Genomic DNA, 288,358 nt, shown 5'->3' on the forward strand with positions numbered 1-288,358 from the left:
GAGGGGCCAACCAGCAGATGGAAGATCTTCCTCTCTGTCTCACTCCAATAATGATGTCTTTCCAATAATGATGAATACATCTTAAAAAAAGAAAAAACCTTACATACTGATTTCTCATGTAAAAATGTATTTCTAATGTCAATTCATATATACACACACTTATGTATGTGTGAATGGAATGGCTATATTATATACACTGTCATGTGTTGTCTTTAAAACTGATGATTTTTGTAACACAATGTGGAAATGGAGGTCAAAGAAGCATATGTTTTTCCTTTGTTTTGTGTTTTCCCATAGGGCGCATGGTGAATAAACTTTATTTAGGATATATAATACTGAAAAACAATCAGAAATAGGAGGCATCGTATGCACATCATTATCATCCTTCTCAAGTTTTCTCTATTTTAGATATCTAATTTGTTATAAATGTATGGAAATAGAAATAGATGAAAATATTTGAAAATCACTACGTCATTATCATGAAATAAAAGCATATCAATGCTATTCTTTTGTAATATCCAAAATCTCTGGAGTCAGGTGAGCTAATGTGAAGTCAGGACCCAGGAGGTTCTTGCATGTCTCCCTGGCAGATCAGGGGCTCAAGGCTTTGAACCATCCTCTGCTGCTTTCCCAGAGCATAAGCAGGGAGCTGGATAAGAAGTGGAGCAGCAGGGACTCATACCAGTGTTCATATGGAATGCTGGCACTTTCAAGTTGAGATCTAGCCAATTAAGCCAACATGTTAGCCCATACAATTAGATGTCTACCTTTAAGCATATAAGAATGAGGGATATATGATGTTATGTTGTGGCCTTTCATTGAAAGGGATAGTATTCTGCTAGCTCTACTTTCAGACCAGGGATGGTCTCCCAAGGAAACTGTTGAAACTATGATAAGAGCCTGGACTCTATGCATGGTACATTCTCGCAATGAAGGAATCAGGACTGGATATGAACTATGCTACTGCAACAATGTGGAGGAATCCAACAAGAGGGGAGGGCGTAAGGAGTGGTTGGGGGGGATCCCAGAGCCCATGAAACCATGTCATTAAAAAAAAAAGAATGAGGGATACAACATTTTAACATTCTTAGGAAAAATTGTGTAAGGTTTAGAATAATTAGCTTTCATTTTATTAGAAATTTTGAGAGACTATGCTGAGAAATGTGTGATTAACATCTTTTATTTGTTTAGGAAGGAAAACGCCATGTAAAAGTGTAATGCATGATGTCTTTCTGGAAGGGAAACTCGTTAAAATAGTCTCATTTTGTTTATCGATAGAAGAGTATTTGATGATCAGATTAAACTGTGAGATATCCGCAATTGATATTCCAAATCAGATTTAAGAAAATGTGGTAGATTGGTGTCAATTTACTTTGAGGGATAAACCCATACAAGATTCTTTGAAAGTGAGGCAGACAACATTCCCAATCAGCCTTAGCAATAACATCAAATGGCATATATAAGGGTACTGAACATTTTTGTGGAAAACAAAGTTTACATACAAATTTATCTTGCTGCAAAATTCATGTCATTTGATGTTCTTCATGCTATATATTTTCAGTGAACTTCCTGAAGTCTTCTTGTCTATGTGTGTGGGTTTCTCAATATATGTATTTAAATCCTCATGTGTGTTTATATGAAAAGATCTAGAAGGTACTATTAAAGACTTAGTAATACCTACTATTGGATAGATTAATTGGATTGACAAGCAACCAATGTGGAAGTAAAAATAGCATATCAATGCTCAAATGCATGAATTGTTGTACAGTTGGAATTATTTCAAAATAACCACGGTCATGCAGTATAGTTCTAGAGCAACCGAGAATCACAAATTTTATAGAGGGTTGTGATTCTCTTGCATTCAAACTCAAAGAAATAAAAACATGCCTGCATTGAAATAAAATCTCAAACTATCTATATTTTATAGGTATTATACTTACAAGGTAGCCATCCAAACAGCCACTTCAAAATCCATTTTGAAGACATACCATAATGTTCTGTTTTTAGAAATAGATACGCAATATTTGCAGGTTCAAGAGAAATGATTTAGAAACCTCTAATTGGGTTTTGTTTTTCCAGAGTACTAATTTATCTGGGAAGATTGTCCATCCAGTGTTACAACATAGATCACTTGTATGAAGTATTTGGTCAGTGTTTACTTACTGCGCATAGCTGAAATGAAGATTTTTTGGTGAAGTGCCTTAAGAGTAAAATGTGCAATTGAGAAGAGTTCAGAATAATGCTACAATCCAATAGCTATTTCCTTGAACTGGCTGGAGAGACAACTTGAACTTTTTGATAGAAGCACCTGCTCTTACAGGAACAGCCCTTTTAGCCGGTGCAAAACTTCATTACTCCCTTAAATAAGCTGCCTTCCATTCTCTGAAATACCTTGTATGAAGTACTGCAATCTAAGGCTGCTTTCCAGAAGTTTAACTGAATTGCTGGCTGGAATCCTTCAATGAAAACGTAAAAAGAACACATGAGATTCTAGCAAAATAAGAGTATCATAAAGGGAATTTATATGAAGCAAGAATATTCTTGATCTCTAAAAAAATAAATCTCTAAATAAATAAGTGTTATTCTTTCCCTGAAGTATTTATTCCAAGTCAGTCCTAAGAAAACCACATTTTGCACATAGCAAGCGGCTGCACATCATTTTTTTTCTCTAGTCCCGCCTGGCTACAAAAGAATTTGTCAGGTTTAATAATTAATCTATTACTCCATATCCATTTTTTTTGTGGAGGAGAATATTAATTCAGTGAAGCCATATCGTTAAGCATAGCCTATAAAATCATATTTCTGTTTATTCTCCCATTATGTTTTCTAACTTTTTCCCCTTTCACTGACTTCTCATCCCTCTGGGCCCCTTTCCAGCCATAAAACACAGCAGGTTTATTCCTTTCCCATGAGTCTTCGGCTTACTACTTGGCCTGTCTGAAACAGTTGCCCTAGATCTTTTCACAGTAAACTTTTCTTGGTTATTCCCTTAATTACCTCCTTCCCCAAACAAACTCCTCAGAGTGCGCTGAGTTCCCTGTACTTCATTTGACACAGTTTGTCTCCCATGATCATGTTTTAACTTGTTCAACATACTGATTATTTTTTCTAAATTGATGATTTGTTTGATTGTCTGCTTTCTTTTGTATGCAGCATGAAATCAAGGAAAGTTTTAAAACTACTTTATTACCTTAAGATTTTTGTTGTTTTGGAAAACAATCAGTGATTCAATGAAACAACCTGTTATAATCGTTAAGTATGAATAAACAGAAAAAAATGAGTTATTTTATATTAAAAGCTTTATTTTATTTTTATTGGCAGGTCAGATATATAGAGAGAAGGCTAGCCAAAGAGGAAGATCTTACATCTGTTTATTAACCCCTCAAGTGGCCTCAATGGCCGAAGCTGTGTCAATCTGAAGGTAGGAGCCAGGAGCTTCTTCCAGGTTTCCCAATCAGGTGCAGGGTCCCAAGGCCTTGGGTCGTTCTCCACTACTTTCTCAGGCCACAAACAGGGAACTGGAGAGAAGCAGAGCTGCCGGGATTAGAATAGGCATCCCAATTTGGGGTCCTGACATGTGCTAGGCGAGGACTTCAGCTGCTGGGACCCCCAAATGAGTTCTATACACAAAAATGGATGAAGTGAAATAAGAAAAAGCAGCTAAAAAATGAGTCAAGGAATATTAATGAGTCAACATATTTAGAAATGTCCAGAAACTGTGGTATTAAAACATTTGAATTCTGGACTAATGTATACTCAACTGCTTTATGCTAAGGGATCTCAGTAGTTCTAACACTCCAGTCGAGAAAAAAATTTAGTCATGTGTTGATAAATCAAGCTATCTGTGAGAATCGGGCTCTTTTGAAAACAAAATAGCCTAGTGCATCTTTTAACACTTTTACAGGTATGATTAAATAACATTTTCTATATTTATAATTGAGTACAACCTGTTTCTAAAACATAATCATCACCACAAAATAAAAGTCTGTGTTTACAAAAATGTTATTTCCCATCTCTTAGCAACCAGCAATCAATCATTTGTCTCAGTGGATGTACCTATGTGTTATGCTCTGAATATTTGTGTTTTCCCAGATTTCAAAATCCTCATCGAAAAGGACTAGTATTAGCAAGTGTGACCGTGGGTGGACATTGCATTCTAAGATCAGATGTTCAGAATTTGTACTAATGTCCACGTAAGAGAGACCCAGAAGAGTTAATTTTACCTGGGAGTACTTGAGTAAAAAACAAGACAGCCTTATCCATGCACCAAACAAACAAAATAGTTGTTTTTCAAGACTGAATTCTCTCTCATAATAACTTCTAAAACGAGGAGCTTTGAGAAATATATATTCTATCCAGTTAAGGGTATTCCTTTTTGCAGCACCAACTAAGAACCATATTATTCAGTTTTGTTAGTCCACCAAACAAGCTGAGACAAAGCAGTATTGAAGAAAGACTGGATTATTTGATCACAGTTTTGCAGCCCAAAGTCCAAATGGCATGCACAGGCTTTGGAAGAGATTATATGACAGATGACAGAGCATGTATAAAAATGTCACATATAAACTAAGGAGCAGAGTTACTGCTTCAGCTCATGCAGGCTCATATTCAACCTTCTTACAAGTTCTGATTTCCAGAAAACTCATCTGAAGACATGAACATAAACCTAAACTCCATTACAGAAGCTGCAAATAAATTCCATCACAAAGATGTTCTATCATGCTCCAATAACACGATGTTTGGGACCAAGATTTTAATAAGTAGGTGTTTGAGGGGCCTTCACCTTTCAAACCATAGTGGATACTATTTTAAATATTTCTGATCAGTGAAATAATGCAATATATGGCCTTCATTGTCTGACTCATTTCAATTAGAGTAATATTTACAATCTAGCTTGTATCATCAGTTTCATTTTTTGAGGCTAAATTTTATTCCAAATACATGCATAGTTTGTTTATCTATTCATCCTTTAGTAGATATTCAGATTGTTTCAAACTTTTGGTCTTTTGAATCACTGTTCTAGGAACTCAAATACGACTTTCAAGTGATGATAAAATCCTGTATTTCCGACATTGACATTTTAGTCTCCATTCCATCCATCAAAGATGTCAAGTTGACATAAATCGCTCAGGATCGCAGGTGAACAAAAGTGGTTATTAACCAAAAATCACATACATGCCATAAACACTATGCTTTAGCCTGAATTCTTAGTTATATGAAGACACTCGTGTCAGCCAGGGTGTCCATGGCTAGAGACTGCTTCTAGGATTTAACCAGGGAATAGTCCTGAAAACCGTTGGTATATTTGGGGGAACGCAAGCCTAACAAGTTAACAGTGTCTGCCTTATCAACTGGTGGTGAGCAAAGAACACTAAATTCGGAACTGGGAAGGACATTTTGGTAAGAACCTCAGATTTCACAGCAGAAGGGCTGGATGGCTCATTGTGTTGTAAACACCTCAGAACCTTTTTTCATTCTATGCAGCATTTCTGAACTATTTATGTTTGAATTTAAAGAATGTTTCAATGAATTGATTTTCTGTGATTTTTTTTTCCTCCTAACCTTCGGATCTCATCAGATATGAATTTTTTCATGGAAATTTAATTATACATCCATAACTAACTAAATTATTGGATTTGATGGTAACTCCCAACCCCTGTTTAGAGAGTGAGAATATGATTGAAAGTTCTGCTCCTGTAACCATGCTTACTTCTTTCTCACGACCAACCTGCTTCATGAAGATGTCTCAGAGCTCTCAGCCATCAGTAACCTTATTCGCATAGAAAAGGACTCCATGGTCACCCTGGAGATATTTAGAATGCTAATGTTACACTACGACTGAAAGATCTAATGAAAGATGCTCATAACAATCTTATGACCCTCAAAATTAAGTTTTCTAGGAGCCAGGGATCAGAACAGGAGAACAAAGAGCAAATATTTATTATTACATCACAGTATGCCAAATTGCTAAACTCTTCTTACATCTGCTTTTGATTTTGTGCACTCTTATTTTTTTTTCTTTTTTTAATCTGACAAGAAAAGGAAAATAATGAACATTTCCAATCACAGAGGCCTTGGGTTGTCTTTGGTGTAAGATACAGCGAGGTAGCACAGAACCTCTGATTAGACACAAGTAAGAGTCGTCTGCTCTTGAAAGCAAGAAAGGGAATGGGATTTGAGATGCTGGGATAAATCTGTCATGCTCTAAATGTCACAGAATATCCTGCAGACAAAGGTAATATGATGGATGAGAGCAAGTCTTCATTGGCAAAGAGTTCTTCCTCAGATTAAAAAAAAAAAAAGAAAAAAAAAAAAGGATGAAAGTTCTTAATGTCAGTAAGCAAATGGCATTTGCAGAACTTTATCACTACCAAAATTGCCTTCCGCGCAAGTCTGACCACCACTGCCCATTTATTACATAAGGTGGAACATAATTCTTTGAATTTTCTGATATGTAACATGTTTTCAGAAAAAAAAAATCTGTGAAGTTCAGAGTAGTCACTTAAAGACAACAACAATCCTAAATTCTCTTCAGAAAAGTGGTTCTGTAAGAATTGCTGTGTTTAGTGAAAATGAGTAATGCTGTGAGCAGAAAGAACAAAAGAGACAATATACTATTGACATCGTTTATCCACACAAAAACACATTGACTCCTCGTAACATTTTCTCGTTCAGATACTACCGCCGTATGAATGCTCTGTTTGTATCTTCTTGTGAAGTCAGCTTCTGTGTGCAGAAAACTGCCATTTCCCCTTCTTTCCTTGGTCAGTATCAACAGGCATCTTATTTTCTAAGTCATGATCTCCCCCCAGTTGTAAGCTTCCCACATTTCCTTCTCATGGCGTATCCATCGCTCTACATCATGTATTTGTTCTGCACTTGAATTTCAAACTGAAAAATGATTCTTAAAGAACTCCAAGAAATGACCTTTCAAGGCACTCTTTTTCTAGTTCTTGACTGTTTTTCAGTGTTCTTTCATTTTCTGTAATGTCCATCTGTCTCCATGTGTACAGATAAAACACACACTTCATTTTTTTAATATTCTGCTCCGACTCATTTCAACCTATTCCTGTAGAAGACAATTTAATTATACTTCTCTACTATATAATGATGGTTCATGTTGGTAGTGATCTGAGTCCATATTTTCATCTAGAGTATAAAAAAGCATATGCAACTGACATGGACCTCACTTACATGAGACTTAAAAACTGTTTTGAAGTGTTCTTGCTAGAAAAGACAACTCTGCTACAAGACTTCACATTTAAACTCCTGGGATACCCTTCCCTGCTGCTGCCAATGAAGCATATTCATGAGATGGCTGTCTAATTAGCATTCCTTTAAAATTAAATTTATTATTTATGCAATGATCTCTCACTCTCCAGTTCTAAAGTCAGGTTCCAGCATACTGTTTGAGTCTTCACCATATGTTGGAGACATCAGAAAATAATCTTCTAATCTGCAGAAAAGAGGCACATACATTTTTGCATTTAAAGTGGTTTGATTTAAAGACTAATTAGCAATGCCATTTTTTTGAGTAGGAATTAGCATATCTGTTATTTTATTAACTTGTTGGAATGAATGCCAATGCACTCCCAAAATGTAAAACATATCTCTGATGGATTGTTCTGACGGTTCAGGTTTGTCTCTGACAGGCAGCCTGACTCAATCTGTCAGGTTTTACATAGTTGGAAATAAATAATTTGGCACTCTAAATGTTTGATTTGGCCAAAGGTGTTGTAGAGGGCAAATTCTACCTGCTTGTAATTATTAGTGTTTTTTTGATTAAGTACACCAAATATTTCTTTAACAAGTACTTTCATGTTATTAAAAATACATTTATAAGAACACTTGTTTTCAGAAGACCCAAGGCAGCTGAGTGATTGTGTTCTAGAATTTGTTGATGCTCCCTTTTGCTAGAGAGAAGAAAAAAAATTACTTCGTTAAATAACACTTTCAGGCAAATTCAGATATCATCCCTAGTGCATAAAAGCTGATAAAAATGTGGCAAGCCAAAAAGTGTTTTACATGAAGGCTGTGATTGTGTTTGTCAACCAAATATAAAATAATGTTATATTTGTCTATGGATAATCTAAACAGTTTGGCTAAAGCCAAACCCAACAGAAATACTGTAATCTGTGGTTTGGAAGCTCACACGCAGACATATTTGAATGAGTTGTAATTGGGCTTGTTGAGAATAAACCTTCATTTGCATCTCTAGTGTATCAGTACTAATATTTTCCTGAAATCTATTGATCAGTTATTATTAATGTGGTAAATTTATCCAACAAGCAATGTTTTAAAACAATCACTAATTCAAGTAAGAGATTAGTTGCTTAAATCAAATTCACAATTGGGGATACCTGTCAGTTGTCACAAAGGCAGATGTGCTGCTAGAAATGTATAATTAGAAGGCAATAGAGGTATAGACTGTAAATGAATGGAAGGATGGGACTATTAGATTGCCCAAATGGAGTGTTCCATGCTCCATAATTAAGCAGGAGAGAGATCACAATAGACTCTCTAAAAATTGAAGGTAAGATGATGGAATGTGGTTTTCTCCTTTGATGTCCATTTTATGATCGATTAGCCTCTGTATATACAGAAAATATCATGGCTGAGAAATAACTTCTAAGACCAGCCCTGTTCACAAACTTAAAAGAAATTCTAATTTTAAACAAGGAGATGAATGATCTCTACAATGTAAATTACTAAACACTAAGGAAACAAATGAGCAAGGCACATAAAAATGGAATAATCTTTCGTGCTGTTAAAATCTCTCATGACCTTAGATCATCCAGGTGTCCATACTATCAAAAGCAATTTAGACATTCAATGTAGTACCAATGATAGAATTCTCAGATCCATAAAAATGAAGCTTCACCCTAAATAAAGTCAGAAGACCCCCCCACCCCCCAAAAAAAGGCCTGATTTAGTTTTAAACAGCAAAGAGCAAGGCCAGAGGCATTTTAAGTCCAGATTTGAAGACATACTACAGGGAAGTAAGACCAATGAAACTTAATGGGAAAAACTACAAATTAATCTACTCATCTAAAACCAACTAATCTTTGCAGAAAGCACTGTCTTTTCAAAAACACGTTCAGAAGTAATACATCAAACCCCTATCTTATATCTCAAGCAAAAAAAAAAAATCAACACATAATGATTCAAACATCTAAATATCTGATGTGGTACCCATCCGATCACTGAAAGCAAACATTGGAAAAAATCCGCCAGACACCGGTGTAGACACAGACTCCTTGAATATGATTGCAGAAACAAAGACGAAACAAACACTGCTGAAGGAGGGTGCTAGGAGAAAGGGGAGGGGAACAGGAGTATGGCTGTATTCTTGTTACTGTATCTGTGGAATGCAGTAAATATCATCTCTTTGTATTTATAAAATGTTAATATATAAAGTCTGTCTCCATCTGTAGTCACCATCAGCTGTTTCGTAGGAATCAATCTTATTCTTGGTGAAGATAATAGGTATAAATTCATAAAATCTTTGTAAATTATGATAAGCTTTTCTGGGTTGGGAATTGTAGCATTTGATTTTTAATAGTGTTACAGAAGACCACAGAAAACTGAAAGACAGCAGGTGCTATTTGAGGGAGATTGTATCCATCTCGTGATTCTCTTAAAATTGGATGTGGAGTTCCTTTGTCTTAGATTTTGTTTTGTTTCTTAAATGAGAAGCCAACTACACAAGCATGTAAATATCTTCTTGTGCAGAAATACCTATAAACCAGTGAAATGCTTGGCCAGGAGACTTTGGAAGATTGCTTGATATTCCTCCTTAGAGATAAATAGGTCATAGAGAAAGAAACTGAAGCGCCCGGCGCTGTGTCCAAGCAGCTAAAGTCCTTGCCTTCAACATGCCAGTATCCCATATGGGCATTGGTTCTAATCCTGGCAGCCCTGCTTCCCATCCAACTCCCTCCTTGCGGCCTGAGAAAGCAGAAGTGGACAGCCCAAGCCTTAGCAGCCTGCGTCTTCATGGGAGACACAGAAGCAGCTTCTGGCTTCGGATCAGCTCAGCAATGGCTGTTGAGGCCACTTGGGGAAGATCTTCTCAGAACCCAGTATGGGATAATTACTAAATGATACAAGAAGCAGCAAATAAAAAAGAAGCAAAATGATGATGGTAATAATAATAATGTAATAATAATAGGGCTAAAAGGTTACTTAGTAAAAATTTAAAGAGAAGTCAAATGCATAATTTGTGGTCATGGCCAGAAAGTCAACATAACCTGCAACTGGAATTGAGTAAGTTTAGATCACAATGCATCATTTTCTAATCAACTTAGAAGACAATAGCAAAACCCTAGTTCAAGTTTAAGAGAGAATGAGAACACACTGCTGACTACCAAGTATTTCTTTATTGGATATCTGAATTGACCGTACAAATCATTGTGTTCCTTTGCAATTTCAGTTGCTCTTATAAGCCACTTGTCTCCCTTCTAAAATTACCATGTGCTAATGAATAGTTAGGATTCAGGTTTTATTCATCTACTATAAATCTCACAAAGAAGTGCTTGATGCAACAAACTCACATTTCCATGATCATATTCCATTACTGGCACAGGATTCAAGGCAGATATTTTTAAAGGTGTTTTGCCTGAAGCATTATTTTTCTCCCAACTCTCTAGAAGTGATTGGTTCTAAGAAATATTCACCAAAGGGCATGTATATGAGTATACCTGAAGGGCAAAGAATTGATAACATTATTTCTAATCCTATATTCTTTTTTTTAAGACCTATTTATTTTTATTGCAAAGTCAGATATACAGAGAGGAGGAGAGACAGAGAGAATAATCTTCTGTCCAATGATTCATTCCCCAAGTGACCACAATGGCTGGAACTAAGCCAATCTGAAGGCAGGATCCAGGAATTTTCTCTGAGTGTCTCACAAGGGTGCAGGGTCCTAAGGCTTTGGGCCATCCTTGTCTGCATTCTCAGGCCACAAGCAGGGAGTTGGATGGGAAGCTGGGCTACCGGGATAAGAACTAGCACCAATACAGGATACTGGAGTGTTCAACGAGAGGATTTTAGCTGCTAGGCCACTTCACCAGGCCACCTATAGTATTTTTTTTTAGATTTATTTTTATTATTTTTTTTTTTTATTGGAAAGATGGATATACAGAGAGGAGAGACAGAAAGGAAGATCTTCCGTCCAATGATTCACTCCCCAAGTGAGCGCAACGGTCGATGCTATGCCAATCCGAAGCTAGGAGCCTCTTCCAGGTCTCCCACGCGGGTGCAGGTTCCAAGGCTTTGGGCTGTCCTCTGCTGCTTTCCCGGGCCACAGGCAGGGAGCTGGAAGGGAAGCAGGGCTGCCGGAATTAGAACCGGTGCCCATATGGGATCCCAGGCGTGCTAGGCGAGGACCTTAACCACTTGCGCCACCGTGCCGGGCCCATCCTATAGTATTTTTAATATTTATTCTATTTTATTTTATTCTTATTGCTTTTTACATGGTTGAGAAGGATGTATGCCCATGAGGGCCGCTGATTTGGGTGAGGCATGGGATGAAAGTTTCCAAACTTTTTCTCTTATATCTACAAGGGGGTAGGAGGTATGAGGAAATAGACTTTTTTTTTTTTTTTTTTTTTTAAAGATTTATTTTTATTATTTCTTCATTGGAAAGGTGGATATACAGAGAGGAGAGACAGAGAGGAAGATCTTCCGTCCGATGATTCACTCCCCAAGTGAGCGCAACGGGCCGATACTATGCCCATCCGAAGCCAGGAGCCTCTTCTGGGTCTCCCACGCGGGTGCAGGTTCCCAAAGCTTTGGGCCGTCCTCAGCTGCCTTCCCGGGCCACAGGCAGGGAGCTGGAAGGGAAGTGGGGCTGCCGGGACTAGAACCGGCGCCCATATGGGATCCCGGGCGTGCAAGGTGAGGACCTTTAACCACTCGCGCCACCGCGCCGGGCCCCAAATAGACTTATTTTACTATCATATTTTTTCATCACCAAGGAATGGGAGGCAGTCATTTGATGTTATCTTAGAGACCCTGATGTGAGGAAGAATGTTACTTGGGTGGTTTTAATAATTCTGAGATGTTTAATTGTTCCAGGGTTGAGAAAATCTTTCCAAAGTCTAGTGATTAATAAAGTTCACCTTAGTGCATCCACACACAGAGATACTTACTGCCAAAGCTTAGCCAGAAGAGATGTATACTTTGTTTTCTCTTTCCATCATCTGATGTGGCACTCAACTTCCTGTGTTGGCCTAGAAGATCTGGCTGTTATGTCCCCTTGTATATCTGGGTATGTTGTCCCTTGCACATTTGTCAACAACTCCTCAGTTGTCCAATGCTGATATACGCACTCCAAGGTCAGAAAATATATTCTGTAATTTTCCCTGTGGTCCGAGTTTCAGTCAGCTCCGCTTGCCATCCAGCTCCCTGCTTGTGGCCTGGGAAAGCAGTGGAGGATGACCCAAAGCCTTGGGACCCTGCACCCAAGTGAGAGACCTGGAAGAAGATCCTAACTCCTGGTTTCAAATCGGCTCAGCTCTGGCAGATGGATGCGGCTGCTTAGGGAGTGAATCATCGGATGGAAGATTTTTCTTTTTTTTTTTTCTCTCTTTCTCTCTCTATATCTGCATTTCTAACAAAAGTGAATAAATCTACAAAAAAAAAAAAAAACCTCAAAACTCATGCTGATAACCAATAACTAAGGTGTATACATTTATTAAAAATCATTTGTTCCACACATTTAAAAAGAGAATTATTATATCCCATGGAGTTTATTCCTCAGTAAATTTTATTTCTAATATGCTATTTAAAAGTAAATTTTGGGGCCAGCATGGTAGCCCAGCAGCTAAACTGCTGTGCCAGGGTACCATGTAGGCGCCAGTTCATATCCCAGCAGCCCCTGCTTTGCCCTGGGAAAACAATAGAGGCTGCCCCAAAACCCTTGGGACCCTGCACCCATGTGGGAGGTTCCTAACTTTGGATTAGCTCAGCTTCAGTCATTGCAGCTACCTGGGGAGTGTCAGCACACTGATGATCTTTTTCTCTGTCTCCTCCTTTCTGTGTGTTTAACTTCCCTGTAAAAGTAAACAATCTTTTTTAAAAGTTCAAAATGTAATGACTACTTATTTGGGGATATTTTCTTAAAAATAAACAATCTTTTTTAAAAGTTCGAATTTTAATGACTACTTGTTTGGGGATATTTTCTTACAGGTACTTAACACAAAAGCAACTAAAGCACTACTGTACTGTGACTTCATAACAGCGAAAAACTCAAAATAACAAGCTAAGCAGTGATATTAACAATAGTAATTGTGGTGGTGATAAAAACTAACACACCTATTAGTTCCTAATTTGTGCTGAAAAACACAAAACCTTATTTAATATCATCATTCTATGAAATGCTGTCTAGTGTTTTAAATTCATTTCACAAGTTAGAGAACTGAAATATGTGAGACTAAAATAAGAATGCATAAAATTATGTTTGCGATAAATCTTGTTTGTGAACGAAGTGATTCAAAACCAGTCTAACCTCTGAGTCTTTATTCTTAACTATTTCCATAACAATGCACATGTGACTGATATTCTGTCAGGAGTCATTTGACCATCATTGATGGGCTTACAAATATATCAACTTTAAAAATCAGCCTGCTACAGATTTATTGAACATTTAATGCCATCTGTGGTTACCTTGGAAGAGCCAAATGACATGGTTGTGAAAGATTTTAAACATGGACATACTCAATTTCTATCTTGTTCTAGCAGCTAAAGTTATTTTTTTCTGGTCAAAGTTACAATCCTGATACAATTACGATTTATAAGATATGGTGATTATGATAATGAGAATGTTATCAACAATATTGATGACATGATATATACACATGCTGACATTGCTAACGTATAAGTCATCAGAATTTTTAGTGTTGGTATGCTTTTGCCCATTTACCACCAAAACCTAACGTTAATGCTAGTGCGAGTACAATCATACTACCAGCTCACAAATAAATAGCATGCTTCAATAATGCAAGCACAAGACAAACATGAATATATTTGTGTTTGACTTCAGAGCTCATTTACCCTGCTTTGTCCTTTTTTTCCTCATCATGGTTTGCTTTTCTCTCTCTTTTTAAAATAAGTACATTCTGTTCATTGTTACCACGTTGGGATCCTCAAACTGAGTCACTTACCATTTTCCATTATTATTCATTTGTGATCCTTTACTAAATAATATATCTTACTGTCCCCTCCCGCCCAAGGAAAAGCTGCTATCTTGTAAAAAAGCGAGAGTTGATAAAATGGAAAAAAAAAAATAGAAAAAAAATAGAAATAAACCCTTTTTGAACTTTGGATTATATAACAATACACTCAAAATTCTACGTGCATTTTATTATACATCTGCCACATCTATACAATTCTATGTATGGATTTATTCAGCTTTTATAGTGCTGCTTGCTTTAACACTGCACATGAGCTAGTATAGTATAGTAGAGTGCAGAGTAAAGAACGGGAATAAATTAAACAGTTCCCTACTGTTTCTGCTTAGCATCAATTGAAAAGTATAGCTACTTCTTGGAGCCACACGTATATTTAAATCTAAAAGCAATTACTTACTATTCTCTCTTGAGATCTGGGTAGTTCATGGGAAAAGATATTGTTTTCCAAATTCAAGAAGTTCAGGAAAAAGACAAATGTCAGGCTGAAGAAATAACTAATCAGGGAGTACAGAGGCTTTCATGGAGTTACCGTGTTTGTAGTAAAGAAACGGGGCCAGTCTTTGAGGCCATAATGCTATAAGATAAACAGCATTAAGCAATCAAGCTTTATGTTGGCATCCGCACAAACTAAAGCAGCTAGAATCCCTTGAGGTAGAATAAATCAGAGCACGAGAAAGAGAAGCACAAGAAATGTAAGACGATTTTGAAAGGTCTCCACTCAGGCATGAAGCTAGAGGCAGTGGTACAGCTCCATTTGAAAGTTGTACTTTTAGAGTTATTTTCTTCCATACTGCATAACGGTCTAATTTTATTAGCGACTGGACTGAGACAAAATGACTTCAGTAGCTAGCTTGGTGTATACTCAACATGTTTTACTAAATTCCCTGAAAAGTCAATGCATTCTAAATGGCATACTATCACATACAGTATCAGAGAAAACAAACAACAAACAGTTTTGTTTTGGGGTGAAAGTCATGTTCACAAAAGTATATTCTGTTTAAATACATTATTGGAAAGATTATAGCCTCGAAGGTAAACATCTCTTTACCCTCCTAGTGGTTTACAGCAATGCATTACCATAAGATGTTTAAACTATTGGATTTTATTCTAAAATGTGAAAAACGACAGCAGAGACTGGCATTATGGTATAGTGAGGCATCTCCACCTAGCTTCCATACAAGAACTGCTTCTTTTGCCAACTGCTATTTTATGATCCAGTTCTATGCTAATGGCATGGGAAAAGGAGGGATTACCAGTCTTTGGACTTCTTCAACATATGTGGGAGACTTGGATTAAATCATTAGCTCCTGGTTTTGCCTGTCATGGCAGTGGCCACTGTGGCCACTTGGAAGTAAACCAGTGGATGGAGGGGATGTTAGTTTGTGTTTCTTCTTTCTCTGTCACTCTGATTTATGCATAAAATAAATACATTAAAAAAAGAAAGCCTACAGGAAATAAGTGCTCAAGTTATTGTTATTAGTATTAAACTTAATGAAATACATAATAGAACTCACTTCACATATGAAAATTTATTCTGTCCAAGTACTAGAGTAAAGCAATGTTTTGGAAAGGTCAACTAATTTAATGTTAGAAGAAACAAATACACAATAGGGAAATGTTTACTGCATTTTAGAATACAGAAATTAAGAAATGTCCAGTAGACTTTATATATTAGATCGTATTAATAGTTCTGAAATTTAAAACAGCATCCAGAGTAAATTAAAATTATAGTTTTATCAGTGACAATCTACATTTATAATTACGCCAGCCCACAAAGGTGTAAAAAGCATCAGTTGCACTTACTGTAAGAGAAACAGGGGAAGTGACAAGTAAGGCATAGTGCAGTCCATGGGCAGTCACTCGCAGATCCTGTGGAATTATACCACAAAATTAAAAAAAAAAAAAAAGACGTAGGGTAAACAAGGTGAATTCTTCATTCGAGTTATGAAGTCAACCTTTGACTGTCGTCATTACACATAGCACCTGGGGCAAATGGATGCCAATTCAAATAGAAATATTCTCATATTCAGGACGAGGGTCCTAAACTCATCACTAGGTCTAAAAATATCATGAACTGGTATGCATCTTATCAGGAAGCAAATCCATGCAGCTAAGCCATGAATCAGGTAGATTATGGCGTGTTGAACATACGCACACACAGGTCAAAGACACAAGCTGCACTTTCTGTTCTCCCTTACAAGCTTTTCTTTGCTTATTCCCATTCTTTTTTTCCAGACTAAGGACAAAAGAAAAAAAATCAACCACAATGATTTTAAGTCTGTGAAATACTTGTATCTCCTTTAAATCATTTCAAATACCCAAAGGAGACAGGCACTTCTCAAATAAAAACACTTTCCAGAATACTCACAGAGAAAATAAAAATATGTATTCCCATTAAATTATCATCTTAAACAGAAGGGGAATTTTCTTTTGTAATCACGTTCTGTAGACTTAAAAGAAAAATATAACAAGTGGCATGTGGTTGCCACAGCAACATTTTTTTCTCCTACATGCTATTAGACAATATATTTTTCTTCCTCAATTTCCTTTGCTTTGTTTTAATTGAATAAAAGCCTTCTAATGAATGCAACTTTGCCATTTCTTTAGTTCAAGTTTCTGTTTTTTTTGTTTGTTTATGATGATGAATAAATATGAGAAAGTATAGATGTCCCAATAATGGACTAGGTTCATATGTAATTATTCAGTTGTATTATTTTTGAGACATAATGCTGATAACAGATACAATGGTTTCCTGCTTCATGAAGTAATTAATAGTGTTGTAGATTATTCTGTATGTTTTCATTTTTAGGCAAAAGTTGTTAAATAAATTAGACACAAAGTCACATGAGCTTAGCAGATATAAATAAAATAAAGTAGTGTCAAGAATTTAATGGTACAGAAATAGCTCTGGGAAAATAGTATTCTGATGCAAATGGTTGCCATGGAAATGTCTTGAAATCACTTTGTGAATTTTTAAAAATAGATTTTAAGAGAATGTAAATTTTGCTAACATTTATAAAATCCAAACAATTCCATATTTATATATAGAAAAAAGTAATACCACTGAGCTTTTACTTGTCCTACTTGTCACAGGTTTCTCTTTGATATGGATCACTTGATACTGCAACGTCACTCCAGTGCAAATATTTACTTATGGATTGAGGAAACGTATATAATTGTTGAAAAGTTTTACTCACTGATTGAAATACTGCACCAAAAATTATTTTATACTCTTACCATAATGAAAACCCTGTAGACTTTATAGACTCAGTGTGTGTGTTTGTGTTGTGTGTGTGTTTGTGTGTGTGTGTGTGTGTGTGTGTGTGAACATACAAATAATGGAAAAGAGAGAATCTAAACTCATTCTTATGGAAAATTACAATCATTAGATATGTCTACAGAAATTTAAAACATGATTAAAAGTTCAACATAACTCAGTGTCAAAATTACAGAACTTGGTAAAGATCTATTACATAAGAAAATTAATATTCTTGTTATGCCAGTTACCCTGTGTTTGTCTCCATAGTAAATGTTGAATTTCTAAAAGGTGCAGGTTTGGCTTAAAATGAAAATATATATTATATTATATTATAATAGTGAGTTAATTATGTCTATGGTGTTACAAAGCTTAAAGTTATAAAGCAAGAATCAATCATAAAAACAAATGCAAGTCAATGTTTTGTAGATTTAATGAATACTGTTTAACTTCTCTTTTAAGGAAAGTATCACTCACAGAGGAAAGATCTGATGACTACATCAAATGACTTGAATTAAAGGGAGATCATAGTTAATGGTGTTTAAAAGACTATCAGCACTTCATTTGTGAAATAATAAACATATTAAAGAAACTCTGACTATATACTCCATTACGTTTACTCATCAATTACTGTGTTGTTTAAGTATTTCAAAACTTGCAATTTGTTTTTAACAGGTTCAATATGATGTACGCATGCAGTTTTGAGAACATAAGATTTCTTTACCCTTGTTCCTCCCCTACCTCTTCCTCTTTCTTCCTCATTTTCTTTTGTTTTAGTTTTTGTGATCACTTGCTTTCTTTTACATTAGAGTAGAAAGGCTAAACACTAAATTAATAAACAAAAAGCAAAAATATTCCAGTATAGTTGGGTAGACTAAAGCTGATTATTATTTTTAAATACAAACAAGAAGTTAATGGGAAAAAATGGTCATTTGAACCATATACAGTAAATTTTAAAGTAATAAAATATCAATCAAGCTATATTGTTATAGCATTCTTACTATTGGTTTCACAAAGGTATAAAATAAGGATGCATTAAATATGAACAAATATGAACATTTCTTTCTTCTTTCTTCTTTGTTTTAAATTTTAGCTCTCTTATGTAAGAGAGAACTTATGATATTTGTCTTCCATGGTCCGGCTTATTTCATTCAGCCTGATAACATGTGGTTACATCCGTTCTGATGCAAACAGGAGAATTTAACTGTTTTTTTTTGTTGTTATACCGGGTAAATGTTTTACTGTGTGTGTGTGATATATATATATACATACATATATATATATATATATATTTACATGCCACATTTTCTTCTTTTTTTTAAGATTTATTTATTTCTATTGGAAAGGCAGATTTACACAGAGACTGAGAAACAAAGAAAGATCTTCCATCTGCTGTTTCACTCATGAAACAGCCACAACAGCCAGAGTGCATCTGATCTGAAGCCAGGAGCCAGGAGCACCTTCTGGGTCTCCCATGTGGGTTCAGGGTCCCAAGGCCTTAGGCATTTCTGCACTGCTTTGCAGGCCATAAACAGGGAGCTGGATGGGAAATAGAGCAGCCGGAACCGTAACTGGTACTCATATTGTATCCCTACATGTGCAAGGCAAGCATTGAATCATTGAGCCATCAACACAGGCCCATATAATGTATTTTCTTTTTCCACTCATTTTGTGATGGCAAAAACAGTAGCTTTTTTATACTCTAATGATCAATTCACAAAAAGAGAAGTCAAGGACAAGATGTGAGTGTGTGTGTGTGTTACTATGGTAGAGGAAGGATAAGAGATGTGTATATCTTAACGTGTTTCACCTTCACAATATTATTGGCAAATAAATGTCTCAATGATGAATCCAAATTAGTTAATAGGAAAACATAGTTGCAAAAATATTCTTGATGCTCATAATTGACCAAGTCAATAGTTCATGATTCTTTCCAAGATATTAAAAAATACTTTAGGGCTCTTGTGTGGTGCCTAACAGCTAAAACCCTCACCATGAACAAGCCAGGATCCCATATGGGTGCTGGTTCTAATCCCAGCAACTCCACTTCCCATCCAGCACCCTGCTTATGGCCTGGGAAAGCAGTCAAGGACAGCCCCAAAGCCTTGTGACCCTGTACCCAAGTGGGAGACCTGGAGGAAGTTCCAGGCTCCTGGCTCAGCTTTGGCAGATGCGGCTGCTTAGGGAGTGAATCATCGTATGAAAGATCTTCCTCTCTGTCTCTCCGCCTCTTGGTATATCTGCTTTTACAATAAAAACAAAATAGATCTTTTAAAAAAAACTACTTTACTTGTGGACTGTATCAGGAAGCTGACTCATGAGATGGCTTAAAATTTTCCAAACCACAGTAATCATTGTCAGAGAAGCACAAAAACTATTAGGCATTTACAAAATTGCACCTTTAGCACTTAGGAACCTATTTTCAGGTAGCCCATAGACTTAGTATGGCTCAGAAACATTTGAGATGATTTCTACTATACTTAATAGGCATTAATTTGTCTACTCAAAAATATCATACAAAATTCTAACCATGTAGAAAAATCAAAATAAGTAAAAACCCTTGCTTTCTAGATCTTACATGATACACAGAAACATGAAATAATCTAAATAACAGTTGTGCAAGGATCCTGCTGTTATAAATAAAATTAGGTGAAGGATGTGTAACCTTTGAGAACAACCCCCCAAAAAATCACACCAAATTCTGAAATGGACTAAACAATATATGTAGTGATTGGAGATCAGTCAGAATTACGGGAAGGTAGAGCTTATAAAGCTGCCATGGCTACATGCTCAAGCTTAGCCTCTTGGGGGTTTTCATGCCAGCAGGCCCCAAAACCACCAACAGGTTTAGGTGATGGTGTTCTTCAACTGCATGAAGTACTGGAGAGAGTGATGGAGCACAAACATATATAAACTACAAAAGGCGAAAGCGGATAGACATTCCCAGACAGTCCTCCCAGCCAACAATGATGCTGTAACTGGCTACAATCCATGTCTATCTCTCTGGACCCTCCAACCCAGTCACAGGTCACATCTCTCTCTCTCTCTCTCTCTCTCACACACACACACACACACACACACACACACACACACTACTGGCATATATGCCTTCAGGTCACAGGCATGTAGGCTGTGAGTCATGTTCAGCACATAGACTGGAAGCTATGCCTCATGGTTACAGTCACCATCTGTGACTGTCAGGTAAGCTATGGATTGCATTTGACTTTTTAGAGTTGCTTATCCAGGAAAACCCAGCACAGCTTGTCCAATGACAGAGAAGAGAGACGAGGGTGTAGCCCATCACTTTTACCTCCATGACCAGTGAAAATGTCAGGCTGAGGTCTTGGTTAGCCTCAGGGAGTCCTGTGGGGACACGACATGCTATGTGCCTATAATCTTCACATATGCTAAGCAGGCAGAAATCCAGGGCGGGGGGGGGTCTCCCACATTTCCCTGAGCAAAATAGCAAGATATAGGAGTGCCTGGAATTAAAAAGGAAATCATATGATTTACTTCACAGGAATAACTTTGGTTCCTATTGTAAATTTTAAAAACAATTTGTGTCAAAAATGAAAGAGACTTGAACCATGGTGGTGATAGTAGAAGCTGTGAAAAGGATTTGGAACCTAAATGTATTTCCTAGATAGAGTTTATTAAATTTGTTTACTTATAAAATGTGAAATGGAAGGGAAATAAGGCTTGCATGCAAGTTCCAGATATATGATCTAAGCACTTTTAATAACAGATCGTCATTTATTGAGATAGAATGATAGGAAAAGAACATGGTAGTATTATCGGGAAAATAGTTGATGCTTAGTTTTAGGCCCTTTGTATGTAAGATATGTTTACACTTAAGTAGCAGAATGATAAACTTATGACTACTTATGAGGGACAATAGTATTGTAGTATTATAGGAGAAATCAGTGCAGGGTGTATGGAGGAGAATTTGAAGAGGGAGTAAGAGAAAGCAAGAGCCTATGGAATTGTATTTTACAATAAAAGTTAAAAAATATATATATATATAATATACATCAAAGTGGACAACTGAGTAAGCATCTGGATACATGAATCCAGAGTTTAAGAAATGAGCTAGAGCTTGATTTATGTATCTGGGTTTCTCGGCATATTAACAACATACGGAATCATGAAACTAGATAAAAGTTTCCAAGTTAAAGAATAGTTTACATATTAGAAAAAGTGAAAAGCATTCAGAACTGACCCCTGAGAAGTCAGCTGAAAAGCACTCGGTGCATCCTAATGACAAAAAGCCATCAAAGAAGAAACTTAAGAATTGTATTGGTAGGCCCATGAAGAACATAATTAATGCTGTCATGGTCAATTACAGAGCTGAAAGGTCACATTAGAATAGGAATGGCACATGATCCTTAGACTCAGCCTCATGGACATGATACACAATTGAGAATAAAAGATTGAATACTAGAGCGCTTCACTAAAACGAAGAGGGAATTTTGAGACTGTGCAAATAGACACTGCTTCTGTATTTTAACATGAAAACAAAGGACATACGTGGGATTGATGTGATGATCAGGCATAAAACCAGGCATTTTGTAGACATCAGAGATAATACAGCTGAGTGTAGGTGCATGACTGCCAGAAAGATTGTATCAGGAGAGTGACCTACTGATGCAGAACAGAGAAGGTATTAATGGAACAATGTCCTTGAGCAGGAAATAGATATTGGAATCTCAAGGAAGGATGGATTTTAATAAAGCTGAAGAGATGTACTAAAGGGTTATAAAGGGACACAATAGCAATGATAAGATCAATAATTCAGGCTAAGGTATAAGTAAACCACTAGACATAGTGGTAGAAATCTGATAATGTGTTTCAAGAACAGCAGGTAAGAAAATAATGTCCAAAGCCAAGTTCCATGGGCTTTGATCACCAAGTATAATTTTATACCTTACTTTTTCTGCCTTCAAAATGAATATAATAATTATATTGATCTGATAGATACACCAGAATCATCTAAATTATTTAAGGTAATAAAGCACTTCAAATCGCTTTCTTTCATAGCTGGCCAAGACATTGAAGTTGAGTGGAGAGAAGATGAGCTGAGTGCGAAGTGAGGAAAGTGATGGAACACGGCCCTCAGATTTGAAAAAAATACTGTGTTGAGTGTTATCTCTGAGCTATAGCAACACCATGCACAAACGGAAGCTATGAAACGCTCACATCTAATTAATGAAGAAAATCAACATTACCTCATGATAGACACTAGATTATGTGAGGTTCAGAAGGAGTATCTAAAATTTCTAGGACTCAAATTTTTGCTAAGAAAAACAACATTAAAAATAAAAGCAAGGCAGAATATTAGAAAGGAAATAACTTTCTTTTAGTGGAAAAATGCCATGAAATAAGAGAAGATTCATCTTCCTGAAATATTCTCTTAGCGACTTCATGTGTATTAGGTGTTATACTCTCTGGATGCTGCTATAACAAAGTTCCTGAAACTAGATAATTCACAAAGAGGATACATTCATTTTGTCTGACTTCTAAGTTCTGGAAAGTGCAAGGTCGATGTATCTGTGGGTTCAAAATTTCGTGAAGCATGCTTTCTTAGAGATAGTAACACATAGGTATGTTCACATGGTAAAAAAAAAAAATTAGACAATGAAAAAATCAAAATAGTTTTCTCTGGTACATTTATAAAGAAAAAGCCAGGATCCATGGATTCCACCAAATTCTGCCAGTTGGAGGTCAGAAATTCAGACACGTAGATAATCTCTTGCTATCTTCCCAGGCAAATTAGTAGTGAATCGGATCAGGCATTGATTAGCAGAAAGAGCAACCTGTGCTTTCTCATAGGGTACAACGATAGCCGGAAATAGTTTATCTCAATACATCACAACATTAGTCCCTAAATTTTATTTTTTTAAAAAGAACTTGTTAACGTTTGTTGGAAAGCTGATTTACAGAGAGGAGAGACTGCAAGATCTTCTGTTCACTGGTTCCCTTCGCAAGAGGCATCGATAGCTGGAGATGAGCTGATTCAAAGCCAGGAGCATCTTCCATACTTCCCAGATGGGTGGGGGTTGGGAGCAGGGTGCGAAGGCTTTGAGCCATCCTCTACTACTTTCCAAGGCTACAACTAGGGAGCTGGATGGAAGTGGAACAGATGGGACACTATCCCATGCACATATGGGATTCTGACACATGCAAGATGAGGATTTAGCCAATGAACCATGGAGCCAGGCCACTAAATCTTAATTTTTAGCATGTATAAAATTGATAGAGAATTATGGGATCCCATGTGATATATAAATTATCCAAGATCTCATCAGAATGCACATGTATTTCTTTTGGATCCTTGGCCATATTTCCCTCCAAGCAAAAGAACAGAAGCTCTCGAGTGACAATTTTTGCCATCTCTGTACTCCCCTCTCACCTAAAGCTTATCAGAGTAAATTAAACATAGAAGATGCAGAAGAGATGTATTTTGATCAGATGAATGCTGCACAAATGTATGGAATCACTCAAAATTAAAATCTTTTGAAACTAATTGTGGCAAAAATAGGTCCACTTATCCAAGTGTTAAAAACAAAAAACAAAAACAAAAAGATCCCTTTGCAATATGACAGAGCTACATTTTCATTTTAACTGTGCATTTCAATATATTGTAGAAGCTTTGATATATATGAGACTTACATGTCATATAATTAGTAAATAGATCTACAGAGTGCTTTGGTTAACCACCGTTATTTTAAATTCAACTTTATCTCATCATCCTATTTATAATTTTCTAAATCATCCCAGACTACAACTTATTATTTGTATACTCATTTGGTTGTAATCTCATACTGCTTAAGATCATTCTTATAATATTATATTAAATATATTTTTAAGAATAATAGCACACAATCCACTCACTTTTTCATCAGTACATCTGATATTTTAATGAGAAACTTAATTTACAATGCCCATTAGAATGCATTTGTTTTCAGTGTTAATGCTGTGCCAAGAAGAATCCTTAAAGATAGAAGGAAGAGTGGTCCAGCACGGTGGCCTAGCAGCTAAAGTCCTCACCTTGAAAACAGGGGGATGCCATATGGGCACTGGTTATGATCCTTGTAGTTCTGCTTGCCATCCACCTCCCTGTTTGTCATCTGAGAAAGCAGTTGAAGCTGGCCCAAGGCCTTGGGTATGCGTAGTATCAGCAGTTTCTCTAGTATTCAAGACACCCACATCATATTTAAGATGCTTGGACTTGACACTTGCCTCTAGAGCCAGACTAGCTTCTCACTAATACAAACCACGGGAGGCAAAAATGACTGCTCAAGTGATGGGATCCTTCCAACCCATGGGGAAGCCAGGGTTGACCTTCTGAGCCCTGCCTTCAACAGCAAGCTGCTGAGAATATCTGGGGAGTGAAAAATGTCTCCCTCTTGCTTGCTCAAATGAATAAATAAGTAAATTTTGAGGGAGAGAGAGAGAACAATACCGTAAAAGAGTTCAGCCAAATGGAGGACTCATGCAGTGACTCATTAATAGAAGTATATATAAAATGTTGCAAAATACAGAAGAATTCAAAGAGGAGAACCAATGGTATCTCACAGAAGAGACAACATCTGGCTTTTATCTCAGTGGACAGGACAATCAGTGTTCCAGCTGCAGTGAAAATGCAGCTACTTCTTGTCAGCAGAATATGACAAATAAAAGGATATGTGGGAGTAACTAGAACTCTTTCCATTTGTGTATATTTATATGATATTAAAATGCATTTAATCTGAAGTTTCAAATTAAATTAAGGTCAACTTATCAGACTTCCATCATGAACCTCTGGTGTGACACAGACAAAATAGAAATTATAGAATCCTGAAGCCATTTGATGCATTTCAAGGGAAATATTTGACCTGTAAGCGAGAACCTGGAATACTATCTCACTTAATAGCTAAGATCATCTATATTAGCATATCAAAAACATATGTTAAATTATTTAGCTGATAGATTTCCTTGATCTTGAGAACTTCAATTTTTCAGCTGGAACGAAGAACATATGTTATAAGGAAAATAAGTCACTGCTTTTTCACTTCTGCAATACTTGGAGGAAAAACACAGTCTGTACTGAGAATTTCACTTCACATCTGGAGAACCATGGCCAGTCAATCAACATGTGAAGCCAGAGTGAGCTAGCGAGAGTGATCAAGTCAGAAACAATTAGAGGCAAATGTACCTCAACAACAAGTATCAGTCCTGAAAGTCACACACAGGTGCACATGGAATCTGACTTTCCAAATCTTCACCGTAAAGGGATCAGGTCAAGAACCTTCACTCTGCTTCTCAAGAGGAAATAGAGATCATTTATTCTATTCACAAATCCACTACAAGTATAAAAAAGAGTAACGGCAATCATAGGTCTTTTCTGCTTTTAGATCAAAATACATGAGATTTGATCATTTATAAAGAACAGAGATTTATCTGGCACATGACTCTGGAAGCTGGTATTCCAACAGCAAGGGGAGATATTTGATACATCCTTCTTGCTTAGTCATTCCATAACAGAAGGATGGGAGGAGAAGAGGCAAGAGAGAACAAGTTATGAAATGGCAGCTCGTGTACAACTGTTTTTAAACAGGTATTCCTTTCCAAGATAGAGTCCTAATAAAATGAACGTCTCCCATTAAGGTCCATTTGCCCCTGCTATGACAATGGGGATAAAATTCTCACAACCACTGTAGCACACACTCAAAGCATACCTCCGTGAATCTCAGTGAAGCTAACTGCATCACAAGGACTGAAGCTCTCTGAAAGGAGAATTAAATGGTAAAATCAGGAAAAAGTTGTATTCAGCATTGATTGTATTATTGGGTACCACACTGTTAATTTTGCTTTTCCAGTTAAACAAATATTTGAAAAAGATAAATTTCATAATTTTAAAGTTCAATTAAAATAGATCATTCTTTGCTGTAGCAAAAGCAAATGCACTATCTTGATACACAATGAGTCTGAACATTTTGAATCTTTGAAAGGAGAATAGATTATGTGGAAACAAGGCAGTTATACAGCACCAACCTTTTATTAAATGATGAAAATTAGCTAGTGAAATAACTAAATAGGGAAAGGAGAGAAAAAAAAATTTATTCTGCTAAATAGTTTTATATAACGTGGTGAGAATATTTGTATCCTCAAGGAACATGATAGTGGAGAGTGTGTGACAATATAATTAAACATTGTCTTGATGTACAACAGGAATTTTTAACGTAAATCTATCATAGGCTGAATATTCTGTAAGTCAAACGCAATTAATACAACATATCACAAACTGTGCTGAATGTTGTAACTTTCTTGGCATCACAATTTAAAATACTAATCAGTCGAAACACTATTAAGTCAGTAATCAATAAGCATAAAAGTAGTTCTCATGGCATATTACCAGAAAGTAATAGTTACTATTTACCATTCATTGCATGTCTAATAGTGACTAGGCAGTGTTTGAAGTGTTTGCCTATGCTAACACATGCAGTCTCCGCAACATCACAGCCAGTGTATGAGGTGACACATTCAATTATCCACATTTTACAGGAAAAGAAATTTATGTACAAACGAAACATGAGCAAATTGAGAATCCTAGAATTTTTTGTTACTGCCTCATCAAACACAGTCACTATTAACCCATCCATTGCTCTAATACATGCCAATAACCAATACTTCAGTAATGAATATACGTATGTTATACTCATGGTCAAAACATCATTAAATTCCTCATGATGATTTCTCAGTTGTCCCATGGCATCCTTACATTAACTCAGACATATTATTGGCGTTTTTTTTTTGTATTTTGGAACTTGTATGTGTTATTACATGAAGTACATTGTAATAAGCAGGATTCTCTAGGTGACAGGAATGTAGGAGACATCGGGATGACCTTGTGGGCAAGGGAGGAGGACCGTGCTGAACCAGGAGTCAAACTATGAGGCGCATCTACAGGGATTGGCTCACTTGATAGGATGCTAAGTCAACACAAACCTGTCAGAGTTTGCTTTTTCCAAGTTGCACAAGCTGGTCAAGATGCATTGTCTGTTCATTGAGCAGTCATTGCATGCAACTACTGTAAGACCTCAGGGAAGAAACCAACAAAGAAATGCTCACAGCACTTTGAGCAACTGAGGCAGCGAAGGCTTTAGTGAAGAGAAATGGAAAAACCCCTTTTAGAGTCTATCAGACATTTATGGATTGCAGCATATGAACTGATTGTCACATCTAACAGAGGCACTGCAAAAATATACATTTATATATTAATGACATGTAAAAAGTAGACAGATACATGACAATTTATAGTATGACATGGTATAAGTATTTTAAAAATACATATTCAGAATCTAATCATTACATTTTCTTATAGCAAGCACTTCATACATGTGAGCTGACTTTGGATAAAATGACTTCAGGGGAACCTTTCATGTAAGTAGTGATTAGAATATTCTGAACAGGGCCCAGCGAGGTAGCATAGTGGCTAGAGTCCTCGCCTTGCAACGTGCTGGGATCCCATAGGGGCACTAGTTGTAATCCTGACAGCCTCACTTCCCATCTAACTCCCTGTTTGTGATCTGGGAAAGAAAGGAGGACCGCCCAAAGCCTTGTCCCCTGTAACCACATGGGAGACTCTGAGGAGGCATGGGCTCCTGGCTTCGGATTGGCGCAGCTCCAACCATTGTAGCCACTTAGCCAGTGAATCAACAGATGAAAGATCTTCCTCTCTGTCTCTCCTCGTCTCTGTATATCTACCTTTCCAATAAAAATAAAATAAATCTTTCCAAGAAAAAAAAAAGAATATTCTGCAGGGGCTGGCATGGTGGTTCAACAGGCTAATTTTGTACTGGTTAGTGCCAACATCCCATATGAGTGCCAGTTCAGGATTGCTGCTAGTCCACTTACATTCCATGCTCTTTGCTTATGTCCTGAAATAGTAATTGAGGATGGCCCAAATCCTTTGAATCCACATGCAACACCCTGAATAAGCTCCTGACCATTGGCTTCAGATCAGCTCAGACATCGTGGCCATTTTGGGAGTGAGACACAGGATGTTAAACTTCTCTCTGTCTTCCCTACATCTATGTATCTGCCTTTGCAATAAAAGCATGGACTTAATACTTTGCAATATATGTTACTGGGCAAAAAATTATGATTATTTTATAATCGTAAATTATAAAATCACTAACTTTTAATTATAAAAGAATCTGTGATTTTAAAAATAGATGTGCTTCTCATTGTCCATCTTATTAAAAATCTCAAAAGTAATGTGTTTCACAATGCCATACATTGTTCACACTTGATATTCCACCCTCAGTTGCATCTTACAGTGAAAAAATGCTGTTCATTGAAATTATGGAAGGATGGATTCAATAATATGATTCAAACTGGATGATGAATATACTTAAGCAATTTTTCCTTTGTTTGAATTTAATTAGTTTTAATTGCACTCTTGCTTTATCTAACAATGGTGCTTTGAAGTCAGACTTGAAAAGGGAATTCTGAATTATTCGTTCAAGAATATCCTGATGCATATATCAACCACTTTGAATTTGGACTTTTCTCACTCACAGAGTAGATGGGCTAAAATATTGGAAATTAGCTAAATTGCATCTTAAAAGTGTAACATACCTAACTGAATCCATCATGTTGTATTTTTAGATGTCAAATAACAAATAGAACAAACTTTTGAAGAGAAACACCAGTTTTAAAAGTATTTGCAGATAAATGTTAGTCTTTTTGTGTCAAACTTAGTTTTTATACAAAGTTTTCTTAGAATTTTGCTAAAAGTCTTGTCATAGGAATGATTATAAGACATTGATAATAAAGATACACAATTATAATCACAGTGGCATTTCAGCAGTGATATTGGAGACTAGTGACTTTGGGTTAGAATGTTAGTTTTGTGGTAGCCACTCTCAAGTGGCTCCATTGTGGGTGTCTAAATGGCAAAAAGACCCCTTCCATCCTCAGTTCTATGAGGAATTAAAAGAAAATGTTTCATGAAAAATCATCTTTTGCAACCTAATTAGGTCATCAGTAATTATGGTAGTGCAAAGAAAAAGTTATAAAAAATTTCTTTTGCTTGGTTCATGTATATTATTTTATTCCATTTTACATAACATCTTGTTTTTGGAGAAATGGGCAGACTACATAAAACATGTTTGTGGAAGAAAGAATAAAACATTCAGAAAATTTTTATTACTCATAATACTCTTTTTGATGTAACTTCTGCAAACCAAGTTATTTGCATATATATTTTTATGTGAGGCGTTGTAAACACAAAATTGATAACACAATACAAATCATTCAATATTTTCTTTATTTTTGTAATCAGTACATAAAATGATTTCCATTATGATTGAACAATCCCAAACAAAGTAATATTTAATGGCCACATGATGTTATATACTACAGTTTTATATTAATGATTTAACAAATCTTATTGAAATGTTTAAGTTAATTTAATTAAGTTAATTTAATTATGTAATAAAATAATATTGGGAAAAATATCTATGGCTCCTTAGAATGAGTTCCTAAAAACTGACTTAGAATGACAAAGGATTTTAATTCTTTAAAGGATCCCACTGCATTTTACTTTGCCACACTCAAGGACAATTTCTTCTAACATCTACTTCATTCATATGAATTTTAGAATATCTACTACCTCAAAAACATTACGTGCAATCATCTTCCAAGTTTACAAGTAGTCAAAATTGTACCTAGTTTTTTTGTTCTTTATTTTTGACATTCTTTACATAGTAAATTAGGGCAAAAATGTTCAAGGGCTCCAAGGAAGTGAGTAAGACTCATTTTCACATTATTTTTGTCATGTATCTGGGGTAAAGCAGGAGATAATGGGAGAAGCCCCACCCAGTCTCCCACCTATCCTAGGTCCCTGGTGTGGGACATGCTCCAAGGGTCTTGCTCAAGTGTTTTTGATAGTTCAACAGTTATGAATTGCTGCCAATCTTGCCATTCTTAGTACAATGAGGTTGCTGAAGAACCCACTGATTGACATAGTCCATCTTAGTGTCTCCATTTGCCCAGTTTTTCACTGCCAACATATGGCTGATGTAGTTGACTGATTTGTTCTGTCCTCTGTCTTTTCATGGTTACGGTTCTGAGTTCTGTAGTTCAATTGGGGAGATCCCCCAAAGAAACTTTGTCTGAGGTGTTCTCAGACCAGATTCTTGTATGTACTTGCAAGTTTGAGGCTTGGTATGGTCCATTGCCCTATCAGCTGGTGGTTGCAATTGCTGGGTCAGTTCTGTTTCCAGCTCTGTCTTCCACTGGAACCAATGGGTGTTGCAGTCCATCCTGGTTCTGCACAGCACGTATTCGGCCCTTACATAAACCAGTGGAAGCTGCAGCCTCGTTGAAGCAACCCACAATAATCCCCACCCGGCCCGCCTCCTATCCTGGTTTGTCAGTATGTGCAGCAGTCTATTCCAGTCTGTCCCACATTCCATTCAGCTCTCATGTGTCAATTGGCATTGAAGCCAAGTTCAACCCAACCAGCCTGACTATCCAGCCCACACACATGCTGTTGGGTGCCATTCTATCTAGCCACCCCAGGCCCTGTCCTGGTTTTCATGCCCTCCAGTGGGAGTGGCAACCCAAGAGGGAGAAGCCCACTATTTCCCTTCCAGGCCACTCCCACTCCCTGATTATGCACTCTCCAGGTGGTTCTGTAGTGTAACTTGACAGAATTAGCCTCAGTTCCAGCCTCTGCCAGCTGATGCTATGGCAAAGCCCAACCAACCCTCACCTACACTAATTTTTGTTAGCCTTTAGTAGGAACAGTCAGCCCAGCTTGGCTTTTCCCTGATCTAGTCCACATGAGGCCCACAAGTGTTGTAGCCCTGCCACATATTACTGTGTTTTGCAGTGGGAAATGGAAATGATTTTCAAAGTAGCTCTTGCCTAAGGAAGAAGCAATACCACTCATATCAAAATAAAATGGTACAGGGATTAGCATATACATAAAGTTCACAGGACTCCACCGAGAGTATCTTAGTGATCAATTTTGGAAACTCTTCATTTCCTTCTTTTCACATCTGAGTTTTAAAAATGAAGTGAGGAGGGCCTGGTGTTGTGGTCTAGTAGCTAAAGTCCTCACCTTGAACATGCCAGGATTCCATATGGACACCAATTATAATCCTGGAAGTATTCTTCCCCTTCCAGGTCCCTGCTTGTGGCCTGGGAAAGCAGTAGAGGATGGTCCAAAGCCTTGGGACCATGGTCTCCTATGGGAGACCCAGAGGAGGTTCCGGTCTCCTGGATTCAGATTAGCTCAGCTCCAGCCATTGCAGCTGCTTGGGGAGTAAATCAATAGCAGAAGATTTTTCTGAGTCTCCTCTTCTCTGCGCATCTGACTTCAAAATAAAAATAAATAAATGTTTTTAAAATGAGAAGAGAAATGAAAAAGTTAAGATTATTTATAAAGAAAACTCACCAGATGACAAGCAAAACAACCACATGTTCTACAAAATGAAGATCAACAGCCATAGCTTGCTTGGTCTTGTTCGTACATGATTTTGAAAAATGTATCACCACACATGAATATGTGACACTGAACATCATCTCACAATACAAGGACCAACATAGCAAAAGTAAGAACTTTGATATTGGGTAATGCAGAGGCAAATCCCATGGGTCTATGCATCCAATGTAATAATATATGGTGCACGCAACAAGTGAGTTAGTGACATATTGTTCAGAGTTAAATTGGTTTTTAACTATTCAGAAATGTACACCTTTCACAGAAAATAATACAGGCTCCCATTGCTGAGTTCCCATGACATTTTTGGTAATTACATACTTGCATTTCCATCTAGCTGTAGTCAATTATTGTTGAGAAGGGCTACTAGTCACTTTTTCATTATTTATTTTATTTTTAGCAGAGGTACAGACAAATCTACAGAAAGAAAAGAGGAAAAAGATGAGAGAGAGAGAGAGAGAGAGAGAAGCAGATAACTGAGAAACTGACAGAGAACTCATCTGTTGGCTTATTTCCCAAATGCCTTAACAACTTGTTAAGATATTATTACTAAGCAAATTTAAAGATGTGTCCACTGAGGGCATTAGAAAAATGTAATGTAGCTGAGGTCACATAGAAAACAGCATACACAGATCTCAAACACAAATTCTGATTCTGCAATATAAAAAGCAATTTTAATTAATCTGCCTAATCAGAGTTCTTTTTTCAATTTAAGTGAATATCTCTTTAGATTATGTAGTTTTATTTTTTGAATATCTGTATCTATCAAAAAACATCTCACCTAATCATTTCACTTCTTATATATAGCTTTATTATGGACATCGAATGGCCCTAGATTATATACATGCTTTCTATTTGTGGGGAAAGTTCACTCCGTTGTAAATTCTACAGCTGGCATTTATATATTAACTCTCGGGAATTAGTATTATAGAATTCTGAGTTTAGTGATGAAGCTCTACATGAGTATATAAAACGCCCTGTGACTGCTCCAGCCATAACATGCCATCTGCATTATTCCAAACTCAAGTGAGCACACGTGGGCTTCATGAAAGTCCACACTTCTTTCCTTGTGGTTCAAAGTAGGCAGAATGGAGTCCAACATTTTTAAAGCTTTCTTTTATTTTTGTAAGTCAGAAATACAGAGAACAAGATCTTCCTCTGTTGAATCACTCCCCAGGTGGTTACAGAGGCTGGATCTAAGCTGATCTGAAGGCAGGAGTTTCCTCCAGGTTTCCCACACGGGTGCAGGGTACCAAGGCTTTGGGCTGCTCTTGATTGCTTTTCCAGGCCGCAAACAAGGAGCAGGATGGGAAGCAGGGCCACTGAGTTAAAAACTGGTGTTCATATGAAATCTTGATATGTGACAGGTGAAGACTTCAGCTGTTAGGCTAGCACACCAGGCCCTGAATATTCAGTTATCTTTGAATACAAATGTAATTTATTGGTATAAGCTACTGGATGATCTCCAATAAATCCTGACTATCCTTCCACACCAGCAAATATAATTTTAAAAAGTATTGTTCCATATTAACATTTATTTTTCCTGAGTAATTTTCTCCTTTTTATTATTTTTTTCTTTTTATCAAAAATATATTTAACACAATCTTACTGGGTCATGGTAATACTAAAATAACTAACATTAAATATTTATATATAGCTTGGTAATTTTGGTAGCTTTTCTCATGTTGCATAGAACTCAATTCATAACAAAATAATGGAAAATTAATGAAATTCATTTTTTATTGTTGAGAAGATCACCATGAGCAGAATGCGTACTACGATGATCCTTTACTTGATGTTACCAACTGTGTTTCTCTAAATTTTATTGCTTTCTATCTGGACTCCAAATTTCAGTTGCCCAAGAAATCGAGTCTGTGAAAGTGAGGTGTTAACACCCTAACACTCTGATTACATAGTGTTGATCAATATCATCAATATGTACTTATTGCTTAGTTCAATTATGGTGCTGCTGAAAATACATTTTTTACAAGAAGGAGTATTTATTATTATTGTGTATGTAGACAAAAAGAATAGACATTATTAACAACATCAGAATCATGTTCATGGACATTGCAGAAAATGAAATCTAAGTTAATTAGGTCATAAAAAATCTCAAGTTCATTTCTCTCTTACCATATTCCATCTGGTAAGACACCCCCCTGAAACGTCACTATATTGCTGATAAATTAAAGTACTTTTCAGGCTTATTCATAGGTGTGGTATTATTATCACATAATTTTTAAATTAGGACCCAAATGGAGAAGTAAGATCCCTTTACTTTTCCCATGGGGAAATATACCAGTTATATTTTATTAAGTGAGTGTTATTTGAAACCTCTTGTGCTTGTATTTAAATGATGTTAGTGGTTTCTCTTGCAATTAAAAAATAGATTTATTTTTAAAAATCAAAAAATACGAAGAAAGAAAGTGAGAGAGAGAGAGAGTCAGAGAGAGAGAGAAGTAGATGGTAGATGTTGCAATCACTTCCCAATGCTCACAGCAGCGAGGGCTGAGCAATGGTGAAGTCAGTATCATCATATGTATTTCCAGCTTTGGGGTTGTGAACACTCATGTGAGCCATTGTTACTGCTTTCCCAGGGGCATTAGAGGGAGGTCCATCAGAAGTGTAGTCACTACAGTTTCAACTGATGGTCATATGTATTGCTAGCATCTCAGGCTTCAAGTGGCTTAACCTCCAATGCCACACTGCTGGCCTGTCGACAGTATTTGTACAGAATGTTTTTCTCTTCCTTTAAAGGCCTTTAAAACACTTCAACAGCAACATTTTCCTTTTTTAATGTATTTGTTTTATTGGAAATGTTGATTAGATTACCAAGAGGCCAGACGGAGGGGAAGATCTTCCTCAGTCACCAAATGACAGAAAAGCCTTAGCAGAGCCAATCACAAGGCAGGTCTCCCACACCACACAAAATTCCAAGATTTTGGGCTACCCTCCATTGTTTTTCCAGGCCATAAACAAGAAGCTAGATGGGAAGTAGAACAGTCAGAGCATTAATCTGTACCCATGAGAGATTCAGGTGCTTGCGGGTTGAGGGTTTAGCCTGTGAGCCATCATCACACTAAACTCAATATTTTTCTTTAAAAGTATCTATTTTTAAAGTAAAATATAGTATTTCCATGACATATTTATGTATGTTCTTCCTAAAACATCTGAAGATCTGAGTGCCACTGATAATGTTATGGGAAGTTTACTTCACTACTCTTCCTCTGACCCCATCTCCTGACAATGCACCCTGCAACTTTTATGGGACATGTAGATAAAAGAGAAAAGACTCAAATGATAAGACCAGAAATGAGACAGAGAGAAAAGGATAGGGAGAGAGAGGGAGAAATGGTACAAGAGAAATACAAATATTCCCTATGAATTCATATACACAGCTATATGGCAATAAATATATAAGAAATAGAAGATTTGTGGGTATATAACATTTAACAAAATTGAGACACTAAAATGTAGAAATCATGGATGGACTAATAACTAAGGCTGAGATTTGATCTACAATAAAGAATCTTCCAATCTCCTCCCAGGGAGAGAGGTGTTACTGTTGATGTATACCAACGTTTTAAATATGAACTAATGTCACTTTTTCTTAAATTGTTCAAAACAATAAGAAGAGAGGGAACACCTCCAAACTCATTTTAAGGGGCCAGCTTTACTTAATTTCAAGACCAGAGAAAGATAAAACAAAATTCAAAAGTAAAAAGTATGGTGATAGATTAGTGTCCCTGATAAACATAGATGAAATAAGAATATACAAGTAGATCAAATCCAAATTTACATAGAAATATCATCCAACTAAACTGAGTGGAATTTATCCCAGTTATATTGAGATTCTTCAAAATATATAAATCAACAGATGTGACACATCATATCAAAAAATGAAGGGTAAAAGCCATAGAAATGCATCAATAGAAAACATTAGTTCACAAATCAAAGCTTAAAAACCTAGACATAGAAGGAACATTTAACAACCAATGAATTTGTGACAAATACATGCTAACATCATTGTGAATGCAGAAAAACTGTAAAAATTCCACTAAGACATAGATCTGTATAAAGATGTCAATTCTCAGCAACATAATTCAATATAGCACTATAGTTCTGGAATTTTTAGGTCAAGCCACTAGGCAAGTAAAATAAATCAGGGGATACACATACACAGCTGCAGGACACAAAATCATCAAACAAGGTGGCCTGTATTCTTATACATCAACAATACTCTGATAAATAGCTACCTTGTAAGATGAGTTGCATTACAAAGTGTGCAAAGAAATTTAAATATCTTGGTATAAATTTACCCAACCATATGAATGGGAATTTAAAATTACAAAAGATTATTGGACAAAAAAATGAAGACACACACACACAAAATGGAAAAATCGTCCATGTTCATGGAAAGGAGGAATTGATACCATTAAGATGCCCAGGCTACTCAAGATAATGTATGGATTCAATGCATTCCAATCAAAATTCCAAGGTCATTTTTCAAGATCTAGAAAATAAACAATACTAAAATTAATATGGAAATGCAAGCAACTATGAAAAGTATTGTTAAGAAAACAAAGTTGGAGGCATCATACTATTCAGTTAAGGAATACTACAGGAGTATTGTACCCAAAATATCCAGGTGTCATATACAAAACTATACGGGTTTTGTATTGAAAAGCATTGAAGCTCCATAACTGAATCCAACCACCTGCAAGCAGCTTATCTTTGACAATGATACTAAAATTATTCCCTGAAGAAAGAACAGTCGCTTCAGTAAATTGTGTTGGGGAAATTCTATTTCCATATGCGGAAGTTTTAAACAAAATATCAACCTTGAAGATCATACAAAAATGTCACAATGGATCAAGAATCTAAATGTGTGACATGACATCATTAAATGACAATAAGAAAATAGAGGGTAAATTCTGCAAAACATTGACCTAAGCAAGAAAATCTTGACTAAGACCCCAGAAGCACAATAAGCAAAAATGGACAACTGGGATTAAAGCAAGCTAAGACAAGTCAGCAAAGGTCACACTCAAGAAAATAAGGAAAGAGCCAGCTGAAATGGATAAAGTATTTGAAAACTATGCATCCAATTAAGTATTCATATCTGAAATACATTATGGTCCACAAAAACTCAGCAACAAATAAACCACTTAAGAAATATTCAAGAAGTAAGAATAGACATTCTTTAAGTGATTAAATACAAAATGCCAAAACATATATGAAAAATGTTTAGGATATTCAGGAATCAGGAAAATGCAAATAAAAACTGACAAAGTACCATTTCAAAAGTTAGACTGGCTAACATTCCAGAATAAAAAAGTGACAAATATTGACAAAATTGTGAAGCAATATGTAATCCTAATCTATTGTTGATGAGAATATAAACTAACACGACAATTTTTGGGATAGTATAGAGTTTACTCAAAAGCAAAATCGGATCTACCATATGACCCATGTATCCTTCCCCTGGGGATATATCCAAAGGAAATTAAGGCAGTATATGCATTACCTGCATTCCACTTTATATCGCACCTTTGTTGGCAATAGTGGCGATATGGAATCAAGCCAGACATAAGCAAGCTAATGATTGGATAAATAGTATTTGGTTTACATACGTGATGGAACACACTCCAACAACAACAAAATATATACGGATATTTCTCTGGTTTACTACAGTCTCCCTCTCCAATCTCTTTATGCTTAAATGTGTCTTCTTAATTCTTAGAAGCATTTCATGCAAAACTAATTATGAAGAGCTGAATACATGGTGGCAGAATTTCATCTATTAATTCACTCCTCAAACACTAGTAAAAACCCTTGGTTGGGCTCAGCTGAAGTTGGGAGCCCATGATATAATGTTGCATGTCCAGTTGCATGGGACTTGTTCTGCTCTGTTCCTCAGAACTGGAACAAAACTGGATCAAAACCAGAATATCTGGGGTTCGTACTGTCAGTGTCATGGGATGGCGACATGCTAAGCTCTGGTTTCACTCACTGTGCAAAATGGATGGTTTCCCACCTTTGTTCATAACAGCTCTTTTCTCATTTCCTATTATTATTGTTGTTTACTTTTTCCTCAGGAACAATGTTTATATTGATGGAAAACTTCTTTGTTCTCATGTAATAGAACATATGGTCTTATCTATCATAACCCGGTCCTATTCAATTTCCTATAGTATCCTTTCTTTAGAAAATAGGAACATACACACAAAGGAAAAATACAACTACTGTGTTACATCTTTCTTGCTACCTTTTATGTATATTTCATTTTCATTACAGTTTTACATCTTTCAATTGATCCCTGAGGTTTGTTCCTTCACTTGTTATCTCTTTACATAGTCTTTATTGTATCTCCTTGAATATTTGTAATTGTAAAATTTATTTTAGATACATCTTGCATTGCCGTTTACTTTTGAAACTATGTATGTTTCACTTCTTTTATGCTTACACTTTTTTTCCCATTGACCCTTTTCAGTTTTTTGCAGATTTTATCAAGTCATGCGTATGTCTCTTTATATTTGTTCATACTGTTGAAAGTGAAGAGCTGTCTCTTGAGGAACAATACAGATAGAGGAAAAATTCAGTAAGGAATTTTTACTTGAATTTGTTTTTTTAAACACTCTCTGACTCAGTATGTTATTTTCTTCACACCAAGGAGGAAAACATGTTTCCAGATGATTTTTCTTGTTTGCAAGGTCAGTGTCATATCAAAGACTTGTGCTTCTAAACCTACAGCTGTTAATATGGCATACACATTACCTCGTTTCTCCCTTCTCCACCATTCCTTCACTTCTATGGTCAACCTCAACTAAGAAAGTCAGTAGTGACAACAAAAATGTCTTGCTAGAACACATTTCACCTCTCACTTAACATTCTATTGTATTGAACTGTTTATCGTAGGGCCATTTATCTCCTTCACAGAGGCATCTTCACTTGAGTACCTTAAATAAAAGGATTATTGAATGTGCCTTGCTCTGTCATTACACTTACTTTTCAGGAAATCTGAATGCTACTTGCTGTTTCATGCCCCATGTGTAATCTCTCACCATGCTCTCTTGTCACAACATTACGGAAATTGTCAGATATACTTCAAGGTTACTAACTTAGATCTATTTAAGTTCCCTGGTATTGTTAATTCTTATATTTCCAGCTCTTGATGCTTTGCTTATTTATTATGTATTATGAGAATCAGTATAAAGTTATGTAAAATATCCCCACTCTGTGATTATTTAACATTATCCTAAATATCTCCAAATGAAATAATATAATTCAAATATATGTGAAAAACCTACTTAATGTGATATATTTACTGGGGACCTACTGTACTCTAACTCCTTGATAGAAAATTATATTAAGACTGAAATAACAGGATAGGCAACATTTTAAAGAGACTAAGAAGACGAATTGGTAAGGACAGTACCTTTGGAATAGGTAGAAAAGTTTTAGAAGGGATTTTAAAAATAATAGTAGTAGCGTCTCTACTGCTTGATCTGGTAAAGCACTAATCATCCTATTCCTCTCCATTGGACAATTTGTTTAATAAAGCTCACATATCATCTGGATGGTTACGTGGGAAATCTGGAGAGAGATATATTTTTTAATTATTTCAGAATGTCCTGCAGGAAAACAGTAATTTTAAAACTCATTGTAGTAAGTCCTGAGTCTTCTTTGAAATTGGAGATGAAGGATTCTGAGCAATTCCTATTCCAAGTTTTACACATCATCGCAGAATATATCCAACATTGATTAATGGGATGCTTTAAGACTTTTTTCATTTCACAGTCATTTCATAGATGAGGAGAGAGAAATAGGAGTTTAATTGAATGAAATAGGGGCACAGGGAATAGTTGCGATTGAATCTCAGTTGTAACCCAATTTTTTTAAATATCTCTGTCTCTGTATTTTTTAATCTTTATTGATTTCCTTGAAGGAAAATGACAAAGAGATGGAGTCGAATCCCCCATCCACTTGCTTACTGAAAGGGACATCCACCTTCCATGAAAACAGGGAAATATCATTGCTCACACTTTGAGCAATGGACATACACTTTCTAAAGCATGAGAAGATAAATTATTGGCTTTTAAAATAACATTCATTCACAAAGAAGCACAGATTACAAATAATATATAAACAGCTGCAAGCTTATATAAAGTTATTTCATCTTTACTATAATCCATCATACAAATTGCTAATATGTTAGTTTACAAATCATTTACTCTTTACATCCACTGCTATAAAGTCAGGAAACCAATGAAAACTATGTTACATAATTTGCTGAAAGCCATATTCCTAACTAGGTGTAAAGGAAAGAAAAAAACAAAAACAACTCTCCAACTGAAGTACATAGCAAGATTCTAGAATTCGAGCCATCATGCCATAGTGTGTGATTTTTAAATATTGTAGTGTTTATCGGCTATTCCTTACAACAACCACAACGGGAAATGGCTCCAATATTTGTCATGTCATTTGTAGTTACTTGCACAGAGAATTTCAGGTGTCCCATGCAAACAAAAAAGATGCATATTTTTGGGCCTTAATTTGACCAGATTACAAGACTCACAGGCTACATCATTTGTGGGAGTACTCTGAAGATGTTTCTAGCACTTGAATCAGGAGACTGAGGATGGAAGGTCTGCCTAAATGGGGATGGGTACATAGCTGATGGAACAAAAATAGAAAGAAAGAATGGAGGGCAGATTCATTTTCTCTCTTTTGGATGCGGAGCAAAGTTCTCCTGGCCTTTAGCATTTGATTGATCTGATTGGTCAGTTTTCCTCTCTGCTTAGTCAAGATTCTGAACTATCCGAACTTGAGTTAATCCGTGCTGCAATGTTATTTGGTTCTCCAGTTTGCACACGGCTTGTTGGCGGTTGTCAAAACTCCATAATCATATGAGCTGATTCTCCCCATGTGTCCACTCTCATCTCTGGATATATGTATCAATTTATCTGCTATCTATCAATCTATGCATCTATCTACCTGCCTGTCATCTTGTAGGTTCTCTGTAGAAAGAGACCACATGGAGTGATCACATACAAACATTTGACAGAAGACCTCAGAGTGCTTAAAGAATAATGGTGATCGCTTGCTAGGGATTTGCATGAGAACCCACTGGTAAGAACACAAATCTCAGTAATTTTATGATTGTAACTGCATGACAGATCCTGATATAACTACCTAGTTGTGCCTTTTGAATTCCATAATTATGGTAATAATAAAGGGAAGAATCAGAAGCAATCTCACTGTGATGTAATTTCTTCAGATAACTGGATGCATTCTATGCAATAGGATTTTGAGTAACACTTGTTATTATATTATTATAAAAGCATTTCAAATGTTTTTTTTTTCCCTGATGGTCTTTTCTTTCTCTCCCTGACTCTGCTCCTGCAACTCTTTCAAACAAATAAATAAATCTTTAAAAAGCTAACAATATATCGTAAATATATCTTTCAAACATTTTTACCACTAATTATGAAGTCAGACTTTTTTTTATAAATGTTTTAAAAGATTTATTTATTTTTATTACGAAGTCAGATATACAGAGAGGAGGAGACACAGAGAGGAAGATCTTCCGTCCGATGATTCACTCCCCAAGTGACCTCAAAGGCCGGTGCTGCACCGATCAGGAGCCGGGAACCAGGAACCTCTTCTGGGTCTCCCACACGGGTGCAGGGTCCCAAGGCTTTGGGCCGTCCTTGACTGCTTTCCCAGGCTACAAGCAGGGAGCTGGATGGGAAGTGGAGCTGCCGGGATCAGAACTGGCATCCATATGGGACCCCGGTGCGTTCAAATGAGGACTTTAGCCACTAGGCCACGCTGCCGGACCCTATGAAGTCATACTTTAAAAAGAAAGTAGCCAATATCCAAAACTGTTGGAGCTTACCTGTTGAAACTGCAAATTTTTTTTTATTAAATTAGAATTTTAGCCAATCTCCCAAAGTTGGAATTTCATGATAAACAAACCTTAATATTTACTGAGCTGCTTCTTACATGTAAATATTATTATGTAATTCAAAACCATTTGAAAATGGAAATGAGAATTATATACATATAAATATTACATACAGATGTGTATTGACACATAGATAGCGATATAAATGCATGACAACATAAACTCAAGAGATCTCAGATAAATGTCAAGATTTCTTCAAAAAGATGCAGAACCTTTCTTCAGATAGGCATAGCCTTGTCCCTCCCTGTTTTCTCTCAGTGTAACACTTTACAATTATTGTACATCTTTCTGACAGGGAATTTGAGTTTTATAATCACTCTTTCAAATTGTTAAGGTCAGATTGACGTGTTTGTATTCTACCAGGCCAGGTTGCTAAATAGCTTCTATAAAAAGAAAGATTTCCTTCAGCTGGTTAGTTTGTATTTTTTTTTTTACTGTTTTTGATATGATTTAGTTGATACTGGGCTCTCTCTTCCCCATCCCCCCAAGTTCCTTCCCTGCCCTGCTGCTCTCCCCTCCAGTTTCACAATGTGTAACTTTGGTGAATTTTCCCAAGTCCACCATGCTGTCCTGGAGTGTCTCCCAATCATGCAGGAGGCCGTCATTTTATTGTGAGTTCATTCTTGTATCCTAGGGCCCTTTTGTAGGTACAATGAGGATTCAATTTTTGTGATTTATTGACAGTACCAATAACCATGATAAAAAAGACATTGACCATCTCAGATAATTATATACAATCAGCCTCTTATGCATGGTTGATTAATGAATTACATCACAAGATCTTGTAACAGAAGGTACAGGTAAGTGTGAAGTGACATAGAGTAAGATTCACATCAGCTGATTAGTCTTTAATTCATTCATTCCATTCATTCACTCATTCAACACATATTTTTAGTTTCCTTTACACTTGTTAAGTATTCTTCTAAGGTCTAAGACACCTCTTGGCAGGTATTACTTTCCTGCAGAATCACAAAGCCATAATGAGTAAATTGCCAGGGAAAATTAGTATACAGAATACAATTAAGTTGTCAGAATCTCCAGGAACAAGTCTCTTGTTCTTTCTTGCTTAAGACTGAGAAAGGATATCCCAGGGATGGAAGAATCTATCTAGGCCATTCCTGACCAATATAATCTTCTGAAAATAGTGGAAATACACCATCTCTGTGTTGTTCAGTATGGTGACCATAAGCTACATGAAGCTAGTTCATTTGAAAATATGAATATGTAATTTAATTCATCTCCAATTTTCTTTAATTGATATTAATGTGTTGACATACCAGTGACTATGGAATTGAACAGCATGGATCTGAATATTGTTGACATGCTCATAAACCAACATAGAAGCAAATCCAAATCTCTACTACTGTCACTCTCGGTGTTATTTCAAAAATCTATGCAGAATATTAAATTATGAATGATGATCAAGATAAGGAATAGGGTCACGTATAAAAGTATTGGGTATTAGGCTGTCTTTACTGCAAAAATGCGACAAGAGACTCATTCTTTAAGTGACCTATGATAAGAATGACTGATAAACTTCATAGGTGTGCTTCTATATTATCTTGCTTAGTTTTTCAAAGTGAGAAAATTGAGTCTCTGAAATGTCTTAATCATAATCATTGCACTAGACACTTAGCAAAATTTGAGCAGAAACACATGCTGCCTAGTCCCTAATCCAAGTCTGTCGCCATGAAAATTTTGTGTCATTTGAAAGCCTAATGGTAATCTTTTTGACTCAACTGTAAATTATTTACCTAATTATTTATTAAAAATACACATAACACTGTGTAGTAGCATATTACACTCTAGATGACATAATTATTTAGAATAACAACAAAAGCTCATAAGAAAAAGGTGAAATAATCCATGCATCTCATCTGTAATAAGCAATGTCATTCCATACATATTTTCCTATTAGAAAGACAATGGGAGAGAACTGGATAAATGGATCATTCTTTCATATGCTAGCTTCTCAGGTAAGGTCAGCTTTCAAAAACACACTTCAATACATCGCAGGTGATGCTGTTGCCGTGGAGACAGCAAGCACTGAAAGCGGACTTTAAGAGGGGAAGGCAGGAGACACTCCGAGAACTGTTTGAATATTCCGAGTCACTATGGGACTCTGTTTTACGTAGCACTGCTGCAATTTCTATTCACAGACGTGCAACATGCTAATGATCTTGACAACCACTCTGTAGAAAAGGTCACACAGCTCTTGACTGTTTATTGCTTTCTCCCTTTTCTTAACCAGAGTCCAAATAAAAATTGGAGAAGATTCATTTCATCAACACAAAAAATGTGAGGCACTAAGTGTGTTGATAAAATGATCATAATAATGGTACCTTTCAACTTTTACCCCTCAACTTCATTAGAGCAGTGAATGGTACCACACCATACACTTCACTTCACACATGCTAGTGTGCTTAAGTTAAAGCTTTTAGACAGGAGGGATTTTTATACTAAAAACCTTGTATTTAAAATGAGTTCATTCAAAAATATATGCTAAAGGCATCTAAAAATATAAGCAAGAATTCATGAGAAGATGAAAGATGTAAAGAGGTATTATACAAAGATTTTTTAAAAAAGCTTTTTCTTTTTAACATCAATCTGCACATTTAACTGGTCACATTTACAAGCTCTCATTGTGAGAGTGGACAGTGCCTGCTTCACTTTCATATACGTAGGGTATAATACAATGTCCAGGATGGAGAAATTACTCCAGGGATATTTTTCAAGCAGAAGATTATTTAAATAGAAACCATCCCTGCATTCAAGGCCTGGACTATTTTGGAATGAATACCTCAGATCATAACTACTCATGTAATCATTTTTGAGTGTGCTTCCTCTGAATGATTTGTGAATGAATGAACTAGAAGTCAGCATTCATGGATCCATTCATCCAGTACTCAAAAATCCAAAGTTGTATCTTCAACAAATTCGTCTTGCTTTCTCTCATGTTTAAACAAAGTTAGCAGTGTGAAACCTCCTTTGTAGAGAAAATGCAAATAAATGGTACGTCTAAGAGAAGAAATGAGACAAAGCCTAGGTTTTCAAATGCACAGCACCAAGAAAATGGCACTCAACTCGTTTTTATTTCTTGCCCTGAGCAAGAATAGGCAGCTTAATTTAGGTCTCCCAGGGCAACCAGGATATGAATTAACTCAGTACCACCTACTCAAGCTAATCTCTGCCATCAGACTCACGATGGCAACTATGTAAGAATAAAGCACTGAAAAGAAGATGCTTCTGGGGCATATTGATAATCAGCTTTTAGTTTAAAAATCTCATTTTGAAAATTATATTTAACCCCCACTAGACTATTACAGCAATCATCATCTGGTGGCAGACAAATAAGCTTCTTAAAATGTAGTTATATATATAACTAGAAGCTTAAATATATGTATCTATTTAAGCTTAAATATATATACATATATTTGATCAGGAAAAGAACTAAGTCTGAAAAAGAGAAGCTACTTCAGTAACAACAATTCTGAATTTCTGACCTTATTTGTTGACACAATGTGACATTTAATATTATAGGGAATATGTACTAGTAGATATTTTTAAAACTAAGAAAATTTCCTCCTGAAATTCTGCAAAATTAACTTTCAAATAAAATGACCTTGAAAGATCAAAGGCATTCTCATGACTCAAATGAAATATATGTTTATAAAAATATATCTTACCATAACTTCTCAGTTTAAAAACAATTAAAGGAAAGCTTGTTTATTTCTATGGATTTGTAACAATGTTTGTCTACTATGTTTTTATAACGCATGACATAATTCCATATATACTGTTTTTATGTTATTTTTAACTTAATAAAATGACAGTTATGCATTTTTTAAATTTATAATTAAATCCATACTTTATACATTAACTATCCTTATTTTTTCATCTATTCTTTTTTTACTGGAAAGTATTTAAAAGTAAAATAGGTGCTTGCACATGTGTGCTTTCACAAGGTACACTGTATATGTGTTTTCATAAAGTTATTAATTAGTAGTTCTCTAGGCATTCTTAGGTTCCTTTTGTAAATCATATGCCTTTGTGGAACTACAGGGTTTTTGTTCTGACTTGAATGTTACATAGTATTTTACGGTCACAAACCATCTCAAGTTATGTGCGGTAAGATATTTTGTTCCTGATTGGTTTGAAGTTACAAACATGGTTTTAATCTCCTTCTTTCCTTCTTGCTTTGTTTCCTTTCTTCCTTTGATGTAAAAATCAACTATGATTATTGACTAAGAAAAACAGACTCTAACTCTGGGTTCAAACAAGCTACACATTTTGTCAAATGTCACCAGGAGAATGGGAGCATGTGTGCATAGTTGCGTGGTAATGCCTTGTCTGTCACTCCTAAATAGGTCCAATGACATGGTCACATTAATGATGGCACAACTCTCAAAAGTCCAATTTTCATACATAGGGTTTTGTCTCTAATCGCATCATCCTCAAGAACACACTCAAGGCCATTTCACAACCCGAGAATGGCGAATCCAATGTGACAAATACAATGCCTCACTCTAAGATATTTCCAAAACACACATATGTGTAAGGAATCACGTGAATTTCTGTGGTTGTTATGACTACTATTGCCATGTGATATTTCCATTGGGGAAACAGGTTCTGAAAACGGAACATTTCATTTACAGAAGAGAAGAAGGGACAGAGCAGGTACAATCACCTTAAGAATAAGCCCCATTGTGAAAGTAAAGGAATCATATACCTCAAGGAGCAGCAACAGGACAAAAATGCTCAACTGGGAAAATTAAAAGTGATTAGTAAATAACAGAGATGACTTTGACACTGTGAAGCTGCTCATTTTTTGTGTGGGTGTGGGCGGTCAGTGGGATAGTATCAGTGGTCAAGTCTTAGTCATGCTTTCAGTTAAGTGGATTCATGGGCTTTAACAGGCTGGAATGCTGAGCATTCTCTTATGAGATCTGCTTACGTTTACTCTGATTAAAGAGTGGAGAAATCTCCAGATGAAAATGATCCATAACAGGACTATTTTTCAGCAGCCTGAGGCAAGCAGAACAAATGACTACATGGAGTCAAAGAGTGACTCTGCATTGCCTGAAGATAAGTCTTTAAAATTTTGACATTTGGCATTATCGCCTTCACCCTTTAGTTTGCAACTTAAATGTTTTTAATAGCCATTTCTTTAAGTATATGCTCCTTGATGGACATTGTTCTATGTTACAGAGGTACAAAGAGGAAAAAATGTATTCTTTGTGCAGTTTCTTTAAAACATTTGTAAAGTAAATATGATACTAATATAATAGTGTTAGCAGAAAATTCTCCGGATGAAACAATAACAACAACAATCAGTGGGATAAAGGTTGAATAAATCAACTCTCATGACTCAGAGGGAACACATCTAATAGTATAGAACTGTCAAACAAAAGAGCAGTGATTTCTGGACAGACCAAAGCTGGAGGAGTTTGTTAGGCTTACAGTTTGCAAAGTCATGTTGATGTGGTAAACATATCATAGACATTGGAGATGGTCCCTCACTGGGTTCCTCAAAGACTCATCCTTTACCCAAGCTATTTTCTTTAGCTCTTACTACTAGGTTTCATTCAATCTTTTCTGCTTGAATGTTAGGAGAATGGATTCATAATCGCTTTAAAATAGAGAATCATATACCTTTTGCTACAATGAGTTGGGGATCCTTTTATTTCGACTTACAACGCTGTGTAACGCAAGATAGCTTCTGATACCAATGTCATAGATTTCACAGACTTCTGTATCCTATAGTGATCTTTCTGAAGAGCCAAAATGGAAACACTTTAATTCTTGCATTTTCCTTTGATTAATGAATATGCAATCCTTATATAAATGGAGAAATAACAGCTCTGAGCCCACCGATCCAAAAGGTTGGTGTTTTGATATCAAAATAAATAAACAGTGAGAATTGCCTCTGCTTCATGTATGGGAAAAAAAATAAGGAAAAGAGAGACGGATATCACCTGTGCCTCATACTCTGGCCTATTCAATTAATTCCACTATTAAGCAGATGAATCTGAGGTATTTATATCCCATTAGAGTATCTGCTCTGTAAGTATAGCTCTATCATCCCACCTGACCAATATCATTCATTCTCTTAGAAGATTATTCAGTAGTTCAGTAGTAGAATACACAGAACTACGAGAAGCAATACACTGGTCAAATGTCCAATACAACTGTTTTTTTTTTGTTTGTTTGTTTGTTTTATTATTTATTTTTAATTTTTGTTGAAAGTCTATTAAAAGCAGATGAAAATCCTTTTGGATTAATAATAAAAGAGCTATACATTCCTCTCTTGTTTAGTCTTTAGTGTTAGAGTTTCACCTAAATTTTTACATTTCAAAGAAAACACAAGAATGTGCTTAGAGGAGAAGACTTCTGTATCATGGAGACTTGCAGGCTGATTTATTTGCCTTTCATGAAAAAAAAATCTATAAGCAATAGTTCAAATATCAGTGCAGATTTTAAGGAGAAAACTTTATTCAGTAAATGTATGTTCTTTAAACCTTCCAAAAAGATTTTTAAAGTTCAATTTAAGGCTTTAAAAATGACATAATTTTAAAAGAACAATCTTGCAAGAAACTGGAATGATTAAGAGTATATTTTTACAATTCAGTCAATCAATTCTCATCTCTTTCTAAAGTACATTTTGTGTTTGCTCTTCCAGGTGTTTCACTGTCAGCAGACATGTGGAAGCTGATAGGGGGATGGTGCCAGGCCGTAAACCAACCTCCCGTGGGCGTAAGAAACAAATTTATACTAAAAAAGAATTTCATCAGCATTAATTGATCCTAATAATCTTGGGGTATTTAGTGAAGGAAGAATGTGCTATTTTATTTTCTATTCCACTTTTAATTGAAAAAAAATATAGACATGTGGATGCTCTTTTGATGTCTTGTTTTCAGAATTCACCAGAGAGAGTAAAATTATTGCATTCTTTCATATGCCTAATTGTGGAGTGTATGTGCTGTGTAGTGTGGAGTTGCACAGTCACTCATTTGGTAGTCTTCGTTTACATTTAAACACACAATTATCCAATGTCCTAAATAGGCTTTCCATTGAGAATTCAGTAGGTGTCTTTACAAAATAAAGTTTATAAGTTCATATATGCACAGAGTATACACACCAGTAGCAAGCATCATTCTATCAATGGATATTTGAATTCTAGGAACCAAAACATTAATTCAAGCAGAATTAGGGTGCAATCCTATGCAATGTCAAATTGTTAATAGGAATTTGAAAGAGTAGATCTTTGGGTGCAACTTGCTTAAAAATTTTCCAGATAGTCTGGTGGGGTTTTTTGTTTGTTTGTTTTGTTTTGTTTTGTTTGTTTTGCTCTGTTTTGTTTTGTTTTGGAAAAAACACTGGGCATGTGTTGTAACTGCCATCTGGGCTAACCACACAGTAGTCTTTGAGAAAACAAAGAAACCCTGTAACGTTACTGATTAAGTTGTGCCTTGCTCCCCAAAGAAGATGTGTTGATATCCTAAGCTCTAGCAGCTCAAAATATAACCTGTTTTGAAATAGTCAGTTATGATCATTTCACACTGGGATGTGGAGGAGTTTGAATGTGATGTCACTGCTGTCCTCTAAGAAGAGCTAAGACATGTGAAGGCAGACACAGACAGAAAACAAACCTGAAAGTGTCTGTGCTGTCAGAAGCCTTCAGACACCATGAATGGAACTCCTTTAGGGAGAATGAACCTGTGGACAACTGAGATTGTAGATGTCCAGCTTTGGGAACTGTAAGACGATTCATTCACACTGTTTTAAACTGCAGACTTTGTGATCTGTGTTAATGGCTGTGGTAGGTATTAGCTGACTGATGATTCAACTTTCTTTTTATTTATTTATTTATTTATTTTTTACTTTTACTCTCCCTTCCTTCAACAAAGTAAATTTGTTTATTCAACTTCTCTGCAAATATAGGACTGCTCAAATGTAAAGCAGATTTTTAAATGTACTTTTCATTTTGAAGTTAGAGAAAGGACCCTCAACAATTCAGCCTTCGGCACCATCATTTCAGACCACAGGTAAGACCCCTAACCAGGCCATTGTTGCAGTAATTTTATTCAGTGTTTCCAAAACTGTCCATATGAAAAAGTTACTGGAAACATCGGTTATCACTATTCAGTGGGCATAACTGATGTTAAGCACTGTTGTATCATCCCAAGTTACATAGCCTGACAAAGATTCACAAAATGTTATGTTCTTTGCAAAGCACATGGTAATGCATTATAACAGTAGACTTATCTGATGTAAGAGGAAGTATTGGAAATCTAGTCATGGGTTTTGTACTAAACAGAAAGTCCTGTTTCTACTGAATGTTGCAAGCACTGATATAAAATTTTTCTCAATTTTCCAATGATATAAACTATTTTTCCAGATTTACTCATGAAGACCCAGAGGCTATGGTTCAGATAGTGTGAGATGTTCATTATTTGGAATCAAAGAAGGAGGAAGCCAGTTTAAGAAGTCAGGTTTGCAGTGTACAAGTCGTCCTGCTTTTTTGCTATCCTAGTATGTGGATAGCAACCTGCACATGGTGTGATTTCCTTTCCTCCTTATTTAATCATAGCTTTGTCAAGACAGGTTGTCTCATAACTATTCCAACTATAACCGAGATGAACTTGCTCAATTGAATAATTAGGACTCTTCCTATCTCTTTCAGTGAACGCAAATAATAAGTTCTTACAGCTACCTACACAGTCAAATACTGAAGAGAAAAATAACTACTTCTTCATGCTCAATCACTTTTGTTTTTATCTTTAATCTGTTGGGATAGGCATCATATTCAGAGCGTATCACTACTGCAGTGCTAAAGCTGCAAGCATTTCCTTCCCTTGTTCACAAGCTATATAAAGCTATGCTCACAAGGCACTGAAATAGACATTTTATGTTCTACAAATATACTACTGCAACATGACAAGAAAAGCCGTGACTTGAAATAGACTGACTTCTAAGATTAACTTTGTCTGGGGAACAAATTCTCCCTGCCCACCCCAGCCCCCATTCATTCTGAAAACTGAGTTGGAGAAAAAGTGCTATCATTCCTCCATTCCTCTGTTTGCTCTGAGGTCACGTTACTTGGACTGTCTTCTCCAGGAAAGAGACTGACCATATGACTTCAAACTAATTCAATTCCTGACTACGTATTACTTAATTGTATGTGTGCAAAATAGTAAAAAAAAAATCTTAAGGAATAGCATCAAAGTGATAAAGTGCTCAATACCGTGATTAAACTTAAAAAAAAAAAAAATCTGAATACAAATGGAATCTTTTGGATGCTTCTGTGTAATGTTAAATGAACATCTTCTGTACATTCCCATTCTACAGGATTCTGGGAGACAAACCCTTTAGAAAGATCCCCAAGACATGGAGTCATGACAACCCATTGAAAGTAATGGAAAAGTCAACAATTGTGATAATTCTCCCAAAGAATGGGGAAAATGTCACTACTTTGGAAGCTCCTGGTAATTTCTGGAGGAGCAGAGTGTGATCCTTGGCAATGGCATAGAGAAGGACATATCACTCCACAGAGAAAGTAACAAGTTGCAGACAGTTCTGAAAATTTCAGCGAGTGTATGTTTTCTGAAAGGGGAAAAACGCGAAGGGCCACAGATGTTGAGATATCACAGTATTTAGGAAGAGTGGTGAATGAATCTGAAAAGTAGCTTAAAATAATCACAGAACATCTTTTATAGGACTTCTCAGATCTAGTCTTGATTTTTCAAAGAATTTTTTAGGAAAGAAAAAAAAATGAAAATGCATAGATGACGTAACATGGGTGTTGAAAGGGAAAACTGATTTATAAATGTAATCATGAAGGCTATCTTGCGGGGCTTTGTCTCTTGCTAACACTCAGAGTACTGATTAGCTTGAGTTCCAGTATATATGTCCAGTGGTCAATTCTGATTGAGCATGGAATAATTTTAAGTCACAGATCATTAAACCATGTTCTGAGCCTATGTAAATGGGCAACGCTGAATGTTTCAAAGGGATTATTTGTCGTTTTCAGAGACCAAAGATACACTGAGGATTATCAAGTGAGTTGTCACATCTCAAAATTACTCATGGGAATGCTCTTAATTACCTGTCTGAGTGTGCAGCAAATAACAGCCTTACTAAATTAGTAATGCTAGGCATGATTTAGCGAATAGCCTTGACATCTAATTCTGCTATAATATGCAGGTGAAATGGAAAAAAAGAGATTTTTCACCTTAAAACAAGCTGTCCACAGCCGTTGTGCTTTGTTCACAAAGGGCATATTCCCGTGCCAGTGCCTCATAGGTGACAGAGTGATATCTAAACTCCTCTGTGAAGGTGTGCTCTGAAATTCATTTGGGTACATTAATATATCAATTTCCTTATAATTAATATTTGAAGTTTGGGCTGTGAGAACAGTTACAGGAGGAGAATTTTCCTGTCATTCAATTAAGACTTGCAATTAGTGTCTTTTTATTGACAGCTGAAGTAACATCCCAACTGCTCAGCATTGACACAGGCATAAAGGAAAATGGAAAAGCAAAATGAAACCAAAAATAAGTTCTCGTTTAGCAGGAAGCAAAGACGAGAAAGCTGTTTAGAGGATTGATTTCTAGTTGGTTAGTTGTTTTAAGAAAAATGTGAAATAGCAGAAAAGGACAGCCTTCCATGTCCTGTGAAGAAACATGGCGTCACCTTCAATTTTTTTGTGTGTGAACTCAGCAATGTCACCTGCCATTTCCCATTTTGTCTCCCTCTTCTCTACGTCACAGCACGATGTTGTGCAGATAGCTATTATCAAAATGAAATAACTTTTATATAGCATGGTTAGGCATAGTCGGAAGCTTTGTTATGATTACCAAGTAGATAAAAATTAGGAGAATCAAACTATTTTCAGAGTCAATGTCTTCTGATTGAGTTCAAATGTGGTGCCACAAAACTGATTCTGTAAGATACAAAGTTTTACATAAGATATAGACAGTCAATACACTATCTATAGAATGATATGCTGTTCTAATGTTATAAATAGACTTATAACATTTCCATGTCTCCTCAATTCCTGTCAAACTTGTGCGTGGGTATGTTCCTTGAAAGACTGTTTAGTGAAGCATTTTAGTCTAGTCACAATTTTTATACAGTTTGATTCAATTCTGGAAGTAAAAACACGCATTCCAATTTATCATGCCAATTTATCTTCTCCAAGCCTCGTTTTGCTATTAAGAATGAGAGTATTTAGCTCACAATATACATATATAATTAAAACGTAGATTTGGTATATACAAATTCCATATATATTCAAATAAATGTATTCAAAATTTCTGTTCAATTAAATGCAAACAAATGTATATATATTTGAAAGGGAGATAAAGAATGAGAGAGAAATTTCACACCTACTATGTAATGCACAAATGTCAGATTAGACTAAAGATGGGTGCCAAAATGCAATGCGGGTCTCATGCATCGGAAGCAGGAACTGCATTCTCTGAGAAATCATCACTGCCTGATAAGGTGGGCACTGGTGGCACGCTGTGGTCAGTTGCCAGAGCAGGGGAATGAGTCTAGGCACTGCCATGGGGGACACGGGCGTCTTTACCACTGGGCTAAATGCCCACTCCCAAATAGGATAATTTACAAAAAGTTTGCAAAGACCTTCCAGTGACATGAGCTTTCATAGATTGCATTTTAAGATATTTCTAAATCTACCTTTGTCCAGATGCCCATGAGGGAGAGCATCCACAGAGGATGAAGGAAAAAAAAAAAAAAGAGCTTAGAATGAATGTTGAAAGAATTGAGCGGCAAAAGAACACATTGGTCTTCATCGCACCTGTATCAATTAACTCATCAAAATTCATGAAAATGATATTAGATTACTCAGCACTACAGTAAAAACTAATCACACGGAGAATTCACTGAAAATGAGAACACGTGCCTTCAGTAAAATAATAGGAAAAAAAATTATAAGAGGTTAGATACAGCTAGAATATATGATACAAAATACTGTTTGATTTTCAGTTTTTAAAGTTCTCTGCTATTTAACATCTGAAAACATTGGCTGTTATAAAAATGGATTGTGGCGATGAGTAAAGCTCAAAAACACCCCGTAAGATACTTCATTTGGCAGAGCACTGAGAGTTTGCTTATGCATTTTCTCTCCAGTATATACCGTGAGATTTCCCAGAGACACCACATGCGAGACTTGCAAAACACAGCAAATTCAAGTACGGAATTTTCCAAACCCCAAAATATAAACAGTGCTGACATCAGAGTGTTCGGACCGATAGACTTGAAATTGATATCAGTCCACTGACGATTCTGAACAGCAAAAATGAATGAATTATGAGCATTTGTCGGTGTTTATTTTGTATGAGAACAAATCATTTAGGCTGTTTATTTTGTGTAAACAGATATCATGAATTTTTGTCTTCAGAATTAGTCCATCTATTTGCTTTCTCAACAGATATTGTGCCCAAGGCTATTGCAACATTTTACATAACAAAAATTCTTTGCAACATGAAGAATAGGAAAAGGCAAGTTTGCAGAATTTTCTGTTTCCTTTTATAAGACAACCTTGCAAGGAGCAGAAGACTCCTAAAGCATTGATCTCCTGTTGAGCACAGGAAGCTCTCGGAATGCTCGCAGTCTGTTCAGAAAATATTGGGCACATGATTTGAGATGTGTTTGAGAACATGGCTATCATAATTATATAACTTATTTCAAAATGTACATCAAATGTGTGATATTTAAAATCTATGTATATTAGTGACAGATGCACTATACCAGATGTTCTCAGATCTTAATATTTATTCAACATATACTATGATTTTTTAGTAGGTCTGGATTGAGGGAAGTATATTTTTAATGTTTCTTTTATTACATTTTGCCCAGATTTTAACGGAGGATTCCCTGCTCTTCACATCCAGTGAAAATGAACTGGAACATGACATCTCTACATTCTATGGAAAATAAGATGTTCTTGGGGCCCAGCGCGGTGGCGCAAGTGGTTAAAGGTCCTCGCCTTGCACGCCCAGGATCCCATATGGGCGCCGGTTCTAATCCCGGCAGCCCCGCTTCCCTTCCAGCTCCCTGCCTGTGGCCTGGGAAAGCAGTCGAGGACGGCCCAAAGCTTTGGGACCCTGCACCCGCGTGGGAGACCCAGAAGAGGCTCCTGGCTTCGGATTGGCATAGTATCGGCCCGTTGCGCTCACTTGGGGAGTGAATCATCCGAGGGAAGATCTTCCTCTCTGTCTCTCCTCTCTGTATATCCGTCTTTCCAATGAAAAAATAATAAAAATAAATCTTTAAAAAAAAATAAGATGTTCTTCCCAATTTCTGCAATTGGTAACACATTTCTACATTAGAAAATTTTTCTATTATCACTAAGTTTTAGGTAATCGCCAAATGAAGACATGCTCTGTAATATCCTGGTTTGTTTTTTTTTACTTACTATCACAAATAGAAATGATCCTACTAATAGGATTGAAAGTGGAGAGCTTCAGCCAGAGCACAAACCAGTGCCACAGGGGAGGACCACGCTGCAGGATGAACATTAGTCGGTTGTGCCATGGTGCTGTCCTCAGGACTCCAAACTTTGTGAATATCCCTTGACACATTATTATGTTGAGAGACAGAATATTATTTTACTTTTGTCTAATATAAAAATAATACAAACATGAAAATTAATGCTTTGTAACACTTTGTAACGCTGCAAAAAGTAAATACTACAAATGGTTTTGTACAGAATATTTTTTTTTAATTTGCTGATTATAGGCTTACTCTTCCCAAATTTAATAACATTATAAATGATGCGGATAGCTATTATTAATAAATGGGTTACACTAAAATGATTTACCTAATAAAGAGAATAGAAACTCCAGTGACACATTGAGTAAAAAAAGAAAAAGAAATCTGTACACTTAATTAGTGTATGAGAAATAAGCAGAAGAGTAAAGGTATTCAGGTAGTGATAAACTTGCCACTTGGGGGTTCACTCCCGGCATTGTAGTATCTATGCTTGAGTACTGGCTCCATTTCCAATTCTAATTCCCTATAATGCGCGCGCACACACACACACACACGCACACGATTGAACAGGTGGTAACTTGGGCAGCGTATCCATGACAACCATATGGGAGACCTACATTTAGTTAACAGAGCCTGGCCCAGTTCTAGCTATTTCGATTAGATGGAGAGTGAATAATGAATGTGGTCTCTCTTTCACTGTTTTGTTCTCTCTCTCTCCTGAGTCCTCCTCTCATTATCTCTCACTCTCTGCCTTTAAGTGAATGTAAAATAAGGGTTATTTTTAAACTGTCTATTCAGATCTTGTGTCTATTTCTTAATTGAATTGGTGATTAGTGAGTTTTTGAGATTTTGTAATTCATTATAGATTCTGAATATTTCTATTTCCCCTGATAAATATTTTTTAAATATTTGCTTTAAGTTTGCTGATCATCTGTACGGACTGCTCATTGTGTCCTTTGTGGTTCAGAGACCTTTTGATAAATTCTTCCTTATTGATTCTTACTTTGGTTTCATTTGCTTATGCTAATATCATGAAATGTTTTTCCTGTGTTTTTGTATGACTTTATATTTGCAGATGTTACATTTATATATTTGAAACTCTATTTGATGTTCATGTAGACTAATAGGTGGTAAAGACGAAATCTGGTTTCACTCTTTCACATGAAGATATTCAGTTTTCCTAACACCCTTTGCTGAAGGGACAATTTCTTCTGCAGGGAATGTTCTTGGCTCTTTTGTTAAACTCAAGTTGGATGTGATTTTGTTCATTTACTTTTGGTTAACAATATTTGCTGCTGATCATTGTGTCTTTGTACCATGTAGTGGAATTGAGTTCATCCTTAGTTCTACCTAGGAAGTTTGCACTATTTACCAGTTGGGTACGATGTTAATTTCCATTGGGAAGCAGGCAGGTCTGGAGGGAATGCAGTTTAAAACATACCTTCTGGGATTTTGGGGGCTACAGGGAGTAAGCAGCCTCAGCGATGGATATGACTTCACCCTGATCTGTTTGTTCTGAACAGACCTCAAGTTACTGCCTCTCAGGAATGCACCGGCCTAGACAGGAGACAGAACGTTAACGGTGCAGGGCACCACCAGCCACTGTCCATATGAGAGGACTGCTGTATAAAGCAGCTAAGAAAAAGATTTGCAACATTTGTTCTCTCCACTTAACCCAGCCAGAGCTGTGTTCAGATTAGCCCAGTTGGAATAATGAGGAGCAAAGCTGATGTGGAATTTGCCATCCATGAAGAAGCTGCAACTGCTGTGTTGAAAATCGGACCCATGGTGAGGCACAGAAATGTAGAACTCCTGAATTCCACAGCAAAGGGCGTAGTGGAGCACACAGCAGCCCGTTGATGCGGACCATGGATGTGTCTGTAGCCCGAGTCACCTACAGTGCCTGGAAAGCCAGTCACTGTGTAGTTATTACAAAGTTGGTTATGGTGATCAATACAGCATGTGCAGGAACAGCCAGTTTTGAAGGAGCATCTGAGTTATGTCAATAGAAACACCAGGCATCCAATAAAGAGGGGAAAGAAGTTATTACCCTAGTAGAATCAATGGGACCTTTTGCGCCATGACTTTGTGAAATCTGGGTTCAAGAATTAATTCCTTATTTTTTCTCTTATAATTTCTGATCTTTTATATACAAGATAGTTAACACATTACTGGTGGGGGGACATAGATTTGGGAAAACTCGAAGGGACAAGACCCTGAATTCAAATGCCAACATTTCTCATGTTTATTCCTTCTAGATTATATGTTCCTTAAAATTACTTCACTTCAATCTTAAGCTTTTTAAAACTTACTTTTGAGACCTGAGATAAAATACCAATATGTATTACATAAATTGGTGAGGCCTTAACATTTCTTTTTTATTATTATTGTGAATTCCTTTGGGGTTTGTTTCAATGAATGAAACTTGTCAAATTGTTTGTAAACTTTTTTTCTAAAATAAAATATTTTTTTCAAAATAAACAAATAGACAAATAAATATTTAAAATGTTAACTACTAAAAACATTTTCTAAAAGACTGCTAACTACTTCTTTTTTATTTTGGCCAATAAATTCAGAACCTTACATATATATATTTATTTTTCAAAGATTTATTTATTATTATTACAAAGTCAGATATACAGAGACGAGGAGAGACAGAGACGAAGATCTTCCATCCGATGATTCACTCCCCAAGTGACCTCAACGGCTGGTACTGCACCGATCCAGAGCCGGGAAGCAGGAACCTCTTCCGGGTCTCCCACGCGGGTGCAGGGTCCCAAAGCTTTGGGTTGTCCTCGACTGCTTTCCCAGGCCACAAGCAGAGAGCTGGATGGGAAGTGGAGCAGCCGGGATTAGAACCGGCGCCCATATGGGATCCTGGGCATGTTCAAGGCGAGGACTTTAGCTGCTAAGCCAGGCAGCCAGTCCCAGAACCTTACACATATTTTTAAGCACACATATTACATACTATTCTACTCATTAATATGCCTCATTAGACTGAGAAGTCTTTAAACATTTTAGGTGGGGCATCTATATGTTCCTCACATTTTAATGCCATTTCTAGCCAATTATTTATAAAGATGAACATGGATTGGAAAAGATTGTTCTACCTCTAAAAATGGAGTATGATCTGTGTTTTCATGGTGAGATGTGAGAAGAAAAGATGGTATGTAAAAGTGAAACATCTTTTAGTTAAGAGCTTTCTTGTATCTTGAATAATATCACTATCTAAAAACAAATATAAGGCTGATTATGCTTGGTACAAAATGGAATTTTTCAATTCCATAATTTACCAGTTAGATGATCAGGTAAATGGGTGGTCAGGTTCACCTCTGTTGTAATGCGAAAAGTGGTGGTTTCTGCTCAGAAGGAACCTTGGAAAGACAAAAGGAACCCTCCACCCTTGTAAGGCGAATGGAAAGAATGGAACACAAAATTGAAACTGCTTTGTTTGATCTAGACTCGTAAACAAAATGAAAACTTCTTTCTTGCGTATGTGCTGATTAGAAAGCAAAGCCGTCCTATCCACATTAACTGGATTTTACATCTAATACGTATTTGAGTATTATTAAATTCCTTGTTTTTTCCCCTTTTATCCTTATTCCATCTCTGCCTTTTGACTACTATTAACCAATTGTGATTTTTAAAACCATCCTTGCTTTACAAACTCTACGTATTCAGTTTTGAGGTTAATGATTATGTGTCAAATTATCATGATATGAAAATGTGCTTTAAAAAAAGTTGATGCCATTCACCTAACCTTTGCCTTAAAGATGAATAACAATCTGTAATCAAAGCAAAAATAAGTTCTTCTGAACTTAACCCTCTGCTATTTTCTTCTTGGTAAAGCAGATGTTTTATTCCCAAGATCCCCAAAATGTAACTGAGATATTAAGAAGGTTTTGAAAACCACAGCTACTCTACAATACCTACTTGTTCAATGTAAGTTTTCAGACATCAGCTGAGTTCACAATTACACATTCTGTCTGTACATTTAAAGCTTTGTTCTCACCAGTAACTTCCTCTCTCGTATTGACCTCATCACTTTGCAAAACACTTTGATAAGCAGATACCTGGAGCACTGTGTGATCATAAAAAAAAGACCTACATTCCTGTTTCAGCAGTTCAAAATTCCATTACAGAGCAGATATTGAAACGGAAAACATACCAGCTGCTTACATAGGAATTTGCTTAGAGAAACAGAATAACACTCTTGTTTCGTTTAGGTTACTTAGAAAAATACACATTTATCTCTATTTCTCAGTAAGAACGGAGTATTGTGGTTATCAGAGGGTTTATGGCTACGTAACTCTTTTCAAGTACCTGCTATAAATGTTAGCAACAAGTAATATATATTCAAACCCGTTTATCTTGTAGCTAAGTAGATTGGAAAACGTGAAGTTGAGGGAAGAAATTCTCAAGAGACCACCTATATGTACTCAAGAGATATATGTTCTTTCTGTTCTCATATAAACAGCCACGTGTTACATATTTTTTTTTTACCAGTTCAACGCAGAAATGTAGTTTTATGCCCTGTTGTTACATGTAACCCATGTTACATGATGTGAGTTTTTAGTATAATGGCTAAGCCACTACTTGCGTTGTTCTATTCTGTATCAGGGTGCTTGTGTCAATGAATCCTGACTCTGCTTCTACGTACAGCTTCCTAAACATGCATTCCTGGGAAGTAACAGCTGATGATTCAAGTGCCTGGGATTAAGTCAATTAAAGTACAGCATGTGTTTTCCTATTTACCATCCACATTTCATTTTTCCCTCATTAAATCACTGGTTTCCATTATAGTGTCTTTTTTCTTCTAGAACAGAAACAAATATTACATCATATTTTGCACTCAGTTTTCATTTGTTTTAATCTGGTTTTTTTTTTCTTTTTTCTTTTTTTATTTAATTTCATTTTTTTAAAGATTTATTTTATTTTTATTGGAAAGGCGGATATACAGAGAGGAGAGACAGAGAGGAAGATCTTCCATCCGATGATTCACTCCCCAAGTGAGCGCAACGGCCAATGCTATGCCTATCCGAAGCCAGGAGCCTCTTCCGGGTCCCCCACACAGGTGCAGGGTTCCAAGGCTTTGGGCCATCCTTGACTGCTTTCCTGGGCCACAGGCAGGGAGCTGGAAGGGAAGTGGAGCCGCCGGGATTAGAACTGGCGCCCATATGGGATCCTGGGCGTGCAAGGCGAGGACCTTAACCACTGCGCCATTGTGCCGGGCTCTTAATCGGTTTTAATCAGGAATTTCATATCAATATTTTTCTGTCTTCATGATACTTGGGAATTTCAAATATTTCAGGAAGTTCCGAATAAGCAGCATTCTTAAATTGATAAAATATTTTTTGTTCAAATTTGTCTTGTTTTCATTATGGTTAAATGCAGGATATATACTCCCAGCTGGAATATTATATGTAATACTGAGTCTTAAGGTGTCATATTTGAAGGCACAATGTATAATAGTCCTTCCCTATTACATATTACATATCTTTTTAAATATATTGAAAAAAATTAAAACTTAAAAAAATTAATGATAGAAGAGTTTCTATGTATTCTCTTAGAATTGGCATTAATGTTTATATTTTCTATTTTGAAAAACGAAAGGCTTCACCTGGATTTTCTCAGATTTTCCACTTCATTTATATTTTAAGGGGCCAACCCTAGATAGTACAGTTCATTTTGAATTCATGCACTTTAATGTACATATACTTTTATTTTCTAAGTTGTTCTCTTGACTTTCTCTTTTTGAACCATTATGTGGATGCCGGTCCGTTATAATATGGATATTCCTTAACTTGGGTATCTATTTGTGAAGTTCAGATTTAATTTTTATGTTAATCAGTCACATAATTTACCAATAGTAGCATGAATATGCTTTCCCTTTATACTATTCAAAAACTGTACAAAAGGATATTTATTAAGTCTTATTTATTTGAGAGGCAGAATGAGAGAAAAAGAAGGGGAGAAAGAGAACAGGAAATATTACCGTTGCTGGTTCACTGTTAAAAGGTCCATAAAGGTGGGGCCGAGCCAGTCTGAATCCAGGAACCAGTCACTCCCTCCTGAACTCCTACATTGATAACTGGACATCCAGTGCTTGGACCATGATCTGCTGCCTCCTTTTGATGCGTTTGCAGGGAGTTGTATCGAAGGCAGCTGGCTGACTGGATTACAGAGGTTACAGTATGGGATGCAAGCATCCCAAGTAATGACTAAGGCCACTGTATCACTACCCCTGTTCCTATGAGAAAACATTTGCAAACATGAAAAATTAGTCCCATTTCATATCAAAGTCCTCATTTCCATAATTCAACACTCATCCCAGAATAATTCTTCATGGATGATTAGAGCTATGATTTTATTGTGAGTCCTACAATTGTAATGCTGAAGCTGAATTTCTTCCTGAAGCAATTTGGGGAAATAAGATGTAATTTGGGAATATAGCCCTAATCAATGGGTTAATGGTTTTTTTCCGCAAATGAGTTAGCTATCTTTGGAGTGTATTTTCCTTTACTTTTTTGCTCATACCAGCAGGTCTTTTTCTCTTATGATTCAAAGAAGCACCAACCCATAAGAATTGCTGAGCAGATCTCAGAACTATGTCATTGGAATTCCCAGATTCTAGAACTACTAACCTAAGCATATGCATTTCCTTTAGAAATTACCTAGTTACATCATTAAAAAAAAGGGTAAGGACAGAAAATGAGCCATTCAACTCCACTATCCCCTCCAAATATACCATGCTTTCCTATCACTTTATTATAAGTCACCCCTGCTGCATTCTATTTATTTATATATCATTTATATTTCTTATGAAGTATGAATGCTTGTCCTTATATTTTTATGCTAAAATTACTGAAAATTTGTAAGAGACTCTCCCCTGCTTGGTTCAGCTGTTATAACACGTTCTGATCTATGTTGGTATAGCTTTGTAATTTCTGGTAACAAAATCATGAAGAGGAGAGCATTTAACCTGAGATTAAGATACTGGTTCAGATTGCAATATCACTGTATATCTAGATATGGCTCGTGACTCAAGCTGTGTGCTAATGCAGACCCTGGGAAATAGCAAGTGGTAGCTCTAGAGCTTGAAATTGCGCTGTACTCTCCCAGCCCAAATAGGTAGGAGATTGATTCAGTGAGTGCACACTTCCTGCTTTGGTCCAGCCACATTCCAGGTTTATAGACATTTGGGCACCAGCAAATGGGAATGCCTCTCTCTCTCTCTCTCAGTCTTCTTCTCTCACTCTCTCCCTTCCTCTCCCCATATTTTGCTCCCTCTTTCTCTTGCCCCGTGCTCTTTCGAGTAACTAACTTTTGAGGAATTTTAAATGATTGGCTCATCTAACCTCACTCCAGCCCTAGCTATTTTTCAAGGTAAAAGCATTAATTTTTTTTTTCCTGTAACTAGAAAAGCTTTGCTTTCTATAAGTTTTATTTGTGATGTTGAATGCCCAAACTAAGAATTAGATGCCTATTTCCTTCTCAAAAGCTCAGATACCAGTTGGATGCTGCATTTATTTTTACTACATTAAAACAGCATGAAATAAAATAAACTTTTGCATTCCACTGCAAACTCAATTTAACATTCACATTTTTAAAAATATGCATTTGTTAAACTTTTTATTTGAAAGGATGATATACAGAAAGGAGAGACAGAGAGGAAAATCTTCCATTCAATGATTCACTCCCTAAGTGGCCACAATGGCCTGAGTTGAGCCAATCTGAAACCAGGAGTCAGGAAACTGTTCTAGGTTTCCCACGTGGGTTCAGGGTCCCAAGGATTTGGGCCGTCCCAGACTGCCTTCCTAGGCTGCAAGCAGGGAGCTGAATGGGAAGTGGAGTCACTGGGATTCGAACCTGTGACCATATTGGATCCCAGCATACATAAGGCAAGGACTTAAGCCACTAGGTTACTGCGCCGGGCACTAATATTGCCATCTTATAGGGTCAACTCTGCTCTGTCTCACGCCTTTACAGTCATTCCTATACACTGTGTAACTGCTGTCACTTGACTCATCATAACTCAGTCCTTCACTGTGGCCTTACCTCAGGCTTTCTATGCTGTTTGTCTAAGCTGTTCTCCATTTGTTTAGAATTCTGTGTTTCAACCTTTGTGTTAATATATTGATTAATTTTGTTATCACCCTTTCATGAGCACATATCATAATAATTCAAAGTTACATAAGAGATGCATACTCCTTTAAAATATCTGATATTTTCCTATGGCCTTCAAACTTCTTAAAGCTTAAACTAGAATGCAGTTGTTCCCTGGCAGCCATGGAATATTAGTTCCAGGAGCCTCTGAATATCACAATTCAACCACACACACAATTGTGTGTAAGAGCAAATAACCTTTGTACATGCATTTATACACTTATAATAATTTCTAAATTTCTTATAATTAACAATACAATATAAATACTAAGCAGACAGAGGTTAAATATATTGGTTTTAGAATATTACAAGAATAATAAGTCTATTTATATTTAGTACAGGCTCATTTAGCCTACTGGAGCCAATATGGGCCTCATCAGGTTCATTCCTTTAACCCAGGATCTCTACTTGCATAGTAGAAGCTCCACAGTCTTGGGGTAGATATACTGCATATGCATCTGTGTTTATCTTTAGCTAGCATGATGCTTACCTATCTAGCAAACCAGGAAACTTAGGATCAGTACCGACACCAAGAAATGTTGCATTTTTAGAATCAAAGAGCATCGATCATGCATGAAACTTCATGGAACGATGCACACAAACTTTGCTGGTGTGAGATCACTTTGTAGAAAAATGTTAAACTCCTTTGTAATATTTATTCTATTGATGCATTGTTTTTCTTTCAGCAACATGTATCTATGGGAGAACATTAATCATTTGATCTCATCGTTTCTTTTTTATCTTCTTTTCTAACACCATTGTTTTTAACCACCCACTTCCATATCTTTTTTTCTTTCTTCAAACCATAGTTCTAAGATTCCTTCAAGTTCGTTCCCAACATGAACATGTACGGACCTTAAGTTTCCTATTCCTTTTCCATTGAACAAAGTCTAGCACTGGATATCTTTTCCCTGACCCCTTGTTGCTCCTAGGAAGTGCAATCTACCTCATTTTCCATTCTGCACACTCTTTTTAAAGAGATTTATTTATTTATTTATTATTTTCTTTTTATTGTTGCTTACATTGTATTATGTAGTACAGTTTTATAGGCGCTGGGGATTCCCCCCACCCCTCCCATACCCCTCCCCCCATGGTGGATTCCTCCACCTTGTTGCATAACCATAGTTCAAGTTCAGTTGAGATTCATTGCTTGCAAACACATGCCTAGCATAAAGTTCAGCGTCTTATTGTCCAGATAAGTTCAGTGGCCTCTTGGGGAGACCTTCTATGGTCTGAAGATAGGTCTAACAGAGTAAAGATCCGGTCAGTTAAAAGCCTCAACAAGGCCTCAGTATCAATATACAACATTATGGAATTAATTGACATAGTATTGGGTAAACAATATGTTAAAAATAATGCAAGTTCCATTCTTCGAAACATCTGGGTTGAGACAGTATCAATGACAGGTTCAAAAAATAACAAACAACCATACAAAAATTACAGGTTAAATCAAGGCAAACATGTGGCCCTATGTTCATTGCAGCACAATCAGTAATTGCAAAAACATGGAAGCAACCGAAATGCCCATCAGCAGAAGATTGGATAAGAAAGCTTTGGTTCATCTACTCCATGGAATACTACTCAGCTATTAAAAAAAACAAAATGCAGTTCTTTGTGGCTAAATGGGCACAACTGGAAACTATAATGCTAAGGGAAATGAGTGAATCCCAAAAGATTAGATACCACATGTTTGCCTTGAGATTTATTTATTTTTAATGGAAAGGCAGATATACAGGGAGAAGGAGAGACAGAGAGCAAGATTTTCTCTCCAAGTGTCTGCAATGGCCGGAGCTGAACCAATCCAAAGCCAGGAGCCAGGAGCTTCTTCTGCATCTCCCAAATGGATGCAGGGTTCCAAGGGTTTCAGCCATCTTCAGCTACCTCCTCAGGCCATAAGCAGGGAACTGAAAAGAGCATTAGTCGCTAGGTACTGCACTTGCATTTACTAATGGGCTTCCCACTTTGTATAATCAATTATCTGTATTCATGAGTTCCACATCTTAGGACTCCAATAATCATGAATGGGAAACATTTGGCAAAACTAATGTGTTTGAGCTATAAATAAACAGATGGCTTCTCTTACATTATTCCCAAAACAGTACAGTGAAATCACTATTTAGGTAGTATTTACATTACATTACACATTATGACTCTAGCGTAGGTACTGGTTCCAAGTGTTGGCTTGCCCCAGACATGGCCATTGTAGCCATTTGGGAAATAAATCACCAAGTTGGAATATTTCTCTGTTGCTCCTTTTATTTATAAAAAAAAAATGCCTTTTGAGATACAAAATGATGAATATATCATTTTGATATATTCAGATGTTAATATAATTTATAATTATTTTATGTATCAATATTTCCTTCTTTAAATGATAAAGTACATGCTTATAATATCTGAGAAACTCAAGATGATAATAATGGCATTGGTAGTTAGCTGTTTTCAGGTCAATATCACCCTCATGGTCAAGAAAATGTCTTCTGAATTATATGAAATGTCTAACAGATAAGACATTATTTCAAGAGCCTTTTCTCAGCACTGCGCTGAAATCGGATGCTCAGTTGGATCAATTATGTTCTAATTGCTCCTTGCTCTTTGAATGTATAAGCAATAATTTGTCCCAGTAATAATCACACAGGGTTAGTAAAGTGGCGAGAGAGCCCAATGTGCAAAGACACACACACACAGCATACACTGTGATTTATTAATGGACATGTCATTTACCTATTTTGAAAATCCATTGATCCCCTTAACTGTCAAAAAAAAAATACACTAATGGATGCTCTTGTAGACACAAAATTGACACCAAGGGAAAATGGGAAAAGATTAAAAAAAGTTGTGACAGAGATTTTGGTGTCATGGAAAAGTGTTGTTTGCTAAAAATCGATCATCCATAATTTCTGTTACAAACCCCAAATTCAACCACCAATAAAATGAAAGTCCCTTTCATTTATTTACTTGGAACTGAGGAAGTCTATTTATGAATAAAATATATTATTTTTCAAATTGAAATTTTTTAATACCTTTGTCTATTCTTCCTATCAAAAATTAAGGGAAAATTTTAGAAATTTATACTTATTAAACAGCAGGTTATTTTATACCTTTTGGATGTGATTTAATGATTGTACATTCAAAGCATAAGGATTGCTATTACACTGGTCCTTACCTAGTTTCAGCTCTGGGCCTCCACCCCCTATAAAGACCAACAAGATTCCTCCTAAACCCCCCTCCCCCCTACACACACACACACTTACACACACACTCATATACACACACTAATAGGATGAGATAACCAAAGAACAATAAAGATAGGTCATCAAGGACTCACTCATATACTATTAGATGGAACATAAAAAACAAGTACCCACTAGCAAGGTATGAGAGATTTCTCTGCAACACCCCCCAAAATTGTTACACACCTCAATTGAGGAGGTGACATTGAAATAGTGGTAGAAGGTAATCAAGAACTTACATGTAATTTTTACATATTGTCTACTCAACACTATGTCAGACATCTAATGTTCGCCTGGATTTAACCTGTAACTTATGCTGGGTTGAATGTTACTTTTCTGAACCTGTCACTGATACTGTCTAAACCCAGAGGTGTGGAAGAATTGAACTTTTTTTTTTTTTTTTTAACATATTGTTCACTCAACACTATACCAATTAACCCCATAACATTGTATATCGACGCTGATGTTTTGTTGGGGGTTTTAACTGACCGGAACTTTACTCTGTTGGCTCTACCCTCAGACCAGAGAAGGTCTCCCCAAGAGGCCACTGAACTTATCTGGACAATAAGACGCTGGACTTTATGCTGGGTACATGCCCACAATGCAGGAATTTCAACGGAACTTGAACTGTGGTTATGCAACAAGATGGAGCAATCCACTATGGGAGGAGGGGTGTGGGAGGGGCGGGGGGACTCCCCAATGCTTATAAAACTGTTTCACATAATACAATGTTAATAAAATTTAATAAAAAAAAATAAAATAAAAGTGCTTTTTCAACTTGTCAAGAATATCCTGAAAAACAGACATGAGACAGCTGAACAGTACCCTATAGCCACTTCAAGGTGTATAGCAGCTGGTTCTGTGTACAAACAAAATTTGAAGAGTCAATGAAGTAATAACAGGATGTGGTTAAGAACTTGCATTGTTTTAACATATTGATTACTCAATTCCATAATGTTGTAAATTGTTGCTGATGTTGTGTTGGGGCTTCCAATTGATCGGGATGATATTCTGCCAGCTCTACCTTCAGACCAGAGAAGGTCTTCCCAAGAAACTGTTGAATTTATCTCGACAATAAGTTGCTGGACTCTATACTTGGTATATGTTTGCAACAAAAGAATCTTGACTTAATTTGAATTGTAATACTGCAACAAGGTGGAAGAATCCACCATGGGAGGGCACTGGGAGCGGCTGGGGGAAATCCCAGAGCCTATGAAACTGTTTCACATAATGCAACGTAATTGGTTAAAAAAAAAATACCCTCACAAAGATGTTAGTACATCTTTCCCAACTGGGACATATCTTCTGTCCAACAGAAGTTTCAATGATTACTAAATGATTACATTTTTTTATTAAGCAATTTACCATTGATGTTATTCAATTAGGCTTATAGTTTTACTCTTTTGTTCACCTCTAGATTTTATTATTAGAACAGTTTTTATTTCCACAGGAATATTCCCTGCAAACAAGGAATTTACTTCCTTAATCACTTCTAAATATAAAGTTGCAGACCCAGAGTTGCTTAAGCATATCACTATGCAGGTAATGTATATGCTTTGTATATGTTATATTAAAAAATGCTAATATTTTTGGGCTGAAAGATTTGTCTGTTTTTATTTTAATCAAAGATAATAATTCATGCTACTATTACTTAATATCGGCAAGGTATCTTGTATAGAGATAACCTGAATTTTTTCATTTATCTTTCACTTTTGATTGTCATGTATCTGTGTTACATTTATTGCATTTTGTGCTAAACTCTTCATAAGTTTTGGAAGCTATATTTTCTCTATTCATTCTTTTTTTTTAAAGATTTATTTTTATTATTTTTTATTGGAAAGACGGATACACAGAGAGGAGAGACAGAGAGGAAGATCTTCCGTCCCATGATTCACTCCCCAAGTGAGTACAACGGCTGATACTATGCCATCCGAAGCCAGGAGCCTCTTCCGGGTCTCCCACATGGGTGCTGGGTCCCAAAGCTTTGGGCTGTTTGTTCTCGACTGCCTTCCAGGGCCACAGGCAGGGAGCTGGAACGGAAGCGGGGCTGCTGGGATAGAACCGGCACCCATATGGGATCCCGGACTTGCAAGGCGAGGACCTTAACCACTTGTGCCACCGCGCCGGGCCCAAGAAGGGTCTTGAAATATGCTAAGCTAGAAGAAAGATGAAAAGCTCTAGTTGTTAAGAATTAAATAATTAGAAGAAGAAAAATAGGAACAAACTCGAGAAAATGTAAAAGAAAACATACATTTGATGCCTGAAGTCTGCTCAAAAAAGAATGAGGATTCATTGATCCTAAAACATGATGCTGTGTGAAACTTCTGTTTGTGATTCACTAGGTGAAAAATACCATTTAACATAAATTAAATTAAGTACCAAGAGCACTCACGTGCATAGTTATACAACCCTTACTACTCCCTGAAGTGTGAATAATAATTGCACTTCGGATGACTGACAGAAAACAGTTGAAATTTGACCACACAATCAGTATCTGATAATCTCACATCATTGGATGGTAGACATTCTAACAAGAAATATCCTTTGCATCATAGTACTTTAAAAGGATAGTATCTGGGAGGTTTGGGGAGAAGACTCCTAAGTAATATATACCTGAGAAAATCGTTCAATGAGAAGAAAAAAGTTGGAATTATCCAATGTGACAAAATCATATTGGAAGATAGTTTTGTGCTAATAAGAATGTCTGAAAGCATTAGCTTAAATACTAATGGAAATTACAGTTCCGTTAGATATATTAATATGTTCTAGAAGAAGTTGTAAAGTTGTTTATTTATATTTTTAAAACTCAGCACATGATGCTGCTCATTTGTAAAAATAAAAGCAAATAGCTTGGCCTTCTTTAGATAAACCATGGCTGGGAGATATGATTAAACATTATTTAATGTAAATTAAATTAAATACTCTGTTTAATATTATTATTAATATACATGTGTGAAATTATTTTGATTAGATGTTTCTATGTGTGCATATCAATTTTTTATTAACTATGAATAAGCATTGAATCCTCATTTAATCCTTTCTTACCTGAAATTAATCACTGGGAATTTTCTGAGTAAAAAAAAAGTATTTCAACTCAACTCCCATTGTTTAGATCCTCACAAACATGTCCTCATTTAATCTTTATTTACATTTTATTACACCCAAAGGTTGTTAGGTAGAAGAACAAGTGATTTAAGAATGAAATTGTAACAGCATATAAAACATGTTGCATTTCAGAATGAATGAATTTTGCTGATACATGCATATTAAGACATTCAGTTACTATTACATCCAGAAAACATAAAACTCAAGACTTTAGGTATGACAGGAAATGAAAATAACTATTCATAGCATAATTGCCTATCTTGGCAATTATAAACAATTAGGCCAAGAGCTTGGCAGGAGGAATAAAGTGGATTATGTAAAATACATGACAGCATTTACGCTGGTCACATAACCCTGCCATAATGTTATGCAGGCTTAATAAGCAATCACATGTAGCAGTATTGAACTGAAAAGATTCATTATTCAGTTTCTCAGGGAATTAGAGTGCTATGTATTGATGTATTTAACTTTCTAATTAAAATAATAATTTTATTTAAATTGTGTTGTGTTTTAAGTATGAACACTATTTGTTCTAGGTACTAGAGAATTATTTTTGAATAATATATGTTCTTTCATTTAATATTTGCTTTTATTTTAGATTTATTTATTTTTTATTGGAAAGGCAGATTTATAGAGACAGAAGGACTGAAACAGAGAAAGATCTGTCCACTGTTCACTTCCCAAGTGGCCACAATGGCCAGAACTGAGCTGTTTCAAGGACAGAAGCCAGGAGTTTCTTCCAGGTCTCCCAAGCAGATGTAGGCTTCCAAAGCTTTGGGCCATCCTTTGCTGCTTTCTCAGGCCACAAACAGGAGATTTTTGGGAAGTAGAACAGTTGTTACATGAATCAACGCCCATATGTGACCCTGGCACTTGCAAGGCAAGGATTTAATCACTGAGCAATTGTGCTGGTCCCCCAGTTACTAAGGAATTAAAATAATCTGTATGGATACTCACCTCGCTGACCATATTGGGTTCCTTATCCATAGGGGACCTCAATTGCAAATATAGCCTAGTGTATAGTTCAAGAGTGTAATGGTAAAATTCTAAGATTTATGTAAATCCTGGTCATGGACTGAGAAACGTTCATGCAATCTGCACTGAAGTTGCCTGTTAGTCAAAGACATTTTCACCGCACAGCCTGCCAAAACTTAACAAATTATAAGAGGTGATTAAAGACACGGTAACCAGTATAAATGTTAAAATATTGGGAAAATTTCAAGATTCATTCTGTTTTAGATCAGTGGGAAAAGTATGAGTTATATTTATTTATTGTTAGGAGACTGGTGGTTCCATTTTACTATGGAAATGGTTGGCTAATCATCTTTAGAATTATCCTCTGACTGCATACAGAACAATGTGTCATTCTACATAAAAATAGGCAATAAAAATGTCACTTTGTGGCCTTTTTTTTTTTTCCCTCAGAAAGGAGGATGCATGGAGTTAGAGCTTTGGGAGAGGGAGTGCTGTTGTGCTATACTTACAAAATCCCACTGTGTTTTTTCCAGTTTGCAAAAAAAAAAAAAACAAAAAACTTTGTCTTCAAATTCTGAAAGGAGGCAGATACTCCTTCCAACAGCACTCCCACACGCAGATCCAGAAGAGGATAATGGAAATGCCCCAGAGACCTTGAAAGTAAAAGATAATCTATAAATCCTCACTCAGAAATGTGTTTCGGAAGGCACACTGAAGCAGTATTAAACTCTCTAAACCTCGCAGAGACTGTGTTAAGTGATGACCATAAATCTTGGTTTGTGACATAAGCTAGTTTAATTTATTCTATGTCAACTAGACAATAAATCCTTTCAACTCAGAAATGTTTGTTTAATTTTGGCAGCATGAAAGTATTTCTTAAAGTTCAGGAAAAAATGTTAGAAGCTCATGCATATAGCTTTGTAACACACATTAGCATAAATTTGGTGAAACAGTTAACAGGCATAGACTTTCTTTTTCTAAAAAAAAGTAAGCCTATTTTTTTTAATTCAATTTTAGTGAAATTTCTGACGTAACTTTATATTGTAAGATCAGATATCTAGAATATAAATTCCATGTGGAAAAATAATTTCTATGGTGTTTTTACTAATTGTTACCAGTACCTACAAAAGAGGCATCTATCACATATTTAACCTATCTTTATGATTTTTAATTACTTCTAGTATAATTTTCTGTTTCCCCAAAATATCTGAAGTAATACATAATAAGGTCTTATTGATTCTCAAAACTATATTCTATGAGGTATACATGATTTCTATTTCCATATAAAAAATAATTAGAGATGGTAACTAAATTTTTCAACAACTCATAGTTTTCAAGTATGAAAAGTCAAGTTTTAAGTCAACATCTATCTGTGAGCTCTGTGTTTTTTTATATATTTTTTATTTTGAATTTTGAATTAAGTACTACAGTTTTGTATAGACTCGGATTCCAACCCCCACCCAAAACTCCCATCCCGGGACATATTTTCCCATTTTGCTAGAATGGTACAGTCCTGCATAAGGAATCATAATTCCATCAGTGTCTTACCTAAGTGTTCCTCGACATTGCTGGTACAGACAATGTCAGACAGCCCAGCATCCCATTGTTTACACATGTCCAATAGTTTCATTGGGTGCTTTTTTTTTTTTATAAGATTTATTTCTTTTTATTGGAAAGGCAGGTATACAGAGAGGAGGAGGAGAGAGAGAGAGAGGAAGATCTTAAATTCAATCATACACTCCCCAGGCAGCCGTAGTGGCCAGAGTTGCACCAATCTGAAACTAGGAGCCCAGAGCTTCTTCCAGGTCACCCACATGGGTGCAGGGTCCCAAGGCTTTGGGCTATCCTAGACTGCTTTCCCACACCACAAGCAGGGAGCCGAATAGGAAGTGGGGCGCTGGGATTAGGACCATCGTCCCTATTGGATCCTGGTGCATTCAAGGTGAGGACTCCAGCTGCTAAGCTATCGCACCAGGTCTTAAACTCTGTGTTCATAAACAACATGCCTTGATCAATCCATGTGCTTCATCATGTCATTTCCTCTATTGCACTCTTACACAGACCAAGTTATTAAACAAATGATCAGGAATCCTTTAATCAACCAAATTGCCTTCATATATTTCTGTATTTTATATTAAGGAGTTGATATTTAATAACTTAAGATAGAAGAGGGGTTTGCAATAGAGTATATGTTAAGTAATATTTAATGAATTAAGAAAGGGGTAAAATGCTTGAAAAAGCTTCTTGTGTTTTCTTGGCTGTCTTATTTCTCAGCATTGGCTATTATACTCCTTCTTTCAGAATTTAGTTCTATTAGTTAGATCACATGGAGGTGCATGTAACAGAGTGGCTAAATACGCAGAGGAGGATATGGCTGGGCTATGGTTTATGTAAGGAATACAGAAATCATTTGGATTGGCTCTGCAAGGCAACTGAGTTAAATATTTAGATGGGCAATTTTTTTCAGTTCTAATTTTGAATGGCCCATGAACAATATTATAGACATCCAAATACTTCTTTGCAGAAAAAAACAAAGGTCCCATGCCCTAATCTTCAACCGGCAGAAACCCACATCCAATCTGGATGCCAGCTTGTATCCCTGTTGGTCCACTCCCAAATTAGCACCTTGCTTGTGGCCTGGAAAAGAAGCAGAGGATTTCACAAGTTCTTGGGCACCTGAATGCATATGGGAAACTGGAAAGAAGTTCTTGGCTGCTGGTTTTGGATCAGCTCAGTTTCAGCCGTTGTGGCCATTTTTAAGTGGGTCAGTGAAAGGAAGATCGCTTTAACTCTGGTTGTCCTTCTCTCTGTGGGTCTGCATTTCAAATAAAAACAAATAAATCATTTAAAAATACTTAAATGCTTAAGATATTAGGTAGGTAGGTAGGTAGGTAGTTAGTTTTTGTTGTAAAGGCAGGTTAGAGTTATGGAAAGACAGAAAGACAATGACCCTGCATCCACTGGATCACTCCCCTATTGTCTGTAACTGTCAGAACTGAGTTGATCCAGATTTAGGAGCCTGGAGCTTCTTCTGGGTCTCCCATGCAGGTCTGGAATCCCAAGGCCATCCTTTACTGCTTTGCCAGGGCATAAGCAGGACAATTATGCAGCCAGGACACAATCCAGCACCCATATACGATGCTGGTGTTTACAAGACAATGATTTATACATTTAGCAATCCTGCTGGGCCCATAAGATCTTTCTTATGTATTCTACCATTAGAAATGTGTTAGCAACGTTCTTGGTCTTTGACTATTTGTTGGTAATCATTTTTAGGGGGCACTGACCATTTCCTGCCCTGTGATTGGCCCTTTGCCTTGGTTGGTCTGCCTTGGTTATCTTTAAGCTGATTGGACAAGTTTGACAGACAAGCGGGGGCTTGGCGGGGGAGGGGCTGGAGCGAAACGGAATTAACGGTCATAACGGTTCACAAGGGAAGATCGGAATAAAGCACTTTGGAGACTCTCTCTCAAGTGTCCGGTGATTTCTTCCGCGGGACAGGAGGAACCCCGAAAAATCATGTCATTAACCTGTTACAATATGACAGTATCATAAAGAGTCTACAAACTGTTTCTATATACAATGAAGAAGACAGCAATTTTGTTTTCTTTATTTATAATCTGTTTAAGGTTTTTCCACTATTTTGTTCTCCAGAAATCAAAGAAGATCATTTGTTTCTATCAACTGACCAAAACTGAACTGCAGATACAAACTAACTGTATACTATATAAGAACTGGTGACACTCGTAAGTCCAACTGTGACTTATTTCCTATTACAGAAGGCAATTAGTTTCCCAGAGCTTTCATTCTTCGAGAACAGGGAGGGACAAAAGAAATAAGTGATTTTTGATTATCAGTTATGATAATCTACTGTTTTGTTCATTTCAGTGTTATAATTCTTTAATGAAAGAGCACACCATTGCTGTGTCATTCTTACTCAAGCACTTTGATATAATTATGCTATAAATCTCATGCTTGCATCATGTTTCACACTACTACATTAAACAACACAGTATATGCCCACAGCACATTGTCTAGTATAATCATTATGATTCCTCAGATAGTTGAAACAAGATCTGCCATAAAACCCCAGCCATCCCACTCCACGGAATAAAACTAAAATGTGACAGACTTACATGTACTTCAGGTTTATAGCATCTCAGTTTGCAATAGCTAAGCTATGTTACCAACCTTGATTATCAATTGACAACTGGATTCAAAACAAAAAAGTGATATGTATACACTATTGAATAAAGCTCAGCAATAAAAAAGAATAAATGTATGCCTTCTACAATCAAATGGATCTATTTGGGAATCATTATGTTTACTGAAATTAGCTGTTATCAAAACATAAATATCACATTTTTCCCTCACCTGTGATAACCAATAGAAACAAAGTATCAAAATGTCGAATCTATAGGGGAGAGACAGCTATCTTGGCATTCAGTTATTCTTTTCAGCCTTATCTATTCACCCAAGGAATGATAGTTTGATGTTGTTGTTGTTTCATTTCATTTTTACTTTCTATGTGTTGTCATATTTACCTAATGGAGTGTTAAACCTGTGATTGCAGGATGAAATGAGAATTTGCCATTGAAAAAGTTAGAACAAGAAAGAAATGAGCTCTGAGTAGGGTAATTAAGGAAGCAGGAAAAGGATAGGAGGTGAGGTGGGAAATATATACTCCAAGTCTGTGTTGCGAAATTTGTTCACTTTATAGAAGTAGTTTTTTAAAGAAACTACAAAATAAAAACCTAAGTTGTAGATCATACAAATGTACTGACTGAAGCAAAAAATGCATATAAGGGGTCCCCACACAGTGGAACAGCAGCTAAAGTCCTCACCTTGAATGCACCTGGATCTCATATGGGCACCAATTCTAAACCTGGCAGCTCCATTTCCCATCCAGCTCCCTGCTTGTGGCCTAGGAAAACTGTTGAGGACAGATTAAAGCTTTGGGTCCTGCACCTGAGTGGGAGACCTGGAGGTAGTTCCTGGCTCCTGGGTTCGGATTGGCGCAGCACCAGCTTTTGCCGTCACTTGGGGAGTGAATCATTGGTTGGAAGATCTTCCTCCTCTTTGTATATCTGACTTTGCAACAAAAATAAGATAAATCTTTTAAAAAATGCCTAGAATGGTAAAGAAACATATACTAACTTCTATGCTCTAAAATGAATTTTAATGTAATCCTACACTAATTCACGGAAATTTCACAAAGTATTAATATACAAAAATGTACTTGGGAAATTGTTAAGGCCTGTAAGATATTAATAATTAAACTGGTTAGTGTTCAGAACACAATTCTAGTTCTCATGCAACTAGATCTTTAATATGTGGTTGCTCTTTCTGTGATTCCATCAGCAGTAGGGACAAAAGCACTCAGTTTCATAGCTACCATGGACAGCTACTTTGGAATCTTCCCTAATTCACAAATTTTCCAATTACCAGTTTCTGAAACAGTGTGGCAGAAATCAGTGTGGCTGGATGTACTCCCAACTTATGCCAAAGTTGCAGGTGGGGGAAGGTGCAGAGCATTAATCATTTTTATCAATACAGCAGCGAGATGACTAAGTGTTGACCACACAAAACTATTTTCTTTCCACAGCCAGACATCTTGGCAGCATCTTCACAATATGCAGTTTATTGTCACAGCGATTTCCCAGAGCATGCAAACCAGTTCAGCTTTGCCGTAGGCTCGTGGGCAACTTCCTACTAGTTTGTCTGCAGTCATGTGCTCTTTTCCCATGGGAGACAAGGAAAGGTCATCCAACAAGCTGGAAAATCACATGACACTGATGCCTGAAATCTCAGTCCCAATTTAAAATCAAAACCAAAAACAACAAACAACACACACACACACAAACACACACAACTTTAGGATTGTCTTACACTTAAATAATAAAACTGCTTATTTACTATCACAAATCTTTTCTACTAAAAATATACAGAAGACAATGGAGAATAATTCATGCACATAGAAACCAAGGAGAGAGGAATTATTCCTCAAACAGACAAACTTTCTAGAATCTTCTATTCAACTTAGCCAGTTTTGAATTTCTGTTGGTTCTAGGGTGGGGAAAAAAGGAAAGAAAAATGCGTCCCTGGACAAAATGGATCCCAAATGGTGCTCCTTTCCAGCCCTCAAAGGTCTCTTGGAGAATGTCTGCTCTTGGAAGCATAAGGGTAATATTTAAAGAGCTGTGATATTTCACTGTGACAAAAGCTGCTGTATCAGTGAAAATTCATTTTGTAGCTTCAAAATAAAACATGAAATCTCGTAAAAGACAGAATCTCTTGAGAAGTGGACACCCAAATCATTTTGTGCTAAAGTCATCTCTGTGTGGTTGGACAATTCTAAAGAGTTTACCCTACCCCATGCAACAGGAAAAAAGGCCGTGTGAACATTGCTCCCATCAGCCCTTTCTCCCTGGCTAATATTTTTTCATAAAAAGCCTACTCAAGGGCCCAGCGCAGTGGCACAGTGGTTAAGGTCCTCGCCTTGCACGCCCGGGATCCCATATGGGCGCCGGTTCTATCCCGGTAGCCTTGCTTCCCTTCCAGCTCCCTGCCTGTGGCCTGGGAAAGCAGTCCAGGACGGCCCAAAGCTTTGGGACCCTGCACCTGCGTGGGAAACCCGGAAGAGGCTCCTGGCTTCGGATAGGCATATCATCGGCCAGTTGCGCTCACTTGGGGAGTGAATCATCAGACGGAAGATCTTCCTCTCTGTCTCTCCTCTCTGTATATCCGCCTTTCCAATGAAAAAATAATAAAAATAAATCTTAAAAAAAAAAGCCTACTCAAAAGCAATTCAGCCACAACATTTTTATGCTAGCTTTCAGGAAAGAGTAATCAGAACACATTTGGACTCTACAGCATCCTGATATGACTTTATATTTTGTCATTGTGCATTTTAATCTATGACCCCATCAAAAAATTCTATTCACACTAATGTCCCTTAATTTACAAATCCTCAGTCGTCCACACAAGTTGGAAGATGCAGAATGTTCAAGGAAATTAAATAGTGTCTCATACAACCCAGGGAAACCAACTATCAAAAATCGTCCTAGAGAAGTTGGAGAAGCAAACTATAAGAAATCTAAACTAGTGCAAGTCAAAATCAATGGACCACATTGATGAGAAAATTGAGACTCCAATATGCATATAAAAAGGCATAGTAATGAGTGTTCAGATGGAAAAAAGATTTCTGTTGGTTTGCATTTCATTCAGATGCTATACAGCAATAATACATCTGTATGTCTTTTCTGTTAATCTGTTAAACTGAGTCACTTGGCATACCTATGGCTTTGGTTGCTATTTCTACTGCTAACAGCTGGTCTTGCTCAAAAAAAAAAAAAAAGATGAAAAAATGAATGTTGCCTTGAAAATTGCTGTAGATGGTCTCCAAAGGTTTCATCTCTAATACTGGCTCAGTTCTTTAAACATTTTTGTTTTAATGTTTGTTGATTTGACTTTCTAATTTATTAAAAGTCAGAAGGAGAGACAAAGAGGCAGAGAGTGAAAGATCATTCACCCAGTTCCCACTGAGCCAATTCCTGCCGCATCATTCCCACTACAGCCAGGGCTAGTATAGGCTGAAGTCAAGAGCAAAGGGACTCAATCTGGGTTTCTCTCAACTGTGGGAAAGAACCAAGAAACTGAGACATTGTTATTTGATTCCCAGAGACAGAACTGTGAGGAAGCTGGATCAGAGGCCAAGTAGTTAGACATAAAAGTATGTATTTTGATATGACATGCAGAAATCACAAGTGCAGTCACAACCATTGCACCAATGTGTTCCTCAGATACGTCTATGCTTAAAATGATTTATTTATGGGTCTAACACGATAGTCTACAGGCTAAATCCTCACACTGAGCATGCTGGGATCTCATATGAGCTTCTGTCTCTGTCTCAGATGTTCCACTTCCAATCCAGCTCCCTGCTTGTGGCCTGGGAAAGCATTCGAGGATGGCCCAAAGTCTGGGGACCCTGTACTTGCGTGGGAGACCTGGAGGAATTTCCTGGCCCCTGTCTTCAGTTCTGTTCAGCTCCGGCCATTATAGCCACTTGGGAAATGAACCAGTGGATACAAAAATCTTTTTTCCTGCCTCTCCTTCACTCTGAAAATCTGACTTTCCAGGGAAAAGTAGAATCGATCTTTTAATAAAAAATGTACTAATTTATTTGCAAACGTGTGATTTTGAAAGGAATTATAGCCACAAACTTAGCATAATTGCCTGTTTTTTTATCATTCTTCAATATTCACAATTTGATGTTTATTTTTATTTTACCAGAATAAAGTTTTGCTTTTAGTTTTATTTTGCTTTTAGTTTTATTTTCATTTATATAAAGACAGCGTATCTAAAGCATTCCACAGGTACAATTCCATGAAGACAAACAACCACACTTGCCTTACTCTTCTGTTTTATCTCCAATATCCCTGCACCTTCCCTCTCTACACTAGTGTTTGAAGAATCATAATTTTAATTTGATATGTATTCATAGACTTAATTCACCACTTCTCATAATATTAAAAAAAATCCAAAGACCACCAGATCCATTTCCAGTGGAATATAAGCATAAACTGAAAATGACATATTTCAATGTGAACACCTCATTCCTATACTGTTTATTATTGTTATGTTTAAGATTTTTTTTTTCATTGGACAATCAGATATAAAGAGAGGAGGAGAGAAAGAGAGGGAGATCTTCCATCTCCCGATTCACTCCCCAAGAGGCCACAACTGCTGGAGCTGCACCAATTCTAAGCCAGGTTTCTGGAGCCTTTTTTGGGTCTCCCACATGGGTGCAGGGTCCCCAAGCTTTGGGCTGTCCTCAACTCTTTCCCAGACCACAAGCAGGGAGCTGGATAGGAATCAGAGGCATTGGAATTAGAACCGGCACCCATATGAGATCCTGGCATATGCGAGGCAAGGACTTCAGCTGCTAGGCCATCACATCGGGCCCTCCTGTACCGTTTCGTGTACTACATTAGATGCCATGTGACAGAGAAGATGTATGATGTTTGTGCTTTTCAGAACGGCCTATCTCAGTAAGCATAGCTGGCTCCATCTCCATCTCCATCTCTTTTGTTGTAAAACACAGGATTACATTCTTTTTTTAATGACTGGGCATTATTCAGGAAGATAGATAGATAGATAGATAGATAGATAGATAGATAGATAGATAGATAGATATTGTTTTTTACATTTTCTTTACGCAGTCATGAGTTAATGGGCATCTAGGTTGATGCCATGTCTCAGATATTTTAACTTGACTTGCGATAAACATGGGAGCACAGAAACCTCCCTTGAATTCTTTTTATATTTTTTTTAAAGATTTATTTTTATTGTTTTTTCATTGGAAAGGCGGATATACAGAGAGGAGAGACAGAGAGAAAGATCTTCCATCCAATGATTCACTCCCCAAGTGAGCGCAATGGTCGATGCTATGCCTATCCGAAGCCAGGAGACTTCCGGGCCTCCCACGCTGGTGCAGGGTCCCAAAGCTTTGGGATATCCTCGACTGCTTTTCCGGGCCACAAGCAGGGAGCTGGAAGGGAAGCAAGGCTGCCGGGATTAGAACCGGCGCCCATATGGGATCCCGGGCGTGCAAGGCGAGGACCTTAACCACTTGCGCCACCGCTCCGGGTCCAATTCTAATTTCATTTTGTTTGAGTAAATTCTCAGGAGGGAGATGAATGGGTCATATGGTACATCTATTTTTATATTTTTGAGAAATTTCCATATTCTCTTTCTTATCAGTTATACTAGCTTTCGTTTCTACCAACAGCGATTAGCATACTTTTTCCCCATAGCCCTACGAGCACTTTATGATTTGAGTGATAGTCATATTAACTGGGGTAAGCTGAAATATCTTTGTAATTTTTGTTTGTATTTTCCTTATTGCTAGTGAAACTGAGCGTTTTTATTAGTCTGTTGACTATTTGTAATACGCCCGATGTAAATGCCAATTTATGCTTTTTGCCCATTTTTTAACTGGCATATTTGTTTTGCTGTTGTTGAGTTTCTTGAGTTCTTTGTACATTCTAGGCATTAACCTTCTATCAGTTGCATGGTGTGCAAATATCTTCTGCAGTTCTCTATACTGCCTCTTCAGTTTGTCCGTGGTTTCTTTTGCACTACTGAAGCTTGATGAAATTACATGTTTATTTTTGCTTTAATTGCTTATGCTTCTAGATGTCCCCGCCTCCACACACACACAAAACCAAACCAAACCAACCAAACCAAATCAAACCAAATGAAACAAAACAAAACCTTTGCTTAAATTTATCTCATTTTGCTCTAGTAATTTGGAGACCTCAGGTCATAATTTTGATCTTTAGTCCAGTTGAAGCCTTGTTAGTAAGTGTTAGATAAGGGTCATTTTTCATACTTCTATGCATGTACATCCTATTTTCGCAGCAGCATTTGTTGATGAGACTGCTCTTTCTTCCTGGATTCATTCAAATGTTCTCATCAAAAATTATTTGTCTCTGGTTGTGTGGGTTCATTGTGTACGTTTTACTTTATTCTACTGATTTTTCAAAAGTTCTATTTATATCTGTTGCAAAGTCAGATTTAAAGAGAGAAGGAAAGGCAGAGATGAAGATCTTCCATGTGATGATTCATTCCTCAAGAGACCGCAACAGCTGTAGCTATGCCAGTCTGAAGCCAGGAGCCAGGACTTCTTCCAGGTCTCCCACACAGGTGCAGGATCCCAAGGCTTTAGGCTGTCCTCATCTACCTTCCCAGGACACAAGCAGGCAGCTGGATTGAAAGTGGGCTGCCTGGATTAGAACCGGTGCCAAACGGGATCCCAGTGTGTTCAAGCCGAAGACATTAGCCGCTATAACGCCATGCTGGGCCCTATTATACTGATTTTTATTATTATTATTTTTTGGTTTGCATTTTTTATTTTATTTTTTTATTTTATTTTTATTATATATATATATATATATATATAATTACATTTATTTTGTGACACAGTTCTATATAGGCACTGGGATTCCCCCCACCCCTATCCCAATCCTCCCCTGATGGTGGGCTCCTCTCCCTCGTTGCACAACCACAATTAAGGTTTAGTTGAGATTCCTTCATTGCAAGCATACACCAAGCATAGAGTCCACCATCTCATTGTCTGGTCAAGTTCAGCGGCTTCTTGGGGAGACCCTCCCCGGTCTGAAGGTAGAGCCAACAGAGTAGAATCCCAGTCAATTAAAAGCCCCAACATAACATCAGCAACAATATATAACGTTAAGGGATAAATTGACAAAGTATTGAGCAACCAATTTGTCAAAATTGGATGCATGGTCTTAACAACTTCCTGTGACTATTTCAATGACATTTCAACAATTGAGGTGTGAAACAGTTTTAGGAGGGGTGTGCAGAGAAATCTTCCATACCGTGGTGAGGAGTACTTAATCCCCGTGTCCTACCTAGTAAGGTGTGTGTGAGTCCATGCTGACCAAGCCTTCCTTGTTGTTCTCTGCCTATCCATTTCAATTTATGAGTGTGTATGTATGTGTGTGTGTGTGTGTGTGTGTGTTGAGGGGAGCTCTGGAGCATACCTCATGGTCATTGCAGAGAGGGTGGGGATCCGAAGTTGTCTTTGTGCAATTACTATGCTGTTTAGATTATACCAGCTTGTGATACATCTTAAAGTTTGGTATTGTGATGGCTCAGCTGTGTTTGGCTTAAGATCATTTCAGTTATTAATAGACTTTTTTGTTTCTGTATGAAATTTAGCATCACTTTTTGCTGGATTAAATAAAGTAATAGCAATCTTATTAGCTTTGTATCAAATCGGTAAATTACTTTCATAAGTGGTGCAATGATTGCTCCAACATGAAAGATAAGTCCTCTTATTTATTTATGTATTTATTTATTTATTTATTTATTTGCTTATACAAGTTTTTGTGGCTTTCATCATCATAAGGCTTTAATGGAGCTTTTTATTTCAAGCCAATGTCTTCGTCTTCTTAGTACCTCAAATTAGATTCTGTTCAGACATGTTATAACTAGTAGGAATGCTTGGTTTAACAAATTCTAATAAAGTGTGTTTTAATATGATGTATTTTCCATGAATTAAATAAAACACACTGTATATATTTGTATATTTCTTCAATGAATATGTTTTATTGATATCTCTCTATGTAAATTCTGTACATCCCCGATTTCACTTCTAATTGATGACATTTGCTTCTTGTACATAACTTATCACTGTTTGAAATCATTGGATTTACTTAGTTGTAAGCATGTTCATTGATTTTTACTTCCTGCCTGAATTTATGTAAGCTTCCTAATCAGAGGTTGCCTTTTGTCTTGTTAAATAGTATATAACCAGCACTGGGGTGTAAGAGAGGAATAATAATAATACAGCTGGTACAGGTGAATGAAAACAAGAAACAGGTGGTCAGTTAGGGAAGCAGGAGGACAGGAATGATGGGGAAATGAAGAAGAGAAAGGACACAGAGAACAGGCCAGAGAAACATGTAAAGCAACAGCACAAAACAAATATTGCAGGGATGTAGCACTCACAGTATTCCTTTAAGAAGTCACAGTGCATTTTATGTTGTGTTCATTCATGTATATGTGCAAGTGTCGATTGCTAACTGGTGAATAGAAATAAAAATATTCATATCTTTCATACATATTGTCAAAATGTTTTCATATTTATATGGAAACTATGAATCTATATGAAAATCATGATACACATTGTCCAGAGTGGTCAAAGCAAATTTGTTGAGAAATTAATGGGAGGATTACTCACCAAATCAAAATCATACACGATCCCCCTCAGTTTTACTAATGATTCTCAAGATGCAAGTTATCATGAGACATAGGCCAAGGTTTTTTCATAATTGTTTTATTAAATAACAAGTTGAGATAAGACTCTCACAATATATTTCAGGATGAAAATACTAATATGCAATCTCCGTTGTACTGTGTATCTACCAGTGCAGATATTAACATGAGTCTGTTCATATCTCTTCTCTTCAAAAATTACAATAAACCTTTCTGTTTCCTCCAAAATGAGAGCGCTTTTTTTCCCCGTGCTTCAGAATATGAGTGACTGAGTAGTTAGGACAGAATCTCTTGCACATAAAATTCTGTTTCATAAATGTGATCTTTATACACATTTCCAGGTCAGGCATCTCCACTTCCTCTCCATTGCAATGCTAGGACGTTGGCGTTCATACCTCCTTTGTGCACTGGGAAGCAGTCGCACCTAAGAAAAAGAAATAGTCATTTTATCTGAAGTACCATAGCATCAGAGAACAATGACAAAGCCACGCATCCCAGTGATTCTTAATTATTTTCCTATACACACACCTTTCATTCTGGCTCTTTAGTACTCTCAGTTACTGGTCTTTAACTATGGCAGATTCCTAGGAATTGGAATATCCAGTACTCCTCTGTTTATGAAATTAAGGTCTTTCTCCCAGGTGGTTTTTATGTATGATTTTATTAGAGCAATTTTGATGACACCTTTTTATACAGCCTATAAATTACAAACTGAATGATAGCTGAAATCAATGAACTCTCCACAGAGCAATCACTAATCATCTTGATCCAAATTATTCAGTTTATAACAAACAGTACCCAATTTGCCTTCTCCAATGTGTGTATGTGTGGTCTGGAGGTTTCTCCCATAATCAGACATCATTCTGTTCTGGATCTAGAGAGGTAAAATTATGGGTGTTATTCTTCTGGTCTGTGTGCCCCTCTGGAAGTGCCATGTTAGCAGTTCCCATGTACATTAATGCTATTTCTGTTAACCACTTTCTCTAACACTTTCCTTCTGTTACTGGATCAGAATCAAACCCTCTTCACTCAGTCAGGACTTGTCATTAAGCAGATGAAATAGTAACCCTCAGGCTGTTAATAACATCTAAAGCTTCTTAGCTCTAGCATCAGATGAGTGTGTTATAATTTTACAAAAATCACAAAGCTGAGTGAATGTCTGGTAATGTTGTCAGGACACATTTTGCTCAGAGCTCCACTGCAGATGAGTTTCCCTTTTCCTGTATCTTACAAAGAAGAGCCAGTAAGATTCCCAGACTGAGAATATTTCTGGGGTTAGGAACATAATACTCTAAAATACAACATTTTGATGACTGGGAGCACTGCATTTGCCAGCAGCGTATTCTACTCTTCCCTCGGCTTACTGCATCAAGTATAGTCATAGAGAAATGTTCTAACATATGTCAGCAGCAAGTAAATCAAGACTGTCATTTCAGATCGTCCCATTCCATACCTGAAGGAGCGGAGAAATGACTCACAGAAAGATCAAGATAAATCTGATCGAGCCTGAGTTGTTGACTTCTGCCCAGCAAAAGATTACTAAATGGAAATAGATTAACTTCCGCCTGCATTTTTTTATCCAATCACCTTCTATAATTTCCATATGGTTGTTCAATCTTTACTGATCCTAAACATAGAATTGTATTTCTTATGCTTCTTGGAATATTCAATTTTTAAAACAGTCATAATGTAGAAAGATGCACAATAAAACTTTTATTTTCTGTTATCTTGTTTCTGTTATAGGTGTGTGTCATCCATGACGTATGTAAAAGGTGAGGAAAAAGTTTGTCTATTATATAGTCTCTTTTTTCCCCAATATTTAAGCAACACTCTTCACTGCTTAAGTTTTTGTTTTTGTTTTTACTTTTGTAGTAGATTTCATAAAGATTTTTTTAAAAATTTGTACAGTGAGGAGAATTTCCTTTTTCTTCTTCCACCCAGTGTAATTCCAAGGAATATACAGACTGTCCAGCATCAAAATTTTAACTCATACTAACAGTCAGTCTCTATTAGCTATATGGGCAACTACTCACACCCTACTGCTGAAGCCATAGAGATCATGATTTAACCAATGCAATGTACTCACTCACATTTGATACTTAGAATGCTCAAGTCTTATCTACCTAGATAGGACAATTTCCTTGAGAAATATAAACACACCTAGCAAATGGAAAATATACACTTTCATTGATTCCTAAGAATGCAAATCGTGTCTGGATGAACTTGAAGAATTTTAGGTATTAGTTAACCTAGGGCCACACCCAGCTATCAAGCAAGGTATGTTACATTCCCTGTATATTCTTTCAGATATCAGAGTCAACTGAATTATTTAAAAAGCCACCTTGGAGCCATGAGCTCCTTTGAGTCTCCTCCTTTGAGACCTCCTTTGAAGGTCCTGGCTGCCAAGGCTTTGAGTCATCTCTTACTGCTTTCTCAGGTCATAGGCACAGAGGTGGATAGGAAGTGGAGCAGCCAGGACACAAACTGGAGCACATATAGAATTCTGGGGCAGGGGCATTGGAGTTGAGGAATTTATCAAATAGGCTACTGTTCTGGGCCCTCGATATATATCTATCTATCTATATATATATCTTTGTTATACACACACACATACGCATATATTTTAAGAAGCAAACATGCATTATGTTTTCCTGGTATTCATTGTTGCACATTATGAGAATTACTAGTAAAATTGCAAATATTCATATTTTTTCTGTCTAGTTAAAATGTTCAACGAGTAGGGTCCGTAAATACTCCCAATGAAAAGCATAAAGGCAACATATCTTTCGGACACTGGAGGCATCCCCTCTCTGCTGAAGGAAAGATCGCAACTAAACAAATGTTCAGACACAATTTGTGATTCTTCATGCCTGCCTTAGATCCCTCTACCATGGTATCTCCACTGGTATACAACTTTGCTTCTTTATGTGTTATATTATAATCTCTAAATCTTTTACACACTTCAGAGTACATTGAGCATCTTTTTAACTTCTCCATTGCACTTATCCTAATGGTTACACATAATCTAAGGCTTTTCACAGGCTTTGCCAGAATATCTACAATTAATACATGTTTATTCTAAATAATAATGCATATATATATATATACTTTAATAGAATATAGAATGCTTTAAAACAGCTTTTTAAAAGGGGAGAATAGTCTGATTAAGCTCACTCAGAACCCAAATATTATCATGTGTTGTCAATTCCTTACTATAAATCCATGTTTTCTCCATACATTTCTTTAAAATAATATAAGCGATTTCACTCAAATGTCAGCAAGATGTGCTCCAAATCCATCACATTTTCAATACTTCCCATTAATATTTCTTGGGTTGTTTAGGAAATATCAAATTTTCCCTTAGATATATTTATATGTTTTTACTCTATTAGGATCATTCTGATGACTACATCTGTCAGCAATCTTCACTCTTTCTACCTACATAAAATTGCATTTCAGAACAGCCAACAAGAGATCCCTAAGAAATATCAACAGTTATATTAATCACACAACATAAGAACCATCAGGACGTACAGTATACTTTAGATCCCCACATAGTCACATTGTTTAGGAAAGGAACTTTTTCCAGAGACTGTGCCACATAATATTTTTGTTTGTGTGTGAATGTAGGCCACACATGTGGGAGACCTGTCTGCAAGAATCCCCTGTCTCCTGGCATGCTGGCTCCTGGCTTTGCATCAAGTTAGCTCCAGATATTGTGACTACTTGGGGAGTGAATCAGCAGATAGAAGATCTTTCTCTCCAATCTGTAAATCTGTCTTCCCAATAAAAATAAATGCATCTTTTTAAATCTCATTTTATCCAGTAATAAGCATATTTCCTATGAGCATGTGTAAATAATGTTCTTCATATCATTCATTCAAGAAAAAAGATGTTTTAGACACTGCATATTAGGTACTGTTACAAGAGAAGTGATTAGTGTGGGTAGAGTTATTCTGATTCCTAATTTGGAACACATTTTTAGGACTACAACTCAAATCTAATTTAAAAAATTCCTTAAATATAGTATTCCTTACTAGCCTCCAATGCTTCCAAGTAATTTATAAAATTGATCATCAAAATATCACATAGGACATCACAAAGCAAACAAGAGAACATAAATGTGTGATTGCAATTCAAAACTGTGTTATTATCTCAGAGAATGAGACTCTACTGTGTCAGACTTTAACTAGCCCTTTCTCAAGCAGGCAGCCTTTTTAGAGACTCTGCAGCACCTAAGACAGCCATGTCACCTTCACGTGTGGAAGTGTGTCTTCCAGAAGGTTCTCTAATGTCCTCCTTTGCGCTCTTAGTTGCTTTCTGACATTGCTTCTGTCAGCTTATTTCTATGTAGTCCATATCTTAGAGAAAGCTTATTCCTTCCACCAAATTTGTTTATCTCTTAACTGTCTAGTCTTAAGCAGTACAAAGACAGGCATGCTCTTTCCAAATAAAAGTTCAAAACAGAATTCTACTAAGACTCATTCAAAGAAGGCTCATTGTTGAAACCAGGCTCATTGTCAACCCAAGAATAAAACAACTATTTGCATTCAGGGAATGAAAAATATATACGTTATGTTATATGAACAAAATAAAATAAAATAAATCAGATATATCATATATTGTATAATATACATGTACTGATATATAATATGTGGTATACAATATGTGATAAAACAAGTTTTACATTCTATGTTATATATTATGCACATATATAATCCACCGGATGCCCAGTTCTAGTTTGCAATAACACGATGTTTTGGCTAATACACTTTCTCTAACTTGAGAGACATTTTATCCCTTCTGCGGTGTATGCCAGCTTTTTCCTTTGGTTCATGATTGCATGAATATATGCTTCTCTGCCTCTGATCAAGATGTATTTCACTGTCAAAGTTATGTGTTCCTGTGCTTAATCAGTGTTCCTCTGTGCTATCGTAACCGGCTTGGGTAATGAGAGCTTTCTTGGGTCTTACGAGGTTTTGTACATTACTCTCTTCCTATTTTAGTAATGTCTCTCATAATCTATATTTCTCACAAATTTTTGATGTATCTGCATATGTGTATATGCACTTATCCAAAGAGATGGAAAGAAAGCATGAATAGACTCATGAGTAGCCTATTAGTAATATATTAGCCAAAAAAACTCAGATATAAATTTATAGCAAACTATTGTAAAATTATTTAGTATCAAGAAACACATGCGCAGAAAGCTACTTGCTATAAAATTAATCACTTTGAAATAAGAAGCAAAGGAAAAGTAGCTCCTTTAAAAAACTTGATTGTTTTTATGGGCCCGGTACAGTAGTCTAATGGCTAAAGTCTTTACCTTGCACACGCTGGGATTCCATATGGACGACAGTTCTAATGCCGATGGTCCCAATTCTAATCCAGCTCCCTGTTTGTGGTATGGGAAAGCAGTAAAGCATATCCCAAAGCCTTAGGACCCTGAACAAGCATGGTTGGCCCAGAAGAAGCTCCATGTTCCTGGCTTCAGATTGGTGCAGCACCAACCATTGCGGCCATTTTGGGAGTGAGTCAATGGATGGAAGATCTTTCTCTCTCTCTTCTCTCTGTATATCTGACTTTCCAATAAAATAAGTAAATCTTTTAAAAATGCAGAAGTTCCCATGCATTCTTCAAAAAATGTTTCATTGTTTTTATTTGCTTTTCTGATATATTTATATTAAGTAAGCATGAATAAACTTGAATAAATTTATTTTCATTAATTATGTCCAAGGCAAAGCTAACTCTAAATTATGGAAGTTCAGTATCCACAAACCAATAAGGGTGTATTGTCTGTGGCTGGGAAGCTGTGCGGCTCTAGAGGCTTGGAGCATTGAGGCTCCACCACAGTTTGAAAGTATTTAGTTGAGTATGAAGGCAGAATATCCTCATTCAATGCTTACCTTTTTAAACCATTTCATTATTTCCTGCAGTAGATGTACCATTATTAATGAACAGGCTAGACTATATACTCCCTGCATTCGTACCTCCATATAATATCTGTTAGCACTAAAACTCTCTCTACCAGGTAACCTCTGTCATCATCAGGGTCAACTTACATGTTTCAACAAGGTGAAAAACATTAACAATTCATGTATATGTATTATACAACAAAGATGTTTCAATAAAAGTTATTAAATGTAGAAAAAAAATCTTGTTAGATCTTTAATTAGAATCCTCTAGCTATGATTCTACATATCTTGTGGAATGTAAAAATAAAGCACTCTTGTTAGATCCTTCATTAGTATTCTGTAACTATGATTCTACATATCTTGTGGTTTCTACTAAAACAGAAACCCAAGGTCTGTGATGAGTGGGGAAAACTTGTAAGAAAGAAACAGCTCATTGAATATAGAGGTAAAGATGCCTTCCACTTCTTGTTTAGAGGGCCCCACAAGTTGTTTGTTTTCTGCAAGTTTCTGATATAAGTGACACAGGATTCCATTGAAAGAGTGAAAAACTAAAGTTAAGGCATGATTGTTTTCTATAAAAGCTATAATGACTCTTTAGCTTGCACATTAAAAACTTTAACTTACATCTTAACTCCTATAAAATGAATGTTTATCTTACTATGTCACTTAAAAGACTGCCAATTCCATTTTATAACTAGTAGATAAAAACAGGTGGAATTCACCTGGGAGACTAGGAACAAGCTCTGGGTTCATGAAGTTTGCCTGGTTCATCCTTTGGTAATGGTGGCCATCTGGGGAGTGAACCAATGGATGGAAGATAATTCTTCTTGTTCCTCCCTTTCTGTAACTATTCAAAAAATAAATGAATCATTGAAAATTAAAAGTGTGTGAAAAATATGAAGTCAATTACCTGTCTCATAATAAGTGTTACCATTACACTTGAAATTCCAAATTGATCTACGTTCATTGCCACTCAGTATTTCTCATGTCTGTTATACATGCATTTAAGACAACAGAATTAGCTGTGCATGCTCTATTTGTGCTCTCAATTAATTAAAACAAAGTACTTCTTGGGAAGATGTTAACATTTTTTATTGACTAAGCTCCCTGAGAAATCTAAGGCATGACAGGGGCAATTAAGTTAACAAAAGCAAAGTCAATAATAGCCTAAAATGCTTAGAAAAAAAAAAGTACACTGTGTTCTCTCTAAACATAAATATATGAAAAATGCAATGGAGTTCAATTTCTGAAACAGGTTTTTGTTTTGTTTTTGGATTTCAATGCCTTATACCACTATCTTTTTTTATGTTTCAATAACAGCAATACTTACACAAATGTATTTACTTTTCTTTTAAAGGCAGTTACAGAGAGGCACACAGAGGATGAGAGAAAGTGTGAAAGAGAGAGAGCTCTTCCATTCATTGGTTCAACATTGAACCAAATGTCTGCAAAGGCTAAAGCTAAGTCAACCCAAAGGCAGGACTCAGCAGCTTCTTTCACATCTACCACCTGGGTGCAGGGGCCATGGCTTTGTGCCATTCTTTGATGCTTTTCCAGGCTGTCACAGTGAGCTGGATCCGAGGTAGAGGAGCCAGAACTCAATGTAGTGTCCATACTGTATGCTGCGACATGACGCTGGCTCCCCCCTAAATTAACTTTTGTGGGGTATCAGTTTCTTAACCTCAGCTAAAGTAAGTCACTACCAGAAGTTATCCCCTGTCACATCTCTGGTTTTGTAAATTGTTTAATTTCTCCAACACTCAGCATGTATTTATATCTATTTGTTAGATATATGTTAAATTGGTACATGATGAAGAAGATTCAAATTATCTTTTGGGTATATCTCGTATATTACTTAACTGGGGGAAACTCATTCTTAAATTATGGCATATACTGCAGCAATGTGCAGGTGTATATGTGCAAATTCACTGTAGTTGTCACATAACTTTATATATATTGCTGTCTGAAGACAAAAGACAAAATTGACTGTTAGCATATTTTCTAAAAGAAAATGGACACTGAAGTGAAAAAAAAAAGGAAAATGGCTTATCAAAGCATATAGCACCAAATATCAGTCTCTCAGCTGATCTGAAGTAGTTATTGGTCAGTAGTAAATGGATCTTCTATTTGTGTAATAGCTTATCGAAACACTGTGAACACTAATGCTTTGAAATAGTTATATGTGAATAGTTTCCTATATTAATTGTAGCATTCATAGTATATTTGTTTGGGCTGCTCTCAATCTCTCCCACATTTTGTGAAATATACAAGAGAAACCAACAATCGGCAACAATAATACATTAAAAAATTCCCTGGGCCCAGCACGAAAGCATAGTCATTAAAGTCCTCTCCTTGAACCCTGCAGGGGTACCGGTTCTAATGCTGGTGATCCCACTTCCCAACCGGCTCCCTGCTTGTGGCCTGGGAAAGCAGTCAAGGATGACCCAAAGCTCTGGGAGCCTGCACCTGTGTGGGAAATCTGGAGGAAGCTCCTGGCTCCTGGCTTCAGCTTGGCTGAGCTCCAGCCATTGCTGCTGCTTGAGGGGTGAATCATCAGATGGAAGGAAGATCTTCCTCTCTTTCTTTCTCTCTATGTATCTGCCTTTTCAATGAAAAAGCATAATAAATCTTTAAAAAATAACCTACAGACATCATTTAGGCAACCACAACATACTATGCCGTTCACATTAGGCAATTATTCTTCATGGAGACTGAGAAAAATTTATAGGTGAGCAACCTCCCACATTCTTTAGCTATGGCTCCTCAGTGAACATTCACTCTGACTAAAGGCTTGTGGCTTTTGTGGAGTACTAGAAACATTTGTACAGATTCCTTACAAGTTTCTCTGTACCTTTCTTGACTACCATTGAGAAAATTTCAAGACATATGTAGATTAATGAGGCTCAGTGTTCAGAGGGATTAGATGTGATGCATTTCAGTATAAATAAGCCTCTCTTATGTATGTTGATTTAGGAAAACTTTAAAGGTATTTCAAGTTTTCAACTGTCTTAAATTGTTTTAGATATTTAAAAATCCAAAATATTCACTATATCGCTGCTTAAGCATTAATAAAAATCATTTAAATTTTAAAATTTAGTTACTATTAGCTTTAGTTACAATCCACCATGTCATAGCTACTCGTGGTAGTGTCTAAAAAGGAAATAATTCAAAAGGCAAAAAAAAAAAATAGAATTTTGTTCTAAATCATGAGGGAAAAATAAGGTTGTTTCCTGTCAGACATGTTCCTTGCCATGCAAAGTTTATGTATGCAATCTTAAAATGCAAACTAAAAAAAGATGAAAAATACCAGAAGAGATATTTCAAACATTAAAACTCACATGCTGTTATTCACCCACATAGATTGTAGTTATACTCTGAAAACAAAATGAAAAGCTTAGGTTTAGAGGAACCAAATTTTTAAGATGCCACAGTGATGATGGTTTGTGTCTACAATTCTATTAGGAATAAAGATCTGATGATCAAAGTACAGTGTTGGACTACATTCGGCAATTTTCCTTCTCCCATGGAAACAGAAAAAGATCACACATCGGTTGATTCACTCAAGCCAGGAGCCAGGAGCTTCGGAAGGTCTCCCAGGAGCGCATGTACTTGGACCATCTTCCTCTGCTTTCCTTGGATCTGCAGCATGGAGCTGGGTGCAAGGTAGAGCAGCCAAGACTAGAAAGAGGACCCATCCTGATTGCCTTTTCCCAAGGCTGTGGGCCATCCTCAGCTGTTTGCCAAGGCCACAAGCAGGAAGCTGGATGGGAAGTGGGGCTGCTGGGATAGGAACTGCTGTCCATATGGAACCCTGGCATGGGACAGGTGAGGATTTTAACCAGTAGGCTACTATGCTGGGACCTTATTGTATGTTTTAATCTTACTGACAGTACAGAAGAGGAACACCACATATGACCTTCAAAAGTGATTTATTCTGATCATTTTATAAGCATGAAGTCTACATGTTAAAGCAGGTTCTGACATTCAAAGCACATTAAAATAAATATGGTCTCACGACCACAGGACATAGACAGGATAGATCTAGTTTGATAATAGGCAGTGGTGCCTTTCTGCTGCTGCTAATAGCAAACTGTAAATGAAACCCTGCATGCTCTCATTTAACAACTCTAACATCACATTAGATGTATATATATATTTTTTGCTGTAGTGTCCCACCCAGAGGCAGTTTCATTTAATACCAGAGTAAGGTGTTACTCTATACTGCAGTCTTAGTTGAGAATAGACAAAAGAATGTCTTTCTTCCTGGGCTTCAACGAAAGTCAAATCATTTTATACAATATTATTTTGGGATTTAAATATTGTGATTAAAAACATTTAAGCTATTAAAATAGTCTAATTCAGTAGATGAAGGGAATTAATTAACTTCCTTTCAAACTGACTTAATAATGGAATAAAGAGTTTAATATAGATTTGATTGCAAAGTACAATTTAGCAATTTATTGAGCATAATCCAATAAAATATTTAAAAACTAATTATATCATTTAAATTAAAATACACATATATATGCATATTTCTTGTTTCATGTATTTCATATATGCAAATTACTGCTTTGCAAATATCTGCCTATTTTAGACTTTAATGTACTTGCATTTCAACAAAAAGTGACCATAACAATTTCAGCCTCAATTTCAAAGCAGTGTATGTTCCCAAAAACTACTGCTGGTGTAAAATTTTGGTTTGAGAAACAGAAAATAATCTGTATGAACAGAAAAATGAAATCAACAGATCCACACAAAAGAGCCAAACATTACTACTCAGCTGCTGAGTAGCAGTAGTCTAAGCAAGTTTTCTCATGATTCTACATATCGGTGTTATCAAAAATAAATTGCTCTGAAAAGCATTAAGCTTGATTTTATATCCTTTGGGACATTTCTCTGAATGTTTGATTTCCCAATTTATTAGAAGCCCATATTAGACATACACATTACCAGCTGCACATTGACTATTTGAGACTGCAAAGACAAAGAAAACAAAAACCCTTAACTCATCAGTAATAACACTGCATGCTTGCCGCTTTCCTGAATAACTCACTGTGCCTTTGACGCTGAGCAGGAAGCTTCATCGACTGCCTCAATGATGCCTCAAGAATGCCACTGATTAAATAGTTTGAAAGTTGAACAATCATTTTTTTTTCTTCCATAAGTAAGAATAAATTAAAACATTATCTGAGATGTTTAAGGCCCAAAAGAGAGTATGGTTGAGTGAGGTCTAATACTTCACTTGGGTAGCACCTTTTGTTTTTGTGTTTGTGTTTTTGTTTTTTGCTTTGTGTCTGAGGATTCTGTTAGGGCTTCCTCAATTGCCACAACATCAACGTTCAGCATGTTCATAAACAGTAAATGAACAAAGGACAAGGAAAAGTACCTTTGTAAACACAAAGTGAAAAGGGGGCAAAGAAAAGATCACATTTCCATAACATGGATAAAGGCTCAAGTTCTTAGGCTCTCGCCACGCCAGGGGAAGACGATTGCGTGTTTCCTGACTCATTGTTTCTGCCACCTGGAGATTTCAGCTCGTTAGAGAGTGAACCAGCAGAAGCAAGATCTCGGCATATCATTCTTTCTCTCTCCCTCTTCAATAAATAATTTAAAAATAAAACATATACTGCATAAAATGTAAGACTATGCATTTTATATTAAAATCTCATTTCTATAACTGCACTCATATAAGTTATATTTTCATAACATTGTGGTCATAACCACCGTTACTTAAAATACACTGTGCAGGGCCCTGTGAGGTAGCCTAGTGACTAAAATCCTCACCTTGCACGTGCCAGGATCCCATATGGGCACCAGTTCTAATTCTGCTCGCCGCACTTCTCATCCAGCTCCCTGTTTGAGGCCTGGGAAAGCATTCAAGGATGACCCAAAGTCTTGAGATGCTGCACCAATGTGGGAGATCCAGAAGAAGCTCCAGGCTCCTAGCTTCGGATCTGTGTAGCTCTGGCTATTGCAGCCACTTGGATATTGAATCATCAGATGGAAGATCTTCCTCTCTGCCTTTCCTCCTCTCTGTATATCTGCCTTTCCAACAAAAATAAAATAAATCTTTAAAAAAACACACTGTACCTATTCCTTCATTTTATCAAAGAATGTAACTTAAAACAATAATGTAAGATTTCACTATTAGGATCTAACAAAATGCACTGTTATCAATTTGGCCTTTACGTTTGTCGTTATAGACAAAGATCTGCCTGGCTTAAGATTCATTTCTAAGAACACTATCTTTTCAGAGGTAATGGAAATTTTCAATAGAAATTTTTCACAAATAGCCCTATGAAATGATTATAAAGAATTAACTAACATGACATACTGAGCATTAGCTAAGCATACTCATGTCACACAGAATTATTATTACATAACTGTAGTCTAAAATATAATAGATATGTAATAGCATTAAGATAAGACTGATAATATTATATAGAAGAAATCATCAAAAGAGAATTAGATTCATTCTTAACAATTGAAGCTCCTCAAATTTTATGCAACAAACAGTGCAGCAAAGATGAGGGGGCTGCAACTAGTTAATAAACACATAATGATTTTTTTAAAAGATTTATTTATTGGGAAGTCAGAAAACATAGGAGGAAAGACAGAGAGGAAGATCTTCTGTCTGATGATTCACTCCCCAAGTGAGCGCAATGGCCAGTGCTGTGCCAATCTGGAGCCAGGAGCCAGGAACTTCTTCCGGGTATCCCACATGGGTGCAGGGTCCCAAGGCTTTGGGCCTTCCTTGACTGCTTTCCCAGGTCACAAGCAGGGAGCTGGATGGGAAGTGAAGCTGCCGGGATTAGAACCGGCGCCCATATGTGATCCCAGCACGTTCAAGGCGAGAACTTTAGCCACTAGGCCACTGCGCTGGGCCCAAAACACATAATGATTTGGAGAGGTCTATGGTGTCTCTGTTATGAGTATTTACAAAAGTATATTGAAAATGAATGCACCTGTACTCCATTGACCGCAATATGAAACAGAAAATGTATTTCCAGCTTGATGAATAGTATTTTAACCCCAGATTCAGAGAACAAACCTGTCAGAATAACGTAACTCCATCCTCAGGAAACCAGCTAGCACATTTACCTGTGCAGAGCCTCCCTCAGGTGTGAAAAAACCAGGCTGTAATAATTCATAGCTTGCACACTAACAGACACATGCGGCTGTTCTATTTTGAATCATTAGGAGAGAATAACAAATCATTGAATTATAGTCATTTTGAGGAATGGAACCGATCTGACAGACAAAATAAATCATGCATGGAGGGGATTGTTTTACAGGACAAAGCAAACAAATCTGGGTTCTGGCTTTTCTTGGTTCTGTTCCTTGGCTACCACACACACGCTGGCAGTGCATTTGGATCTCTGCCTCGTCTCTCTCCTTTCCTGCTTCACCCTGCCCATTTGGTTATTCTTCTGTTTTGAAGAGAATGAAACTGAAACTGCCAGACCTGCAATATTTTCCTGTAAGCTGATTATATTTTCTTCCAAGGACATTTTTCTGTCCTGGATATATGTATAAGTATATATTTCACAGATTTTGCCATAATTCAACATTTGATTAACACAATGCTATTAATCGTGATTTAAAAAAAAAAAACTCAGCCCAACATAAGTTTTATTTATTTATTTATTTATTTATTTATTTATTTATTTATTTATTTATTTAAGATTTATTTTATTGGAAAGGCGGATATACAGAGAGGAGAGAGAGAGAGGAAGATCTTCCGTCCGATGACTCACTCCCCAAGTGAGCGCAACTGCACATACTATGCCAGTCCGAAGCCAGGAGCCTCTTCCTGGTCTCCCACTCGGGTGCAGGGTCCCAAAGCTTTGGGCCTTCCTCGACTGCTTTCCCAGGCCACAGGCAGGGAGCTGGAAGGGAAGCGGAGCTGCCTGGATTGGAACCAGCGCCCATATGGGATCCTGGGAGTGTAAGGCGAGGACCTTAACCACTGCGCCACCGTGCTGGGCCCATAAGTTTTAAATATTTCTGTAGGGCTTGGGTCTTTCCCTCTTTAGAAGTTCTGTTCTTAACCATAAAACAGGCAGAAAGACTGTGTATTACAATGGGAGATCATATAGAGCTGGATCAAGTCTATCTTGGCTCAAGAAGGTAATGGGAAAACAAGTAGAAACCAGTGGAGTGTTAACCAATCCTTAGCGTGTAAATTACATAAAAAAGGAAGTCAATGCATATTCTTCTAAGAGGGTGAAATGTGCAGGTTGACTGCGGCCACAAGGTGACTCGATTTTATGTCTCTCTCTTCAGACCCTACTATTGTCATCAACCTCTGAAATTTCGTTTCTTCTTTTCTCAAACCCTTGACATTATTTTTTCTTCTTCTTTGGTTTGTTACTCACTTGCATCTCTACTACCGCATTCCACACTCCAGAAAGCCTGTCCCGATTCTCTTAGTTAAGGGTTTTCTTGTTAAATATCAGTCTTTTAAAAACTATTTTGCATGATGCAATTCCAAAAGCTCAGAGAGTTCCCCTTTTACCCTCCCTATGCCTCCTCTTCCCTTCCTGCTCTCCTGAATGTCAGTATAATAGTATATTCCTTCAGCAACAGTCACCAGTCCATCATTCTGCTATTTAAGGATATCATGATATTGTAGGAATTAAAAATTTGATATATACATATACATATCTGCATATTTTTAGCTAAATTATGCTTTGAGAATATTGGCCTTTTTAAGTAGAATGAAAGCACATGAGGTCAGGAATAGTGCTTTTCATATGCACAAGGACTACAACAGTGTTAAACATCCAGAAGTTTATTTGTAGTGGAATAAAATACATAATAGAGCAGCATATAACATGTTTGTATATTATACATCATTATAAATACAAAATGTACGATTAGTTTAGAGATTATTTTCTGGTTAAGTATGTATTTTGTGGCTATAATAGCAAACTAAGATCACAAATTCTATGTTACTGGGTCAGTGTATTTTTCTTGAAGATGTTACTCATTGAGTTTCATTCATTATGCAAATTTTGAATTATGAAAGTGATCTCATTGATATTTCCATACTATACCCATTCGATACTCTGCATCTGTGTTCTGTGTAACAAGTTTGGATTCTCTGTGCAGAGTCTATTGCTGCCTGACCTTAGACTCCTCGGATTAAAGCCCGTGGGGTGCAAAACAAATAGAAAGATGTGATTCACATTAATCATTTAATGGAATCCTGCTCTCCAGCAAGTAATATTAGAATGTTTTCAGGAGAGTATTTAAATTGTTTTGCTCTCAAATGATTATTTCCTTTTTCAAAGAATTTATTTTCTATTAAAAGCACACTTGAAATGTTCAAGTTAAATCCTTTAGTGCTACAGTAATGGCTCAGGGCTGCTTTTAAATAGAAGATAAGAAAGCAATCGTCATTTTACTCCAAAGCGCATACTTCATATATTCACAAAATTCTCTCCCATCTTCTATTATTGTAACACACCGTAAGTAAGTTGTTTATGTAGTATGAGCTCCAATTGTTTCTTTGGTAAAAGACTTTAGGATGCTTAAACATAATTTTAGTTATTGAAGACCTGTAAGAATTTTGCTGCTCTATGTAAGTTGTCTTCTTTAACTATTTTGCTAGTTCACGTATGGTTTTGGATATTAAAAAGCTCTATGCTTTTATCCAATTTGTGAAATAATTTGTTTTAATTTTCATTTCCCTCTGTTTCTAAGCCACTTAGATAGCAAGATCAGGTAAGCGGGTTCTAGAACATGGTCAGCACTCTCTAAACCTTTTTCTTTCTTCTATGAACCTGGTGTTATTTTACATGACATACTTACTATAGTTTTATTTCTTTCCTAAATGAAATATGTTTCATTGTTTGGTTTTGAAGTTTCAGACAGTGAGATTTTGGTCGGTCTATTTCTTACACAGATCCAGTTGAGGTATTTGGTCTCTAGCTTTTCTAAAATTCAGATCAATGGCATACATCTGGCTTACCCTGCTTTCTTTCTGGATCATAAATCTCACAGATGATCAAAATAGTACACGTTTATCTTTGCAGACAATCAACATATCAATAGGCACAGGGGAGAAAGATGAATTTCCCCTCCATTTGGTCAATAGAGTAATAACTGCAAGTGTCATGGATGGAGATAAAGCTATCTCTTCTATTTCAATATCCAAACCCAAACCCATTCTTTGACTGGACATCATCTGGGTCAGAGACTTCTCTTGCCTGCTGCACTCAATGAAAAGGATGTATTTCCTTTCATTGATTCTCAATTTCCTCATCAGTAAATTTTATTGACTGAATAGCAGGCTTTCAAATTAGGGAAAGATATAGTACAAGCAAAGGAACTCCACCAATTTAATATTACTGCTGTGTGTGTGTGTGTGTGAATGTATGAAGTAGGATTCAGAATGCTGCATTTTTCCAGGTACCCAAGAAAGAAGAAAGCAAAAGCCAAAAAAAAAAAAAACACATTATATTGAAATCACCATGTTTGAAATAGTACTTATGATTGTCAGACAAACTATAAATCTTATTTTGGTAAATAAATCTAGATTTGTGAACAAAATAATCACTACCAAACTGATACGCATTCAATACATTGCCAATTGAGAATATTTGTTGGTGATAATGCTGGATATCATGATAAAAATAATGTTTCTTAATTCATGAAGCAGCCAAGTGAAAGGCGGATGCTCGTGTAAACAGTGGAGCCACCATGGAATCATGGGGCGTTGGATTTAGTCATGCCCACATGGTTCATTCTTTTTCATTGTCATATCATTCTCCATTCATTATCCTATCACACTAATGGGTAATAGTGAAAATAACACCTAAGTTATCAATTAAAAGATTCTAAAGTATATCTCTTCTACTGGTAAAACTGGACCCATATTTTATATTTGTCCGTATCTCAATTTTTCTTTAGATTATTCAGCTTATTTAAATTATTAATCTGTTAGTGATTCATTTAAACAGAAGTGTCAAAGGTTTTTATTAACATGTTTTTCCTTCTTAAGACTAATATGTTTAATAAAATTGTGTTTAACAAATCAAAGCACTCAAAACACACCTCATATTACAGTGAAAAGGTTATTATTTTAAAAAATAAAATGAGGGCCCAGCGCGGTGGCTGAAGTGGTTAAAGGTTCTCGCCTTGCACGCCCGGGATCCCATATTTGCGCCGGTTCTAATCCCGGCAGCCCCGCTTCCCTTCCAGCTCCCTGCCTGTGGCCTGGGAAAGCAGCAGAGGACGGCCCAAAGCTTTGGGACCCTGCACCCACGTGGGAGACCCGTAAGAGGCTCCTGGCTTCGGATCGGCATAGTATTGGCCCGTTGTGCTCACTTGGGGAGTGAATCATCGGACGGAAGATCTTCCTCTCTGTCTCTCCTCTCTGTATATCCGCCTTTCCAATGAAAAAATAATAAAAATAAATCTTTAAAATAAAATACAATAAAATAAAATGAGGTGGTGCGCGGAGTGAAGCTGCTAAGTGGCTATAATGATAGAGTGAGCTGGAAAGGGACTGACAAAGACTTCATTATTTAAAAATTATGTCTCATTTAAAAACGAGATTCAAAAACTTTTATATTGAAGAAAACGACAATCTTTTACGGAACAGAATCAAAGTCGATACAGTGTCCTAGGAATGGAACAATGCAATATGATACAAAGTGGGATAAATTAAATATAAATAGCTCATTGTGGGATTTTGAATACTGAGTGTTTTGAGTTCTGAGATAAGAAGTTTGAACTAAACGAAGAAGTGCGTCTCTACTCCTAAATCAAAGATTGACTCCCTACGAAAGTATTAAACACACCGTGACAATAATGTTCAGGCCTTTTTGCAATTTTCTACATTGACAAAGTCAGAAAACATATAAGTAACGGAATGATGGACTGATTACTATTTTTGAAATTGAATATTATTATAATAATGCAGAATTGGAGCAGGAGCAAGGGGAACTGGTTTATAAAGAATTAAACAAGTAAAACAATAATAAAGAAACATAAAGTGTACAATTTTCTCTGTTCTACAATAATCCCACCCCTGGAGACACTTGACAATGTTAACACTTTGGTGTTCAGAACCGAGAGATGTATTTCCTACTATCACCTAGTGAGTGGAGGCTGGCAATGTTGCTTAAAGCACAATTCTCCACGACAAAGGGCTATTGAAACTTAGAAATTCTTTGTGGAAAGTTATATATGGAAAGGCATATGGCAATCAGGCTTTACATTTTAATCAACCAGGGTTTTGATTGGAAATAAAATTATAAACAGCAAATATGGAACTTAAAGTATACCAAAAACTTTTTATCAAAACATAAAAAATGTAATACTCTGTATTCATCAGACACTTATGTGGTCTTATTTCTTTTAAGAATTTTATCTCTTGTGCAGGAGACTTCATAACTTCTTACTCTTATTGGTTTAATTTATGACCAATTAGCCGTTCTTTCTCCCTTCTCTCCATAAATATTTCTCTTCGAGACGTGCAAGCCTCTATAATACTTAGAGATTTTAAAAATAAGACTATATATATATGATTTTATACATATAAAATTTATATATATATATATAGAGAGAGAGAGAGATAGAGAGAGAGTGAGAGAAATGGAGCATGTTGTACTTATCATTCTGTCCTTGGCTTATTTCAATATTTTCAATATTCAATTGTCATGAGACACAAGATTTCATTTGTCTTATGGTTATTGTTTCCGTATATTCTTGCACTACATTTTCACTGTCTGTACATTCATAAGTGAATGGAAAGTTAGATTATTTCAACATTTTTTTCATCACAAGAAATTGCATGAAATTACATTATTGCAAGTTAAAATTTAAATTTATTATTATTATTATTGTTATTATTTTATGACATAGTCCCATAGAGTCTGGGATTCCCATCTCCCTCCCCAAGTCCCCACCTCCCCCCTACTGATTTCCCCTCAAGTTTTACAATGATAGTTCTTCATGAACAGTCATAAATCTATCATTCCACAATTGAAGTATCTTCAAATATTGCAGACATGGACAATGTCAGAGAGTCCAGCATCCTACTCTCAGGATATTTTCAGCAGTTTCACTGGGAGTTCATCTTTAGTCTGGGTGTAAAGATGCATACTGCACCAGGTTTCCACATCCACACACGTCAGTCTCTGCTGCACTTCTATTAAATACCCTTAAATACAGAGCCAGGAAACAATTCACATCAGGGAAACAGAAAATTTACATCAACATGAGTTTAAGCAACCTGCTACAGAATGAACAATGTGTCACTACTGTAATAAAAAAGAAAATGAAAAAAAAAACTTTTTTGTGGAAATTTATGCTACTGCATGACCTATCAAGCTCTGAAGAAATGACAATAAAAACAAGAATATCAATGCTCTTGAGACATAGCAAAAACAGTGTTGGAAAGAACATCTACAAAAATCAGGCACTTACAATTAAAATGTCTCATATGAATGATCTGTTAATGGATCGCAAGGACTCATTTGAAAAAGACAGAAACAGATAGAAGTACGAAAGGGAAAGCTCACAGCAAAGATAATTGGATTCGAAAAGAATTACACATTGAAAGAAGAAAGAGCCATTCACTAAGAAGATACGCAACATAACCCCTCAGCCATATTAATAATGAGCGTCATGAGAGGAAAAGTTTAAAATTACAGATGACAAAAATTTGTTCCAACTTTCTGCTCTAAATGTCAGTCATGACACTATTGGCATAGGCGATAGTAAAGATTCTAATTTTTTGTTGTCTAAGTATATTTTAATTTTTATTCCAAGTTTACCTTCATTCCTTAGTAGAGATACATTGTGTTCATTTTTGTTGATTTCTAGTACTCTGGTCCTAACTATCGCCTTTGTAGGGTTATACGTGTGTTTTTATTTTCCTTTATTTGTTCTGTTTTGTTTTTTCTTTTTCTTTTTGCATTTTTGATGGGAGTTGTCTTATAGTAGAGTAAACACACAATATCTGTCCTTTTGGGATTGGCTCATTTCATTTAACATCGTGTTTTCCAATGGTCCCATTTTGATGAAAATGATATAATTTAATTTTTAGATAGCTAAGTAGCATTCCATAGAAGAGATATACCACATTTATTTATCCAGTCCTCTTTCAATGGGCATCTAGCTTGTTTCCATGCTTTGTAATTTTTGATTGTGCTGCAATGAATACAGGAGTGCATGTCGCTTTCTTATGCGTGTGTATGAGATCTTTTGGATATATTTGCAGAAGTGGGATTGCTGGGTCATATGGTAGGCGAACTTTCAGTTTCCTGATTATAGCCCTCACTGACTTCCACAGTAGCTGCACCAGCCTGCAATTCCACTGTCAGTGGAGCAGGCTTCCTGTCTGCCAACATCCTTGCCAGCAGGTGTGGTTGGTAGTTTTCTGTATGTGGGCCATTTTCACTGGAGTTAAGCGGAACATCAATGTTGTTTTAATTTTCAGATCACTTCATTTTCTGCACTTGTTTGTTCTGTCATAATGCTTTTTCTGGAGTTATTTCTATATTCTGGATATTAGCCTCCTGTCTGTTGTGCAGTGTGCAAAGATTTTCTCCCACTCTGTTGGTTGTTTTTTCTTTTTCTTTCTTTTTTTTTTTTCTCACTTGGTTGGTTGTTTCCTTTGATATGCAGAAGCTTCTTAGTTTGATGTAGTCCCATTGGTTTATTTTGGTTTCGACTCCTTGTGTTTTGATTTCTCTAGGAAATCTTTGCCTATATCTATATTTTGTGGTGTATTTCCAATTTTTTTCTTCTAATAGTTTGATGATTTCTGTGACAGTTTAGGCCTTGATCCATCTAGGTTTGATCTTTGTGTATGGTAAAAGGTGAGGGTCTTTTTTTCTTACTTCTGCAGGCTGATTTTCGATTATCCCAACTGCAATTGTTGAAGAGATTTTCTTTTCCCTGGACTGCCTTCTGTTCTCTTATTGAAGATTAGCTAGTTGCACATGTGTGGGCTTTCTTCTTATTCTTCGATTCTGTATCACTGATATTCTCTGCTTCTGCATCAGAATCAAACTGTTTTGATTATTTCCACCTTATAGTATGTTCTGAGGTCTGAGATTGTGAACACTCCAGTGAAGTTCTTACTCTTCAGGATACTTCTGGGTGTATGAGCTTTTGTATCATTTTTTTTTTCTTGCTCTGTGAAGAATACACTTGATATTTTTTATTGGAATTGCACTGATTTTTTTTAATGTTTTTGGTAATATGTACATGTTGATGACATTGACTCTTCCCATCCAGGAACATGGTGCATTTTTCCACTTTCTAAAAGTTTGTTTCCATTAGAATTTGCATTATCTTCTTTGCTCTTTTGGAAGGTACCATACTGATTAGTTCTTTTCAGCCTTGCCATTGTTGGCATACAGTAGGGCCACTGATTTGCATTCATTTTGTAACCTGTCACTTTAACAAATTCACATACATGAGCTAGAAGTCTCTGTGGAATGTTTCAGTTTTCCTATGTCTAGAATCACAGCATCTTCAAACAGAAATAGTTTGACTTCATCTTTTCCAATTTCCTTTATTTTTTCTAATAGTTTTTCTGAGTACTTCCAGTACTATGTTAAATATTAGTGGCAAAAGTTGAATCCTTCTCTAGTTGCTGAATTTAGTCGGAAAGTTTCTAATCTTTTCCCATTCAGTACGATGCTAGCACTGGGTTTTTCATACATTGCTTTAATTATGTTTTGGAATGTTCCTTTATGCCATATTGCTTAGAGTGTTTTTTAGCATGGTGGGGTGTTGGTCTTTACCAAATGCTTTCTCTGCATCTGCTGTGGTGATATATGAACTTTGTGCTTCAGTTTCTTGATGTGGTGTATCACATGTGTAGATTCATGTCTTTAAACCATCTCTGCCCAGCAGGTATAAACTGGTCCAGGTGTTTGATGTATTGTATTCTGTTACTTAGTATTTTGTTTAAGATCTTAGTCTTAATTTTCATCAAGGATATCAGACTATAACTTTCACTGTTGTGTGTCTCTATCCAGTTTTGGTACTAAAATGATGGCCTTATACAAAGAGTTTGGAATGATTGCCTCCGTTTCTAATGTTTTCAATATTTATGAATACATAGGGTTAGTTACCTTTGGAATGCTTGGTGGAATTGAGCAGTACTGAATCCAGGCTCATGCTTTTCATGTTGGGAGGGTTTTAATTACCAATCCGATGTCCTCCTCAGTTACAGATTTATTTGGACTTTCTGTTGCCTCATGACTTAGTCATTGTGGACGGTACAAGTCCAAGAAATCTATCCATTTCTTGGAAGTCTTCTGATTTGTTGGCGTAGAGTTGCTTGTAGTAATTTATGATTAGTCTCTATATGGCTGAAGTATCTGTATTTATGTTCCTTTTTCATCATTGATACCCTTAGTTCTTGTCTCTTGTCTTCTCCCTTTTTTTTTTTTTTTTGTCAGTTGGGCCAGTGCTGTGTCTTTTCTGTTTATCCTCTGGAAGAACCAGCTTTTTGATTCATTAATTTTGTATGTTATTCTTTTGGATTCTATTTGGTTTATTTCTTCTCTTATTTTGCTTGTGTCTTACTTCTGTTGTCCTTGGAATTATTCTTTTTTGCAGTTGTATACGGAATATTCTCCAAGATCAGCCATATTATAGGTCACAAAATAAGCCTCACTAGCTTAAAAAAATTGAAATCATACCATACATTTTCTCAGACTACCACAGAGTGAAGCTAGAGTCAATAAATTAAAATATCCCAGGAAATTTATGAACTTTTTGAAGATAAACAACATACTACTGAACCACGGGTTAGAGAAGAAAATAAAAAATTAAAAAGCAGTTCCTAGAAACCAATAATTGTTATTGTTTCTTGTAGCTCGTTGCTGTTGTAGTAGGTGTGTATACGTTTATTCCTGTTATTTCTTCTTGCTGGATGGTTCTCTGTAGCGTTAGGTAGTATCCATCGTTACCTCTTTTAATGTTTCTCACGGTGGAGTCAGTATCATCTGATAGCAAAATGGATATACTGACTCTTTTTCTTTTCCATTGGCATGAAGTATTGTTTTCCGTCCTTTCACTCTCACTTTTTCTTCTGTATCATTGTTCATTACATGTGTCTGTTGTAGGCAACAGAAAGAAAGATCCTGCTTTTTTTTCCCATTTTGTTAATCTATGTCTTTTAATTGATGAGTTTGGCCATTTGTGTTCAGAGTTAATATAGAGAGGTTACAAGTTAGTCCTGGTGTGTGTGTGTGTGTGTGTGTGTGTGTGTGTGTGTGTGTGTGTGTGTTGAGGTCTCTATTTAACTCTGGTTTCTTTCGTGAGCTTTAATGGGAAGACCATCACCCTCTTTGCCATCATTAATTATGATTAACTTCCTTTCTTTCAGATTTCAGCGTGTTTTTGAGTAGTGTTTTTCTAGGGCTAGCTTAGGGTTGGAATGTCCTTTTAAATTCTTTTTACTGTGAAAAATATTTTATTTCATTTTCAAACACAAATGAGAGATTTGTCAAATATATTATTCTGGGTTGACTTTTTTGTTTCTTTTAGGATCTGAAAAATATTACCCCAGTTTCTTCTTGCTGGAGGAGTCTTTTCTGAGAATCCAGTAGTAGTTCTGATACTTTTTCCCTCATGTTATCTCATCCTTTTTTTCATACTTGGTGCAATATTTGTTTGTTATGATTTGTTGAGCAGAGCTTGACAATGATATGAGCTTTACAGTGAGAATCTTTTTGGATCAAACATTTGTGTTCTCTGCCCTTCCTGTCTTTGATTACCATGTATGCTCCTAATGTTTAGGAAGTTCTCTTTTATGATTTCATTGAGTATTTCCTACAATTCTGCTTCTTTTTACACACTTTCAGAAATGTCTATTATTCTGATCCTAATCTTTCATAGTGTTTTTCATTTCTTCTTGGGGGTCTTCTGTCCAGCAGACCTCAACACAACCTAGAGGTGAGGCGACAGTGTTTTTCTGCAGCAGAAAAGCCTGGAAACAAATTGGCGGTGAGGGATATTTGTTTATGTGAGAGAAGTCACAAGTTTATATAGGGTAAGAAAAGGGGGCAAACAGAAGGGCACTCGCGACTGTACTTCCACTCAACAATGATATTGTGACTGACTAATAGATATGTTTATCTCTTTGGATCTTCTAATGAAGATAAAGGTAATGAAGCACAGGAAGCCTTAAACACACACACACACACACACAACAACAACAACAACAACAACAACAAAAATTCTTGTTACCTGCTGAAAAATAGGATGAGTATAACATTTGTCTTCCTACAGTTATTAACTGAGGAAGTCCTTGCACAGTTCATTAAAGAGGCAGAGAGGAGAGACTGGCGTGCAGCTCATTGCTCTTGGTATATGCCCAGTAAATGGGCCATTTTGGGGACTCAGTTAGCCAAGACTCTAGTCAGGGATTCCTTTTGGGGACATAGTATGCCATGTGCCTATACCCTCCTATATGGGCTAGGCAGGCAGAGATCCAGGGTGATCTCCCACTATGCTTGGATAGATTTCTTAACTTTATTCAGATTCTCTTCCATATGTTTAATTAATTCTTGACTTAATTATCTTCTAATTCTGATATTCTTTCTTCTGTAGCTTTCATTCTATTATTGAGGTCTTTGATTACATTCTTTAGCTCAGGTATTTTAGTTTGGACACATTTTATAGATTCTGTATCTGTGGTGATTTATCTTTGAAATTCTTTTTATTCTTGCAATAATTTCTCATTGTCTCTGAAGAGTTTTATGACGATATCTTGTATTCCTCTCTGGGAGATCCTCAATATCTTTATCCTACACTCCTCAGATTCATATGTTCTTTTGCTAATTTTTGAGGGAAGTGCTGGTTTCCTCATTTATACAGTTTTTCATTTTTTCTGTTGCCTTTCCCTATGACCTTTCAGATCTGTGGACTTTCTCATTCCTATTGGCACTGTGCACGTCCCTGGGGGCCTTCAGTCTCTTGTGTTTGGCTGGTGTTTTCTGATGTATCTGGGGCCAAGGAGGCTGCTGAGGTACAGGGACACCTGCTGTGTGCCTGCTTTGGTAAAATTCCTCTCTGACTTCCATCTTTTGAGAAGTCAAGTGGATGTGCACCAACTCACCTTCTGCAAGTAGAGGATTGGGTGCCACTATTACAAATGATCACAAATAATGCTTCCATAAATATGGAAACAGAAATGTCCCCAAAATATATTTCATCCACTGAACATATTACCAATGTTAGAGTTATTAGAACATACGTATATCTATTTACAATTTCTGAATCAACTACATACTATTTCCACAAATGCTGTATCAATTTGTATTCCCATTGACATGGTGAAAGCATTTCTTCTTCTCCATATCCTCACCTTCACTATACAGTGAAGGCTGTCTTGAAACACTTCATTTTATGAAATATTACTCAACTATCACTGCTTTTAAAGATGTTTTCCTCCTCTTGATGTTTCTAAACCCAATGTCATGATGTGACATAATCCCAATAAGATTTGTTCATTATTCTTTTTTTTTCTCTCCTACAGCTATGTAGTTTTACCCTGTCTTTGAACTCATCAATTCTCTCTTAATTGATATATTTTGATATTTATGCATTACAATACACTTTAATATTGCCTGTTTTACTTTGAAACAGAAGGATTTCTGATTGAGTTTATTAACTTACATCTCTGTATCAAATATCTTTGCTGCAACTTTAAATTATATGTGTTCGGGCCCCGCTGTGGTGGCCTAGTGGCTAAAGTACTCACCTTAAACACACTAGGATCCCATATGGGAGCCAGTTCTAATCCCAGCAGCCTTGCTTCCCATCCAGCTCCCTACTTTGTAGCCTGGGAAAGCAGTCAAGGACGGCCCAAAGCCTTGGGACCTTGCACCTGCGTGGGAAACTTGGAGGAGCTCCTGGCTTTGGATCAGTGCAATACCAGCTGTCGCAGTCACTTGGGGAGTGAATCATAGGATGGAAGATATGCCTCTCTGTTTCTCCTCTCTGTATATCTGCCTTCCCAGTACAAATATATATATATATATGTGTGTGTGTGTGTGTGTGTGTGTGTGTGTGTGTTTCTGTTCTTTTAGATGTTGTTGTTCCCTTAAAATGTCTATTTTTATATCTCTTACTGAACATTTGACCATTTTAATTACTTTTTAACAGATTTATGCACCCTTTTGTAAGGTTGTGCTTAAAGAGAGAGAGAGAGAATGAGAATGAATCTATTCTCTGCTACACTAACCAAATGGCTATGCCACAAGAGCTTGAGTAGATTGAAACAGGAGCCAGGACCTCCATCCACATTTTCCAGCTGCCAGCAGAGGCCCTACCATATGGGCCATCCGTTGTTGCTATCTGACTAAAGCCTGCATTCAGTAAGTTGGTTGGGAAGGAAAGCAGGTAGAACATGAACTGGTGCCTGTATAGGATGTTAACATTACAGGCAATGGCTTTACCTGCTGTGCCAAATGCTACCTGCATTTCAGTTTCTCTACATATGGCTATTGACAACTTATTTTGTTCATTAGATGAGGGTAACAGTTCTTGACACTGATTTGTGCCTGATGTAATCTATATGCTGTAGGATTGCCTACAGCAGTATGAACTCCCCTGCAGCTGAGTTTCTAAACATTCTAAGGAGTTTGCTTATTTTTCTCTGGAACTGTGGACCCATGGCTGTTTCCATAGTATTTAAACCCTATGTTGAGATGTACTGCAGTTACATCATGTTAGTACTTTTAATTTGTTCAATCTTAAAATATTTCTTAAGATCAGATTGATCCCAAATCCACAGTTATTGCGTTGTTCAGAACCCCAATGGAATTATCTATTAGGGGTTGCGTGTATCTACTAGTAAACTTTTTCTAGGGGGCAGGTGCAGTTGTATATCGTGTTAATCCTCCGGCTACAACACCAGCATCCCCTGTGGGTTCTGGTTTCATTCTGGGTAGCTCCATTTCTGATCCAGCACTCTGCTTATGATCTGGAAAAGCAGAGAGAGATGAGTTCTTGAAATTCTACACCAATATGAGTGACAGGAAAAAGCTCCTGGCTTCTACCTTCAAATCATTTCAACTTTGGCTTTGCAGCCATTTGGGGAGTGAATTAAAAGATGCAAGGCCTTTGTCTGTTTCTCTTCTTGTATCTCTATACAATCTGCATCTCAAATAAAAAGTAAATCTATAAATATGTTTTTTGTGACTCAGCTTCCTCAGTTCTAAACATGACTAAACACAATTGTTTATATTATAGATCATAAACAGTTGTTTATGATCTATAATCTATCTATCTATTTATCTATCATGACACTAAGTACATGTATAACGCTTGTTGTATTTCTGTGAGCTAAGTTCTTGAATGTGTCTTGAAAACTGCTGAAATTGAAGTGTTATGACATTTAGCATAAAGTTCTTTAAAGCAAAACCATTTAATTTATTGCTCCCTGTACCTAAATTTCCATGTGTACTGATGACTTTTTCAAAGTTATTAAAAACAAAAAAGAGAAAGAACTCCTATTTTTTGTTTGTTTGGTTGCTTGTTTTTTCCAGGCTGCCTTTCATTTGTGTATCTTGAGAATTATTTAACAAAATAACTTCTGCTAAAGTCAATATCTTAAATATGTAATCTTCCTATTGTAAAATAAGAAGAACAATATTAGGAGAGGAGATGTTGAAAGGACATAAAAATATCAAATATTGCATGCTTAGATATTACTGCATGATTACTTATCATTTTCTCTTTAATCATTATATATATGTATTCTTGGTGCTTTGTCCTTTGCTTATATGCAAAGGGTAGACTAGTGATTACAGGAAATGAAGACTCCATTAGCTTGAGTGGTGCCCTTTGGCTGATAGACACAATATTCTTAAACGAGAGTGCTTCACAGTGCCAATCTTGACTAATGGAGAATCACTACATTCAGTTCTACCACTGTCCTAAAACATTTTTCTCCACCCAAAGAATTGGACAACAGCAGGTAGGACATGAAAAAGCATTCATTAAGTTTATTGAGAACGTCATTAACATAATTCTGAAACTTTAGAAAAGCTATAATGTAAAAGAAAAGGCAGAATAAAGAAAGATATAATGAGTCTTGGAAATGCATAATCTTACATATGTACATATGTCATCAGCTTTCTGTTAGTGGAAAAAAGAGGCTAGAATGTTTTCAGCAAAGTTTAAAGGCCCAGGTATGCTAATTACTGCATTAATTACCAACCATGCTCTACTTACTAAGATCACTCATATTTTCTTTAAGTAGAAGAGAATGAATACAGATAGACCACAGGGAGTTTAAATCAATGTTTCAAATCAGGAAAGCAGGAAAAATTATAAACTGTGAACCTATTACACAAAGCCAACCCTGCATATAAATTACATCTATTAAGGCAGATTTGAGCCAAATGATGTATGAGTTTACATTACATTTTCTGTGCCCAACATTTCCTGCATTAAAAAGACATGCATTTATTTACCTCAGTACAAGAAGCAAACAATGAATCCCATGCTCCTTGCTCTCATAGACTTCACTGCTGCAGTCATCATTTATGGACCGAAACTGAATGAGCATAAAAACCATGCTTTTGTGCATTATTTTCTCTTGTAGTAAAAACTTAGATATGTGAAGAGAAAGGATGCCAAGAATCATGGGTTAAAAAATTCATGAAAAATAGCATTTCTATAGCTGTGTCTTCACTATATTTGGAGGAAAAAAAAAAACAAGGAACATGATATGGTGATTCAGTGAAATAATCTGTCGTCACTCTGAATATAGAAAAAAAAAGTTGTCTTCAATTGACTATTTTTTGAAACATTTATAGTACCTATTACTTATTTTCATCATTATTTTATGATTGATAGCCAATTACATGCATCTTAAATACAAACTGGCATATTTTCAATATCTATATTCATACTGTAGAAAATAATATTCAGAAGTTGAAAGCATTTTCCTGAATTTGTTGAGATGCTACATAATGTATCTGAGGGACTCAAGCTAAGTGCTTAAAACACAAACCTTCAATTTCTATTAATCCAAAATATAAAATATCAATTTTGCATTTTCTTAAGCCCTGCATAATTCATTTTTTAAACAACTGTATTTACTCTGTGGGAAACAAAATGTTCAGTTTACTTTGTTGTAATGGAAATTACATATTTAACATATGGTTTAAACTTAATAAAACCTGTATAAATAAATAATTCAACAATATAGCTTTTTCAACAGCAACAGAATGCATTCATCAGATAATGGAAAAATAGGTTAGAGATTGACTATTTATTATCATTCAAAAATAAATCTAAAATAGAGTAACTGCATTTTAATATTAGAGCATTTCTTAAGCATCTAATGATAAAATTAGGGGAAGAAGCAAATTCTAAATGTATAAAATGAATTTCCTAATATATAGAGTAATCCTTTGGTAATGAATTCAATGTGGTGAAAAGATTTATTAAAAGAAATACTGATTAATTATCTGTGACATAACATTAGTGTATACATTTAAAAGTAATAATTACTAAGAACTATAGATGCTTTCTAAGTGATGAAGTCTCTTATCTTGGCTGTCTTGAAAGCCATCATAAAATGTGATGTCAAACTAAGAGATAACTTGAAAGATTTAAGCTGAATAAGTATTTGCCCACGATAAAAATCAGGGATGCTGACTCGGTTTTCTACAGCATTCTTACATTCTATTGCTGTGGATCAAGCTGCAGTTTGTCGATATCTGTTCACAACCATTTCGTCACCATAAGTGAAGGTCATGTTTCCTAGCTTCTCAAGAGGCGTACATTTGGTCTAAAATTTGGCCAGTGGAGTGATGAGAAATGAACTGTGTAACACCTAATGAGCGAAGAAAGGCATCCTGTTTCCATCAACTTCGTCCCTTTAGCTGGCAGACATGCATACACCTTGCAAGCATCGTTGGGGCATGGGGATGAGATAACAGTCTGTTGAAAGCTTAGTCTCAAAAACAATCAAGCTAAATTATAAACAAAACTCCTTGTAGGTGTTTAATGTAACACTGTAGATCCTTGAAATAAGTTTACAGAGTGGCTTGAGTTGAGCAAATAGACAGACACTATATTATGGCATCACAAATCTGGTATTTTGGTCATACCTTCAGCTAGAGAATATAACTCAGAAGCTGCATGAGCTAGTCCACTTTAACCCCTATGTGAGATACTAGCACACAACAGCTCTGCAAGAAAGAAGGCTGAAAGAGGGAAGCCAAGACACTTAGAAATGTTAGATTCAAGATAACAGCAAGCAGAATCAGAGCTATCATTTAAGATTTAACACTAGATGAGCTGGAAATGGGACTTGACACTTTTTCACGCAAGCAAGTTGCTTCCAGACACGAGTTTTATGAGATTTCGATACATCTCTTCAAAGATCCGAGTTCCTTTGTTCAATTAGTGGTCCCATCAACTCAGTGACCATCAGTACTAGATACATTTAGTGATTTGTGACTTTTGTTTTTTTCTACTCCTAAAAGCCAGGCCATCTGTTGTCCTGAATCTAACCCTCCTGTAGACTAACATCAATGAGCCATTTTCTCCAGGGTCTATAGGGCCCCAATCAAAAATGCAATGATTCCATATCCCTATCTCTGCCCTCCCTGAGCAGGTGCTGCTCTTAGTTCAAGGCACGCTTCATTCCAGAACTTGTGCTCCTGAGTGACCAATGAAAAACAAAGGAACAATGTCTCAATCAGCAGACTTCAGTCCTCCAACACACAATTTGTGGCCTACTCGAAAATTCATCTCTTGCTAAAGCCTGAGTTACATTAAGCTAAGAAGTCAGTATAGATATATAATCCCAAAACTCTTACATTTTTCCATCATTTTACTCTTAATCTGAATAAATAACTAGCAGTATCTTTACTTTAAAAAAATGTGTAGACACCCATGTCTTTTCCCCCTAATTGCCACTCTCAACCCCTGGACCACTTTGGTAAATCTTGTGTGGGAGCAAAATCTTGCACAAATCATGTTAATGTGTAGGATATTTGTTTTTTGATTACCTATATTTATTGCTAACTTCTTGCCTCTGTAAACTCCTTGATAGAAAAATTACCTTACATTCATTTTTTTATTCTGACTTTGTTTTAATATGGACAATTGGTGTTTACAGTATTCAGTTCTATTCAATTCATAAAATCTATGAACCCAATGGATAAAATTGTATTCAATGTGTAAAAATAGCTCTTAACATTTATGCAGAGAACTATCAACCCCAGTGAAGTGATGTGCACAGCGTAGATGAGATTAAGTTAAACCATTACCTAAAAACATTAACTCAAATGATGATACTCAGCTTCAAAATGTGATTTCCATGAGTAACACATAAGAAAGTTTATGGAATTTTATTCCTATCATCATTTTTTTTGAATGACATGTTTGTAATAGGAAATCAGAAAAAAAAGTAGTCTATGAAAAGTATCAGCCTAGAAGACTACTGAAACTTGCCTGTGGAAGTTTGATCTTTGGATATTGCACTCTTCTTAACACATAGATGTTTGGTCTTGCTAGCATCTCTTTGAATGAGTTTCTTTTCTCCAGATTCTGTGTAGCCATCTGCATTTTATCTTTCAGATTTTAGCTCAAAGAACACTCTTCAAAATTTTCCATAAAGACAGCTATTTGATTTTTTAAAAGATTTATTTATTTTTATTGCAATGTCAGATATACAGAGAGGAGAAGAGACAGAGAAGGAGATCTTTTGTTCGATGATTCAGTCCCCAAGTGATCCCAAATGCCAGTGTTGCCCCAATCCCATGCCAGGAGCCAGTAGCGTCTTCTGGGTCTCCTGTGCTGTTCGGGTGCAGGATCCCAAGGTTTTGGACCATCCCCGACTACTTTCCCAGGCCACAATCAGGGAGCTGGATAGGAAGTGGGGCTGCTAGGATTAGAACTGGTGCCCTTATGGGATCCAGGTGACTTCAAGGTAAAGATTTTAAATGCTAGGCCACCACGCTGGGCCCCAACTATTTATTTTATTTTATTTTTTTTTTTTTAGTTTCTCTATTCCTAACCAAAGTTATATTGCTGGAACAGCAATTATTTCCTTAACTGTACTGGTTTGCAATTCAACTATATTTTTATTATTTTTTCTTCCTTGCTTTAATTTCTGTCTCCACTTGTAAAAAATTAGGAAGTCTTACTACAACTTTACTTGCTTATTTTTTAATTATTATTTAGTAGAACATTTTTTCACCGTCAAAACAAAATTATTACAATATACCAAATCCACGAAATGGTATTTGTGGTTTCATCTCTCTTTATAGTTGCTCCACTACCAGTGACAAGTAGTTAAAAATGAGAAAAGCGGTGCATTCGTGGTCTACTGAAGGTTAAGTTGAAGGGAAAAAAAAGTTAAGATAATAACAAAAATCAAGAGATACATTATCAAAATAATAAAATAGTGCTGTTATGAATAACTTGTATTCTTTCAGATTCATATTGAGAACCAAAGTTGCAGTACCTCAGAACATGACTGTACTTGGAGATAGGATGTAGGAAGAAATAATTAACTCAACAATAAGTTATTAGAATAAATCATAACACAATATATCTGTTGCAATGATATGAAGAGGGATTAGGACTCGGTCATGCTTGAAGGGGCAGTGGGAGGGCCTTGCAAAGACACAGGGAGAAGAAGATTCCTCGGAGCTATATACCACCCAAGCAAAAAGTCTTCTGAGAAAATCAATCCTGCCCACAACCAGAGTTAACAGACATTCATTCCACTGACCCCAGCAAAAGAACATGTTTGCTTAATTGGGGAATCACCAAAGATCAGATTCAAGGAGCCACCATAAGCAGAGAATCAAAGCATAAACTATTTGAGAAGAAAGATCGTATCTAAAGCCTTTTGGTGTCTTTGCTAACATGATGGAAGCTACGAAAGTAAAAGAAACCAGGAAGTGATTGCAAAAAGCAGAGTCTGTACTCTTGAGAAAGAGTTGACTTGATTTTTAAAAATTATTTATTTTGCAGCTCTTGAATTCTTTCCTAAAAGAGTGTTAGGACTGTCAGAGTGAAGTCAATTGAAAGTATGCCATTGCAAATATTAAAAGAAAAAGAAATAAGAAAGGAGGAATTTGGGTAGTAAATGTTGGGCAAAATGAAGGGTACAGTGGTAATAATTGCTGTGTTCCTACAACTGCTTTGTGAAATGTGTTCTATTCATATAAATAAAATAATACAAATGAGATGAAAGCAAGAACTGAAAAAAAAAACAAAGAGAATATGGCAATAACTACGTGGTAAGAGGATTCATGCTAAAGAGAAAGTTGTACTGCAATATCAAAAGTCCTTGAAAAGTCTGGATTTTAGGAATTGAATATACTTGTCATTTTGTATTGCGTGTAAAACAGGTGGGGATATTGTGCTTGTAATATTTTTGTAGGTACTAATGTCACCACAGACATTTCTCCGCAAATGAAAGCAGGAAACACTTTTAATACATTTATTTTTATTCAAATGTTGCTTCCATATTTAGCTTGCAAATTCCCCAGAATCTAATTCACAATAAATAGCAAACATTGAACACCATGGAATTTTAACTATCTCATTTAACAGTGTAAACATAATGGTTTACAGGGCTTTGCAAAAACAGGAAGTATTTTCTTTTTAAATCTGGAACCAGATGTGAGATTATTGCTCATTGTTTCAACCACAATAATAAAGGAAAAGAAGAAATTAATTGCAATTTTTATGAATAGAATGACTAACAAAATAACACTTTCAGCAGATCATTGTTTTCACTCTTCAATTTCTATCCAGCAAAGTTTTATTTTAATGCTACATCATCATAATTACCATTTTTATAAACATCAAGCTGTGCAGGTGCTCTTAAAAATTCACCCTCTGTTGCAAGTACAAAGAGCTAAAGAAATCTAGAACTGGTTATAAAATTACAGAGCTTCTTTGAGCATATGATGTTACACAGAATGTCTACCCTAAAAAGAAGTCTGCTTATTTTAAGCTTGTAAAAAGCCATATGCAAAATAGTACAAGGGTTTCAATATTTGATAATTTAATAACTCACCTTCAATGCCTTTCCCCCAGATTTTGATTCATTGTACCATATGTGTCTTACTCTAATTTTAGGTTTGGTATATTTTTATCTTGTAAATTCACACTGTCATCAATGAATTCCTCAGAAGCAGCATATGAAACTTGAGTTCAAGTAGGGTTGTTATCTGTAGCTACAAGAACAGGGAAAAAGCCCATATTGTGAACCCTGTTATTAAACATTCAAGTACGTTTCATGTTCTTTACCAGTATGTGTTAGTTCATTTATTCCAGACACTGACCATAAACCTGGGGGTGTCCTCAATGTAGAAATGGAATTGCCATTTTTTAAAAGATGGAATCACTAATTTTGAAAGCCAAACAACACAGAAAAAGATAAATATATACTGAAAGACAGAGCAAGAGAGAAAGGAAGAAAGGAGAGGAAGAGTGAGAAGGACGATGAGAATACCCAGATACTGACTCACAGCAGCCAAGGCTAGGTCAGTTCAAAGCCAGCACACAGTTCCTAACTTAGCCTTCTAAACTGATGTGGAAACTCAAGCATTTGTGTGATCTTCTGCTATCTCCTAGCTTATTAACAAGAAGCTGGATTAGAAGTGGAGCAACAGATTCAAAACCACACTCTATTATGGAATTCCAATGCGGCACATAGCAACAAGTTGATCCCCACAACTTCATTTTTAATTCTCCAGTTAACTAAGGCATACATTTGAAGACTCATGTTCAGTTGTGACATATATTTTAGTTAATATGGTCAATAGGAAAAAGACAAAGGACTGATAGCATATGTAAATAGCTTCACATGCTTAAAAGGCTAGCATATTAGTGTAAGATTCTTGCAACTTAGTATTTCCATAACAGCAACCAGAGAAAGGATGATGAATGCAAAACAATTTTCTGGTAATCAGCAGTATTTCCTGCTTAAAGAATGTTCCTACTGGGATGGTCAACTGACAAACCTTCATCATTATGAACTAGTTCATTTGAACCTATATTCAAATATACCTTATTTCTAAGATAATGGTTGCACCAACATTATTCACTCTTAAATTTCTTTTTCAGAACTTTGTACAATCCTTGCATTGGAAATGTGCCTAGCAGAATGTATTTAGTAAAACCAATTTAATGCATGAACTTCCTTCTCAACCACTTTGTCAGAACAAAATCCATTTTCTCTTTGAATACACTGCATGTTTGGAAGACATTTCCAATGTCAGCTTTTTTGCCTTAAGTTTAAGAAGAAAACAGAAAATATTTTCTAACCCCAGAAAATAAAATTAGCTAGGTTTTATATCCTCAGTAGGCACTACGGTTAAATCCTGGTGTTTTATAAGTTCATTTGCTGAATATTTTTTAACTCTATCATGTTCTAATTTAGTTGTCTCTGTTCTGTATGATATGGTGTTATTTTTGTTATTTTTGTTGTTCCTTCTAGGGGATATTCTCTTGATGATTTATCCCGTGGACTCAATTGATAATAGTAAGACACAAACATGTGGCATGTAATCTTCCAGGATTTGGTTATTATGATGTGGAACAAGTATAGCGTCTAAATTCAGAAAATTCAGAGTTTAATGAAAAGGAAGAAAATAAATAAATAAGCAAATATTGTCTACTGATAGTTAATTACTGATGAATATTCTAAGTGAGGTTTAGAGAGTCTCATGATAATTGTATGACCTAAAATCACTAAAAATTTAAACACCTGAAAAAATAATTTCACTTATTATAGATAAAACTTGATAAACCAGTATTGAGACTTTAATGAATACACAGGTGTTCACTCTTCTTTTCCTCCATTTCATATCCAAGTGAAGATACTACATCAGCATCGTCCAAAGGATCCAGAACAAAGATGTACCTTCAAAGAACAGGCCAGGTGCTCAACAGAAAACTATGTTAGCACCTTCACCAAGGCTTTCCCAGGCTACAGAACTGTGAGAAATGAGTTGACCTTTCCAAGTTACCCATCTCTGGACTTTACCGTAACAACATAACAGGGCAACTTTGAAAGGTTCTTTTCAAATACTTTCAGTCTGAATGCAATAACAGTCAAACGAATAGATTAATGTGGAATGTAGGATATACTGCAGCGTAACTGGCATGAACATCAGTTTACAAGATGGGAAGAAGATCTTAGATCTAATGGTAAAGCATGCAGACCAACTATGCATATGGTTACTGGACTTTTGGCTTTAAAATAACAATGAAAATATATTTGGGGAAATAATGAATACAGATTGTATTAGATTGCTGGCAAATTGCATTATTCTCTAATAAATGCAAATATGGTACTGTAGATTTGAAATTTTAGATAAAAATATAAAAAACTAACATGTGATTAAATGTAGTAAATATATTCCGATAAACCTTGCAAAAGCAAAACACTTTGCCTGAGTTAGCAAATAACACACACAATCAAGAATCATTTTTTTCTGTACTGCATCTTAGTCAACCAATAGGATACTATTTGATCATAGTCCAGCTGACAATTTGAACATGACCATTCACTGCAATTTTAAGTCCATTGCTATTTTTAGCATTTCAATAGTCTCTTCAGAACATATATGTTGAATTTTTGTATATAGCATTATTTTCACCTGCTGCTTCTTTTTGAGACATTCATTAGTTTCTGGTTTTACAAAATTTTAATTAAAACCACATTTTTTTTAAAACCACAAAGTTCTCTAACGGTACACATTTTTTTTTAAAGCAAATTATTGCTTTTACTATCCTAGTCCATATTTAATATTTTGGTGTTCTATGGGAAAAGTCATATGGAGAGATGATTTGATTTCCTGCAATCTGGTTAAATTGGAAAGATGTAGGTTTTAATCAACTCTCTCAATTCATAAGCCTGTCAATATTCCTAAATCATCACAGTTGAGAATACTTAAAGTATCATGGAATTGCAGCAGGATGCATGCTAAGGCTCGAATCATACACAGTATAATAAATATATAGTAAACAGATTTTAAAAAGCAGCTTAAATTACAAGGATTTCTCTTTATTTATTATTTTTCTTATTTTTCATATTGTAGATATAGAGGGAGACCTCTAGGGAATAGAAAACAATTTCTTTGCTATGAACACAGTGTATAATGTTTAATATAATATTTCAGCTTAGTGTAACCACCTCTGTACTTGATAAAAGTGCAAAGATAAATGTGACAGCAACTAAAATATCATCTACCTGCACAGAAAAAACTACTTCTTTCCTCATCATTCTATATATCAAGAGATCACAAGAACAAAGATGAAGAAATAAAATAAAAACACATGGAAAGGCAGGTAGAGAAACAAAGAAACCTGACAATGTGTCTGCACTTTTCTTCAGCACAGCATCACTTCCTGATTTTATGATTTGTTGAAAGCACTCTTACCCATTACATCTAGTTGAACTGAGTTCCAATTACACACAGCGGAAAAATACACAGGACACAGTGACTCATGTGCTTCACCAGTTTAAGTACATCATTCAAAAATGCTAAACATTTATCAAAAAAACCTTATGAAAATGGCAACTAATAACATAATCCTATTAATTTCATATCCATTAAAAGAGGTTTTTTGCTTTGTTTTCACAGAAGTTTAGAGACACCAAGAATGAATGGCACCTCCAAAGAGGCCCTTGCTTGGAAACCTGACTTTAAGTTCACTGCATAATAATCCAAATTTAAATTATAGAAGATTGAACGGATATGATTTCCAGTGTGACTTTTTTTATTTTTCTCTTTGTTTTTCTTGCTATTTTGTGAAATGTAGAAAGCTTAGAAAAAAAAAGAAAAGATCTGTGTGCCTAGATGATACTTCAACTTTTTTCAAATTTATCTTGGCATTTCTTATAAGGAACAGAATTGGGTGATACCAAGGAAATTAAGTATCATATATTGAGTGTATATGAAACTATATTTTATGCATCTTTGAAGGAGCCTTCATATATATAAAAGAAAAATGGAATGTAAATAAAAATCCTCACTGTGCAACGTGATTCATGTAGTTCTGACAGGTCTCTCTAATATTGTCCTTCCAAATACGTCGTTTTTCAAAACCTCATGGGAAATACATATAATGAAAAATGAATGAAGCATAAATTTTACAAACCATGTGCTCTAAAAGAAATGCACCTTCAATTTCTCATGAGCTTTTTGAAAGAGCTTGTATATATCCTTAATTTGATGAGATCGTTTGGATAAGTTCAAGATAAAGTCAGCCTATACTTAGTGTATGTAGCGATTGGAGTGATCTGGTCCATTGTTGTTGACTAGAAAATGAAGGAAGAGCAGGAGTGTTCAACTGTACCAGTACTGGTAATTGACAAATATACTTATATGTAAATTGGAGAAGTATAAAGAAGCAACATTTCACATAGAAAAAGAGAGAAAATAAAACATTTAAGTTATTTTCAATTTTTTCTTCAACAAGATTGAATCTCCCACTTTTTTTTTCTTTAGCTTTAAGATGGAAAAAAGTAACATGGACACCTGGGAGTAATTGACAGAGAAATTCAATCATTTAGGTTATATATTCTTACATATTATGGCTTTTTATAGATGAAAAAAAAAACTGTAACAGAAAAAGAGTATCTGAGTCATCCAGATGTTAAAAATGAAGTCTACCGGAGTTAATAGACTACAGGAAATGTGTGTGTGTGTGTGTGTGTGTGTGTGTGTGTGTGTGTGTGTGTGTGTGTGTGTGTGTGATAGCTCTAACCAACTTAACTAGCAAAACTGAAAGCAAAGAGCACGATGTAAATGTAATACTATAATTACTAATACTAAATGCTATTTAGAGATCAACTTTCAGCTGAATATCTGCATCGTAAAAGATCCCTTGAATTCCTGTGATAGCAACAAGTGATCTCATTTGGAAATAGAGTCATTCCAAAATTAAAGAATTAATCTGAGAAAATGTTGAGGTAAGCAAAATCTTTCATCTAATGTGACTGGTAACTTTACACTAAAAATAAATCATAGAAACACGGACAGGGAAGAACAACATGTGAAAAAGAGATGGACAGGTTCAAACACTTCATTGCTCGCAAATCACCAGGGGCTGCAAAAAAAAATAAAACAGGATTCCCCCCAATTGATTTTAGAGAGAGCTACAAATGTTAATTTTCATTCTTAGGCACTGGAAGTGTGAAATAACAAGATTTTAATATTTGAAATCATTGAAGTAAAATTTTGAAATGTCAGTCTTAAGTAACCAATGTATAGCAATCCTTTATATATAGTTAGGCAACAAAGAAAACCCAAAACTACTGGAGAAACACATTTCAGAAATATGCCAAATAAAAACTCTGAAGTTTTATTCTATCATCAAATACAGTTGTTATCTGTTACAACATTTCAAAGTGTGACCTAAGAGCTTTCTTCTGGGAAACTGTCAGACTCAGAAATCAAGTCCTTGACTTTCATGAAACAGGGGGAGTTACTGCAAGGTCTGGCAATGAAATGAATTTTAGCTACCTCACGCTTTCATTTTGGAGAAGCAGAACAAATCCTCTTCAAGTAGTTTATAGAATATCCTTAGGCCTTTGTTCAAGGTCTAATGAAACTCAGCACCTGATATTTTCTTCCATCCTTGCATTTTCAAATTTAAGCAAAATGGGGTCAATGGATATTTAGATGATTTGGAAATGTATCCTGGGTGGAAAAGCTTAATGGAGAACGGCAGATTAAACCAGAGAGTGTAAGAGTAAATTTGTGGACTATGACTTTTCATCAAGATGGTAGAACATGAGGTTTACTGGAACTCCTTCAGAAACAACCATGTTTTCAGTAATCGATGCACAGAAATGCTTACAGGAATTTTTTTGATCAAGTAAAAGCTGGTAAAGTTCTGATGGATCCCAAAATCCAAGAGAGCCATTTGAGTGTTTAACTCTTGGACCATTGGATGCAGAGTCAGAAATGGTCCTATATCCTTGTAGATTTGGTGATAGCTCTGCTAGTGATAGCTCTGCTAGATTTGGTGATAGCTCTGGAACCATTTTGCACTGTAGCCCTGCTTAAGTACAAACTGAGGGCAGAGGATCTTGCTGAGAAGTATGCTAACCTGTACAAATGCAACACACTTGTTAATCTACATTCAGAAGAAGATTCTTGTTACTCAGCTCTCTCAGCAGTGATCATAGAGCGGTTGGCGTGACACATGTATCACTGTTGTAGAATGGAAAACCTATGTTCCAAAAGAGGCCCCTAATCTGTTAGGAGACGCGAATTTTCTGTCAGTTACCTGTGATCTGAGAGACTGTTAATTTCTATCAGGGAAAGAGAAAAATGATATGTAAACTTTATTTAAAGAATTACTGGTTGAAAATCTCCAAATCATGGGAGGAATTCAGGAAGTTCAAGCTACTCTTAACCAAGATCAACTGAAGAAGAAATGATCTTAAACATATGTACATATGTGTACATCATGCTACAGCCGTTAAACCGTTCCTGGGATGCCAGATCTCATATCAGAATGGCTGGATTTAGGAGTCAACACTGATCTACCTGCTTGCTAATGTGTACCAAGAGAGGCAACTGGTGACAGTGTAAGTACTAGGAGCCCTGCCATCCATTAAGTAGACTCAGATGGAGTTCCTGGTTTGAGGATTTGGCCAGGCCCAGATCCTAACACTATGGGCATTTGGGGAGTGGACCAGTGTATCAGAGATATTATCCCATATTCTTATTCTTCCCATCAAATAGTTTTTGTAAATAAAGAAAAAAAAACTTTGAAAATATCTTAAAAGTTCAAGACAAAAAGAAAACCTTTCAGGCAATAAAGACAAGGAAACTCATCATTTCCAAAGGAACATCTGTGAGCTTATTAGGGGATTTTGCAGAAGAAATCTGGTTAACCAATAGAAAACAAAATGAGAGATTTCAAGTGTCAAATGGGAAAGCATTCACACACAGATCCCCAAACATGACAAACCAGATAATGCCATTCTGTTGTTCGGAAAGGTAAGAGATAAGATACTCTCAAATATCTCAAAACAGAGCTAATCACCAAGTAGCATTGTTTATAAAAAGTGCTGTCAGGAATTCTTTGAGTTGGTAAGTTGCTAATTAATAACATGAAGAGCTACCAAACTATTTCATAAGAGTAGATATTCATTTTTCAAATAATATATTAATTCATATGTGATTCATAGAGGGATCATTTTAACAGTATTATGAAAACAAAGTGCAAAAGCTTTTCTTGCAATAATGTATCAATGGATGCATAGTATAAATTTAATTTGCATTGTCAACAGAATAAAATGTCAGAGGCAGGAATAAAAAAAAACAGAATTGTAATGCCATGAAAATAAGTTTTTAGAAAATTATGGGTAGAATTAAAAGTTATTTAAGCTTCATAATAGCAGCAAATAACAAAACCTCTATTAGCGGCACAAAATATAAGATAAAAAAACATACATAAATTCTAAAAATATCCCAACTGAAAATCGACAAATCACCAAGAAGATAGAAAAGAACTACAAGACAGAAAACGAAATGGCTGTGATGAGTCTCCATAGTTGGAAAGAGAACCAGATTCCCAAGGAAAATTCACAGGAAGCCTTGAAAGGCCTGAAGGCTCATAGGTTGGAACGCTTCCTTGGGGTTCTACATCATACACTATAAACCCTAGGATCTTTTACACTACTTCACTTCTCAACCAGTAATCTGTTAATGCCCCTGGTCGACAAGGGATGATGTTTCAAGCATGGGAGACCCGACCAACCACATACCAACAACGTGAACAGAGAAGTTACCTAATAATTGTTTCTGAGTCGACAGTCTAAAGCTACGATTAAATAAGGACTTTTGAAAATTTATAAAAATGTCAAAATTAAATATTTTATTAAATAGCCATCAAATCAAATCAGAAATATAAACCAAGAAGCTTATTTTGACAAAAATGAAAATAGAGCATAAGAAAATCGTATATATAGGTAAGCATCTGTTAATGGAAAAGTGTAATGATAAATGAATTCATGAAGTAAAAAAGGATTTTGAATAAATTACATCATGCTTGGAATGGTGAGATTGACAGCAATTCAGAACTGTTGAACTCTTAAAACTGCTTGAGTAGAACCCTAGGAGCATGCCTCACGTCAGGGACCCTGGGATGGGTGTCAGGCTGGGTGGGGCTTCTCCCTTTGGAAAAAAAAAATAGAATTTCAACTAAGCAGTCTGAATTCACCTTTGGTACAAGAAAAAGAATCACAAAGCAAACTCAAAATCAGCAAAAAGGAAGAATAAAGGAAATCATAACGTTGAATAGAAAAATAATATAACACAGCCTTAAAACTAAAATTGGCTTTTCAAATGATAAATAAAATTGGTAAATCTTTAGCTAGATGAATTATTTTAAAAGACTCAAAATTGTACGTGAAAAAAGGGATATATTGAGCCCAGCATGGTAGCCTAGTAGCTAGTAGGTCATTTAATGGTTGTGAATTATTACATTGTGTAATTTGATATATTTTCTTTATACACACATCAACTGATTAATACTGACTGTTTCCATTTTATGGCAAAAGAAAAATGTGGAAGTTCAGATATTTCTAGGAGAAGCGCTTTATTTCTCTTGAATATATACCAAGGTGTAGAATTGCTGGATTGAAACTGCAATGCTATTTTTAGTTAATAAAAGTTAATAATGTTGCCTTATCAGTTTGCATTTCCACCAACAGTATGAACAGTTTTTGTTCTCTCTACACTCACTGAAACCTGTTTTTTTTCTTTCTCGGTCTTTCTGATAATAATCAACCTTAGTGCCGTGAGCTGTTCAATCACTGTAGTTTTTATTTGCATCTCTGATGCTTAGTGATGTTGAACATTTTTACATGGCTTTTGACCACTTCTATGTCTATTTAGATCAAACAAACATCATTGATTGAATTGTGTGACTTTTTACCTTATTGTGTTGATTAAATTTGTCATAAATTTTCAATATTAACCCCTTGATAGATGTGTGCCTTCAATTTTTGTTTTCAATTGTGTTTGCTGACTCTTCACTGTGTTGATGCCTTTATTTGCTACAAAAGCTCTTTAGTTTGATGAAATGGCATCTGTTCTTTTTTGCTTCAGTTCCCTGTGCTTTTCAAGTATGATCCATAAAAATACTTCCCATTCCAATTCCCTGAAGTAGTTTCCTTATGCTGTCTTATAATCTCTAAGTCAGGTCTCACACTTTGATCTGTAACTCATTTTGAGTCGTTTTTGTTTGTTTTAATTGTGACAGGTAAAGCATTTTGTTATCAGCACTATTTAGTTAAAAGGATGATGTTTTTTCCAATGTATGTTCTTAGCACCTGTGTCAAAAATAATGTGCTTGGGTTTGCTTCTAGCATTTCTATTCAGTTCCATTCACACATAGATTTGTGTTTCTGACAATGCTATTTTAATGACTGTAGCTTTCTAACATATTTGAAAGTCAAATAGGACAAGGCTTCTTATTTTTCTCTTGTGGCTTGAAATACGTTTAACTTTTCAAGGAATTCTGCAGTTCTATACAAATTTTGGTAAAGTGTTTTCTAGTTCTTTAAAAGGTATCGTCACATTTTCATAGGGATTATATTTCATCTACAAATCACTTCAGGTGGCATACACATTTCACCAATATTAATTAATTCCAATCCACATATTTTCATTTCCTAAATATGCTTTAAATTATAGATTCTCTGCCCTGTGAAGAATATTTTAATACTCTGTAACAGTTTATGCCCATTTCTAATCTCCTAGCATTTTCTATAGAAGCAGTGCTGGAAAAGGTCCAGGTCATACAACTGAGAAAGTAGCGAGCTCTTGAGATTCCCAAATATATTTTAGGATAGTTAGGGAACTCACAGGACAGACATAAGTTGATAGGAGGTGAAAGCTGCAGACACAGTAGCTGGAGAGGAACATGAAGTCTAACAGCTTATAGAGACCAAGACAGGAGAGTAACGATGCAAACGCAGAGAGACAAAATGGCACTAGTTTCAACTCCTCCACCCTAACTTTTTAAAAATGTTTAATCCATTTATTGTTATTGGAAAGTCAGATTTATAGAGAGAAGGAGAGACAGACAGGAAAATCTTCCATCCACTGATTCATTCCCCAAGTAACTGCAATGACCGAAACTGAACTGATCTGAAGTCAGAAGCCAGGAGCTTCCACTAGGCCCCCATGCAGGTACAGGGTCACAAGGCCTTAGAAAATCCTTTACTGCCCTCCCAGATCACAAGTAGGGAGCCGGGTGAAAACTGGGGCTATGGGGAAATGAACCAGAGCCCATACTGAATCCCAGCACATGCACGGCAAGGACTTTAGCCTTAAGCCTTAGCTCCAGGCCCAAGACATTTTTGAAACTCACCCTGAGCTGCAGCTCTGACATTTATGTTTAACCATTCCCTCTGTAAGAAACCAGGACTAAACCTACTTAATTAGAAAAGAAACCTAAGTAAGCATAGAATTTTATTTTTTTCTAAATAGAAAGAGGATGCCACAGATAATTGTTTTGTCATCAAGACAAGATCAAATTGCTGACCCTCTAATTATATTGGGCAAAATAACAACGGATATTCTTGATGGCCTTCCTAATTCTGGTGCACAGAAATCAAATTAAAAGGGGAGATATTATGCTTATGGACTAATTTACCCAGAGTTCATTATATTGGAGGCTTACAAGGGAGCTTTATAACTAATTACTTTGCAGTGTCTACTTCCTCTGTATTAAAGCTGATATCATCTATCTAAATACAATCAGATCAGATCAATGTCAAATCAATGAACTGGCAGAACCAAGAATAAATTCAACACATAGAAAACCTTAAAAAAAAAACTTCAGCATGCATGTCCATCCAAGTGCATGTCAGATCAAAGTAGGTTTCAGCATGATTGGGCTCCATGTCTTGTGGACTGTTACTTATCCTGGCAACAGGTAGGGCAATGACGTGTGCAACTCTTATTTCTCAGCCTCACAACCCTCTCTGCTGTCCCTGGGATTCCAATATTGCTGCAAGTTCTAGGCCAGACATTTCCTTAACCTACATGACAGCAGCACTCACAGTAGAAAATGGGCAAGTTTACCAAAGGAGGGGCAAAAGGGAAAGCTAAGCATTTTTTATTTGTTTGCTTGTCGTTTACTTAACTCCATGCTACCAATTTATATTAAGAAATTATCCACATACTACTGGTCCCTTCAGGATTACAATATTCGCTGATTAAATAAAGAGAACATTTTCATTATTCCAGTGTTCATTACACTAACCACACATCACTTTGATTATACTGTTGTTAATCTTGTTTTTAAATTTATTATTATTATTATTATTAATCATTGAAAAGGCAGATATACAGAGAGGAGGAGAGGAAGAGATGGATATCTTGCATTTGTGGATTTACTCTCCAAGTGGCCGCAATGGCTGGAGCTGTGCTGATCTGAAGCCAGGAGCCAGTAACCTATTCTGGGTCTTCCACGTGGGTGCAGGGTCCCAGGACTGTGGTCAGTGCTTCACAGTTTTGATTTAAGGAGTGAGTTTCATTACCTAGTTCTAGGTAGAAGAAAGTTTTTTCTACGTTTTGTAAACTATATGATCTGAATCATAGCTGGTTAAATATGTTGATAAAAAGGAGTCTTCTAAATATTTTTACATCCTGCATTACAAGTACTTCTCTCATATTGTAAAATAGTTTGGGGGAAGTCCAATAACTGAGTCGCAGCTCTGTATTATTGTCAGCATTTTCTAAGTTATAATTCTGCACATTCCCCTATCCCTCCATGCCTAGGTCACTCTTATTGGAAGACAGTTGTCTGTGAGCTGCCATTGTATCGCAGAAGGTCAAATGCCTATTGAGAAGCCAGATTCCTGTATTTGAATGTGTGGGTTCAGGCCAAGTTGTCGTACTTTGAATCTAGTTCCGTGCTAATGCTCCTGAGAAAGCAGAGGATGCTGTCTCACTCAGTTGGGTCTACGCCAGACATGTGACACATAGACAAAGTTTCTGACCCCTGGCTTCAGCCTCGCCTGTTCTGTATTCCAGCATTAGAAATCCGGAAGTTGGGAGTTCTCTATCTTGAATCTTTATGATACTTATCCTTTTGAAAAGAAAAAAAAAGGAAATATAAAAACAAAAACAACTATGCACTATGCATTTGGGCATTTTTTAAAATAATACTTAAGTAGTCTTAAAATGATTGATGAAAATGGCTTGTAGATGAAATGAAAAATAGGTATAACACAAACTCCAACAGCATTAATTTTTGTATTTAATAAGTCTGTTTCTCGCTTTCCCCCCCAAAAGGATCTTTCCTGTTTCAGCTGCCGTGCTTATCAACAGAAGCTCCAGTTACACGTAACTTCTTTCCATGTCAAGGTTCTTTCAGGCAATGGGAGGTCACATTAGGAAACTTTTGAGGTGTGCTTTTTAATTTTCTTCATGAAATTATCATATTTCCTATTTTACTACAGTTCTTCCTTACAAGTATTAACCCGTATTACTTTTCTCTAGAAGATTATATCCATTGATATCTTTCTGCCATTTCTTTCTTTAATTCTGACTCCCTCTAATTATTCTTTCAACAAATATCATTTCATTCAAAACCATTTGAGTGTCCATATTCTTCATGGAAATCCTTACTGCCACACTTCAATGCATTATCAATCCAAATACTTGACTTATTTCTTCAGTAAATATGGTTGAGACCTATTCAAAGCCAAATATCAATATCCATTTAATAATGAAGACCACAGGAATTTTAAAAAGGGGGGAAAACACCCTTGGTTTCATTGAATGCATTGCTTAAAAGAGTAGGCAATAGAAATGTTACGTGCTTGTGGCAATGTTTGTTAAACAAATGAAGAAATGTTTGGGGATAAAAGATGACATTATCAATGTGATGCTCAAGGACAATCAGCACAAGCAGGTAAGACACAAACACACTATTGGGCTGTTGGACACAAATGTATCCTTTAAAAGCAATAAATTGAGCCACTAACCCCAATTACACTATATTTAAACATAGCTCTTTTAAACAGGCAATTACAGTTGAGTGAGTCGTAAACATAGGGCTTTGTTTCACACACTTCTTGTCCTTATCAGAGGGAGATGTGTCTGGACTGAGAATGTATTGGGTGATGCCACAGGGGTACACAGGGCGGAGCAGAGAGTAACATTCAGTCCAAGCAAGAAGTCATTCTCCCTGATATTTCAGTGTTGGTCTTTCAGGTTTCGTAATCATGAAAAAAAAAAAAATCAAATCTATGCCTAGGTGACCTGATCTTTAATGTTTTAATCTAACAGTATTAGTACAATATGCACGGAATAAGTCCTCTAATGTTTAAATTAAGACTACATCAGACAGAAGGAATGGTAAGCAACATAAAAGTCCTGAAGTAGGAGTAGCCTTAACAGGCTCAAAGACAATCCTAAGGTAGTGTTGCTAGCATAAAGTCAACAGGGACAAAGTGTCACTAGATTTACAGGGAACATAATGATAAATCACTGTGCTTGCTCTAAAATCCATACAACTGCAAAATATATAAGGTAAGTGATCTATAATTTAAGAAGCGTTACATGACAGAAAAGAGTGATTGCGGTGAAAAGGGTTACCATTGAATTACTCACATGTCTCTTATATGTCAGAGTCTCAAGAAGCACGTGTGTTTTTCACAAATCCAATGCAAAACAGAAAAATAAGATGCTCTAAAGTCACAGCAATGCACTGATTTCATGGCAAACTGGAAAAATCATCATCACCCTGACAAATATTTTCTAGTCTATAGCATTTACCAGTGCAAATCTAGACTGAAAATTATAAAGTTTGAATTTCATCAAGGTTCTTTGCACTTTCTCCATTTGCTCTCTCCTGTATATACCATTATTTAATATCCTCATGATTTCAAGAAAGCTGTAGAACTTTCAGTAATGCATGCAGATACTTAAAAAGGAAAGCTGCATCACAGAAGTTGGTAACTGTACTAGCAATCAATTTTATGTGCCACTCAATAGCTCTCACAGTATTTGTTTAATGATCCATCTAATAGTATTAATTTGACAAGATTCAGCTAGCATCGAACATACAAATTCATTTACAACAAGTAAAATTTGATGTCAACATTTCTGACCACAGAGAGGTATCTCTATAAATGTTAAAAAGTGATGGGCCTGGCATGGTAGCCTAGTGACTAAAGTCCCCACCTGGCATGCGCCGGGATCCCATACAGGCACGGGTTCATAACTGGAAGCCCTGCTTCCCATCTAGCTCTCTGTTGTGGCCTGTGAGGGCAATGGAGGACAATCTAAGTCTTTGGGACCCTGCACCTGAGCGGGAGACCTGAAGCATGCTCCTGGCTCTAGGCTTTGGATCAGCTCAGCTCTGGCCATTGTAGCTATTTGGGGAATGAATCAGTGAGTTGCAGATCTTCCTCTTTGTCTCTCCTCTCCATACATCTGACTATCCAATAAAAATAAATATTTTTAAATGAATGATGGCTATGTATTTTCCTATATATCTCTTAATAATGCATTGAAAATACTAAAATTGAAATTCTCATATTTTTTGGTTTGTCTTAACATAGCATAGAAAACTAGTCCCAAACAAGAAAAGTCCTATATGTTTGACAGATTCTTCATTAAGTCTTTGCTAAGCAATAGGCTATTAATTTGAATTTCTTTCTCTTTTAAGGATACCTATTGGGGCTATGTGGACAACTCTTACAGAGATTCTTGGCATGAGCATTATGAAAGATCCTGAAAAATTCTGAAGAACAATTTACCAACTTTTAAAATATATGAGTCAAATAGACTTGCCAATAATATTGTTAATTAAAGAATGAAACATACATGCTCAAGTTTGATTTATCAGAACATTGGCTTGTTATCCTCATGAACATGAAGGATAACAAAACTTTAGCATCTCTTAATATCGCTTTAAAGAAATAGAGTTAATATCACCAATTTCAGGAATGTAGTTAAGAATCGTTGCTCTCCCGGAAGCTATGTACATACCCTAGCCTTAAGCATCTGGGAATACCATAGTTTCTTTATGTAAGGTGGCTAATTACTCTATATTTATCCATCTGAGTCATAATAGCCATGAGAAAGTGAATCTTTTAGATTTTAACTTGGTGGTTCCTTTTTTGCCTTTTTTTTTTTTTTTTTCTATCAGGGGTAAGAGAAATGTGGGACTTGACAAATGTACTTTATACATTTAGAAATTTTCCTGATTATATATATTATGATGTGCATTGTAAGATGGTTGCTATTTAATTCACATAGTATTTACTAAGTACATATATATTCTTTAGCACCCTGTTCTCTGTAAAGATTTGAAGTAAAAATTCTATTTTGCTTGTTTCAATGCCCACAACCTCCAGAATAAAATCGAGCATGTAGAGAAGTTATTGATGAATTGATAAAGCATGATCTTCCTCCAAATACTTTAAATTTCAGGACTCAGAAAACTTAGTTGGTCACCTACTCTGATGTACAGTTTTATGTACAAAATAAATATAATTACTATTTTTAGTGAAACTTTCTAACGTGACAAGTTGTATGTAAATTGATAGTGCCAAGAAAGACTATGAGTAAAAGTTTTCTTTGTGTAAAAAGTAATTTTAAATACATACTCTTTGACACATCCTTTAATTGCTCACACTTTGATCTCTTCTTACTTACATTATATGCACTTTCCTGCTTTGTCTCATAGTTTCCTTTGATTTGAGGCACTGGAAATCAAAGTGAATTTCAAGAAATAGAATGAAGATTTGTGGCATTAAATCAACTCTGTGATGACATTCTCAAGCAGTCAGAATTGAGCAAGCTCCTACTTTTATTGTGTACAGTTTCTTCTGTTAGCAACACAGGATTGTCTTAAAGATTTATGGAAATGCACCTGAAACTTAATGGGAATCCAAATACATACTACCTATCGCATTATCAGCATCCCTTTGGATTTAACTATACAAAAAATTGCCTAATTAAGTAAATATAAAATCATATTCATGGTGCTTTTCTGAAAATTAATGCGTATCAAACCTCAGACTGATTTATAGCTTGTATTCTAACGATAACTGATGCTAATGGCCAGATCCTTGTAGCAAGTTAATCCTGTGCATGTGGAAGTGGCATCCCATAAGGGTGCCAGGTTGAGAGCTCAGGGCTCCACTACTTATCCAATTATCTGCTTATCACCTGAAACGATAGCGAAAAGATTTCAAGTGGTTGAATGCCTGAACATATCTGGAATATCTGGAGGAAGCTACTGGGCCCTGGCTGCAGACATGCTCTTTTCTGGCCATTATAGAAACCTGTGTAATAATACTAAATTATATAATCAGCAAAAGGATAGAAATTTTATAGCCATGTTGTATATTAACTATTCTAATCATTTTTTAACAACAAAAATGAACACTGTGCATCCTTTCAAACATTAAAATTTGTTAGATAATGGAGCAATATTTAATATCAAGCATATAAAGCACTACATTCAAAAGTATTTTTAGGGCCCAGAGCGGCAGCATAGCGACTAAAGTCGTTTCCTGGCACGTGCCAGGATCCCATATGGGTTTGGTTCTAATCCCAACAGCTCCACTTCCTATCCAGCTCCCTGTTTGTGGCCTGGGAAAGCAGTTGAGGACAGCCCAAAGCCTTGGGATCCTGTACCTGCGTGACAGATCCAAAAGAAGATCCTGAGTTTTGATTGGTGTAGCTTTGGCCATTGAAGCCACTTGAGGAATGATTCAAAGAAAAGATTTTCCTCTCTCTCTCTCTTCCTCTCTGTATGCCTGACTTTCCAATACAAATAAATAAAATAAATATTTTTAAAACATTTCAAGATGTCCATGACAAAAGTTTTTTTTTTAAAAAGTCAATTTTGGGGCCCGGCACGGTGGCGCAAGTGGTTAAGGTCCTCCCCTTGCACGCCCAGAATCCCATATGGGTGCCAGTTCTATCCCGGCAGCCCCGCTTCCCATCCAGTTCCCTGCCTGTGGCCCAGGAAAGTAGTTGAGGACGGACCAAAGTTTTGGGACCCTGCACCCTCGTGAGAGACCCGGAAGAGGCTCTTGGCTTCGGACTGGCATAGTATTGGCCGTTGTGCTCACTTGGGGAGTGAATCATCGGACGGAAGATCTTCCTCTCTGTCTTGCCTCTCCGTATATCTGCCTTTCCAATAAAAAAAATAATAAAAATAAATCTTTAAAAAAATAAAGTCAATTTTGGGACCAAACTTGATAGCCTAACAGCTGACGTCCTTGCCTTGCACACACCTGGATCCCATTTGGGCACCAGTTCCTAAGCCCAGTGGCCCAACTTCCCATCCAGCTTCCTGCTTGTGGTCTGGGAAAGCAGTCGAGGACAGCCCAAAGCCTTGGGACCCTACATGCATGTGGGAGACCTAGAAGATCCTCTGGGCTCCCAGCTTCAGATCAGACAAGTTTTGGCCATCCTGGACACCTGGGGAGTGAATCAACATAACCAAATTTACAGAATTCGGCATAAACAGTGCCAGGAGAGAAGTTCATTATAAATATTATCTATATCAAGGAACTTGGAAAACTAAACAAATGAAGTATCAATGCATTTGAAGGATTCAGTAAAACAACCATCAAACCAAACCCCAAATAAGCAAAGATAAATAAGGCTAGAGAATCAATAAATAATCAAAAAAACCACGTGCATTTAATGAATCCAAGATTCAATTCTTTAAGAAAAATTAACAAAATTTCTATGCCTTTGGCTCAATTAACTACACCACCAATGAGAAGAATGAAATAAAATCAGAAATGAAAAGGGAAATTAATAATAGATACCATAGATATACAAAACATTAGAAATTACAACACAAAAACTGTATATCAATACATCAGAAACTTTAAAAGAAATGGATAAATATTTGAATACACAATACTTGCCAGAACTGTACAAGGACATCAAAATTTTAAATAGATCAGCAACTAGCTCAAACATTAATTGAGTAATCAATACTGTCTCAGTGATCAAAGTCCAGGGCTGGATAGCTTCTCTACCAAATTAATTTTTTAAGATTTGTTTTATTTGTACTTGTAAGTCAAAATTACAAACAGGAAGAAAAAAGATCTTTCAGGAGTGTTGTCTCACTCCTGAAACTGGTTCAAATGGTTGGGGCCACTTAACTAGGCAAGCCATTGTATCAGGCCCTCGTCAGTGTTGAATTCTATGAAAGTTTTCAAGATGACTTAACTCCAATCTTTTCAAAACTACTCAAAACAATAGAAACGGAGGCAGTCCTGCCAAATTCCTTCGGATGTAGGGCATGTTCTAAAATCCTTGCTCAAGTGGTCCCAGTAGTTCCCCAGTTATTCATTGCTGCCAATCTCGCCACTCCAGGCATGATGAGGTTGTTGAATAATCTACTGATTGACATAGTCCACCATGGAGTCTCCCTTTGTCCAGTATTTTGCAGCCAACATATAGCTGTGGTGGTTGACTGACCTGTTCTATCTTCCATCTTTTCTTGGTTAAGGTTCTAAGTCCGCCATTTTGGTTGAGGGGATTCCCAAAGAAACTTTGAGGTGTTCCCAGACCAGAGTCCTATATGTACTAGCAAGTACAGGACCTGGCATAGTCCTTTTCCCCGTTAAGCTGGTGGTTGCAACTGCTGGGTTGGTTCTGTCTTGAGCTTCAACTTCCACTGGAATCAATGAGCATTGCAGTCCTTCCTGGTTCTGCTCATCCCGTACTCAGCGTTCACACCAACCAGTGGGAGCTGCAGCCTAGTGAGAACGACCCACAATAACCCTCACATGACCCTCCCCTGCTCTGATTTGCCAGCATGTGTAGCAGCCTAGCTCAGTCTGTTCCATATCCCATTGGGCTCTTGTAAGTGTCTAAGAGTATTGGAGCTTGGTTCCATCCAACCAGCTCAACTCTCCAGCCCTGACGGCTGTTGTTGAGTGCCTCTTAGTAAGCCATTCCAGCCCCTTGCCTAGTTATTATTGTGCCCTCCCATGGGAGTGCTAACCCAAGAGGGGGGAGCCCACTATTTCCCTTCCAGGTCACTCTCACTCTCAGATTGTGCTCTCTCCAGGTGGCCCTGTGGTTGGACTTGACAGTAATGGCCCCTAGTGCCAGCTTTTGCTATGGCTAAGCCCCGATAGCTCTCACCCCCTCCAGTTTTGTCAACACTAGTAGGAATAATCCGCCAGTCATGGCTCTTCCCTGATCTGGTTCATATGAGGCACACAGCTACTGCAGTCCTTCCTAGTCTGGTCCCAGCTCATACTCTCCAGTGGGAGCGGCTATCTAGCAAGGGAACCACCCTTATTTCCCTGTTGGTTCTGCCCCTCCCTTCCTGATTCTCACGTGTGTTGGTTGGGTGCTGCAGTCTCATCTGGCACAGGCAGCCTCACCTTGGTATTCTGTGTTGTATCCTGCTTTTGTCGCTACCAAACTGGCTCGACCCACACTCTGTTCTGACATTTGGATTTGCCAGTGGATAACGCGAATTGACTCACCCTGGTTTGCCCCCAACCCAAGCCAAATGTATGCCAATCAGGCTGTTTCCTTCTGTGCTTCTTGCACTTATTTGTATGATCTGTGTACTGTCAGAGGAGTTGCTCAGGATTCGCCCTCAGAACCCCTCCTGATGCCAGGTTTCATGCATACCAGTGGGTTCAAGGGCCAGCACCACTCAGTTCATCTCCTGTCCTAGCAGGAGCAATGGCTTTTCTTTACTGGCCTTCAATCCATTTTGGTTCTTGCTACTGGATGTTTCAGCCCAGCCGTGGCTCATCCAACCAACATATAGCTCATACATGGCTCAGTTGGGGTTGAAACCCAGCCTAGTCCATCCCACAACTATGCTGGTCCTCCAGAACACCAGAAGGTGTAGCAGCCTGACCCGGCCCGGTATGCCAAGTCCCATTTCACACTTGTGCCAAGGGAGGCTACAACTGTGTCCCAACCAGAACACAGCCCCATTCCAGCTTTTGCACCCCTTGGTGGGAACCTTCACCCAGCCAGGGTCTCAACCCAGCTCCCCAACTGTGCCTGATCACAGCCAGTGTTAAGCGTGCCAGTGGTTGCTCTGGCTCAGCTCAGCATAGCCCGTTGCCTGCCACAATTCCTGTCCTAGACACTGTGACTAAGCTCGTTGGTCTCACCTGGCTTAGACTGTCACTATCCCCACTCAGAAGTCACCCAGTGAGGTTACAATTTCCACAGGGTGTGGTCCACACCACCCCATACCATCCACCCCCAGATATGGTTATCAAGTGCTAGTTAATGTCATGGCCCTGACCACTGTGACCCCTCTGCTGATCTATCATCATGGCCATAATAGGGTCATCCTGCTTGGAATGCCCGGAGTCTGAGCTTTTGAATGTACTGGTATTCAGTGCTCAGTATTATTAAGCAATTACAGGTTCTTCAGAGGAAGATTTACTGTCATTGGGAATCTTTAGAATTGATTCATGGCTCCAAAGCATTGTGGGTTCAGCATGGAGCCACCTAAGTAGCACATAAAAGAACCAGAATTCCAGAGCTCCCTGCCGGGTGGCCAGCAGGCAGAGCTAAGCTCCAAATGGCACACAGGCTGCACGGGAGCCACTCGCCACGTGCACGTGGTGGCCAGTGCACGCAAAGCAGGCATAAGAGGACCTGTGTTGCCTTTGGGGGGGGCGGGTCTCTGCAGCTTAGTGACTGCAGGAAGTTAAAGTCCCCAGACTCAAGGATCCACCCCTTCCCAACTCTTTCCCCAGCTCAAGCCAGAGCAAGCAGTAGGAGAGGCCAGACTTGCCTAACAGAGCTGGAGTCCCACCCCCGAGAGCTCAGCTCCATCAGGCAGGCCCAGGAGCGGCTCACCACATGTGTGTGGTGGCCAGTGCGCACAAATAGCATGAGATAACCTTTGTTGCCCAGGGGGGACCTCCCAGATATTTTTCAAAAGATGAAATCCAAAAGGATAATATCTATCTAAAAAATAGTCAGATTCTCTTGCTCTCAAGAAAAGATAAATGAAAATCATTATGAGGTTTCACTTAATTCCCGTGATAATGGCCTACATTTAGAAATTAATAAACGGTGATTGCAGAAGAAGATGTGGGACATAATCGTACCCTAATCCATTGGTGCTGAGACTGTTAACTCAAGCAACCACCATGGAGATTACTCAGACAATTGAAAATGGATGTACCTTATGACTTAGCTACCCCAAATCCTGGAAATGTATCCAAACAAAGTGAAATCTTCATATTAAAGTAGTACCTACAAGCCCACGTTTGGAAAAGTATAATTCACAATAGCTGTGCAAACAACCCAGATACTCATCAAGCGATGAATGGATGAAAAAATACGATACATTTGCATTAGAATACTACTCAGCCATAAAAAAAGGAAAAGGCAATTTATTGTTGCATCAAAATGCACCCAGCTAGAAATCACTATGCTTAACAAAATAAGAGTTCCAGAAATACAATTATCATATGTACACTTTAAATGCTATTAGTAATACACAGAGCACACACAGACACAAAAAAATCTGTAAACTCTGGAAATAAATCTAGAATAATAGGAAACAATGGATGAGTACATCATGTATACCAAAAATAAAAAGTGCTATTTAAAAAACATGAAATGAGCATAAACAAAATTTAATTCAATTCAATTTCTCAGGTGGCGAATCAGGTTTAGATGCAGATTATAAAATTAATGCTTATCAGTATACTACAAAAAATTCTAAGATAGCTTACATAGTTAGAAACATATTGGATTGGTCGAAAAAATAATAATAATAAAAATAAATCTTTAAAAAAAAAGAAACATATTGGATTGGTCATCTATAGGACAATATACTCCCCTTTGCATTTTCTTTTTCTAAACATTTTTGCAATTCTATTGAATTAGATCTACACATTGCTTCTGACTAGTGAGTATATGACCTATTATATGATAGTACCATGGAACAGGATCAATTATTTAGGTCATTAGTGACATTTCAATATAAATTTGAATTTCAATATAAATTTTATAATAATATAAATCTCACATGTTTTAATATTGCTACACATAAATACATATTTAAATTACAACTCAGATACAAAAGATTTTCCTTCATGATGTACCGTTATAATGATCTCCAAAGATTATCTTTAGCCAAAAGTAATTTCAATAATGCTTATATAACTCACATAGGGAAAGTTAATTAATCCTGTTTTTTTCTTGATAATGAAGTGCTAAGTATATTCTGAAGCAAAACCTTTGCTTGAAAATTTCACTAAGGAATTCCAACTTTGATACTCTGTTTATTGGATAATCTGTATTGTGAAAAAAAACAAGTGATGAAAGTCACTTCACTGTAGTTTAAGTACATTACTACAATTATCATGGTCTGATTTTCTAAGGTTCTTTTTTTTGTTGATATAAAGTTGCAACCTTACAAGAAACTGTTTCTGAACCAGTGGTTTGTAACTTTTTCTTTCCCTCTTTTTCTCAAAAATCCAAGTCCAAATCCTTCCTTGCAGTATCCAAAGGCGTCAGAAAAACAGCCAGGATCCCTGAGCTGTCCTCCGAAACAGAAGAACAGTTAACTTCCTTGGGGATTAGAGAGGGGAGCTTTCTCTGGTCCTTGTCTGGTTCCAACTTTGGGTCCCCACTCTCTCTTGCAATGACCATCATAATCGCTTCAGAAATTCCTCAAAACACACACACACAAAAACTCAAGAATAGAGAACAACAAGGAAAGCTTAGAATCAGACAGGAAATGGTCAGTGTGGATTCACTTATACCTTACTAGGTGGGACATAAGGATTAGTTACTCCTCACTAGGGTATTGAAGATTTCTCTGCACACCGCTCCTAAAACTGTTATGTACCTAACCTGCTGACATATGTCTTGTTAGAGTTATAAGCCAGTTTAGACTATCCTAAAATCTGCCAGGTTTAGCAAAATTATGCTTCAACGCTATAAAATGCTAAATACTATAATGAAAATAGACATGAGACAGCTGAATAGTAAGTTATAGCCATTTTAAGGTCTATAGAACCCAGTTGTATATAAACTAAAATTGAAATGTCAATGAAGGAGTCACAAGAGGTGTTAAAAAACTCACTTTTTTAAACATGTTGGCTACTCAATACTAGGTCAATTAATTTCATAACGTTATAAACTGTTGCTGATGTTATGTTGGGGCTTTTAATTGATCGGGATGGTACTCTGCTGGCTCTACTTTCAGACCAGAGATGGTCTCCCCAAAAAGCCGTTGAACTTATCTGTCCAATAAGATGTTGGACTCTATTCTTGGTATATGTTTGCAATGAAAGAATCACATGTGACCTTGAACTGTGGTAATGCAACAAGGTAGAGGAACCCACCATGGAGGGAAGGTTTGGGGAGGAGTGGGGAGAATCCCAGTGCCTATAAAACTGTGTCACATAATGCAATGTAATTAATAATCATAAACAAAAATGAAAAAAAAATCTATCACTCCAGCAACTGTCTGACTTCACTCTTAAGAACAATATATATTCCTGAATTTTTCTGGAGAAAAAAAAAAGGCTTAATGGCAGAGATGGCAGAAATTGGTTAACTCTTATCATTCGTTTCAATAGCCATTTTAAATAACCTTGTAAAATCTTCATTAATTTAAAAATAAAAATAAGGCATAAAAATGTATAACATGTTTAGTAAAAATTAACTATATTTAATCAAATAAAATACTGGGGAAATCATATCATTTGAAATTTGTAGATGTCACCCTCTGTATTCAAATTGTAGACTAAAGTTTGTGTAGAGCATCTGGTCTGAACAGATACGTAATTAGAAAAACAAAGTGTATTTGAATAACCTTTTCATATCATTGTAAGATATTTTTCTTTTCTGCCACAAGAGAAACATGACAAGTGTTATTTCTGAAAGGTTATTTGCAATGTGGCATTTTAAGCTGTATTAGTAAACTGTACATACTCAGTGTCTTCACAATCCATTTATGTATTCTGTGTTTTGAATAACACATATTTTATCTGTGCAAAATTCCCTGTGATCTTTCATTGATCATGTCAAAATAGATATTGAAATATATTAAATCCAAAATGGAAAAAATTAGTTTTGATAAAATGTTAAAAGTCTAATTAGTTCACAAAACCAGTAATCATCAGAAATGTGTCTTTTACTACTGAAAAATCTTAAAATGGTAGTGAAGAGCATAAGCTTTCAAAATCTATAATTTTACTTAAAGTTATAATTTTGCTAATTGCAGCAACTGTCAGTCTCTTCTTCATTTTTCTTGACTCAATTATTCACTTTAAGAAAATATTTTCTGTGTATTCAAGCTTGAACAACCCATTTTTCCTACTTGTCATTCTAAGAAGTAAGAATGGATAATATGCAACATTTCCGGCAACAGACTATATAGCAAGAGTGTAAAGATACTACTAAGCGTACAACACATTAAGCTCTGGAAATGTATTTATCCACAAAACCCATAACTTCATAGCATACTAGAAGCCATGATGAAATACAGCATTATTTCACTAAAAAATTGTGTAATCTCAGCAGTGTCAATTCTAAAGAAATTCATCAAAAAATGGTTTTGGTTATGTTTTATTGTGGGAGATTCACAAAGCAAAAATATTTCTCAACTTTTAAAGATTGAAAACTCCAATTAGAAGAAATGCATCTGATTAATGTGTTCTTACTGATCAGGATTTTGTCTAGAGTCTCGTTGTGGCTCAAGGTATCACATGGTGCAATGGAGCAGACCAAAGAAGAAGGTCACTTTTATAAAGTGCCCACTTTCAGTATTTCATTTATTCATTAACCCATGAATCAGTTAATTTACCTACGAGGATATGGGCTTCATGACCTAAACTCCTCTTGTGTCAGATAGGCATATTATTTTCTTTTACCCCTCAAATGATGTTATAAATATCCAAATGACCCTTGGCCAATAAATAATTTCCATACCCCATTCTAGGTAATAGCTAAGCATATTTCTGAAAAATGTTGAACTGGAATAATTGGAGTATTAGAAGTCTAACTATTCTATAGGAACAGTTAAGACATGTGTGTTCAATTTTTTTATGAAGTGATCACAAAATACTTTTGATTATTTTTAAAATAATTCTTAATGTAAACTAATTTTATCAATAACATAGGTGCAGCTCAAAAAACACAGCATTTTTCTCAATCATCTACATACTTTCTTAACTAAGTGCAAAACTTATCAATAATTTCATAAATCGAGTATTAATGACTGCTAAAGGTATTCCACATTTATAAGATATAAATATCCTTATTTGGAGATAGCCTAATCTTTAAAAGCTTGATCACATTTTTTGAAAGTTACAGAGAGAAGAAGCAACAAAAACGGAATTCTTTTATGCTCTAGTTCATTTTCCAAATGGCCACACTGAGAAAAGTTGAGCCCAGATGAATCCAGCAGCCAGGAGCTTCTTCCAGACCTCTCACAAAGGATCAGCAGGGAGCTGGATTGGAAGTGGGGCAGTGGGATGCAGCCCCAAACCTGTATCCGTTTCCAGCATCACAGGCAATGACTCAACCCAATACAATGCAACAACAGCCCTCCAGTCTCAAACTAGAGAGTTAGCTTATAAAGACAGAAGTCACAAGTCCAAGTCTTAAAAGAATTATTTATATATTTTAGAGGTAAATATTACAACAATTCAATTTGCTGAGAGTTTGGATAATGTGGCTGTTGGAAAGAGAACAGAGGAATCTCTTGAAAAAAAGTATTTGTTCTCTCTGTGTTTCTGCCTTTCCAATTAAAAAAGGGTGGTGGTGATTGGAGTATGGTGGCAGTATGATAGCCTAATGGCTAAATCCCCACCTTGCATTTGCTGGGATCCCAAATGGATGCCGGTTTTGGACTCCAGCTGCTCCCCAGCTCCCTGCTTGTGGCCTGGGAAAACAGTAGAGGATGGTCCAATATCTTGGGACCCTGCAGCCATATGGGAGATCTGGAGGAAGCTCCTGGTTCCTGGCTTTGGATCAGCTCAGCTGTGGCCCTTGCAGCCTCTGGGGAGTCAATATCAGATTTCCCAATTACTATTACTACTACTACTGCTACTACTACTACTAATAATAATAATAATAAAAATAATAAAGCAGAAGAAGAAACTGTATAAAGTGCTTACCTCTTCCTAAAATGTAATTTTATCAGCACAAAATTATTTTCCCACTCTTCTGAGTTTTGAGTTCATGAGAATGAAAAAACAGTTACCAATTACACCTTTCAGATGGAGTTTTGTTTTATTGATAGCAACTTGGACTGGATTGCAGGTGTGGCCTTCTGATATGCTTTTTGTGTAATAGACTGAGCTGAATGCTGTTCAACACTTGAATAACACCATTGCTGAGTGAACTGAAAAGATGAGAGAGTTACAAACAATGAGAAGGATGATAATCACATTTTATTCCTAGAACAAGTATTTTTTTTTGTTTGTTTTTATTTTTTGCCTTGGTTAGGTCTCTATTACACTAACTCACTGCAAACCACCTAAACATGCAGGTTGTTCTGTTTACTTGAAAGTGAAACAATTTGGTGCCCCATGAGAAGACTGAAAATCATAAAACTATCAGTTCAGTAAGACACAAACATACTTGATTTAGGAAAAAAAAATAATTACAAACTAAAGTAGATGATAAAGATAAAGTGAGAGAACATAAAGTCAAAAAATAATGTTCCATTGCAATTTGAGAATTGTTTGAAGGTGTATGAAGTTATTTTCTTGTATTTAAATAGCCCTTAAGTTACACTTCTCAGATTAAATTGATACTGGCAGGTGGATCTACTGATCCTACATTGGGCTCACCAACAGTGTCAAAATGCAATTAACAAAATATATAAACTCTGATTAGTTATATCTTAAGCTTATATACATCATTAATTAATAATTTTCTCCAAAAACATTTGGAAATTTACTATTTATAATTCATGTGGGATCATCTATGCTGAGCTATAGAGGCAAAGCCGGTTAGACCCAATAGTAGTTTATGCAATGGAAAAGTTATTGTATATGGAGATTATTATTGTTTTGCTTTATGATTGGTGTCTCATTAAGCAAGGACACAAGGTCCAGACAGTTAAGTTCTTCAACCAATAGTTTCCAGTTTGTAAACAGGTTCAATTGCTCCATATCCTCTTGGTGCTTTATTTTGAAGAACAGTCCACTGTGTCCTGTATTACTCCCACCCCATCCTCTGCATTACTTCTGGCTGCCTGACTTACAGAGAAGATGATCCTCTGAGTTCTAAAAACCCATGAGCAAGAAACGCCACCCCAGCTTCACTCACTGTTTTCCCCTCAAAGTCTCTAATGATGCCTAATATAAGATCTACCCGCTTACTCTATTTGCAACCCTGAAACTGGTCCTCCCAGCCTATTTTTTTTTTTTTGATAAATGTGTTTTGGTGGTGAATTTATACGCTATTTCCTTTATTTTCTGAAAATTTAAGTACAGGCAAAGGGATATTTTGAGAAGCAATTGTAGTGCCATAAGTTTGAGTCCTAGATTTGTTCTTAATTGTAGTTTTCTGCTAATATAGACAGTGGGGTTTGCAGGTTATGGCTCTGGTAACTACATCCTTGCCACTAATGTGTTGTGGCCATATGATTGGCTTTGTCCCAACCCTCTGGTTAAAAATACCTAATGTTCCACTCACCAGCATTTTGTTTTATTAAGTGCAATTTCACTATTTCAAGCACCACTTCTACATGCCATCCTAGCTCTCTTGCAGCCACATAGTGCACAATGGGGGCTTCTGAGGAAATGTTTGATAAGAGGTACAAAGGGGAATGGGAAATGACTTCCAGGGACTTCATTGAACAGGCCACTGCACTTGCAGGTAGAAAAGAAACTAAGAACGAATGGTTCTTGGTGAAGGTAGTGAGGAATCAGAGGGCATGTTTGAATCAGGCCAAGGCATGAGAGACATGGGCTGGACTCAGTAACATTGCTCATGAAATCTAAATGCCAAAGGAGGCTTTGGTTGGGTAAGAGGGTGCATACCCGGCTGAGATAGTTCTTAGCATGCACCTGAGAGTAGAGGGACAGGGGAGGGCCACATGAAGCTGGCCAACAAACTCATCAGAATGTGATAAAACTGGATCGGGGCATTTTCTATAAGGAATGTGTGAGACTGCAACACCTACCAGTTTGCGTGAGAGCTGAGCCAGCTGGACAACATAAGTCACTGACACTTGCAGGAGCCAATGCTGGGAGGAGTCAGGGCTAGACCAATCAGCACCACCCAGTATATGCCCAAGGTCAGGACTAAGAGCAGGCCATGCCAAGCAAGCTATAACATCCACCAGCACATGTAAAATTGTGGCTGAGACAGAACCTTTTAGAGAAATTGCAAGAGCCAGGGCTGGGAATGAACTTGGGTCAGCAAGGTTATGGGCAAGGTCTGGGGGTATTTCATACTTGGTTAGGCCCCAGCACCTGCTAGCCTCAACACAGAAGATTCTGGGCTCAGATATGTCACCCAATGTTTCACATGAGATCTGAGTCTGAGGGTGAACCAGTCTGGGTATGTCTGTAACACCTACCAATGAGAGTGAAAGCAAGAATGGGTATGCGTCAGACAGGCTAGGCTGCAGTACCCACTAGTAAGTTACAGTACTGTGGGCAAGCCATGTTGGACAGTGTTTGGTATTTGTTGGTACATGTGGGGGCCAAATCTGGGGGTGGGCCAGGTTGTGCCAGTCCACAACATCCACTGGCACAAGCAAGAGTCAGGACAGGGTTGGGGACACACCAGACAAGGCTAACAGCAACACCTCCTAGCCAGATCTGAAACTGGAAGTAGGTTGTGTCAGGCTGGACTGCAGCCATCAGCAACACATGAAGCATTCAGAACTGGGGGCAGGCCTGAGAGGAAAACTTGGGAAACTCCTATGCTAAATTGTAGCACCTGCTGCCAAGCAGCCAAGCTGGGCTGAGGCAGCTCGACTGAGGGTAATTGTGTGTTGCCCTCACTAGGCATGGGACTGGCTAGTGTGTGAGGACCAAGTCTACAATGGACTGTACTGAAGTAGCCTGTAGCAGCCTTCAGTTTGTGTGAGAGTTGAGGCTGGGAGTAGAACTGACCAGGCAGCTGGATCTTCTGTTTTGTGGATTTGCTGGTATGGTAGATGGGCTAAACCTGACTTGTAACGGCTAGTTCACACAAGAATTAAGTCTAAGGACACCCCAGGTGAGGTTTCTTGAAGGATGGATCATTAGATTCAAATTCCCCACAGGAAAATCATAAAATATAGGGTTTGGCTTTAGAGTACCTGTATTAGGAATGGGTCTCCTCTGGGTGATGCCTGTGCAGTGGAAAACGTGAGCAGATACATAGGGTGGGTATGACAGCCAGCTTCTCTAGGCAAGTAAAGAATGTGGAGTGCTCCATGAAAGCATGGACACTAGAGCAGGTTGGACAATTCTCCTGGCCAAGCTTTGCAATATGTTCCATTGTCAGGGGATGCACTGAGGTAGACTCAATCAGCTTATCAATCTTGCAAAGATTTTCTAAGATCTGGTGTAACAAAGTCAATGATATCTCAGAACTATCAAAATCACTCAAACAACTCCCTGAAAACATTGTTCCCCATACTAGGGTCTTTAAGGCATCATTGAATAACTATCCCCTTTGCCCTGTGCTGATACAGCCTGACAGCAAGGAGAGGCCTCTTCCTGTTTCCCCTTTGTAGACACAAGATAAAAAAATAAATAAGAAATAGGATAGAAAAAATACTGAAATATTCGTCACATGCAAGGCTTGACTATCTTCACCATAGCTGGAGGTGCACATGGAAGTGCATCATGCTCAACTATGTAAACAAATCAAGAATAAAAATAAATTAAGAACAAAGAGCAAAATCTCCTTGGTCATTTTGAGTGGCACTCCCCACAACAATAATACCATTGAATATAAACTTACTCATATTTTGGAGTGGAAATGATTTATTATAAATGTTGAGTGTTATTTCCCTTTAGGATTGGTTTAAATCTAGGTAATGAAAATGTTAGTTATTGATGCAGAAGAAAATGAAGTCAGTGTATTGTGGTTCCATTCTAGGACCAGATATGCAATTAGTGTTGACTTAAATTTGTTTTGAAGCTAAAATAAAAGCGCATCAGAGAGCTCCATTGATTATCTGGATGCACAATTCTCTACAATCAATCTTTTAGTGCTTTGCTACTAAATACAATCAATAAGACATCTGATCAGTAATTTCTAAAATAAATTGTAGTATGATCTGTAGAATTGAAAGCTTGTTGTTCTCAAATTCCTTATCCAAGTTTTCAAACAAATTAGCTTTAAGGCCTCTACAGTGTTTAAATTTACCTTTAAAAAGGACATATCAGAGAAAGAACACTTATACAGTTGTTACTTTCCCTCAATCCAAATTAAATAAAGCAATTATATTTGTTAAATAACATAGATTATCAGTAAATTGGACAAAGGAAATTTCTGGAACTTGGAAAAAATGTGTTAGGTGGATCCTAATCCTGTCTAGCTTGCTTGAAACAGTCATTCAAAATGTGTGATTGGCAGCTTGCTTTTATTTTCATGATAAACTAAAAATTCACAATGATAGAAACATTGACTTCTTGCTGTTACCATTATAATACTAGGAATTCAGATGTGGATTGATATTTTTTTACTCTAATAGCAGCTTCTGTGAAGAAGCCATTTTGCATGCTTTTAAAGATACCTCTCCTTTTCTAATTTCAAGAGATGTTTAACCATGAAACTCTCATGCTTACATCTTTCTCAATTGCTTAATCTGCATGTAAAAGAACACTTAAGCTTATAATTATGGATTGAGACACTCCTTAAGAAACAAAATAATTTCCCTTGCATGAGATTTTTAACTCAGTTACATTCAAAATCTGAAAGTGCGTGTATTATAAGTAAATGGAAAGTTTGAGTCTAACTTGATTCTAGAATTCTGGAAATTAGGGTGGGCAAGAATGCCAAAATCCTTGTTAAAGAAACAAAATTAGAATCTGCTAGGGAGTAACTTTTACTATGATTCTGTAATTGTCAAGCATTATGATATTGGAATTAGTATATACAAACTCTCCACAGAACATTGTAAATATGCACATATGTGTATCATCAACTGATTCATGAGAAAAGTACAGTGCAATGTAAAAAGGAAAAGGAAGAATCTCAAATAAGTTGTGTTTGAAAATTGGATGTTTTAGAGGAAACGGGAAATCATTCTTCTCTTTTTTTCTTTTTTTTTTCTTTTTTTTTTTTTTTATTTCTCACATTGAAACTGGACTCCTATAACGCAATGGCACGGCCCCGTCTCATAGTTTCTCTCCGTTCAAGGTGTCATTTCTTATGTTTTATGAAAGAAATTGATTAATTAAAGGCAGTTAGCCAAACAGGAAGCTGGACATGAGCTCACCACAGCTCTCTCAACTTCCTGCTAACGCACCTTGGAAAGTAACAACGGATGGTCTGAGTCCTTGCGCACCAGTGTCCGTTCAGGAGACCTGGATGAAGTTCCTGCCATTTGGCTTCAGCCTGGCCCTCTCAGCAGTGAATGGAAGATTCTATGTCTTTATCCTCTCTCTGTAAACCCTCAGTTTCGTATAAATACATACATTTTTATTTTGTTAGAAATTTTAGAATATGCTTCTTGATTCTGACATATTTGTGAATTTCACAATATATTTCCATTATTGTTTTTTGATCCCACTGTGGCAGATGAGGTTCAGGTAACTAGATTTATCCTGTCACAATTCTAGCTACAGCAGATACCGGGGTGTAGAATGACAGAATGGAGATCTCCCTCTATCTCTCTCTCTCTGCCTCTCTAAGTGTGTGTAAGGAATAAAATAAATACATTTTTAATTAAAAACAAACAAAGGATCTAAATTAACAGTAGCGGCTAAAGATGGAATGAGAAAAATGAATTGAAGAAGAAAGAAGTGAGAAAACAGAATATATATATATATATGTTTAAAGATTTATTTATTTATTTAAAATATTTATTTATTTATTGGCAAGTCAGATGTACAGAGAGGAGGAGAGACAGAGAGGAAGATCTTCCGTCCGATGATTCACTCCCCAAGTGAGTGCAACAGCCGATGCTATGCTGATCCGAAGCCAGGATCCAGGAAAAACTTCTGGGCATCCCACACGGGTGCAGGGTCCCAAGGCTTTGGGCAGTCCTTGACTGCTCTCCCAGGCCACAAGCAGGGAGCTGGATGGGAAGTGGAGCTGCCGGGATTAGAACCGGCGCCCATATGGGATCCTGGCGTATTCAAGGCGAGGACTTTAACCACTAGGCCACGCAGCCGGGCCCTTATATTTTTATTTATTTATTTATTTATTTTTAATTTTTTTATTTGAAAGGCGGATATGCAGTAGAGCAGGAGAGACAGAAAGGAAGATCTTCCATCAGATGGGTCACTCCCCAAGTGGCTGCAACTGTTGGGTTGGAGCTCAGCCAAACCAAAGTCTGAAGCTAGGAGCTCTTCCAGGTCTCCCACGTGGGTGCAGGGTCCCAAGGCTTTGAGCTGTCCTCAACTGCTTTCCCAGGCCACAAGCAGAGAGCTGGATTGGAAGCAGGGCTGCTAGGATTAGAGTCGGCGCCCATATGATATCCTGGCACATGCAAGGCGAGGACCTTAACCACTAAGCCATTATGCTGGGCCCGAGAATATTTTTTAAATTACTTTTGCAGATGATTTTTAAAGAGTTATTAATTTCTATGTGCAAGGGTGATACAGAGAGTAATTATTTATGTTTCTACAAGAAGACAATTTTTATATTTATATTTTGATGGAAAGCTAAAGGAATGAACTGTTGCAAAAGCTAACTATAAGAGAAGAAACTTGTCATTAATTTGACTCATCATTGAAGTTTATGGAGTAAAATCTTGTTGTTCACAAAATTAGAGATAACTACAAGCAAAAACTATAAATGGATATTTATGGCAGAATTCATTAAAAAACCCTGCATTTGTACATATTAAGGATGTTATTATGCAGATGGAACAGTGACATTTTAATACATACTTTTGAAATTACAGGCACCAATTTCCATTTTAGTTTTAGATTTTAAAATTAAAAATGCATTCAATCAAAATCCCCCAATCCTTCAAAAGTAAGTTTCCCTTTGCTATAGTAGACACACACTGGATCAAAACCCGAAAAAAAAAAAATAACTAGTAGCAGTTGAGCAGAGAGGTATAATAAGACAAAAGAAAAGGTGAGAAGATGTGAGAAATGATGTGAGAAGATAAAATTAATCATGGTTTAACGAGCCTGAGAAAGGGCATTCTAGAATGCAGGCCTTTGTTTGACAAGGGCCCTTTGTCTCTCTGAGGAGTGGCCTTTAGAAACCACTGAGGTTTAAGATATCCTCTGAAGAGGAGAAGCACGTTTTATTCCTTACGATTTACTTTGCATTCACTCCTCGCCACCCTTGCACATGTATTTGCAGCGGCAGGACAACGCTTGCAAGGTCTACGGCAGCCGGTGTCATTTCTGGGCCGACACAGAACTCCTGAAGGACAGTCACTAAGCTTACATCACTTTCTGTGCTACAAGAGCCTAAACGGAAAATGTTCGTTAAGATTTACTAAGCTTTCTTTTTATGGCTACATTTAAAACAAAGACATGTTCTTAGAGAAGGCTTGTGGCTGAAAACATGTTATTTCAAAGTCGATCTGGTAATCATACTAAACTTGTATTTATCATCTGCCATGGACTGAATGTTTTTAGTAACTTTAAAATCCAAGTGCTGAATCTCGAATCCTCAATATGATGACATTTAGAGGTGGGAGATAATTGTATCATGAGAACGGAGGCTTCAGATATCATATAAGTATACTCATGAAAAGAGACACACAAGAGAGATGAACTCTATCAATAATTTGAAAACCCAAGAACAAACCAGACATATGCCAATTAGGTACAGTACTCATCAGAATCAAGTAAACTAACCCCTTGATCTTGGATCTCAGATCTATCCTTCAGAACTGTGAAAACTAAATTTCTCTTGTCTAAGTCACCCTGTCTTTGATATGTACAGCAGTCCCAGGTGAAAAGGACTCCATCTATTGTTTTGTATAATTTATTTGTTTTTATCTGAAAGGCAAATTTACATACACAGACATACACACACAGAGAATCTCCCATCCTCTGGTTCACTACCCAAATGGCCACAATGGCTGGAGCTGAGCCAATACAAAGCTTTTTCTGGGTCTTCCATGTAGGAACAGGGACCTGAAGAATTGAACCATTGTCTGCTGCTTTCCCAGGATATAAACAGGGAGCTGGATCAGAAATGCAGTAGCCAGGACATGAGCTGGCTCCTAGATGGGACGCTGGCACTGCATGAGGAAGATTTGCCTGATAACAACTACTCTGGCCCCAGACCTCCCTGGAATGCTAAGCACATAATTACAAACTCTTCTTGACATTGGGATAATTAGGTGTTTGTGAAATGTGAACTGATCTAAACAATTAGATTTCTGCATTTAAAATAAGTTGTTTTGATAGGGCCTGGAATGATTGCCCAGTGGCTAAATCTTCCTCTTGCATCCATCAGGATCCCTTATGGTGTTGTTTCATATCCTGGCTACTCCACTTGCCAGTGAGCTCCATGCTTGGGGAAACAATAGAGGCTGGTCCAACGCCTTTGCCTCTGCATCTCTGTGGGAGATGTGGAAGTAGCTCCTGGCTCTTCGCTTCAGATTGGCTCATCTCCAGCCGCGGGGACCACTTGAGGAGTTAACCAGCAGAGATCTTTCTCTCTACCTCTCCTTCTTTCTGTATATATCCAAATTTCCAGTATAAAATGAAATTCATTTTAAAATAAAATAAGCTCTTTTGGCTCTAAACTGGAGGATAGACTAAATTGCATGAAAATGAACAGATTGTAGCAAGAACACAACGGAGTGCTAAGAGGACAAGGATCATTTTTATTTATTTTCTAGCACAAAGTAGAAAAAACACAAAAATAGGGAAAATATGGAAGTCAGTCATTAGTAGTTTACCCATAAAACAAGTATTACACTTTTACTACGAAAAGTTTCTAAATATGGGGAGAAGAGAGGCCATAGTAATAGAAACAAATAATATTTTTATGAGTATAGTTTTTGTTGAATAAATAAATGTATACATTTGAAGAAACAGGAGCAGAAAATTAGTGTCGTCTAAAAAGACTGGGAAATACCTGATTATTCACTGTTGTCATAATTCATAATCAGAAGTTTAAATGAACAGAAAATTTACATCATTGTTTTGGATTTATGTTCTATGATATTATTATAACCAAACTCCCAAAAAGTATTAAAATATCTAATTCAGGGCTGGTATTTTGGCACAGTAGATAAAATAGCTCAGGTGAGTACTGATTGGTGACTGGCTGTTCCACTTCCAATCCAGCTCATAGCAAGTGGCCTGAGAAAGGCAGTGGAGCCTGCCTCAGCTGCCTTGGACCCTGCCACCCGCATGAATTCCCTGCCTGTGGCCTGGCTAAGTCTCGACCATTCTGGCCAACAGAGGAGTAGTCTAGCAAATGGTAACTTTTTTCTTACTGTCTGATTTCCCCCTATTTTCTGATTATCAAATTATGTTTCCAAAACTGTGTCCATTTCATATACGAGGGCAGACTCAAATCATTGCTGACCAGCAGACCAGTGGAATCTTGAACCCAAGTTTTGGCTTTTTTTTATTTGTTGGTTTGTTTTTTGTTTTTGCTCTTTAGTTCTGCTGAAAAAGATGGTGCCTACATAAGTTGGCCTGACAGGACTATGTCTTTATTGTATCTAGGGAAATCAGCCATGAAGCCCCCTGCCCCCCTTCACACACACACACACATACACACACACTCATATACACACACTAATAGGATGAGATAAGCAAAGAACAATATAGAAAGATAGGTCATGAAGGACTTACACATGTCCTATTAGATGGAACACAAAGAACAAGTATCCATCAGCAAGGTATGAGAGATCTCTCTGCAACACCCCCCAGACTCGTTGCACATCTCAATTGATGAGGTGTCATTGAAATAGTTGCAGGAGGTTGTCAAGAACTTACATGTAATTTTAACATATTGTCTACTCAATACTATGTCAGATATCACATGTCTGCCTTGATTTAACCTGTAATTTATGCTTGGTTGTTTGTTACTTTTTGAACCTGTCATTGATACTGTCTCAACCCAGAGGGTTTGAAGAATTGAACTTGCATTTTTTTTTTAACATATTGTTCACTCAATACTATGTCAATTAATTCCATAACGTTGTATATTGACACTGATGTTTTGTTGGGGATTTTAACTGACCGGAACTTTACTCTGTTAGCTCTACCTGGAGACCAGAGAAGGTCTCCCCAAGAGGCCACTGAACTTATCTGGACAGTAAGATGCTGGACTTTATGCTAGGTATATGCTTGCAATGAAAGAATTTCAATGGAACTTGAACCGCGGTTACGCAGCAAGGTGGAGCAATCCACTATGGGAGGAGGGGTGTGGGAGGGGTGGGGGAAATCCCCAGTGCTTATAAAACTGTATCACATAATACAATGTTAATAACAAATTAAAAAAAAGAAAAAAAAGAGAAAATATTATCATACTTGGGTTTGAAAGATCTTTGATTCTGTTTACCTGTATTATTTTCTAATGTTATGCCTAATGGTCAAATATGCTAATTATCAGGTTCTGCATGTCTGAGAACACTTCCTTCAAGTTCTGAAACACTCTATCCAGCGTCAGTCTTCTAGCACAGCCAAAATGCAAACCGGATTCCACTTTAACCACCTAAATTCTACGGGGTTTTCTGAGGATCAGGGCTTTTCTGGAACCACTGGCCGCTGCTTTCTGGGTAGGCGTCTGAATTCTTCTGCATGCTGTCATTAGAGAGCTTATGATGGTCTGGGGCACATTTTACTTCATTGCCATAGCACTAGTCTATCACATATATAAATATGTAAAAATTAAAGGTTTAAAGAAATAAAAAGTAATTCTAGATAAATGGGAAAAGTTTAGAAAAAAATATGCCACAAAATATTTTTTATGGACTGTAAGAGAGCGTACTAAAGAACTTAAAATTTAAGGGGACACATGGGAAATGAGACTTTTTAATAGAGAAAGGTTCTCTTACTGCTACTTGCATTGAGGCATGTTTTTCCTCTGTTCAAATAGTTGATCTAACTTACTGTTTCACTAATGCTCCATGCTCCCAAGACTTTGTCCCATGTGAAGGCTTCCCTTCTCTGCATTAGAGTATTTCAAGTAACATGAATCCACTGTGAGTATGGCAGGAGAACTTTGGAATAATAAGTAGTGTTTTCCACTTAACAAAAAGTATATTAATTACATTTTAAAATGTGCACTAGATATGTACTGTGACTGACTGGATGATGAAAAATGCCATCAATCATTTCTATATCTACTGATCTTGGATCGTAGACTTTCTTGTCTTAACCATTTTAAGTGATAACATTTATTGTCATAGTTATGCAGTCGTTAATAATATGTGCTTTCCATGGAAATTCACTCTCCCAATGGATTTTGGAATTTATTAATCAACTTCCCATCTTTCAAACATGATATAAGCTCCTTGTAACTCTGATTTTCCCTTAGGAATAGCTAAGGCATTTTAATTGGGATTTTAGTTTCACTGCCATCTGAATCCTCTAGTTTTTTCTGCTAATAAACCATGGGGGAGCATCAAATTCACGACTGTAACACTTGGTGTGATTTGTATCATCAATAGTGTTTAACTTTCCTCATTAAGTCCTTGAAAAGGGAAGCCTACCATACTTATCAGGGTTCTTATCGTCTCTTACCATCCCTGATTTCTTAAATTTGAAGATTAAGGACTAAGTCATTGAGGTACATGTAATAGCTTCATTTGCTACCGACTACGAGTGGTCTCTTGTCACCAGACTATAAAGATGTATTTCAAAACATGTACATAATCACCATGGTTAAAAAGTCTGCTCCCCATTAATGGATCTTTATTTTAGGATGTATAGTTCATCCTTGTGTGTTTTTTTTCTTAACTCTGCCTTTCTGAACTCTAGTTCCATGGATAGTTCGGCCTATGGAGGACCCTACAATTATACATCCACTCTGCCTTTAGTCATTCAACGTCTGACAATGCAATATAATTTCTGAAAATGCAAAACAGTCTCTGTTTTGTTAAGACTTGGACTCAGCAAATTAAAGGACTGAAAATTTAAAAAAAAAAATAACCATTTAAAACTTCATGATATATAGAAATCATTCTAAATCTTCCAAAACTCATGTGCTTTTTAACATTGTGTAAGTCCAAGTATTTTGATAGAAGAATCAATTAAGCTGGACGATTTGTTAAAGCTCCTGGAATCAGGGCTGGAAACCTGGCATAGAAATAGAAGCCACTGTCTGGGGTACATCCCGTATGGGCACCAATTTTAGTCCCAGGTGCTCCAGTCTTGATAGAGATTACTGTTAATGTGCTTTGGAAAACAGTGTAAGAATTCACAAGTGTTGGGTTTCGGTATCCACAAGAAAGGCCCAGAAAGTCCTTGCTGTTCTTTTCAGCTTGGCTGGTGCAGACACTTGGGGAGTCAGCCAGCGGAGGATGCAAGATGCCTCTCCTCTTTATTTCTTTCTGTAATTCTGCCTTTCAAATAAAAATAGGTAGATCTGAAAACAATAGCAACAATAAAAAATTCCCAGAATCAATGAAAATTATACTGTCTGAAGCTGTTACTTTTGCAGTGAGTCACAAGGAACAGCATTGAACCAGATTTGTACTAAAGGTACAAAGCATTTAAAGGTTTATTTTAGGATCTTAGATTATACACTTATTGGGTGTTATACAAATAAGAATTCAGTTAAAGTTTTATATCGAGTAAAACAAAAATCAGTACACACCAGAAACTAATTTCTTTTAATTGCTACATCTGGAGTTCTAAATTCTTGTTCCAGTAACATATGGATCATGGTTACTGCAATTTCTTCATGTTTAAGTAAGAAATAATTATGTAATATGCTGAGTTTCTGCCACATTGTCAAAAGCTCTGCTTAAAGTGGAGAAATGAGTGGCTGTTGACATCAAGGAAACGCAACGTGACCTTTATGAAAGTCTTGCAGAAGTCTGGCAGTCCCTACAACTGCCTTACTTTTCAGGCTTGCCTGAGTAGGGTAATACCTTCCACTTTCTGAACATGAAGAGGAAAATGGTGACGGTCCTGAGATCACCTTGCAGGAATTTCATGAACTGGCATATTTTAACTGTTACTTCCCCCATTTTTTTCTCTATCCACAAGAAAAACACAAAATTATAGCAGTAATAACACCTTACGATAAAATTTAACAAAAACCTGTAAATAGAAGTTTAGATTAAATAAGGCTAACAAAATAGAAGTTTAGATATTTAAATATGGCTAACCAAAAGGTTGCAGTGCAAATGCATTTGCAAAAGTTATCTTTTATCTTTATGAAAATCAAAAATTGATTTCAGAATCTACAATAAGGATAACTGCTACTTAATTTTACTTACACCTTTGGTGGAAATCCTGGATTTGTTAGTAAACAATCTAATAAATGGGAAATGTATTCTGGCTCTGGAACCAAACCACAGTTCAAAAGATTATTAAAGATTGTGGTCTCAAATTTTTATCTGTAACATACAGATATCATCTCTTTGGATTTTGCAGCAATTAAATGGAATTGTACATATAAATTAGAGAGAACGTAGGTGTTGTTAATTTGTTGCCTTTGACACGCGATAGAACTTGTATTCTAATTAGGCCTTAGATGTTGCTAGCAAAATAAGGGGGGGGAAGAAAAACAAACAAACAAACAAACAGAAACAGGTATTCAGTTCTAGTTTCTGTGATTCAAAAAAATAAAATTGTTTCAACAGCAAAAAGAAACAGCAGACAAAAAGTCCCCCGAAGCTCATCGACAGATGCCATTGAGCACACACGTCACAGCCTCCTAAACTAACTGCAGAGAAAGGTACTCCGGGAAATGCTCAAGTCCACGCATGTTTGTATTTCATCCCAATAGTGAATTATAGTGAATTCCAAGTGACAACATAAACCACTTTTGATTTTTTTAAAGGATTTATTTTTATTTTCCTGGATGTATTTCCACAGGCTCACTGATGTTCCTTTTTTCCCTCCCCTCTCCCCTGTCCCCACTGTTTCCACCCACATTATTATAAGAATGCAGTTCTTCAACAACACTAACACGTCCCTCATTCTGCTATTAAAGTGTGTCATGATGCTAGTTTTATTTTCATTTCTAGTTTGTGCATGGATTTTATGTGACTACGGTTGCTAACAATGCAAATCAGATATTGGATTAAACATTTGACATTATTTGTCAAATGAACTATAAAACATTTTCTTTATTCATCGAGAGTAAAGAAGAGTTTGTCCATTTACATTTTTGTGTTTTCTTTTTATCTTTTTTAATACCCATTTATTTGTCAGTTAAGGATTGCATAGTTGCTGAGAATGAAAACAGCTCTTTGAAATCTGAGCACACTCTATTTTGTTAACTTTTGCATTTATTTCTGATTGCTTATGACACAACTTGTCTACATGTTTATAATTATATCAGATTTTGAATTTCATTTGTTAATCTGAAATAGTTCCCTATTTCTAGTCAGTACAAATTAGATTAAAATAGTAAACTTAAATACATTTATTTTCTGATTATTTATTGAGAATTTAAATCACTCCAAATTTAACATGAAATGAATAAAATAAATTTCATAATACTGTGAAAGTACTAAGAAAAATCTCTGTCACTGATGCTGTTATCTTGGAAGCATGTGAATAATCCAAGGTGAATGTTATTAATTATGCTTTTAGTAATTTTTAATTCTAAAAGTAAATGATAGTTGCATATTTACTACTTGAATGTCAATGTGAAGTAAACACTAGAAATTTTCACCAGATTATGAAAAAGAATATGTATTTTTATAAGATTTATGAAAGTTCTCTTATAAATATTAAATGACTGCCACAGCCAGGATTGTGCCAGACAGAATACAGAATACAGAATATTAATTATATTAATTTAATTGCAATATTAATTTATTGATATTTAATTTAATATTATTTTTAATATTAATAATCCGTTTTATTCTCTCAACTATAGAGCAAATAGCATAAAGTTTGCAAACATCAAATCAGGGTAGATCCAGAGCATATTGGCTAAAATATTTAATTAGGTAATTGATTTATCTTTTCTAGATTATTTATTTACTTAAAGTAAAAATGACTGTGACCGGGGGAAGATACGTAGAAAGATGTTTCTATTACTTCTTTTGCGGTTTTTAATTTTTTAAATTTTTGATGAGTTTTATATAACTGATTAAGGTGATAAGGGTCAAGGGCTACTGGAAGGTGGTTGAGATCACCATCTCCACATTATCATCGTTTTTGTTTCCCTCCTGTATCTGGGAGAATGAGAAGGAAGCCACACCCAGCCTCCTAAATGCCTCTGCACCCTGTGATGGAGGACGGCCACCCCACACCACACCTGTCTCCCAGGAGCCAGGGTCTTTAGTACAGAGGCCCACACAGCTGACAGAGGTTCAATACTTGGTTCATCATCTGCCGTTTTCTCCCAGTTCAGTATCTGCAGCTCCAGCAGAAGCATGGCCGACGTGTCTTGATGGGCATTCAGATATGAGAATATTTGTGTCCCAAACAGAGTCTTAGGCAACTGCACTGTTATTATGATCTTTTGGTAGATAATTTCAAAATGAGATTGAATAATTTAGCAATGGACTTGTTAATCAGATAATTGAGGGGAAATGAGCAGAGACACAGAGAGAAACACAGAGACAGACTGAGAGGGATAAATGATGGAAAATTGTGCATATTTTGCCAAATATCCAGTTTATTTATATAACATCAAAATGACTTTTAATGTAAACTTTTAAATAAGTCTTAGAAAATTGGAAGAGAAAATATTATTTCACTTTTTTGTCTATTTTTTAACCACAAAGAAAAAATTTCGTACTGGATTGTAATAATCTTTTCAGCTGGAATTTGGTTTCATTAAGCTATTGGTTATTTTTTTTAAGATTTGTTTTATTTTTATCACAAAGTCAGATATACAGAGAGGAGAAGAGACAGATAGGAAGATCTTCTGACAGATGATTCACTCCCCAAGTGAGCGCAACAGCTGGTGCTGTGCGTATTTGAAGCCTGGAGCCAGAATCTCTTCTAGGTCCCCCACAGAGGGGCAGGGTCCCAAGGCTTTGAGCTGCTTTCCCAAGCCACAAGCAGGGAGCTGGATGGGAAGTGGAGCTGCCGGGATTAAAACCAGCTCCTGTATGGAATCCCATCATGTTCAAGTAGAGGACTTTAGCCATTAGGCCACTGCACCAGGCCCTCAATTGGTGAATTTTTAAAAAGAAGAAAAGTTCTTTCAGAAAAGGAAGCATCTCTTACAGAACTGTTATAGTCTGTATTTAATCATTTGGTAAAGTATTTAAAAGAGGTAAGGAAGCACTCTTTCTCAGCACTCATGATTGTATCAAGTTATCACATCTACTGTTTTTATCTCCCTCTAGTATCAGCTTTCAAATATAGAAAATAATATGCATTCTATAATTATCATAATTTTAAACTTCACCTTACCAAAACAAATCAATATAAAAGGACAATTATGATTGTTGTATTCCCCAGTTCGTAATTAGTTCAACACTATTGCAAAATGTATGTGGGAACATTTGCCATAGTAGACACACACACACAAAAATCAGTCTACTCTATTGAGAACTGTACAAACATAAAAAAAATAGACTATTGAATAATTGTCCACTTAATGTGAGCTAGAAGGTGTTATGCTTAGTGAAGTAAGCCAAACCCAAAAACACAAATATCACATCTTCTCTACTGTGCAGTACGCATGACTACCAAATAAAACCTGAGCTAACAATGGAATTTATCAATACAACTCTTCATTATGACACTAAGTTCACTACCTTCACCTGCACTTATCATGTCATGATATATTTAAATATGAGAAAGTTTAGCTTGTAATTTGTAGGAACAAAACAAAAGGGTAAGGGTTGAATCCCTGTATCCTTCAAAATTTTATTATAGAAAATAATGAACAGAAATCTAAACTTAAAAAAAAAAGATAAAAGTTATTGCATGTAGGTAAAATATTTTATTACACACAGAAGAAATACTGATCAAAGTCATGGCATAGTTACGTGTTAAAGACTAATTTAGACTTTATATTCCTTGTTTCTACTATTCTTCTTGGTGCTTGCCAGAAAGACTTGATGTAAATTATAACTTAAGTTATGACAACCAAAGGAGGCAATCACAATTTCCAAGAAATGGACTGAAAATCATATGTTAAGTTATTGGCGCCTCAATAAATAGATGCTTAGAAGTAGATGGTAGGACTGGAGTGGTGGCTCAGCACACTAATCCTCTGCCTGCAGTGCCAGCATCCCATATGGGTACCAGTTTCTGGCCCAGCTGATCCAATTCCAACATAAATCCTTGCCTGTAGACTGAGTAAATAGAAGAAAATGTTTCACAGAGGTCTTGAACCCCTAAAGCTACCTGGAGAACCCAGAAGAAGCTCTGATCTCTAAGATTTAGAGCACCCCAGCTCCAGCCATTACAACCATCTGGGGAATGAACCAGGAGATGGAAGATCCCTCTCTCTGTGTCTCTTCTTCTCTCTTTAAATCTGTCCTTCAAGTAAAAATAAATAGGCTAATGGAAAAAATAACAAGCTAATGTGGCCATTCTAATCACAGATAACATAGTCTTGAATGTGAAAAGCATTAAAAGAGACTAAAAAGGACACCATATAAGGATGAAGGGTAATTTCATTATTCAACAAAAAGAAGTCATGAAAATAAATGTATACTTATGAACTGTCAGTTCACCTAGCAATGTAAAACAAATATTGATGGATTTAATGAAAGCAATGGACTTCAATGCAGTAATGGTGGGAAAACTTAGCATCCTACTAACATCAGTGGACAGATCAAAAACACAGGAACACAATAAGGAATCAACAGTTCTCACCCCAACAATAGAACAAAGGGACTTAAAGAATAACCACAAAACATTTTATTCTACAGACACAGAATGCTTTTAAAAATTGGCATATGGAAACTCCTCCGGGATTGATCATACTATAGGACACAAAACCAAATTAAAAAAATAAATTATGCCATGCATCTTCTCAAAGTATCATGAAGTGAAACTGATACCAACAAATCAACATACTCCAAAAGATAAGCAAATGCTTGGAATCAGGCTGTCAAATGAAAACCATGTTACAGAAGAAGTCAAAGAGGAAATAAGAACAGGAATAAGAGTAAGAATATGAATACAAATATGAATAAGAATAGGAATAAAAATAAGAATAGCTGCTTGAAAAATAAGTTAAGGGATAATCACATTATCAGATTTGCGGAACACAGTTAAGGCAATGTCAAGAGGAAAGTTCTTTACAACTAGTGCCTATGTCAGGAAACTAGAAGTGGCTGGCCATATGTCGGAAGGAAATAGAAAAAAGAAAAACAAAGAGAATAATCCGAAGTTTAATAGAAAAAAAAGGGAAATGATCAAAATAAGGGAGGAAATAAACTGTATTGAGACCAAAAAAATTATGCATGTGATCAACTGATTAAAAGGCTGATTCTGTGAGAAGAACAGCAGAATAGACTCCCCACTAGCCCAACTAATCAAGAAAGAGGAGGGAGAAGAAATGAATCAATAGAATCAGAGACCTCACCTGTAACCTTATGAAAAGCTAAAAGCATCATACTGAGTGAGGAAAAACTGGGAGCTTTTCCACTAAGGTTTAGAACTAGACAAGGATATCCACTTCAATGGTACCATTCCACATAGACTCAGAAGTCTTTGCTAGAGCTATATGGCAAGGAAAAGCAATTAAAGAAATTAAAAAATATAAATCAGGAATTAAAATTAACCCTGTTTCTAGTGACATTATTCTATGTACAGGAGGGGAAGAAAAGACTCTTGAGTATAGCAATTCATAAGGCAATTTGGCTGGGGAGCAAGGTATAAAATGAATGAGCATAAATTGAGGTGTTTGGTATACAAAAATAACTCTATGCCTGAGAAAGAACTTGTAGGTACAGCACTATTTTAAAACAGTGGACAAAGAGCATCTAGCCCAGGGGCTAAAGTCCTCGCCTTGCACATGCAGGGATTCCCGTATGGGCACTGGTTCTAATCCCAGCAGCTTCACTTCCCATCCAGCTCCCTGCTTGTGGCCTGGGAAAGCAGTCGAGGACGGCCCAAAGCCTTGAAACTCTGTGCCCACATGTGAGACCGTGGAGAGACTCCCAGCTCCTGGCTTCAGATATGCTCAGTTCCAGCTGTTGTGGCCAACTGGGGAGTGAACCAGTGCATGGAAGATATTTCTCTCTGTATCTCCTTCTCCCTGTAAAATCTGACTTCTTAATAAAAAATAAATAAATCTTAAAATAATTGAGAACTATAAATAACTTGTAATAAACTTTATTAACATATGGAAGCCCTCTATGATTAAAACTCTAAAATGTTAAAAAGAAAAAGAAGACATTATGATATGGAGACATTTACCATGTTCCTGCATTGATAGAATCAATATCATCAAAATACCCATAATACCAAAAGTAAGATACAGAATCACTGCAATATCAATCAAAATTCCAACAACCTTTTTCTCAGAAATGGAAAAGATGATGCAAAAATTCATTAGGAAAGTCACAAGAGATGAGGAACAGCAATCACAATTTCAGACCTCATAACATACTACACAGCAGTGGTAACCAAAATGGCCTGATACTGGCACATAAGCAAGAAGCAAGACCCCTACCCCTCACCCTATACAAAACTCAGCTTTAAATGCATCAATGACCTATTTCTGCACCCAGAACCATCAAGCTATTTAAGGAAAACATAGGAACCACCCTACAAGACATAGGCAGAGTCAAAGACTTCCTAGAAAAGTCACCAACAGCACAGGTTGTCAAAGTTAAAACAAACGGAACGACATCAAACTAAAAAGCTCTTGTACAGCAAAGCAAACAATCAACAAAGTAAAGGAGTAATCAATAGAATGGGAGAAAATCATTGCACACTACAGAAAAGATTAGAGACTGATTTCCAGGATGTACAAAGAGCTTCAGAAACTCAACGGCAACAAAACAAGCAGCATTGTGAAGAAATGGGCAAAGCAAATGGGCAGACATTTTGGAAAAGAACAATTCAAATGACCAACAGACATAAGCAAACCTTTCAGGTTCCCTAACTATTAAAACCACAATCAAGTTCTACCTAACTGCAGTGAAAACGGCCTATCAACAGACATCTGCCAACAATGCCTGCTGGCAAGGATGTGCAGAAAATGTTGCCCTGCTTCTCTTTTGGAGGAAGTACGGACTATTGCATCTACTGTGGAAGTCAGCATGGTGAGAGATCAGAGAATGAAAATCAATCTGCCACATGACCGAGCTATTGCACTCCTAGAAATATATTCAAATGAAGTGAAATCTGCATACAAGAAAGTGAAAGTGACTTGCGTCCCCAGATTAAAGCAGTACTATCCACAATAGTGAGGACATGGAAATAACGCAGATGCTCATTGAAAGAAAAATGGATAAAGTTTTGTAATGTGCCCAGTGTGGTACCCTAGCTGTTAAAGTCCTTGCCTTGCATGTGCTGAGATCTCATATGGGTGCCAGTTCATGTCCCAATGTTCCTGCTTCCCATCCAGCTCTCTGCTTGTGTCTGGCAAAGCCATCCAAGAAGGCTTGAGACCCTGCACTCGTATGGGAGACCTGGAAGAAGCTCCTGGCTCCTATTTTCGGATTGGCTCAGCTCTTGCTGTTGTGGCCACTTAGGTAGTGAATCATCAATCATCGGCTGGAAGATCTTCCTCTATGTATATCTGACTTTGAAAAAAAAAATTAACAAAAAAAACAGTGTGTTATACCTACTCCGTGAAACACAGAGTACTGCTCTGTCACTAAAATAACGAAATTCTAGGGCTCAGTGGCGTGGCCTAGCAGCTAAAGTCCTTACCTTGAACATGTCGGGATGCCATATGGGCGCCGGTTCTAATCCCGGCAGCTCCACTTCCCATCCAGCTCCCTGCTTGTGGCCTATGAAAGCAGTCGAGGACGGCCCAAGGCTTTGGGATCCCGCACCAGCGTGGGATACCCCGAAGAGTTTCCTGGTTCCCGGCTTCGGATCGTCACAGCACTGGCCGTTGTGGTCTCTTGGGGAGTGCATCATTGGACAGAAGGTCTTCTTATGGGTCTCTCCTCCTCTCTGTATATATGACTTTGTAATAAAAATAAACAAATCTTTTAAAAACTAATAATGAACTTTTGTTTTCATTTATGACAAAATGGACCGAATTGGAGCCAACATTCAGGCAAAATACAAAACAAATAGTTATATCGGCAAACATGTATATACATATATCCTCAATGACGATCTGTATAATGCAAACCAGCATAGGGGAAAGTAAGGTATGTGGCAGTACACATCTCTCCTCCCAAATAAAAGGAGGACTCCCAATGGAATTGTTAGATACCTTGTCGATCTGATACTGGTTTTTCTTTATTGCTTAGACCTACAACACCATCATGCACCTAATAGCAGAGGGTTCTACTTGTGACTATAGCTGCAGGACTGTATGATTACATGATATTTAGGAAAGTAACAGCACGAGAAAATGGGGAGGATGGGAGTAGATCAGATGAGGTAAATCCTTATGTGCAAAAAAAAAAAAGAAAAAACTTATCATAGAAAATGATAAAAAAAAATCTATTTTCCCTTGTTGGCAAGATCCATAGGCCTTGAGCATAATTTAGTGTATGTTTCTAGGAAACAATGGAAATACAGTTTTTGCTAAAATTCTGTGTGGTCGCTGACTACTGGGCTTCCTGAGAGTTAGAAAAGAATGCCAGGTCTGGGTTGCAGGATACAGCCCAGACTGTATCTTTGATATTTATTATTTGCTGGCATTTATTATTTGTTTCTCCCTTAACCATAAAATGTTTTACAAAGAACGCTGCGTATATGTTCAGTGTTCTAGGTGCAGTTCTATCCTTACCATTTCTGTAGCACTAAGTGTTATACAAATAATAAGTATGCATAATGTGTGCATGCCGATAACCTGCCATATGCATACATGGAGAAAGGATCAAGAAAATCACATATTTACCTTAACCAGATAAAACCGCATCACCTAACTGGAAAATTGGTTCTAATGCTGGGCGGTTTGTTACACATCTTAACACATTTTATCTGCTATTTTTCTTTATTATAATCTGTTTTTTTTCCTCAAAATGACATGAATTCACTGACTACAGATTTTAGAAATCTAACAACATGTCTGCAAATATAAAATCATTATGTTTCTTCCCCTGTGTCATGCTCTGCTTCCATCTGCGCATCCTCATCACTCCATGTGCATCATGCTCTCGACAGGAAGAAGGACTTAAAGGGGACTTCGTAGTTTTGCTTCCTCAGCATTTGTGCTGTAAAATATTCTTAAGAGTTTTACATCAAACACAAACAAAATAATCTCCAACTTTTGACATTTTTATATGATTTATTTGAAAAGAAGAGCAAAAGAGAGAGAGAAATAAAAATAGATACATTTCCCAGGCACTGCTTCATTCTACAAACACCTGCAATAAGTAAAGGTTAGAGCAGACACAAGACAGGGGTGAGAATTCAACGTAGGCCTTCCAAGTGGGTGGCAGAGACCCAAACATTTGAACCATCCTTGTTTCTTCCCAGGGTGTACATTAGCAAGACACTCAAATGCAGAGTGGAGCCAGAAATCGCACCAAGGCACTCAGGTAAGGGATTCAGGCATACCCAACCACAGTATGACTGACATAGCAGATACCTTCCAGAATTGTCTTCATTTTGAATAAAACTATCATCAAAAATTACTGTATTTCTAGCTGTCCTATGGAGAAATTTTAGAGTAGAAAGTTGAACATTGAAATGAAAAACACTCCATGTGGTCAGAGAATTCTTTGTGTCTTGATATTTTCAGTCAAAACTACTTCCAGATCGCACATCATCTGGTGAAAAACCTCATGTAAATCTGTCACTAAAAGAGGGATAAAGGAAACGCAGAGGGCCGGACATTCATATTCACACTTAGGTCACTAAATGCACCCAAAAACCTGTGCTTGCACTCTGATGTTTCCAAGAAGACATTCTCTTTGCCATTGTACTTATTTCTTCACCGAGCAGAAGTCTTTAGTGCTACACAGAGCTGAACATTTATTTTGTTCTTTAAAACTCTTCAAACTTCATTCCTCTCCTTTCATCTTATATGACCCAGAAATTGTGTCCTTAAATGAGCTTCTGTGTCTCCCAACACAGTTCTGATCCAGCAGGCATTATTTCTAAAACGAGGGGAGTGCGCAGAATGGTTCGCACTTCCCCCAAGTGTGTTATTAACTGGAAAGCCTTTTCATTGCAGTGATGGACTGAGGCACGTCAACCACTGCTCAGCTGACCCTACCGCTTCAAGTGTAAGCTTGGCATAGCTCCCAATAAGAGAACTATAATGCCATCATCATCACAACTTTAGCCAATAATGGAGAACTTGGTAATTAAATTAAGATGCCTGGTGGGGAGCAAGGTTGCTTCATAACAAATTATAACAACTAAATGCACGTTCCCACTTTCATTCTCTACTGATCACTGCAGTGTCTCCGAATCTCACGCATCTCCAGTTTCCAAGCCACCTTGCCTGAAGAGTGATCTCTAATCGCTAAAAACTTCACTAGGAACACAGAGAAGAGGTTTAAAAGGTCTTAGGAAAAGTAAGTTCTCAGGAAAATCAGAACTTCTGAAAATCAGTGAAGTTTTAAAACAACAACAACAAGAGAAGCTGTCGGATTTCTTCAGCTTTGCTTAGAATTCATCTCTAACCTAAAAACTCATGGAGATCCAGAGCAGGTCTAAAAGTACAGTTCTGAAATTCTAACAAGACCAGTGTACAAAAAACGACAAATGGAAATCATGTAAAAAGTCTGAAAACAATGTGATGGCTTGGTCCCTACCTCTGTAAACTGACTCAATATTTCATGTGGACAGTCTTTGAATCAGGAATTGGAAGAGCTCATTCAACAACTTTTTCACATGAAAGCAGCAGTAGCTGTACCAAATAGTAAGATATCTTCATAGATTGTTCTTTGTGGCAGCTAAGATTTCTAGCTCTCAGTATCTGTAACCTCAAAGTATAGGAGCTTAATAATGACAGTACTTAAAAATGCGAATAGGGAAGAGAAATCAAGCCCCTCTTTCCAAAGTGTTTACGTCCTGATTCTTGTTTTTTTTTTTTTCTTTCTTGGTCACTTAATTTTATTTATCTCTAAGGTGAACAGAGGGAGAATGACCAGAGAGAGAGAAAGAGGGAGGTATTCCACCTGTTCGTTTATACCTCAAGCTTCCGCAACACCATGAAAGAATCGCTGTTATTTCTTCTGTCTTCAACTCACAGTTTATTTTATTTATTTATTTATTTTTATTACAAAGTGAAATATACAGAGAATAGGAGAGACAGAGAGGAAGATTTTCCATCCAATGATTCACTCCCCAAGTGAGTGCAACGGCCAGTGCTGTGCCGATCTGAAGCCGGGATACAGGAACTTCTTGCAGTATCCCACAAGGGTGCAGGGTCCTAAGGCTTTGGGCCATCCTCAACTGCTTTCCCAGGCCACAAGCAGGGAGCTGGATGGGAAATGGAGCTGCCGGGATTAGAACCAGCGCCTATATGGGATCCCGGTGTGTTCAAGGTGATGACTTTAGTCATTAGGCCACTAGCGCCAGGCCCCAACTTACAGATTATACATTCGAAGAAAAGGCTTCGCTGATGCAATCAAGTTAATTATTGTGAGCTAGTGTCTGATTTGCTGTGCACTTCAACAACACACATTCATCATGGAAATCATGGAGCATTTAACATCCAGGATATGGTTCTTATCTATGAAATCTGTTAGCTACAAATATAAGTAGAGTCATAAAAATCATTTCAAGAAAATAAGAGTCTTATTAAAGATAAAATACTAAGCACATATTTTAGTTTCCTCCTAAATCAGAATGAAGTTATGTTTTAAAGTGATATCATGTAAGGACAAATAAATTGGCAAGGGAAAATATGGAAGTGTAAAACAGATGGGAGGCAGTAACAAATTTAGCAGACCAGATAAAGCTGAAACTTAAGATAGCCATAGAGAAAGACAGAGCAACCTGCTTGGCAATGGATTATCCTAGAAATGCTAAAAAAAAAAAAAAAATACTGAACTGCAGACCTCAATAAATGTAGGCAGAGGGAGCTAAAAACAGGACAACAATGTTAATGTCTGTTGGAAAAGTTGCTGGACACTTGGGGCTCCAACACCACTAACTTCCACCCCTACCACCTGACTCAGGCTAGCAGTGACTCATTTCCTGCCTTACAGAAAGATTCAAGGAATGTCATTCAGAAATTGTCCACATACATATTTTGAACTGGCAGTGCCATAATGCACAGCTAAAGACAATTTCATTAAAAGAAGAAAAGAAAAGCAATGTTGGGAGGTTAAACTCAAACCTAGAGAAGATGCCAGCTGCATCATATTTACAAGTAGAGATCTGAACTTGGAAATCTCAGCTTTGCACTTGGAACATACCGTAAGTTTCAGTAAATCAGCTTGCTTCTTTGTGCCTCAGTTTTTTATATCTGATGTAATGAGCATTGTTGTGATTATGCGATATGTGTGCTCTTTGCTGATAACTGAATGTATGTAAAGGACATACTCTTGTATTTATTAAGCAATGAACAACGTGAATGCGTTCATTATTACTTATATTTGATTTAGGGCTCAGAATAATAAAAATAAAGTTAATAGTCTACAGCAAAATGTGGAAAATTGTTCCCAGAGAAGGAAATGACGCATATGCCAGTAAATAGACATATGTAAGTGTGCACATAACACACACACACACACACACACAGACACACACACACAGACACACACAGACACACACACACACACAGACACACACACAGACACACACACACAGACACACACAGCTCCCGACCCTTTGGATCACTGAATGAGCTGATCCAACCACATCTCCTTCAGTGACACTCACAGGGAAACCTCTCTTGCTAAATGAGATGACACTCAGGGTCTTTCCTTTGCTTGTTTGCTTTCTGTTATTGTTGTTTTTTTATTATTATTTTGTTTTTTCATTTGTCCTCTGAATTACATGCAACAGTCAACTATTGATTTTAATGCTTCAGGAAATTTCATATCAGAGTACAGAGAAAACAAGATGCATTGTAAAAGGATTTTGGAATAAGAAAAAAGCAGTCTGAGGAAAGTAAAAGTGCATAAAGGAGCTATAATTAATCTCTGCTGAGAGAAGAAAGAACACGTTGTCCATACGAAACAACAGCATGCTATGAAAAGCAACATTCAGAGAGCAGAAACAATCCTTGGAAATGAAAAAACAATGGCACGAAAATTGAAGGTCAATACAAGGGTAGCAAAATACAATCATTTAAATATTCTGGTTTCGATGATGATGATGATGATGACAATAACAGATTGAAAGCAGAGGGATAAGCAGAATTTAGAGCACAAATGAACTAATACCTGACTAGAAGGCATATATACATGTTACAAATTCCACTAGATTTCTTATATACAAAATTCTAACCAATGATGCTGGCCATGTGGCTCACAATTAAAACCAATTTACCTCTACATGATTCAGTGTAACATAACTAAAACAAATAAGAGTATGAAACGCACAAAGTGTAAAATCTGATAACATAGGAGTCATTGAAGGAGCAGCATATGTTATTGTACGTAGCACTTTCTGTTCAGAAACATCGGCCCATTGGCAGCAGGACTGAGTCATGATCAACTAGAAAAAACAAGTATGAGACTTGAGAAGATAGTCATCCCACATAGAATCTTCAGAAAGGGAAGAATGAGGTGGGGAGGGAGGGAGAATGACTCCTACTTACCAAAAAATCATCCACATTTGTTCTCTAGAAACAGTAAAATCCACTAGATTAATTTAAGCTTCAAAAATAGTTCAAAGTTGTATTACACTTTGCCTATCATGCCCAACATGAAACTGAAGGCACTGTTATCATGTTCAAATAAAAAATTGTTACAAAGTCACGGCCGCTACTTTTGTTCCTCATCTATGAGGACAGATCAGTCACTGATGTCCCTGTGGAAGCAGTCACCAGATTATAACATTTAAACTCATGTAGGAGAGCTTCAGTCACAACTCAATTCTCGCCTGCTTTAAGACTACTCTTGTATTCATAGAAGATAATCTGTGAAATTATAGTCACAGGAGACAAAAGGATGCCATATATTAAAGTCTTTTGCTTCACTTTGGAAACCTGTCGCAATGTTTATTTATTGCTGCAATAATGCTGGGTACAGGCTGTGAATTTTAATCTTTCTTTGACCTTCGACACACTGCTGTGCAAGTTGACTGTAGCAATTCTGAATCAAACCTGACTCTGGAATCTGAATCCTGTTAAGACACATGTCTCCATATTTACTTTGACCATAAATTTTTGGGTATGCATCCTTCTAGAGGATGTAGGGCAGACTAAGATTAGAGTAACTGTCTTCAATCTACTAGCCAAAATACAGCAGGGAATGAAGCCAGTGTCAATAAAACAAAAATATATAACCTATGTCCATTCAAAGGCTGGTACTATGTTGACTAAAAGAAACAATAACACAGTGAGAGAGTTAGAATGTTAGACAACTACTTGATGTTAGTCTGGCCATGTGAACTCTCCAACCTGCTCTGCTTTTCATCCTCTGACAAGGCAGCCAACACCCCCTGCTCTCCTAGATGCCCTGGCCATCACACCCTTCATGTGCATCCAAGCATACTGTCCACTGCACAGAAATAGCAAGTGAGGAGGCCCAGTCCAGGGTCAGACTACACATCCTGTGATTTTTGTCTGTAGCCAGGGTCTGAGTTCAGTTGGGGATTCCTCCAAGAAAACACTTCCGGTTGACCTCAGACTTAACTCTTGTGGGTGCCAGCTACTGCAGGTTCAGGATCAGTTTGTCACCTGCAACATGTTGCTGGATGCATCTGCTTGGTAGGCTCTGCCCAACCTCATATCTCGTGCGAACCAACAGATACTGTGGCCCAGCTCAGCCACCCTGTAACATATCGGGTCCTCACACAATCAGGTGCAGTGGCATAGTCAGAGTGACTATTCCTTGTAACCTCCACAAGGCAGACTACCAGTCCCAGTTTTCCAGCCCACATCTCATTCATATTTTGTGCATACCCACAGGTACTGCAGTTTAGTTCAGTATGCCCTGTCCCCAGATCCAACACTCACATATGTCAGTAGGTGTTGCCACCTTTTGCAGGCTGGCCAGCCCCAGCCCTGGTTCTCATTCTCACCAGTGATTGGTACAGAAGAGTGCCCATGATTCCAGTGCCAGGTATATTCCAAGCCCTAGATCTTGCATCTGCCAAAGGTACTGTCAAGTCTTAAATAACTGGCACACAATCTTGGAACATGCCAGCTCACACTATTGCCTTCTGAGTCCTCACTCATTCTTGCTCTTGTGCATATCAGAGGGTATAGCTACCTAGCCTGACGTGGCTCACCCACAGTCCCAGCTTCTACACTTACTCATGGAAGCAACACCTCAGCAGGGGAGTCACAAAGGACCCCCGTTTGGTCTGCTCCCAGCTTTGCATTTTGCACATGCCAAAAGAGCTGTGTCCCAATTTGAGATGGCTAGCTCCAAATCTCAGCATTCAGCAGCAGGCATTACAGTCTGGCAGAGCCAGCTTGCCCTGAATCCCAATTTTCATCTACAGGACCACTGCCAGCCCTCATGTGAACTGATGGATGTTGCGGTTCAGCCAAGTCCAGCCTAAACCCCATCCTGGATCTTGCTTGTGCAGTGTGCTATGAGATGAACCAGAGAATCCACCCCCAGACCCAGCCCACACATATGCCAACAGCCACTGCAGCTCAGCATGCTATGGCTTGCCACCAGTCCCAGCCTGCCCTCACCAGTGGGATCTGTAGCCTAGCATAGAAGCTCCCCATACACCCTGCCCCAGTCCTGGATCTTGCAAGTGCTAACAGGTCCTGCTGTCCAGACTGATATCACACTCTCTGATGGGCACTGAGATTTAGTCTGATATGCTGTAACCACTCCTGTTCTCACCAGTGGGTGCTACAGCTTAACTCAGTCTGGCCCATCCCCAGACCCAGCTCTCATGAGACCTGGTGGGTACTAAGGCTAGCCTAAGCAATCACATACAAATTCTGCTTCTTGTAATCACCAGTAATTGTTGGAGCCTAGTCCAGTTTTGACCACGTCCAGTCCCAGCCCATACACAAGCTCATGGATGGCTCAGCCTGGCCAAGCCTGGTATGTCACCAGCCCTGGCACTCACACTCACCAGTGGGAGCTGCAGCCAGCCTTGCAGGGGAGTCTGCAGAGTTCCCCCTACCAGGCCCACTTTCAGTCCCAGGATTTGCATATGCTGCCAGGTGTTTCATCTCAGCCTGGCATGGCCCACCTGTGTCTCAGATCCCACTGATGAGTTTTGCAGCCTTGCCCAAATGGGACAGGGCACAAACCCTATTTTAGCTCTCCTGCATACCAGTGGATTCTGCAGGTTGGCTCAGACTTACCTGCTCCCAGGCCTGGTCCACACAAATGCTGACAGGTTCTGCAGCCCTACTCAACCAGGCCTGTCCCAGCTCAGATTCCTCAGCAAGAGATGTGATCTAGTAGGGAAGCTTTCCAAGGTCCACTACCAAGTCAAAATCTCATTCTTGCCAGCAAGTGCAACAATCCTGCTTGTCATGGCCTGCTTTCAGTTCAGCCTTTGCATTTTCTGGAGCATGCTACAGCCTTCTCCTGCCCAGCTTTCTCCTCCAACTCCAGGAGTATCAGGGGGCTTCCTGTCAGAATTCTGTGGTCCATCCTGGCAAGACCTGTCAATACCTACATATCTCCTCATTAGCCATTGGACAATGCAGTCGCGCAGAGGTGGCTCCTCAATTCTCCTATAGGATATGAGCCCAGACCTGGTTCTTTTGCATTTGGTAGGTGCTGCAACCCGATCAGACACAGTACACCCCCTTCTCTGACAACTGTGCTTGGGTACTGCTGTCTAGCCCAGCCAGGAAGGCCCAATTTTAGCGTGTGCCAGTGGCCCACAGGTAATGCTCTTTAGACCATCCCAGGTCTCCAATTTGGGGAGCTGCCTAAGCCTGACCCAGACATATCCTCTAGTTTCTCTCCTCTATACCATCTTAATTCCCTATTTACCTAAAAGCACAGTGGCCTGATCTGTGAAAGAACCCAGAATGTATCCCTCCCCTGTAAGACATGCCCTCTACTGTTCCACGCCAGAACGCCCCCAGAACCCCTTCCCTAAGCAATCTGCATTGCTTGCCCCAATCTCCAACTCCAGCCGGGGGGCCTGGATGGTGTATCCCCTGGCATCCCCTTTGATCCCCACATATCCTTAGAAAAAAAAATAAAAAGAAAGAATAAGTAACTATAGACATTAACAAGCCTACAATGCCCACCAACCAGTGGCTGCTTTACTCCGGCAGTGTAACAGTTGCCTAACTAGAAGGCAAGTAGGCAGCTACCTACAACTGAGAAGATTCATTTTTTAAATTATAGATTTATTTTATTTTCATTGGAAAATCAGACATACAGAGAGGAGGAGAGAGAGAGAGGAAAATCTTCCATCTGTTGATTCACTCCTTTAGCAGCCACAATGGCCAGAGCTGAGCCAGTCAGAACCCAGGAGCCAGGAGCCTCTTTTGGGTGTCCCATATGTGTGCTAGTTTGTGTCCTGGCTGCTCCACTTCCCATCCGTTTCCCTGAATGTGGCCTGGGAAAGCAATCAAGAATGACCCAAAGCCTTTGGACCCTGCACCTGTGTGGAGACCCACAGGAAACTCCTGACTTCTGGCTTTGAACTGGCCCATCTCCAGCCATTGCACCAACTTGGGAAGTGAAATGGTGGCTGGAATATCTTTCCCTTTGTCTCTCCTTCAATCTGTAAATCTGATTTTCCATTGGAGATAAAATAAATCTTTAAGAAAAAACATAACAGATACTGATGAAGATCCGTTTCTCTCCTTAAAAGCAGTTCACAGATTCCTGAAGCCCTACTAACAGGCAATAGTGAATATTATAGCATAATGTGAGCCTTATTTAAATAAAATTCATTATAAACACATAAGACTAAAATATGTGTGTTGATATGAACAGATAGAAGTTTTAAATAAATGTTTAAATGACATTTATCAATGCCCGTGTATTTATCCCATTCAGGTTGGTGAGTGATGTTGTGTTTTCAATTCATAACTTCTGTCAATCATAAGTAACTAATTATAATAATTTATTCTATAGACAGTTAAATTACATTTTCATTAAATAAATATTTTTCAGTTTCATAATTTTTTTTTCTCTAAAGAGACAGCGGAGAAATAAAGATTTCGTTAAAAAGAATCTTTTAAAGATTTATCTCCTTCTATTTGAAGGGCAGAATTAAAACAGAAAGAGAAGGAAAGACAAGAAGAGAGATCTTTCACTTGCTGGTCACTTCCTGAAAAACGTGAAGCTGGGCCAATCCAAAGTCAGGGGTCTCGTGTGTGGATACAGATGCCAAGGTTCTGGGGCATCCTCTGCTGCCTTCCTAAGCCATTAGTATGCAACTGTATAGGAAGGAGAGCAGCTCAGAATCAAACCAGTGCCCATGTGGGATGCCTGCACTGCACACGGAGGCTTAATGTGCTGCATCATGGCACTGGTCCCAGTTTCATAAACCTTCAGACCTTTCCGTCAATATGCATTAAGTGCTCAGTAATAACTTTTCTAGATGTGCGACAAAAATGCATCACTTTGGTGGTTATAGTTTTAAATGTTGAGGCATGTCATAGTAATATTTTAGATATTCCATTTTTTCTAAGTTTACATTTCATTTTAAATTTTTATGAAATTTTCTAGTGAAAGGAAAATATCTTCTATTTTCACTATTTTAAAATTTTTATGGTTGTTAAAATAAAAAATCTGAGTCATATCAGAGTAATTTTTAATAGTCAGTATTCATATTAGTTTAACTAAAATAATAGTCTCTAATGCATTGGGCTTTATGGAATTTGTGTTAAAAATAATTTAATACAGTGGTTAAATCAGTTAATATTTTTTCCAATATGCAACTTTTTCTGTGAAGGAAAGATGGAGTGAATTCATTTTTTAGGTGAAAACTCTTAATCTGGAAATTACTCCAAATGTCATCTTATGGTTACATCGCAAAAACATATTTCTACAAAAAAATTTAATTGTTGACAAAATAATTTTCAATAGTACTAAGTTTAGAATATGTTGTCTATGTTTGAAAAAGTTTATGAAAAAGTGTTTTACATGTTTTATCTTGTCTGAAATCTACCTACTCATTCTTACAATATCTGTACATTTCTCAAGTTTCAAATAAAATTTCAGTCTTATTGAACCAGTGTGAGTTCTGTTGCCCACGTGCATGGAATGCCAGGCACCAAAGACCTGGCTTTTTCTGGGGAGAACATTTATCACTGGCAAGAAGAAGCAATGTTGAAAGATGACATCTAAATAGCTTTTGAATAGGTTTTTATTAGGAAGGCATGGGGGTTGGGGTCAGATACAGCAGATTATCATTTAGGCCAAACAGGTAATCGCTGATCTTTTTGTGCAGACACCAACCGACACCATGTCCCTTTATTTATTCTATTTCCCCACTGATAGTCTCAGCATGTTTGGGGGCTGGAGATTTAGGGAAAAAAAAGACATAGATTCACTGGGCACTAAGCAGTACATTCATCAAATGTTAGCTAACTTGAGGAGTTTCAATACACTTTGTTCAACAGTGTAGTATCAGAAAGATTCCGTTAGCTCTCCATTTATTTAATCAAGTAGGGTGTGGGTTCAGTAACGCTGCCTTGTGATATTTCTCCTTCCTGAGATTAAAGGTGATGACTGCTCTGGCTGGCTTCTGGTGATGGGGTACACTGGCATGATCGCAGGGAAGAAGCTCCCTAGCACGCACTCTGCGAGATTCTTGAGTGAATGACTTTAAATTTCAGTTTGTTGTTTTCCTGTGAGTGAACAGTTCTCAAAGGCATGTGGTAGAATTGTACATACAACAGAGGATTGAGAATATAGGCGGTGAATTTTAATAGTTCCTGGAAATCCTGCCATAACTAAATGCCCGGCTGCCTAATTTATTCTAAATGATTTCCCACCTTGACATATTCATTACTAGAGGTGCAACAAAAGGAACTGGTTACATCTGCTTTTTTCTTGGAATGTAATTGAGAACTATGCGATTTAACTACCCAAAATTTCTAATACTCTTTGCTAAAAAGTCTGTTTTATTTCCATTACCTGTGATGACTGAATCCATTTTATCTACCATAGATTATGGGGATGGGAGGAGCAAGAAGAAGGAGTAGAAAAATGCACCATTATGAAGGTATGTTCTAATCTAACCCTATAGGCACTGTGTTGGCAGAGAACACAGCGTTATTACAGCAAGGGATCACCCTGTGCTCTGTACTAGCATGTACCAAATAGGCATTTTTGTTTTTGTTTTTGAAAAATTTAGCAGTAATTGAGGTTCCCATCATTGGCTCCAAGATTTGGAACTTTTTTTTCCCTACAGAATTATTTTTTAGCCCCATTCCTGGGCATTTACTACAAAGAATGAAGCAAAACTGTATGTCATGATTTAAAATTGTCTATACAAAATTAGTGACATCTTTAAAAGGCTTTTAGGGTTTACAATGGAAGTAGCTCATTTAAAAAAGATTTATTTTACTAGTTTAAAAGGAATAATTGCAGAGAGACAAGGAGAGACAAAAAGAAAGACTTTGGATAGCCTCCGCAGCCAGGAGCTGCTGTGTCAAGCGCGTGAGCAGACAGTTGCATGATACATGAAGCAACCAGGACTCAAGTCAGCCCCGATGAGCAGACCCTTAACCTGAGCTCCACAATGCCAGTCCCAGGGCAACTCCTGAGGAAATACACCAAGCAATGAAAGATAAATAGAATATTGGTACCACAAATGCAAAGAATCTGAATCAGTACAATGAGAAGTAAGAAGTTCTTCATCATTTGCTTTGTCTTTTTTTTGAAAGTGATTTAAAATTAATTGAAGTTTACAGAACAAAAGATGGAAAGAGATGAGGTTTTATATGTGAATGTACGTAGATGCCTGGATAAATTTATAACAAATTAGGTTTTTTTAAAGATTTATTTTACTTTTTATTGGAAAGTCAGATATACAGAGAGGAAGGGTGGGGAGAGAGAGGAAGATCTTCCATATACTGATTCACTCCCCAAGCCACCACAGCGGCTACAGCTGAGCTGATCTGAAGCCAGGAGCCAGGAGCCAGGAGCCAGGAGCCAGGAGGTTCTTCTGAGTCTCCCATGTGGGTGCAGGGTCCCAAGACTTTGGGCTGTCCTTCACTGCTTTCCCAGGATACAAGCAGGAAGCTGGCTGGGAAGAGGGGCTGCTGGAGTCTGAACTGGCACCCATATGGGATTCCAGCAAGTGAAAGGTGAGGAGATTAGACACTAGGCTACTGTGTTGGGTCCAACCGGTTAGTTTAATATGCACCAAAGCTAGAAGTAACATGAGCAAGAGAATGCCTAGCAACATAACGTGTAAAAAAAAAAATATATATATATATATATATACATATATACATATATATACATATATATATATGAATGCTATGTAGCTTCTGCTTGGCTTTTAGGAAGAAATCTGGTATCAGTGAAATGTTCACATGATATTCAAGGGCTGAAAGAAGTCTTTGTTGGAGCTATACATTTGGTCGGTCCCATGTCTTATGAATTTCCTTGGTGTAGTTTCTGTTAACAGTGGTAGATACATTGAGGAAGATGAGACAGAGTTAGTTGAAATTGGAAGTTGAAATGAACTTAACAAATGAAAGAGGGACCCAAAGTTTGGCTCTGCTTAACAAAGGAATGATGGCCCAGAAGGTTTGTCCTGACTCACCATGTTCATTCTTCCAGGACTGCAGGAGCTCTCAGTGTCTTAGAGTTAAGGGACGGAGTATTATGTCGGTGGGAAACATCTGCTTGAGCCAAACTGTTCACTAAGATTTGAGTGATTGCTAAAGTAAGAAATGTTATACTATCTTAGGAGACTGAATTCTTCATTTCTCTGTCTTTCTGGTCACTTGACATCTTTAATGAATGAAAGAAACTGGAGGGTCCAGCAATAAACTGCTAACAGTTACTGTCTAATGAGTGCCTTGCTTTCTTTACCTGTAAATATAAATCAGATAACGTGTCAGCCTTCCTAGTAACCTTATCAACATTTCCCCAGAGAAATTAGTGAGGGTATCCAACTCTCAGAAATTCTCTCTGGGACAAAAGAATGCTGATTGGTATAAGAATCCAGAAGAAGAACAGCAACAACAACAAACCCAAACAACCAACCAAACAAAAAACGAAACAACAAAGCTACCATCAGACCTTACACTCCAGCTATAATTAGGGCATGATTCAGTCACTGGGAAGATTATAAATTTATAAATTAAGAAACACTGGCAGCACCATGTGCTGCATTTTACAAAACTGAGCAACGAAGTATTGAAAGAACATCCAAAAGGAAATGAGGAACTGGCTGGTGGTTTATAGGCACCATAATCCACATGTGCATCAATTTATGTCCTGGGCATTCCAGTACTGATACAGTCCACTCATGATGGCAAATGGCAAAAGAGGACCCAATTTATTGGGCCCCTGCTTTCAGCTGGAAGACCTGGAAGAAGCTCCTGGCTCCCATCTTGAGATTAGCCCAGCTGTCTGCATTGCAACCATTTGAGAAGTGAACCAGTGGTTCAAAGATCTCTCTGTTTCTTCCTTTCCCCATCCCTTTAATTCTGATATTCAAGTAAAATAAATCTTTGGGGGAAAAAGGAAAGGAATATATTATTTGCAGTTCTATTTAGTTACTCTAGCCTTTGAAAATATAGTACCTAGAGTGGAATTTTAAGGCCTGTTGGCAGCACACTGAAATAGTAAAGCCTTGGTTCCAGAAATTTTTTTTAAAAAGGAAGAAAAAAAATGTGATTTTTACAGAGCAGATGATCCCTGACATGCAGCAATATACAGTAAGTCAGAGCTCTTGGGTTAGATATGTCCCAGTTGGTGAAGATTGCTTTCAAGGCATTCAGTAGCGGACCAGACCCCAAAGGAAAAAAAAAAAAAAAAAAAGAAGAAGAATGAGAGATCAAATAAACTGGGACTATGCTGGCAGTAGTGTGAGCAGTTACGTGGACTAGAAGATTCTTTGAGTCAGGTCCCTGGTGGAATGGAATGAGGAAAGGGGAAGCCTCTTTGAAAGTATAAGTGCTTTCTTTTCTCCAGCAACTACCTTCAGAAAGGCAGCACACCAACCCTGCGCCTCCGTGTCCGGCTTTATCATGAGGACAGCAGAGAGGTTGTGACTTCATAGTTCTGAGAGTTCAGTTTGGGGTTTGACTGGAAAGAAGTTATCAATTACACTCTTCCGATGCAAGCTAGATAGGATTAGGTTGCTGTCATAAGCTGATTGACAGTTACCCGTTGTTCTCATCCAATTTGTGCTTGAAAGACAGAGCTTCAACCATTTTCTCAGGTCTTTCCTCTCCAACAGCCTTCCTCCTAATGTTGCAACAGGATTCTGTCTTTAATTAACCCGACTTTGCTCACCAAAATTACCCACTTGACAACTCTTTTTGTTTGAAACAAGAATTGAGTTGGCTTTTGTCCTTTGCGTTGAATTTCTTGCAACATTAGCATGAAATCAGGAAGGATCCAAACCTTCTCAAAGCTCTTTGCAATGAGACCCAAGCAGGTGGCTTGCCTGAATTTCCTGAATGCTGATTCTAAGGGATATCCAGTACTAGGACCACACCTTGCGTCTCCCACATGCAAGGGCCATTGGAAGAAGGAATGCCCATCTCCAAGGGAGAAATGTCAAAGGAGAATTCATGTTCTAGTAAATCATTGCAGATCATTTTAAGTGACCAGGAATGATGTGACCACAAATCTCCCTGTGGCATTCGGATTTCCTTTGGAGCACTGGGTAACCATGACACACAGAAATGTAGTGATAGGGGTTTTTGGTGGACACAGGCATCACCTATTCATTACTGAACACCACAGTGGCTACATTCTCATTAGAAAATGTGACTATCACCTGTGTAGCAAGGGAAACTCTTTAGAAATATGTATCCCAGCACTTGGATGTCAGATGGGAAAACCTCCTTCAAGTGCAGCTCCTTACACATTTCCAGCGTTTAACACTGTGGTTGGATATGTTCACTAAACTGAACATCCAGGTTACTTTCTTAAGGAAAAAAAGGTAAAGTTGGAATAAAACATGAAATTGCCTGTATCTTTAAAATATCTTTAAAATCCATACTTCTGCATGAACAAGTAAAAATTTGCAAGGGGGCATGCCTGAAAAGATTTTGCAGTGATTGAAGGCAGATTTCTCTGCAAAAAGGAAGTCAAGGAGAGCAAAACTTACATGACCAGGAAAAATGAATGTCCCTCTTATTAATTAAAATTCCAAATTGTAAGCGATGCTCGCCAACAGAATATGGCAAAAGAGCCATTCAGGCACTATCGGTCTTCCTTGAATACCAACTTAGGTGCCCCTGCCATTCACTGTTGCTTATTACTTTAACAGAAGACTTTTTTTGAGACTTTTATTTTTTTTTTTCTTAAAGATTTATTTATTTTTATTGCAAAGCCAGATATACAGAGAAGTGAAGAGGCACATAAGAAGATCTTCCGTCTGATGATTTGCTCCCCAAGTGACCACAACCGCCGGTGCTGTGCCAATCCAGAGCCAGGAGCCAGGAACTTCCACCAGGTCTCCCACGTGGGTGCAGGGTCCCAAGGATTTGGGCCATCTTCGACTGCTTTCCAGGGCCACAAGCAAGGAAGCAGTATGGGAAGTGGAGTGCTGGGATTAGAACTGGCACCCATGTGGGATCCCAGCACGTTCAAAGTGAGGACTTTAGCCACTAGGCCACCAAGCCAGGCCCATAGATTTTATTTTTATTGTAAAGGAAGAAATACAGAGAGGAGGAGAGAGAAAGTGAAAGATCCTCTTTCAACTGACTCAATCCCCCATATGGCTGCAAAGGTCAGAGCTGAACCTACTCAAAGCCAGGAACCAGGTGCCTCCTCCGAGTCTACCACTCATTCAGATTCCCAAGGCTCTGGGCAGTCCACATCTGCCCTCCCACAGCTGCATGGGAAGTGGAGCAGCAAGGACACAAACTGGCACCCATATGTACACACAAACTCACACACATTCTAAAATCCAGAAAAGCATGGTTAAAATAAGTTAGCATTAGGAGAGAGGGTGGGGACCCAAAGTTGGAACCAGGCAAGGACCAGAGAAAGCTCCTCTCCCTAATCCCGAAGGAAGTTTACTGCTCTTTTGTTTCTGAGGACTGCTCAGTGCTCCTGTTTGTCGTTTTGATGCATGGATCCTGCAAGGTAGGATTTGGGCTTCTTCCATCTCATGTGTTATGTCTAAATGGTGGGTGACCTCCGAGTTCTCGGCCTCCGAAAGCACTCCAATTCCTGTGGTCTCCTTGGCAGTTGGGTTGTAGTCCTTGGTGCTTGTACTGCTTGCCCTTGGTGAGGATCTAGGAGTCTTCAGGGTTGGGATACAAGCCTCCTCCTGTCCTCCTGCTCTACTCTGGGGTCCCCCTGCTCTGTGCATATGACTTCCTGTTAAGAGGTTAGGATTGCTGCTGATTCCCCCCATATGCCTTTGTAGTTTTGCTATTGTCTAATGCTGATTTGAGTCTGTTGTCTATGAGTTACCAGTTATGATCCTGATAGGTTATACTTCCCGTCTTCCTCACACCTTCTAGGGTGATGTAAGATTTCTCTGCTCTTCTTCCCCATTTCTGAGTAGCATAGGGCCTTAAAAATATATTAGGCTTTACAATTCTTTGATGTAGATAATAAGCAGTCTTACTCATATCGATTGTCAGTTCATTGGTTACTTCACAATATCTTATTGCATGAGATACAGGCCGTTTGGGGTTGAAATAGTATTACTGTTTTTCAGATTAACATAATTTCATAATAGCCACATCATCAACAACAACAAATTATATCACCCTGAAAAAAATAACGCGCCACTGAGTAACCAATGCATGCATGACAAAAAGGAAACACAGAAGTCTCTTGGGAAAAATGATGCCATTGTATACTTCATGAGCACATGATGAATTCTACTAGAAAAAAGAGACTATTTGGAAGCAACCTAACTGAAATAAAAACATCAGAGCACATGGGATACAGCCAAAAAGCAAACAGACAATCAAAAAAACCAGTATAGATTGGGCTGTTGGAGTTACACTCCCCATGCTGGCTTCCTTATATGAGAGAGAATATATAGTATTTGTTCTTTTGTGATTGACTCATTTCACTAATGGTTTCTAGTTGGGACCACCTGGTTGTAAATAGAATTACTTGATTCTTCTTAATAGCTGAATAATATTCCATGGAGTAGATGTACCACAGTTTCTTTAACCACTCTTCCTTGGATGCACATCTGGTTTGTTTCCATGTCTTTGCTATTGTAGATTGTGCTGCTGCAAAAACAGAAGTACAGATCCCCTCCTCATATGCAGATTTCAGTCCTTTTGGGCATATTCCTAGGAGCAGGATAGCTGGGTCATATGGCAGGGTTATTTGCAATTTTCCAACCACTCTCCATACTTGCATTCTTCTTCTTTTTTATTTTTCTTTTAACATATTGGTTACTCAATACCATGTGAACTAATTTCATAACATTATAAATTGTTACTGATGTAATGTCAGGCCTTTTTTTTTTTCTCTTTTAACATACTGGTTACTCAATACCAAGTCAAATAATTCCATAACATTATAAATTGTTGCTGATGTAATGTTGGGGCTTTTAATTGATCGGGATGATACACTACCAGCTCTAACTTCAGGCCAGAGATGGTCTCCCCAGGAAACCGTTGAACTTATCTGGACAATAAGATGCTGGACTTTATGCTTGGTATATGCTTGCAATGAAAGAATCTCAACTGAATTTGAAGTGTGATAATGCAACAAGGTGGAGGGAATCCCAGTGCCTATAAAACTGTGTCACATAATGCAATGTAATCAGTAAAAAAAAAAAGGAAAAAAATAAAGTAAGTTAGCAGTGGGATGGGCCTATTGGCATGGGTTAAACTACTGTTTGAGATAACCACATAGCAGCGTGTCAGAGTGCTGGGGATCAAGTCCCACCTCTGTATCAGGGAAGCTTCCTGATAACGCACATGCTGAGTGGTCGAGGTCGGGAGGGGTTACAATAGATGATGACCCAAGTACTTTTATCTGCCATTCAGAGGAGAGACTCAAATGATTCTTCACTTCAGATTGTCCAAGCAATAGCTGTTGCTAGCATTTTGGGAGTGTATTAGTGGATGAAATATTTTCTTTGTCCCTCTTCCTTTCCCTCTTTTTATGACTTACATGATGGATTAAAATAAGCTGAGTCCAGCATGATAGCGAAGCAGCTGAAGTTATTGTCTCAAATATACCGGGATCCCATATGGGTGCAGGTTCTAACCTCAGCAGCCCCTCTTCCCATTCAGCTATTTGCCTGTGGTCGTAGAAAGTAGTGGAAGACAGCCCAAAGTTTGGGACCCTGCACCCATGTGGGAATCCAGGAGGAAGCTCCAGGCTCTTGACTTCAGATTGGCTCAGCTTCAGCCATTGTGGCTGCTTGGCGAGTGACTCGGCTGACCAAAGATCTTCCTCTCTGTCTCTCCTCCTCTATGTATATCTGGGTTTCCAATCCAAATAAATCTTTAAAAAATGACAAAATAAGCCAATAAACTCATCATGTGGAATAGTAACAATCTGGTCTGTCTCCATTTTAGTTTAATGTACTTTTTCCAAATAATTCTTCAGATTTTATATTTTTAAAATATTTAAAAATTTTGATATTTTTAAATTAGTAAGCCATATCTTAAATTAAAATATAATATCTTACCATCTAAGCACTATTGATATAGAATTATATACAACATAGCAGTTAAGCTAACTAAGCTAGTTTTTACATGTAATTATATCTATTGTTGTTTTATGTTTTGTTAACTACTGTCTCTTCATAAAATATTTTAAAACAGATTTTTAATTTCAAAATCAGATTTGAGAGAGAAAGGAAAAGTATATATATATACGTATATATATATTTTTTAAGTTAGACCTATATATGTATATATATTTGAGATCTTTTATCATTTATTAGTTTATTCCCCGTAAGGCCTCAACTGCCAGATTGAGTTGCTTTGAAGCTAGAAGCCAGGGGCCAGGGGCCAGGGGCTAGGGGCATCTTCTGAGTTTTCAACATGGGTTCAGGGGCGCAAAGACTTCAACTGTTTCCAGCTGCTTTTCTAGGCTATCCGCTGGAAACTGGATTGGAAGTGGAGCTGCTGTGATTAGAAATGATATCTATGTTGGATAACAGGTCACAGACAGAGGATTACCCTGCTATAACATCATGCCACCACTCATGATATTTTATAAAAGCAAATATTTCAGTACAGCTTTTTTTTTCCTCATTGGTAAATCGAAAATTAAAGCAATTGCCTTTAAAACAAGAAATCGGATTAATTCTTGTATAAACCTTTCAGGAAGTGTTCAGTGTTGGTGCGAGCGATTCTATCCAGTGGCTGAAGAAACACATCTACTGGATTCTTCAATATCACTTCAAATTCCCTTGACTTCATCTCCTATTCCCGCCATTGCTGCGTAGCGAGTTCCTCAACGGCATCCACCAGCTTCGTACCACTTCATCTTCTTACATTGCTTTATCTGAAAGAACTGAAGATTTTCATCTCCCACTTAACCCCAGGCAATGCGAAAAAACTGTAAACTTCTCACCCTATAGAACAAAGGTTAGCCAAAGGTGTTGAGCTGTTAGAGAGCATTGACTCACTATTTCTTAGAAGGCACAACGTCCTGAGTTAGATCTGCAGTAGGACATATCTAAAGGCCTTTGCAGCTGGAATAGGCTCATAAAACCAGTAGCATTCATCCCGCCATCCCCTGCTTCCTGATTCATTATCCAGCTCTTCATTTCTGCTGCCCGCGATCATGTCCCTATTAAGCTACTTGTCTCTAAATCCTGTTCCATGCCATTGTTAAGCAGCCCAGCCAATGAAAACCACTAAAAATTAAATTCACATATATATGTGAATTTCCCCTCCTAAATCATTTTAAACATGTTTTTTTTTTCTTTTTTTAAATTTTGTTTTTGATTGTTTATATAGTTCATCAGGGTGGGAAGAAGGGTCGAGGATAAGAAGAAAGTGGGCAAGACCACTGTTTCATGCATTTTCTTTTTCTTCTTCCTGTATCTGGGGGAGGGGAGAACACCTTCAGTGTCTGGGGATGGGGAACAGCCGCCCAAGGTCGTCAGGGTTCCCATTGCATAGCGTTTTCTGAGGGTTCTGCTCAAGGTTGCCATAGTTCTGAGGACATCCTTCCAAGGTCATTTGGCTGACATTGCCCACCTATGAATCTCCGTCTGTGCAGGGATTTGCTGTCAAGCTTCGCTGGGGTATGTGATCAATTTATTCTGCTCTCCTTCCTCTGCAAATCAGTGGGTGCCTTGGCCCAGTCCGACCCTGAGGACCACACGCTCGGCCCTCATGAACACCAGGTGGCGCTGCAGCCCAGTCAGAATGACCCCTAATAACCTCTGCTGGACTAGCCCGCCAATGAAAACCACCATCCAACATTTTTTAAAAGTATTTTTTTTCTCTCCTATTCGTTGTTCACTTGAGCTTATATCATTATTTTAAGAGAATACAAAGAAAAGATTAAACTATACATGTTTGAAAGTATTTTCAGTTTCTGCGAAGAATCTTTTTTTCTTCTCATGCAAAAAGATACTATAGCAAACAAAAAAATATGTTTTTATTCTTCATCAGAATTGTTCTGCACAAAGATACTCTTGGTTTTCTTACCTACAGTCATAAGATTCCCCACATTTCCTGCATACATATTTTCTGATTTAACAGTCTAAAGGGAATGTGGAGTGAGAACTTCCTACAAAGATTACAAAATAATCCCAGCAGGTCTCCTCTAAACTGTTTTTACATTGAAAGCAAGGAATGGCTTTAACTGCCATAGGAGTTGTATATTCATGGCCTATGTGTATTCAGAATCCATTCAGGCAGACATTTAACAAATGTTCCCGATGTTCTAAGTACTATTTTCTCCACTGAGGATTATTAGTAAATTAAGATGATAAAAAACATTTCTGCATTTATAAAATCTATATTCCAGTCAGAGAGATAAGTAATCAACCACAGATATATAGAAAATTAATTCAAAAGGGAATTTGAGAGCTAAGGAGAAAAAAATAAGAAAAATGAATAATAAATCCTTATGATGGGAAGATGCAGGGGGCATGGAGTGAAGAGTTGGATTATTTAGCTCAAATCTCTCCAAGTAAGTCATGCAATGAATAATTTAAAAAAAAAGACCCGACATAACTGGCTGTACAGAGCGTACTGTAGACTAACTCTCCAGGCATGTAAAAAAGTTTTGTGTTGCACAAGGATGGCTGAGCTGGAGCAGCAGTGGCATGGGTGAGAGTGTCAGCGGAGGGGAAGGAGTGGCAGTGTTGAGAACGACGTCAGTCCACGGATGGGTGGGACCAGTCAGGTGCAGGGCCAGAGATCATAGCTACATTTGCTTTTATTCTTAAGTAACAAAGCTGTGGTAGATTTGGAACAAAGGATTAATTTCATCTTGTTGCCAAGTACCACCCCCAAACTAGCTGGGAATGTGAATGTAGAACCCCCAAAGTGGGTCTGTTGCCAGGTGACTGATAGCCTAACAGCGGCTCTGGGATGGAGGCGTGGGGGTGGGGGGGCGGAGAAAGTATGTATGCATAGCAAAGTGCAGAACAAGAAACTGGGCAGCCGTTGCTTAGGTCCAGGTCTCCCTAAGGAGCCGCAGGCCAAGCTTCTCGTAGACTGAAAGTAAGACTGCGAGCTGCATGATCAGCTCATATCCATGTTCCTGGTCAGTCATTGAGCCTCACGACGTTCCTTTGGTCAACGATACCCTGCGCTTCAGGGAATCCACCGTCACCCAGTGAGTTTGTTGATATGGGAGTTACAGAAAGGTAGCCTGCAATTTCCCTGCAAGAATGACACTGTCTGTCAAGGTTGTCACCTGCTGATGAAAAAACGACCTCTACAGTCGAGTAATTATTATATATTATAACTACGTAGGACCAGCTGTATCACTCCCCCAAGCCAGAGAATTGTTTTTGATCAACGACAGGCAAGGGCACCTTGGCTCAGGGATTCAGACAAGAGCTTAGATTCCATTTTAAAAAAAAACTTCTTTTTTTAATGTTTTATTTGTATAAGATTAGGCTAAAAAATAAAACAAAAAGAAAAGAAACACTAGAAAAGAAAAATAAAACAGAAAATGAGAGATCAAGCAGGTCAGCGGTGAGATTTGCATTATCTCAAGAAAAGGATGACAGTGTTTTGGATAAAGTAGTTAGAGCTTACATATTCAGAAACTGAATTCTGAATACAGTTTGAAATTAAAGTAATAAAATTTGCTGAAGAATTAGAGTTATTGTGGGGAAAATGTCAAGAAGTAAAGGGTAATGCCAACGATTTTATCCTGCAGAATCAGAAGGAAAGACTGACCATTTACTAGCAAACATTTCAAATTTAAGAACTATCACTTTAGGAAATTTTCAAGATTAGTTTTGGAAATATTCCATTTGAAACGTCTGCTTGAACACCCAAGGGACCTTGTAAAGAAAGCAGTTGACTGCATTCCAATGTAAATAACACCTCCTGCAGTTTGAAGGAAAGACTTGTGTGTTGCTTTTCAAAACTGGGATGTACCAAACGAATACTAAACTAATTCTGTTCAGCCTCTAGCTTTTTGTTAATGTATACACTTCGACAAATGTTAACTCCTTTTTTTATAAGAAAAGAATAAAACTGAGAAAGGGTATTGCCATGTATCCTAGGACAAAATTAAGTCTTCTTTCATTTCGTTACTTGATATTCATTTCTATTTATTGAAAAGTTGGATTTACAGAGAGAAGGAGAGACAGAGAGAAAAATCTTCCATCTGCTGGTTCACTTCCCCATGGAGCCACAATGGCTGGAACTAAGCCAATCCAAAGCCAGGACTTTTCCTAGATCTCCCCCAGGAGTGCAAGGCATTGAGTCATCCTCTTCTGTTTTCCCAGGCTACAAGCAGGGAGCTGGAAGGGAAATGGCGCAGCTGGGACACAAACAGGTGCCCAGTTTGGATTCCATGCATGAAAGGAGAGGACTAAGCCACTAAGCTACTGCAGCTGGCCCTCATTTTATTATTTTATTTCATGATTTTGACATGGAAGAATTTTCTGATCCATTCATTTGTAAAGGGTTTATTTCTTTTTAAAACAATGATACAGAGGTAGATTAACACAGAAAGAGAAAGAGAGAGAGAGAGAGAGAAAGAGAGAGAGAGAGAAAAAGCTTTCATCTGTTGATTTACTCTGAATGAATGATTGCAATAACCTGAGCCAGAGCTGACTGGAGCCAGGATTAAGAATTGCACACTAATCATTGAACTCAAGCCCTAAGCAATCAGCTGTTGTTTCTCATGAACACTAACAGGGAAGTGAGTTAGAAGGTGAGTATCTGGACCCAGCACAGTAGCCTAGTGGCTAAAGTCCTCACTTTGCATGCGTCAGGATCCCACATGGGTGCTTGTTTGTTTCCCGGCGGCCGCACTTCCCATCCAGCTCCATGCCTGTGCCTTGGGAAGGCAGTTGAGATTGGCCTAAAGCCTTGGGACCCTGTGTTTACATATAACACATGGAAAAAGTTTCTAGATCCTGGCTTCAGACCAGCTCCCCTCAGCTCCAGTGTCCCTTGCCTAATGTGAATATATTTGTTTTTGGTTTTGTCTGTTTAGTTTTTGTACTAAGTTTATTTTATTTTTGATGATGTTTGCACAGTTAACAAGATGCATACACCTTTGGACCACCAGTTAGAGTGGGAAGGGGTGAGGAATGGGGGAAAGTGTACAAGACAACTTTTCCAATCTCCTTTTTATTTTGTGCATCAGGGGGAAGTAGGAAGGCGATGGCTGAGGGTCGCTCCCAGCAACCAACCGCATCAGTACCCAGGCGTGGGAGCTGTCCATCAGTCCTCATCATAAGGTCCCCGACGTGGAGTATGTTCCGAGGGGACTGCTTAAGCGCTTGGATAGGTTGACATGCTTATTTTGTTGCTCCAAGGCAGAGAAAATCTTCCCAAGTTCCACTGGATGACATAGTCCATTTTAGAGTCTCCACTTACCCAATTATTCACTGTCAAAGCTTAGCAAGAGAGCTATCCAATTTGTTCTGCCATCCATTTTGCTAGATCGCCTCTGTTAGGCTTCAGTGAACTGGTTGTCATGCCCAACCTGTGCATCTCTTCATGCCATCCTCTGCACAGGCTTCAGCAACTGAGGATGCCCAGTTCTGTTACATGCACTCCGTGGTGAGACCACAGATCATGTGATTTTCCCTATGGTTAGAGTTTAGAGTCCAGTTGGGGTCCCCTAAGAAACTTTGCTGGAGATGACCTCAGACCTGACTCTTAAGTATGTTACTGATTATTTGTCTTCCAGTATTCAAACACTTGCCGGGGTACAAGGCAACCTAGGCAGCTGCCTACAGCTGTGGGGTGTCTGGTTTTTAAGGTTTCTTTCATCAGTTAGGAATGTCTGTGCAAACGGAACCTTCATTTCATTGGCTCACAGCTTTGGATTTTGGCAGGCTCAAGTGTGACCTTAATTTCACTGGCTTACAATTTGGCAGGCTTGGGTTTGATTTTGGCAGGCTATCTGCTGTGAGTCTTTGCATCGATGAGAGTAACACGAAAGCAGTGATTCTGCAACCTTCAGTCATGAGATGCCAGAACAGTTTATAAGGAGCAGCCGACGGTTACAGTCTGTAGTAGAATCACCACTAATCTTTGCATCTCAATTCCTGGGATTGCCAAAGGCCTGGACCTAGCCTCACCTATAAGTTTGACATATTTAGATGCATAGACAAACAGTGAATAATTTATATGTGTATTTGCAAGTTGCAGCAACATCCATGACATGTAGATTTTTGTGCAGAAAATATTTTCTACATCTTGGAGTAGTTAAGAATAGTTAAAACAATACTTATCTAACATGGTTATGAATTACACATGCTATTCTGCACCTAAGCAGCAAAAGTCAAAGTCAGTCAGGGGAACACCCCGTATTTGCATGTCAGTAAAGAGCCACTCAGACACTCTCCTCATGTCAAAGTTCTATTGCCCTTCTGCTCATGGAGAACATTGCTGTCAGCAGACTCATCTCCCCAAAGGAACAACAAATAGCTACTCAGAGCTAAAGAATTCAAAACTGTCAGTATTTTCAATTAATATACAATCACCTTGAAAAGGGTGACCATGCAGCATTTCTCACTAGGTTTGGAACTAATGAGATTAAATCTCTGAAATCTGGCCACAGCAAATGACAGACTCTGATTGTCAAGCCTCTCATTTATTCCAGGGTGGAAAAAAATGCATTCTTTTTATAAAAGTTTTAGTGCTTTTTCTTTATAATATGGCTATAGGTCCTATGCTATCTACTCTACAATCCTTCCAATTAGAAATTAAAGTGTATGTCATCTAATATTTCCAAGAGTATATAGTTCCCTAAGTATATGTATCTTAATTTTCATGGACAGGCAGCTAGTAGATTGGAATGAAATAATTATCCCAAATAATGCTCACCCAACAATTTCCTATCCCTTTGGAGAGCACTCGTGCCAATTAATGGGAATATTTCATCTTAAGAGAAAATGACGATGATTCCAAATGTAGGCCAAGCATAGGCAGAAACCATCCCTAGAGTATAATGTGTCTGAATAACAGCCTTGTACACCTTTCTCTGCTGTTCTCATAGACTGAAGTATGTTAAAGAGTAGATATGACAGCAGAAGAAAAATAATTCTGCTAGGAATGACCCTACCAATTATGATGACCAATTTAGTGGTGCCAATGTATAAACAAATTGGAATAGTTCTGATGCTATTCTTGATGTATTTGACGTTGAGATAGATGTATATGTGAAAGAATGTAATGCTAACCGCACATTTGAGCCAGATTTCAGGATAACTTCTTATTCAACTTGCAAAGAATGAACAAACATGTTCTATTATATCTCTGGTCAACTTGAGAACTAAAATCAAAAGCAAAACAAGCTATTTGGTCATCATTTCTTCCATGGCACTCACTCATGGATTCTAACTATTGGAACTGATAGAAGAAATATTAGAGAACTCTATCATTGGCATCACATTTATTTTATAATTAATAATGCTATCGTATCTTTTAAAAATACCAAATAAAAAAAATCCTTGAAAATGTCTGAAGTAGTACAAGTTATCAACAACTAGATTAAAATGGACTTAGTTTCATGTCCAACTTTACATTGTGCTACACTTAATGCAGTACTGATATTGCATTCTTTGATCCCAGTGTTATACCAAACCAAAGACGAAAGAAAGAAAAGAAAGGAAAGAAGAAACAAAGAAAGAAAGAAAGAAGGAAGGAAAGAAAGAAGAGAAAGAAAGAAGGAAAAGAAAAGAAAAAGAAAAGAGAAGAGAAGAAAAGAAAAGAAAAGAAAAGAAAAGAAAAGAAAAGAAAAGAAAAGAAAAGAAAAGACATTTCCATGGCATATGGAAATGTCATGTAATTGCTAAGGACTCTAACTACAAGCTGAATTTCTATTCTTGAAAGTGAGGACAGCGTCTCACTGTTAACAAAATTCCAAAATCAAGTTTGTTTTTGTACCAAAGCACCCTTCTTCTCAGCTCCTGTTACTTTGGGTCCAATTTCATCAATAATAGCTGTTTCTTATTTCTTTGGGAAAAATAAATAAGTGAATACTTCATTACAAGTTTCCTTTTATAAACCAAATCAGAATGACTGGAAAACCTTGCTCTTCCGTGATAAAAGAAAAAAGAAAGAAAGAAAGAAAGAAAGGAAGAAAGAAAGAAAGGAAGAAAGAAAGAAAGAAAGAAAGAAAGAAAGAAAGAAAGAAAGAAAGAAAGAAAGAAAGGTGACCCTGGTTCTTATTTCACACATAGGAAGATGTTTTGTGTGGTCCATTTCATTGTGAAGATCCATTAAAGATATTAAAAATGGAAACCTCCTCTGTGGCATCAAGAAAGACCCAATAAATGGTGGAAGTGGTGTCCTTAAACACAATTTTGAGGGGAAAAAAAAACAGATAGCAGTTATAGGCCCACAGGCCTGAATTATAATTCTTTCCATTCAATCATTGTTTGCGGTCCTTGCCTATTTTCTTGAATGGTGGACTTTTTGGTATCTGCTTGTTGAACAATTCAGTGGAGCATAAAACCTCAGACTACAGTAGTACAAAAAGAAGTACAGAAAGAGAAAGCATGTACTTTTTTCTTGGAATGAAACTATTCAATCTATCTTATCTCTCCCCAGATTGCTTATGAAAAATACTATGCTTTTTATTTCTAAAACTGAAAATAAATTTTCACTTATTTTATGTCCTAATTTCTAAGCTAGATAGTGAAGATTCCAGCTTCATTTTAAGTTGCAAACTGAATTTACAACGGTAACTGTTATTAATAGAATCAATGAGTAGTGAGATTTGTAAGAATAAGGCATAGTGGTAGATTTTATTTCACACATGCATGAAATCAATCAAGTTCATTAGATCAGAAATACAATGATCATTGGGGTTTTGAACATAATTTCTGCATTTCCTTATTTAGAGGAAAGACACAGAGAAAAAGAGGCAAAAATAGGGAAAAGGAGTTCCTGTTCACTGTTTAATGTCTTTGTTTCAATTTTTTTCCTGTTTTTTTCATAACTACTTAACATTCTCCTTGTGTAGAGATCAGGCGATAAAGAAATTCCAGTTTTGGTTGAAGCCTTTGAAATTTATGAATTCACATATCTTGGGGACCAAAAACCTAATAGTGGCAAGCTTAGATGAGTGATCCATGTTATTGGGCCATTCATTGGACATCTCAGAATCCAGCTGTTATAACTGTGTGTCTCCAGGGCTTAGACTTATGGCGATGGAAGACAATCAGATATAGTATCAGGTTAAGACATAATATGTTCTGTTTTATTGTCAAAAAAGTAGGTCTAGCTAAAATTATAAGTGTCTTTTCCCTTGCCTTTGGTGATTGTACAGTATGGCTCATTACACAATAAAGATTTTCTCGGAAAAGCATCAAATATTTCAATGTAATCACCAAAAAATACAGTGGTGTTGAGTAAGCCGTTTAAAATAAAGTCTACTTGCAGTGGTGTGGTTTGTTTTTAATGGCATCATCTGTCAACTTGTTCCATATAGTCTGTTCCGATTTCAGTACACTATTTTCAATGCTTGAACTTTTCTAGTCATTACAAAATGTTTCAGACTTTTAGCTGTATCCACTAGTCAGGTACAATTATTCCCATCTAAACAAGCAACATTTCTTGTAAAGCTGAAAGTAAAAGTATTTTATTGTAAAAAACATGCTGAAGGATATTTTCATATCTATATTCCCCACAGCTCTTCAAGGAAGTGAATACTATTTGTCTACAGTAACAGAAGCTGATTTTATTCCTGACTGGATCATTGTTCAGAAAGGAAATTTCTCTTTGATATTTGTGAAACTCCTGCTTATCTTTCAACTCTCCATGCTTTTCCTTGAATTCTTTTAGTGATTTAAATCCAGGGAAAAGGTTGATTATTAGATATTTACTGTTCTTTTCCTCTAAAGCTCAGGAATTTATTATTAAGTCCTGCCGATACCTAGTTGTACCTTCAACTCAAGAAAATTAAACTATTGAAGAGAGGATAAGGAACAAATAATGGGAAGGAATCAATGATTTATCAAGTAATGTAAGATTGTTTTCTGTGTGTTATGTCTTAAATGTCTCAAGGTTGATGTGCTGGAAACAATCCCCACATTTGATTAGAGGATGCGACGGTAAGGATCCAATGAAGGCATGAAGGTAAAGATCCGATGGTGGCATGAAGGTCAGGCTTTCTCAGTAATGTGTAGAGGAATGGTCTTTAAAATGTTCATAGAAAACATGTGCTGTGAAAGCAGCTGCAAGTTTTGTACCAGCACAAACATCTTTCTCTCTCTTGCTGTCTCTCTGCTTTTCAAATAACTAGAATTAATATTCAAAAGCTAATAAATCAATATATAGCATCAGAAACTTCATGAAAATGAAAATAAGGCAAGAAGGAACATGAAAACATTGTGGAATGGAATCTATGCTGTTTTGTTACAATATCAGAATCTTCTAAAGTAGGACAGTACAGAAAGAATTCTAGGAAAAAAATTTAAGAAACTGAATTCACAGATGTCTAATATATCGTCTCTTTCCTTTCCATCTTTCTTATCATTCCACCATCGCAAATCTCACACCTTCCTTTCTCAGTAAACTTAGGAGAGTTATCAAAGTTAGGTAACTTCCAAGTCATAGCAGGTTGATTGCAGCTTACGGAGCCAAACATGGGTGGGAAAGGTCAGTACTAGCATGGCAGACCCACAAAAGGTGGGAAATTGGCTGATATATGTTTTATGGTAATTGGTAACACCCCATGCCTCAGCAAAATCAAGATAAGGTCCAGTTACAAAAAATAAAGATATTTTTATATCAAGTCAAATACATGTTCTTAACTTTACAGGTGGTAATAAGACAAACTAATTTGTGTTACTACAAATTCATTTTTCCCTATGTACTAGCATTAATCATTTGTTGTATGTAAGTTCCTCAATCTGTCAGGTACTTTGTTAAAGAAACCACATGAACAGCCTTCCTAACTGAGGTAGCTCACTCTTGCCATGGACAGATGTAACAATAAAGATAGTTAAAAACATTTTATACTTATTAGACTCCTACTGTGTGTCATAATTCTGTTAATTACTTTAAAATAACAAGTATATTATCTTTATAATTTCATTATTGCTTATCGATATCATTATATTATACAAAGTGATATTGAATCTTGGAGAGTTATAAACATTTTGGCCCAGTTAGAATCCAAGTTCTAGTTGCTGATTTTATTTGTAATGGAGAATTTCTGGGTCATTTTAGTGAACTGTTCTTTTTTTTTTTTTCCCTGCTTTTAATTTAAAAGACCTCAAATTGAAGCGAAACTTTACGTCTGTATTTACACCATTGGGCCTTTACTCATTTCCAGGAAGGCTGCTGAAACTCTTTCACATTATCTTGAGGAATTTCTAAAGCTATCTCAACTATCTGAGCTTTATCACTGACTTATTAAAAAAAATAATAAAAAGCTGGCTTAATTTATCTTTGGCCTTCAAACACAAAAATCAATGAGAATGAACCTTATACATTAGCAGTAAAAACAGAAAAGCAAGCTCAACAGATTTGTTCAGTACCATGAATGCTTACTAACCTTATATGCTCGCCTGCAATTTAACTGAAATTGTAAATCAAAAGATTTTTCCCATCATTTCCTGAATTCAGGCAAAATGCACCTTCTTAATTCTTCATCCTTTTCTTCTCACTATTATTAATATATGTATAATGCAAATGTGTGAATGTATGTTTGTAAGCATTTAAGCCATATATAGCATTTAGCAAACACACCAATGAAATATAGTAATGGAAATGACAGAAAAAAATGTATCTTGTGTATTCCATTTGAAAAGTTTTCAAAAAATAATTTTCAGAGGAAAGTGATGTCAGGGAAGTATTTTTGCTTATAGAAATGTGAAATACCCTAGGATGCCAGAAATCACCGTTTCTACTCTTCTTATAGTCTTATTGATCAGACTGCTGTAATATCAGTGGCATCAGACAAAACAAAGTAAGCATATAATTATTCAGAATGGAGATTTGGGAGCAATTTTTAAAATCAATAACCTAACCTTAGATAGAATAGAAAGTAATATTTAAAACTGCATTCACAGGAGATAGAATAACATTGATTTGATTCTATTTTAATCCATTTCCTAAATTACTGTTCTCATTGAATCTTATCTTTATAATTACTTTGCACTTTTAGAATTTCTTATGTGGTTAAGGAGCACAACCTCTCCCACCCCCTACCAAAGCTGATCTTTCCTCATTAAAAAAAAAAAAAAATTCAACTTTAGTTTTTACATAGGAAGGTCTAAAGTTTTTGTAGTTTTTCATTTTCTTCTGAGGAGAGGTAAGAGCAAACGTAGGGGGTCCTGAGCAGTTTCCATGTAGATCTATCTCACACATTTAAAACTTTCTCTCAAAATTGGCTACGTTGCACCTGTGGCGCCAGCATCCCATATGGGAGCCAGTTCTAATCCAGAAGACCTTAATTCTGATTCAACTCCATGTTAATATCCTGGAAAGGTAGCAGAATATGTCCCAAGCGCTTGGATCCCTACACCCACCGGGGAGACCCGGAAGAACACCCTATCTCCTGCTCTGAATGTGTCCGGCTCCGTGCTTTATGTCCATTTCACCTGTCACCAGCAGGTGGAAGACATCATTCACTCTGCCTCACCCCTTCTCTTCGTAGTGCCTTTCAACTAAAAATAATGAGAATCTTAAAACAGAACTTTGTCTTTTCATTTTTATCTTCCTGGCATTGTTGTTATATAACAAATAGAAATAATGCTTGTTTGTTTTTCTTAAAGAAATCTTGTCAATGATGCCCTGTACTGGGTTCCCTTTTTGATTGCAGTTATTGTTTTCTCAAAACTGGCTTATAGAAAAAAAAAGTTGAATAATGCTAAAAATCATTTCATTCTTGATGATACAATTGCTCAGCTCACAAATAGCGAAAGCTGTATTCTGCTCTACTTCTATTGAGATTCCATCACCTCCTTCCCAACTGGAACGATTTTTTCCTTCGGACTTGTTTTATATTTCACACATTATTTGAATTTGCTAATTTTCAAATGTTTTGAATAATTAGAGGGATTAATCACTGGACCACTGATGACTTTGTGTTAATGTTCACAGTCTGATGTTTTTCTTCCTCAGCCAATCAGAAAGTCAAAGGAACTGAAGTTAAAGGTGCAAAACCAACGTGATGGCTATGGAAAAGCTATCTTTTCATTTTTCCTAAATCATTGTAAGATTTCTCTCTAGTGTAAAGAATGTGTGAGCATTTCTTTCGCTCCAAGAAAGTCTTCCTGGTCTTCCGGATTTCCACACTGTTCCTTTCCAAGAATAAATTTCCTCAAAGAGATGTGGAAGGGATAGTCAAATATGGCATACATTTTCCTAAGGAAAAATAAAATATAATTCTTATGAAAGAAAAATGAAGTCTGGTTCTGATTTGGTGAAATGAGCCGAGATTGAACTGTTTAATGATGTCAATTTGAGGCCAAGCTGGAGATATTTTGTTATGGAAGCTGCAATACACATAGTAAATAAGAGAGACTCGATCACTGGGAGACTGTGCCAATTTTAAGGTAGGCTCCTTTGAAGTGGCACAATTTAACCAAAGCATGAAAGACAGTTCAAGCAGTTCTGAGGGCTATCAGGGAGCGAGACATTCACAGTAACTAGGATAGCTAGCGCTTAAGCCATGGGGAGATGTTGCATCTGGGCAAATTGAGGAAAGTGATTTTAAAAAAAGATTGAAAAGACGGAAATAGGGCTAATAGTCAAGAGGATGACACAGGTCACATTGGATAAACTGTATAGGGAAAAGACATGATTGGGCTTCACAGGAAAAGAGACAACAAAACTAGTAGTTATGCTTGTATCAAAACACGCAGTTATGCTGAAACATGGCTTGAAAAGGGATAGCAGAAGAGTGGGGATGGGAGTATCATTTTAGAGTCTGTTAAAATAATTCAATCACAAAATGATGAATTTTTGCAACAAGGCCATAGCAGAGGAGGTAATAAGTAATGTTGGGATATTTTGTATTTTGAAAAAGCAAGAGTAATATAAGGAAATTTTTATAAAGTATGAAAAAAAAGAGACTCAGGTATTATCTAGATAAATAACAGAATAAAAACAATCATGATATTGTGAGAATGAGAGAAAAATATCATAGTATTGATAGAAAGCAAAAACTGAGTTGTAAACAATTATTGTTTTCACAAAGGGCAATGTGTTTTAACTTGGAGACTACAAATTCTAGGGAGGTGAATAGGAACTGGAGTCTGTAAATTTTGAAAGAGGGTGCTGGCATGTGGAGGGATAATGTGTCTTCAATTCATAAAAAACTCTCCATACTATAAAGAATGTTTTGTTAATTTGCCTGATTTCTATTGTGTTATATCACATATTGAAAATACATATTTAGGAGTGAGAATTTTATCATAGAAAACTCAAATCCATATACGAAACATAATTTATTAGCTCTTATAATGTCAGTGCCTAGAATATGGTTAAGTGGTTAATCTGGTTAAACTTTGTGCTTTATTGATCTAACATTCAATTCTCTATCAACTCCTCTGCTGTCTGTCATTTTTTAAAATATGATTTTGTATTTTTTCTTTTTTTAAAAATTAATTTCATTGCATTATATGACACAGTTTCATAGGTTCTGGGATTCCCCCAACCCCTCCCTGTACCCTCCCCCTATGGTGGATTCCTCCACCTTGTTGCAGTATTACAATTCAAATTCAGTCAAGATTCTTTCTTTGCAAACATATACCAAGCACGGAGTCCAGCATTTTATTGTCCAGATAAATTCAATGTCATTCTATGTAAATTATCCCCTTGGGTTGTGAATTACTTTCAACGAATCCTGGAATCCCCTCTCCTCTAGTAAGTTCCTAAAAAGAGGGGGAGTATAAAGAGTGAAGAAATTTCATTCCATGAAGTTATGCAGCAATTATCTTACATCTCATTGAACTTCTTGTGGGATAAGTATTTTTCTTTCAAATAATACTTAAGATATTATTTTACTGATTAGCTTATCCTTGCTCTATGCCCCATCAATTGTGAACTCTGTGTCAAGCAATAACAAATCAGCATGTTTCAAAGCACAATGATTACCAAGGGGAATATGGGGGCATTTGAAAAACAGTTTAATAATCCCCTTGGGAAGTAGAGAATAGGAAGGAAAGCACAATATGTACTCAACGACCAAGAACATTAATAGCAGAAAATGCCAAATACCATTCTATTTCACAAACCCTGTTATTCTGGGACATATTAGTTTTACTGGTTATGCTTGTTAATGTAATTCTGTAGAACAATGCATTATATATATTATATATACACTATATATGCATTAATATATACACATGCATATGTACATCTACATATATTATATATGTATAATCATGATGAATTAGCTAAATATCACTGTATTCTAATACAACTTCTTTACACTGATTGACTCATCAAAAATTATTTTCATGTTCAACACTTAACTGCCAAATGTTGTCATTAAACTAAAGCCTGAAGAATTAAAAAAACACAGTGGCTTCCTTTCTGTTGTTCAGACTGAATGATTCCTCTACTTTAAGACAAAGGGAAAGATTGGTCTTTGATAGTGTGTGTCACTGTGGAAGTTGATTCTCTCATGCAGGTGATAGCTGTAGGTCCTTTCACACAATGAGTCCACTGTGTCCTGTCTAGATAAACATAGTTCTTAAAACCTTGTTCCCTGTAATAGTCAACTCTACAAATTAGCTACCTGTAATCACAATTTTTATAGTGAATCAGCCATAACACTAGGGCTATTCAAAAGAGAGATGCAAAGTTAAGCTGATATATTTTTGAAAGATATTTTTGATAGAAAAGAGAGAGGCAGGAAAAAGAGGGAAGAAATAGAATGTACGTATGACTTCATGATACCTTGGTAATGGTTATTAGGAAGTGTCCAAGCCAGTCTCAATGCTTCCATACAAGGATTTTCTCTCTTGTAAATTCCACCAATTCCGCGGTGTATTAGGTAGAACAGTGTTACTGAGATAATCTGACAGCAAAACAACATGTGCAGAAAAGATAGTTTCAAGGTTTACTTTGGTGCGAATGCTTGGCCCCACAAAGATTATAATTTTATGTTCAATCTCAGACAGACACAAGATAATACTGAATATTTTAACATGTTACATTTAAACAGAAAGTTGTGTGGACAAATGTCCAGACACTAGAATTTTCAGATTTATGAGCATTTCAGCCAAGAAATAGAGCCAATAGAAATTTTACAAGAACATCACATTTCCTTGATTATTTCTAACCTTGCCAACTTAAATCTGAATTCCTGTTAAGTGGCTACAATGAAGCTGAGTTTATAGGTTTGTTTAATTTGCTGATGTTAACTCCGAGTACTGTAACCTCAGCTCCTTCTTGGAACATTGATGGTTTCTATTATTTGTGCGAAGCTCAGAGTGAATTAATATGAAGTGCAAACATATTTCTTGTCAGCAGGCTGCTAATCATGGCTGTTCTCCACATCCTGTTCGTGGTAGAAGTGGAGGGGGAGATTAGTCTGCAGCAAGGCATATTTTTGTTATCCATATTTTTCAGAAAGCTCATTTGAATCCTAGGCCTGAGAGCACATGGCAGGGAGGAAAGCTATCAGGAACAGGGAGGATAAAATAGACTTCAGGAATATCTTGGAACACTTTTAGAACCTTCTGTGTAAGAAGCCAGCTCTTTCTAGTGCAAAACCAGATTGCTGCAATACATATCTTCCAAATAAGATCAAAGACAGATGAGTTACTCAACATGGATCTAGCAGACAAGAAAAAGCAGACAGAACTTCTCAGATCAACAAGCAGCTACTTAGAAATAGGCAGGTCACCTTGCATATTCATCACTCTAGTATTTGTATCCTCAATGTGATTAAACTGAATAACATTATCATTAGTGCCAAATTTCTATCAATGATTCCACTCAGTTAACAATGGAAGATTAGAGCAGGCACATCATTTTTCATAAAAAGAATAGTTTATCTATTTTATCAAGTATAAGTTTCCAGTGATTGTGACCCATGTTATTATTTTATTGGCTATCAAGAAAGAAAAAGTAAATCACATAAGTCATGATACAAATGTTTATCATTTATAAATTTAAGTCTGAGTTAATTTCAAAATACTATTCTATATATACTCATTACACAAGGCAAAAAGGAAAAGTACAAATAGGAAACAAAAAATCATTGTGATCTTCCTAATATATTACTAAGGTCTTATTTTTGTAAATTGTTTCAGTTCACAGCTATCTGTAATCAGTCCTCAAAGTAATATCCTCTTTTGTTTCCAGGAGACTTTTGATGATGTAATACTTCTTAAAAGTGTGCAGCAGTACCATAGATTCTCTGTCTAGGCATTGCCAACCATAGTACAACTTTCAGTAGAGATACTTTCAACAGATTATCTCAAGGCAATAACAAAGGCTCTTATTTGTTGTTCAAATGCTCTGTTGGTGACTTATTAGGTTTTAAATTCATGTGATTTCAATATATGGCTATGCAATGTGCAAAAACAATTTCACAGAGTGCTTGTCCTGCCAACTGTGATATGGAAACCACATTTCAGAGAGTACATGCATGGCATCAATTATAAGGAACATACTGATTTATAAAAGAGAAAGCACACACAAAGGGAACATATTACAGCAGTGAAATATTCAATATAGCAGCACATATTACTTCCATTTATCAATATAGATCTTCCTTACATTAAACAAAAAGCAAATGGTCTTCTGTTCATGAGCAAGGAAATATCTGCTGAACAACTTTCATGTTCAACAACTGTGATGAGCCATGCAGACATAATCTACAGCAAAAGTTCATCTTTTCTTATAGCTCTTTCAGAGCAAATTGGCAAATGCGGACATGCTACGCCATAGAAAGAATTTAGGCGAATTAGAGTAAAAATGGAGCTAGGGATGAAATGAGAACAATGGTGAAGGTGAGAGGAGAAAAGCGTAGGCACTGATTTGCCTACAGGATATATGGAGAACAGTACCACAGCAAGCACCTAACGACAGGTGGCAAAAAGACAGCCAAGAAGACAGTGGTGGCCCCATTTTCTAAGGTTGGTATGCTGCGAAAGCACCAGCCACGTTAAACATCAGGAATATTAGAGTAATCTTAGTCATGAGGAACCAAGGAACCAAAATCACCTCTGACAGTCTCAAGGACCACGTCGTTGAAGTGAGCCTCGTGGACCTGCAGAACGTTGAACTTTTGTTTAAGAAATCCAGGCTGATCATTAAGGATGATCCAGGCAAAAACTGCCTAACTTCCACAGAATGGACCTTACCCATGATAAAATCTGTTCCGTCGTCAAAAAGTGGCAGATGATGATTGAGGCTTGTGTTGATATCAAGACTACCGATCGTTCTTGCTCCATTAGTCCTCTGTTAGTTTTGTTAAGAAACAAAATAATCAGATACAGAAGCCTTCATATGCTCAACACCAACAAGTCCACCAAATCCAGGAGAAGACAATGGAAAGCATGATATGGGGGGTGCAAATAAATGACTGGAAAGAAGTAGTCAATAAATTGATTCCCGACCACATTGACAAAGGCATAGAAAAGGCTTGCCTGCCTATTTATCCTCTCCCTGATGTCTTCATTAGAAAATTGAAAATACTGAAGCAGCCCCAGTTTGAATTTGGAAAAATCGTGGAGCTTCATGGTGACAGTAGAAGTTCTAGAAAAGCCACTGGGGGGTGAGGCAGGCACTAAAGTTGAACAAGCTCATGGCTACGAATCACCAGTCCAAGAGTAATTTAAAATTCAGACATTTTAATCATGACAAATAAAAAGTCCTATTTGTGAAATAAAGAACACAATGGAAAGATGGGTATTTGGAAAATTCAGCTGTGCTCATAATGTCTTCTGGAAAAATGAATAAACGATGGAAGAACACATCATGGGAGCCCTGAAGAGCAACGCCATAGTGAGAGTTTGGTTTGCAGTAGTTGTACTAGGTTAAGATATATGGTGATGAACGATAATTTGAACTCTGTAATAGACAAGGTTGTGTAGGAAGCATTATGATAGGAAATTTAGTAAGGCATGATAAAAACAAACGGCTCATTTAGTTCCAAAGTAAATTATTCAAAGTTCCAGCTGACGAAGATATGCCCAAAAGTTATCATGTCTAATGCGTGCTCCATGATTGTCAGTTCATCTTTACTCTTTCAAGTATTTGTATTGAAATATGATTGTCTCAATCTACAGTACAATTTCAAAGTTTTCTCATGATTATATATTCTAGTGCTAGAATAATTTAATAGAAGGATTTGTAAAACTTTCTTTATTTGTACGGTAATCATAGGTATCATCCTGGTATCTCTGAAAGTAAGGGAAAATGTACAGTTCAAATATTTGGTGATTTTTATTCAGTTAGTGTGGCTATCTATGTCTCTGTAGAAAAAAAGGTGAATCAAATAATATGTATTCAATAGATGGGAAAAGGAGCAAATATGAGAATTAAGGGGTTGGAAAGGAGACATTAGAGTAATATAGAACTGGGAAAGAAGATTTGAGTTCAGCATAATCAGACTTCACTCATAGAGATAATTGTGATCCAAGTTTAAAATGCTTGAAGTAATTTATCTGAAAGAAAGAAATCTACAAGAGGTGTCCTTTTAGATGGCAGGGATTCTGAGATAAGATGATGAGAAGGGGTTTTGACAATGTGGACATGAAAATGAGGATTTATTGATGGGGATATTGCCATTATAGATTTATAGTCAAACGCATATGGACTGTAGTGGAGTGCCATGGACTACTACGGAGACTCCTGATAAATGACGAAGACTGAGTTCTAGAACACAGAAGGTAAGTGTAACTAAATGAGGGTGGCAAGTGGAGAGTTTAGTGTTTCCGAGTGGCACGAATCTCAAAATGCGTATGTCAGGGTAGAGGATTATTACTTCTTAGACAGCAACGAAAAATAATCAATTAGGAAATAGGTGATCTCCAAAGACAAAAACATGAAGGGAATAATTTAAAATCTCAAAATATTCTTTTGGGGGTGTTTCTGTTATATTTGCCGTTCGCCAAATGTTGGATTCTCCGACCAACAGGGAAAAAATAACTCAGCCAAATATATGAAAGAATTTAGATGGCCTTTGTTTCAGGGAACCACAGCCATGGGCTTCCCTTCCCCATGCAGCAGAAAGGAGAGACATGAAGGAGTGAGCTGCAGAGGAAGAAGAGCACGGAAGAGACAGGGAAGGGGATTTTTCAACTCTCCTTGACATGGGGAAGCTAAGACAGGAGTTGCCTGGGCTGTTATTGATTGGGGGGCTGGGGGATTGCATCATTGGTGCACCGGTGGTCTCACAGCCTGAGGGGCCCTCCAGAATTACACCATCCTTTCCAGATTTTGTTGGAGGCAAACTTCATCCTTCTCCAGTTACCGTGGTAGCCATCAGTTTCATTCAACTGAAATGTTTCATTTGCAAGGTGTCATGAGCATGAATTTCTGACCTGGTCTGCTTGGTTTGTGATAAACAAAAATTTCTGAGATAGGCTTATTTGTAAACAACAGAATTTCCAGCTTGTAGTTCTGGAATCTGGGAAGTCTGGTGAGGGTTCTTTCCTAACATGTGGTTCATACACGGGGTGTATTCCTGCTGTGTCCTCACATGGCACAAAAGAAAATAAGCTGTCTCGGGCATCTTTTATAAGGACACTAATTCCATTCATAACCCTAATCATCTCCATAAAATCACACTCTTAACGCCACTACACAACAGACTGCACTTCAACAGACAAGTTTGGAGGAGGACACAATTACTCACGCAATAGTAAGTCTGTGATATTATTCAAAGCATCTGTGTCAAGCTTCTCCATGGTTTTATTTATTCAATTAAGTGTATTGATAATGCCTAGTCTACAGTTTTTTGGTTTGTTTGTTTGTTTTTGTTTGTTTTTTTAGGTATCAGAGAAATTACACATTATTATGCGGCCTAGATGAAAAAGTTTTGGTCCAAACTTTCTTCACTCCTTTATCGTCTGCCAGCAAAGGACAGATGCTCCTTCCTTCTAATATATTTTCACAGCTTTTTGTGCATTGCTTCATTAACACACTTGTCTCTTTGCTTGACAGATACTTTCTCTCTCCCACTAGACACCATGCACCTCGGGGGGAGGTTTCATGCCTTATTGATCTTTGCATTATTTCCTGTATCTAGCATGGATAATAGTGTAGTGTCAACAGAAAAAAAAAAAAAGAAGATTGATGAAATAAATTAAATGCTTAAACTTGTTTGGTTCCCGAAGCAGTCACTTTCCTCTATCGTGTGAAAGACATTGAGCTCCCTGTTTTTGGCCAAGGCATATTTTCATATGCCCCAGAGATTTAAAAGCACACAGCATAGAGTTAAAATGAAAGACTCATTATACTAGTGCATTAGAGTGAGTAACTCATATTTTGCAACCATACTGTGCCACCAGTATAATTAGAAGATATTGAACTTTCATTTCTTAGTGAAGCCAGCTTCCCTTTAATTGTCATTATTATAATTTTTTTGCTGACTGTAATGGTCTCATGAGATAGACATCTCATTTCTGTGGCAGACCTGAGGGTCAACATCAGAGTAATTTTATTTTGCTGTAGTTGAATGCAGTCCAAAATAATATTCAACATTCAATCCATTTCTGACTTTCATTAATAACATTAGTCAATTACAAATTAATTCAGTTTTCCATTTAACAATTTCTCGGTGTTGAAAAGGCTATCATTTCATCACTGCTCATGAAATGTTTGATAGCCTCTGAAGGAATGCTTCCAAAAGTGTTCAGTCATGTGCACAAACATCTCTAAAGGGGCTGAGCACCCTGAGTCTTGAGATAGCTCCTTTATTTATAGAGCTCTTTAATGGGGTAAAGCAAATATTTTTCTCCTACGAATCTATGTTATGAATGATACTTAATAACCAAGGGGCTAATCCTTGAAATATTAGCGAGCAGTATTTGTACTATCCTAAGAGACTGTGTGTCCCTGGGCCAATCATACTTTGCAGTCTTGATCAATTTCTATACAACCCTTTTGCATTCACTATATTATCTTGACTACTCTCTCTGTCTCAACTCATTATTATGAATGTAAAGTTAAGGCACATCAAACTGAAGTTGACATCTTCAGCATTTAGCTTATAAGACAAAGTGAAACCAGAGCTTTACTCTTCTGTCCTAAGTGTTTATAGTTCTTAATATGTTAGCTAAACCATTTTTGCAACAATGTCACTGTAATTTTTGTAGTTGAATAACGTTTCATTTATTCTCTGATTTTTAAAGAAAAATATGTAATGTGTATGTATACATAAATATAAATAACTATCAACATATATTGTAACAATATGTAAAATTATGTAAACTATAATGTATAATAATAAAGTAACATATTGTTTCTATATAATATTTTATTTTATTTATGACATATAATTTATATAGATAGTAGGCTATTATTGCATTAATTATTACAAAATATTATTTGGATGTATTATTAAATATAGAATATAAATCTATATCAAGTAAATGTAGTTATATATCTATAAAACAATATATATATATAAGTAAACAGTTATTGCCTGAATCCTGAGATAATTAGGCAAATGTATAGCTGTGATTATTTTGTCACTTTCTGTTTTTAAAAATAGAATGATTTATACTTATTTGAGAAGGAGAGAGGGACAGTGTACACATCCATACATACTTTGCTCACCAAACCCGTAACACTCAGGGTTTGACCACACCAAAAGGAGGATCTGGGAATCCAGTTCAGGTATCTCAGTTGGAAGTTATGGAAGCAGCTGTTTGAGTCAACACCTACTGCCTCCTAACTTGTAAATTGGTAGGAAGCTAGAATTGGAAGTGGAGCCAGGAGTGATACCTAGGCACTCCGACATGGCTTATGGATATGTCAAGTGGTGTTTTAACTGCTACACCAAACCGAAACCTTTCAGTCACAATTTTGCTGCTTCAGATTATTGGCTGTTATATTCATTTACTTTAGTACGGGTCATAGATCGTACTTTTAAGTAATAGCTCTTAATGCAGGCAGATAGCATACTGCTTAACAAACTGCATAGGGGTCCAGCTTGGTGGCCAGGTGGGTAAGTCCTCATCTTGAATGCACGGGAATCCCATATCCTCTACTTCCCACCCAGCTCCTTATTTGTGATCAGCAAAAGAAAATGTACTTTAAAACCCTTTGCCGTGTATGTGCCTCAAGTAGACAGCACATCAATGATAACATATCTCGCTTATTTCATACAATACAAAGAAGTGTCCTGCAGTGACTTATAATGTATAAACAAATATAGTTTATGCACATGTATATATTCATCTATTAATGCATTATAATCATATAAAAAATAAAAATATTTCTTTCAGCTGGAAAACACCTAAGTCCTCCTTTCCTTGTAAAATTTCATTCTGTTTTAAAGCAGACAAATAATTGAAAGTAAATATTATTTTGAAGAGAGTGAATTGTAATTTTATTTTGAATTGTCTTTATGCCTACAGGCTTTATAAAGAAAAAAAGATAAAATTTTCATCAATAAATTCTACACCAATACAAGTTGCAATACATTTGAGTAGATCACACAGATTTTTGCAAAGCAAAGTTTGTTCTGCGTGTGACGACATCATTGAGAACAGTAGTGTTTAATAATATGCTTTATCTCATAAGTCAGTGTTAATATAACAAGACTGAGGACTTACTCTGTATCGGCCACATTTGCTAATAGTTTCAAGTCTTATATGAAGGACCAGCATTGTTGGAAAGCACATGAAGCCACCGTTTGTGATATCAGCATGGCTTATTGGAATGCCAGCCTGAGCTGACAACGCAGCTAGAAAAACAGGATTTTATAGAGAAGGCCTTTGTGTCCTTGCCACCGCCCTGGCTGACCTTAATGAAGTCCAGGGTTCCTGACCAGTTTGCCCAGTTAAAACTATTGTTGCCCTTTGGAGTGCTAAGACTAGATGAATGATTATCTCCCCATTCCCTACTTAAGGCTGCCCGCTTCTGTGTTTTAAATAAACGCATAAATACATCGACCATTCAAAGACCCTATAAGGAATAGGGACTTTTGTCAAGGGCAGTTGGAATATTTATAACATAAGTTTCAGGACATACACATTTTTTAACTTTAAAAATTAGCAAGTTATAGATTTATTAAACTTTGAGTTCCACCTGTAAGACAGATAACATGTTTTCACATGCAAACATTGTGCATTTCAAGTTTCATGGGATTCTGATAGCATCATTTTTTTCTTGAGTATTTTTATTTAACATATGAAACCCGAGGCTTACAAAATTTAAATTCCTGAAGTTGGCCAAAAAGTAAAAATAAGTTTTAGAACTTGAATCCTAGATTTTTTTAAAATTCCAAATCATGTATTATGTTATTAATACATATTCAAGTAAGAGCCTTTATTGCCTTCTTCCTCAACTACCTGTGGATATTCAGCATCGAGATCACCCAGAAATTGTAAAAAATGCAAAATTTCGAGCATGCTATGAATAACAATTTGCATCTTAAGCAATTAAAATTCAACTGCTTCAATACACACCACTGAGTGTTCCCTAGCATCTATTCCAACTTCTCCCATGGTGTATTCAATGTTGCTTCAGTAAATCATTTAATTTCTGCAAAGGTAACTCTATTCAAAGTGTCACAAGATCAATTGTGTTAAATACATTCTGCTCGAGTGAGTAGCAAGGCTTTTGCTAGGAATGGCATATATGGGATGGTTTCAAATAGAGGGAAGACAGAGATCAAATTGCAGAGATGTGTGGTGGCAATCAATTGCGCATATTTAAGCATTTCTTACAAGAGTATCTTGTTTGGGCACAGCATGACAGCCTAGTGGCTAATGTCCTTGCCTTGAATGTTCTGGGATTCCATATGGGTACCGCTTATAATTCTGGCGGCTCTGCTTCCCATCTAGCAACCTGATTGTGACCTGGGAAATCAGTCTAGGACAGCCCAGGGCCTTGGGATCCTGCATCTGCGTGGGAAACCTGGAAGAGTCTCCTGGCTCCTGGCTTCCGATGGGTTCATCTTCAGCCATTGAGGCTGCATGGGGAATAAACCATCAGATGGGAGATCTTCCTTTCTGTCTCTCTTCTCTCTATATATCTGTGTTTCCAAGTAAAAATAAATATATAAAAACTTTTTAGAGGGAGTAACTTGTTTGCAAATGTTTGGAACATGTGTGTCATGTGGATGTCTATGTATGAGGGTATGAATATGTGTGTATGTTTGCATGTCCATGTAGATGTTGTTTATGGTAAAATAGGATACTAGTGAACTGATGTGTTTTTTTTTTTTTTTTGGAAACCAAGCAAACTTTTTTTTAAAATTTTTATTGGAAAGGCAGATATACAGAGAGGAGGAGAGACAGAGAGGAAGATCTTCCATCCAATGGTTCATTCCCCAAGTGGCCGCAATGGCTGGAGCTGAGCCAATCTGAAACCAGGAACCATGAGTTCTTCTGGGTCTCTCACGTGGGTACAGGACCCCAAGGCTTTGGGCCGTCCTCAGCTGCTTTCCCAGGCCACAAGCCGGGAGTTGGATGGGAAGTGGGGTCATGAGAATTAGAACTGGCGCCCATATGGGATCCTGGTGCATGCAAGGCGAGGACTTTAACCACTAGGCTACCGTGCATAGCCTGCAAGCAAACATTTGTTGAGTACCTACTGGGGGCATGGTTGGCCTTGTACAAGGAACTAGCACCTACAATACTCCACTAAACCTCACAAAAGTCCTGTGAGGTAAGTATTCACTAGATATTTGTCAGATGAGAAACATGAGGTTTATAAAGGGGATTGGTTTATGTTTGATCAACCCATGGAACAAAAGCATCTGGAACGCTGATGAGCACAGCATAACTTTTCTTTATAACTTCAGCTCTTTTAAGAGCAGTTTCTAAGCACTGAAGTACTCATGAGATGGTCTACTGAATTTTGAGGCTCTAAATCTGAAAGGATTAGATTTCTGCAGCAAAATTTGAAGATGCTTCTTATGTCTCTCCTGTGAATGAAGCTTACAGGAAATCTGAGACTCTCTGAGAATATCTGATAAGGAAAATCCTACATAGGTCACTTGGGGAGTGAATCATCAGATGGAAACTCTTTCTCTCTGTCTCTCCTTCTCTCTGTATATCTGACTTTGCAATAAAAATAAATAAATAAATAAATACCATTAACACGGACCTGACCTTGCTAAAGCAGATCAATATATGCCTGGCACATTTAATCAGGCATTGCGTTTTCTGGTAATGGCATAGAGATGGTCGCAGCAAGTGTTAAAATCTCTGCAGTGTGTTGCTTCATCCTCCAAGGATACTGCAGATTTTAGTGCAGACACTGCAGGGCAGAGTTGTCCCCTGAAAACCTTCCACCAACCACCTCAGGCATCTGCTTCCTCTGAAAACCCCTGTTTAAAGCTGCAGGAAAAAATAGTGTTGACTGAAGAAAATACATACACAATATATATATTTTATATTAATAACTAAATTTTGCTATCTACAAATCAAATCAATCTAAGTAATCGAATCAGTATGTTAATTGATTAATTAAATTAAGGTGTTCATGTATTAAAACTATGTATATATAGTAAACCTGTTTTTATATAGATGTATATATATGTATATATATCATATATGTATGTATATATGTGTGTGTATATATACATATATATTTGTCATTTGAAAGGTTTATAGAGAAAAAGAGAGAGAGATGTTCACTGTGCAGATTTACTCTCCAAAAGTGCCATAATGATTGGGGTTGGGCAAGCCTGAAGCCAGGATTTAGTTGATTCCTCCAGGTATTTGTCAGTTGTGCAGGGGCGGAAGAACTTGTGCCATCTTTGATGCTCTCCCAGGCACATTAGCAAGGATCCAGAACAGAAGTAGTGCAGACAGGACTCGAACCAGTGGCTGTGTGACGTGGTGGCACCACAGGCTAAGCTGTACTCTACTAGGCCACCGTGCTCAGCCCTAGTATTGAATTTTATAATGATTTTATTTGGAGAGAAATTTGAAAGCTATGGAAGCTATAAAATGTTAAAATTTTTTTTTTTTAGTTGGAAGAGCAGATTTGCAGAGACAAGGAGAGTCATAGAGAAAGAGCTTCTGTCTGTTGGTTCATTCCCCAAGTGGCTACAGCTCATGGAGCTGAGCGGAACTGGAGCCAGAAACCAGGATCCTCTTCCGGGTTTTTCATGCTGGTACAGGACAGCTTTGGGCCATCCTCGACTGCTTTCCAAGGCCACAAGAAGGGAACTAGATGGGAAGTGGGGCAGCCGAGATTACACCCTCAGTCCATGTAGTTTGATGGCGTGTGAAAAGCAATGACTTTAGCCACTAGGCTACCATGCCAGGCCCACTTTTGTGATATTTATATGATATGTTTTCACATTTTTTTCCTGTTTTAAGCTGATGTAGATTTAATTTTTGTATGCAGCGACCTTACTAAATGCTCCTTAATTGTTGTCTTTGACTCTTTCTACACAGATGATGATAGATTGTATGTAAGTGTGCAATTCTGCTTGTTTACCTTATATATTTTTATTTCTCTTAATAATGTTAAGCATAAATAGGAACTGAAGGTAGAGTAATAAAAAAAAGAAACAAAAGACATCAGTATCAATGTCGCTGCTACCTTGAAGCTTATATTCTAAATGAAGAGGTGGTAGAAAACACACTATGTGGGTGACAGGAAGCTCTATGCACGATGACTGTTACCTGGTGATTGATACCTACACAGGCATTAAAGCACGTTCTCTCCTATGAGATCACGTTGAGCACAACCCACACTGACATAACGAAGCAATGCACGACTCTCAGAGGAGAGGCTGACGGAAGAGAGATGGAAGATGCGAAGACATGAAGTGGCCATGTACCAATAAGGACAGGGAGAACGAGCAAGGCTGCAGTTGCAAAGACAGGCAGGAGTGAGGAGCCAGAACGTGCAGGCTTTAAACTTTTCTCTGAAAACAATATGTGGAATTGGAGATGTCCGTGTTATTTGCATATTTGTTACCATGTCTATTGCTACGTGGACAATAAATTAAGGAGAACGCGTGGAAGGATGAGATGGTTGATTGCTGTAGGAGAGTACAGAATGTGAGGGTAAGAGTTGGCAGTTAAGTGCTGGGTCTGGAAGAATATTTAACCCCTGATTCATCATTTCCTTAGCAGTAATATCTACCATGCAAGATTCTGAAAGGAGTAAAGACATCATATGTAAGTGATTACTAATACAATTAGTAATGCCTAATGTGTTTATTGATAAATAAAATTTTAACAAAATAGCCCATGTTTACCAGAATCAAATCAATACTGCAAAACTAGAAAAAAAATGAGTAATGTTCAACAGCTATAGTCAGACCAATATGTTTCTGACTTTTAATGATTAAACTCAGTGACATATATACTAAAATCAGCATTGCTTTTTAAATTCACTATTTCATAATATAACTCTTTGCAAACACTAATAAATAAACAAAATGATATTAAACATATAGTTCCCATGATGTTTTTGTTGGCTTAGGTGCAATGCCTGCTCTAAAATGTGAAAGAAACAGCTCACAGAAGATGCCATGCATGCATACTTTAAACAGATTATAGAAAATCAGGTAAAACATAAGTCAATTTTCATACAAATAATTTTGAAATTCACAGAAAGATTTTTTTTTTCACAGAAAGATAATTTATAGTATGTGCCTCTTTGCAACTTTGGAAGACTTTTTAAAGATACCAATTTTGATTTTGTTGAGAAAATATTTTTCTGTTCTTTTCCCTGTAGTTACTTCTTTCAAGAGACAAACTTTTATTTCTTCTTTTGTTCACTAAAGATTTATGCAGGTATTGAATCAGCTCAGCCTATGTGCTGAGTGCTTTGCCTAAAGCCTGATATTTTCTGCTCTGAAATATGATTAAACTGCTAATCACACTTCTGAATAGCATGATGAATTTCCCTTAATTAAAAGTAAAAATAAGCATATAGCACAATTTTTGTATACTAGAAACATTCTGATATTTTTACTTCCGATATAAAAGGAGAAAATGTTTAATAGCCTACTAGCTGTCTTGCATTAAGGGGAAAAATAAGAATTTAAAAAGCTATGCTCGCCTTAAACTATATTTTTAGTCTTCAAGTTAAAAGTAGCCTTAAATAATGTTATAAAATGCTTCATTTTAAAACATTCCATTTTATAAAAATCCTGATTGTTTTCATGTCTGAAATTTCACTGAGCAGAGTTTGATACTTTGCTTTTATTCCTTTGCTTAAATTATAGTAGACAAGAGGAAGAAAGAATGATAATTGCAGAATGTCAGTAGAAAAGCCTTGCATATGTCTCATGTAATCTTTGGAATAATTCTGTTGCAGTAAGACCTTAATTTAAATAATAAAAAATATACTTCCAGCAAAGTTAAAGTCCTGTGTCTGTGCCTGCAAAGTTCCAAGGCACCAAATAAGCTTGTTTCTATGATTATGCCAAATTATTTATATATTCAATAATAAAATTTTGTGGGACATGCAAAAGACATGAAGTAATATTGACAGAGCTGTTATTTTGCGGTAGTTATGCAAAACCAAAACCAAACAAAACCCTTCTTCAGACAGCTACGCAGTATTGGGGAATGTGGCATGGAGATCAAAAATCAATGTGAGTTGAGGTTGGTCTTAACATTTAAGGTTGCTAACTTTACTATGCATTTAACAGCCAGAAACGTGGGCTGTATTTCAATCATATAATTATAACCTGTGTATAAAAATGTGAAATAAACATAAAAATCACTGGTTATGTCTAGTAAGAAAAGTTTGTAATTTTTGCCAAGCGCTTTCTATTATCATTTCCATTCTAGTCCTTGATTGAATTTCTTACAAGTTCTAAAAAATCTCTAATGTGTAAGTAGCTCACTGTAGTAAAAAATTATGTGTTTTATGGACATCAAAATGATTTGGGGATGTTAAATAGCCAACTGACTTTTCTGTTCACTCTGTCAGAAGGCAATTCTTTTTATGCACTTTTTTATTATTTCTAATTTGTAAAAAATACCTATTTTTCACTTATGTTTAAAACATTTATATATCTTCACTGGAAAATCAGATCCAGAGAAAAAGAAAGAAGGATCTCCATCTTCGGGTTCACTCCCCAACTGGCCTCAACGGCTCTAGCTGAGCCAATCCAAAGCCAGGAGCTAGGAGCTTCTTCCAGGTTTCCCACACAGGTGCAGGACCCCAAGCCTTTGGGCCATCTTGTACTGCTTTCTCAGGCACAAGTAGGGAGCCGGATGGAAAGTGGAGCAGCTGGAACATGAACCAGTGCCGAAGTGGGACTGTGGTGCATGCAAGTTGAGGACTTTAGCCCCAAGGCAATCACGCAGGGCCTAATTGCCATCCTCCACTAAATTCCCAGATCATAACCAAGGAACTGGTTTGGAAGCGGAGTGGCTGGGACACAAATCTGCTCTCATATAGGACCCCTTGTACGGCAGACAGAGGGTTAGCCTGTTATACCACTGGGCAGCTCCCTATTCCTGATTTTAAAACGTGTCTGTTGGGCAATCTCCTTTGAGTAGTTGCAACCAACACATTATAAATCCCCTGATAAACAATAAATGGAACTTGTTTTCACATGACCTGTTCATTTCATCTAATTATGGAACTTGAGATATTTCTTTTTTCATGGAATGATTCCTTCTTAAACGCCATAACAACACTATTTTGCTATCAAGAGAATACAAAGGAAAAGAAAAACAAATTTTTCTTCGTGTGAAAAAGAGAAATGGTAACGCATGCCTTCAGGTGGCCTGCATTTCTGAATGTGTATTGTTGAGCAAGATGAAAGGCATGGCGCTCCGTAAACAGCAGTGATCTCTCCCACGCGTCCGTGAGGCGGCACGCCCTCAAATGCCGCACCTCTGTGCTTCAGAAAGAAATAAATTCTTACATCTTTGCATGAATTAGATTTGAAAACACACACGCACTGATTGCACAAACTTGATCACTTTAAATATTAAAATATCATCCTTTCACATTTTCAAATGAAATAGAATATGCACATTAAATCAATCTGTTAACATGTTAGTGTTAGTAAAATTTAGTTTACCAGAGAAACTTTTTACTACTTCTTTGAAATTTCCCTTTGGTTTGATGAAGAATATAAGTCTTTCTCAGCTTAACTGCCTCTGTTCCATAGATATGGCAAAGCCTTTTTTTTTTTTTTGCTTTGAAGATAGCAGCTCCTTTTCACTCAAACAGCAGATATAAAATAAATTTGCCACAACAGAAGGCTTCAGTAGACAAAGGAATATTCCCTTCGTAGCACTCATCTATTTAATAACTTTCAAATACCCCTAGCAGTATTTTAATCCATTTCTTCCACATCAAGCAATAGCCTGCTGTAGTAAAAAGAATTAGGACCATTCACACAGTGAAACAGGGCGTCTATGGAATTCTGCAAGTCACTTAAGCATTCAAGGGTTTCCTTCAAACGGACAGTTGTATTACCCCTATGCAATAATTCAAGCAACCTGTTGATGCCGGCAGAATCTTTAATCAATGTGGTAAGTACTTATAGGATATTGAACTTCAAGTAAATAGGAAAATAACTGAGAGAGAGAGATACTGTCTGTGTGAGTGAGGTCATTGGCAAGATCATGAGGAAGAACGAAGTGCACCAGCCCCCAGTTGGTATTATCATGTCTTTACATCTTTAACGAAAAAGACATGAGTACAAGACTATAAATCACGACTATTTTGGGGGAGGGGAGAGAACTATATCTACAGTATAAACACCTCAACTGATTCTAACATTCTGAGTATTTCTGTCAATGGGCAAATTGTAAGTTTATAAATAAAAATGACAGATATTTTGTCAAAATAAGAACACAGGTAAATAGACTGGGAAATAAATGAATTCACAAAGCAGTTTAAGCTTTATTTTTTGTCTGTCTAAATAATTTACAGGTACCAGGCTCTAAAATACCTTGACATGCAAGGTAGTATGTACATTACTTCACAACTAGTTTGTCTCAACTCTGCCATGCCCAATACAGCTTCCTCCTAACACGCCTGGGAAAAGAAGCAGCAGAAGTTGTCCCAAGTGCATAGGCCCTTGCACAAGAACGAAAGATCTGGAAGAAGCTCCTGACCACTGATTTCAGCCTCTCCCACTACTGGCCATTATGACCATCTCTGGAGTTGTCAACAGATGGAAGACTCTCTCTCTCTCTCTCTTTCTCTCCATCTCTCTACAAATACAACTTTTGAAAACGAACAAACAAAAGGCTCTCTTGGCAGCTTTATCATGTATAGGAAAATTCTAAAATATCAACCCATTATTTTTCATTTCTAAAAGAATACGATTAGCAATAGCACTAGCGGTAGTAGTAGCAATAGTAACAGAGGTAAATTTACATCATTTGTTTTTCACCTCAATGTAAAACTCTAGAGTCCTTTCTTAAAATTTGTATTTACATATTTCTACAAAAAGAAGGAAGTGCTTTTGGTAGAAATAGCACTAAAATGGGGCCTCTACCTTCAAGCACTTGCGTCACATATGGGTGCCGGTTTCTGTCCCAGTTGCTCCACTTCATGCTCGACTTTCAATCCAGCTCTTCGCTTATGGCCTGGGAAAGCAGCAGAGGATGGCTCATGACTCTGGGTGCCTCAACATGGGCAGGAGACACAGAAGAAACTCCTGGCTCTTGCCTCCTAAATCCAGAATACTGATTTTGGCTCTGGCCGTTGAAGCCATTTGTAAAGTGAACTAGCAAATGGAAAATCCGTGCTGTGTGTGCGCGTGCCTCTCCTTCTCTCTGTAAATCTGCCTGTTAATTAAAAGCAGAAAAGGAAAGGAGAGGGGAGGGGAGGGGTGATGAGGGGGGAGAAGAGAAGAGAAGAACAAAATAAAGGAAAAGAAAAGAAAAGAGCCCTAAAAATGCTCTTGATCTGATGAAAAATGCTCATAATATATTTAACACAATGTTCAAATCAAATTAGCAATGGCAATAGGTAACAACCTTTCAAACCAATTGCTAGTAAATTGAGGAAACCTTAAATTTTCTCCTTAAATACAAGCAAAAAAAGCATTTGAGAAAGTATCGACATTTCCATTACGGTGATTCAGACTCACACTCAATGCAAATAGTATTAATTTGTGATTGACTGGCCTTTTTTTGGGGGGGGGGGGCTGAATACGTTGCTATAATGATGTGAGGTAAAGCAGTTAACTTTGTTTTATGTCCAATGTCATGTGTTACTTAAGATAGGGACATGAAAACAGATCCTAAAGAAAAAAATACACAATTGGTAGTAATATTACACCTTCATTTAAAGTTAAGTAAGTTTAGTTCTGGGTATTAAGTCTGTGTATTTCTGGAAATCATTAATGGGATTCCTCTATTTTTTTAAAGGTCTATTTATTTTATTGGAAAGCAGATTTACAGAGAGAAGGTAAGAAAGATATCCTATCCATCTTCTGGCTCAAGCACCAAATGTCCAAAGCGGAAGTGATGGAAAGCCAAGAGCCAGGACTCTGCTTCCTATAGGTGCTGGATCCCAAGGCTTTGGGCCATTTCTCACTGCTTTCCCAGGCCAACAGCCTGGAGTTAAACAGGAAGTGGAGCAGCTAGGAGACTAACCAGCACCCGTTTGGGATGCCAGCACTTGCAGATGGAGGACTGAGCAATTGAACCATTGTGCCTGCCCTATCTTGTATTATTTAACACCATATGCAAAAAAAAATGGCATGAGGATACTACTTGCACCTAAAATAAATCACTGTGGCCAAGTGGATAAAACCACCACCTAGATGGACAGTAGGAATGCATGGGTGCTGCTTAGAGTCTGGCTATTCTATTTCAGATCCAGCTCGGTGCTATTGTACTTGGAGCAGTAGTAGAAGCTGTCTCAAGTGCTTGGACCACTGTCTCGCTCAACTTTTCAGACTGGCCAAATCTTTTATGGCCATCCAGGGAGTGGACCGATAGAAGTATCTCTCTCTCTCTCTGCCTCTCTTCTGTGACTTTGTTTTTCAAGTAAATAGGTAAGTCTTAAGAAAAAAAATACTTACCTAATAGAGTTAACACTTTTTACCTGATGAAAGTACAACATAGCAGGATAAGCTGATAATCATATTTCACAAACCTAACTAAAACGGTTAGACAAAATAATGCTTAAAAATTAAAATAAGAAACCAGAGAAGCTTGAAGTGATGATCTTTCGATGGGAAAAAAATTATGATAGGGCTTCATTTTCCTTTGATATTTTTAAGTTCAGTTCCTACTACATGCGTAGTGAATGCCAGATGCCTCTTCCTTCTCCTTGTTTCTCTTCTCCTCCCTTGAAAACTGAGTTTTACAATTTTCATTATATGCCTATTTAAAAAAAACTTGAGACTAAATTACAAATAATGTTAGAAATCTATAAAAAAAAGCCACGTTCCTACAGAAATTCCTTTTGTCTTGAATAGTGCATAGGAAGTAATAGAATGTTCATCTGAATCTAAATTTCTTCACGTAACTAAATTCTCACTTAACTATTATTTGTTCCCATGTTATGTATCACAGTGGTATCCTCAGCTGACGTCTGTTCTTCTAGATCTTCCCAGGCAGGAAGGTTCCTGTCACCAGGGTACACCTGACTAACAACTAGTGTACTTGTCCTGTTAACTTTCTCATAGTCCTCAAAAAATCATATAGTCCCTCCCCCTCAAATTCTGAAAAATAGAATCATGATGTCTCACAACTCTTGGTACCCAGATACGGTATCATGAAATCCAGATGAGCCTCAAATTAGTTGATATTTTCTGAAAAAGAAATGATATCACATTGGTACTAACAAATAATCTAAGCCTTCTACAATGTAATGATAATCAAATATAAGTGCGTCCATGCACAAATATTATTTCTTTAAATGTTTCTCTATTTAAAAAGGCTTTTTGGAAATCTCATTAGTTTTGATTGCTAAGATGGATTTTACACAAATTTGAAAAACATATTAGTTGCTTCATTTTATCAATCTTACAATGTATTACCACATAAAATCTTGATAATTATTTTTAGTAGACGTGGCCTGCTTAATTATACATTTTCTTAAACATTTCAAATGCTCAACTCTATCCACAAAGGTAATATGCTCAGTTTTTAAAAGTATTTTAATTTTCAGATGATCAACTTTCTAAAATAATGCATATAGATATCATGAGCCAAAAATAGTACGTTAATAAGTATTGAGTCACTTCTCAGAAACAGTCTAATACTATATAAAATATTTGCACAATTTGTATACTATATTATAATTCGAAATTGATCTTTTGCTTCTATATTTTAAACCAGAATTAACAAAACTGTTTTTATACCAAAATTATAAGAAATTCTTAAATGCTTAAATGTTCAATATGAATGTTACCTAAACGTACCAGTAGGATGACCTGAGACTCATCAATCTATTCTTTTTTTTTTTAATTTATTCAAACAATAATAAACATTTATTCAGATTTATTTGACACCCATGTATTTTAATTGGTGTCATGCTGGTTTATATTTTTTCTGCATTTATTTATTTATTTATTTATTTATTTATTGCTATTGAATTTTTTTTTTATTGTTGCTTACATTGTATTATGTAGTACAGTTTTATAGGCGCTGGGGATTCCCCCCACCCCTCCCATACCCCTCCCCCCATGGTGGATTCCTCCACCTTGTTGCATAACCATAGTTCAAGTTCAGTTGAGATTCATTCCTTGCAAACACATGCCTAGCATAAAGTTCAGCGTCTTATTGTCCAGATAAGTTCAGTGGCCTCTTGGGGAGACCTTCTCTGGTCTGAAGATAGGTCTAACAGAGTAAAGATCCCGTCAGTTAAAAGCCCCAACAAGGCCTCAGTATCAATATACAACATTATGGAATTAATTGACATAGTATTGGGTAAACAATATGTTAAAAATAATGCAAGTTCCATTCTTCGAAACATCTGGGTTGAGACAGTATCAATGACAGGTTCAAAAAATAACAAACAACCAAACAAAAAATTACAGGTTAAATCAAGGCAAACATGTGGTATCTAACCTTTTGGGATTCGCTCATTTCCCTTAGCATTATAGTTTCCAGTTGTGCCCATTTAGCCACAAAGAACTGCATTTTGTTTTTTTTAATAGCTGAGTAGTATTCCATGGAGTAGATGAACATGGAAGCAACCGAAATGCCCATCAGCAGAAGATTGGATAAGAAAGCTTTGGTTCAATCTATTCTTAAATAGAGTTCTTGATATACAGATGATTCACACTTATAGGGAAGAGCAGCATCATCACAAATATATTCAGAAATCTTTTACAAGTCAAATGCATTTATATGAAGTATTTTTAAATGCTTATAAAAAGAACATAATCATAAACTTAGCTTATTTTAGTGCCAAAGAAATGTATGCATAGCTCTCTAATAAGAGGTGTTTTCCATGATTTTTTTTTAAACTAAAAAAGCAAATTTTCAGAGAGAAGAGACAAGGTCTTCTACCCACTGATTCACTTACTAAGTGGACACAAATGCCAGAGCCGAACCCACTCAAAATGGCCAGGAGCTTCTATGTCTCCCACACTGGCACAGAGTTCCCAAGAACTTAGACTGTCCTTCCTCAACTTTCTAAGCTGTAGCAAAGAGTTGAATGGAAATCAGAATATCCTGGACAGGAACTGGTGCCCATATGTGATGGTGGTGCTTGAAGGTGGAGGATTAGCCTGTTGAGCTACACCATGGCTCCCTGAATTTTTGAGGACCCCTCTTATGCAGGAATTTCATAGTATTATATCAAAATCAACTTAGCCTTTAATTTCACTTTCCAGAAGCACTTAAAATGGCCGTGACCTATCATGTATGTCAATATTTTAACTGGATGGTATTTTAAGGTCATTGCAGGAATACAGTTTTATTATATCTGGATTCATGTTAAATATCACTGAACCAATCATACTCTAAGCTGAGATCCGTACCCATACCCAGGCTAATATTTCCTATGACAAAATTTTACCTGTGTTTACTGTCATATCTGAATGTCTTTAGTTCAACCCTGATGATCCTAGAGCTTAAAGAAAAAGTAAATGCCACCTGTAGAATAGTGACACAATATTTAATATCATAATAGCATCTGAATTCTGAATGGCTTTTGCAACTTAATTGAGTTTGTAAATCCAACATTCATTGCATTCAGTTACAATAACAATAATAAATATCAATATAGTGCACATCTGTTCCACATATGACACAGTGTTATCACATACTTTGTAAGTGAAGACACTGTTGTAGTTTAGTTAATTTGTCCAACACTGTACAGCTAGGACTAAGTGGAGTGATACATGGGTTTAAGGCAACCTTTTGCAGAATATACAAGTATGGGACCACAGCTAAGGGATGGTAAACGGTGCTTATGTTTCTCCCGGTTGGCCTCTCAAAAAATCTTATTTGCACTGTCATAACATTGTAGCCTTGTGGTTTAATGGTCTTAGTTTTATTCTACGTTTTTGCTGTGTTTAATAATTTCCTACATCTTTCAGATGGACAGTTCATTTTTACCAAGTGTTTGAAAACTGTTGATATCTCTTCCCACCAAAACAGGAAATCCCTTTTCCCATATTCCTTAGCAAATGAGAAATATGCCTCTGTCATAACCTTGGCATGATTGCAAACAGAACAAAATGGTAAGAAAATTGATTGTCCCTGAAGAACAAAAAAAGAAAAAAATATATCTTTCAAAGAGTCAGTACAAAAGCAACGGAAGTCAAATGTCATTTGTAATTAAAATAAGGGCTGTAGATGTTGTTTGAGGATAAAAACGCAGTATCCATCTCTTCAAAATAACTTCATTACGGGGATCAGATGTAGGATTAACTGAGTTTTGAGAACATTCTTTTAAAGAACAAAATGACAGGAATGAAATATTGCAGATGTGCAGATAGTAGAAACATCCATGAAAACAAATTTATCCATTGATAATCCAATTGCCTGTTGCTTGCAGATCTCCAATCTGTTAATTACCTCCATTTATTTTGAATCAGCTTTTGGCCACTGAGATTCATTATGTCCATTTAAGTCTTTCAACAACTCACTCTGTGTGTGTGTGTGTGTGTGTGTGTGTGTGTGTGTGTGTGCGCGCGCGCGTGCCTGTGTGTACCCAGCCTCAAAGTCACTGGATATAATGTTTTATATATACACATATGTGTATATATATCATTTTTAATATGAAGAAGATGGCTTATCATTTCTTTAGCACTTTGATGTTTACTGTTTCATTTTTGTTAAATTGTTTTGAATTGCTATCATTTATCTCCCTCTGATAAAAATTGTGGTGAATTCGTCACAAAGTTACCAGATTTATTAAAATAAGAAGTGATGCAATTTCATCTGTGTTTACAGAATACGCAACATATACAATGTATGAACACACAATACATCTTCTGTCATGTTAGCATCTATTTCCATGCCACATCACATCATCCTGATATTTTTCTATGCAGAAATATGATTATATATTCATGATATGATACCAAGAGTGTACAGAGAAAATAGAAATAACTGAATTGATCTTTTTTTTTTTCTTAATTCACTCAGACTGTCTTTGCTGTGATTCTTTAAGATATCATTTTTACTATCCTCCTGGGGTAGCCAAAATTTTCACCATAGGAATCTTCAAAACATCTCTGCAGTCAACCTAAGAGATCCATATGGCTGGGAAAATACTGCCATGCTACTAGATGGAAATTATATTCAGAGGAATATATTGCAGACTAGACAAATACACCAAATTTATTTCTTCTTCACCGAATGTTTGTCGGCTGTTTTGTAACATTTTTCCAATGATAAAGTTCATATCTTCCAGTTAAATGTTTTAGAAGGAAGACTAACTTGGACTTAACTTTTCCAAAGCTGATCCAATTAACAATGGCTGCCCCAAGAAGTATATGGAACTTCACATTCATTTGGCATAAAGAAGGTGACAAGCTCAGCCTTTCATCAGATAGCAAAACGAGCTCCTAACATTGTACACAAGTAAGGTCTTGTCTTATCAATTAAGGTGACTACATCATGTATCAGTGAATACTTGAGTTTATATTCCAGCTCTAACACCCAACTTCATCTTCCTGTCAATGCATACTCTGAGGGCTGGCAGCAGTGTCCCAAGATACTGTGCTTCTGCCATCTCTGTAGGAAATCTAGCTTTCTGCCATCCTTGTAGGAAACTTGGGTTGGATTCCTTACTTCCATTTTAGTCATTTCAGGCATGTGGGAAATGAGTCCACAAACAGGAAACCTCTGTCTATCTCACTTTCTCAAAAAGAAACACTTTCAAACAAAGAAGTATTGATAATTATTCTAAGTGGGAAAACATGTCTTCTATACAGTTCCTTTGTTTTTGCACATCATTTTGTCAGGGATGCTACTATCCTCTGTACTTACAATCTTTTCCAGTCATGCTGCAAGAAGGAAAGTTCATGTCTTCTACACAGGAGGCCTTCCTACTTCTCTGGCTTCTGCATTGACAGTTTGTTCCACAAACCACAGTATGAAAGCAGTATAACATCATAGATGTATGTTTATATGTATGTATGTACATGCTTGGATTTCCAACTGAAAGAGTTAATTGGATTTGCTCAATAAACAAAACCCAACATATGTTGTCTGCGTAGAAAGAAATCAGCATGGTGATTACTACCCAAAATGTTGACTTTCCGTATGTGCATCTGTTCTAGCTGCTCCATTTCCAATCCAGCTCCCTGCTAACAACCCAGGGAAAGCAGCAGATGGCCTGAGCGTGTGGACTGTTGTTACCAATCAGTGAGAAGCCACACTAAATCAGTTATTGAAAGACACCATCATATCAAAGGAAGTATCATATTTCAAGGGGACTTTCTGGAAGAAATTGTCAGTGAACCATGAAAGAACAGCAAAAGGACCCTGAGGAGCAGTGAAGAGAGAAGACACATATGCAATCACTGGCTTCACCCTGGCAGTAACTCTTTTATCACACAGTCCCCACTGGGTTTGATTCCAGCTGTGATAGAGAACTGGGGCTCCTTCCTGTGTGTTTGCATCCAGTATGGGCTGTAATTGGAATCCTGGATACTCTACATCTGATCCAGCTTGCTGTTGATGTTGCTAGGAAGGGAGTGGAGGATGACCCATGTGCTCAGGTTCCAACACCTGTGAGAGAGACACAAAGGGAACTGGCTCTCGACCACAAACCCAAACAGTCCTGGGCTGTGCCAGTCATCTTGGGAGTGAAGCACAAGGTTTTGAAAGTATAGTAGGATTTACAATTTTTCAAAACACATGGGTTTGAGACAGTATTAATTACAGGTTCAAAAAGAAGAAAAAAAAAATTACAGGTTAAATTAAGGCAAACATGTGGTATCTAACCTTTTGGGATTGGCTCATTTCCCTTAGCATTATGCTTGGTTTTTGCTTGCAATGAAGGAATCTCAACTGAACTTGAACTGTGGTCACGCAACAAGGTGGAGGAATCCACCATGGGGGGAGGGTTATGGGAGGGGTGGTGGGAATACCAGTACCTATAAAACTGTCACATAATATAATGTTATTAAAAAAAAAAGAATACGACCTGAAATGCCTTCGAATGCTGTGATCCCAGAGTCAGACAACCCCCTCTCTTTGGACCAACTACACAGATGGAAAAAGCCCGAGTCCTTCCACAAAGGAACCTACACATCAAACAACGACTTAGATCACGATTGTCATCAGAACCAGATGACAATAAACTTCGTCGAAAGTGGGCGAGAATCCACTCCATACTTAACCTATTTCAGCTCTGCTCCACACCGATAAAGACAAACAGATTCCTCCAAACCCCCCTCCCCCGGTCACAACACACACTTACACACACACTCATATACACACACAACAGGATAGATAACCAAAGAAAAATAAAGATATCATCAAGACTCACTCATATACTATTAGATTGAACATAAAAACAAGACCCACTAGCAAGGGATAGAGATTTCTCTCAACACACCCCAAATTGTTACACACCTCATTTAAGAGTAACATTGAAGATATGGTAGAAGTAATCAAGAACTTACATGTAATTTTTTTACATAATGTCCTACTCAACACTAAGTCAGAGATCTATTTCGACCTGGGATTAACCGTAACCGCCCCTTTTTTATGCGTGGTTGAATATTACTTTCTGACCTGGCACTGTACTGTTCTAAACCCATGGTGTGAAGAATTGAACTTTTTTTTTTTTTTTTAACATATTGTTCAATCACAAAATACTAATTAGAGCCCCAAAACAGTGTATATCATACCTGAGTTTTGTTGGGTTTTTAAAACTGACGGCGGAACTTTAACTCTGTTCTCTACCCTCAGACCATAAAGTCTCCCCAAGAGCCACGAACTTATCTGACAATAGATGCTGGAACCTTTATGCTGGTACATGCCCACGAATGCAGGAATCAACGGAACTTGAACTTGATTTCAACAGAAGAGCAATACCACTTGAGAAGGTGTGGGAAGGGGCGGGGACACCCCAATCTAAAACTTGTCACATAATACAATGTTAATAAAATTTAATAAAAAAAATAAAAAATAAAAATAAATAATTAAAAAAAAGAAATAGACACCAAAAAAAAAAAAAAAGCAGATACAATCTCCAATGCAATAATAGTGTGACTCTAATGCCCCCACTTTCCTCAATGGAGAAATAAGACACACAACACACACACACATACACTCTGTTTCTCGCTCTCTCTCTCTCTCCAAAGCAACAGAGACAATGTAAACCATAGACCAAATATAACTAAAAGAACTCCACAGCACTTCTCCTATAACTGCAGTGCACACTTCCTTCCTACTCGTCCAGGGAGCATTGTCTAGGATAGACCGCATGTATAGGTGATAAATCACTTCTCAACACATTTTAAAAAAATGAATTCTTGGGCCCAGCGTGATGGCGCAGTGGTTAAGGTCCTCGCCTTGCATGTCCGGGATCCCATATGGGTGCCGGTTCTAATCCCAGCAGCCTGCTTCCCATCCAGCTCCATGCCTGTGGCCCGGGAAAGCAGTCAAGGAAGGCCCAAAGCTTTGGGGCCCTGCACCTGTATGGGAGACCAGGAAGAGGCTCCTGGCTTTGGACTGGCTCAGCTCCGGCCTTTGTGGCCGCCTGGGGAGTGAATCATCGGACAGAAGATCTTCCTCTCTGTTTCTCCTCTCTGTATATCCACCTTTCCAATAAAAATAAAATAAATCCTTAAAAAAAAGAATGAATTCTTATCATGAATCTTTTCTAACTACAATTGAATGACTTTAGAAATTAGCGAGAAAATGAACTGTGGAACATATACATATAGTGAGATATAAAAACATGCTCCTGATTGAACAGTGTGCCATGGATGACAACAAAAGGGAAAGAAAAGTTTCCTTGAAAATGTATTTTTAAAAATTAAGAAAGATAAAACACATAAGATATCAAAACTTACCTACTATGATATGCAATTGTTTGGGATGAATATGTTTCAATCAAATAATATTTTTTGTGCTTGAGCAAAGTTAAGGCAATCTAAAACACTGTTTTAAAATATTTAATTATTTCAACCTATATTTTCATGCCAATAAATTGCTTGTATTTATTATGTACAACATGATATTTTTAAATTTAATTGCTCATACAATATAGGATCCAGCAAATCAACATATGAATTATTACACATATTCATTTTTCTGAGGAAATTCAGACTTTTTTAAATAAAGAAGACTGCTGGTAACAAAGGCAGCATATTGTACAGGAGATACCTTAAAAATGTTGTTTGTTTACTAACAAAATTTTGCGAATTTAGTAAAAATTATTATATTCCAAATCCTAGCCATCTAAGTGCATGGTGACTTTTATTCTTTACTTATGGGATCAGCATGTTGGATTTCACGTGAGTGATAATATGCTGTATTGATCTATCGTTTAACACAAGCGTAACTAACTGCATCCATGCAATCATAAATGCAAAACATTTCTGTTTTCAAGAATGGATTTTATGTTATTGTGTCTGTAGATCACATTTCCACGGTGCATTCACTCATTGCTGCTGATGGACACAGCGATTTGATTTCATATCTTGGTTGTTATGACTAATAATGCAATATATATTCAGTGTATTATACTCCTTGACTTACTGATTTCCTTTGCTTTGAATATATATATTTACTCAGAAGTGGATAAATGAAGTACCAAATACTATAATTCTATTTAGAGCATTTTGAGAAACTTCCATAGGTTTTCCAAAATACTTGTATAATTTCCATTCCTACCAACCAGGTATAATTCTTTATGTTCTACATACTATCAAGGATTTATTATCATTGTCTTCCATAGCAGCAGTTCCATAATGTACAGGATGATATTTTATGTAATGACAAATTACGTCTCACAGTAATTTGTACTTCCACTCCCATAATTAGGGATGTGAATCACGTTTAGCCTTTCCTGGTTGCTATCAAAATGTCTACTTTTACACACTGTCTGTTCAGGTAATTTGGTTTTTTTTGTTTGTTTGTTTCTTTCTTTCTGTTGCTTCATTGCCCTTACCTAGGACTTTTGATGCTATACTGAAATAAAATTATGAGAATCAGTACATTTTCTTATTCCAGATTACAGAGGAAAAGTTTTCTTTTTTCCTTCTTTTCAGTATTACATTCGCTATAGATTTGTTGCATATATAATTTATTATGTTGAGACATTCTATATGTAATTTCTTTAGGGTTTCTTTTTATCACAAAGGGGTGTTCAAATCTGTGAATATTTTTCTGTAACTATTGGAACAGTCATATTGTTAATTTTGTGTTACTCTATTAATATACTTTTGCTTTGTTCCAAAGTGTGTAAAATATGTGCATTTTTAATCATGCTTATATTACTGAGATGAACATCATTTAAGAGGGAAAGATCTCTTCAATGTGCCACTCTTTTTAATAGAGGATTTTGTATTATTCTTTTCCTTGAACATTTTGTTTTCCTTTTTGTTTCTGTGTTTTTCTTTTTTAAATTTTTTTTGTCATCTTGTCTTTTTTTCAAGGTAGTCATGGCCTCCAAAACTGACCTGAAAATACTACTTTATTTTTCATTTTTGGGAGATTTTGAGAAGCTAATTTAATTCTTCCAATGTTTGGTATAATTCAGGAATGATGCAATAAGATCTTGGAATTTTCTTTGAAGGGAAACTTTTGTTAATTAGTATTCTTGATTCAATTTCTTTACTCAATTTTAGCCTGTTAAGATTTTGTTTCTTCAAATTCCAATCTTGGAAGTCTGTTTGTGTCAAGGAATACATTCTTTTTATTTTATCACACCAGATGTTTAAATTGTTGTATACAAATATTAACTTCCCAGTGAGTATAATCTTTCCACAGTATGATCAGCTGAATTCCCAATAAGGTAATTCAAGATTCTCAATGAGGTCTTTTTGCTCACAGCAGTTTCTTTAGATCTTGTACTGCATCAGTTGTGAAACTGGTACTTTATGACAGGGAATTAGTTATACAGTAAAATAGAACTGAAGAATAGCAGATACGTAAATCAAAACTTAGGAATTTATTCTGCAATAATTGGTTAATATGTACCTTCATTGAAGAAACGAATCTATGTCCATTATCTTTAGTCATTTTTCTGAGTCTGAGTTGGAATATTTAGTTTGCTAATATTTTAGCTTATACTAAATATTCAGTTAAATTGGTAATCACAATTACATTTTAACTGTAGCAAATCATAATATAAATCTATGCATTGAAATAGTTTGGGCTATTATTTTTTTCCTTTTGACCAAAAAAAAAAAATACGTATCTATCCTTAACAATTGTGCTGAGTCTGACTGGTATATGACTGCATTTATAATATCTTTATGATTCATAATGTGAGAATTCACTTAGAACACAAAAATAGATAAATTTTACCTCTAATTACAATTAATCATCAGTTCCACCCACCAAGAATTCTACTGTGCTTTTCATTCTTCTAGTTCATTACTGTCTATTTTAACATACTCAGAAAAATTACAGTACTCCAGAATAAATCATTATAACCAGAGATGCACTGAAATAGTGGGTTTGTCTTTAAAAACAGATATCATACGTTTGATAATTTAGAGAACTGTTGTGAGTTTAATTCCAAAATTGCAAAGAAAAATGTGCAAATTTTGAAATGTTTCTTATTTTTATAGCATATGTTTCCTAAAAGCTTAGTTATATCTCTGGTATACTTGGATTTCAAAATATCCCCTGATAAAAAATAATATCCATGTATATTAACATATATTTGCCATCTAACTCAAAATCCTAGCTTTGTTATCCTATGATTAAGTATAGAAATCATAGGGTACATATTTCTGTTCACCTAAGAGGGATTCCACTTCTGGTTTAATGTTTGTCAATATGGTCATTATAATAATGTATCATGATAATAGTGCCAGATAATGTTAACATTTCAACATAAAACATGCTTAACTTAAACACAGGGTGATGCTCAGTGTGAAATGCTTTCTTCAAAAAAGATACGCCATGATGGCAACCTAACTTTTAAAAATTGAACTGCTCTCTTTTAATAACTGTAAGTCTAACAGTATTCTAGACACTAACAGTTCTTCATGCCAAGGTGATTGATGTATAATAGTCAAAGAATGCATTTTGCACAAAGATATTTTGAAAAAATAATTGTTATATGTCAAATATATGAAATTCAAATAGGATGGGAATCTGTGAGTCTGTAGATGCAGATATGTGAGTGCATTTCAATTGTGAGTGATAAATTACATTGATTGCATACACCAATAATTATAAATGCACATTTACAGACACTAATAAATAAAGTAAAACTATGTATATGAAGGAAAATCGCAGCAGGCATAATAAATTAGAGATAGCTTTCAGGGATTCATCAGTCTTGAAAACTGTGCAGAGCATGAAGATTTTAGAAGACAAAATACTAAAAGTGGTTCTTCAAGATTTTGCTTCCCTATTCAGTGAATTATTAAGCAGCATGTTGATGCAAAAATGGTTTTAGATATATCTTAAATCCTTCAGTCAACTTAGAACCAATGGTTATCAAAACATATGCAATATGACAAAGTGAACCTTTGTGAGCAGGCTTTTATGTGGCTGAAGGCAAAAAGAATCAGACAGATTTGCATTTCCTGCTGGCCTGAAATAAAAATGGCCAACATATATGTTGTTAACTTCCAAGAGACTCCCTGTGCAAAATCAGAGAAAACCACTACTGACTGTCTGGAACCAGGATAATAGTCGTAATTTCAAGGAGATATGTATATTTCAACAACTAGGTATTTGAAAGAAGGCCAACACCCCTAAATGAAAATTGCAATTGCACCAAAACCTTGATTCAGCCTGTGAGGTCAAAACACAGAATCCACCTGCCCAGGACCAGCTGAAACTAAGAAAACATGGGACAATAAATGCACTTCTGTTAGGTGCCAAATCCATAGTAACTTTTTAGGAGCCAAATCAAAAGCTAATACAAAAAGGACAGAGGAGAATAAATGGAGATGAGAATACTTTCATAGCAATACTGGTTTCTCTGAAGTGAAGATATGTTTATAGTATAACATATGATAATTAATTAAAAGTAGATAATAGTTAACTAAACCTCAGAATAAACTTTAAATTCCATCTACTGGAAAACTCTTGTAACAAAGGAATCTCAAGATGTTAAAAACGATGTATGTTCATGACTGCATTATGGCTTTAGCATGTAAAAGACTGGAGAACAAGAAGGATATCAGACAAAGTAGAATGGATGTAGACAAAGAACTGATCAATCCTGATAGATCATACTTAACATTTCCCTCACACACTCTAAGCACGTGGAAGATTTCTCTGCTTTCCCAATTCACTGTGGGATAGCAGAGGGTCCTAAAAGCATATCAGGCTTTTCAGTTCTTTGATGTAGATCATAAGCAGCCCATCTCTCATTGATTCTTGGTTCATTGTTTACATCACAACATCTTACTGTGTGTAGTACAGGCTGTTTCAAGCTGTAATAATATTACGATTTACAGGTACTATTTTTAGGATTGACATACTTTTATCTTAAGGCAAACATGTAGTGTCTAACCTTTTGCAATTGGCTTATTTCCCTTAGAATAATGCTTTCCAATTGGGCCCATTTGGCCATGAAAAAAAAATGCACTTCATCTTTTTTTTAAATTACTGGGTAGTATTCCATGGAGTAGATGAACTGTAGCTTTTGTATCCAGTTTTCTACAGACTCGAATCTGCATTAAACATCAGCAAAAACTATAAAGACATACAATGGGATCCACGAGCAATGCTTATAGCCTCTTAACAGGAGGTCATATGCACAGAGCAGGAGGGGACGCCAGAACAGGAGGACAGGAGGAGGCTTGTATCCTGGTACCTCACCAGGGATTATCAGAATGGACACCAAGGACTCTATCCCAACTGCCAAGGAGACCACCGGCAATTGGAGTGTCCTTATGGGCCGAGAATTATGAGTTCACCCATTCCCTATTGGATCTCCCACACAGAATGGAAGAAACCTAGATCCTTCCTCACAGGATCTAATGTCAGCAGAACAACAGCCAGGAGCCCTGGGGGGTCCTCAGAAACAGAACAGTAAACTTTCTTTGGGACTCAGATGAGGAGCTTTCTCTGATCCTTACTTAGTTCCAATTTGGGCTCCCCATCCTCTCTTGCTGTGACCATCATGGTCCCTCTGAGGCCACCAAAAATTAGATGAGATAGACAAACAGAGACCAATAAGGAAAGCTTAGAACAGACAGGGAAAAGTCAGCTTGAATTCCCACATACTTTACTAGATACTAGATACTTTACTAGATAGTTACTCCTCACTAAGGTATTGAAGATTTCTCTGCACATCGCTCCTCAAACTGTTCTGCTTCTCAATTGTTAGCATATGGCTTGTTAGAGTTTTAAGCCCTTTTGGACTATCCTAAAATTCATGAAGTTCAGTAAAAACCATGCTTAAATACTATAAGCTGCTAAACATAAAAATGAAAATAGACACAAGACAGCTGAATAGTACCCTATAACCATTTTAAGGTTTATAGCAGCCAGTAATATATAAACTAAAATTGAGATGTCAATGTAGGAGTTACAGGATGTGGTTAAGAACTTACATTTTATAACATACTGGTCACTCCATATCATGAAAGTTAGCTTCATGATGTTGTAAATTTCCATGTTTCTTCCTGTTGTTTAAGTTGTGCAGTGGTATCTCATTGGAGGGGATGATATTGTACCAGCTCTAGTTTCAGACCAAGGATGGTCATCAAATGAAACTGTTGAATTTATCCGGACAATAAGATGCTAGACTCTTTGTATGGTCCATGCCCACAATGAAGGAATCATGACTGGTTATGATCTGTACTTCTGTAACAATATGGATGAATTCAATATGGGGGAAGATCTTGGGGAAGGGTTGGGGGAATCCCAGAGCTTATGAAACTGTGTCATAAAATGAAATTTTAAAAAAGTGAGCAGATAAGTACTAAAGGAGTGTGCATTCGACCTAGACACCTGATCTTCCTGGGAAGAATTACTTATCCAATTGTGTATTAGGGAAAGAAAGCTTGCAATTTTGGATCATTGAAATAAAGAACACACTAATCTAAAACATTATAAATAGAAATTTAACTGATTACATGGAAGCATAAGCTACTTTCTGACTAGGAAGACAACACAAATTAAAGAAATTATGTTTCAAAATTAGAAAATGAACAGGAAAGAGCGAAGCACATTGAAGAAAAATCAGCAACATGGGGTCCAAGGCCATGTCACAGTAGGCATATATTCTGCCTGCAGTATTGGCATCCCATCAGTACTCATCCATATTCTGGCTGCCCCACTTCTGATCTAGCTCACTGCCTATGGCGCAGCAGAACAGAGAAAAACTCCAATACTCGGGCCCCCGTACCCATGAGGGAAACATAAAAGACGCTCTTGGACCCTGGCTTCAGATTCGGTCAACTCCAGCCATTGTTACAAATGATGAGTGAACCACTGGATGGGAGAAGTCTTTCTCTCCCTCTGTCTCTCTTCTTTTTCTGCAAAATCTGACTCTCAAATAAAAGCAAAAAAAAAAAAAAACTAGTTTAAAACAAAATAAAACAAACATGAGAACATGAAAAAAACTGACTTCAGAACAATGAGTTACAGTGGTGGAACTTAATCTAAAAATTGCAATCTGTGGGTACTATGCACTTTATTTCCTTATGGGAAAGTAGATACAATGATTTTTGCTAAAATTTATTATTTTATGTCACAATCATAATTTAATATTTAAGATTTAACTATTTTACATTAATATAAATATTGCTTTTATTATCTTTGAAACACTCAAAACAAATTCCTGGAAAAGTCTGTATATTTTGGTTGTTTATTTTCAGTACTGAAGATGTGTGTGTTGGTAGAGACATATCTTTGTAAATTGAAACTTTTTAAAAAAAGGAACTGATATATTGATAATAATGAAGTTTACAAATATCATAGACACAGGATAAACTAGGTGTATTTATCTTTGATACATCTATTTAGCAAATAATAATGCAAAACCTCTCTTTTTTTTTTTAAAGATTTATTTTTATTATTTTTTTATTGGAAAGGCGGATGTACAGAGAGGAGAGACAGAGAGGAAGATCTTCCGTCCGATGATTCACTCCCCAAGTGAGTGCAACGGGTCGATACTATGCCGGTCCGAAGCCAGGAGCCTCTTCCGGGTCTCCCACACAGGTGCAGGGTCCCAAAGCTTTGGGCCGTCCTTGACTGCTTTCCCAGGCCACAGGCAGGGAGCTGGAACGGAAGCGGGGCTGCTGGGATTAGAACCGGCGCCCATATGGGATCCCGGGCGTGCAAGACGAGGACCTTTAACCACTTGCGCCACTGCGCCGGGCCCCAAAACCTCTCTTACATGGATAAAGAAAGTACTACCCAAGGATAGGAACCATATAGAACTCCTAATAAGCATGACTAAAGTAGTTCTATACCACTCCAAAGAATAATCAGATTTCCATAATAAAACATGAAGAAACATTCTAATATGTGCATGAGAGTAAAAACAGGTTATATCCAGAGGCTCATATCAGTCACGGATAACATCTCATTAAAAATCCTATAAACTGGAACAGAACGCAAAGAAATAATCCATACCCTGAAAGAAATAAATTGCCACTGCAACATATAATACCCAGAAAATGTATCATGCAAATATGAACAAAAATGAAGACTTTTAAAAAGAAATAGAAATCAAAAGAATTGTTACCACTCAATCAGACCTAAAATTATGTACGCTATGTGTAGGAATTTAAAACGATAGCCACCATAATCAAAGAAAGTAAAGGTACAGATTTTTCCAGTAAAGCTAAAATGGATTTCTAAATAAAACAATAATTATAAAATGTTAAAACGATGGGACCATATGGCTACCTTTAAATAGTAACCCTGAACACAAATGGCTTAAAGCCTCCAAGCAGAAGTTCTAGACTGGATGGATGGATAAAAGATAAGACACATCCATTTGTTCCCTATATCAAACACACCACACATATGAAATACACACAAACTAAGAGTGAAAGAGGTAAACATATTTTCCATAACAACGGAAAGGAAAACATGTGGGTGTAGTCATTCCAATATCTGAAAAAATATACTTTAACATAGAAAAAGATACAAAGAGCATTATATAGTGATTTAGGAATTGATTCAAAAAGAAATGATTATAGTAAATATATATGTAACCAATGTCACAGTACCCAACTAGTTAAAAAAAATTAATGAATCTAAAGATAGGCACTGATTCCAATTCAATATTATTGGGGGACTTCAATACTCCACTATCACCAACTGACAAATCAACCAGGCAGAAACTCAATAAAGATACAAGAGGGCAAATCTGTACTATGAATTACATGGCTCTAATTGATATTCACAGAACATTTCGTCCCACAGATGCAAAGCATAGATTCTTTTCATCAGTTCATGGAAATTTCTCTAAGATAGGACATGTGTCGGTCTTAAAACAAGCCTCAACAGAATCAACAGAATTGAAAACACACAAATTATTTCTTTTTTAGATTGCCAGTAAATGAAATTGAAAACAAAAACCCAAGAAACTCAAGAAAATATGCAGATTATTGGAGACTAAATAATAGATCACTGTATAAATAATGGGTCATAAAATATTCCAAAAGGGAAACGAATGAAAATGGCAGTACAAAACAGCAGCACTTAGGGGGTACAGCAACATCAGTGCTAAGAAGGAAATTTATAGCGATCAGTGTTATTATCAAGAAACCAGATAAGCACCACATAAGCATGCTAAGCATGAATCACAAGGATATAGAAAAGCAAAAACAACTAAACCCAAAATTAATTTAAAAATATGAAATCGAAGAATATACAAAACTGAAACAAGAAAGATACATAAAATGAATAAATCTAAGAAGTATTTCTTCAAAAAAAATAACAAAATTGGCACATAATTGGCAACACTAACCAAAAATAGAGAGAAGGTGCAAATCAATATAATCCATGATGAAAATAGCAATATAATAACATGGATACACAGAGAATCACCAGGAACTGCTATAAGTGGCTATAGGCCAATAAATCAGGACATCTGAAAGAAATAAGTGCATATATATATGCATATATATACAATGTATATATACATATATAATGCATGTTATATATTGAACATGTATAACCTACTGAAACTGAATTATGAGTACATTAAAAAAATAAATTGTCAACAGCTAGCATAAGTATTGAATCAGTAATAAAGTATCTCACAACAAACAAAAGTCCAGGATTGCATAGTTTCATCACTAAATTCCACTAAACATTTCAAGCAGAACTAATTCTAATTCTACACAATTAATATAATAGAAATAACCATCTTTAACTCCTTCAATGAGGCCAACATCACCTTAATTCTTAAATCAGAAAAATATACCACAGACCAATATTCCTGATGAATACAAATACAAACATTCTCCAAAAAAATACAAGATAACTGAATTTGACACATAGGAGAGATTATGCAGTTGGATCAGGTGGGATTTATAAGAGCTGACCCATCCACAAAAGCTTCAAAATCACTACAAAGCTTGGAATAAAATTTACCAAGTAATTGAGGAATCTCTACAATGAACACTACAAAAATATTTTAAAAGAAATAGAAGAATGCACCAAAACATGGAACATTTTTCGATGTTCAGATTTTGATAAATACAATATAATTAAATGCCCATATTAAAGAAAATGATTCACAGCTGTAATGTGATCTCAATCAAAATACCTATGAGATTCTTCTGAAATCTAAATACAGTTCCGGATATCTGGACATACTATAGAGCAGTGGTTATCAAAACAGCCTGGTACTGGCACAAAGATAGAGAGGAAGATCAACGGAACAGAATAGAAACACCACAATGGAACCCACACAAATACAGCCACTTAATCTTTGACAAAAAAACCAATGACAGTCCAAGCAAATGGGAAGGCCTTTTCAGTAAATGTTGTTGGGACAACTGGCTGATTGACTGCAGAAACAAAAGATAGATCCACATCTATCGCCACCACTAAAAGCCAATCTAAATGGATAAAAGACCTAAACCTACATGCAGAAACCTTCAAACTCTTGGAAGAAAATGTAGGAAATACCCTGCAAGACCTAGCAGTAGGTCTTGACTTTCTAAGAAGGACACCAAAAGCAATAGCAGTTGAGAACAGAATAAACAAGTGGGATCACATCAAACTAAGAAGCTCTGTACAGCAAAGGAAACAATCAACAAAGTAAAAAAAGCAACCCACAGAATGGGAGAAGATCTTTGTGCACTATGTAGGGGATAGAGGGCTAATCTCCAGAATATACAAAGAACACCAAAACAACCAAAACACCAAAACAAACAAGCCACTCAAGAAATGAGCAAACATTTCACAAAGGAACAGGCCCAAAAGGCAAACAAATATATGAAAAAATGCTCCAGCTCCCTGGCAATAAGGGAAATCCAAATTAAGACATTGATGAGGTACCACCTAACACCAGTAAGACTGGCCCACATAAAAAAGAACACCAACGACCCTTGTTGGCGAGGATGTGGGGAAAAGGAAACCCTACTCCTTGGCTGGTGGGAATGCAGGTTGGTAGAGCCTTTATGGAAATCAGTATGGAGAACACTCAAACAACTCAAAATCAGCATACCATATGATCCAGCAATAGCACTCCTAGGAATATATCCAAAACACCTGATTCACAAGAAACCAACACACACCCCTATGTTCATAGCAGCACAATCAGTAATTGCCAGAACATGGAAGCAACCGAAATGCCCATCAACAGAAGATTGAATAAGAAAACTTTGGTTCATCTACTCCATGGAATACTACTCAGCTATTAAAAAAAAAAAAAAAAAAACAAAACAAATTGCAGTTCTTTGTGGCTAAATGGGCCCAACTGGAAACTATAATGCTAAGGGAAATGAGCGAATCCCAAAAGGTTAGATACCACATGTTTGCCTTAATTTAATCAGTAATTTTATTTGTTTGTTGGTTTATTTGTTTTTGAACCTGTCATTGATACTGTCTCAATCCATGTGTTGTGAAAAATTGAACTTGCATTACTTTTAACATATTGTTTATTCAATACTATGTCAATCAATTTCATAACATTGTAAATTGTTGCTGATGTTTTGTAGGGGCTTTTAACTGACCGGGACTTTACTCTGTTAGCTCTACCTTCAGACCAGAGAAGGTCTCCCCTAGAACCCGCTGAACTTATCTGGACAATAAGATGCTGAACTCTATGCATGCAATGAATGAATCCCAATTGAACTTCAACTGTGAATATGCAGGTGGAGAAATCCACCATGGGGGTAGGGTTGTGGGAGTGGTAGGGGGAATCCCAGTGCCTATAAAATTGTATCACATAATACAATGTGATTAACAATAAAAAAAAAATACAATGGTGTTACAATTCATCTGGAAGTACAAGATGTTAAAAAGCAGACAACTGAAATAACATTTAAGTATTGCAACATGACCATCCATAATGTAATACAGGGAAACTGTGTTCTTAATGTTTGGTTTCTAGAATAAAAATAGATATGAAGATTAATGGAACTTAACAGATACCCCAGAAATTAACCCACATATATGTAGTGAATAAAATTCTGCAATGTTAATTGTAATCAATCCAATGAAAAAGACATTCTTTCCAAACAAACAGTGCTAGGGAAATTGGATCCACATGTGCCAAAGTGCAAATTAAGACCCTAGATTCTATGCAAAAATCAAATCTCAATGGATCAAATATCTGTTATCTGATACCATTGAACTAACAGAGAAAGACATTGGAAATTCTCTTAAATAAAGCATAAGTATAGGTAAATATCTCCTAGTAAAGATCCCAGAACCCTAGGCAATCAAAATACAACAAAGCAATACCAATCAACCAAGTAAACATACAAAGCCAGATGATGTTGCATCAAGCTAAGACATTTCTGAATTGCAAAGAAAACCATCAGCAAGTGAAGAATCAGATAATGCAATGAGAAAAAAAAAATATTTGTGAGTTATGCAATTGAGAGAAGATAAATATTCATAATTTACAAAGAGCTTAAGACATTCAACAACAAAATAAGCAATTCATTTAAGACATGACCAAAGGACGTTAACAGGCAATTATCAATAAGTGCAAATTCAATAATCACCAGACATATGAAAAAAAACTCATATCCACTGGCCATCATTGCAGGGAAATAAAAATAAAACCTACAATGAAATTTCACATCACCACAGTTATAACAATTATCACCTGAAAATAAAAAATAATAAATTTTGGCAAGGACATGGGGGAAAGGTACCTTAATCCACTTTTGGTGGGAAAGCAAACTAGTTCAACTGTCATTTAGAATGGTATAAAGCATCCCCAGATATCTGAAAACAGATTGACCATATGACCCAATCATCCCAACCCTCTGAGAATACATCCCGCTAAAGTGAAATGTGCTTATGTGAGTGGCCTATATACCCACGTGTAAAGCAACACAATTCACAAGAGCTAAGATGCTGAATCAGCCCAGATGTGTACCAATGAGTGAATGGTTAAACAAACTCTGGAACATACACACTATGGAATATTTTTTGCCCATTAAACATGTTATTTTTGCAACAAAACTGACTCAATTGGAAACCACTATGTTTAGTAACATAACCCCTAAATAATAAATGCATGTTTTATCCAATCTCTGGCAATTAGTACATAAACACCAAAAGTGTAACGTTTATAAGTATTTTGGCATACTGGGGATTTATGGCAGTTTACTTCCTGTTTCTATACTCTGACTAATTGTAAAAATTTCATTTTTTTCTTTATCTTCTACTGGTTGTGTCAAGATATCTTTAAGTGCTGGATTTCTAAGCTTATTACTGTGATGAAATGAACATGCCGTTTTAATAGTCTGTGGGGAAATAGGGTCTAAACAGGGAAGAAAGAGGAGTGTGGATAGATGAACTATTATGCTCTTTTGAATTTGTATTTTGAAAAATATAAAAATCAATTCCTTTTATTAAAATATTGAAAATATCCAAATTCACACTTTTTTGCCATTTAATGACAGTATGACATTGGGCATATTGTTTAATCTTGATGGGATTCAGATTAATAACCTGACAAGACAAACGTACACATTTTTAGAATTCAGTCATTTAAATTCATAAGGAACAATTCATAGGTATAAAACATGTTATTTTAGTTCAACCTGTAATGTGATGCAGGATCAAGGAAGAGATTGATATGATGACAAGTTCCTTAAAAAAAATTGTTTTGATTGGAAAAGCACATAAACAGAGAGAGAGAGAGAATCTTCCATCCACTGATTCACGCCCCAAGAAGCCACAGCAGCCAGAGTTGAGTCGATCTGAAGACAGGGGCTTCTTCTGACTCTCCTGTGTGGATGCATGGTCTCAAGGCTTTGGGCAATGCTGTACTACTTTCCCAGACCACAAGCAGGATGGAAGTGAAGCAACCAGGACATGAAACAGCACCTATAAAAGATGCTGGCATATACAAGGTGAGGATTCAGCTACTGAGCCATTGTCCCATACCCTTAAGTTCCTTTTTACTACTAAAATTGAGTATCTTTTGAAAGGTATATCCAATAGCAATTGATCAATACATAAATGCATACAACTATCACTATAATCAGTATTTAAATTAATTAAGTTTTCAGGAAGATCCTTTGTGTTCATTTATAATAAATCTCTGCTCTCATAGTAAACCATTGATCCATTCTTTACCTTTATAGAGCCAGCATTTGGTTAAACAAAAAGGTTATAGAACTTAAATGTTGGGGTCTGGCGTTGTTGCACAGTGGCTGAAGTCCTCACCTTGCATGTCTTGGGGTCCCATTTGGGTTCAGGTTCATGTACTGATGCTATACTGCCCATCCAGCTCCCTGCTTGTGCCCTGGGAAACCAGGAGAGGATTGCCCAGAGCCTTGGGACCCTGCACCCATGTGGGAGACCCAGAGTAGGTTCCTGGCTCCTGGCTTCCAATCAGCTCATGTTCAGCCTTTGCAGTCACATAGGGAGTGACTCAGCAGATGGAAGATATTTAGCTCTGTATTTCATTCTCTCTGTAAATCTTTCCAACAAAAATAAATAAATTTTAAGAAAAAAATTGTTTGGAGGGCTGTTGATGTGGTATAATGATGAAGTAGTCATGCACAAAAATAGCTGAAAATTACAGGCATTTTTCCATAGAATGCTCTCCCCTAACAACAACAGCAACATTCACATTAAGAGTAAGGCTTTATTTTGGATTCTTAATTCTATTCCGTTACTCTCTATGACTATCATTATTAAAGCTCCAATTTTTTATTACCTTATTTTTACACTGAGTTACAATATTAATAACCATAAGTTATCAAACTTTCTGCTTCCTGATTAATTTTGGCTATTTCCTTTCTTTATGTTGCTATGTATATTTTAATATTGGTTTACTAATTTCTGTCAAAAAAAATCCTGCTGAGATTGTACAAAAATCGCATTGTTTTTGTATATCAATTTGGACAGAAGTGCTACTTTAACAGCGAATATCTTAACCCATTATCGCAGAATGTCTTTATATTTCTGTATAACTTTAATTTCTTTAATTTCTTTAATGTTCTGCACCTTACAGTGACTATGTTAAATTTTGTTCAATTTATTGTGGAACATCCTATTTTTCATGCTATTTTACATTGTAGAACTTTCTTAGTTTCTTTTTTTTTAAAGATTTATTTATTAGTTATTGAAAAGTCAGATATACAGAGAGGAGGAGAGACAGAAAGGAAGATCTTCCATCCGATGATTCACTCCCCAAGTGAGCGCAACAGCCAATGCTATGCCGATCCTATGCCGGGAACCAGGAACTTCTTCTGGGTCTCCCACACGGGTGCAGGGTCCCAAGGCCTTTGGGACATCCTCGACTGCTCTCCCAGGCCACAAGCAGGGATCTGGATGGGAAGTGGAGCTGCTGGGATTAGAACTGGCACCCATATGGGATCCTGGTGCGTTCAAGGTGAGGACTTTAGCCAGTAGACCATGCTGCCTGGCCCAAATTTTCTTAGTTTCTTGCAGAGACTTCTTTGATTTTTATCTTGTTGCCATTTTAAACTTGTTTGTAAGATCTTGGGGATATTTGTGAGGGGGCATTTATAAGTGCATGCTTTTGGATTTGCTTGATTTGAGAGTATAAACATTTTTGCTACTATATTTAATTCTGATTATATTTTATCATTTTATTGCACTGGTAACACAAAATTAAATAGTAATGTTGAGAACATATCACTTGGCTTGTCCCAGTTTTGGAGAAAAATTATTCAAACTCTTGCCTTATATTTACTGTTTTTCTGTATACCTGACAATTATAAGCTACTTTTTTCTCTTTTATTTTGTACATATACTTGTAAACTAACAAGCCAAAGTATAATATTTGAATGCATTTATTTTTGCATGATTGTTGCAACAATTAAAATATAGCTCTTAATATTCCACAAGCTATCAGGAGCTAAGGGAAGTGATGAAGAGAAACAGTGAGTTTGGATTAGGCAGGGGGAGGGGAGGAGAGAGGAATTTGAGAAGGAGTAAAGAGAAATTCCAGAAAAAAACAAATGTAACTTCATTAAACTTTATAAAACACTACCCATTCATCTGATTTTAATAAAAGAAATGGGCTAATTTCTCCTGAGTTTATCTTTATAGGCATAAAGTTAAAATTAAAAATGAACAATTTTGTGGAAAAATCTAGGTTTAATCTAAATCCAGTGACATCTTATTTCTTATTCTTAGTGAAAACCTTTCCCCAACCTAAAAAAAAAAAAAAAAGATTACCAAAATAGTAAATTGTCTAGAATATCTACAGAATTTAGTATGATTTCAGAGCTTAAAGAGACTCCCCGGAGAACTCCTAATATTTCAAATCTACTTGTTTACTGGCATGAAAAACAAACAAAAATGATATTGCCTTTTCTTCTCTCTCTCTCACTGTCTCTCTCATATTGATTTTTTAAAATACCCTGCACTGATATAGTGGCAATAAATGCTATTATACTTTTGATGCACAAATATTGTTAGCACTCTATAAGAGATGAATAGAAGACCTGTTGATGTAACCGAGAATTAAAATTTTTATGAAAAAATCTATAGAAAAAGTTGTAAAAGTGCTTATTTATTTATTTATTTATTTATTTATTTATTTATTTATGTGATGATGTTTATAGAGTTGACTGGGGAAGTATGGGTGGGACCATTGTTTCATAATTTTTCCTTTCTTTCTTCTGTATCTGTGGGAAGGAGGAAAATTAAGGGAAAAGCCACACCAGCATTCCAGCCATGCTATTACCGAGGGATGGGATGGTCACTAGCTGTCATTCCAGTGTCCCATGGGGAACATGCTCCAAGCTTCTGCTCAGTTGGTTTCAGTAGTTCTGAAATGCCGTTGATCTTGCTAACCCAAGGGTGTGAATCCCTCCAAGTTTCATTTGCTGACAGTCCATCCCAAAGTCTCCATTTGCCCAGATATCCGTTGCCAATTCTTGACTGGGGGAGTTGACCAATTTATTCTGTTCTCCTTCCTCTGCAATGCTACCAGATACCATCCTCTGCAGGGCCTGATGGACTGCCATATCTACCATGTACATCTGGGCATACAATTCAGTGCTCTGCTTTAGCTCTTTAAGAAAACCAGTTCTGATGCATGTCATCCACAGTCAGATCACAAATCCTATGATTATCCCATGGATGGATTTCTGTGTTCATTGGTTCAATTGAGGGGATCAACAAATAAACCTCATCTGAGGTGATCCCAGACCTGACTGTTTCTGTGCTTGCCAGCATAGGATCTATCACTCACATCAGCTTACCAAAACACTGGTAGTTAAAATTGCTGTGTCAATTCCATCTCCAGCTTCATCTGTTTATATAAGCCATTAGATGCCCAGTCCTTTCCTTCCCACCACACAATTGGCCTACATGTACACCAACAGGAGCTGCTTCCTAGTCAGAGCAACCATCAATAACCCCACTAGGCACACTTCCATCCCTGGTTCCTATGTTTGCTAGTATGTGCTGCAGATTGGCCCAGTCTGTACTGCATCCAATTCAACTCTTGTATACATCAGTGGGCACTGAAATCTGGCTCAACCCAACCAACCCTGCTAATGCAGCCCAAGCTCACGCTGGAAATTGCCACCACCTACATAGGCAGGCTAGCTCCCAACCCCGGATCTCATGCTCACCAGCAGGAGTTGCAATATATTAGAGAGGTTTCCACAGCTTTCCTATTGAGCTCACTTTCACTCCCAGATCTTGCACTATCCAGATGATTCTGCAATCTAGCCTCACAGGGCTTGCCCCCAGTCCTAGCACTTGCCAGCTGATGCTGTTGCAAAGCCCAACTAGCTTGCACAGTTCTGGTTCATGCTAGCACCAGTGGATATAGTCAATTATCCCAGCCTGGCTCTCCCTGTAACTGAGTTCGCATGCAGGCCAAAAGGTGTTGTAGCCCTGTTCTGTTCTGTTTCAGTTCTCAGGCTCACCAGCGAGAGTAGTGTCCCAGCAGGAGAGCCCCTGCAGTCCTGCTACCAGGTTCACTCTGCCCTCCCCACCACCCTGGTTCTCACATTGTGCTTTTGGGTGCTGTAGCATGGCCCACCTCACCTCACCATTCAACAGTGGGTGCTTAACTTGGCCCATCCAGGTCTGCCCCATGTTCCAGCACAGTTGAGCTAGCCCTCAATTCTCACCCTAATGTGGACTGGCTGGTGGTGCATGCTGACTCAGGCTGTCCTGAACCCTTTACTGGTTCTCCGATATTCCAATGGGTGTTCTAAACAAGCCCAGCCTGACCTGAGTCCCACACCAAGCCACACATATATCAAGAGGTACCATAATCTGGTCTAGTCTGGAATGCTCCCAGCCTTACAGGGACTGCATTCCACCAAAAGAGTTACTCAAGCTCCTCTATCAAGTCTATTTCAGTGGCAGACTGAGATAGTCAACCTTCTGTCTTGGCAGGAATAGTGGCTTAGTCCATCAGGCCCATACCCTTACTGGTTCTTCCTATTGGAACTTTTAACCCAGGTACTCCTGCTCCGCTGCCCAGACACAACTCTCATGTGGTTCAGCAGTTGCCAAGACCTCTGCAGCCTATCCTACATCTACTGTGACTCTCACAACCATCAGTGGATGCATAAACCTAAACCAGTGTGGCACTGCCAAGACTCAGTCTGTATCCATGCCAAGAGACACTGAAATCATTCCCAGCCCAGATCAAAGTCCTCATTGCAGCTCTCATACTCATCAGAGGGAACCAGAACCCAGTCAGTTCTCTCCAATTAGGCCTGTCCCCACCACCCCCCGCCAACATAGATCTTGTGCATGCAAGGGCTTGCACTGACCCATTTCAGAACATCCCATTCCCTGTCTTGGCATTGGCCATCATATGCTGCCACCTGGCCTGGCATGATGCGCCCTCAGTCCCAACGCCTACTGGTGAGTGCTGCAGTATAGTCCTACCCAGTCTGCTCCCATCCCTGGCTCATGCAAACCAGTTCCTATGAGATCCTAACCCAGCATTACCTGTACCCCAGCCTTGTTCCTGCACATTTCTGGCATTCCTAACCCACTCCCCATCAACCAACCCTCACACTTGTCAAATGGTGGAGCTACCTTTCCTGGCCTGACCCATACCCAGGCCTAAATCAGATGCTCACCAATGGAAGCTACATCTCACTAAGTGATTTTCCCAAAGTCCCACACTAGACTCATTCCCAAACCCAGATTTCACATGTACTGATGGATGCTAGGATGTTGCCTTTGTATGAGCTGATGGACATTGTGGCTAATCCCTAACCAGCCCACCCCATTCTTGGGTGTGTCTGCAGGTGCTTTAAGCTGGACCAGCCCAGCCTAATCTCTACCACAGTACCCATAAACATTGAAGGATTCTTTGGTGCCTGTCACCATCCCTACTGCTTAAGCATAACAGCAGAAATTATAGTCCCACAAGGTTGGGATCACATATCCTCCATATAATCTTCCCTCAGACCCGGTTCTCTCACATGCTGACTAGTTTCACAACCTAGCCTAACATTACGCATCCCAACTCTCACTTGAGAATACTGTGATATAGAATTCACAGGTAAGCTCCTGGCCTTCGCTTTAGTGTGTGCTTATGAGTGACGCTCAGCAGTGTTCCATGCTAACTAGCCAAGCATAGGTCTCCCAAGTGGGCAGGTGCATAGGTCTGACCCAGAAAGTTCTTCTAGCACCCCCTGCCCAAACTGCTCAATCTCAGCACCTCCCCTTATCTAACTTTCAATTGAAGCCCCTCAGAGGTGTTTCCTCACCTGCAACATATTTCCTCAACAGTCTTCATGCCCACATATCACTTTGTACATGTCTCTGATCAATCCATGGGCCACACACATGTGGAAATCCAGAGGCTCACTCTATTTGCCTGGACATAAATTTCCAAGTCTCTATAAGCACCTTAGCTCCATCCACAGGGACTCTGCAAGCCTGGACCCCACACCCCTTCCCAGGTCCAAGCATGTAGAGAATGCCAATGGATTTTTTTTTCTCTTTTTCTGTTTTCAGCTCTATCTTTTTTGTTTTCTTCAATATAAGCATATAACAATTTTGAACCTCTCTAAACTACATGTAATTTAGGCACGAAGAGGGATAACACACAATTTGAGAATTTCTGGGATAGCAACATAAACTTTGCTAAAACTAAAGCAGGAACAAGCATTAAATTTGTGGAGAATATTGGTTAAGGAATACCAAAAATCACATATGTTTCTTCAAAAGAAAAAAAAATGTTTTTAAACATAAAGTACAAGTTAAGGTCACTCTGGGTAAGCAATGATAACAGCCACTTAGACCAAAGCTTCGACTGAGATTCAGGCAAGTCTAATCAGTCCTGTGAAGTTGATGTCTAACAAAGTTTCATGAAATGTTAGTACTATTCTTGTTTATTTGATGAGAGAAATGTGAAAACACATAGTATTGGTGGAGAAGGATTATCTAGAGAAGTTCAATTAGGAATTGTTCTACTGAAAGCATGGGTACCATTCTCAAAACACTGCCCAGATAGAGCATTTATTACAGTCCATTGTACTCCAGAAAGACAACAAAATGTCTTGAACATTCAACGAAACTTTTGTCATTACCTTTGCTATAATTTATTCTTTTTTGTTGTGTCAGGACCACTTACACCTCTTGCTAGCCATTATTTTGATTGCACCTAGTCTTCAGCATTGATCGGGAAAATGCATGTTTCATCCCGTTACAACTCTTCGAAGAAATTACCTAGTAACATTAAGCCTAAAACAAACAAACAAACAAACAAATGCATTGAAATCTCTGTTCTGGTTTCCAGCTAATTAGTTGCAACAGTTTTGGTATTCATAGACAAGAAATTTCTCTGCCTCTTAATTTTTCAGTCTGAATTGTATAAGCTAAATTATCCTGTATCCCTTTGATACTGACTCAATTTGTGGTATTGATCTTTAATCTTAGTCTTCAGTCTCAGTAACAATAAGACCACATTTTTCCCTTAAAAATGAATGTGGATGGTCTGCTGTTTCAGGGTGCATTTTCAACACTGTTCGTTTTTCACTATAATTTTATTAGTGAATTATTATGTCTTTGAGGCACTTTTAAAAATAAACTTTTGAAGAAACGTCAATGACGTTGGTATTCTTCAAGCAAGCTTCTTCATAAATGGGATGCTCGTTCTTGCTTTAGGTTTAGTACATTTTATGTTACTCTCCCAGGCATTCTTCTCAAACTATGTGTTATCTCTCATAGTGCCTAAACGACATGCAGGTCAGAGGCTCAAAATGCGTTAGGTGCTTGTGTTGAAGAAAACAAAGAAAGAGAGAGAGCAAAAAGTAGAAGAGATAGAGAGAGACCTATTAATGTATTTTTCTACATACAACTTTTGGCATATCCCCATTTCAGAGAAAAATTCAAATTTCATTGTTGCTATTATTATCTTTTTTTTTAAAGATTTATTTTTATTATTTTTTATTGGAAAGGCGGATATACTGAGAGGAGAGACAGAGAGGAAGATCTTCCGTCCGATGATTCACTCCCCAAGTGAGCGCAACGGTCGATGCTATGCCGATCCGAAGCCAGGAGCCTCTTCTGGGTCTCCCACACAGGTGCAGGGTCCCAAAGCTTTGGGCTGTCCTCGACTGCTTTCCCAGGCCACAGGCAGGGAGCTGGAAGGGAAGCGGGGCTGCCGGGATTAGAACCGGCGCCCATATGGGATCCCGGGCGTGCAAGGCGAGGACCTTAACCACTTGCGCCACCGCGCCGGGCCCGTTGCTATTATTATCTTAAGACTAGCAATTAGCTTGTCTGTTGTTTGATTTAAAAAAATTATTTATCTAATGCATGATTAGTTAAATTTCCATTAATATAAAGGTAACAGTTTTTACACATTCCTTACAGACAGCCCTGTTCCCCACCCTCCAAATCTCCTCAAGCCTCCTTACTTTCCCTCTCTTCATCAATTTTTGCAAAGATGTAATTTTAATTCCACTCTATTTTCACAGGGTTAATCGACCACGAATCACAAATTTCAATAAGTGATATGTAGATAGGTCAAAATTCCTCAGAAGTATGAACAAGAGCTAAAAAGAAAACCATATCACAAAAGGAATATTTCATTCCTCAGCATTTTAGCTGCCACATATCAGAAAAATACATATCATTTTGGTACTGACATTTCACTGAGCATAATGGGTCCAGATGTATCCATTTTGCTACAAAGAACAGAGTTTCATTCATTTTATGATTGAATACCATTCTGTAATATATATGCCACACATTCATTTTGCATTCATTAGTTGAAGGGCATCAGGATTGATTCCATATCTTAGCTATTGTGAATTGAGCTGCAATAAACATGAGAATACAAATAACTCATGCTGATAGCATTTCATTTGAGTCATATGGTAGCTCTATCTTCAGAATTCAGAGGAATCTTTTTCTTGTGTTTCATAATAGTTGTACTAGTTTATACCTTATGCATTGAAAAGTACTTGTTTATAAACTAAAAAGATAGGGAGAAACAGAGATATGTGGGCTTTCATATGGTTATTTACTTCTACAAAAATGTGAACAAGTTAAATTTGGGCCAGGTTTAATACAGAATCCAGGAACTCTATCCTGGTCTTATAGGATAGGAAGAGCCGAAGTAGTTTGGTCATCTTGCACTGTTTTCCCAGTTACATCAGCACCCAAGAGTGTTGGAACCTGCTTTCTATTATGGGATGCTGTAATTCCAAACAAAGGGTTAACCTGATGTGTCACATGTCGACCTCACCCTAATTAACAGTTCCTTCATTTAAATGACTCCACTGTGATCTTACTCCAACTATGTCCTTTTTCCATGTGAAAAACAAAACAAAAGTCCACAAAACACGACCTTCTTAGAAGTGGGTCGCTCTCCAGTCTTACTAATGCATTCTGAGGTGGTGAAATCATTCCCTCAAGCCCAACTTCACTTCAGCACATGCAATCTCATCATACCCTTAACTAGAAAATCCCTTACGCCAGAGGAAGAGGGTTGCTTGTTTGTGTGTTTGTTTGTTTGTTTTTGGATGTTCCAAACAGAACCCAAAAGGGATTTAGACTTTCATCTCTGTTTGCAATCACCATGGCAGACATAGTGGTAGCAACGGGAAATTGAGAAGACAGGAAGGGCAATGAGGTAAAGACCCAAAATCAGGTATCAGGTACAGTTTTCTTCTCAGAACATTCAAAGAAATAAAGAATTATGAACCTACACAGATCTTCAGAACATTATGATAATGTTGAAGGAAGAATCGAAACTACATTCTAAAGTATTTTTGCAACTATTATTCCTTTTACAACTTAGACAGTATCATTGATCATATACATAGTCTTGATAACGATTTGTTCACCCCTCAAATTTGGTGGGATAGTAATTCCACTTCAAAACAAACTGGAAATCCTGAAATTCAGAAGATAATGACTTGGCTATTATCACAAGTCAAAAATAGGGACTGTTCTGGTTCCAAAGGTCATGTAAGAATCATGAGGCTATTATCTTCCCCTGGCGAGTCTGAACTCCAGGTTGATTTATTTCAATATCTATTAACTTTCAGTGATGCTATACTACTTGGCAGAACCCAAGGGAATATAAAATGCAAGCTTTCAGAGATCAGAAACACTATCCTTGTGTTTTTATTTTCTCAGAAACTATGGAAAATTACCTAAAAATATGTAAGAGAACTTATAAGCATTTTTGATGGAATCAAATAATCTAATCAAAGCAAGTTGATCTTAACAGGCAAATGGGTATGACCTTGTATATAATGGGTGATTTTAAACTGAAGAAGTGCTTGAAGAACAGAAATGAGTTAAAAATTGGTGTGCGGGGGGGATACTAATGCTAATTATCCACTCCGGTTAGGAGTAAAGAATCCACTGATCTAAGGCCATTATTCGAAGGCTTTCTGCAAGATGATTTTGTTTACATAGAAAGGGGGAAATAGAGTGAAAGGGTAAATTAAAACAATTAAGAAGAAAAGGAGATAAATAAATAAAGGAAAAGAATAAAAAGATCAAAGAAAGAAGGAAGGGTAAGAGACAAAGAAAGAGAGAAATTCGAAAGGAGGGAGCAAGAAAGGAAAGAAAAGAATCTTGGGTCTTTTGATGTAGACTTTCATCTGGGAAATGCGAATGCCTGTTAACATTCAAGTGGTTAAAATGCTCTATAAAAATGTAGCAAAAACAAAATCAAAATTAATCAATTAATGGCATACTTAGCGCAAAACATCTTTTCATTCGACAGTTCTCTGGGTAATTTGCCAAAGGCAAAACTAGTGACTCAACTGATTATGATTTATCCAGGTAAATGGGTCATAAACGGATTTAAAAGTTGCAAGGCAGGCAATGCTGCATTTTGCCGAAAGGACGTGGTCTGATATGGTAGGGACGTTGCAGAAGCAAACTCTGGCTTCTGAGGACAAGCACCAAGAGACAGGAGTCATGAACCATGTCAGGAAAATAAATTTGAATCCTGAAAAAGATCAGCATGTATATAGATAAAAACTTCAACTCACACGGAGGGCAATACTTTACAAGGGTCAGACCAAGAGTTGGCTCTATGGTTGGTGTGCCTAAAACTGCTAGTGATAAATGAAGTCGAAGTTTGGCTTATTTATGCACTGTTGGGCTGATCTAATGTAAAAAGCTGAATCAGTTGTAAAATGAGGCTTTATCCACAGTGCAGCATTAATAATCTTTTGTTTTTTTTTTATGCAGGAGGTTGCATTATCTTTACTATGGGCTTAAAATATCCTGTAGGATTTCTGTTGCTTAAATGTCTCTTGCTAAGAGAAGCTTGATTAAATTGCTTCTAAGAACAGAGGAGAAAGGTTGTAAATTACAGACTTTCCAACTCCCAGAACTACTCAAGAATCCTGCACAGGAGAGGGACATTAATATCTTATGCGAACATACTACTCAGAAAAATAATAACAGAACCCTTCCTTCCTATTTATTGCATTTGCTATTCAATGCAATTAATGCAAACCTACTACTAAAAAATAATAACAACATTCCTGTTTACTTCACTTGCTGTTCAATTATATTTAGTCAAGTAAGACTATTTTACCCCTCATTTTCCCCGTGACTTAAGGGCATTTACACCTCTTGGTAGGATAATCTTTCATGGCCATTGGCTTTGGAGGTACCCTTTGATGACTTTTGAAACAGTAAATACTGCTGAACGACATTCAAATCTTCATATACACACTCCTCATTTGATAAGCAGTTTGTATTCTCTGTAGACACAGAAGCATTTCTCATAATACATCCAGTAGGATAGCTCGGACAACAGAGTCCTGTGGGATCCTGTTGAGAAGAGGCTCCAGGTGATGAGACAGAAGGCCTGTCATCTGTGCTTTCATGTTCTCCTTTAAGATATAGGTGAGCATCTGTGCTCTCTCTAGCTACCAAGGATGGCCAGTGCTCTTTATCCATTCCCTGTTTCAATAATGCTTTGACCAAGCCACCTTGTTAGCTTCTTTGCATTCTTTGTTCCCAGGCATGACCTAATTCTGAGTTATATTTGAACTATTGTTTCACTAAGTGTATATGCACTGAAACCCTGGAAATAAAGTTTGCCAGTTGCCTAAGAGAGTACTGTCCCCCAATTCTTCAGGTTGCATCTCCTCCCCAAGAACTTGCAAGGTAAACTTGCAACTGGGTGCCACAACAGGGGACCCGAAGTAAGAAGAAAAAATAAAGGAGGAGATGACTCCTGCAGAAGGAGGTAAGCAGGAATGGAATAAGGCCGAAGGTAGGAAAGGGGAAGTGTATTCCCTACAGGGAACTGCTTCATCGCTTTTTGAAGCAGAATAGTGCTGTGTTTCAAAGGCACAGCTGCAACAGTGTTGGGTGGCTGTGTTAGAATATAATTCTTAGTCGCCTGATGAAGGGACCTTGGACTTAGACATCTGGGAGAAAGTGAAGCAGAATATTTTAAAAGCAGATAGAAAAGATGAGCATATTCTGGTGCAATTTTGGATCACCTGGGTTTTAGTCTGAGTTTACTTCTTAGTATTAATGTGATGAAGGCTGAAAATTTAGAAAAACACACTGAAAACTGTACTTGAATTTGAGTTAAACTAATGCAGTAATTCTTATCTGCAAGCTTTTATATTAAGGTAATTTTTGTGTTCTCTATCTCATTAAGATCGCATTGTTTAAGATTAACGAAAGTTGTATTCTTGCTTTAGAAGTATTTTAGTAATGACAACAATTTAATTTATATTGTGACATATAAAATGATTCTGTCATACATCTTAGGCCTTTTTGCTATTCAGAAACTCAAAGGTTTCATATTGGAGGCCTCAGTCAGAAGGGAGTGGCCATCTTGTGTCTGGAATCCAGCCTAGTAGTCTTGTGGCAGGGAGTAGGGAGCGGGACGTGGTGATTAACATGGTCCCATCTGCCAATCCTGGGTTCCTGGCTCACAGGATTTACACTGACCTTTAGCGATAAACAAGTATTTTACCAACTGATCTGTTTGTTGTAAGTAGTCAACTGGGAATCAAGAGGGCTGGATGCACCATAACTTCTTGAGTCAGTGTCCATAAGGTTTCTGAAACCATTAGGTTTCAAACCATTAGGTTTCTGAATTGTGTTTGTGCGGTGAGGACCTATGTCTGTCTTTATGTCTTTTTGCTAAAACTGCTTGATTTAAGAAGTTCAGTGCCAAGACAATTGATAATCAGAGCTCTATTCTTACAGTCTCCTAGGGTGTATTTTGCAAAATAAAAAAACTCTTGTTTTAAGTGTCCCTATTTGGTCTTAAGACTCCTAGAGATTGAAAAAGGGCAGGGTAAAAAGGGAGATTTGCCTTGTACATCATAAAAAGGAAAAGGCAAAAGTGAACTTGCCAGTGCAGCTCAGTCCGCTCCTGGAATTGAGAGACAAATGAGGGGTTTAAGTCTACCACAACCACCCTTTCCAGATCCTCAACCCCCACTACCATCTACTGATCATAGAGAGGAGTAAGAAGAAAGTTCTTTCCATGAATTAACAATTGCATCTGATAATGAAAGGCTGGGACTGAGGCAGTGTCCCAAGGTGTGGCAGGTTCAGAAGCTGCACTTTGCTCCTTCACCTTTACACACTGTGGTGGTGCCAGATCTGCATGAATTAAGATTAATCTTTCCTGTTACCTTCAATCAGTAAGGAGGTGATGTGTAGTCAGGATATGATCTTAATACGATGTTTGTTTTTAAAATTATGGGCCAACCTCTCCTTTCTAGTATGAATTTCTTTCAAGGCTAGAATTTCTGTCCTAGAGATGCTAGCTGTTAATGAACAACAGAGAGCCAACTGTTTGAATTGTAGCTAGCCAGGGCATTTTAAAAGATAGTGCTGTGCCCCTCCCATAGCCTCTGAGTGGTAAGCAACAGCAAAAGGGCATGACAAATTCACCCACAACATGTCAATACTTTGATGCAAGGGCTATACATTTTATTTGCATTTTATTTCCTAATCATCTACAGATTTTGTTTGCTACATTAAGAAACAAACTTGTGCGGGACAGTGAGTATACTCTAAGACATCTGGCTAATAAAAAAATTGCATTTTTAAAAAACAAAGGTGAAAGGGGGCATTTTCCCACAGAGTAGATCTTAGCCTTTCACTTTTTCTTCTGATCCTTCCCACAAAATTATCTCTTACAGGTGCATTGGTATAAAACAATCTTCCATTAGAACGAATATACCTATAAAGGATCTAGACTGTTTACCTCTTCACAGAGTTGCAGAACTCGTCTGTCAGGGCCAACTGTGTACTCAACACTTACATGGCATGCTATTATCCTGCCACTTATAAAGCAAGATGTTAAGAGAACATTAATATTCAATGAAAATAATGATCAGATATCTATTTCTGATCATTATGGCTATATCGTGAGCCATTATCTTGTTGGAAAAATACGGGATTTCTCACAGAAAACTGAGCTTATAGTCAATCCCATTGTTCAATCTATTCCTATCCCTATTTCTCCTGTTGATTTTGTAGATGGATCTAGCATAAGAAAAGGTGGACTACACGGCCGAGATTTGCACCTTATAATTAACTCCCCATGTATATCTGCTTAAAGAGTCAAGCTGTCCACCATTAGCACTTTATTGAAAAAGCTTTCTTCAACTTTAAAAGTTCTTTCTGATTCTCTATGTAGTAAAGCTGTTTCCAGATATTGTCACTACAACAATCAAGACTAATGATACTAATCTTTTCACAATATTTATTTCTCTACAGCAATTGCAAGAGTGTGTCTCTCCTTTGTAATTTGGACATATTCATTCTCACTCAAATCTTCCAGGATCCTTAACAGGGGGAAATGGACAAGTAGATATTTTAACCTGTCTTGTTTTTTCTTCAGCACAGGAGGGACATTCAACCTTGCATTCTAATGTTCAACACTTACATATTCATTACATGGTACCCATTCTCCAGGCTCACTCTTTTAGTCAACAATGTCCTGTTTGTCAACCCCTACGCTGCATTGAGCACCTTTCCGGTTGCAACCCCCAAGGATTACAATCCAATCACTTGTGGTAAGGTGATTTTACTCAGACACCTTTCCCACAGAAAACTTTGGTTTGTATGGTCATTGACACTTATTCCCAGTTCATTTGGGCTACTTTACATAATTCTGAATCTTTTGAAGCTCTTTTTGCAGGTTTATTACAAACTTTTGCTGTCATGGGTGTTCCACAAAAACTAAAACAAACAACAAAAACTGACAGTAGCCCTGCTTTTATGAACAGCAACTTTAGGCAGTTTTGCATAGATTGGCAAATTGAACACATTGCAGGTATTCCTTAAAATCCACAAGGACAAGACATTGTTGAAAGAGGTCAACATTTAAAGCTTCAATTATTAAAAAAAACACAAAAGGGCAGGCTGGTTAAGTCCCAGCCCAAATGATATACTTTCTCTTATTCTATTTACTCTATTTTTTTTTTTTTGTTTGCCACAAGGACATATTTCTAGGGCATCTCATCATTTTTCTGACTCACAAGGCTACGTGCAAAGCTGTGATACAGCTGTGTGTTATAAACAGATGGGAACTTGGCAAGCAGGAAAATGACCAGAGCTGGGAAGGGATATGCTCTTGTCATGCCCGATGTATCCTCCTCAGAAGTTTGGGTTCCTCCTTGGTGCATCTGATTGCAGGAAGGTATAGACTCCAGGGGGAACTCCACTAGAAAAAGTGATGGAGAAAATGGCAGCAGTAAACCTCCTCAAGAAGAGATGAAAGAGATACCGACCATATCGGCATCTAGCCTTGGCTAGAAAGCCTGAAGGGACTCCCACCAGCACCAGAGTACCGAAGACAGAAGAAAACCTTCTGTTTATCGTGGTCGCAGTGCTTATTTGTGCAACTGGGTTAGGTGGTGAACATGTTTATTGGTCCTATATCCCCCATCCACCTGTTAGAATCAGTGGATTGGACCAAAACTGGACCTGTCATGTATGCCGATCGTCCCTGGCATGACTCTGGACCTGCCTTCTCTGGGGAAGAAGGCAGGACTATTAACACATCCTTAGAATTTTAGACCTTGCTCCTATGTGTCAGATGCATGAACTATGCCTGAGGCCCAAGTCTCAGTTATGGGGATATAATGCCCACAAAAGGCAACGACTAGGATTGTTTGGGGCTCTAACATTTATCTTTCCAAAAGATCTGAACTATAAACCTTTTATAGGGTGTCAGACATATACTATTGGACTGCCCAATCAGGCTGTTTTGGAAACAGTAGCCTGGGAATGCTATAATATTTCTATCATACATTTTTCCACTTGCAGAGGATGAATGGGATGAATGAGAAACATTTCCCTTCATGCAGGATAACAATTTGTTGATTGGAGACCTTGTGTTTTTCTTACAACTGTACTGATGACTCTCAGCTATCACATTGCAATCATGATATTGTCCCATTTAACATCTCTAATTTGAATTTTTGGAAGCAGGATACTGAACTTCTTGCGTGGCTTAATGGGGGGGTTGCCCCACGTAGGTCATGAATAGTCTTACCTGATGGACTTCTTGGACATGAAAAATCGCATCTTTGGAAATAACCTGTGGCTATAAGCTTCATCTCTATCTGGAAAGAAGCAAATTCATGTGTAAACCAAAAATTTATACTTTTTTGCAAAAATGTTACCAGATATTTACAAGCTTTCATAAACCTTTCCTATGTTATAGCTATTGGTGAAGTGAAGATAAACCTTATTCTTAATAGTCTGGATTGTTTTAACTGTTGCCTTTACACGTGCCTTAATGTTTCTGTATCTATTGGTTTTACTTCTGATACACCTGCTAAAGAGAAGACTTGGTATTCGGCTACAGTAGACCTTACCAGGCCTTGGGAAGAGTCCCATGGCAGGACTCATGCAACAAGTGCTACAACATTTCCTGCATTGAAGTAAATGATTTGTTGATTGGATTATTTTGGGGCTAATTGAACTCATTGCTATTACAGCGACTACCATGGTCTCTGCAGTGGCACTTCATTCATTGATCCAGACACATCAATCTGTGGAACAATGGCAAAAGGACTCTTACTATGGACATTGCAGGCTCATATCGATGAACAGATAGAATCGAAGTTACAGAATGTTCCAACTTCTGTACAGTGGTTGGGAGAACAAATTTAGATTTACAAAAACAACTGCCTTTGCAATGTGATTGAAATATGACATCTTTCTGTGTTTCCCCTGTTCATTTTAACCCTGGCCAATGTGCCTGAGAGAGGTTAAAACAGCATCTTCAGAACCTTAGAGGGAATCTATCCCTTGATGTCCACTCCTTGAAAAAATTAAAATATATATATTTTAATTTGCTAAACAACTCCCTGCCATGGCAGGCAAGGTTTGGCTGAAAGCATCGCTAATGCCATTCAAGGAACGAATCTTGAAGCCCAGTGGCAAAGTGTAACCCATGTTTACCTTGCAGCTTTTGCAGCTGTTCTTATTTGTCTCTGTTTCTGCTGGTAGGATGCAGATGGTTCCAAGGACGACTAATTGCTCAGACTAAGGATAGACTGGACACTGCACTGATGTTACTGTGGGGGGCAGGATGTCGGAGTACATCCAGTAGGATATTTGGGACCACAGAGGCCTGTGGAATACTTTTGAGAAGAGGCTCTAGGAAAGAGGAGGCAGAAAGTCTATCACCCAGAGCAGGCTCCTGTTCACAGTGAGTCCCTGGAAGCGCTTCCGTGTTCTCTTTGAAGATAGGTGAACATCGGTGTTCTGACTAGTCAATCAAAGACAGACAGTGCTCTTTATTTATTCCCTGTTTCAATAATGCTTTGATCAAGCCACCTTGTTAGCTTTTTTGTAACCTCTGTTCCCAGACATGACTTAATTCTGAGTTATGTTTGAGCTATTGTTTCACAACATGCATAAGAACAGAAACCCTGGAAATAAACTTTGTCAGTTGCCTAGGAGAGCACTGTCCCTCAATTCTTCAGGTTGCATCTCCTCCCCAGGAACTTGCAAAGTAAACTTAGAGTATTCTAATGGAACAGCCAAGAAAACAAGGTAGACAGTGACAAATAGCTCATGGCTGTGCAGCTGGAGTTCTGGAGTGTTATTGTAAATCTAATGGAATACATTGTCTAAAGAAGCAAGCAAACTTAACATCATAGGAGGCATTCTTGACATAAAGCCTTCACAACCATCAGTAGGGGTTAGATGTCCAGCCATGATTGTACTGAACAATTAAACTGACACTGAATATGAGATTAGACAACCAAATGTCTATATAAACGACATTTTTCAAGGTAATAGATCACTTGCTAATATCCCAAAGGACCGAGTCTTAATTAAAATAAATGAACTGATGCATTACTATGATAAAAACGAAAGACTTAAATAACCCAGTACAATATGTACCAAGTTCATCATTGCTCATTCCTAACATTTCCTGCAGAGATTTTTGTGTTGACATAATATTTTTTTCATTCAACCTTCACTAAGCAAATATGTTCCAAATGTAAACTGTCTGTCAATGTAGTAGGCTCTTGGGAAAGTGAGATAAAAGCATTCATCTCCTGGCCTCTGAAAACTCCGAGACTAATTGGAAAATGTAACTAGTGCTGAGGAGTAGTCCAAGAGGACAATGGATTGAGCATTTACAAATCTTCCTGGAATACCTAGTAGCACTTGAATTAAGACCTGCAGGTTGGACACTAAGGATGAAGAAAGGGCATTTTAGGCAGGAAACAATAACCTCTGCCAAGGCAGAGGAACAAGTGTAGAATGGAAAAAGTTTAACATCCCTGTATGTCAGGAGTCAAAGCAGGAAACAAGAGAACCAAAAATTCAAGGCAGATATTTAAAAAAAATATTGATTTAAAACAAGAAATTTAGATTTTTCTCCCTCTGGTACTGTGGAAGGAATTAAAATTGTAAAATGTGCGACAAGCTTTGGCTTTTCTGTTATGTCTTCCATCCTTCATATAGCTTTTCCATCAGGACCATGACATTTCTAAAACCATCAGAGGAAAGGAAAAGCCAGATAGAGGATAATACTTTATATGTTCAACAAATCATGTCTGGCTGCATATCACTGCTAGAAATGATTTTTTAATTTTTTTTTTCATTTTTTAAATTATTTTAGATGATTTGACACAATTGTGTGAGGTGGGAACAATCCAGCGTTAAAGAAAAGTGGGTGTGATAATTATTTCTGTCTTCGATTTCTTCTTCCTGTTTCTAGGAGAATAGAGGAGACATTGGGAAAAGCCACACCAAGGCTTCCAACCGCCCTGGTACCCAGGGATGGGAACATCCACTCAGTAGCAGCACAGGACCCCCATGTGGCACATGCGCCTAGGGTTCTGCTCAGGTGAGTGCAATAGCTCTGAAATGCTGTCCATCTCACCAAACACGAATGAGGAAACCCTTTCAATTTTCATTGGCTGAAACGGTTGATGCTAGGGCCTGCATTCGCACAAATACTTGCTGCCATCATTTCACTGCGGTAACTGCTCAATTTGTTCTGTTCTCCTTCCTCTGCTATGGTACCAGATGTCTTCTGCAGGCTCCAGTGGGCTGCCACTTCCTCCATGTGCATCAGGGCCTGCTGTCCACTGCTCCGTCCTTTCCACTGAGGAAAACTGGTGCTAGAACTCATGCTTATGACTTAGGCATACCTACTATGTGGGTAGAAAAGAAATAGACAATTAGTAAACACACTGAAATATACTGTAACTAAACTGGACCAAGAATTATATTCTCAAGTTTCTCTCAGTTAAGTGTAGTCAGGGCTACTTACCCACTGCAGCAGCAAAACAGTCTAATACAACGTGGATGATTTAAATAAGAGAGTTTATATGAATAAATTTTAAGAAAATCAAAATCAAAATGCTGGTGATTAATTTCTTTAGGGAACGATGAAAGTAGAATTTGTTCCTGGCCTTTCTCCTAAGCTTGTTGGTGAATGTCAACTAGGTTGCTTCAATCTAAATGTGTCTCTGCTCATTTTTCCACATATTTGTAAGGATGACAGTCACAATTTATTTCATTCCAATTTATTGTCTTGCTTTAAATTGACTACATGCAAAATGCTACTTTTTGAGATTCTGTAGGTTAAGCCTTCCACATACAATTGGGTAGCAGCAGGGAAAGGGTAGGTGTGTACATAATTCCATCAATAATAATAAATTATTGATTTTATACAAGATTTGGTAGGAAATTATAGAATTTTATGTCTCCTCATTCAAACCATTCCTAATGTGAGTTAAAAGCTTGTACCTACAATTACCTTCTTTATATTGGGACCCAGTGCGATAGCCTAGACGCTAAAGCACTCACCTTGAATACACCAGGATCCCCTATGGATGCCAGTTCTAATCCCGGCAACCCCACTTCCCATCCAGCTCCCTGATTGTGGCCTGGGAAAGCAGTCAAGGACAGCCCAAAGCCTTGGGACACTGCAATCAAGTGGGAGACCCTGAAGAGGCTCCTGGCTTCTTGCTTCAGATTCAGACCTTGCTTTCTGTCTCTCCTCCTCTTTGTATATTAGCTTTCCAATAAAAATAAATAAACCTTAAAAAAAAAAAGAAAGAAATGTTAGGACCATACCTTTGAAAGTCACAGTCTGAATTTGCAAGATTACAAGTGGTAGGCAACTAAGATTGCACCATACTAAATGGATATTGTTTAGCCACCAAGGTCATATGCTTTTGCCATTGCTTGAGAAAGAAACCAACATATTGTGCTCAAACCACAGTATACAATGAGTTTGTTCATCAAATGTCAAATGGTAACACCATTAATAAAATGTTCTTAGTACAACATCTACACTCTATTTGAACACAGACTTAGAAGAAAAATGCTTAAAACCTGACAAACTTATTTGAAAAATGTGCATATTTTCCTAAGGAAAGGAAGAAATGGGCTGATTTAACTTATGAGACATATAGGTCAAGAACTTTTAGCAACTTCTAATGAAATTACTGAGGGTTTTCAAAATGCTTGAGAAAATTTCAATAAGTTGTTTCTGTGACCATCCCTAGATGAACATTCACATTTCTCTTCTACAATAGGTCTCAATGTATGCTGCATTCTACCATAAGTTTCACAAGAAAACTTTCAAAACTTGTGTTGTGGAGGAAAGTGGATGAAATATTCTCAATATTATTTCATAGCAGTAATAGTTTTAATGGTATCACAGCAGCAACCAAACTCTAGATACTTCTGACATATACATGTTCTCTATTTGCTCTTCTAAAATTGATATTTGAAACAGAACTATAGTAGAATATCGCTTTAATGTGTTAGATACTGAAGCCGCATGTGATGTTAAATGATCCTAGAAAATAAAAGCTAGAAAAATCTTCAACAAGATTTGTTAACACAGTAAGGCACTAACTCTTGAAATCTGAATTATAATGAGAAATTTGGAGGCAAATTTTCTTGCGCCATTGAGGAGCTTCAGGATATTAACTCTAGGTCATTTTAATTCCACTCAAAGAGTTGGCCTGTAAATTCTAATTACGTGCTGATGCCTGTACCAAAGTTAATAGCCAACAGACTTGTCTCATTCAAATTTAGAATATAAAGCAGCATGTATTTGTTAATATGTCATTTTTTATAGTTAGCACCTATGTTGGTAGACATAGACAACAAATCTAGGAAATTAACACACGGTTTTTCATTCCATGAACTTTAGGAGAAACACACAAAAGATAATTACAGCATTGTTTCTTGAATGTTCTTAATAACCAAATGCTCAAATGATAAGAGACACTTTGTTCTTACAATGTTCATGCTGAAAATGAATCTGCTCATATGTTTGCCAATTTCATTTTGCCTAACAGTTCACTGAGTTCAATTGCTGAGTTGATTTGTTTCGCTGGAATCTTTTCACCATTGCCAAAATAACAAAGATAATTAATTCCACAATTCAAAGGGAGACCACTTGAGGACAATACACCTTTTCCCCTTCATTTTATTCTTACCTTTTAGAACATTTTGTTGTGTAGTGAATTTCTTCGTGAACCTTTCTTCTATAGTGTTTGCTCATTTATAAGTTTGTGGATAACTAGGCAATGTAGCTACCCCTATATGGCTGAGATAGTAAGGGACATGGATCACTAAATAGTAATAGTGCAACTTTAAAAGGACAGTTTAAAGCTCATGCATTAAGTGTGTGTGTGAACTATTAAAATGAAAACAAAGTTAACTCTAAGATCTTTATGCTACAATGACGTCATTACAATTTAAAATAATAAACATCAGAAAGTTTCAGAAAACTTAAACTCAAACCAGAGCTTTACAAGTTGTATATCCTTGAGGAAAATGTTTGGTCTCTCAACTCTTGCATCTTCTACTTTATTGTATTCAAGCAGGGACCATCTAGCAGGCTCATAGAACCATGACAAGAAAATAAATATTATCATAATTAAAGAAAATCCCCTTATCCATTAAGACATTTTGGAACCCCTGGTATTTCAGCCATATGTGAAAAACATACTAACAATGGTTTGTACTGTTTTTTCTTTTATTTTTTTTCAAATAGGTGTACTGTATTCACTTAGTGCCAATAATGAATTCTTTTGTGTCATATTGCCATAGGATATGCAGAATAAAGGATGAACAAATCAAGGACAAAATAATTCTGTGGTTCGACTATTCAATAACAGTATTTGATTTTTCATTCTCAGTCACCTTGATGGTAAATAGAGTTGCTTTAGTTTATGTACTGTTCAATAGTCACAAAGGATATTAGAAAGTTGACTTAGCAAAACTTCCTTGATACCGTTTTGTGGCTTTGAAGTAAAATTGGACATGAGTGTTAAAGCAATGGTGTTAAATCAAATTGTTCTCAGCTGCTTTATGAACAACAATGGAGGTTTATTTTTTGAGTGAGTAATAAAGGAAATATATTTCACTGCTCAAAAGAAAATATCATGTTGTATAAAGCACGATTTGTATACAATTTCGTTTATTTAAAAATTGTACCAAAGGCCCCAGCTTTAGACCATGCCTAGATTGCCTTGTACCTAAGCAAGTGTTATTTCGCTGGAAGAAAAATAGCCTGAAGCTGGTGGGCATTTTGAACCTGGTTAATGCCAAATTTGTGTTAACTATGCCAATAGCCCAGCACAGTAGCTTTATTCTCCACTTCCTCCTTCTCCTCCTTCTTCTTATTTTAAGGTAAGCAGAAAGGTGGAGAGCTCAGGGCCAGGACATGCCATGAGAGCCCTAAGGCAGGGGCAGGATGGAAGTATGATGGCAGATTACCCAGAAAAGGGGATGTTGGAAAATATGAGAGTGGGAGTGGCTGAGAGAATGTTTGACAAGAAGGGACTGACTATTGGGGTCTTCCATGAACTGGGCCAATCACATGGGAGGAAACTCCATGTGGTTTAGAAGGGGAATATAGAAAGACATACCCACATGGGAAACCTGGGCTAGCTTAAGTATCGTCAACTGCTGACCCCTGGCACATTGAATCCTGGGACTGGGGCACATGCCTGGCCAGATTATGTGGCAGAATCCATGAGTGGGTATTAGAACAAGAGGTTGGCCACAAAAGGCTGGACCAAAGCACTCACCAGTATGCGAGAGAACCCATTTCTGAGGACTGATTCTCTAGAGCATTTATTGGTTCACCTCTGCGGGACTGCATTACCCACTGAAGATATTGACAGGCCAAGCCAGGCTGGACATAGAATTTACCTGATGCGTACCCACATGAAGCTTGTGGGAATTAGGGCTGAGAGGAGGATGGGTGGGGCCAGGCAAAAACCTCTGGCACATGCAAGGGCCAGGACTGAAGACAGAGCAAGGCAGACAGTAATACTGACCCCACTGGCAAGTGAGAGATTTTGGGCTGGGAGCAGGCTTTGTAGGGGAATTTGGAGAACTCCCTTCCTATGCTGCAATTATGATCGGAGAACGCAAGAGTCAGGGTTAGTGGCAGGTCAGCTGAAACTACAGCACTCTTAGCAATTGTGTGAGCTGGGTCTGGAGATGGGCTGTGCTGGGCTCGGCTGCAATACCTGATGGCATGCACACAGACCAGCACAGGGCATTTGCCATACACAGTTGGGCTAGGCTATAACACCCACCAGTGAGAGTTAAGACATCAGGAAACCATGCCAGACTGGGATGAAGTACCTGCCAGCACATGCAAGACCTGGGGCTGGAAGTAGCCTGCTAGGGGAACTCTAAGAACTCCTCTGCTGGGCTGCAGCTCTCCCTGGTGAGTAGGAGAGCCAGGATTGGGGCCATACCAGGCTGGGCAAGGCTGCAGTACCTGTTGGAATGCAGAAACACTGTAAAGGAGGCCTATCTGAGCGAGGCTCCAGCACCTGTTTGGAATTGCTAGCGCCATAATGGGTCTGAGACAGTCTGGGTTAGACCACTGATTCATAAGGGAGCTGGGTCTGGGAGTGGACTAGGTTGGATTAAGCTTTGGCACCCATTGGTGAGAGCTGGGATGGGTATAGAGCAGTCAGACTAGGCCACAGTGCCCATTGGTGAGTGCCAGAAATGGGGCCTGGCTTTATGAGTATAGGTAGCAGTATCTGCTGTCACACGTGAGATTTATTGCTGGAAATGAGCATAGTAGAGGAACTTGGGGAACTCCCCTGCTAGATCACAGTTCCCACTGGTGAGCATTTGATTCATGGCTAGGAGTAGGCTCAACCAGACTGGGCTATACCAGGCAGGACTAGTCCACAGAATACACTGGCATGATTGAGTGGCAGCACAGGATGTAGACCAGGCTGAGCTAGGCTGCTGAACTTGCCAGTGAGAGCTGATACTGGAGGTGGGACAGGATGAGAAAGGCTATAGTGCCTGTTGGTAAATGTCAAGGATGAGGGCAGGCCACTCAGACTGGGCCACAGCACATGCTGGCACATGAAAGACAAGGGGCTGGGACCAGACCTGGTAGTAGCACTTGAAGGATTCCTTTGCTGGGCTGTTTCTTCCACTGGTGAATGTGAGAATATGTGCTGGGGGTGTGCAGTCTGGGGATGCACCGGGTAGGAGAGGCTAACATACCTGCCAGTGAGTACAAGAGCCAAAAAAAAGTAGGAAAACCAGGCTAAGGTGCAGCATCCACTGGCAAGTTTCAGGACTGGGTGCAAGTCTTGTCAAGCTGCACTGCATTACCCTCCTGGCCTTCACAAGGTCCAATATTGGGAACCTGTCTGGCTGGAAAACTGTGGGCAATCCAATGCTAAGCTGTACCTATTGCCAGTGAGCACAAGATGTGAGCCCAGCCAGGATTGGGATATGCCAGGCTAGACAAAGAAACAGTACCTTTCACCATATGTAAGTGCTAGGTCTAGAGGTTGGATGGGTTAAGCTACAGTTGTGCTTAAGAGCAAGGCAGGATGTGGGCTGGGCTAGGCTAGGCCACAGCATTGGCTTCCATGCACAGAACTGGGGCCTGCAAGTTGTCTTGGCGGATCAAGAGGATCATTCCAAATAGGCCATGTTACCTGATGGTATGCATGAGGACTGGGGCTGTGTCACGCTGGTTGGGTTGAGCCACAGGACCCATCAATTCACATAAAATATGGGCCTATGGTGGAACTGATCAGGCAGCTGCATCCACTAGTGTGTGCATTAGCTGGAGGAAGTGACAAACTAATCCTGACCCTACACTGGTTGGAGTGCACGAGAGTCAAGTCTGAGGTCACCCAGAATTGGTTTCTTGGAGGATTCCCTGGCTGGACCCTTGGACTCAAATTCAGGCCATAAGGAAAATCACAGGATGTGTGGTCTGGCCTTGGAGTACATGGAGAAGTACTGGGCCTCCTTAGTACTGATGCCCGTGCAACAGACAGCATGTCCCAATGCACTCAAGATACATGACAGCCAGCTCACCTAGACCAGCACGGACATTAACTATCTCATCAGAGGATGGAAAGCAGATAGGTTGAAAAATTCTCGTCGGGCCCGGCACGGTGGCGCATAGTGGTTAAGGTCCTTGCCTTGCACACCTGGGATCCCATATGGGCGCCGGTTCTATCCTAGTAGCCCTGCTTCCCTTCCAGCTCCCTGCCTGTGGCCCAGGAGAGGACAGCCCAAAGCTTTGGGACCCTGCACGCATGTGGGAGACCCAGAAGAGGCTCCTGGCTTCGGATTGGCATAGCATCAGCCATTGCGCTCACTTGGGGAGTGAATTATGGGACAGAAGATCTTCCTCTCTGTCTTTCCTCTCTGTATATCTGCCTTTCCAATTAAAAAATAATAAAAATAAATCTTTAATAAAAAAAAGAAAAATTCTGGTCAAGCTTTGTAGCATTTTTTGAGTCTGTGAATACATTTAGATGGGTTTTGTTAACCAACACACCTTGGAAAAATTTTCCCAACCCCAGAGCAATGAAGCTAACAACTTCTCAGAACCACCAAAATCACTCAAGTAACAACATCAGAACATCATTCCCCACCTCAGAATCTCTAAAGTGTCATTACACGTCGGTCCCCAATCCCAGGGTGTTGATGTAGTTTGACAGCAAGGTGCAGGCCCCTAACCCTCCTCTGCTGTGGACTCAGGAGGAGAAAAAAAATCTGAAATATTTATTCCATCCACTTTCCCTGGTATCTGACCTTTCCACCCTAATCAGACCCACATATGCATGCTTCCCTCTTAAGTATGTGAATGATACTAAAAAGAAAATTTTTTTTAAATACAAATATTTCAAAGATACAAAACTGATAGCTGACATAACATGTATATATTAGTCATTATTTTAGGTTCATACTTTGTGTAAGGATTGCATAAGAAAATCTTTTCACAAAATTGAACATTTTTCACACTGTGATTAAATCAACCCCAATTAGTTAATATGCATATAAGTGATTATAAGTTCAGGATTATGATGACCATATTTCAATTATGGTCTTAAAACAAACCACTAGTCATTGAGAACAATGGTATTTCTTTGATTATTATTTCTTTAAAATAAAGCCATTGCCATTACTGGCTATTTCAAACTTTGTAGAATCAATTCAAGTTAGTATTATGGTCTTTAATCTTAATGTGTTTAAGTCCATATGAAGCATATTTTGTTAGAAATATTATCTGATAACTATGTTAGTTCAAAATCAAAAGAGTCTACTGTGTATTATGGGTAAATCAGCATTGCCTTAGAGGTAACTGAGATTAGTACTTTTTTTATAAAAACTTTGTTTTTATAAAATCTGTTGTTAAGCTATTATTGGCATAAAACAAAGCATTGACCGGTTATTTACCCATTCAATATTCTGTTCCCAAATGACTAAGGGCCATGCATTTGGACATCTTTTATAATTCATATATTAAATTCTTCCACAACAAGAATGCAATAAATTTGCCCAAAATCTATCCAAGGAATTATTGTCCTCATAAGAGCCTCCTTCATGATTCCCAAATTCAAAGTTCTTTTCTCTCCCCCCTTCTGAAGTTATCTGGAAACTTACAGTATTACATCATATCATAAATTCACATAGAAACTCAGTGACAAATTGAATTAATTAATTTATTGTCAAATAATAACAAGTGAGCACCATAGCAAAATTAAATAAAAATGACAGTTATACCCTTCTAATGCTGTATATGTGTATTTAAAATTGAATTTAGTGCCGATTAGCTTATTCTTTTCACAAATTAAATGTTGAGACTTTACTATGATTTCTGGTTGGGAGACCACATTGGTAGAAACAATAAGTTGGGCCCGGCGCGGTGGCGCAAGTGGTTAAAGGTCCTCGCCTTGCACGCCCGGGATCCCATATGGGCGCCGGTTCTAATCCCGGCAGCCCCGCTTCCCTTCCAGCTCCCTGCCTGTGGCCTGGGAAAGCAGTCGAGGACAGCCCAAAGCTTTGGGAACCTGCGCCCGCGTGGGAGACCCGGAAGAGGCTCCTGGCTTCGGATCGGCATAGTATCGGCCCGTTGCGCTCACTTGGGGAGTGAATCATCGGACGGAAGACCTTCCTCTCTGTCTCTCCTCTCTGTATATCCGCCTTTCCAATAAAAAAATAATAAAAATAAATCTTAAAAAGAAACAATAAGTAATCTGTAATATACTCTGTGTGTGTGTGTGTGTGTGTGTGTGTGTGTGTGTGTGTGTGCATTTGTATGGTTGAAAATAATCTAGGCAAGTGTCTAATGGTTGTATTCTATTCCAACACATCCTTTCCTGGAAATGAGATTCTCCCCAGCCCCTAACCCTGCAGTGGCCGATGCCACAAGCTAGTTCACAGTCAGATGCTGAAGATGACAAAGGGCAGAAAAAAAGAACAAAGTCCACCAGTGTCTGCTGTTACGTTATGTTCACAGACCAATGCTAACACTACCAGCCATAGGTGATGTTAGATGGGAAGTAAGTCCACTCAGCTGGACCACTGGTCTCCACCTGGCACTGGGACTTATTCAAAAGCTTCACCTATTTACCTTGGCTTAAGAAACTGCTAACTCATATTTCACAAGTTTTGAATGAGTCTCGATACAGAGTCCTTCAATTCTTGCATACGTACTCAGAATGAGGGGAGAGATATTAAGGATGCCCCCCTTGATATCTAGGATGACAGAAAGGTGAGTAACCTTTGGGTGCTACAATCACTTGTCTGTACAGTGCCCTTGGGGGACATGCCATGCCAAGTCCATGTGGAGATGGCAGTGATGCACAATGAAGTATGTCCATCCCATCAGAGTACATATTTCTGATTCCAGATAGCTTTGTGTGCGTGGTCTGTGAGCAAGCAGTGCGGAGGGATAGCAGCTGTTGGAGTTAATCAGTTGGGAGGTTTAACTACAAGTCCTGCTCTGAGATGCAAGGGAAGATCTTCAGTTTCCTTTTCTGCTCTACTGCCTAGCTGATAGTTATGCATCACTGCCTGAACAAAACTGGGCGCAGGGTGTTGGAGACAGACTCTTGATATTCTACCTAAGAAGGGTATACAAACAAAAGGCTTGGGGACAGAGGCCATTGAAGATTACATATTTATTTTATGTTATTTTATTTTATTTATTTTGTTTTTGAGATGGAACTAATACTGGATTTCTAATTTAAGATCTGAATTTAAATTCCTCTCCCAAGTGACAGGTGAGGCATCTCTCTGTCCACTGTATGACATGGGGTGAGGTGAGGTGATGGAAGAAGCAACTATTACCTTCTTGATTTCTTCAGCACTTCTATTGTTATTCTGCTAAAATTAAGCACTGCAAATCTCTCATTTGGTTTCCATAGTATCAAGGAAGGTAACTTGGAGTGTGAGTAGCTTTTCAAGCTTGTCTTTTTAGCGGATAATGGCTGCAGTATCACACTTGGCTGCCATGTTGCTGCAACTCCTTTGTGTTGAAGAATTTTTAATGCAAATGTCTCTTGAGAAGAAGTTTCTCACTTTCTTTCAATTTTGCTCCTTTATGTCTTCCATATTTCATCCTCAATTCCTCAGCAGTAAATACTGAAAACAATTCAATTTGAAACTTCAATGAAAAATGCACTTTGGTTATAGAACGCCAAAAGTAATAATATCGTTGAGAAATATAGTAGAGACACTAACACATTGTTATTGTCTGTTTTCTTCCATTTTGCTTTGCCACTTACCAATAGTGCTGCCACTTTGTTTTGTGACTCTCATGCCAAACAGTCTGGGGGAGACATCTCATGCCGTGATGAAGCTTCCAACTTGTGTTGATCACATTCCATGTCAGAATGTCTGATTTGAGTCCTGGATCTTTTTCTGATTCTAGTTTTCTGCCAATGTGTATAATTGAAGCAACAACAGATGATGAGGATTTCTGTGTCCTTGCCATAACAGACTGGAATGAGTTCTGAACTCTTTAACTTGACCTGATCTACACCCTGAATGTTGCAAATATTTGGGAAGTGGAACAGGATGAAGGATCTTGTCCACCTCTCTCAGCTCTCAAATAAGTAAAAATGAATAACACTCAGAACAAAAATACTTCTGTGTTTTTATTCTTACTTTCTGTTTTGCAATCTTGTACGCATAGGGCCTCCCCACTCTCCTCCATCCCATTTCCTTCTCTCCTCCCAGTTGCCTCCTGTGTTTCGTAGTAAAATAGTCTATCAGGGGTATTCGTGACTCCAACTTTCTGTTCTCTATGTGGGTCAGTACACTGTTGGCATGGGCAACAGCACGAAGTTTATATGTAGTAGTCTAGGTATTTTTAGGAGTTTCATTCGGAGCCTACTTTTATTCAATAGTAGAGATGCATTCTGTCAATTTTCTTTGACCACTGGTACTTAACTTAAAGCTCGTATTCTTTCTGGTACTGACTTATTTTGGTAAGCATAGTGGTCTCCAATTGCATTCACCTAGTTGTGAAACGCAGTGTTTCATACTTTTATTTTGCTCTGTTTTTAATGGTTAGATGATATTATCAGAAAGCACGTATTGTACATATTCTCTAACACACAGCAAATAATAATAGTGATATGTCATCTATATGAGAACACTGACATTTTTAGATTTGGTTATTGCTTATACCTTGTTCATAATTCCGAAGAATAGTGGTTTTTATGCTAACTACTTATGTTCATAAAATAAATTGAAAGTTTATCACTTTAAAAGTTTAAAGAAAAAAAATGGAAGAAGGAAGGAATGTGAGAGCAAGGAGTTGAGGGAAGGTGCTACCGTCATGGTCTTAAAGATACATGCTTTAAACATATGAAATTCGTTCTCTTTATATGAACATCTGTTTTTTTAGATTCTCAAAGCATGAAAAATAAGAATAAGGAAGAAAATAAAGGTGTTATTCATCCTATGCTAATATTGTAGTGGTAAGCAAACATTATCTGTTAATTCAAGGCTCTTGAGTGAGTTTTTTTTTTTTTTTTTCTGAGATAATTGTTTTACCTGTTCACCACTGTTGATGTATTTATCATTGCTTCTGTTCTTTAAATATTGTGGGCATGTATATTAATGATTTTTATTTAGTTACTGAAATTGTAATCTCTAAATACCTTAACAGACTAATAGTCCCATTGTATTGCTTACAAAGTGAGTTTAAAATAGATAAGCAAGCTTTATGATTGCAAATTAATTAATGAGTGTGTTTCTTTAAACCCAAATGCATTTAACAACTTTGGAAGTACGACCTCAGCTGTTGTCTTCCCTGTGTCAAATCCGGATTCATTTGTTTTTCTCATTGATGAATTGTAAGTTATCCACATGAAAGGTATGGTAGATTTGATAAAAATTTCTCTTTCCACTAAAACCGTATATATTTAACGTGAATATATTATCTACATTGCAAATTATTATAACGTTTAATCATAGAAAAAAGCAATTGCTATGAGACAGGTGATGCTCTTGTTCTCATTTTACAGATGAGAAAACGAAATCAGAGAAATCAAATAATGAGTCCTTGGTTTTGCTTAGAATATAATCATCGCTGCTTCCCCCCTATCTTTGTAGTTGATAATGTATCTGCTCCATTCCCCAGATTATTAATAATTCTCAGATTTTTTTTTTTGTCTCTGCATGGTTATAGAAACTCTTGCTTGTATGCTTTTTCAATGACCATAAAAAATATAAAGGAGAAGTTTGCCATGGTTTTCTATTTTTCTGTCTGTGCAATCTGCCAGCTACCTTGGTACTGCTTTTCTGAAATTAAGATGCATTGTAACTAGCAGTCTCTGCATGAGAGAGATAAAGGATGATTTAGATAAGTAGCTCTGATTTGCATTTATCTTTGGAGAAATGATATTTACGGAATTTCTATCACTCCTCTACTTCGACCATAGTCCCCTTGCTCAGCTAAAATAGAAGGGGAGGGAAAATTATTAATATAAGTCACAGAGAAGGCAAACAAAAACTACAAGAATGTCTTCCTTCGCTGTCTCTATTTGCTTCATCATATAAATAATTTGATCTCATCTCAGCACAGCCAAATGATACAAGAGCTAACAGGGATTACTAAGAAAGTTATTGCTAATGCTATGCATGAGTGAAAAACTGCTAAAAATTTCAAAAAGAAAATATCTCCATCTTTAAATAAAAGTGTGAAGAACTTTCCTTCCACTAAACCACATACTAATTTGTGCCCCTCTCCTGATTTTTTTGCAAATTGCCACGTAACTGTCTTTTAGAAGACAATAGTTTATTAAGTTCTGAAGCTTAATATTGTTTAGAACATTTATTTTCAATTTCTTGAGAGGCAGAGTCGGCAAGAGAGAAAAACAGATCTTTAGCCTGCCGTTTCACTGATAAAATACTTACAACAGCCAGAACATTGTGAAGCCCATCTGGAACTCCCACAACACGAGTGGCAGAAGGCCAAACCTTTGAGCCATCACCTGACCCCTCCTAGAGCTGGACTAGAAACCAGGTAGCCCAGGTTCCAACAGTCCATTATGAAATGCAAATGTAAAAACAACAACGTAAAACTACTTAACCCAAAATGTTCCCTGACTCTCCTATCCCCATTTAAGAATGTTAACAAAAGGATTTGAAGACATTCACTACTGATAAAAAAGAAGTGTGAAAATAGCAGAGAACAAATTTTATTCATACAAAAATTGAGAAATCAAATTTCTAAAACTGAATATGAAAAAGGAACAAGAACTTAATAACATTTGCTGACATATATATTCAACATATGCGTATATATATACATGCATGCATTGTACTTATATGTGTCTATACGTTGTCTACTGGCCATGATAATTATAGAAAGATGATTGACTTTTCATCTTAATTTTCATGAATTGCAAAATTGAAACCATAATGTGATATAGTCTGTTGGTATTGATTATCTATTTTTCTAAATCCCTGTGTCATATAGAAAGCAATCAAAACTCAATTGAGAGACTAGTGCTGTAACATAATGGATTAAACCACCACTTGCAACACCAGCATCCCATTTAGGAATACCAGTTCAGTCCTAGCTACTTTGTTTCCTATACAGCTTCTGCTAATATGCCTGAGAAAGCAACAAGATAGTCCAAGTACTTTGCTTTGGCCAACATGTGTGAGATCAGGAAAGTGTTACTGGCTCCTGACTTCATCCTGGCCCAAATCTGGCTTTTGAGGCCATTGGCACAGTAAACCAAAAACTAACAGATCTCTCTCTCTCAGTTTTTCTCTTTCTCTCTCCTTTTATCCCTTTCTCTTTCACTCTTCTCTTCAAACAAAAATATACATAAATCTTAAAGAAAAACCTTGGTGGGAGAGAATCACTTTTCCAGAGATACACTGGAAATATAGTGAGAAACAAATGGAAGGTTGGAGAAGCAGTAGTGAATCAATTCAGCTTTTTTTTTAAAATTTTTTTAGTCTAATAGCACATGAACTAAAGCTCTGAACCATCAAATAAACACTTGAGTTATCCTCACCACCTGTTGTCACAAGCCTCAGCTGATGCTTAAAGGAATTTAAAAATCTACAGATTACTCATGTCCAGGGAAAATGTCATGCTGTTTTGAAGTGGATTGGATGTGTTGAGAAAATGTAAGGAAGTTAACATTTTAGAAAAGCCTAGCTCAGCATTATCTATAGTTTTGCCACTGGAACAGTAACATCCTTATCATCTGGGAGCTTGTTACAAATGCAGATTGCTGGTTTCCAATCTGGACTTAGGGAATTTGGAACTCTGCAGCTGGATCTTAGCATTCTGTGTTATATAAAGATTTGCACTTAGTTCTGAGTCACATCCGAACCTGAAAATCACTGGTCAAGAGACAGAACCACTATCTCACAGATAAAAGACATGACTAAAATCAAAGACATGCCAGTAAATAATTGTGTTATGTTATTATTTTTCCCCCTTTTTTATTTCATTCAGAAAACGCATCACCTATTTGCTAGGGTTCTTGTGACATTAGGGTGTGACAAAGAAATCGAAAACATAATTACCAAAATTACCAAACTAAAGCAATGCTTATAAACTATGGGGTGATTTTCACCTCCAAAAGACATTTTCTAATCTGGATATATTTTTAATTGTCAAAGCTGGTAGACAAGATTGCTGCTGACACCTTATGAAAAGAAAAGATGTTACTAAAACCTCTAAGGAACTGGATGGCTTCCTACACCAGCTAGCTCAGGCAATAATGATAGGAAAACCCAACAGCAAGTCAACATAGTGTGTGAAATAACATTCTTGTGAGCTCATTTTCCACAATATGTTTACCCTTTCCCTTTATTTATTTATCATTTGCAAATAATGGCATACTAATAATGCCAAATTTTATTTATAAAAAATATGTAATGTGTATCAACACCAGCAAAAACATACACATGTTAGGATGGAGGCATAGAGTTTCTTTATGCTATTATTTGGGATTGACTGGAAGATAATTTTAAAAGTTTCTTGCTCACTTCAGTAAAATGCGCCTTTTCTTATTTGAAAAAGAGATTAAAGTAATTTAATGAAAGGAAAGTAATTGTTCGGCTCACTGAACAATGTTGTCTCTGCTTTCCTTATAATAAATCTCCAGCTCTTGAAAACACTGTGAGAACTTAAATAGAAGAGAGTCTCATTGCCATTGTTTTCTGTAACTTCACATGATTATCACCATGTGACAGCTTCAGATACACAAGAACACTGAGTGTAAATGACACACAGGACAGAATAAACTAGCAAAAGCAATGAAGAATTTGTTTTCAGATTCTATGTGTGTGTGTGTGTGTGTGTGTTTAGATGAACGGCTTTTAAGTGTTAACCTACATGGCAAAAGTAGCTTGGCAAATGGAATCAAGTTAAAGACCATGAGTTTGTGAGAATATGCTAGACTAACTGGATGGTCCAATTTAATTATGCAAGGAAAAATCATCCCTGTGTGTGATTGCAAGAAAATATGACAACCAAAAAGCAGTCAGGAAAATAAGCTATTTCTAATTTTAAATGCAAGGGGATATGGCCAGAAGCTAAGGAATTGGGGCAGCTTCTAGAAGCTAGAAAAAGAAAGGGCTTCTATTCTGTAACTTAAAGAAAAGCAATGCATTTTCTCTATCTTCTAAGATGGTACTTACATAATTCTCCTTAAAGATATAATTGGGAACAAAGAGCATCCATTATCATGAAAATATTCATGAAAAGTTTTCTAACACAGCCCATAAGTCTTACTAATCTAACAGGGGGGGTACATTTTTGTCCTACATTTGGCTGAAATTCTGATTGATGATTTCTTACAATTTGGCAGATAAAGTTTGCCTTCAGTTCAACTGAGAATGAGGGATCACAAATGTAAAAAAAAAAAAAAAATCCATCTTGAAAAAAACATGATATTGAATTTTGAGCCTAGTAAGGAGACATTCACAATTTTTTTTTTCTATCTCACGGGGATTTATAAGATGGGGGCAAATTTTCTAAATTGTTTTGTCTTCCAGACGATTCTTTCACTCCCTCTGAGAAGGTGGCATGTAAAAACTTAGGAAAGGAAGAAGTCCAAATCCTACCTTGCAGGATCCAAGGTCATCAGAAGGACAACCAGGAGCCCTCAGTGGTCCTCAGAAACAGAACAATAAGCTTCCTTCAGGACTAGGGAGGGGAGCTTTCTCTGGTCCTTGCCTGGTTCCAAATTTAGGTCCCCACTCCCTCTGGCAATGACCATCAGGATCGCTTCAGAAATCCCTCCAAACAAACAAACAAAAAAACAAACAAAAAAATCTAGAATAGATAGATAGAGAACAACAAGGAAAACTTAGAATCAGATAGGAAATGGTCCACGGGGATGCACCTATACCTCACTGGGGAGACACAAATATTAGTTACTCCTCACTAGGATATTGAAGAATTCTCTGCACATCCCTCCTAAAACTGTTCTGCACTTAAACTGTTGACATATGTCCTGCTAGAGTTATAGAGTTAGACTAACCGAAAAACAGCCAGGTTCAGCAAAATCATACTTCAACACTATAACCAGCTAAATACTAAAATTAAAATCAACACAAGACAGCTGAATCTATAGCCATTTTAAGGTGTATAGAACCTGGTTGTATATAAACTAATAATTGAAATGTCAATGAAGTAGTCACAGGATGTGGTTAAGTACTTGCATTCTTTTTTTTTAACATATTGGTTACTGAATACCATGGTGCTATGTTGGGGCTTTTAATTGATCGGGATGATACTGTACCGGCTCCACTTTCAGACCAGAGATGGTCTCCCCAAGAAACTGTTGAACTTAACTGGACAATAAGATGCTGGACTTTATGCTTGGTAAATGCTTGCAATGAAAGAATCTCAACTAAATTTGAACTGTGGTAATGCAACAAGGCGGAGGAACCCACCATGGGGGGAGGGTTTGGGGAGTGGTGGGGGGAATCCCAGTGCCTATAAAACTGTGTCACATGATGCAATGTAATCAATCAAAAAAATACACAAACAAAAACTTAGGGAACCAAGTTTTCTTTAATTTCACCAAAGATAATGACTTATTTCTGACAAGTGAAAAACTCACTACCAATTACTTCATTGACTCTTTGGGAAAGAACAATGACCAGGTATGTTGACCATTCAGGGGTGTTTATTCACTATTCAGTCTTCAGGTTCTCTGTAAACATTGATATAAATCTCATATCTCTATCAGTCTTTCTCAAGAATCCAAGGTGAGGACAGAGTATTTGTGTTCTTTACAGCTATTTCTGCATCCAATTGTTCATTACATTTTGAAGTTAACTAGAAATAGGCAAAGTCCATACTTTTTAACTGTAATTTTCCAGGCCCTATATTTTCACTCACTGCTCCAGATAGGTACTTCTGATATACATCTAGGTATTTTTGTCTGCATAAATGGATGAACCAGAATGGATAAGAACTGCAAGGAGTGTAGGCCAGATGGGCTAGACCACTGGTCCTGCCAAGGCATGAGGTGGATTAAGTCAGCCTGGGCCAAGGACCCATCAGTATGCATGAGATTGTCCCCTGGGAGGAGACATGCTGGGGAGCTTGGGGAAACTCCTATGTCAGGATACAGTCCCTGCAAATGGACTTAAGAACCAAGGCTGAGAGCAACCCACACCAGACCATATTACATTACCTCCCTGTAGACCTGTAGGTAAGGTCTGGGGCTATGCCAAGCTGGGCCAGTTCACAACACTCAGTGGCAGATCTTTGAACAAGGATGGGGTACAGAACAGTCCGAGTTGGGCAGCAACACCAGACAGTTCGCACTGTGGTTGGGACTGGGGGACTGGTTGCTGTAGAGTAAACTGTAGCATCCACTACCGCAGGCTGACACTTGAGGCAGACCGGGCTGAGCCAAGCTATACAACCCAATGGCAACTGGTCCCAACAGCACAAGTGAGACCTGTGTGTGCGTTGGGGAGAGCCATGCAGGTTTCCCTGCTGGGCCAACATTTCTACTGATAAACATGAGAACTGGGACTGGGGACATATCAGGCTGGGTATTGCTACAACAGTTGGTTTTTGCTACAGCATCAGCTAGCAATTACTGGGACTGGGGGTAAGCCCTGTGAGGCTAGACTGCAGAAACACTTGGAGAGAGCAAGATCCGTGACTGGAAATTCGCCCAGTAGGGAAACTGCGAGTACATCTCTGAAGGGGTGCAACACCAATTGGTAAACATGAGCATCACGGGTGGACACTGGCCTGGCTATACAGGCAGTGACACTTGCCAGTGTGAGTATGGGCTGGATAATAGGGTCGCAAAGGATTGAGATAGGTTACGGCACGCACTGATATATATGAAAATTGAATGGGATGTGGGACAGACAGACCTGCACAGGAACCAGGGCTGGGGGTGGGCGTATGGGGGCTTATTGAGAGGTTCTTTGGCTATACTCCAGCTCCTGTTGTTGGACATGAGGAAAGTCAGTGATTAATCCTTATTTAATCCAATAATGATTAGCCTAAGCATCTAAGATGAGAAATTCCGAGGCACCCCTGTGAACTTCTGCATGTTAATTAAAGGCATCATTGATCAAAATACTCTGGTCTGCACTTTTTAACAACATCACATGCAAAATAAGTACCCTGCTAAAGGAGTAATAAGAAAAGCAATTGAGACATACTTGCTTTTCTGATCAAAGTGTTAATTTAATTTAAAAGCTGGTGTCATGGCCAGTGATGTTGTTGCACAACAGCTTATTCCTGTGCCCGCAGCGCCAACATCTCATAAGGGTACCAGTTCTAATCCCATCTACTTCGCTTCTTATGAACCTGTTTATGGACTGGGAATGCAGTGGAGAACGTGTGCCCCTCCACCCATGTTACACCCCTGGAATAGGTTACTGGCTCCTCACTTCAGATTGGCTAAACTCTGGCCACTGCGGCCATATGGCAAGTGAACCGAACGATGAAGATTCTCTCTGTGTTTCTCTGTCTGTCTGTAATCTGCTTTTCAAAAATTGAATGTAGGGGGTCCGGCGTGGTGGCGCAAGTGGTTAAGGTCCTCGCCTTGCTCGCCCGGGATCCCATATGGGCGCCGGTTCTAATCCCGGCAGCCCCGCTTCCCTTCCAGCTCCCTGCCTGTGGACCGGGAAAGCAGTCGAGGACGGCCCAAAGCTTTGGGAACCTGCACCCGCATGGGAGACCCGGAAGAGGCTCCTGGTTTCGGACCGGCATAGTATCGGCCCGTTGCACTCACTTGGGGAGTGAATCATCGGACGGAAGATCTTCCTCTCTGTCTCTCCTCTCTGTATATCTGCCTTTCCAATCAAAAAATAATAAAAATAAATCTTTAAAAAAAATTGAATGTAGGGTGAGCTATACCTAAGACAACTTTAGGTTTATAAATATACATGTATGGTTTTATGATTACTTGGGCACACACAGACACACTTGTGTAGGTCAGGTTTCTTATTTAGGTACTTTTACAGGTTTATCAACCTTCAGTATGCAAATCAAAACGTATGTACCAAATCATAAATACTTAAGAAAATTTGGGGATAGTTTTAAAAACTGATATGATATAGCATTGATAGAGTCAATGACATAATCACCTCTAATTTTTAAAAACTGTGTCTTTTTAATAACATGAGATCATCATGATCCTCTCAATAACTTACTCATATAGTTTTTAACACATTAGTCAATATTAAAGTATAGGAGCTGTTAAATTGATTTTTACTTTGTTGATGTACCAGATACAAAATAAAACCCAAAGTTTTACAATTTGTTTTTTGTGACTATTTATTTGTTTATTAGTGATACAGTTCTAATGGCTTGGGGATTTCCCCTCTGCCAACAGATTTCTGTTATTTTATACAAAAATATAGTCCTTCAAAGACAGTCGTAAGTCCATCTTTCTATTATATAGGAGTATCCTGGTATTGTAGGTAAGGAGAATGGCAGAGTCCAGCTTCCTATTGTGAAGATATATCCAGCAGTTTTATGAGACTGACGCGCTGCCTACTGCGCTAAGGAGGCACTCCAATCCAGCAGTTTTATTGGGAATCCATCTTTGATTTGGAAACTGAGATACATATCTGCTTTGAATCTTTATATTACAACACGATAGTCTATTATACAGTTCTTCTAGATGATTATGTGTATATGCATATTTCCCTATATCTTTTCGGTCTTATATTTTTTCATGCAGCTTGCCCTATATCTGAGAGAGCACACACACTTGTACTTTTGAGATTTACTTATTTCATTGAACATAATAATCTCTAGCTGGGACCATTTGTTGCAAATGGCAGAATTTTATTATTTTTACTTGCCAGTTAGTACTCCATCAAGTAGATTCCCCACAGCTTCTTCAACTACTCCTGTACTGATGGACATCTAGGTTACTTCCATGTCTTTACTGAGGTAGATTGCACTGCTGTAATAAAGAATTACAGATCCCTTCCTCATATTCAGATTTCATTTCCTTTGTATATGTTCTCAGAAATGTGATAACTGGGTCACACAGCAGATCAATTTTCCATTTTCTTACCACTCTCCATACTGACTTCCATAGTGGTTGTGCTAGCAGCCTACACTCCCAACAGTGAGGGACTGCAACTTTCTTCCCACATTAAACCAGCAGGTGTTGTTAGTAGAGTTTTGAATGTAGGTCATTCTCAGTGGGATTAGGTTGAACTTCAATGTGCTTTGCATTTATATTTCACTGATACCTCAGATCCTGAGAATTTTTTTAAAATGTCTATTAGTCATTGGAGTTTGTTCTGCTGAAAAATGTCGGTTCAACTCCTTCACCCACTTCTTCACAAGATTGTTTCTTTTAGCCTCACTGGGTTTCTGAAGCCCTTTCTCAATCCTGGATATTGGTCTCCTATCAGTTCCGTAGTGTGCAAAATTTTTCTTCAGTTCTCTTGATTGCTTCTTTGCTTGGTTTATCATTTCCTCTGCTGTACAGAAGCTTCTTCATAATATAGTCCCATTTGCTTATTGTGGCTTTGACTGCCTGTGCTTTGGGTGATTTTTCTAAGAAGTCTTTACCAATGCCTGTATTTTGCAGTGTTCCATATATTTTCCTCTAACAGTTTTGTGATTTATGGGTGCAGATGTATGTCCTCGATTCATTCATCACTGATTTTTGTTGTAGGGTGAGGTGGGGGTCTTGCGTCTTACCTCTGCAGTCTTCTATCCAATAGTCCTAACAGCACTTGTCTAAGAGATGAGGCTTTTCACCCGGATTGTGTGTTGGCTTCCTTCTGGATTTTCTATTCTGTTCCATTGACCTTATTCTCTTTTTCTGTAACTTAATATTTCTTCTTAGGGGTAATAAAATGGCAGTATTGCTCATATAATTAAAATACAAACATTACCAATAGAACAACAGTATGCATAAGATATGAATACCTACTGGAGAGATAGCCCTCAAAATAAATGAAGAAGGAAATTATCCAAATCACAGTTGTACTGCATTCTGGGCTCTGCTGAACTGCCTCTGAAAGGCACCAAATCACAGGGCAGAGAGGGACGACAAGAAACAGTTGGTGACTAAAAAACACTGACATCATTAGATTGGTATCTTTTATTTTCCACACAAAGCTACATTAATGTTCTTGCTATCTTTAGTCCATTATGATCCATGACCCACAATTCTCCACACATATAAAAAAATGGAATGCTGAGCTCCACTCTCACCATTCCTAACCTGCTTATTCTGGAATGGGTCACCATAGCTTGTTTTTGTAGTAATCTGAATTGTGAGGTTCATACTCCTGAGTGTGGCGATAAAGAGCCATTCAATATTTTTTTTTACGATTTATTTGTTTTTATTGGAAAGGAAGATATACAGAAAGGAGGAGAGACAGAGAGGAATATCTTTCATCTGATGGTTGACTCCCCAAGCAGCAGCAACGGCTGGAGCTGAACCAATCCGAAGCCAAGAGCCAGGAGCTCTTGCCAGGTCTCCCACACAGGTGCAGGATTCCAAGGCCTGGGGTTGTCCTCCAATGCTTTCCCAGGCCACGAACAGGGAGCTGGAAGGGAAGCGAGGCTGCCGGGATTAGAACTGGCACCCACATGGGATCCCGTGCATGCAAGGCGAGGGATTTAACTGCTACGTTATTGTGCCAGGCCTGCCATTGAATCTTTTGTGCCTGAAAACGTGAATGATAAATCATCTACAAGAAGTACTGCTGCTGCTCTGAGTAGACTTGGGGTTATACTTAACTTTTGTAATAATTCACAAGAAATGTTTTCCTCTTTTCATCTGAGAAATAAGGTCAGCAAGCCTTAGTACATTAAACAATGGAAATGTTTTTTTTTCCCTTGTATTTCGGTAGACTCACCATGCAAGAGCTGGTTATTAGCAGGGCAATTAGTTCTGAAATCCTGCTCTTGTTGATTTGGAAATGGCCACTTAACTTCTATTTACAAACTCTTTGTGATCATGCGTATTTCTCAATTTTCTTTTTTTTTTCTTTGTGAGAATGTCAATCAGATTGAATTGGAACTCAATGTGGCTTGAATATCTCTTCCCAAAACTCAGAAAATTTGTTTCTGAGCCTAACATGTTGCCAATATTTTGATGAAAATTAAACTAAATTTTAAAATTAAAATTAAATTCAACTGCATTATTTAGAAGTGAGCCATTAGGAAGGCATTAGGGCAGTCACTTGGTTACTAGGTTCAAGCATCCTCAGACAAATCAGAGATACACACAGGTGGAGAGACAGAGGTGTGAAATATTCCTGTTCCCTGGACTAGAATGCATTTCTGTCGCCTCTGGACTTCCTCAAGAGAAATGTTATCACCAAAATTCAAACCTTGCACTCTGACCCTCAAGGACCATAAGACAACATGTCTTTTTTGGTTTTTTCTATATGAAATCAGCCTGGCTTCCTTGATTACCTGATGGCATCATTCTTAATTATCAGTTTAAATATTTTAAGTGCATATTACAAACTTCCGCATTTGAAGATTTCATCATAGAAACTCGAAGAGATAAAATTCTGCTGATAACAGCCTGTAAATCAACATATTAAGATCAACTGGTTGAAAACTGGATAGGAGGCTTTAGTGTAGCCGGATTGGATTAAATTAGAGGGTGGGAGTTAGTAGGAGAGAGACCACTTATTGGTGCAAAAATTCTTCAAATATAGTTACTGAAATGGTCAACTGCATACTTTTGGGAACTTCTCATGTGACTGAAAACAAAACAAAACAAAATAAAACATCTGGATGATTTAGCAGAAAGTCCTGAGCACTTAGCTAGAATTTGTTGTGTTCTTAAATTTAACAATGTTTTGATTTTTAAGCCTTGAGTTCACAGGATTGGCTCAGTTATGTGAGGTCTTCAGTCAAGTACTGAATATCAGCTTTTAAAAAGCAAAAAAATAAAAAAAAATGCAAAAGACTGTGGATAAAGCCACATTAACACTGGATGATAATGTTAAGGGAAACAGGTATCACCCATGGATTTTTGGAAAGTAGCTTTAGCAAAAGAGGCACTCTACATAGCTCAGTATGACTCTAGTACAGCAAGCACTAAAGAACATATTTGGCTCTCAGCTGTGTATCACATTAGTCTTAACAAGCAAATATTCCAATAAGGAGAAGAAGCTACAGAAATGCCCTGGAAACCTCTGGGCCAAACTAAGTTCAGCTGCAAAAGCAATTCAGCTCTTTGTAATCAAGATATCAGCAGTGAACTTCGTAGCTGTAACTGTAGCAGGAAGGATGGCAGAGAAAACTGGGGTTGACTGCTTGAACTTGTTCTTTTTTTTTTTTTTTTTTTTTCATTTGAAAGGCGGATATACAGAGAGGAGAGTCGGAGAGGAAGATCTTCCGTCCGATGATTCACTCCCCAAGTGAGCACAACGGCCTATGCTATGCCGATCTAACACCAGGAGCCTCTTCTGGGTCTCCCACGCGGGTGCAGGTTCCCAAAGCTTTGGGCTGTCCTCGACTGCTTTCCCAGGCCACAGGCAGGGAGCTGGAAAGGAAGCTGGGCTGCCGGGATAGAACCGGTGTCCATACGGGATCCCGGGCATGCAAGGCGAGGACTTTAACCACTTGCGCCACCGTGCCGGGCCCTTAAACTTGTTCTTAAGCATACGTGAGATACACATAGCAGCTTCCCAAAATAATCCGGATGTTGTTGGCAGGGCATGGGTTCCCTATAACAGCCACTGACGTCTAGAAACAGACATAGGCTATGTGAAAAAAATTTAAAAAGACAATAAATGAGAGATGAAAAGAAAAAAAAAAGAAAGAAAATAGTATATAAGGATATATGTTTTAGTTCTAAAAGATACAGCCATTGAATTCTATATATTCGATATATCTAGAAAATGAAATCATTATTGTAAATATACAAGAAATAGAAAGGATTTTCTTTGCCCATTACTTTCAATTCTGCCAGGGTAATTTCCTCCAAGGCTTTTCCTCTTACATCTTGCATACTGGAGATAACATAAAAGAAACGTTTCTGTTCTCATTCATTTTCCAAAAATAGACACATGACCCAAGCGAGATCTGAGATCTTTGCCAAGATTTTCAAAACAGAATCTTGCCAAGAAGTATTTTCGTTTTGTTCATTGGGATGTATTGTGCAAAATCTGTGAGCATAAGATCTTAGCTATTTCAGAAAGTTCTTCTAATAGAATTAATTCAACACATTCCATTCCTTTACAAATAGATACTTAAATCACAAATCAAATAACAGCTTTTAATTGCTCATGATGCTTGACACTTTAGTAGGTTCTATTTCAAAAGTTCAAGATTAAAACCTATTCTACATAATTCAACACATAAATATATCATAGTAAAATAAAACTCAGACAAGCTTTAAAAGTATTGGACAGAATACATGTATTAAATTTAAAACTCAGAGTAGTAGAGAATTCCTGAATACAAATGTAGGAGCCAAAACTAGTATTGACTCGATGCTCTTCTCCAAGTAAGTTCTCACCAGGCTAAAATAAAGATGTAAATACTGTGGTAATCTTACTTGAGAGATATGGAGAGTGGTGTACATTCCAGAATCATTCAGATGACTGGTAGCCTACGGTTCGCTGAGGTTATGGGACTAAGCAACATACAGCCTTCAGAGATGCCAACAAGGACATAGTCTCAGCTTCCGGTGACCATCTCCTGATCCTGGTATAATAAGTTAAATAATCACATATGAAACATAGAGGGTAAACTTAAAAAAGAGGATTTTTAGTGTACAAACTCTTACATATCATCTTACTAATCATTAATGGGAAAATGCAAGTCAATGTTTCAAAATTAAACAATAAGTCAGAGAGACTAAACAACATGAGAGAAAGGAAACATTTCAATTAAATATATGAATTACAATTTGTTTCAAAAAAAGGACAACTTGACTATTTCTTGAGAACTTACAAATTCATCTGGTGTTTCCTTTATGTAGAACTGGCTGTGAGATTACAGTTCTGGGGCCCAGCGCGGTGGCGCAGTGGTTAAGGTCCTCACCTTGCACGCCCCAGGATCCCATGTGGGCGCCAGTTCTAATCCCAGCGACCCCTCTTCCCATCCAGCTCCCCGCTTGTGGCCTGGGAAAGCAGTGGAGGACGGCCCGGGGCTTTGGGACCCTGCACCCGCGTGGGAGACCCAGAAGAGGCTCCTGGCTTAGGATCAGCATAGCATCGACCGTTGTGCTCACTTGGGAGTGGATCATCGGACGGAAGATCTTCCTCTCTGTCTCTCCTCTCTGTATATCCGCCTTTCCAATAAAAATAAAATAAATATTAAAAAAAAAAGATTACAGTTCTGTACACTAAATTTGAGAGGTAAGATTTTGGATCTTCAAAAATTGAAAAGGGACATTAACTATAGCAGAAGTACACTTTACAAAGTACTTCTCTATAGCTTTCCAGACAGACACAAAATGAATCAGAAATAATATGATGGCTTATGTTACTCAGCAGGGCTCTAAAATCAGTTTGATCTAAAAACCACAAAACAGGTATACTGGAACAAGAATAGATTTGACACAGCATAAAGATTCATGGTTTACTATGATTGGAAAGATGTAACTATTTCCCCCTTCAAATTTTAAGCAACATGAAATAAATGCTTTAGGATGAACACCCTACCTTGTTACATGCTTAGCTTATTCTGTTTGAAAACATTTGCATAGTGTGAAGCTGTTAATGATATCCTGATAACCTGTAGCTATGAGTAAATCTATTACTGCTCTATGCTAAATGTATGTTTTACCTTTTTAGTGCTTCTAAATATGTCTGCTGCTAATGATGTCCTTCTTTCTGAAATTCATACTTCTTAAGAAATCAACAGATGTAGATGGTGGCACAATCTCTCTTAAAATTAACTGTCTTATCCCATCCACAACTGAATTGACTTTCATTGGGGGGATTTACTTCCCTTAAAATGAACCCAAGTGGAAGTTTTTATTGCCTGATGGGTTGTTGTTTTAAAGCCTATTTAAAAATTAGTCTATTCTCATTAAAATCTGCTTTAAACCATCTTTCCCTTTAACATGAACTTTCTACATTGTCAACCTTTTACTGAACTTTATGGTAAGATAAATTAAGAGAAACAAAGTAGATATTACATAAAGTCATGTGTAAAATTGAATTGGACATCAAATGTAATTGTGATACATTAAAAAAGATAGGTTATAAGTTTGCTCTCTTAGTTTCCATTACATTTTACAGTAGTGATCATATCAGACATTAGGTAATCTATGAATGACATTTTATATTACATAAAATTTATGTTATTTTATATAAAACGTATTTTATAATTCATATACCATTATATTATATAAAATTATATTATGCATCAGATATTATTATAACAATACATATACATATTTATATCTATATAAGGACATCTGTAAACTTCCTTATATGTGTGTATGTGTAAAAATATATGCATTTTTATATGAATGTTGCAATTGTATGTAATCTTTCAAAACTTGAAGAGTTTAATAATGATTTTGTTCAGAAGTTCTAAAGTTTACTCATGATGATTAAGCTTGAGTTACATAGTGTTGATTAACCATTTAATAGCAGACAAGTATACAATACTGCTTAAAATCAGAAGTGTCAAATTCAAATTCAATATGCTTCTTTTCGAGAGACTGAGATGTTTGTGGATGAACACATGAATGGTTAGCAGTGCATTCACAAAAAGATGAAAGAAACTGTACTTTACTTTGTGTTGAATGGTACAGAGAGCCATTGGGTCTCAGAGGAGGTTATAAGTAAAACAAAATTCAATGAATGTAGATAACAAACAGATTCCAAGGCTGCTTTATATACTTTTTAAATTTATTTAAATTTATCTTTTGTTTTACTTTCTAAACATGGTGATTATGCAAAATGGAAACTATCATATTTGACTTAAGTATAAAGTTATACTAAAATATATAAAATCACCTAGAGAGATTTTTTTTTCAAAATAAAAAAAACCTGTAAATATCTAATAGGCATTTAAAAAAAAATGCTCAGACTCCCTAGCCAAAGGGAGATCCCAATGAAAACCACACTGAGATTCCACCCAACTTCAGTGAAAATTGCCTACATTCAAACTCTATGAACAACACCTGTTTGTGTGGATAGGGAGAGAAAGGTCCCCTCCTCCACTGCTGGTGGGGGTGCAGGTAGTACAACCAATATGGAAGTCAGTATGGAGAGTGCTGAGAGGACTGAAAATAGACCCTCTGTATGATTTCAAAAGAAGAGAGATATACATATGAGAAAGGGATCTGCCATGCTACATTTGTAACAACACGATCTATAAGAGCAAAGACATGGGAGCAACACAGATGTCCGTCAACAGATGAGTGGATGAAAAAGCTGTTGCGTAACTACTCCGTAGAATACTACTCACCCATTAAAAAGATTGAAATTCTGCAAGAGAGAGGATATTTTGCTAGGTATGTTATCCTGGGCTGACAATTTTTTGCTCTTAGAGTCTGGAATATGTCGCCCCATTCTCTTGCCTATAGTTTCCTGTGAGAGGTCTTCCATGAGTTTAATTGGCATTCCTTTATATGTCAGTTGATTTTTTTTTTTCACTTGCATATTTAAGGATCTTTTCCTTATGTTCACTTGAAGAGAGCTTGTTTCTATTATTAAATTATTCAATGACTCATAGGTCATATATTAGCAACTTTCCAGGATAATTTTTTAGTTTTCTTTTTTTTTTATTTCTTTATCACCACAATGGTCAGTCAGTAACCTGTATTTTAACTTCATGGTGTCACAATTATTTTTAACTTTATCCATATTGTTTATTTTGTTGTATAGTTATTAATTTAGGGGAATGAATAGTAACTGTCTAATAGAGACAATCATACCCAGATGTGATGATACAATGCCATATGTGTCTTTTCATCCAAACCAAAGATGGACTCCCAGTGAAACTCTTAAACATATCTTGACAATAGGATGCTGAACATTCTACCATCATCTATACCAACAATGTTAGGATACACTTAAATAGCAGAATGGTGAATTCATGACTGTTTATGAAGGAGTATATTATTGTTAAAATACGGGATAAATTAGAGTAGGGAGAGGAAATTAGGGGAGGGGACAAGGGAAATTTCAGAGCTTATGGAATTGTATTATAAATAAGAAATA

At 37.2% G+C, this 288,358-nt stretch overlaps 1 pseudogene; it reads left to right on the plus strand.

The window, feature by feature from the left end:
• The first annotated feature begins 57,298 nt into the window (after window positions 1–57,298).
• On the plus strand, window positions 57,299–203,513 carry LOC121156495 (annotated as a pseudogene).
• The last annotated feature ends 84,845 nt before the right edge of the window (window positions 203,514–288,358 follow it).

The sequence above is a fragment of the Ochotona curzoniae genome, unplaced genomic scaffold (genome assembly GCF_017591425.1).
Source record: "Ochotona curzoniae isolate NIBS_2020 unplaced genomic scaffold, NIBS_Ocur_1.0 contig_3432, whole genome shotgun sequence".
In the NCBI taxonomy this organism is placed as follows: domain Eukaryota; kingdom Metazoa; phylum Chordata; class Mammalia; order Lagomorpha; family Ochotonidae; genus Ochotona; species Ochotona curzoniae.